Below are 288,358 nucleotides of genomic sequence, written 5' to 3'. Positions count from 1 at the left end.
ATTTTGAAGCATATAACAATTTACAGCAAGAGGTAGCCAGGCTAAAGTACAGCCTCCACATGATGCTCAAGCCGCTCAGCGTAAACAATGAGAGAACTTTTTGTTTTTTAAAATTCAGATTCATTAAAATTACAATACAGATGTCATATAAAGAAAATATATTTCAGTTTTATTGTGTAGATATTTGTTTTTCTGTTGTAGTTAAACATACATTTGCCAGCCTATTTTCACTCTTCTTAGTTATATATTTTTATGAATTAAGGTCAGAAATATCGTCTGGTTCAATTCAAAATAGAACTGTACCGAATTTATTGTTTTTGTGTTGTATTAAATTTACTTTTTATGTTTATTCTTTAAATTTAATTTTTAAATGTATATGGCTGTTTATCATTAAAATTGGTAACCTTACCATCTATACTGTTTTGTAATAAAAACTGCATCTTTTTCAGGGGTCTTATTATTGGTCACTCACTCATAAGGAATGCTCCTGAAAATGATGTGGTCGAGGAGAGTGATCTGTTCAGCTAGCTCCATCGCTGACAGTGATTCAAAGCACTCTGCCTTTGGGCATTCAGCCTATAAAAGAAGAGTGCACACACACACACACACACACACACACACACACACACAAACACAATAACACACACACAGTATAAGCCAACACAAACTTCTAGACCCACACAGTGTACAAACACCCACAGAACAAACTCCGATACATCACAGTACCACAGTGCACAGTTCTAAGTATAACCTATAAGCTTATTTGCACATGCACATCAAAAAATTTGTTACATATAATACCAAAAAAGGTTCTGTGATCTATAACATCGTTTTTTAACTGTATACTTGGTGGTACAATAGGTAAGTGGTTACACTAGACATGTCAAGTAAAAATTGTAGCATATGGGAGCGCTTTCCAGAGAACATCTGGAACTAGATTTCAGAACTAGAACTTTTGATGGGTTGCAATTCTGTCTAAAAAATTAGTTGTTGCGGTTCAACATGGACCATTCTACCAAATTAGTTCCAGCTTTGGTCCTAAAGTAAAAGCTAATAAAAACAAATTTCAGACCTTAGATATTTACAAGGATTATGTTATGATCTATTTAAATCCAAGTCATTGATTGCGATAGTGATAAGCTACATATACACAAACCATCATTTATAGGGCTCTTATAGGGTTGACTAACCCAAACTCTAACACCTAAATTTCAACTTTTGAAAATAATATCTACATTTTGTACATGCAGACCTGTATTTTTCCATACTTTTTTTTTCATTGTCAAAAAAATATATTTTGATTTCTTTTCAAAGTGCAAACTTCTGTTAAATCTAAATCTTTCAATTACATTAAAAATGAATTAATGAATTAAAAAAAACTTCATTAAAAATGCTGTTTCATGGTTTTTTTCCCCAGTACTGAGTCCTTATTTTAACCATTACATCCCTGTCGCTCATGTCTATATGGTGAGCAGTTGCATCCCAATGTTGTGAAGTAAATATGTCCCAAAATCTGAAAATCAGTATGTAACATTAAGAACTGTCACTATTGAAACACACATCATCTGTGACTAAATAAATTGTCTTTTGATTTTATGTGTGTATAACTGTTCAAAGCTGCGTCTGTTAGTCATGTGGCAGCTGAAGTTTTTGAGTTCTGCTCAAAATGAGCTAAAACTGTCACTAAATAAACAGTCACTACTGAACATTTGGTAAAGTTTTGGTAGTGTTATGATTGTTGTGGTAGTGACAAAACGTTAACTCATTTGTTTAAGTAAAATTATCATAATTAAGGTATAGGACCATTCAAAGCAAAATGACTTTAGTCTAAAGTCCAGGTCAGTTAAAAGCCCCAAATGTGTTTTTTTTCTGATTTTGATCCAATTCAGTATAATGATCCCTATGTAACTACTACCTCCACTAAAAACACTTGAGGATCCTCCTTATTAAAAGTGTATATTGCCTTTAAAATACTGCAGATATTTGTCCAATAACCATTTGCTGAAACCCTGATATTACACCTGGTGCTTCAAATTAATTCAGTTATCTACCCAGCAACACATTGAGCTGTACACACTGACCTGTAACACTGTAATCATACAATGCCATAAATTATACAGCACACTAAAATAAAAGCAAATGTATAATTAAATTACACAAATCAACCATCAGTGTCTGTGGGTTTGTGTTCTGCATAGAAAAATTTCAATTAACACAGAAGATGAGTATGCACATGTTGCATGCACATGAGTCCCCACACTGCTGTTCAGTGCATAGACCTGCACACACACATTCACAAACACACAAGTTGTGGCAGTACCTGCTGTGTTTGTAATCAGTAATTCCGATTTGCCAGTGCCAGAGCTCACTGCATTACAGATCAGCGTGAGCGCATATATTTTTGCCTTTGCCCGGTGTCTGCACAGTGTTCCATGAAAATAATGGAAAAGGATGAAAGCATGATAATCACTTCCTAAAACCCTTTGATATTGTGCTATGAGTTTAAAAGAGCCCTGCTTATTTATGAGAGATATAGGAATGGAGCTAATTGCATAACACATGAGCAGCTCACGTAACATAGATATATAGGTAAAGCCTATGTTATGTTTGCTGATACATTGATAGTTGTTTTGCCACTGAAGCAAGTTTAGCAGAAAGTCTTTGAACTGTAATACAGAGTTAAGCGCATTCAGAAAAAGAATACAGGGAGAAAAAGTGCTTTTGTGCTGCTGGGAACTGTCCCAAAGGGAGCGCTGCCTTTGCTGCTCAGCATGAGGACGATGGAAGAAAGCAGTAGCAACAGGCTCTGTCTCGCTGCCTAAAGTTCTAATTATGGCCCTGTTGCTCTGCAAGATCTGCTGTCTGAACTGCTAATTCACTGTGACACTGTGTCTCAGGCTGCTCTATGGGGGTAAGTGAACACTTGGATATTCTCAATATGTTAAATGGCCATGTTTTCTCTCAAGCTACATAATCATTCATCGATAACGTATTGGATGGAACTTGGCTTTCAAGTCAAAGTCTACTGGGAGGTATGTGAACTTTAACCCTTTCCAACATATGGTGTGCATCTGTAACTCATTACAGACTACAGACTAAGTTATATCATATGTGTATTCAGCTGCACTTGAGTGCATATATAGTACTGTGCAAGTTTTAGGCTCCTGAGAAAATGTGTTGGTTTAACCATTTTCAAACTTGTTCTCATGGCAGCCCAGTATAATTTCTAGTATTATCCAATAGTTGGTTTGGCTAAACAATCCTTCATTAAGTTAAATAAATTGCGCTGGTGGAATTTTATCAAATCCACGCAATGGTTTGGTTCATGCAGGAGAAATCTGGAATCTAACTTTAAGTTAATTGATACTTTTTTAATCCCACAACCAGGGAAATTCCACCTCTGCATTTAACCCATCTGTGAAGTAAAATACCACATACACACTAGTGAATACACACACACTATGGGGCAGTGAGCACACTTGCCCAGAGCGGTGGGCAGCCCTATCCACAGCACAAGGTTTGCTCAAGGACACCTGAGGTCAAGGGCCAGTTCCCTAACCTATTCCCTAAGCTATTTTTTCAAAACAAGCAAATCTTATTTTTTTATTGTATATACAGTGGAGTCCAAATGTCTGCAAACACTAGTGAAAATGCTTTAATTTTTCTAATTTAATACAAAGTTTTTTTCTACCACAATTTATGTTATCAGCATAACAATTAAAGTGAAATCTCTGAAACATTCAGAGATTTCATAATTTCTTACTATCTACTATGTCCCCCTTTTGCTTTAATGGCAGTATGCACTTGAGCTGACAAAAGCCACTGATGAGAAGATCAAAAACACAAGCTACAGTGGACTAAAAGTAAGGCTAAAAAAAGGTCTGATTTCTTTGGCCTTAACTTGGCTTAACTTAACAAAGGCCTTAACTTGGCCAATGTCACAAATTTGCTTAAATCTGGATATCTACCTAAAACTGGTGCAGAGGTTTAAATTTTTCATCTTCATTTTACTTATCATAGCTTTTCTGGAATTATTCTATATGGTATTCTACATGGTGTATTATATAAAGTGTTTGTACAAGCATAAATATACACTTGCCAAGAAAAGTGGTTTTAAATAATGTACCTTGTTGCCTAGGACAGTTGCATAGAACTGTGTGCTATTTCAGGTTAGAGCACTTGTAATTCTGTTCACATTTTTTATATCATATAAAATCCCTTTTGATGCTGCGGTCACCCTACAGTTTTCTTAATGTAGTAAAGTTTCTTTTATCTATTACACCTTATATGCTATACACGAGGGGGGGGGGGGGCTAAAGGGTAGTAAAGTATTTTTTGTTTAATCATTTCACTAAATAATACAATATTAAATAAAACAGTAGACAATACAGCAACAAATTCTAATAATTTAATTCTAATTCTAATTAATTCTAATAAGTTCATAACATGCACTCTGTGTAAAATTTATTCTCATTATTTCACACTCCCTCTTTTTCTCTCCCAATACACTGTTCTCCAGTCTATTAGCTTGATCTACTGCTGAATTATTTTCCAGTCATACACAAGTATTAAAAGAGCTTTTGTGAAATAATAAGATCTCTGGATACTGTTAATAGTCTCTTTGTAACTGGTTATTTCCTGTAACTATATTTCGCTGATAGCTAACAGGCTCACAGACTCCCCCAGTAATGTTTGGAGACGGGTCTTAATTTTACTGAAGAAACTACAACAGGATTATTACAACAGGACATGTTATTACCTAAAATATATATATTCAGGCAGTTCTGAGAGGGCCCTCGATACAAACCAAACAAGACACAAAACAAAATCACCCCACTACATATAAAATACCTCAGACTTCAGTCACCTTTTATTGTTACTCTGACTGAACAAATGTTCCTGATTAGAAAAAACAAGCTTTTAATGAATTCAATTGGTCTGATACTCATTCACAAATGACTACACTGCATCCATCACAAAGAGCAGAGGCTGAGGCAGCATTGTGGACAGCTCTGCCAGTAATATTGCTGGATCCTTTCAATGCATTTGATGTGCTACTATTAACAACACAAGGCCTTTTGCTTATCCACTGCCAGAGCAGTTAACAACTTTCTCTTAAAATGTAGATGCTGGAGTCTACTCTGAATGAAAAGGCTACAGAAAGGTAAGAAGGTTGACGAAATGTACATTTAATCACATAACTTAATAACACAGCAAAAAGAGTGCAACTCACCATCTGCAGGATGTCCTCTATCTTCAGCTGAGCATCCTCCTGGTCGTCTTGAGAAAGGGCACTGGCAAACAAGAAAAAAAACTGAAGCTGAAGAGAGACACCAAAGCAAGACTTCTTCAAAGGTGACTTCAAGGGAGTCTTACTTTCTACAGCTGGAAAGAAAAACACTTGCAGTATGCAAGGGACCTACTTTAGTATGTTTGCAGTGGCTTTTCTTTCCTGAGGGAGCAGGTCTGGATCTCTCAGCACCTCCTCAAGAAGGCCAATTACACCCATCTTCAATTCACTGTTCAGCTCAAAGTCCTGCAAAAGTACAATAACCATTAAATCACCCATATAGTTTATTTGAAGAAATATGAACAGCAAACACATTTCCAACATGCTATATAGCTCATTAGGTCATTGTAAATGTGTCACATGGAACAGTACTATACTATCTAATTGTTTGAGAAGATTATACTCATAACACATTTTTTACAATAACTGTATCATTCCAGTTGCTAAGTAATGACCTGCTCCACGCTGGTGCTAACTGTTACTATGTTCCTACTTTAGCACATCCAAAAGCAGGAAATGACCTCATTACATTAGATTGCTTCTACAAGATGATATTTTACCTGCAGCCCATTTGGTCAGATTCTGAAACAGTAAGTCTACATCAAATACAGATGTTCTGTAAAACCTGTCCAACCTTGCAACAGATGGCACGCATTTGGAATGCATTTGTGGGTGGAGCTTGGATAGGCCATTTGCTTGGCCTTGGCCTTACGCAGTCATCCAATGCAAAGTCCATACTCAAGTCTGTCCACACATCCAAGTTTGTCAAAAACTAGAATAATAGAACATGAGTATTTTCTTTACTTTTTAAAACGTGGAAAAGACAAAACAATAATTTTGTCTTTTGAATGATATGCCACAATAGATTGTGCTTAATGTGAGCCAAGAACATCAACTAACAAGGTAAAAAAGGTCACTTCACATATGACCACCTCAAGTGGCACCAGCACAGTGTGGTCCATATGAAAAATAGGGCTGCATCTCCATAATAAGCTGCATGTGGAGTAAGCAAGGTTTAATGAAAAAGAAGCAAGTATGCAAACCAGCATTATGTACCCCGGGAAAATGAATGAGTGCTTTAAAATGACCATCCGCCATTAGGCTTCATCAGAGATTGCACTGTCTCAGCTTTATGGCTTCCTGTGTGCTAATCAATGGCTAACTCAACCTCTCCTCTGCCTCTGCTTACAAGCGCTGCAGGTGGGTGGCTAATCTCTGGTGTCATGGTTAAAGCGATGCTGCACTATTCACCAGGATGCCCAGGGGACAACAGGAACAGACAATAAAAAAGCAATTTTGTCTCAGTTATATTTCTTATACAATTCAGAGTACAGCGACTCAGTCAAATCCCAATGTCAACTGAGACATAGTGCAAAATCACTTGAGAAAAACTTACACATGGTCCTTTGATCCTTACAATCTGAGAAATATTACGCTTTTAAATCATTTAAATATAAGTATGTAATTGCATAAGCCATTACACAGTTGTGGCACGCGCCCACCCCCCGGCCCCCAACAGTGACGACCGCTACAGCCGTCAGGAAGGCGGGGCCTGAACACCCAGCAGTGACAAACTTCGGTGAGGATGGCAGGGAGAGAGCTGTGAGTGTGGAGGGGGCGGAGCGCAAAGCCCGAACTCCCTGACAAACGCGAGTCACGGGAGTGACGGCAGGAGGAGGCTCCCAATTACGCAATGAGGCCGCTTCACAACACGCCATGTTCAACCCGGGCGGACGAGATGCCAGCTGGGGGTGGTAATGAGGAGGCGGAGCAGTGGGCTCTTGTTCCCGCCAAAAAAAAAGAAAAACTGTCAGAGCGAGAGAGAGAGCGAGCAGCAAATGACTGAAGAGCTGAAAAGCTTGAGGAAGAGACTGAAAAGTCTAGCTAGCTTAAGCCACTGAAAAGTGGCCAGCATAGCATACCTTTGGTTGTGTTTACTTTGTGTGTTTGTTTGGGAGAATTAAAAGAAACATGGCTGCTGCAATCCTGAACCCTGCCTCCAGTGTCCTCCTTGAGCCCGGGGTAGCAAATGCGGTGCTACAACAGTCAGTTGCTTAATGTATTACACTGACGTTCATTCACATTCTGTATCAACAGGAGTCTGCGCTTCTGACTTTTTCAGTTGAAATGACAAAACTATAGCAAAAATAGAAAGTTGTTTTATTGTTGTTGTTTCAATGAGCTATAATGGCAAAACTATTTATATATGCATAATCAGAATTGCCCAAGATCGGAATCTGTCTCAGAACTGACTATTACAAAATTACAAAATAGCAATACAAAATTGTGGCACTCAGGTTATCTCATAGGTTAGTGTGATGTGTTGATTTAACATTAGCAAATTTGAGTGTCAGTTTAAAGCAGTATTAGAGCTGAGGGACACTGCTGAGTGTTACTTTAATCCAATTCAGTGTCTGGTTAACACTTGAAACTCAACTCTAGATCAGTTTACTCTGTATAGTCTGTGGAGTGGGACCATATATGCTTCACACTAATATTTTTACTGTGTAAGTACACTCATGCGGTATTTGAATGTTGCTGCTACATCTACGCCAAAATGTAGCATAATTATGCATGACTCATTATGCTAATTACTCTCATTGTAGCACATAATTAATTCATGTTATTTTAATAGGCAACAATTTTGTCATTTAAGAATCTGAAATGCCAGTTTGGCCCATTAAAGAGCAAATAATTAAAAGAAAGCATTGCAAGATTAGCCAATAATAGGTACTGGAAATGTCCTCATGTGTACATTTACCCCACACAGTGTGAGTAGGTAAATTGAAAAAATTATAATAATGCCAAAGGCCTTACTACTTACCAGTTGCATAAACACACCAACATGAATTGCTTGTGAGACTAAAGTTGGCTTCTTATTCATAGCTTTAGTTGTCAACATAACATTTTGGGTACTGCAGAGCACGAGGAGAAAGTACATGTTTAATTCTTGGTCCATGACTGTAGTAACCTGCTGTACAGTTTGCATCATCAGGGTATTCATTTTAAAGAGCTGTTTTTTTGTAGTGTTTCTCCAGAGACTCGAGAGATAAGTTTCATTGCCAGTGGCTCGGCCGCCACTGTTTACATTAGCCAGAGAGAATTCATTAAGGTCTACCAAAGTAATGACCTGCTTCACGCTGCAGCTCATTGTAACTGTGTTCTTACTTTAGCACATACAAAAGCAGGAAATGTGTACATTAGATTTCTTTTGTAAGATAATGCTTGACCTGCAGCCCATTTGGTCAGATTCTGAAACAGCAGGTCTACATCAAATATGTAAAGCTTGTCCAACCTTGCAAAAGTTGGTATAAATGAATGCCAACTGCTCACTAGCTTACACTGCAGATAACTGTTAATAAGGCTGTGGACAAAATTAATTAATCGTCCCTCATTAGTATCTTGCTATAAAGGGGTGAACTATATAGATTACTCAGTGGTTCGGCCCTCACTGCTTTCACTAACCAGAGAGCATTCATTCATTCAACCAAGAGCACTCGGTTTACCTAAATAATGACCTGCTTCATACTGTAGCTAATCATAATTGTTACTACATTTCTACTTTAGCACATACAAAAGCAGGAAATATGAACTTTCAGTGGGGCCACGTTGTATGGTCAGATGAGGTCAAAATAGAAGTTTTGCAACAAACATTAAAGGTGAGTTCGGTGTGAACACAAAGATTACCTCATCCCCACTGTGAAGTATAGTGTTAGAACAGCAGGATGGCCCTGACAGTGTTTTACTGCAATAACAGGATTTTTAAGGGTTGAAAAAAAGACTGAGGCAGATTTGTTTTTATGTCAAAATTTTGTTACATTTTCAATGTTATTTTAATATTAAGTCAGAGTGGAAAAGTAATTAAGAATCAAAAGTAGATCAGGATGTTGCTTCAATCAACTTAAAGGTTTGCTATCTGGGTTAAAATAACAGCACAAAAAAACAATGAGAAAATGTAACTTCTTTCCTGAAATACAACTGTCAAAAGTTTCTCATGCACACAAAAAATGACCACAGCTGGCACAGGAGCCATTCAAATTGCAGCTATAAATCAACTCACTTTTTGAAGCCAACCGTGGGTCCTCTGCATATGCTAACTACAGCTTTTAGTATTGGCAAAACACTTTGACAAAACAAAAACTATGAAACAATATTATTGCTTAATGTATATAACATTGGCTGACCATTAGTGAAAGGAGATTAGCAAAACTTTTCAAAGTTAGCACAGCTGGGCCAAAGTCTCCCAAATTGCATCTATAAATCAAGTCTAAATCAGAGGTCCAGTGTGTGTGCTGCTTGGTTGCATATACTCGCTCTAAAACAACAGAGGCTTTTAGGCTCTGATGCATTCTAATGGCACACAAATCACAGAGAGAGGATGTAAAAAGAGGCATGTACAAATGTAACAGAATTTAATGTTGTGCAAATGTGACAGGGAAAAACACAAATAATTACAGGATGTCATTTCCCTGTTAATAGCACACCAGCTAAAGGCTCCAAAGATGGCACCATTTGCATGGCGCATTGTAGACACATGCCATTCAAACAGGACTACAAAGACATTTTATAGAAGTGGCAGTGTGTACGTGGGGGGGGTCTGAACTAAAAGAGAGGACAAACTATTTAATTACCCCATCAGCTACTGGGAGCAGAAGAACATTTTACACAGTTTCAGCTTCACTAGAGTGAAAAATTTAACAATACTGAGCTTACTACTGCTGCCATCATTTACTGAAGTACTGATTCATGAAGCAAACCCAGAGCTTCCAACTCCCATGCTTTGGACGCTCTCATGCCACACTCAACATTTTGAAGCATTATTATAAACCGACCTGGTGATAAATCTGAACACTCATGACGTATTACTACTACTTAGTTGTAGTTGTAATGTATGTTAAGCAAAATTGTATTTGTATTAAATATTTTATATATCAAAATATATTGAAATTACTGGTTCTATGTTCAATGAATATATGTAGTGTTGATGTGGAAACTAGATCCATCCATCCATCCATCCATTTTCTAAGCCGCTTCTCCGTCAGGGTCGCGGGGGGAAGCTGGAGCCTATCCCAGCAGTCTTCGGGCGGAAGGCAGGATACACCCTGGACAGGTCGCCAGTCCATCGCAGGGCAGACAGACAAACACAGACAGTCACTCACACACTCACACCTAGGGGTAATTTAGCACGTCCAATTGGCCTGACTGCATGTCTTTGGACTGTGGGAGGAAACCGGAGAACCCGGAGGAAACCCACGCAGACACGGGGAGAACATGCAAACTCCACACAGAGAGGACCCCGGTCACCCGGCCGGGGAATCGAACCCAGGCCCTCCTCACTGTGAGGCGATAGCGCTACCCACCACGCCACCATGCCGCCCCGGAAACTAGATGTAACTTACAATTTTTATAAGTGACAATTCAGATGTAATTTCAGTGGCTGTGTCAACAGACATTTGAAGCTGCTGTATTTCTTAAAAAAAAAAAAAACCCACAGAAAAATAAAAAATCAAACCAACCCCCTGTCCCAACCCAATAGGTGACTCCCATGTTTCAATGCCCCCCCAGCCTGGTCCAGCTCAGCTCAGCTTGCTGAAATCACTCTCTAACAAAAATGAAAAAAATGGGCAGCCCTGCAGTAATTTACACTTATTCTTTGGTCAAACCAGTGCTTTCTAATCTAAAACTGAGTAGATCCTGTAAACTCTTATATGACACTTTTTGAGACACTACTCTGAAGTCAGACTTCTCTGTACAGAGCATAGGCATGAAGCAGCAAAGGGGCTGTAGAGCTAATTAATAGTGTAGCAGCCCCCCCATATTGCCACCTGCAATCTGGGCAGGCCCACAACAGCTAGAGGCCAAGCCCTGCAGAGCTAGAACTGAGGTCATACAATTATCCTCATTACACCACACACTGCTGTTGTTGATGGCACTGTCAGGGCACATACAACACCAGAAACCAGAAAGAGGCTGCTGCTTTTTTATCACATTCTAATTTCATACAGCAGACATTCACGTTCTCAGATTAATAAGGTGCATTATTAGTTCAGAATCAGTTTGATTCAGTTCACATTTTAATGGCAGATTATAAAGCCCATTTAAAGCAACAGCTCAGTGAAAAAATCTAATATAGGCAATTTATCCTTCAGTTCAAATACAACTAGTCAACTAGCCAAGACATGTTTGGTGTCTGACATTCTGTTATCTCTAAAAACAGACAAAGATATTAGCAAAATTCACCATTACTGTTTTATCTACAAAACGTGCTTTTGTATAGATTGCAGTATGTCATACCGTGTCATACACAACTACATGAGCAAGTATATTTAAGATTAACTTAACAACTCAACACAGTTAGGGGCAACAGTGTGATGATTAAGGCATGCAGTCTGCACAGTGGTAGAATATAAATTTCTACTACTCGTTAGCTACATTAGCTCTACCTCTCGAGTATTCATTTGTTTTGCTAGCACTGCAATAAGGTCATTAGATATAACAGTTGTTGTTAATACATAATATATGAGCAGGCTACAATCAAAGCTTCTATAGCAACATGCAGGGCACAAGCAGCACAAAGGGGAACTTTCAAAAATTTTCTAAACATTTCTGCATAATTCAGTGTTTGATATATAAACAAAGCCATTCAGGGTAGTGTGACGTGAAAAATTACCAATCCACAATATCTTTACATTCGGGGAAGGAAACCAGTGGTCACCAATGTCTACAATGCAAATGCAGTCATTTTATTATCAACAAAGATCACATAACATCCATGTCTTGTGAGTGTTGTGAGTATATGTAATGTATTAATAAGATAAACTTTGTGTAAAAATGTATATACATAAAAATATATATTTTATTTAGGACTAGTTTGCCCTTCATCTATGTAAATATTATTGTTTTTAAAGGTGATTTTGAGAATGATTATTTAAATATCAGTGAGTATTTAAAGGCTTTAAATTGCCATTCAGGCCAGCCCTAGTCTTGGCAGAATTAGTGCTTTTTGGGCTGATTTGTGCAAGTTTGGTTATTGATTATTGCTTTAAGTGAAAGAAATGGTTCATTTTTGTGCTGCACTTGATTAAAAAACACGTCTTCTGTCATCAGCTGCTTTAATCATGTTTATCACTAGGTATAAAACAGCAGTGTACAGTGTTCAGTGTTGGAGAAACAGAATAGTCTAATATTGGCAATTGCTCAAATGTGTAGTGTGTCTAGAGCAGCCCTTTTAAAACATCATGCCATGCCTCCCTTGTTTTCCAGACAGCCAATTTAAATGCTTCTATCACTCCGTTCCTCCCCCTCTTCTCACTCTAGCCCGCACTGCTCACCTATGCCGCTGGAAAGGTCAGTTTTGGCATAATTCGACAAAAGGGTACAAGAGATCAATGCAATTAGTCGGCAGTGCGCCTTCAAAACAGAAAAAGGGAAGCAAATTGCATGATGGCCACTTACATCAAGGCTAACACAAAAGCCACAATATAGGACTGTTGTAGACGGCTTTGACCACAACATGCAGGAGTGTGTGTGTGTGTTTGTGCGGCCCTGATCATGAAACAGGATCGTAAGCCGATTAGGCTCAGTAAAGCTGTGAACATTAGCGCAGTAATATCCCACAGATGGAGATATATGTGCCAGAGTGGCACACAGAAGAATGCTGCAGTCAGGGGGAATGTAAAAAGTTTATGAGGAAGCAACACTCTAATGAGGAAACAGATCAATAAAATGGACACAGCCAGCACCAATACACACACAGCAAAAGAAAACAAACAATGCCCATAATAAGGATCTACTGCCAAGCAGAAGGGCTAATGCATGTAGATATCACTCTATTAACCAGTGAACACATCTGACAAAGGAGAAACAAAAAAAGCTATCCTGAATTTTAAAAAAGCCAATTTAAAGGAGTTGATACTTCTATTAAACAAGCAATTAATCCTCAGACGTCTGGAGCGATTGCTGCAATTTCCATTTACATCTATTTACATAATCCCATAATTAATTGTTCAGATGTGTAATTAGGTCTGTGATGGTTAACCAAGTTACTGCAGTAACAGTCTCTAGTGACAGAATGACTCTAATATACTAGTATTACTGAATACACTAGTATTTCAACACAAGAACATATCTGATCAAACATGTTGGGTGATGTGATATCCTACAACAGTACCACATTTACTGTACCTAACATAGATGACATTGTTCTTTAAATGTGACTTCAAGCTGCATCTGTTGAATGTGTTTGGAGCTGTGGGCTGAGATTATGACTGTACATAAAGCAGTTTATACAGTGCACTGCACATTGGAGCACATCCTAAGACCACAGGCTAAGCAGCAGCTTAAGGGGCAAGTCAATGCATCTGATTAACAAACACAAAACACTGACTTATGAAAACATTTGTGTCAATCTTTGTACCAAGTCTTGTGTGGCTCTGGGTGTTTGAAACTAGCTTTAGGCAGTTAGCTGTAATGTGTAGGTCTTTTTTGTGGCGCTCAGCTGAAAAGTTAATGGGTTTTAACTTAAATGCGCAATTTAAAATTGCCAAGCATATTGAGCAGGCTGGAGGACTGTTCAGTCATGATGGACAATGCTCCACAGATAACATGAACATATGAATGCCCCCTATTATTTTCAAACATTATATTAAAAAAAAGATCAAGTTAGGGTCTGTGTCCAAATTATATCATGCATCAGCAGAAGTACTAAAAGATATATATATATATATATATATATGTGTGTGTGTGTGTGTGTGTGTGTGTATAATATAAATTATAATAATAACAATTTCTTCTAGTAATTTTGAGATGGACTTCAACTCTAAATCAAAACAAAACCTTTGTTACATAAAACATAAAGCCAAAGAAACATATCAGTCACTTTCCATACGCGTATCTGAATAAGAGGATTTTGTTATTGGCACTATGATAATTACCTTTACATTTGTTTTACCGCATTACAACAGGTTCAATTCTGCACTTATTTCTGTGTTTCAATGTTAAACAATAACAAAATGAACTACTCTCACATGTAATTCTGCTCCACTTTGTAGCACAGCTATGAATGAGCTCAACTTGGCCTATGAGGTGCTCTCACAGCTGCTTTCCAGAAAAAGGGTGGCAAATAAAATAAAAAAGCAAACTAATTAAAATTAAAACTATGAAAAAGAAATCTAATAAGAATATTAATAATAAATAAGAATCTAAATTGAATGCAAATGAGATAATTAGATATAACTGCAACATGTTTTTATCTCCAGTGATAACTGAGATTTATATGAGAGCAGTGTTTTTCATTCAGTGGAAAAACAACTGTATTTAGTTGATGTCTCTGTTTTTCAGCAGTGATCTGCCATAAATGTGAACTACATGCTGGAATAACCTGAGGGCATAGGACGACACTCTATATCACATCAATTGGAAGTGGGGCAACTGCACACTGGCGAGGAATAATTCCCTCAACGAGGGAGCAGAGGACAGGCCCAATAAAGGCAGAGAAGCCTAATCACCCTTCCATAAGAAAAGAATAGACTCCTCAAACAGCCAGCTTTAAGTCAATACAAGTGATCAGCCTTTATTGCTATTATTGAACATACACTAACTGAGGGTTAAGTGCAATGAATACTGAGTCACTCCTGCTAAATGTGAAGGTTTAGATGCTTAAGGTGCTGTTTCCTACACTTTCATTACCATTGGGTTTAACAACCATGTGTAGAGAGTCAAGAAATAAAACAGAGTTGACTGGCTGCTATTGTAATTAAGATCTGGCACTGTTTGTACAGGGTAATTGGATTTGCTTGTGATAATGGCATGGAAATTGTGAAAGGGATGACATGCTTCTGCTAACTTGTAAAACAGGAGGCATTGAGCCCGGAGGTAGGGTCTGGAAGCTGTCTGTGCGTTTACAGCCAGGGCACTGACAAAGCTAAGATGGCAAGAATAAGTAGCTTAAGATGTTCAATAAGAAGTCAAAATAGCTCAGTTCTGCCAGTTCTAACCTTTAGGTGACTAACCTGCTCATCAGTCATCTGGAGCAGGTCAGTAACATGAGGTAACATGCATACTCTAAAAGTTCAGAGTTCAAACTTCTTATCAAAAAATGAGCCTGGTGGTCAGGTGGCAGAACTGTCTGCTAAGCTTTTTCAGAGGAAACATCTTTAGGGAGGGACACCAGGAATGTATAAGAAATTATACATAGGTTACAATCCAAAAAGGTTATAGATTATACTGCAAGGGAATCATAATTAATCATAATTTTAATTAATCTTAAAATCTTAAACCTATTTTACATAATAACATTCTTGTGTACACTATTTGTAGTTATACAGTATCCAAAATTAGAACAAGTTTATCTGAAATGAACAGTCTGAGGCACATGTGACAATTTAAGGAGCAGTTAGCATATTACAAACTGGTTAGCTACAGGCTTTCATTACCAATAAGCAGAAGTGGCTCCAGTGCAACAAAAAAATACATTTTGCACACCAAACAGATTCATATGTAAAAATATGAGCAGCCCTCCTCACATTTTTTCCTAAGCAAAAATAATTTAACACATTCTCTACAGCAGAATTTCTTGGGCTTATACACCTCAAGACCTTCCCATCACTTGAAAGCATGAAGGCCCACATCAAGAAAGAATTACATTTTTTGCTTAAAAACATATTTTATGGACAATTTTCTGAACAGCAGTGTTTGGGTGTCTACCATGTAATATGCACCGTGTGTCAATGAACATAAAACATCAACTGATTAGGCTAACATAGTCCTGTTTTATACCAGAAATCAGACTAAATGATAAAACTTGAAGGAATGTTTTGCCAGGCATTTTACAACACTGTTTTTACTCTCACAAGTGGATGAAAATTCAAGTGGACAATTGTATTTTGTTTATAGAAGCATGGGACTAAAAATAGCTAAAATTGCTTTGTGTACCACATACACACTAGTGAGCACACACACACTAGGGGGCAATGAGCACACTGTCCCGCAGCGCCCGGGGAGCAGTTGGGCGTTAGGTGCCTTGCTCAAGGACATCTCAGTCATGCAGTGTCAGCTCTGGGGATCAAACTGGCAACCCTCCTGTCACAGGGCTGGTTCCCTAACCTCCTGCCCATGACTGCCCCGACACTTATTAACATAACATTTTAACTTATTACACTTCTTAACATTAACAATATGCTAGAATTGGTTTCTTTTTTTGAACAGAAACACACACATGAAGAGGTGTCTAAATTCCAATCTGTGCATGCTCACTTGGAAAATGCTGCATGTCTAACAATAATGGAAGTATGGTCCTTATTTTATGTAGTAATAGAAACCAAGCAGCAGACATAAAGCTTTAATTCCACATACTGAATTATTTTTTCCCATGTGGGTGAAGTTAAAAGAGGCAAAGATCCAGACTCTAAATGCATCACAGATGAAATGTTAGAACAGGGTTAATTAGCTGGGTCAGGTAATCAACAAGCCCATTCTTAGACCTAATTATGCAGGGTAGGTGTACTCCAGGACCAGGATCTGAAAACACTGCTTTAAATGATATAGAACAGTGTTTCCTAACGCCAGTCCAAATGGCCCACTGCTCTGTACATTTTTTGTTTTTTCCCTGCTCCCAACACACCAATCCAACTTATCAGCTCATTAACAATCATCTACTGAGTTGAAGTGGGTGTGTTAAAGCAGGGAAAACACTACATTGTGCAGAGTTGGGAAACACTGCGACAGAGTTCTCAAGTTGCAAGTTTGCAACCTGCAACTTGCTGCTGATTTACTAAGGTTTGGCTAACAGCCTCACTGTGTGCAGTGTGTAAAGGCATGTAGTTATCACAGTGAGCAAACCTGGGAGTGTTTGGAGACCCAGTGGCGGAGGACATTCAGAACCCGATTAGTGGCTGCCCTTCGTATGATGAACTCTTTGTCACACATCCTCTCCGAGTTGCTGAAAACTTGAATGAAAGGAGAAACAAAAGAAATAACACTGGTTCAACTTAGCATTTACAGAAGAGTTTCAAGTTAATGCACCCAGATATCACTCTATTAACCACCAACCACATTAGAAAACAAAAGACACAAAAAAGCCTAGAGAATTACAGAAATTTTGATCTTTCAGTATATTTTTAACAGAATTACATAAGTACACAAGCTACACTATGTAAGCTGTGAGAACCTGAAAATGTGTAATTCCACGCAATGTGTGGAAAAACATTTGTAACATTGGTCGTGAGACATTCAGAGTTGAAAGAATATTTAAACCTATGCAATCAAAACTTGGTGGTAGACGTGTCTTCCGAGGATGTAAGTAAATTATCTACTATTGTCATCATATCTACTTCAGTGTAATGCTGCATTTGAGACCTACACATCAACCGGGATCATCTTTTTGAGTCTGCATGTGTTGTTAATATGTAAAGTCATATGACATACGACATATGATGTCGAACCCAATGCCTCTGACTCACTGCAGCGCACAAACATCACACTTCAGTGTGTGCATCGTCCGTGGCTAAATGTACAGAAAATGCTTGTGTTGGAGCTATATTCACTCATGCCTATAAAAAGCTCATAGTAGAACATGATGTTCTGCTTCGCTCTGTCTGTGCTGTGCGTTGTAGCGATGCTGTCTGCTTTTGAGTACCTGGAGGGCTGCTGTGGCCTGCCGCTGCTGTGGCGATGGCGAACGCGGAGGCTGGAGACACTGAACAGCGTGAGTTCTCTGCCGCCGGGACTGAAGTGGTGGGAGATACAGAAAAACTATGAGGAAGACAGGCTATGTGTTTGAGGAATGGGTCAGTGGGGTAATATGTAACGTAAACAAACATGAAGTCTCCATGACTACAGCATAGCTCGACTGCCAGTGTTACGGACTGTATACATAAATGGATTTGGAATGAAAGAGCCCTTGGGAAAATTCTCACCCCTTACGGTAACCAAGGCTACACCATGTGTTAGTGACCATATGGAGATGGCTTTCCATGGAAATTTCACTTGAGATTGCAGAAATATAATTCTTGCGTGAGACTACATGGAGTGAGTGCATGCAAATGTGGGTCACAGAGGAAAATAGTGTATATTTATACAGCACATATGGTATTAACAAAATTGCAGGAGTGTAATAATAAACAAGATGAAAGTGCGCTACAGAACCACAGAACAAACAATGATGGAGCAGCGTCCAGCACCAATCCAGGCCAATTATGAGCACGTTTTGCTGGAAATAAAACAAATACTATGTAAGCTTGTTCCAGCTCTTGTTCCAGCTCTATACATAACCTTCCTTTAATGTCATCCAAACACATTATTTAACTGACTTAGCCCCAAGATAAATTGGGTGGAATGACATCCTAATACACAGGGGCCATTTATTAGCAGAACTGGGCCTCTTTGAGGACTAGCCTGACCATGTTTGGCTTGACCAAGTTTTGCATAGTGGTTTTTCCTGAAACTGTATAAGACCACAGGAACTCTGGGTAAAAGATGCTCAAGCACTGCATCTACAGCCCAAATTCCACTTTTACTGTTGTACAAGAAATGTGAGAACGAGTCAACTTCAAAGGAGTAAGTCAGAAAAAAATCAAATTCACACAATTTTAGTAAATCAGCCAAGACACGTTTGGTGCCTGAAGTTTACTTTTCTGTTGCACTGGTGTTATGGATCCAACAAGTAATGGAAGCATACATCTACTCGCCTTTATCATTGCACACTTGCCTCGAATTAGTATAAACTGTTGATTACCCATAAATAGACTTGCTTAAGGAATCCCTAATACTATAGGACACAATGTTATTTATAAAATTTTAACAAGAGTACACTTTGTATCCCAGATATCATTGAGTGGAAGGCAGGACAAACAGAATGCAGTGATTAGTAAATTCTTTTTGACCTGTATTCAAATAAAAACAGTACTAAAAGACAACACTGGCAGGAGGATGTTTACCACTATGTCATGTCACCTTTCCTTTTCTTTTTAACAATGCTTAATAATCATTCAAAGACTGAGGAAACCAAGTAATCTATTCTTCTGCTATACAAGTCTTCAGCTGCACAATTATAGAGGACCCTCATGGTCATATTTTGAGTTTCATTATGCACCATGTGTTTTCACTGGAAGATAGGACTGGACCTCAGTAATAGGGCTTGCCCATGGTGAGTTTACCTACAGGTCCTATGTGATCTGCAAAACAATTTGCTGGCAGTATTCATTTTAAGATACCATGGTCAAAATTGACCTGGGGGGTATTATGGCTGGCTGGGTTGGGCAGACTTAGACAACGATAAGCTGCTTGAAGAACAAGATGGGCAAGCAACAAATAAGCAGCAAGTCAAGCGTGCTGCAGAGAGAAACATGTTAGTAATTACCACAAGCTGCAAAACACATGGAGCTACATAACATCCAGTGAATAACTTATGCACAAAATGTAACATTTTTTTTCCAAGAAACCTGTTTAGGCTTTGTAAACTTTTGTGCCATGCCTCAATATCTATTTTGGCTTGAATTAAAAAGTATTCAGACCAAGCTGCTTCGCTTTGTTTTTTAGGTTGGATGTGATGCAAGTTTACACAGATTTGATTAGCCTCAAAATACACAAAATAGTTACTTCTATTTTGCAATACTGAAATTTATTTTTGGGGCTAGGTGCATGGAGGTATGATAGGTCTGAGGACTGTTCCGTTGTGTGATGGAGGTTGCGTGTACATGTCCTTCACAAGTGAAGTGAATTACGGCAAATGCAGGCAAGAGTGGATGAGGACCATAGGCATAACCTAAACCTAGGAGCAGATGGATGTGGTGTCTAGTTGAAGTGGGCAGCCACAAGATTAAATTACACCAAACTTTGCAGGTGGCTTTGAGCACATACAACATGATTGGTGGTTGAAGGGGCAGGTGCAGGCATTAATAATCAAGCCCATGCAGACCTCTATTTTATTGAAAGCAGTACGGCAAATTATTCCCGAAGTCATGAAGTGATATCCATCACAGAAGCATGTGGGTTTTTCATGTAGTGCCATCAGACAGCTGGCAGCAAGTGCGTGTGATGACTTGGGCATGCAGTTTATGATACGAACTTCCATTTCTTGTTAACCAGATTAGCCTCGTAGCTCCAGTGCTAAACTAAAGAAGCAAATTTCAGATATAAAACACATCTTAACTGATAAATAACACTTGTGGTATATAGATGTAAAAGCTCAAATGTTTCACTAAACTATTTCTTTAAATGGAACTGATGTGTTGAGAGGCTAATGAAAATGGAACTGCCTACTATGTTTCTCTTCATTACAGTGAAATCTCAGCAGTTCAGCACTTCACCATATGGGTCACCATAACACAGGCTGTTCTGAAATAAACTAGCCAAATTAGCAGAATCTGGCTCACACTAGAGAAGTTTTTATTTAAAAAGTTTGAAAGATGATTGCACATGGCACCATTTGTCATCTGCTATCTCGCTTGCTCCTTCTCTAACACATACACACACAACTACAGACAGAAAACAGCGTTACCTCCGGGCCCTCTGTAGCGCAGGTGCCGTGGGGTTGAGGGTGATCGACAAGGAGAGAGATCTCCGGCTTCACTGCCTTGAGGAGACTCAGGGATAAACTTATCCAGTGAGACTGACTCCAGCACAGCTATAGGAAGAAGGAAACACCATCAAAAACACACAGCAGAGTATGAAAAGGCATTTTCAATATTTATCTGAAATCAAATAGCAACTTCTTCTTCTTCTTTCGGCTGCTCCCTTTAGGGGTCGCCACAGCGGATCATCTGCCTCCATCTTGCCCTATCCATTGCCTCCTCTACTTTAACACCTTCTCATCTCCATGTCCACCTTCACTACATCCATAAACCGTCTCTGAGGTCTACCTCTTCTCCTTCTACCCGGCAGCTCCATCTCCAACACTCTTTGCCCAATATATCCACTATTCCTCCTCAACACATGTCCAAACCATCTCAACCTGGCCTCTCTGGCTTTATCTCCAAACTGTTCCACCTTCACTGTCCCTCTGATCTGCTCATTTCTAATCTTGTCCATCCTTGTCACTCCCAACGAAAATCTCTGAATCTTCATCTCCGCCACCTCCAGCTCAGCCTCCTTCCACCTGCCTCCCTCTCATTCACACACATGTATGTCATCTTGTTTCTACTGACCTTCATTCCTCTCCTCTCCAGGGCAAACCTCCACCTCTCCAGATTATCTTCCACCTGCTCTCTACTCTCACCACAGATTACAATGTCATCTGCAAACTGCAAAATCATGGTCCATGGAGCCTCCTGCCTGACCTCATCTGTCAACCTGTCCATCACCATTGTAAACAGGAAGGGGCTCAAAGCTGATCCCTGATGTAACCCTACCTTCACCTTGAAACCATTTGTCACTCCAAATGCACACCTCACCACTGTCTCACTATCCTCATACATGTCCTGCACCACCCTAACATACTTTTCAGCTACACCTGATTTCCTCATACAGTACCACAGTTCCTGTCTTGGCACCCTATCATATGCCTTCTCTAGATCCACAAAGACACAATGTAGCTCCTTCTGACCTTCTCTGTACTTCTCTACCAACACTCTCAACGCAAAAATTGCATCTGTGGTACTCTTTCTGGGCATGAAACCAAACTGTTGCTCACTGATCTGGACCTCTCGCCTTAGCCTTGCTTCAACAACTCTTTCCCATACCTTCATGGTGTGGATCATTAACTTTATACCTCTGTAGTTACTGCAGCTCTGCACATCACCCTTGTTCTTAAAAATGGGGACCAACACACTGCTTCTCCACTCATCAGGCATCGTCTCACTCTCCAGGATTTTGTTGAACAACCTGGTTAAAAAGTCCACTGCCTTCTCTCCTAAACATCTCCATACCTCCACAGGTATGTCATATGGACCAACTGCCTTTCCATTCTTCTTCCTTTTCAAAGCTGCCCTCATTTCCACTTTACTAATTCTCTGCACTTCCTGATCCACTATCTCTCCCCCCGTTGTCCTCCTCTCTCTCTCGTTTTCCTCATTCATTAGTTCTTCAAAGTACTCCTTCCATCTACTCAACACTCTCTGTTCACTCACTAGTACATTTCCCTCTCTATCTTTTATCAGCCTAACCTGCTGTACATCCTTTCCAGCTCTATCTCTCTGTTTAGCCAAATGACACAAGTCCTTTACTCCTTCTTTACTGTCCAGCCTCTCATACAGCTCATCCTGGGCCTGAGCCTTTGCCTTTGCCACCATACTTTTCGCTATGCAACTAGCCTCACAGTACTCCTGCCTACTTCCTTCATCTCTCTGGTTATCCCACTTTTTCTTAGCTGCCTTCTTCTTCTGAATACTCTCCTGGACTTCCTCATTCCACCACCAACTTTCCTTGTCTTCTTTCCTCTGACCAGACGAAACACCCAACACATTCTTGCCAGTTTCTCTCACCACCTTAGCTGTAGTTTCCCAGTCCTCAGGTAGCTCCTCACTGCCCCCAAGGGCCTGTTGCAATTTTTCCCTGAACTGCCTGCAACCATCCTCCTCCTTCAGCTTCCACCATCTAATCTTTGGCTCTGTCTTCACTCTCTTCCTCTTCTTTGTTTCTAATCTCATTCTACAGACAACCACCCTATGCTGCCTTGCTACACTTTCCCCTGGCACCACTTTACAATCTCCAATCTCCTTTAGGTGGCAGCTCCTGCTAAGGATATAATCCACCTGTGTGCAGCTCCCTCCACTCTTGTATGTCACCCTGTGTTCTTCCCTCTTCTCAAAAGATGTGTTCACCACAGCCATTTCTATTCTCTTTGCAAAATCTACAACCATCTGACCTTCCTCATTTCTGTCTTTCACACCATACATACCCAGCACCTCTTCATCTCCTCTGTTCCCTTCACCAACATGCCCATTGAAGTCTGCACCAATCACCAATCTCTCTTGGGATACCATCTACCACTTCATCCATCTTACTCCAAAATTCCTCTTTCTCCTCTAACTGGCAACCAACCTGTGGTGCATATGAACTGACCACATTCAAAATCACACCATCAACCTCCAATTTCAGGCTCATGATCCTGTCTGACACTCTCTTTACATCCAGAACACTATCACAAGCTGTTCCTTTAGGATTATCCCTACTCCATTTCTCTTCCTCTCTACACCATGATAGAACAGTTTGAATCCACCTCCAATGTTCCTGGCCTTGCTTCCTTTCCATCTGGTCTCCTGGACACACAGAATATCTACCTGCCTTCTCTCCATCATGTCTGCAAGCTCTCTGCCTTTACCAGTCATTGTCCCTATGTTCAGAGTCCCTACTCTAACCTCCACACTCCTGCCTTTCCTTCTCTCTTGCTGCCTTCTAACCCGCCTTCCTCCTCTCCTCTTTGATGGTCTTCGACCTACAGTAGTCCAATTTCCACCGGCACCCTGCTGGTCAACAGCACTGGAGGCGGTCGTTGTTAACCAGGGCCTTGACCGATCCGGTATGGCAATCACATTTGTGATCCACATGATAGTTTTGGCACAAGTTTTACGCCGGATGCCTTCCTGACGCAACCCTCACCATTTATCCGGGCTTGGGACCGGCACCAGAAGTACACAAAGTACACCCCTAATGGCTGGTTTCAGAAATCAAATAGCAACAATTAATTTAATAAGCATTCAAATAGTTTTCAGCAAACCCAACAAATCTAGTGATCACATACTTAACTGAAATTCACGGAATGTATTTCTCACACGCAAAATACGTTTCAAATACATTGTTTCTTTCCAAAATATTTAAAACACTAAAGTACATGAATGAAAAAATAATGGCCATCTTCATACATTTTGAAATTTATTTGATAAATAGATATTGTTTCCAAACTGGATGGCATGTAGAAACTACATTAAAAATTATCTACAGCTTGTAACCAGTGTTGTAAGAGAGTAACCAGTAAAAATAGTAACCAGGTGCTATTAGAACGTTTTGCCACTATTCTACCACCAAGAAACCCTGCACTGAACCTCATTTAACTTTCAACCCATCAAGACAGCAATTTTGTAACTGCACAAAAGGAAAATTCAAGCAACTCTATTAACATTGTATACCTGTAAGCATATTGCTGCTGTCGGAAGAAAAGCTTGTATCTCCATTTTTGACACTTTTCAGTTTTTAACATAATTTGAAAATATGTGTTGGCTTTTACATTGTATGTAAATTTCATGATGAATGGACCAAATGAAACTCTGGTTCCATTGACATACAATGAAAGTAAAGTATGTTTTTTGCTTCTCCTGTAAAGTTACCAATGTGGAGATATAAGGTTTTTTTCCGACAACAGTGATACGCAGCATATAACAGGGCACTGACAGCAAACTGCTTCTAAAGGCCTATTCACTGCCTCATCTTAGAAAAGAGTACATCAACAGCTGGCACTGAGCTTGAAAAATCCAGTCTCTATAGCTGGTAGGTATGACAGGTAGTAGGTCTGACAGGTTGATCCTGTACTTAAAGCCACAGTAGGCAGGTTTGAGAAGGGACTTTTTGAACAAGCACAACGTCCAAGTCCCTTCCCCTTCCTCTCCACTGAGCTCTAGCACTGCCTCCAAAGCCCCTTCCTGCACAGGAGGCTGCTGTGCATGTGCAGGCTAGCAACCATGGCAATTGTAGAGGTCAGGTAAACAGCATGGAGCACACACCAGTAAGATCTTGAACTAGCTTGCTTTTCTTCATTTCTCTTCTTCTGTTTACTTGTCTTTGTTATGTATGCTGTTGTTGGTAAATGAGGGATGGGCAGTTTTTTTACCTGCTGGTGGTTGTTTATCTGCGATTGTGTTTGAGTTTCCTGAAGCCAATCACTGAAGATACTAAGCTTGACCAAGAGATGAAGCGCAGGGGAAGGGGGGCTGCCTGCTGCATGTGTGCGAGTGATTGACACTCCTCCTGGCTCTGACTGGTTATTTTGATTTGGGCACAGTGGATTCTTACAAATAGCATTAGGAGCTCTAAGTGGAGCAGAGGAGCCTGTTTTTTCATGCACTGTCAGGACACAGTGACAGTTGTAGCAAATATGACCAAAAGTTATTTTTATATGGGTTACCTACTGCAGCTTTAACAGATTTAGTGAAGAACTATGGGCTCCCATAGATTGCTTGTCTGATTTTTTTTTCAGACTTTGAGTGACCTTATTTACATTTGTGTTTAATCCAAAAGAAACAGGAATGAAATCAGGCCTGGCATAAACCTTCTCTGTGTTTAGGCTACATTAGCATCTCATTCTCAACCGCCAAGTTGGAGCTCTGGCAGATGTTTAGACTTTGGTTTCATTATAGAATATCAACAATCTAAATCAAGACACAGCTTCAAACAACCAGATTTACTAGAGCAGTTTTAATTTATGGAAACAAAACAGGCTTATCAGTGCTTTTCTCTACACTTTAACACAAACAGCACTGGCCTCTAAAGTATGAAATCAATTCTCTCACCGCCATCCAAACAGATAATTGAAAAACTAATCAAAATTTGACAAAGCAAATGAAACTGTGGGATTATTGCATTATTCATCTGCAACTGAAACATACTGTAAACTTGTAAATGAAAACAGTAGATCAAGAAGGCTCTCTTTGGATTCCCTGACAGCATGCAAAAGCAACGCATCAATGCTAATGGTGTACAATAACATCACTCTGCGCTCATCCCTGATTTCACAGGCATGGAGAAACAACAACAACGCAAGCCCATTACTGCAATTTGTTGAGGAGTGAATGAAATCAGTGTAGCAGCTGGAACTGTGGACTCCACAAGGAGCAAGTCAAAGCAGTCCCATCTTTCCAGGGAAAATACTTTAAGAGAACAATTATTGGCCTGTTTCACATGCAACAGACTTCAGATTAGTTTGCTGACAAAGCTGAGAATTAAGGGAACTGACAACTCCATTTGTCAAATAAAGAATGAACAGGTTTTGGTTCAGTTGTGCTGATATGTCTTGCTGTATTTAATATATTACCAGTAGCAAGCAGAATCCCATAATTGTGAGAGAAATGCTTATTTTGCCAAACAGCTTAACAAGCTCTGTTTTGTATTAGGAGAGCACTCAAAAAACTGAGAATGACTGGCTCCTGTGGTTTACAGGAAGATGCTACAATACTAGTCAGATGTATATAAAATAAAAAAAGTTTTAAAGATTTGGCTGTCAGACTGAATGCGTTATTTTAAAATGCTATTAAACATGCAGGATTCAGGATCATGTAGAAGGAACCTCGCTTTGGGGGGAAAAATGGAGTCAGCAACTTCAGTTTGGCATCCGTTATGGCTATAAAAGTGGTTTTCTTTGAGGCAGAAGTCACCCTTGGTGGGGTTTAGTTTATATTTCAGCCAAGTGGACACCTTCAAACACAGTCTACACTCCATATAAAGTACCAGAGTTGCTAGTTTATTATGTACCTTGTAGCTACAATCATTGTTCATTTTCTCAGGTCTGCTTACATTATTGTTGCGCTAGGTATACAATTACTGACTGTAGCCAAACTGTTGCTGCATAAAAAAAGTCACCCTCAGTGGAAAGTGGCCACCAAAGAACCACTGCTGGCCAAACATATTTGGGCGGAGGACCATTCTAAGCACAGCTAATAATATAGTGATCTAACAAAGTGGCCAGAAAGTGTACACATTCGATGTGGCACAGGCTAGTTGACAAGTGGACTAACGTTGGCAGTTAACTACTAAATCTACTAGTCAACTTAGTGAAGAGGCAGGAGAACAGAAATCAGTCTTTGTCTGCTAAACACAAAGCCCAAAGTACTTAATTAGTGTGGAAATACTACACCAAATGAAACCAATTCCACCGCAAGCTATGTAAGATTGCACTGAAATACAGGCTTGTAATCCAGACTGGGCAGATTTTAAGAACCGTGATAGGAAAGGGCTGACTCACATGCAAAACATCAAATCACAGACCAATTAAAGCGATGTGCACCACCAAAACAAACTTGGAAGAACAGTCAGCAAACAACCAATATCTCATTTACTTGCTGCCAAACATTTCAAATTGTTATCTGTTCCAGGTGGCAGTATTCAAAAACCAAAGTCAATATAACATTTCATGTTATCTCCAATGTTAGCTCCTTGGCTCATTTGAATGGGCAGCCTCCATTATTGAAACCTCTTCCTTCTTTGGTGTCTAGTACACTGACTAGTTTGCCATATAGTGGCTGAGTAACAACACATTTTCTCATGAAGATAGTGTAGGGCATAAACTAACACAGGGTAAAATGTAATGTGTAATTTTGTGTTGTTAAACAGATTCCAGTGAAACATACTTTTAGTCACATTAGCCTCTCTGAGGACATCTCCACAAAGATGGCCTAGGCTATAAGAAAATTGCTAACACCCTGAAACTGAGCTATAGCATGGTGGCCAAGGTCATACAGCAGTTTTCCAGGACAGGTTCCACTCGGAACAGACCTTGCCATGGTCGACCAAAGAAGTTGAGTCCATGTGTTCAGCGTCATATCTAGAGGTTGGCTTCAAAAAATAGATGCATGAGTGCTGTCAGCATTGCTGCAAAGGTTGAAGATGGGAGAGGTCAGCCTGTCAGTGCTCAGACCATATGCTGCACAACGCATCAACTCAGTCTGCATGGCCGTCATCCCAGAAGGAGGCCTCTTCTGAAGCTGACACACAAGAAAGCCTACGAACAGTTTGCTGAATAGAAGCAGTCCAAGATTATGGATTACTGGAACCATGTCCTGTGGTCTGGCGAGACCAAGATAAACCTGTTTGGCGAGAAGTTCCAAGACAACTGTCTCTTGCCTACAGTCAAGCATGGTGGTGGTAGCATCATGGTCTGGAGCTGCACGAGTGCTGCCAGCACTGGGGAGCTGCAGATCATTGTGGGAAACATGAATTCCAACATGTACTGTGACATTCTGAAGCAGAGCATGATCCCCTCCCTTCGGAAACTGCACCACATGGCAGTTTCCCAAGTCGATAACGACCCCAAACACACCTCCAAGAAGACAAGTGCCTTGCTAAAGTTAAAGGTGATGAAATGGCCACGTATGTCTCCAGACCTAAACCCAATTGAGCACCTGTGTGGCATCCTCAAGCGGAAGGAGGAGGGGAGCGCAAGGTGTCTAACATCCACCAGCTCTGTGATGTCATCATGGAGGAGTGGAAGAGGATTTCACTAACAACCAGTGCAGATCTGGTGAATTCTATGGCCAAGAAGATTAAGGCAGTGCAAGATAATAATGGTGGTCACACAAAATATTGACACTGAGCACAATTTGGACATGTTCACTGTGAGGTGTACTCACTTGTGTTGACAGCTATTTAGACATTAATGGGTGTTATTTTCAGAGGACAATAAATCTACACTGCTATACAAACTGTACTACTGACTACTTTAAGTTATATCCAAGTTTCATTTCTATAGTATTGTCCCATGAAAAGATATAATAAAATATTTGCAGAAATGTGAAAGGTGTACTCACTTTTGTGAGATAATGTATATTGTTATTTGCCTTTACTTTTTTGTTTATTTCTCATGGTTAATTGGAATGTACATCCCTATTATGATTTAATGTTATTATTATTATTATTATTATTATTAGTAGTAGTAGTAGTAGTAGTAGTAGTAGTATCATCATTATCTCAGGATTAGTTGTAATAATGTTACCTCTCCTGATGCTGCGGCGCAGTTTTCCACAGAGGGCATCTATACGGGGAGCATCAGCATTGTCATCTTGAGCACCGGGACTCTGTTCAGGCGAGGATGGGCTCTGACCACGGCTCAGATCCAGTGGGGAGCGGGGGTTTATGGAGGGTGGGGGGGAGGTGGTAGGGTTGGCGGAGGTGGGGCTGCTGGCAGCTGAGTAGGAGGTGGGGTTAGTGGACAGGTCCAAGGCGCCCACTCTGGAGTTGAGAGGAGAGTTGAGGGAGAGCTTGCGGGCACGGACAGGGGAGTTGGTGCGAGATGGGATGGAAAGGGGCGGAGGGGAGGAAAACTTGCGGCACAGCCGGGGAGATTTATCATTGGGGTGGTCGCCGCTGCTGCTATTGCGGTTGTTCTGATTGGTAGCAAAGAAAAGCTCCAAGGACCTGAGGTGAAAAAGCAACAGACAAGACATGTGACAATTTTGTCTGAGTCTGAGTCTGAGTTCGCAATGTTCAGTCTGAGTACGCAATGTTTTATTCGTGTAAAAATCAGATTTCAGTTTGAAAAGTTGATTCTGGACTATATTCATGTTTTGGAGGTTTCAGCTATCCAATGACATCTCAGCTTTCATACAGTGTCAAGATTTTTTTGAAAATCAAATAAAGACTAGAAGCTCTCAGGGATGTAAATCTATACTCGATTTAGTTTTGAATCCATACAAAATGTTTCAGTGCATCATGAGGTCTCTTGTTTTAATCTGTTATTTTAGAATGATTCAGAATTTGATAACACTTTATATGGAGTGGTTCTTAGTAGATGATTCATATACTCTTAACAGATTATCAGTAACACACTAGCAACATATCTGTGAAGTAGCAGTAGTCAAGCATCTGAATACACTAAAATAAATATCTTGCCGATGTTCTGTTGCTACATTACTTACATTAAGTAGATGTACTGTTAATATGTTACTTCCATTACACAAAACCTAACCTTACATAACCTCACCCAAAACAAAGAAATTTTAATTTGGTATAAAAATGAAAGTATACGTTATTGCTAATTTTGAGGGAAATACATTTAGCTGTGGAAGTTCTTTTTTTAAAGCTCTCTTTCTGCTTTTACAGAAGGTTGGAAAATCACATTCAACTTGATGAGAAATCGTAACTAATTCCTTTAAAAGCATGTAAGGTCTTCCCATTTTATCACTCCAGAGTTTGTTTAGAGACACAAAATTATGTCATACTATGCTACTTAGTTGTAATAAACTGAATTTTGCTCCTTGTTTGCTAACATTAACTTGATTATGTGACAAATAAAAACACATTACACTGTTTTAACAGTTTGACCTTACACGTGCATAATAAATATCGATTGAAATTAATAGCCCACCAGATGTTTTGTGTTAGGATTTCTTATTATGTTACATTAATATATTTCCAGAGTGTTCAGAAAGTGTGTGCACAATTGAATGTCTATGTAAGCAGTGGGTGCATCTTAAAGCAGCTGAACTCACTCTCTTTTATTCAAAAGGATGTCTGGATACTTTTGGACCTAGTGTATTGTCTCTCAATATCACTTAATAAATATTCTGTTCTGACTGCTGGATGAAAACATCACCCGCATCAGATTTACCTGTGCATGTAATAAAAGCCAAGACCTGCTTTTTTCAGCTGCGTATAAAACTCAAAATGTGCTTCTGTAGTAAAGGGGCTCAAAATGATGTAGCAGGCCACATATCTGACAGAGTGAGGGTGAGACTGTGCAGCACAGCAGCATGCTTCCTGTCTGAGTTTTGGATAAGGAGGGGCAGGGACAGTGTGTATTCAACTCTAACTGGAGAACAGAGACAACAAAGAAGAGTAAAACAACGCAACACAGGGATGATGGATGAGGAACATTGTGAGCAGGCACAATGGATCATCTGTGCAGAATGAAAAAAGGAGGATCTAGCAAAATCTAATCAATGTGGATTCAAGACTGCTGTGGTTGAAAAGTAGAAAACAGTTGTTTTCCAGACTCTGATAGTTCCTAGCAGGAAAATGACAGTGAATGACAAACCTAAGGGATTCATTCATGTTCATTTTGCGAAACTAACAGAAATTCACCCTAGTGCATCTGACGGGTATTGTAAATCACAAGATTAGAGGCAGAGGAGGTCATAGAGGTTATAGATTACAAAAGAGAAAGAGAGAGCAAGCAAAAGGGTGGGGAGAAAGAGAGAGACAGAGACAGAGACTTTGTGTGTTACTTTGATTGGTCCAGGGCTATCTTCCTGATCTTCAAGCTGTAGTCAGGACAGATGGATGTGATGGACAAGCGGTCAAATGAGTGGTACTGAACCCTGTGTGATAAAGTACGGATGGGAATGAGGGTCACCACATACCAGACAAAAAAAAACTCTACATAACTGACAATCACAATAACATCAGACACAGAACTTCATGAAAATAGAGAATATGCATTCAAAGGAAGCTTCTGAGAGAAATGTAACAATGAGTTACAGCAGCAGCAAATAATTATGATGTTTTGTTTTTTCTTACATATGCACATTATTTGTTTGCTCATGACAACAAGCTGTTCCCACCAGTGGAAAAATTCATAAACTAAAAAGCACAGCACACAGACAGATAAACACTAGTGACATAGTTCAGGAGAATCTGTGAGGTTTTCTGAGCTGCTTTCTTCACTCCAAGTAACCAAGTGTGCAACAATTTAACTTTGAAGAACACCTGCTTTTGGAAAATAAACATTTTCCAATTGAAAAGGTCATTATGTCTGAGGAGGAAAGTACATACATGGCAAACGCCCCACTTTCTCACTGTGTCTGTCTTCTTACTCCTTTTTTGTCTTTTAGTTCTAAGAAAATGGTCTTTTTTACTTGGAATAAAATGCTGATTTAATATGTTACATTAAAAATTAATGATGTTTTTACTTCCCCTGAGAAGTTACCATTTTGTGGATATGAGGTTTTGTTCAAACAGTGACAATATATTCTTCTGCCCTATATTATATCCTTTATTATTTATCACTATTCCATGGTAAAATCCACTGATGGACTTCTCAGAAGCTAATAAATGCAGATGTGATATGTGGCTTCCTAGCAGGAACTTTAGCTGGCTTCTTCTGTACTAACCAGCTAGTACTGTCCTCATTTATACATCCAAAAGCATCATGTTCAAAAGACCCTCTTAAGATTTCTCCTAGTCTTCAAACCAAAAAAATCTCACTCTTAAGACTATTGTGGTACCATTGTAGGAGTTGCGTAGGCATGTTTACAACAGATGCAGCAGTGGTTGTGTTTTATCCAGAGTGTCTCTTTAATTCTACAACTCTTCTCCAGGAAATTATAAGCTGTCTACACTCACATCACAAGTTTAACGCAAGCTAGGCCAGTCTCACTCTTAATCCATCAGCCAGCCATGTTACCTGACAGGAATGGAGGTGAAAGGCTTTTTGTAGATGTCTGCTAGCTTGTCCATGACCACAGTGGCAGAGGTGAAGATGCGGTAGGTGTGCAGGAAGGTGTTGAGGAAGTCAATGGAAAGGAAGCGCAGATCAGTCAGCCTTTCCAACAGCCGCTCCACGCTGGCATAGCGGATCTGGGGAACCTTGCAGGAGTTGAGCGTCTTGCTGAAGCAAATGTCAACATCATCTTTATGGAGACGCGCATCGGATCTAATGAGAAGCACACAGCAAAGCGACTTTACGACCCAAAGCCTGAGGGCAGCGTCTACTCAGAAGTGCCAGGAATGTGCAAAAAGTAGCAATGAACAGCACTTACACAATGCAAATCTTTCTACAATGAAAAAAGACAGGCATGGGAAAATTGTCGTGCTTCATGAATTTGGTTTGACTCAGTGGTTCCCAACCCTGGACATTTTCGTGTTTTCCCTGCATTAACACACCCAATTCCGCTCAGAAAGGCCTGTTAAAAAGCTGATTAGGGAAAACACCAAAATACACAGAGGAGGGGTACTCCAGGACCATGATGGGAAAGAACTGGAATGAAATGTCTTACTGTGAAAATGATATTCCACTTTTTCATCAACTTTGACTGATATTTAACGAACAAACACAATGCAACAATCAAATAATGAGCTCAAAGGAAACACTGAACAACAACAAGAATAATAACAATAAGCCACAGACATGTGCCATGGAAATGCCATAAAGACATGAGCAGGAGTAGTGCCCATCAGCAGGCAGCACACACAGACCCACATACACATATACAGCACATAGGAGAGTGAAAACACATAGCAAGTCAATTTCTTCAACTTACTTTATCATGTGAGGCACAGTCACTTTAGAGTTCTCCTCAAACACACTGGTCATTAGGCCATTGCAGCGGATGTTATCAATGCACTATAAGAAATAACAGAAGAGTTAATAGTTTATAAGACTTCCTTAATTTGTACCTGCATTGCTCTGGGCTGGTTTCCTGCTTTCTGCCCAATAACCGCTGGGATAGACTCCAGCAGCCCCTGCAACCCTGTAGAATAAGTGCATTAGATAATGTGTGTGTGTGTGTGTGTGTGTGTGTGTGTGTGTGTGTGTGTGTGTGTGTGTGTGTGTGTGTGTGTGCCTGCATTCACTGGCTATTTCATCAATATAGGTCATTAATATAGCTCAGCAGTGGTCCAGCAGTGGTCACTTCCACTGATGTGTGTAGTGGATGGCTGGTCATTTTGAATAGCTACAGATGGGCTACAATCAGCAATTGATACTTTTCTCTCCTGATACAGATTCCGATATCTGAAATAAAAACTGATACCAAACACTGATCCGATCCCAGTGATCTGTTTAGACACTAGTATCAATGGACTGGAAGACAACTGTATAGTAGAAGCGAATGTGTCATAGTGGACAGGATCACCTTGCAACATTATTTTTAGGATGATTTTAATCATATTGCTCTAAAAGGATACCAATCACTTTGTTTGAACTGTGGATCATTAGTAATTGTATAAGTCCACTTTAAATATAAATGTTCGCAGGTTCCTTCATGTGAGTTCAAGGCATGTTGCAAGTCTCTACTGTGCAAGTCAAATCGCATCTCAAGTCTCTAGTAAAGAATTATAAGCTGCAGGCACTGCATTTAACAAAAGTAAATCTCCCCTCAAAACCTGACAGGTTCAACATGGCTTCAAATAATGAGCCTTTTATTATAAGAATGCTTTCAGTCTGAGGGACGGAACTGAAGCACTACTTTCTGTAGATGCGGTGTTTAAAGAAAAGAAGCAGAAGAGCTAGTTAGTCTGTAGTTTGTATAGCAAGTATGCTAGCTAGCAAAATAATCCAGTTGAGGTTTAAGTAGATTTTAAGGAACTGTGAGCTGTAACATACTAAAACTTCAGTTAGATGCACTAACATACTGTTTGTGAAAGCCAACAATTTCAGGGAGTTTTTTTCAAGCTGTTATTTAAACATTGCATTCACTGTATGTAGAGCTTTGAACTGTCAATCACACTTTTCTATTCTAAAAGGCCTGATGATGCCAGTGGGAGGAGTCCATGACCGCACATGGCAATAGCAAAACAGACAGGTAAGACGTACATGTAAGATAGGAAATAAAAGTTTTATTCAAAAAGTTTTAATAGCTCTATTTTTTTAAGAGTCAGAGTCAAGTTGAAGTCCCATTCTTGGTCTATACTGTATGTGTTTAGGTGGCACGGTGGTGCAGTGGGTAGCAGGGTAGCAAGTAGGGCCTGGGTTTAATTTCCTGGCCGGCCGACCAGGGTCTTTTTTTTGTATGGAGTTTCCTCCCACAGTACAAAGACATGTGGCCAGGCTAATTGGACACACTAAACTGCCCCTAGGTGTGTGAGTGTGTGTTGTGTGTGTGTGTGTGTGTGAATGTATACGTCTGTCTGCCCTGCAATGGACTGCCCACCTATCCAGGGTGTTTCCTGCAGTTCTGAAAATGTGTGTGTAGGTGTTTCAGATAAAATAGCCAACGAGTGTAGATACAAGGCAGGCGTACCTAATAAAGTACCCTATATGGTACCCTAACCTTCTGCCTAATAGACATTAAACAGGTGGAGGGGTTATACAGGGACAACATAACCATCTCTCAGTAATAACATGCACTAAATAATCCTCAAGAGAGTAATGAGGCAATTCCCCTGAGACACACTCTCTCTCACCTGTTGATGCATGTGTTTTTATTTTCAAGGCTGTTAAAGCTGCTGTCATTTGCGATGTAATGTTATTAGACATATTACTAGTTTGTGCATGAAAAGAAAGCACAAAACAAACAAAAATATAACAATGACATTTGCACAACAACAGTAGAACATTTATCGGCTTTCCACACAATGTAGGCAACCTATTTTCTGCAGGATTCTCTGCTCTATCTCAGGTAGTCTGGCTAATGAGGGGCTTGCTATTCATAGGATTTGTTTGTTTAGGCACGTTAGTATAAGAAAACATAAAAATCCACAGGGCCCTCAAGAATGGAACTGAAAAAAGTGCTGGAAAACTATTGCGTTTCTGAACAACTGCTAAATAAGAGCAGCAGTCCCTGGTATAGGCAACACAGGTGATTTCCTAGGAGCAAATTGGATGCATTGGATACATATACATCATGCCCGTATGTTATGTACGAAACTGGCACACAAGCCTAAACAATTTATGGACTCTGTGTATAGAGAAATGCTTTTTCTCCCTCATGCATATACATTTGAGAGAAGATATGTTATCGTTCCCAAGTGGTGCAACTGTCTGAGCATTGGCCCTATCATCAAGAGACGCTGAGTTCAATCCTGAGTGATGCTACAGCCGTCTGTTGCTAGGGGTACAAGAAAGCATAATCGACCTTGGCTTTCTTGGTGGGTAGGATTGTCCTTCCTCTCTCCCCACCACGTGGCGTGATGCTAGCCAGTATACACATCTGTTAGCTAACAGACCCGGCAGCTCTGATGATGCAGCATTTGAAATAGTTCAAAAAGTTGCAGTGGCTGGCTCCACATTACTTGGAGGAAGCATGTGTTAGCCCTCACTCTCCTAGGGCTGGAGTTTTGTGTTACTGGGGAGAGCTAGCATGAGCTCCAAGCATATGATGAAAGAATATTGCGTTTAAACTCTCTGGATGAGATGTTTGTGTGTGAGAAGACATGGCACAAAATACACTGTGATGCAAAATCTCTCGATACCCTAATGACATTCATTTATTAGCTATTTGTTCAGTTTTGGGAAACCCATGAATGAGAGAACATTCAACGCTTAAGAACATCATCAAGACAAAATATTTTCATTTTTAGAAGTAATGTTTGTCCTGAGACATATTTTGTGAAGTAAAATAAGACATTAAGTCTCTAAGCTTTCATTTCACTTAAACACAATATACTGTTGTCAACATCATGGCAGCGCGTAGAAGAAGTCATCATGGCAGGCTGTACAATCTCACCCCTGGCCTTCATAACGGCCATGGAGGTCATCATTAGGGCCTCAAGATGGGTGGTGGGGGGTGGGCAAACCAAGAATGGGATCTGCATTCCACCTTTTCAAGCATACATGACATGATGACATGACCATTCTGACCACTACTGCAGCATGCACCAGGCAGCTACTTGGAAAACTGCAAGAGAAAATCAAGTGGGCCTGGATGAAATTTAAGCTAAACAAGTCATGAAGCATCTCAATAGTCAAGGGACACCTTAAAGACGTGAAGTTCTGCATTGGTGATGACCCAATACCAACAGTGTCTGAGCAACCTGTCAAAAGCCTGGGCAGATGGTAAAACGCAAGTCTCAGGGACAAAGACTGAGTACAGCAAGTAAGGCAGGACATCATCAAAAGTCTGGAAAACATCAACAAGACTCTACTGCCAGGGAAGCTGAAGCTCTGGTGCCTGCAATTTGGACTTCCCCCTCGGGGAATGTGGCCAGTCACTATCTACGAGCTCCCAATAACAACTGTGGAGAAGATGGAGCGAACCATGAGTTCTTATGTGAAGAAATGGCTCGGCGTCGCATGATGTCTGACTAACATCAGCCTCTGCGGCAAAGGGGTCCTTGAACTGCCTATCACAAACCTCACCAAAGAGTACAAGTGCTCTAAAGTAAGACTCCAGATGACTTTGAAGGACTCCAGAGACCAGACCATCAGCAATGCTGCTCCACCCCTGTTAACTGGATGGAAACGGACACCATCTGTGCAGCATGCTACATCAGCCCTGAGGCACAGCGACATTGTGAGGCACGTCCAGATAGGAAGAGGAGGCTTTGGCCTTACAGCAAGTAAGCCAACTTGGCGTAAGGCCTCAACATCAGAGAGGAGGAAAGTGGCGGTCGAGGAGGTGCGCCGTCGGGAGGCAGCACAAAGGCTGTCTCTCTGGCCAAACAGGGACAATGGATGAGGTGGGAAGGCCTGGAGAGGAGAAAGCTCAGCTGGAGGGAGCTCTGGGAAATGGAGCCAAGCAACATGAGCTTCATCATCAGAGCCACCTATGATGTGCTCCCATCTCCAAAAAACCTCCACCAATGGTATGGCGAGGACCCAACCGGTGCCCTCTGCCCAACTCCAGTTTCTCTCAAACACATCTTGACCAGTTGTAAGACCAGCCTCACACAAGGCCACTACATCTGGAGGCAAAACCAGGTCCTCAAGAGTCTGGCAGACAGCTCTTGAGAGCAAAAGGAATACCACCAACTCTTTGCCCCTGAGAGCAAGCAAGTCCGTCACGGTCCCAACCTTCACCCAAGAGGGACAGAAAAAGCCCAACCATCCCACTACCAAACTAGAAGCTGGACAGCTAGCCATGGCTTGGGACTGGAAGATGCTAGTTGATATTGACCAGTAACTAATCTTTCCACATGAGATTGCAGCCATCACGCTTAGGCCAGACTTGGTACTCTGGTCCCCTTCACTGAAGTCTGTTTATATCACAGAGCTAACAGTCCCATGGGAGAATTCAACAGAAGAGGCTTATGAGCCCAATAAACTGTGCTACACAGAACTGGTAGCAAACACTCAACAACGAGAATGGAAAGCGAAAGTCTATCCAGTTGAGGTGGGATGCAGAGGTTTTATGGCTTCATCCACCATCAGGCTGCTGAAAGAAGCCGCCAGTGGATATGGATCAAACGGAAGGACCCGTGCTGGGCTCAAAGAGCATCAACATGACCCGCTCACTAATCCCCCCACCCCATTCCTCATTTGAGAACCCAGGTCACAACCCTCTAGGAGGAAGGTGAACAATAAATGCGGTCAGCTCTAGGCTTGACTCAGGGAAGAGGATGTCCCCTGCCTTGCATAGTCCCATATGCTGCGTCATTTATACAACCAGGCAATTCTCATGATTGGGCATGGGACACAAGCTCAGGTTTGATCACCCTATAGCTGGCCACCTTTGATGAGGGTATCTAGTGTTGAAAGGCCGAAACACACCATGATTTAAAGGCACACTACTGATGATGTGTCCCGAAATTACATCTTTCCCATGTCTGAGACACAGTACTCGCACCTCTTTCAACATCAAGGCAAACCTCACGTACCATCCATTGGCACAATGGATAGCTTACCATCACATCTCGTGTTTCATGATTCTTAATCAACAAGTTCAATTATATAGATAAAAGAACAAAAATGTTTATATGTACATTGTTATATGCTCCAGTGAACTTTTGAAATAGAAAAAAATATAAAACAATGGCAACAGTTATTTGTCCTGCATTTAGATGTTGTCACAATTGGCTCCTCCCACTCCTCCATATGCTTTTTGTTTACTTTTGAGCTTCCACGTGCATTTGTTTTGGTTCAGTCCTGCCCTCTTGTTTTCTTGACTCGACCCCTGATTCGTTTCACCTGTTTTCCACCTGTACCTCGTCACAATAAAAGTTGCTTATCTCAGCACGTGTGGCCACCTCATCGTTCCACGTTACAGAAAGACCAGCCACCAAAGGACGCAGCGAGGAAGTGAGACTCCGGTATGTGGTTGTTCCGTTGGGATGAAACTCCGGCTGTTTCTAAGCAGCCCAAGTTAAACATATCCCAATGCCACCAAGCCAGAGACAGCAAATCCCCTGGCACTGAGGGTACACGAGACATCGTCGTTCCCACAGAAAGGCGAAGGACCATCCCCCTTTGTGTCCTGACGACGAGAGCTCAGGTAAGTGCCTTGGGTCTTCCCATCTTGAGCTACCTGCAGCGCAAGACGAGGCTAAACGGAAGTAACCTGCAGATAACCCTTTATATGGTTCTCGGTTTGTTCTCAAGAGCCACTGTGAGCTTCCTATAACTCGATTGAGCCTTGGGAGCAGCAGAGAGGGTCCTGTGTCTGTGTGTTCCGCATCCCGCGGCAAGCCTGGTCCCGTGGTCCTCCTGTGTCTGCTGCATCCCCTGTTTTGCCTTTTCCTGTGTTTTTGCCTTCCTCTGTTCCTGGTGTGGTTTTGTTCCCTACTGTCGTGTCTGTGCCCATTCCTGTTCCTGTTGAGGTCTCTGTTCCTGTCCTTTTGTTTTTGTCCCGGTTTCTGTCTGTGCGTCAGTTTCTGTGCCTGTGTCCGTTTTGGTTCCTGTTCCCCTCTCGTTTGCGTGGTCTGTCTTATGTTCCTGTTTCCCTTGTCCTGTTGTGCCTCCTGTTGTCTCTCATTCCGCATCGTTTTGTGTTGTGACTCCTCGTCCTCCCTCCATGTTTCGTCCTCCATCTGTTTGTGTTTCATCTGTTCCTGTGTCTGGTGCTGTGTCTTCTGTTCCCGCTTGTGCGCCTATGCCCATGGTTCCTGTTGTCTCCACTCCTGTTTCTTTGTCTGTGCCTTCAGCTTCTGTGCCTAGTTCGGCTTCTGTGCCTGTTTCAGCTTGTGTTCCTGTTTCTGTATCTTCTTGTCCTGTTTTGTGTCCTGTGTCTGCTCCTGTGCCTGTTCCTGCACCTGCCCTGTTTCCTGTGCCTACTCCGTCCTCCATCACACCGGCTCCTGTCCCTGTTTAGTTTGGTTCTCTCCCTGTTTTGGTCCCTTGTGTCTGTTTGGTTTCTGAGCCGCATGCCTTGGTGGGGGGAACTGTCACGATTGTCTCCTCTCACTTCTCCATGTGATTTTTGTTTACTTTTGATCTTCCATGTGCATTTGTTTTGGTTCAGTCCTGCTCGCTTTTGTTTTCTTGACTCCACCCCTGATTTGTTTCACCTGTTTCCCACCTGTCCCTCGTCACCCCTGTGATTATTTACGCCCTGTGTTTGCCCCTAGTTTTCATTGGTCTTTGTTTGATCATCCTGTTTGTTTGATGTTTGAAATGTTGTTTGATGTTTGTTGGATGTATGTATTGTATTCTCGTGTTTGGTTCTTGTTTGAGGTTCTGTGTTGTTTATGATGTCTGCACCCCGATCTGTTCACATTGGCTCTATGACCCTGGACTGTCTCAACCATGATTTTGGATTTGCCCACAAAAGTCACTTATCTCAGCATGTGTGGCCACCTCATCGCACCATGTTACAGATGTGAGCCATGAAAGTCTTATCTTCAGTATAAATGCAGTAATATTTAGATAAATATTAATTTAGACATTACATTTTACAGGGTTTATTCAAACATTTTACAGGGTTAATTCAAAATGTTGTCAGATAGGATACACAGCTTTGAACTTTGATTGCTGTTATTTTTGTCATGATGATCACTGGTGAGTTATTATTTTTACATGATTCTAGTACCTCTCCATGGATCACCACCTTATCGTGGTGGAGGGGTTTGCGTGCTTGAATGATCCTAGGAGCTATGTTGTCTGGAGCAAAAGCTCCTGGTAGGGTCTCCCATGGCAAACTGGTCCTAGGTCACAGCTCAGACAAAGTATGATCCATAATAACCCCTATGAAAAGACAAAAACAGGACTTGTGTACCCTGCCTTGAACAGGGTTACCGGGGGCCCCCCCCTGGAGCCAGGCTTGGGGGAGGGGCTCGCCAACGAGCGTCTGGTGGCCGGGCATTTAGTCATGGTGCCCAGCCGGGCCCAGCCCGAAGGAGTTACATGAGTCCCCCCTCCCATCGACCCACCACCAATGGGAGGGGCAGTAGTAGGGGTTCGGTGCTTTGTGGATTGGGCAGTGTCCGAAGGCATGGGCCTTGGCGTTCTGATCCTCGGTTGCTGAAACTGGCTTTTGGAACTTGGAACGTTACCTCACTGGCGGGGAAGGAGCCTGAGTTGGTGCGCGAGGTTGAGAGATACCGGCTAGATATAGTCGGGCTCACCTCAACACACAGCTTGGGCTCTGGGTCCAACCTCCTGAGGGGCTGGACTTTATTCTTTTCTGGAGTTGCCCATGGTGAGAGGCGGTGGGCAGGTGTGGGCTTTCTCATAGCCCCTCCACTTGGTTCCTGTATGTTGGGGTTTTCTACGGTGGACGAGAGGGTAGCTTCCCTATGCCTTCGGGTTGGGGAACGGGTCCTGACTGCTGTCTGTGCTTATGCACCGAACAGCAGTTCAGAGTACCCAGCCTTCTTAGAGTCCTTGGGAAGGGTGCTTGAAAGTGCTCCTTCTGGAGACTCTATTGTCCTACTGGGGGACTTTAACGCTCACGTGGGCAATGACAGTGAGACCTGGAGGGGTGTGATTGGGAGGAATGTCCTCTCTGATCTGAACCCGAGTGGTGTTCAGTTTTTGGACTTCTGTGCAAACCACAGTTTGTCCATCATGAACACCATGTTTGAACACAAGGATGTCCATAAGTGCACATGGCACCAGGACACCCTAGCCCGCAGGTCAATTATTGACTTTGTAGTCGTGTCATCGGACTTGCGGCCTTGTGTTTTGGACAATCGGGTAAAGAGAGGAGCTGAGCTGTCAACTGATCACCACCTGGTGGTGAGTTGGATCAGGTGGTGAGGGAAGATGCCAGTCAGACCAGGCAAACCCAAACGTATAGTGAGGGTTTGCTGGGGACATTGACTCAGAGAGGGCCATGTTCCATTCCTCCATTGTTGAAGCGGCTGACTGTAGCTGTGGCCGTAAGGTAGTTGGTGCATGTCGGGGCGGTAATCCTCGAACCCGGTGGTGGACACTCCAGGTGAGAGATGCCGTCAAGCTGAAGAAGGAGTCCTACCCGGCATGGTTGGCCTGTGGGACACCAGAGGCAGCTGGCAGGTATCGCCAGGCCAAGCGATCTGTGGCTTCAGTTGTCGCCAAGGCAAAAACCTGTGTATGGGAGGAGTTTGGTGAGGCCTTGGAAAGTGACTTTAAGTCGGCTCCGAAAAGATTCTGGCAAACCATCAGGCGACTCAGAAGGGGAAAGCAGTATACCACTAGCACTGTATATAGTGGAGATGGTGTGCTGCTGACTTTGACTGAAGACGTCATTGGGCAGTGGAAGGAATACTTTGAGGACCTTCTCAATCCCACTGACACATTCTCCAGTGAGGAGGCAGAGTCTGGGGACATGGGAATAGGCTTGTCCATTACTGAGGCCGAAGTCGCTAAGGTAGTTAAGAAGCTCCTTGGTGGCAAGGCGCCAGGGGTGGATGAGATCCGCCCTGAGTTCCTCAAGGCTCTGGATGTTGTGGGGCTGTCTTGGCTGACACGCCTTTTCAACACTGCGTGGACATCGGGGGCGGTGCCACTAGATTGGGGTGGTCGTGCCTCTTTTTAAAAAAGGGGACTGGAGGGTGTGTTCCAACTACAGGGGAATCACAGTCCTCAGCCTCCCTGGTAAGGTCTATGCAGGGGTACTGGAGAAGTGAGTCCGGCTTATAAGCGAACCTCAGATCCAAGAGGAGCAGTGCGGGTTCCGCCCTGGTCGTGGAAAACCGGACCAACTCTTTTCCCTCTCCAGGATTCTGGAGGGTCTATGGGAGTTTGCCCAACCAGTGTGCTTTGTGGATCTGGAGAAGGCATTCGACTGTGTTCCCGGGGTATTCTGTGGGAGGTGCTTCGGGAGTACGGGGTACATGGCTCTTTGCTACGAGCCATTCAGGCCCTGTACAAACAAAGCTGGAGTTTGGTTCGCATAGCCAGCAGTAAGTCAGACTCGTTCCCAGTGAGAGTTGGACTCCATCAGGGCTGTCCTTTGTCACCGATTCTATTCATGATTTTTATGGATAGAATTTCTAGGTGCAGTCAGGGGATGGAGGGTGTCCGGTTTGGTGACCTCAGGGTCACATCGCTGCTGTTTGCAGATGATGTGGTCCTATTGGGGACATCAGGCTGTGAACTTCAGCTTTCGCTGGATCGGTTTGCAGCCGAGTGTGAAGCGGCCGGGATGAGAATCAGTACCTCTAAATCTGAGAAGTTCGGTCAGGGATTTGGAGTAGAGCCGCTGCTTCTTCACGTCGAGAGGAGCCAGCTGAGGTGGTTCGGGCATCTGGTTAGGATGCCTCCTGGACGCCTCCCTCGGGAGTTGTCACAGGCAAGTCCACCTGAGAGGAGACCCAGGACACGCTGGCGTGACTATATCACCCAGCTAGCCTGGGAGCGCCTCGGAATCCCCCTTGGAGAGCTAGTGGAAGTGGCTGAGGAAAGGGAGGTCTGGGCCTCATTGCTTAGGATGCTGCCCCCGCGACCCGAACCCCGGAGAAGCGGAAGATAATGGATGGATGGATGGATGGATGGATGGATGGATGGATGATTCTAGTATGAAATGGCTCATAAATGCAATATGCAATATGTGTGCACAGGTATCAGTCCACAAACTACTTTTTAACTTGAGTAAAATGTATTTTGGAGGGATATATCTTCATTTAAAAACACTATTTTCTTTCTATTTTATTTTATATAAGCTTGTTGACAACTCCATTGTTTAATGTATCTTTTAAACTCTGTGCCTCATGAGCAAATACTTAGTAGGCAGGGCAATGCACTGCATAACTCGGGCACATTGTGAATGCATACTGTAATTGCATCAAGATAATTTTTGCTTATATGCACGTCTGGATCACCCAACAGCTATTCTGACAATACAACATTCAATGACTGTAAGTCATCATCAACATTGTCAAAATCACAGCACTGAAAACCACATCAAAAAGGAAATGAATGACAGTAAGTAAAATTTAATTTAGGGTGCCACATAGGTCTACCACTAAAGAGTTACGTCAGTACTAATTAAGTACTGAGCAGGTAATAGGTGAATGGTGATCAGATGCAGAGTAAATTTAGAGTACTAAGTAAGTTTTGAATATGTATAAATACGTGTTAAAGATATCTACTTCACCTGGCTGATATCACTCGTCCAGGCTGCTTTCTCCTGCCGTGATGGAGCCAGAAGAACCACTGTGAAAGCAGGAGCATCTGCAGGCTCCACCACAATCTTGAAGTCCAGGTGGCCAAACACTTGCCCTGAGGTTTTAGCTGAGAAACACACAACAGAAAGCAATGTCAGAATCTGTATGTGCAGTTATTCAAAAAAACATATTTAAATTAAGCATGGTTGCATTTTATAGGACCCATTTATGTAATTGCTATATTGCAACCACCCTTGAAGCAAATATAATTAAATTATACTGAAACAGGAAATCCCTCAAAGCCTTATAAGCAATTGTGAATCTTAGGCTACACTGAAGGCATACAGATCATTTTGTACAAACAACAGAAATAAACAGCAGCACAGTTACCATAACAATGATGGCATTCACTTAATAAGCCTCTAGGGATTATTCTCAGATATCATGAGAGGTTGATGATGAGGTAATAGAAATGTATTTAAAGGGCATTCCACTCTGGCCTTCAGGGGGGCTAACTGATCTGTAAGATGATAGCATTGATCCATGTCACATTTACAAAAGCTAGTTGGGGGCTCCATCTTATGACCTGCTTTTGACAGTTAATTAACCTCTGTAAATAAACCACAGTTAATGGAGCATGCATTCAGAACGTATGCATCTGTCACATGACTATAGCAAAGTTAATGCAGCTAGAGGAAGACTTACAGTCTTCATCACTGGCATCAGGTTCCTCAATGAGGGTACACTCAATCAGGGACAGCACACCACCTTGCTGCAAGGGGTAAAAAAGAGGTTGGTCAATGATGTTGGAATTAGTAGTATCAGTGTGTATTGTCAGACAAACAATGTCTACATATAATATTATCTGTAGAAATAAACACCAATAGTAATAATAGCTTTGATATCATTGATAACATATTGTCACTGTCTGAGAAAACCTCATATCTACAAGTGTGTTACCTTCTAAGAAAAGGAAAATTGTTCTTAACATTAATGTATGGGCGTATGCAAATGTTTGGACACCCAGATTATGTTATATCAAATTATGTTTTGTTGAAATTTCTATGTTTTGTTAATTTGCTGATTTATTGAGAATATTGGTAAAATGTATTTTATTTTTTCCAAGATGTTAAACTCTGCAAGTACATAAACTATGCAAAATGCCATATTTAGGTTTGTTCTCCATAGAGAATGTGTGAACTTATTCTGGTCAAATCAAGTCCTATTTAAAGATATTTCCATTTTGCATGTTTTGTAGATGTCAACTACTTTAATGGGTGTTGGCTTACACATGTACCTGAAATCCTGAAGAGCCTTGTTGTCAAGAACAGTAGTACATTTCACCAAAACCCTTAACTGAATATGTGTAAAGGAAACTAAAATCAGTCTTCCTCCATGCTCAACAAAGAGGAGGCTTTTCTCAGCTAGTAAAACATGGAAAAACATAGATGTAGTACAATTACAGGAAATCATGACTCCTGATGTGTTCCTACTCATTCAAAGGTAGCATTCAGCAGGATCTATATGTGCCAGCAATTTAAAAAAGCAGCTCCGCTCTACAAACACTTTCCTTTGCTTTACACACTGAACGACAGCTTTCAGCCTTACTCACAATAATTGCTTAGACTTTGATAAATTACACATGAAAATAGTCAGTGTGCCAGCTGTATTATGTGGTATTATTTGACAGTGAATTTGAGGCAGTGTGTGCAGTAATGTGTTCACTAAAGGTCAGACAGAGAGAGTGGTTGAGCTTAATTCCAAAAGGATGAAGCCTTTGAGCAGAAAAAAAATGAACAGTGGGGATGTAGAGTCTTGTACATGATTAACATCACTGACGTAAACAGAACTGTCAAATCTTATGCCAAGTTTGAGATGGACACACTGAACGATGGGGTTAGTTTCATAATCAAGCCTGGGTTGGTTTTTCCTTCCTATACAACAGGAATTAAAAAGAAAAAACCCAAACAAGCAATTTATTTTTACATGTCCAGGGGGACTGCTTTTGTCTTTGCACAAGAGTTGATCCTGTGTAAGAGAGAGAGACTGTGTGTTTATAAATATCTGCTGCCCACATCTTCTGTACATCTTGTACTGTGTATATGTATTTTAGCTGTATACAACTACAATGCAACTGTACACAGCACAACACAACATGGCATACAACATTATGTAACATTTGCACATAACTTCACATCTTTAATAATATCTACTTATATAGTATATATATATATATATATATACACTTTTCATGGATTTTTTTATGTTGATACTTTTATGTTGATATCTAAAGTGATACATGTGAACTTTCGTAGCAATGTAGGACAAACCAAACGAAATACTGGCAAAATCATTAGTTTTTTTGTCAAAATATGTGAATTAAAGCATGCTTTTAATTTTAAATGATTTTTAGGACAGATTGAATGAACTCACTTTGAGCAGGTGCAGTTTGCCTCCTGAGCTGCGTGTGCAGATAAGGAAGTGTTTGGTGAAGAGGAAGCACTGTCTCTCTCCTTCCTTCTTCAGAGAGAGAGATCCCAACCGCACCTTACTGAGCTTTCCCCTCTCCACTGAGGGCAACTGGATCAGAGAGCCTGAGAGAAAGAGAGAGAGAGAGAGAGAGAGAGAGAGAGAGAGAGAGAGAGAGAGAGAGAAAGAGAGACAGTTTATGCTTTATGATATATGTACTTTATGTAGTTTTGCTCCTTTCCCTCTTGTAATTGAAACTGAGAGTACCTGATTTTTATGTTTTTCTTTAGCAAAAGTCATGACAATAAAGTTTAAACAATCAAACTGATGATAAAAAGAGAAGGAGAGATAAATGAGAAACAAAAAGAAACGAACAGAAAGAAAAAGAGTGACAGAGAAAGTAAAAAAGATTAAGAAAAAAGAGGGACAGAGAAAGTAAAAAAGAGAGATTAAGAAACAAGAAAAAGAGACAGAGAAAGTAAAAAAGAGAGATTAAGAAACAAGAAAAAAGAGGGACAGAGAAAGTAAAAAGAGATTAAGTAAGAAGAAAAAAGAGGGACAGAGAAAGTAAAAAGAGATTAAGTAAGAAGAAAAAAGAGGGACAGAGAAAAACAGACACAGAGACAGAGAGAAACACAGAGAGTGGGCCTTGACTAAAGGGCCTAAAGGGCTTTGGAACAGGAGATGAATATCTTTCTTCATCATTTACACAGTAGCCGAATATACATTTTCTTTTATATTTTTAATTTTACATACCTGCTAAAATTTATTTTGACCGATAATGAGCCAATACTTTACTGAATATTATTATAATCAGTTATGGATTCTAACATTTCACAGCTTATGCAGCTGAATTGCCATTTTCATATGTATTTTTATACCCCTGTTGTTTACGCATTCTCACAATCTATCTTTCTTCTTCTTCCATTTCCAGCTCAATTCTGTTCAACACTATGTCCAGTTTTAAGCTAATTCTGCCCAACTCCAAAACAATGTTCTATTCAGGGCCCAGAGAAACCTGATATGAGCTGAGACACTGGCTCAGCTGTAAGGAATGTGGTGTGCTGAGGGATGAATGGAGCTCACCTTGTCTTACAAATGTCTGACTGGTGTCCAGCAGGATGTCACAGCCCTCTACAATCATGCGCTCAATGGCCAGGTTCTTGCGGATGTTCTCTGTGTCACTCACCTCATCATGCATCACTCTGAGTAAACGCACATGCAGAATTAACAAATTGTCTCTTTAAATATGCCAGTCAGTTATTACCAACAACCACTGGGTGTATTAAACATATATAAAAAACAAAAAACTTAAACAAAAACAGAAAGACCATCAAAGAAAGACAGATACTTAGAATGTACTGAATCTGAAATTCAGTATCTACTCTACTTCAGCAATCATTCCACAGACAGACTGAGAAGAAATAAGACAGTCTGAAGATCCCTGAGACATTACCTGGAGAGCTCTTCAAGCTTGGACTTGGCAAACTCCAGACTCTTCCGCTCCACATGCTCATGCGGTGTATGGGCCAAAAGTTCATGGAGGGTTATGATATATCGTGGGATCTTCCAAAGAGATGTAAAAGAAAAAAGAGATTCAGAGTCTTGAAATGTAAAAGTCAGAAAGTCAGAAACCACCATTCATTTAATTTGAGTCAAAACAGCCCTTAAGCACAAGTTATTTATTTTCAGAAGAACATGACCAAAACTATCACCAAAACTGTCATGGTAGTGAAGCTGTCAGGAAGCTGTTAGTAAAAAAAAAAAAAAAAAAAAAAAAAAAAAAAAAAAATAGAACATATGCTAATAAAATGAAGAAGCTGCAGGTGTTCTCAGAATAATGAACTGACCACTCCAGAGTCCAGACCTCACCATTACTGAATTGCTTGGATTGTGAGAAACAAAAAAAATGTAGCCCACTTCTGAACTTTAGAGTTGTGAAAAAATATCTTTGAAAAATAGAAATAAAGTCTCCAAAAATCTGCAAGTTGTAATAAAGACAAAGGGTGGACACGTAAAGATTATATGGAGTTGTTGATGCTTCTGTGTATAGTTAAATATGTATTTTCTGCTTTTTTCCTGATGCTGAAAAAATAACTCAATGGCCCTTCTGGCAATAAATGGAATAAATGAAGGATAGGTTTCTCGACTTGTGTACAGTCCTGTCCTTTTGTTCCCTAAAAGAAAAGAATTAGGCTTGTAAACACATGAGAACACATCTGAATACGGGTTTTAATGTAAAGGTTTAATTCACTTTTCTCCCTTACCCTAAATGTACTGTTTGGTATCAGTGGTTAACAAATAATGGAAGCTTAAGACCCAGTTCCATTTCACTCCTTGCCCCTACAACTTATCCCTCCATTTTGCATGTTCACGCTGAGGGGTAGGGTGTCCTGATGTTTGTTAAAATAGAGGGGTAGGGTGATATGCTGGGCTACATGGCCAAAACAAACATAGGTTTTTCAGAGTGTTACGAAGTGACACAAGCCCAGACGCTCGCGGATGAAAGGTTCCACTATTTATTCGGTTGGCTAACAGCCAAAGATGCAAAAAAGGGGCAAAACACAAGGGAGTAGTCAAAGTGCAGTCCAAGAGTCCAATAACAAATCCACACAACCAGCAAAAGTACCAAAAGGGAGAGGCAACAGACGTAGTCGAAAAACACGATTCTAAATGGTCAAAAATCACAGTAAGACGACCAATAACAAGAAGTAATCCGCTCAGTAAGTTTCTAAGAAAACAATACCTCGCACTGACTGTTTGTCAGAGCCGGGCTTAAATGCTCAGCTCTAATGAGGTACAGGTGACATTCCTTAAAAGTCTGGGGATTGTGAGCGCTGATAGGTGCGCGTGCCTGAGTCCAGAGTCACATGATCTCCCAGGGTGTTCTGGGAGTTGGAGTTCGCTCGACGAGCTGAATGCGTGACACAGAGGCTCATGACAAATGGATCAAGATGGCAAATGTGAGTATTTCCTCTGCTAAAGAATTGTGATAACAATTTAACTATTTTAGTTCAACGTTGTTTCAGTGTATTATGGTATTTTTCTTCATAACAAGCATATATATGCTAATGTCTCAGCAGCTAGCTAGCAGAATTTCCCATTCCACCTTAAACGGAACTGCTGCACCATTTAAGGCAGAACGGAAAAATTATAACAAGAAGCTAGAATAATTGTTGCATCCCCCTCTCTTTGAAGACATGATTCCCTACATTTAACTAAATCCCAGCAGTGAGGTTGCTGAAGGTTGTACCATTTCATAAGGGAAGATTTCATCCACTATCCCTTTTAATTCAGGTCCAAGGGGCACAGTGACACACAAAAAGGGGTAGGGGTAAAAACAAGAAATGAGATTGGGCCTAAACCTCAAATTTAGCACTGTGCAAACTGCATGTCTAAATCATTACACACTTGCTTCAAATTGTGTTGAGTTGTTATTTCAAACACCAAACATGTCCTGACAGAGTTTTCTCAGAACTACCACCTTAAGAAGTCATATGAAGCGCTGGTCTCACCTGAAACATGGGGTATGTGAGGAAGGTCTCCAGCATTCTTCCTTCACAAGCAGCATTGGATTCATATTGTTTCAGCAGCTTGTCAAAGTCCCTGTTCTGTTTACAGTTAGCTAGAACCTGCAGGCTGTACTGGTGATTTCGTACAAACTCCTGGTAGATGTTCAGCATGGGCAGCAGGATGTCAAAGAGATCAGCTAAAAGGAGAGAGAATAATGGCAGGCACTGTGAGGCTCATTAGAATTCAGTAAGTTTCATTTATTAACAGATATGCATGGATGCATTTCAACTGATGATTGAATTTTGCTACAGTGTAATTGACATAACTGAAAAGGAACCAGCCCTGATCCTGGAGTCAAGGCTGGTAAAAAGCCAGTATTTAGCTGGCAGGTCTGAATGATGGAGCAATGTTTTGTGGTGGTTTCATTGTTGCAGACGACTGTGCGCTTGCAGAGATAGCAAGAAGTCAGACGTCACCGAGAGTGTTTGACTAAGACACTGTGCGTCAACAGCTCATCCTTGATGGTCTGTCTGACAGCCTGCTGTGCGCTGTCTCACTCACTGAGGAACGCTGTATAGCTCCCACATGCTGTAATTAGGCTTTTGAATGAAGATACTGAATAGTGGCAGCTTACCTAAAACCAACGTGGGCCAGTTCGCTATTCTTGCCTTCAAGCCTTGGTGGAATATCTCATGCAAAAACATGATGGTTTCACTGGAGGGAGGGAAAGATGATCAATATGTCAGTCTTATACAAAAGAGAGGAAGACCACATCTCCAAACACTCTTAAAACATGATGTAATGCACTGCTCATCAAAAGTTTCGGGACAAAATAAAAAAAAAGTTCAAAATGTCTTTAAAAGGTCAATGTCTTTTTCCTTAATGTAGTAAGTAGACTAAAATACAAAATGTACCATTTGCCCTCTAGTTCATACAGTCCATATATGAAAACAAAGCTAAACAAACAGCCCATTTTGAATTCACTATTTCTAGGATGTCACAAAAACCAAATATTTACAAACATTTGCCTATTCAACCCCAGTTTAGCTCCACCCATTCACGCTGAAATTATTAAGAATTTTTCAGCCCTGCTTTGTCTTGTAAAATTTAATAATAACTACTTTTGCTACATAAAGTCAAAACAAAGCTCATATGTGGACCACAGAAGTAAAATGTAGGATATGGACCCTTTGATAAATGAGGACCCATGTTTGTCCGTATGCAGTAACGTCACAAGTTAAGAGTGACAACATCCCCTATTTTGGATAACTGCAGATAACTGTGAAAAGTGCTCTTCAGATCAAGGGAAGCAGCCATAAGAAGGCTGCATTTAAGTCGATTAATCAATTATTATTCATTCAAATGCCCTATGTCACTATTTGTGACAGTGACTAAAAAAGCTACTGAACTACACAATCAGCAAAACAAAAAAAAAAAAAAAAAAAAAAAAAAAAAAAAAAAAAAATATATATATATATATATATATATATATATATATATATATATATATATATATATATATATATATAAAAATATAAATAAATAAATAAATTCAGTTTATTCAGCCATTCCTGGAAATTACATGAGGAAAACAGTTTTTGGCCTTTATTTTTAATGAAGTACATTTATTCTTAATAACATTCATTATTTTAAAAACATTCTGTGTTTGAGAAACTCAGGAACTCATTAGTGCACACCTGTTCAGGAAAATGCTGCTGACGTCATCATGGCTGATGGGAGGTTTCTTCGAGCTGGCGGCCATGCGGAGCGGCCTGAGGAAGCAGTTGACTAGAATAGAGAGTTGGTGGACGTATTCAGTCTCGGCCTCCACCATGTTGAAGACAATCTGGTTCCTTTTCCTCATGCTCTCAGCATGGGGAGAACAGATGTAGTCCTGAACGATGAGCTTCCATTTCCTTCGACACAACCAGCCTCGCATGAAACTCTGAACCTATCACAGTGGAGGTCATACAGGCCAGTTAAATAAATGAAAACTTACAGCTCAAAAACTTGACCATAGTTGAGATGTGATTTTTTTATATATCAGTCTTGTTAATGTGTGATTTTTCTTTTAATATTTCACAATTAAGGCAATTTTTCAACAATCAACAAATCAACTATACAAATACCTAAACTGAGATTGTCTTTCAAACTTATTCCACTGGTTTTTAGAGTAGTCATATACATCATATTATAAAGAAGTACACTTTTTGCTGGGAACAGCCTTGTAATGGCCAGTATTTAACTCTTAATACACGTCTAATTTAACACATTTGAATAAGTTCATCAAGTCTTCAAGAGTACATAAAAATGAGAATAATGCAGATATGATTAAAAGCTGTGATAAAACTCTGCAAGATAATTACCAGGAGCAAAACAAATGGAGATTCATTTACTTGTACATGATACAGATGCTTCAAACCCTTTTGTTCTATGTTAAGGAACACAGAACAGTAAATCAGGGGTGTTTAATCCTGGTCCTGGAGATCTACCAATCTGGAGACCATAGATCCAACACAACTGGCTCTGATATTCAGATGCACTTGAAGGCACCCATTACATGAATCAGGCGTGTTTGATTAGGGTTGGAGCTAAACTGTAGGATTGGGCACCTCTCCCTTATAACGTTTATAATGTTTACAAGGTTAATTCTGGCCCATAGCGTACTACAACATGTATGTTCTATTCGGTACCTTTTTAATTTTCTTGATATCTGGATCCTCCTCCTCTTGGTTCACCTGGTAAGGACGCATTCTCTCCTTGGTTTTGTTCAATGCTATGATCTTCAAGAAAATGAAACAAACAGAAATAATAATAAGCTGCATAGGAACTATAAATATAAATATAAATAAAGGACATATTTATCTAAATTATCAATGATAGACAAAGCTGGAACACACTCCACACAACCCTTACAAGTCATTTAACTATATATAAATTGGTTAAAGCGTGCACATCTTCTTCTTCTACTGCTATCTTTTCCATTTGTTTTCATTGCAAAAATATTTAGATTTATATTCCTTTCCAGAAGACAAGCCAGTACACAAAAATAATACATAAAAAAAATAACACATCACATGTAGCTTGGATTGAAAATGTTTCCATCAGGGTCCTGCTGATATAAAAACGTGGCCAAATTTTGCAGAGCTGGCAACAGACCTACCCAGAATTCTTTTCAGTTTCGGTTACTTTCCTCTTACTGTTCATTACTTCTTTTCATAAATATTAATTTATCAGTTAATACATGAGTTGGGCCCTAGTTTTAATGAGACATGAGTGGCACACTATGTACAGTCCTATGAAAAAAATTGGATACCCCTGGTCAAGGTACATGTTCTATTAATTTCTTAAATAAGTTAACACATGCTCTTTAATGAACAGCAGTTTATTTGCTGAATTTATCACATTTGAAAAAAGTAAAATTACAAATGTGTCTGATGAAAAAGTTAAGGCATAATTTATTATTATGTTATATTTATTAAGTCATGCACTAAAATTAGCAGAAATGCTATATTTAAGTTTGTTCCCTACAGAGAATTACTTATCTTCACTTATCTCCATATTATAATTTATTATAATATGGAGATAATATATATAATTTATTATTATATTATATATATTATTTATTATTATGTTATATTTATTAGGTCATGCACTAAAATTTGCAGAAAATGCTATATTTAAGTTTGTTCCCTACAGAGAATTACTTATCTTCACTTATCTCCATTCACAAAATCAACAAAACAGGTCATCAGACCAGGACATCAAACTTTTGCAAACAACAACATGCATCGCAAATAAATAGACAAAATGTAACAAGAAGCTTTTTGAGGCACAAACTAGGACACTATGAGGGTTAATGTATGGCAGCCGATGCAACTGATAGACACAGCAGTCATCCAAAATGGATCGGCCCGCATATCAACTGTACTTATAATTACTTGATTCAGCATGGCATGCAGTCAGATATCACCAGGGCTTCATAGACACAATGGCCTCAATGAATATTCAGATTGTCAGAAATGTGGGTCACTAAGAGGCTGTGTGGGTGCTCTCACAGCAGATAACCATCTAACTTCCTCTCCACACACACAATCTCCTCTCTTCATTCAGCAGCCTGCATCAAACGCCTTGCTCACCAAGCCTTTACCAGCTATTTAGTCTGTAAGCAAATTACGGCGCCAATGTCCTTAAGTCATGCAGTGAGCATGTTTCACAGGTTTCAGTCTCACACACACACACACACACACACACACACACACACACACACACACACAATGAGTAACTGACAAGCTGAGAAGTTATTTGAATAAAGAATGGTTTATTAGAGTTTGAGAATTAAAGGGAGCTTAATTAAAGAAAATAAAACACTGCTTGTGATGGACATTAGAAAGAAAATCACAATTTTTATACATAGATTTACAAGCTTATAGGCTTTAGCTTATATTAATGATAGTACTACATTTGTACGGATGTTCTACATTTTTCTTATATATATATATATATATATATATATATATATATATATATATAATCTCTGTTCTGTGTTGTGCTTTATTCAAAAAGGACTCAGAGGTGAAACACTCCTTAAAACTTCTACAGTAATGGGCAGGCCTAAACTGTTGTAGGCTGAAAAGGTGGGTATATATAAATGAGTTGGTTCTTGTGACATCACAGAAACACAAAAATTTAGAACAGGCTATTTTTGCAGCTTAGTTTTCATATATGGACTGTATGGGGAGTAATTGTTTTGAATCTTTGACAATGTTTACATATTAGACCAAACCCATTTAAATAAAAGTGCAGAAAATGGTGGTTTTCCATTATGCTGGGCATTTGTAATCCAAGTCTGTTAACTAAATATGTTGTTTCAGATCATTCTATATCACTGAAAGCACTTCACTTCTCTTTAAACTGTAAACAGATACAGCCATGCTGCAGCCTTTCACGCACAGAATGCCATCACTCTCAAGATATGAACAAGGGCTTAAGGGGCTGATTTTGCTGTAGCGATTACTAAAACCTTAAAAAAGACAAAGACCATGATTGTTATAAATTGCCCAATAATAATAATAGGCCATAGTAAAGGAAAGCTACAAAAACAACAGGCTAACTGCGCATGGTAAGCTTTAGCTGTCTCATTATTTTAACAATTAGGCTGTAAACGTGTGATTTATTAAAGCTAGAGCAAAACTACCACACCATAGTAAGAAACACCAAACCTTAGCAAGAAAAATGTAGCTTACAAGTTTCTAATTAGAAGCTAAAATGTGTTTAATTCTACTGGTTTAAGCAGGCTTCTATGTGGTGTTCCCACATTACCTGCTGCACTGAAACAGGTTACTGGAAAAAGGGGGCTTTCAACAAAGAGATTTGAAGTCTCTAGGTAAAGAGCAGCCTTTTAGTCTTTGTAACTCTTTTTTCTTGAAAACAGACTCACATGTGCTGGAGGCCTGGGCAAATGACACAGCAAAACAGCTGCTTTATTTTAATTTTTGGACTCCACAATAATACTACAGTCAATCACCGATGGCTACATCGATGGCTACTCAATGGCTAGCCTTCAACTTATATTCTAATAAGACTACAATCTTAAAAATATTTCAAGGAATTTTTAGTAAAAGGAACCATTCTATTCAGAACCATCAGTTCTATATAGAACCATTTTAGGCATAAAAGGTTCATTGCATGGTGATTTTTTTTTAGATTAGAGAAGGTGTTGTGTATGGTTCTATTAGTAGCAGAACACTTTTCAAAAAGGTTCTACACAGAACCATCTATAGCATATTCTCTGTCAATCTGAAGAACATTTTCAGGAAGCAAAGAAACCTTTTAATCATGCAAAGGGTTCTTTGAGTGTTCATGGTTCTACATAGAAGCATTTTCTTTACTAAATAACCACTGAAGGACCATCTTTTTTTAAGAGTGTAGTGGAGGTCTTACTGTAATTGTTTATATTTATACTGAATAAAGCTCACTGTGATGTGACTGTATTTTTGGGTACATTTTCAATTAACAATTTAATGAATATTTTATTAAAATGTGGGTGTGCTTGTTTTCAAAATGTAAAGAAATTGCTCATTAGCAGCTCTCAAATATTCATGGCTGGATTGAAAATGCCATTTCGCTGTTAAACATTCATCATTAATTCATGAATAAATACTTTTAATTGAATCAACATATCAAACTAAAAGTAGAATAATTCAATTTCATTCTGGATGTGTATCTCTAGCAGCCCTGCTAGCCACTGAAACAATAAACACAATATGAATTAACACAATATAAAATAACAAGGTGCTACACAGATATTGTGGAATAAATTAATGCACAAAACAATATCACTGATAGCATCACAGTTCAGACAGGAGTCAAAAAAGGCCATTCATTAGTATATAGGAATAAAACTGATATACTGCAAAAGACAATTTTTTTTGTTATGGCTATATGACTGGACGAAATACAGTTAATTATAATGTTAAACAGAATTTCAAATAACATTATTTTTGTCATCAGAACACCGGTGGTCACATTAAGTCGAACATAAAAATCATATGATTTCTATAGGATGAACACAGTTTCCAATCTTCATCACCAGCATCAAGCAAGAGCAACAGTGGCTGCAAGTCCTGACCAATGAGTGTTTGTATTATCACTGTCATGACAAAACCTGGTATCTCCAAAAAAGTAACTTTACAGGAGACGCAAAATAAATGTTCTTAACTTTGAATGGAACAAGAACTTTGTCCAAGAATTTTTTACATATTGTAAAGGACAGCTGACATTTATAAATTTAGTAAAAAATAGTTCTACAAGATTTTGCTCAGACAGGGATCACACCATAGCTATCATATGTAGCGTCAAACATTCCAACTCTTCCAAAATTGTAGTCCTCTAGCTCTCATTCTCACTGATACACCTTGCAGATTCCTGTTACAGTGGAGTGAGTGGAACTGTAGTGTTCCACATTTTTTTACTGTATGTTCACACTAGGAACAATGTCACCTCAGATTGTCTCTCGAGGGTGTGTTAGAGGATGCTGTTGTTGTTGCATGAGGGTGTGGACAAGTCAATGTACAAAATTACTTTCTCTATAATTATTGTATTGTGTGTGTGTGTGTGTGTATATATATATATATATATATATACACGTGTGTGTGTGTGTGTGTGTGTGTGTGTGTTTACATATAGATAGATAGACAGACAGGCAGACGGTCTTGGGAATCAGTTCCCAACCCTTCTATGAACTCAATACAAACCAAAGATGTTGAAACGGAGCCATCAGCTCCTTTCTTCTTTGCTTTGACATGTATACGTGTTTCATCGTGTCTTCTTAAGCTCTGAACCAGTAATTATACAACGGACAGTTTCTTCTTCTTCTTCTTCTTCTTCTTTCGGCTGCTCCCTTTAGGGGTCGCCACAGCAGATCATCTGCCTCCATCTTGCCCTATCCATTGCCTCCTCTACTTTCACACCAACCATCTCCATGTCCACCTTCACTACATCCATAAACCTTCTCTGAGGTCTACCTCTTCTCCTCCTACCCGGCAGCTCCATCTCCAACATTCTTTGCCCAATATATCCACTATTTCTCCTCAACACATGTCCAAACCATCTCAACCTGGCCTCTCTGGCTTTATCTCCAAACTGCTCCACCTTCACTGTCCCTCTGATCTGCTAATTTCTAATCTTGTCCATCCTTGTCACTCCCAACAACGGACAGTTGAAATGAGATGGGTAGAAGTAGATGTAGATGGGTTTTAGGCCACACTACTACAGATGGAAAATCCATTATTCAAAGTGTTATGATCACATTAATTGTAGTAGAATTTTATATATATATATATATATATATATATATATATATATATATATATATATATATATATATATATATATATAAAATATATATATATATAAATAATCTCATCGTGCTTCTATAAATAGTATGTGGAATGTGCTGAACTATGAGCAGAGGCTTTTCCATTGATTTTTCCATCTCAACAGTTTTAGTGACACCCATAAAAGGCTGGTGCACACGACCATGGGCTGAATGATCTAGAGAAAATGTCAAATTGTGACTTTTCTGACCATTATTGTGAGTATAATTTAAATGCATTTATTTTCAATAAATTAAGTTCTAAACACTGAAAGTAGTATGCCAGAAGAGCGCAGTTCACAAGCTCTGCATTATTAGATTAATGTTTTTCCAATTTAAAATGTAAGACAATGTTGAATGATGTAGGATGCAATAAAAACTGCAGCTCATATGATCTGAAAATAGCACTGCTTTAAATTTCACTTTCGATATAAAAATGATGAACTGTTCAGCCCTAATACAACCTTCAAGGGCAATTCCAGAAAAGTCAATGTTTAGTGTTGTAGCCATGAGCAATACAGGTAGGATTCATATTCAAGCTCAAAACATGTGCCATATGGACCCAAAGGAGGCAATAGCCTTCTTTATATCTCAGAGGGAATACATAGCCCCTTTGAGATGCACCAACCAAATGAGTGTCACACTGATAGTATAGATTCAGATACTGTAATCTTCTTCAACAGTGCCTTGAAAATATGCTTGTATGCTTGTAGTGGGAATTCTACCCATTTGGTGCAGTTACTCACCTACACTAAGTGTTCTCCTAGCCTTCCTAAAAAGAAGCATTAGCTTTATCATGGACACAGCATGTATTAGCTTTGATAAATCACATGTTCCTCACTGAGCTCTGCCCTGACATTTGCTCAGGAGTGAGCAATAAAATATTGCTGATCCTATAATGCAAATAATGGGAATTGATTTCTGTTCCCATGGTGACTGGACTCATCCACTGGGAAGGATAATTCCCTAGTAACATGTAATTGGAATGGAAGAAGTGTACAGCCCAGATACTACACCATATCTCACTGCATCAAGCAAAACTAGATTTCAGTAGCAGAAAACTGCAATAGCACATAAATATTGTTTGAGTTGAATGTTAGACAAAAAAACAAAAATCAGAAAATATCTACAAGCTGGTTTATACTTCTGTAAAGATGCACATAAATGTGTCTGAGACACATAGAAGGTGTAAGGTTGATTGTAAAATCAAATGGGAGCAGTCAGAGCAGGCATGTCAAAGCTTCTGGTCTAAAGTGCAGTGGAGATTAGCATTTACCCTCATCTAATGCTTTGAATTCAGAGGTATTAACTATTCCAGAGTGATAAAAAAAATGAGATTCTTTGCTCATTTTCTGAGACCCCTCAGATAATAAAAATAAAATATTTTATTTGATTACAATAATTCATAACAATTAACAAACAAATATCTGAGTAAATGGCCACTAGAGGGCCAGCAGAAAGAGGACCTTTTTTCATGACAAATGGACCAAGAGAAATGCTCCAATATCAGTTGTAAATAAAATCTGGTTACACTGACATACATTAAAAGTTAAGAAGTTTCCCTTTTGGGAATTTAGTAACACTTTACTTAATCCCTCCTACATTACACTGACATATCCATGTCATCAACATGTTGTGACAGATGTAACTGCTGTCATAAGTTGTCACAACAGATTTTGTTCAGTAATATTAACAGTGTTATGTTATCATTACAGGTACTTGTCATAACAAATGCTAGAATATTTGATATCATGACAGCTAATCTTTTGCTAAGTGTAATCTAGGCACCCACCATGACTTCAAACAATATGTCCTGTGTCATGACAATTAATGCTAATGGCAACACTTATTTTAGTGGACATTATCTGTCATGACAGGCACCTGCCATAACATGCTCATGGCATGATTATCTCAATGTTATGTAGCAAGACTGAAGAGGTTTTTAGGACAGGGAAAAAAATGAACAACCATACTATACTGAGGCAGCCTCATGCAATGCCCAAGCACATGTTAAACATTTTTACAAATGATGGAGAAAACTCAACACTGAATATTTTACTGCTTTTGCATCAGCGGTAATGTTTAGCCTGTGGTAGCAACTACTGTGAAGCAGTTCCACTGGGGTGAATCACAAATCGCATTTGTTGTCACACAGGAAAACCCTCTCATAACAAAATATTGTACAGTAAAGAACATGACAGCACAAACAAAAACCACCACATTATACAGCCTAGACTCACCTAGTGAGTGAATAAATTATATTTACCTCTGCTTTGAGTCTTTCAATTTCCGTGTCCTGGTCCTCCAGCTGTGTGCGCAGTTGATTGGCCGCCACCTTCTCTGTCTCCACAATCTGTACCAGGTGGATGTACTTTTGCATGAGCACTTCACGCTCAATGATGATGTCAGAGTAACTTTAGGGGAGATTGAATGAGAACACTGAGACATTTGTTTATATATACATCTTACATTTGACTTAATAAAGTACACATTAGTATGTGGATCACAGCAAAATATTATAAGGATCAAATGAACTCATGAAAAGTTCACAATATACTTTAATTCTTAGAAGTTGCAGTAATGACTGGAGATAACAAAGCGTGGTATGATAGAGCTTGTTATGATCATACAATTTGAGATGACGATTAACATTTTACAAAAAACAATCAAGTCTCTTTGATCAAATAAACTCCTTCTGGTTGTCTACCAAAACTTTTAAATTAGAAGTAATCAAAAGCCTGATTAAGAAACCTAATATTGATTCATGTGAGCTATCAAATTCTAGATCTTAAACCCTCTCTTCATATCAAATATTTTAGAGAAAGCTGTCACGCAACAACTGTGTTGCTATTTGCACAGGAAATACATACTTGAGATTTTCTGATCTAGATGTAAGCCTCATGACTGTACAGAGACAGCACTAGTGAAAATGGTATACAATTCTGCTAGGTCTTAGAGCTATGGGGAGGACAATGGGTTCTCCGTTTGAGTCTCGGTTCTTCTTGAGTTTTCTTCTTCTTGCTCTTAGAGAGTTTTTCCTTGCATCTGTTTCCCTAGGCTTTTCATTGGGGTTTGGAGTTGTATTTTCTTTCAATCTGCTTTGTGACAATGCCTGTTCTTAATTGTGCTATATAAATACATTTGGACTTATATAAATAATTGTAATTAACATTTTGTCTTTTTTATTGCATGCAACTATTAAAGTACAAGCCTGACATGGCCAAATTAAACACAGAATGTCACATTACATGCCATCTTAGCATCTGCAATCTAACCAAACCAACTTGCTTTTGCAAATAATGTAGCAGACTCCAAACCTAATATGCAGCAGGATGGCAGAAATGAAATGGCCCGGCAGATCTGCACATTAATGCTCTGTTTTGTTTTACTCTGTAGTGGAGCTGAGGATTGTAAGCCGGTGGGGCAGTGGTGGTAGAACACAGGGGTTAGTCCCACTGCTCACAACCACATCTGTTCAGGAGTAACCCACTAATCCATCTCATTCCAGCAGATCGCGCCAGTGACGCAACCCAAATCTAAACGCTACAACCCCCTTGTATAAAGAGCCTGTCTGAGAGACGCTTGCCAAGAAATGAGTGCCTCACATCCCAGATGGCCATGTGTTGTGTTGTGTATTTTGTGGACATTGTCACTGTATCCCTCCTGTCTGCCCTGTCTTTCACTTAGCAACTGACAAACAAAATGAAAAAGAAAGAAAAAAAATGTGACCAATATATCCCTCTGTGACAAACCAGCTGCCCAAGGGGGAAACCTGCAATAACAGTATCTTCTGCAGTAGTTAATTGTTTTTGCAGTAGTGCTTTCTCAAGAGTCCAAGAGAGAAATGAACAACAGAGCTGTCAAGCTTCGAGCTGTTTATTAGGTGCAAGGCTGCTTTGCAGTGACAGCAGTAAACGCACAAAGCGCTAAAGAGCGCGCTTGGCTTCCTTTGAACTGTCCTGGGCCTCTTATACACTAAACCTCAGAGTAAGCATGACTGAACTGTTTGACTGAGTGCAGAGATGTTCTTAAGTCGCAATTCTGAGTTGAGTCTTGAGAATCTGGAGTCTTTAGTAGGGAATTTTAGGCTGGCCTTATTACTGAAGGCACTGCATTGTATAAGAGTAAACCCCAACTAAAAGCATGTCAGGTTCAACACAGCTTCAAATAAATAAGTTTTTCATTGTAGAAAATCGTTCAGTCTGAACAACAAATGTAAAGTGCTTCATCGAGTAAATACGGTATTTAAAGGAAAGAGGCAAAACAACTCAAAACAGCTGGTTATAGTCTGTACTTATATTATTAGCAATATTAGCATTTTGCAATATTAGCATAAATATGCAATATTAGCATTTTGTTTTATATCATGCAGCACTAAAACACACACATACACATGTATATATATAATCGTAGTAATGTACCTGGCCTGTTGGATGACCTCCACCCATTCGTCACATTCCGATTCCTCCTCAGTGCGCAGCTCCAGAGGCTTCTGCCCATCATGGCCAAACACAATGAGGAAGTATTGCTGTAGAAAAGTACACACAGCCTCATCACATGTGAAGGGGAGAGTGGCTGCTAGCAGAAATCACATAAAGTCCAAGAGAAGTCTTGATTACACTGGTCTACACTTCTGACACATCTAATTTTTACCCCTGAGGTCAATTTATGATCTTGGTGTTGTCTTATGTAGTGAAACCAACAATAATTTGCTTTCTACATCAACCTCTCTTTATCCTTTAGAGTTAAACAAGGCTTTTTGTTATTGTACCTGTTAGACTGTTATACACTGTGTGCACAATTATTAGGCAAGTGAGTATTTTGACCATATTATCATTTTTAGGCATATTTTCTAACTCCAAGTTGGATAAACTTGAATGCTTAATGGATTTAAGCATAGCAGGTGATGTGTATCTGTGTAATGAGGGAGGGTGTGGCCTAAGGAGGTCAACACCCTATATCAAGGTGTGCATAATTATTAGGCAGCTTTTTTCTTTATGCAAAATGGGCCAAAAAAGAGATTGAACTGACTCTGAAAAGTCAAAAATGACCAAAAGTCTCTCAGAGGGAAGCAGAACTCTTGAAATTGCTAAGATATTGGGGCGTGATCACAGAACCATCAAACGTTTTGTTGCAAATAGTCAAGAGGGTCGCAAGAAACATGCTGAGAAAAAAAGATGCAAAATAACTGACAAGGATTTGAGAAGAATCAAGTGTGAAGCTACCAGGAACCCATTATCTTCCAGTTCTGTAATATTCCAGAACTGCAACTGAGCTGGAGTATCAAGAAGTACAAGGTGTTCAGTGCTCAGAGACATGGCTAAGGTAAGGAAGGCTGAAATCCGACCACCACTGAGCAAGACACGTAAGCTGAAGCGTCTAGACTGGTCCAATGAAGACAAAATTTTCAAAGATGTTATGGACTGATGAAATGAGAGTGACTCTTGCTGGACCAGATGCATGGGCCCATGGCTGGATCAGTAACGGGACAGAGCTCCACTTCGAGTCAGACGCCAGCAAGGTGGAGGTGGGGTACTGGTATGGGCTGGTATTATTAAAGATGAGCTGGATGGACCTTTTCGGGTTGAAGATGGGCCCAAAATCAACTCCCAAGCCTACTGCCAGTTTTTAGAAGACTTTTCTTTAAGCAGTGGTACAGGAAGAATCTGCATCTTTCAAAAAGACAATGATTTTTATGCAGGACAATGCTCCATCACATGCATCCAAGTACTCCTCTGCATGGCTAGCCAATAAAGGCATTAAAGATGAAAAACCTATGACATGGCCCCCTTCCTCACCTGACCTGAACCCAATTGAGGACTTGTGGGCAATTCTTAAATGGGAGATGTACAGTGAAGGAAAACAGTACACCTCTCTGAACAGTGTCTAGGAGGCTGTGGTTGCTGCTGCACAAAAAGTTGATCGTCAACAGATCAAGAAACTGACAGACTCCATGAATGGAAGGCTTATCACTGTTATTGAAAAGAAGGGTGGCTATATTGGTCACTAATTTTTTTTTTATTTCTCAGAAATGTTCATTGGAAAGCTTTGAGTTGTTTGTTTATAATTCTCACATGAACAGATGAAAATAAAAAAGTGAGATGGGAAAATGTATGTTTTTCATTTAGCTGCATAATAATTCTGCACCATTATAGTTGCCCAATAAATGTGCACATATAGATATTCTCCTATAGATAAAGTGAAGCCAAAACTTCACTTAATTTTTCTTAAACATTCAGGAGGTTGTTTGAGGTTTATTAACATTTTGCATTAACCGAGAGCACTGTAGTTGGTCATTAATAAAAATAATCCTCAAAAATAAGACTTGCCTAATAATTGTGCACACAGTGTATGTAAATGACCTCTGTTCCTATTGGTTGCCCGGTATTGGGTCTCATACAAAAAGCAGTCCAGCAGAAACACTCCTTGTAACTTCAAAGTGAACAAGTGAAGCAAAATTGCCGCAGGCTAAATAGGAGGATATATATAAATGTGTTGGTTTTGTAACATAACAAACATGATGAATTCAAAACGGACTGGTGGACTCTATTATAGCCTAGTTACTGTATATGGACAATATGGATGTGACAGTGAATATTATTTTCTGAACTTAACATAGTTTACATACTGCCTCAACCTTTTTAGGTACTGATATAATACCAGTGGGCTTAATACAGGTTTAAAATATAACTAATTAAATAAAGGATTTTTGATACCTGGGCCTCCTATACCGAATTTTTATCTTCAACTCTTAATACAAAAATGTGAAATGGCAGCACAGCTTCCAAAAATCTACCCTTATATGCCTTTGTGCTCAATAGACAGCAGTCAGATTAACCTGTCTGATACCCTCTTGAAGGTGAAGACCCAGTGGTAAAATATGGCTTAGAGGAAATGAGATGAAAACATTCAAGCAGTGGATGAAGAGAGCGGCCTGGGGCCATTTCCCAGGCAAATAAATACACCCGGTCACCTCAGTGCAGCTGTGGAAGAGAAAGTTGAATCAGCTATTGTCTTTCTGGCCTGAGGGAAAAGTTATGCCACCTGTTAACCTCAAAGCCCCACTGTGCTGTACAGTTGGCCCTAAGCAACAAGTCCTATAGACTTCATTTGAATAAGTCCATTTCCTGCATATAATCCTAGTAATTCAAACTGCATATAGGGGAACTGAAATAACAAAAAAAATATTCATTCAGGTGCTGTGGAGTTCATAGAGTAACAATATAACACTCAAACTATGGACTAGCCCTTTACAGGAAACAGAATCCTCTTACATCCTCTTTAATCAACTAAAATAACAACAATAAACAGTTAAATCTGATCATTGTTTACTTTACTTTGCTTTATGTTTTATTTATTTATTTATTTTTATTTCCACAAAGTGGTTATATGCTTTGTGTTCTGCTAATTCTGTGATGGTTCAGAGCAAATACAATGATAGCATCTAAGCTGAAGCTTAAAAGAACAAAATCAAAGTGCAGTTCAGTTTATTGCAGTTTATTTATCTTTTTTAATTTGCCCAGAAAACTTAAATTAAATATAGTAAAAGAAAACAGAATTATGAATGTTAAACATTACCAGGCATTTTGGTCTGAGAATGTCTAAAATGTATCATATGTGGCTTTTTATAATTGTCAGACAAAAGGATACTGCACAGTTACATCTTAGGCCTTCATGGTACACATAAAGCAAATGTACTCATAAAGGTACAAAAAGTTGTGTATTTGAATTTTAAAGGTACACTACATTCCTTTTCCCATAGGAAAGGGAAAACTTTTAAACTTAAGTTTTATAACTTAACCTTTTAAAAAGAAAAGTAGAATAAAAAGTCTGGAGTCAGGACAGGGTGTGTGGAGTAAACATATGTTCTGAAGATGTACATCTGACTGCAACAACGGCACACGCTGTACGACCCCCTGAGCACATTCAACTAGCACATCTGATCCAGCACAGCTCAACAGCCATGTTTTAAGAACAATGTCATCTATCTATAAAAATACAACACAAAAATGACCTCCCACAGGCTTCAGGGCATAGAACTCCAATTTCAGATTCGAAATGGTATTGTATGATAGCAGCCTGCATTTCAACCACCTCATGCACTAGGCACCACTGCCTATCTTATGAATTATGTATTTGTATTTTAACACATTCACCAAAAATTGTTTGCTATTTACTTTTCAGCTTAAGCTTTAGCTTCAGTTACCTGATTTCCTAAATCTGAGAAGGAGTAAAGTGGAACACATCGCTTCCCATAACTTTCAAACAATGGCAGGATTAAAACACAGACCATAGCAAGATTAAATGTGTTTTCTTCCTTATTAGGTCTTACCATAGGATGGAAACTAACACTGTTAGAGAACACTGCATTATGCAGTAGCATCATGTCAGAGTTTCTTAAAGTAAGTCTGCTGTCTTATTCAAGACTATATTGCTATAAATAAATACGTTTCTGAGAAAAATGAGTTTTGCAACTTCACACAGCATTTCAATAAAGAGGAGATCCAAAACATCTGACTGGGTGAACTAACACTGACATTAAATTTATGTTGCATGAATCCTGTAAAAGTTGCCAATGCCCTTTTCCCCCCCAATAGCTGCTTAATATCTACTGGAGTTTTTGATACTCAGCAGATGTCTAAAGGTCATCACACTCTAACCAGTGTGAGACAAGTACCCTACAGACACAGACCTTTCACTGATTCACTCTTCAAACTGGGAGCATTATGTTGTTGCTCTAGCAATCTGGTAAAAATTTTCAGGCTATCCCTGACTAAGGTTTGGTCAATCAAAAGGCCTGTTCAACTTCCAAAGCCTGGAAGAAAGCTAATAAATGAATAATATCATCAGAAAACACTGGACTATAAAGCTTTAGTTTCACTTTCTACATTTAATCAACAAAATTGTCACATTATACAAATTGCTACTGTATGCTTAGTAACCTAGGTTGTTGACCACCCTTTCATTTGATTAATTTCCAGTCAAATTAGCCATTAATTACAAGTTATTTATATTCAGTGTCAGGAAAAAGAACCAGAAATATATACAAAACAACAAAATATATTTTGTCAATATTTAGCTTGTCTACACTTTGCATTTCTTACAGTCTCTGTTCACTTCTGGACATTTACCTGCAATTTTTCAAAGAAATCTTCAGGAATATTTTTCTACACCCCCAAAGTTCAGTCTTAGAAATTGGTGTATTTTCTGCTTCTCACAATTCAACTAATCGCAAACACATTCAGTGACATTGAGGTCTGGACTCTGAGGTGATCAGTCCACTAGTAATGCTGAAATCATTTCTTCCCAGTCATACATTACATATCTTTCATGATGCCTTCAATCAAAATCACCAACTTTAGATGTTGTTAAACATCCCTAAAAATAATCCTCCATTATGTAATTGACTCATGGATGTCGACAGGGTTCGAAGGGACACTCAGATGTCCAGTTTTCATGTCGATTTCTTGCCTATTTCCTTTTCTCAGTAACAGCTACAGCTGCACATCTTTTCAGATCCATAGCAATAAGCTGTCTTCTGAGAGTGGAAGGATGGACAGAAACACCTGTGGATTTTTTCTAAAGCAAGAACCGAGCTTTATTTTCTCCTCTCTCTCAAAGACGAAAGCTTTAAGTTTATCTGATGGTGACCGTTCTGGAGGTCTAGCAGGTCTTGCATAGTTGCTAGGAGGACGTATTCTCTATATTTTCCAATAATTTTTTGAACTCCTTTGATTTTCTTCTTCCTTATGCAAGTAGATTATGTACTCTTCTCAGAAATGTCTTTAGTGATTTTAGATGCACACATGAAAGTCATTGGTGAAGCAACTAAGCTGTGTTTGTGTAGCTGCCTGTGTGAATGTGTTATTGTTTCTTTGAAGGGGAACGTAACGTCAGTGACTCCTTTGGGAACAGCTTCTGTTGAGAGGACACAGTTGTAACTTGGTTCTTAGATTGGAAGAATGAAAGAATTAAAGGGGCAGAAGGGTGCACAAAAAGTAGAGTCGACAAATGAAACACAGATAGATTTGATACTATAATTAGTACTTGTGGTTCTTGTGTATTCTTCTGGTAAATGTAGCTTTTAAATACCCAATGCACTGCATGACTTCAGCACATTATACATTCATTCAGTAAAACAGAACTTTGAAACCAAACACAGCTTAAACATATGCTGAGACTCTGAGAAGATCAGAAGGTCAGAACCTACATTTGCAGAAATATCACTTACTTTATTTTTCTGGAGAATGACAATATACATATTTTCAGGTTTGATAAGAAATTAGATTCAAAATGCAAGTTGATGCCATTTTCATTATTTTGAGTATGTTAAAAATGCTCCAGTACCCCCCCACGACCCTGAGGGAGAATTGGCTTAGAAAATGGATAGATGGATGGATGGATGGATGTTAAAAATGTCTTCACTCTATAGAGCTCTAATTAAATTCTACTTATTTTGGTTTGGTTCAGAAAATTACCTTTTTTGCAAGACACTATCCTCTCAAGCAAAATAGTGATCTTAAAAATACCAACAATACAAAAACCTGATCTGCCTTTTTAAAAGTCTTTATATATAAATTCTTTATTTATAAATCCTATATATATATATATATATATATATATATATATATATATATATATATGTGTGTGTGTAGCATGTCTTATTCAAAACTAAAATATCAATGTAAAAGTGCACAAACGCACAATTAAAACATTTAAAATGTACACTGACACAAAACACTAATTATAACTCAGTTAATTTTTTTCCAAATTCTTCATATTTCATATTTCATACCAAAAGATGGCAAATAAGATATCCAGAAGTGTATCAGCGTAGCCGTTTTTTGAACATTACTTTTTAATGTTTGTTTTCTTTGCTGAAATTGTTACACCCCTAACATTAAGAGTTGCACTTGTACAAACAAACAAACAAATACATAAACTATAGATGGTCTACTGGCATCAACAGGTATTGGTACAGGGCCAATATCAGCAGAAAATACTGAACTTGTTGGAGAGAAAGAAGGAATGAATGTGATCCAATCCTGTAACAAATATATCCTGTAGCAGCACTCGCCCACACTGTATGACGTGATGTTTGAGTAGAATGATAGTTTATTTTCATATGCTCATCTTAAGTGAAGTGAGTAAATTAAAAATAACTCATTTTAATTATTAGTAGCTTTTCCGCATCAGCTGATGCTCAAAGCTTCAATATAGGTATCACATACAATTAGTTCACGGACAGAAGTCGACCAAGTTTGCTACGACTGATTAGCTGACTTGCTGACCTAATTCTCATGAGTGCACAACTGCTAAGCAGGAAAATCACTGCACCTCAGCTGTCTAGAAGAGAGCAAGCAAACTGCCTGTGTGCTTCCATGAATTCTGCTTTTGGAACGAAAATACACACTACTGCATGCAAGCGGGCCAGGACTAGCCTTCTTATGTGAAGCCAGGTTACGCTGTGTGGGATTACATATCAGTGTTACCTAACTATACATAGAAAGAGCAGAATTGAGAGCCTGATCCAGCAGTAGAAGTGAGCTTTTCCAAAGGCAAATCCTGATCTGTCTAGTTCAAGGAAGCTACATGAGATCAGATCATGGAACATATGCAAGACAGTATGTAAACACACTGGCAGGGTTTTAACTGGTCAGCTGTTTGGAACTTGGATGATGCCTAAATTTATAAAAACAGAGCAGTGACCTGTTTCTATTCAATGCTACCACCATGTAAAGTTAAGTAACCAATTTACTGCCTGCTCCTTATCATTTTGACAAACCACAGACGAGCGTTTCTGATGAATTAAGGTAATCATGTAGTCTATTTTTCAAGATGCAGGGAGTTATTTTTGCAAGGTTCTCTATGGCAGGGATTCCCAAACATTTTCATGTCAGGACCCACCTATACAGGTAGAGTTTGTCTCGTGACCCACCAAATATTTTGATGTAAAATAAGACCCCTATTCCTTAAGAATGCTATTCTTTCAGTCAACAAATGCAATAGTGAGCATGATAAAAGAAAGAAACATGTATAGGCCTACACTGGTACATACGAGAATGTGAAACAGAAAAAGAATAATGAAGATTATAAAATAATGTCAACACTGATTTGTTCTAATGTAATCCACCCTCAGTACCATGAGAGAACATTAATACACTTCATTAAGATGTAGTTAGACATTGCTTGTCTTATTTAAATCTGTTTTGACTTATGTTCTCAGCTAGCTCAGTAGAATAGCCAGCTCAACAGCATTTGATTACGTTTGAACATACTTGCTGCATGCAGCCAATATGAGAGTCCACGATAACAGTACAGTAGCATGTTTCAAGCATCAGCCGGGTATAAACAAATTGGTCCAATCTCATTTAGCTCAAAAAACAGATTTTGCGACTTACAGTGGTTCTTCAATGACACTGCTCCAAAGAACCTTATCTGGTTTCATGTGGCACCTTTAATTTTAAAAGTCTATAAATGTAGTAGCACTCTATCCATATAGTACAGTCCTAGAATGTACTATGCAAGTATTCTGCGAATACTTGTTTATACTCCTTATCTTCTGTACAGATATAAGTGTATAGTGTCTATACATACATAGCCATGGCTAAATTTCTCTGTGACTCAAGTCAAGTTGAGAGGATTAATGGTTTACTGTTTTGGATCACAGACATGCATGAGAGTTCTTATATAACCCTCAGTAGATCTATTTAGAATCTCTCAGGCTGGCTGCCTCTGGGCCTGTATACTCCTCTCTGACCCTTTCAGCTGCCTGAAAACAACAAGACCGCAATGTTCAGACACTGCCACCTCCTTGCTATCTTTCTGCTTTGTTACCTAATTGGCAACAGACTATTGTTTGTTTTTTTATTAAAAAAATGTCCTTTGCCACTATTGGAAAAAGATAGACCACTTAGTTTTTGACATTCAATAAAGACGTCATGGTATAATGTATAGCAAATCCTGATGAGGACTTTGGTGAATAATGTACTGCAGTGACATACAATATGACTACTACACTGCTGCAGTGGGCTTACATAGCAACAGGACGCTTTCAAGGCCAGAGAATGATGTGCTGGCTGCACACAGAGTGCTTCACAGCCACAGCCGCTCAAGTGCAGTAGTAAGTTTAACTGTCAAAACAAGTTTGCAGCCATCATCCATCAGAGCTTAATAGAGCATAATATGTTTATCTTTTTCTTTTTTGCAATATCTTGCAAGCCCTCAGTGCATAAGAATACTAACAGGATGTGACTAATTTGATCAAGCTCACAAGCATGCATTCACCAACACAGACAAACAGATTTAGAAAAAAAATAAACAATGAGCAACAAATGAGACGTTTGATGAACTATACCTGTGTAAATCTGTAGTTGATGATAACTGCATTAACTCGGCTTGCGAATCCAGATGAACAGCAGATGTTAATTTTTGCTAAATTTTTGTTTACGTTGCAACTCTGTGTAAGAGAATTCTGGCATTAGAGAGTTTGTCAACTGATGCACTGCATTAGCTTGATTTGTCTTTTCTGTGTACAATACATCATCAAAAATTGGTTTGAAATATCTGTCAAATCTAAATATATGTTCATGCTTAAAGATTAATCTTTTTTATGTCAAGATCACAATTTGAAAGAGTGCAATTTTCAAATCACCTGAGTTGCAACAGCTATTGTAACCTACTTATAGCCTACATTATCAACAACATTTAAACAAAGCTTTAAGTGGTAAAATTTAGCCCAATGACACTGGGCTTGTAGATGAACTATGTGTAGATGAGTTAGACCAATCAGAAGCTACCAAACAGCCAGTTGTATGTAACAACACAACCACAACTGGCAGTTGGCACACAATGTTCAGTGTTCAAGCTTTAAGCCATTAGCTACGTTTTGCTGGGACTTAAGTCCAATATATCAACTTTCAGTAATTAGGGTTAGTTCAGTCTGAGACCTTACTGTAAACACAATGTGGCCTACAGGTATTAGCCTTATAATGTAAATAAACCACCAGTATTTCATACCCTTTAAAATGGATCTGTGTGGAGCTCTGCATCATTTATACAAATCCAAGCCACAACACAGAAACCAAATTAGCCACAGCTGAGTCAGATCTTTTAAACTCATCTGAATCACTTTCAAGTTTCCATTGTTCCAAAACACTCACTTTGCCTAAGCAAAGCACTTCTCGCAAAGTTAGCAATATGAGGTCTCTTTCCACTTTTCCTGTACTAACTTGACTGACTGGCTTCCTAACCCCTTTTTCTGCATACATCATTCAATTATTAAGGCATGTAGACTTTATTAAAACAGGCATGTCACGTGCCACATAAAAAACCCAAAGAGCTTCTATTCATAGGCAGACAGTAATAAAGACCATAATACACATACATGCGCACACACATATATGCTATTCTTTTATACTCCTCCACTGTCCTAAGCTGGATAGGAGGGCAGTGAACCGTGCCGTAACGACAGACGAGTGCTCCAGGCTCGATCACAATGTTATTGGGGGTGGGGAGGGGGTGATCCAACATCAGCCTTAACACCTCCCTACCCACGATTCCTCCTCTCTACAACTCGCACTTCTATGTACCCAGGCGAGTAATTTGAGCTCTAGATTTGCCAAGCTCACAGAAGGTGGTAGAGAGAGACAGTGAGAGAGAGTGAGTAAGAGTGAGAGAGAGATGGAGAGATGGAGAGAAAGACAGTGAAAAAGACAAGAGTGAGAAAGAGAGAGAGAGAGAGAGAGAGAGAGAGAGAGAGAGCAAACCTTGCATAACATGTCTTAACAAATGTTGAACGTATTTTCAAACTCTGTCACTTCACCAGCAAATCCTATTGCCATGGCAACGTGGTCTTGAGAGCATGGACTGCGTTTAATAACGCTTTTTTTACTTCGCATCTTTATTCATTTACCTCCGCGTCATTATTCATTTAAGCTCCTTTCCTCTATTTATCCTTTTCATTGAACACTGATAAAGAGGGACACTTACATAAGGCAACATATCAGGAGCAGAGTTTTGCAATACTTTTATAATTACACACTGCACTCTCCATAGTGCAACATACAAATGCAAAGTCAAGCGAAAACTGACATTTGTTAGGTTATGACGGACCGCAGCACAGAAAACAAGAAGGAGAAAAGGTCTAAGCTGGGCCACAGGTTGGTTGCCAAAGCTAACAGAAAAGTGTACCAACAGTATGTATTCTGGATATGATTAAATCCATCTTTATGGATTGCAAAACAGAATGACAATATGTTCACCATTTGCAACGTACTGTATCATGAGAGAAGGAGCTTGGCTCTGAGTAATGGAGGGCTTTGAAGGTTGACTGCCGCAGAATTGGATGGGCTGATGGCCAGTGTATAAGCACGCAAAGACCACAGTGTCTGGACGAGGAAGCCATGCGCTCAAGCTTCAGTTTAACCACCCAGGAGAAGCAGAGGGAACCTCATTTTGTCTTAAACCCCTTTTCTTTCCTGTCATAGCTTTAAGGAACACACTCACAAACCACACAAAATTGCACACACATTTCTCAGCATGCTATCAGCAGGAACTCATGGCCCCTAGCTTCAGTTTCTAGGCATTCATTTTTACCACAGAGCTAATATAAAGCCCTTCCATTCTCAGGCAAGGGGGAACAAGCCTGAAAAATAGAGCTCAGTTGTACACTGAAGTGAATGACCATAGAGACATGGTCAGGTGGAATTTACTGCTTTAAATCTAACTAATCAATTTCATTCTCAATTGCTCAGTTTCAATTTCAACGGCAAAAAGGAGTGGGTCCAAAAGATCCTGCAGATGGAATTGAGGGTATTATAGACCCTGGCAAAAGATATCTTTCTAAACCTGCTCTCCAGCCAGCATTTACCCAGCCACCTAAATCTGAACAGCCACTATATTCAATAGAAATGCAAAGAACTCCCATTTTTCTACTAGTAGACTGAAACAAATAGCTGCTTACAACTGTATTAAAGCATTGGTTCAGCCAAAAATATGTAAAATATGCTGTGCAAAATGTAAATAAAAACAAAATGCAATGATGTGCAAATCATTTAAACCCTATATTTCACTGAAAATAGTACAAAGACAATACATCAAATGTTGAAACTGAGAAATTTTATAGGTTTTTGAAAAGTATATGCCCATATTGAAATTGATGCCAACAACATGTTCCAAAAAAGTTGGGACAATGCAACAAAAGGCTGGTAAATTTGTGTAATGCTAGAAAAAATACCTAATATTTGATTGCCAACAGGTCAATAACAAGATTGTATATAAAAAGAGCATCTCAGAGAGGCTGAGTCTTTCAGAAATAAAGATAGGGAGGGGTTTATCACTTCGCACAGGCAAATAGGGCAACAATTCAAGAATAATGTTTCTCAATGTAAAACAGCAAAGAACGTTTGCTTTTCATAATCTATGGCACATAATACCACTACAGGATTCAGAGAATCTGGAGAAATCTCTGTATGTAAGGGAAAAGGCCAAAAACTAGCATTTGCTGGCTGTGATTTTTGGGCCATCAAGTGGCACTGCATTAAAAACAGACACAATTCTGTCATTGAAAACACTGCTTGGGCTCAGAAACACTTCTGAAAACCACTGTCTGTGAAAACAGTCGCTGCATGCACAAATGCAAGTTAAAACTCTAAAATGCAAAGAAGAAGCCACTTATCAACAGGATCCAGAGATGCTGCCACCTTCTCTGGGCCTGAGCTCATTTAAGATTGACTGAGTGGAAAAGTGTCCTGTGGGCCAATGAATCAAAATTTTAAATTCTTTTTGGAAATCATAGACACTGTGGCCTCTGGGCTAATGACCACTCAGCTTGTTATCAGTGCACAGTTCAAAAGGCAGTATTTATGATGGTATAGGGGTGCATTAGTGCACATGGCATGGGTAACATGCACATCTGTGAAGGCGCCATGAATACTGAATTATACATACGTTTTGGCATATGATGCCATCCAGATGATGTCTTTTTAGGGAAGGTCTTGCTTCTTTCAGCAAAACAATGTCAAACCACATTCTGTATGTATTACAGCAGTATGGCTCCGTATTAAAAGACTCTTGGTGCTAAACTGGCCTGCCTGCAGTACATACCTGTCACCCCATGAAAACAGCTGGCGCATTATGAAATTAAAGATATGACAAATGAGTGCCCGAACGGATGAGCAGCTGAAATCAAACAGGAATGGGAAAACATTTCTGTTTCAAAACTACAGCAATCATTCTCTTTAATTCTGAAACACTTGCAGAGAGTTGTTAAAAGAAGAGGTGATGAAAGACAGTGGTAAACATGCCCCTATACCAACATTTTTTAAATGGTTTGTTGGCATCAAATTCAAAATGGGCATATATTTGACAAAAAAAAATTCCCAGTTTCAACAACTGATATATTGTGTTTGTAGTATTTTTCTTTAAAAATATGGTTTACATGATTTGCATATCTTTGCATTCTATTTTTATTTATATTTTGCACAGAGTATCAACTTTTTTGGAAATGGGGTTGTATTATTTGCATAATCTTCCCCTTAAATAAACTTTAACCCTACATAATCTTCACCTATCAGTTGATCAACTGAGACATATTAAGCTCCCAAAACTTACTTCTTTAGTTTTGTAACAGAGAAACAGTCTTATGTAACTAACATGTAATTACCGTTAATGTCATACAATTTAGGAACGAGCAAACGATATGTCTAAATGATCACACATTTGTCAAGTGGTTTCAAACAAACTCGATTATGTGATATTTTATAAGATTACAGCAAGTGCATAGAGTGTTTGGAATTGGTACAAATAAAAATTAGTACAAGGTCAGAATTGGTACAAATTCCTTGAACTATTATGTCAACCACTAAATGCCCAGGCTTGCATTACACACTTCTATAACTTAAATAAAACAACTTTACATTGTAAAAAAAACTTTTCACTGTAGTCCAAACAGTTACACAAAAATAAAACAGGATATAGTAAACCTGGGATTTTAAGATTAGGCTTCATAATGACCACTGAATCTAGAACAGTTTCTTTGTAGGAATGAGCAAAACCAATCTGCAAAATGTAATTCATAAACTCAATTACAACAGCTATCAGTAAAAAGTCTGATGACAGTATTCAGGTCATTGTGACCATAAGACCACAATATGCTTTGATACATGCTAACCATTAAAAGTGAATGAATATGAGATCATCCGCTTAGTGTAAAGAGATATGAGGCTTCATAATAAGCTGTGTGCTTAAGAAGCTACAGCCCAAAAAGGGACAGGGCTCTGGAAATAGCCTCACATTATCAATAATTAAAAGCAGATGATGTTCAATCATACCAGCTCTGCCTCAACAGACATATTAAAATGGTGCCTGGACAGAAATGGCCTAAACTCTAAGGTTAATTTTCCATTTTATAATCAGCTAATCTATTCATTCATCTATAGCCACTAGCTTAGCGACAGCTTAATATCCAATCTTTTGCTAAACACAAGGTCTTGAAGATCTTTCAGCATTAGCGGCAGTTGGCATCACCCTCTAATAGCAGAAAGGAAGTGAGCTACTGCAATGTTGTAATGACATGACCAAAGTACCAGCTGTAGCATGGCCAGTGGCAAGCTCAGTATGACATAATTCACAATCTGGGGTGAGGGCAGTAATGAGGAGGCCAGTAACTGTGCAGCTTTGAATCCTGGGAGTGCAGCAGGGTCAAGTCCTGAAAATGCAATGAGCATTAAAGGATAACTAGACTAGAATATGTTCACGAAACACAATTTATAGATATTAACCATAACCATTTACTTGTGTAAGTACAATACAAGCCTATATTACATTGTATTATCCACTACAACAATGCAATAAACTTTAATCTACTTTTAGGCTAAAGGGCAAACAATGCTAACAAGACAAATGTTTCATTTCAGTGCATCTTAATCCACCAGGGAGTCTTGTGTCTTGCAGTTTTTAGATGGACTAAAGTCCTGTATGATCAAGTACAGGCCACAAATAAATCACAGACTTCTTGTACCACATTCTCCTAGATTTACATTGCTAAGGTCACAGGGCCTTCTGCCTTTGCAAAACTACCAGCATACATGTAACTAGAAACAAAAATGACAGAAATATTTTATTATATACACCACATTTACATTAAAAGTAACAGTGGAGAACAAATGCATGCACTAATTTATGGAGCAGCTGGCCCCCTGCTAGCTGCGAGCACCACTGATATCCACAGGCAACAGCGAAACCCCTGACCTATTATCTCAGTCACACTTAGGATACTGTATCTGCTCACGCTGTAAAAAATATTATTGAGCACTATCTGGCTGTGAACAGAGTCATTAAAAAAAACACTAAAACAAGACATGACGTGAAATGTAGTGCAGATAAAAAGGTCAGGTGATTGTTAATCTCTATTAATTTTTCCAAACTGCAGCAATCTCACAGAGGCTCCAAGCTTTATAGGGGATTTCCTCACCTACATATTTCCCAAATTGGAAAGTTAAATGAATAAAGTTACTTTAGTTGAGGGAGTATGGCCACTTGTTTAAGCGTTTATGGCTGAAATGTTTTAATGCCAAGACAATACACTGACTGCAAAATGTGCTAAAATATGCTTGTAAAGTAAGTCACTATACAAAAAACTGACCTCCTTCTCACTTCCATGAATCAAAGAACAAATCAGTAAAACTGATTTTAGAAGCTGCAATATTGGTACTTTTTCTGTCCTATGTTAAGAAAACAGAATGCAGAATGCATCGTACATAATCTTCTGACCTGCCTGGCACTATTTTACTGCTGCACCTGTTTGAAATTTGATTAAATTTTGTATTATGTTTCTATGTCATTGTTTTAAACGTTTCTCTCTCTTAGACACAGAAACACAAACAACTGGCCAATATGGTCAGAACTTTATTTATCAATACATGTTTTTTTCTAAAATGTTTAGGTCTTTATGAATTATTTTTATGCTTGCTTCTGTAAAAGACTTCTGTAAAATCTCAAATCCAAAACTGCGTGATCAGTGGATGTCCACAGGAGATTCCTGTTGTGTATGTATTTCATAAAACCAAGGTTTGTTTGGAATATTGATTGTTGATCTATAGCTGGCTGTTCTTCAAGTGACTTCTCAAGTCTTTTTAAACACAGATTGCTTTCCACTTGTGTTGTCAAACTCACTTAAGGTTGAAAGCTTTTCCTTCTGAGAAGGCAGGCTTTTCTTTTCATTTTAAAGTCACTCAGCTGGGAAACATCTAAATAATTTCAAGTATTCTGCTGTAAAGGTCCTGTTATTTATCAACAACTTCTAACAGGCACTAATTTTCTGTGATTGACATGTTCCATTATAAGTGGGCTAGACTGTCACAGACTAAACTTAACGCTACTGTATACTGTGCACTAATGCTGTCTGATTAGACCTGTAGGACAGAAATAATCTGTCGCAGGGATTACTCAGATCTTATGCACACAGTACAACTGTGATACTACAACTCCACCACACTGAGTAATATACTATCACTGCTGTCTGAAAACCTTCTAAATTCTTTTTTTCAGGTTGTATTTTTTAACATATAATTCTAATCATTTTCATATTGCATATTTGGAAATTCAAAGCCCTTTACATTGCGTGAATATTGGTGAATGAACCAATAGAAATGGTCCAAAGTTAGCTGGATCTTGTTACATTTTCTTACATTAAATAATTTAATAACATTTAATAACATTCACATGAAATGTTACCAATTTTAAGCTTTTGTTCTAACAGTATCGGAATATACCACCGTAACTTTTGGTATCAAGATGATACAAATGTGAAAATGAAATACTGTATCTTTACATCTCTAGCACGAATCCTAAAGATTTCCATTAATAAGCTATAATTAAATGAAAACTGTCTCAGCACAGCCAAACTAAGAAGATGCCTGCTTTACATATTCCCAAATAACGTTCACATGTATGCATGCACATTACTGATTTTTTGATACCTTGTGGTGCACAGCACAGGACCTGGTGACCAACAGAGTTAGAATGCTCAGAATCTGAAAACATGGTATAATTTCCAACATCAGATATTAATAGAAGAATGTATCACTCTTACAGTGTGTCAATTTGTCATGAACAAGGTGTAAAAATCTGTATACTCAGACATGAAAGCTTAGAATAACAGTCATCATGCATAGAACATCTGATATAATGTGACAGAAATACACATCTGTCACCCTAGAATTCAAAAGGAGTAGGCGGAAATCTAAACCTAAAGCTAGAATGTAGTAAATGAGATCAGCCAGAAAACAAATATCTAGACAAAACCAAACATATGAAATTACTAATAAAAATTTACAATGGCAAAACTGTTCACAAGTGATGCAAATAATAGTTAATGAGCATTAAAACTGAAGTCTAACTCTAGGAGCTCACTTGTAGGGCCAGTTGCTGGTTACAAGCTAACTTGCCAAAACTATCACTGGTCTCCTAGGGCTACTGCTCTTGAAGTTAGCCCATGTACTGCTTTCATAACCTGACCAGTAATGCACCACGTGGTTGGTACAAAAAGATTATACTGATTAAGAGAGAAGTGTACTAAAAACACCACAGCAGTTACTGCTTCTGGCTTAAAATGAGCTTCAGACAATCTATGTGAAGATTCCAATATAATAACGAGCACTGCTAGAAACAGGCTGCTTATAACGACATTAGTAGCAGCTACACATACTTTCAGTCCCATAGTCTTGTATTGTTTTCTCACAGTGGCAGGACAGACAGAAACAGCTGTGGATTTTTCAGATGTGGGGTGGAGTTCAATTTGTGTTGTATCTCTTAAAGGTGCCAGATTCTTTTTAACCTTTTTAACTGCTGCCCATTTTTGCCTGAAATAACATACTAAAAGTAAAAGGTGCACTGTTCCCACATACTTTGGGCTACAGTCATGATCTCATTTCATACAGTCTCATTTGAAAGTTAACACTCTCAGGTTAACACTCACCTGTCAGAATAACTTCATGGAATGACATACAAAGTAACATAGATTAAAATGGAGGAGTTTATTTCTGCCTGATTCTCAGAGCTCTAAACTGATCTCTGATTCTTGCTGTGTTGTTAAAACCACAAGCGTTGGATTATGATGTCTCTGTGGATAGTGGCAAGGCTTTGAAGGACCCACAGATTTGTTAGTGTTTGCTCATTGGGTTCTTATGTTGCAGATGAGATGATACTTCTGTGAATAATGAATCATAAAACGGTTTGCACAAATCAAATCCAGAGATTTCTAGCCTTCTAATAGTACACTGCATCACCATATTGCTGGACGATTTGATGTACAAAAGTGATGAACAAAAAAACATAAGTGAATGCTTTAATGGAATTGTGCCGATGCTGATACAGTGATCTAGAAAAGGTTAAGCTATGTTTTGGTGAGCTGCCAGGTTGTTAGGAGTTTCGTGGTTGTTAGGAGTCCAATTTTTTATATATTTTTATAAATTACTGAACTCCATTTTTAAAAATTCCTGTTTTTCAGAGATCCCCTCATTTTCCTTGGATTTTTCCTTATGCAAGTAGATTATCCTATATTTAATCTCCTCAGAAACAGCTCCTGAAAAATGAATGCCTTGTACTTGGACCATATTGACTCAAAATTAAAGAAAAGAAATAAAATTGTACATCCCTTTAATATTTATCTTTTTAATTTAATCTGCCATTGTATTAAATTAATACTCATAGTATCTTCTACTACTGTTAAGATAATAAACTTAATAAACATGTCACAGCTGTGCATATTATTATATAGCAGTAATTGATGCAGAAATAGTTCCATTATGGAGATGTAAATATTATGCTAGTACCAAGCTAACGGTGCTGTACATTCACTAGGGTGTATGTACTGTAGGGTTTAACAGAACATAAGCCAGCTCTACTTAAACCCAGACTTTTAAAGCAACTGAAACTTAGAACTTCCATTCAAGTAGCATATTAATCTTTTATGTGTTTTATGTTGCAGTTTTACAGTCCCTCAGTAAAGCCTAACTAAGTATGTATATATACTAACTATGTATGTATATATATATATATATATATATATATATATATATATATATATACACAGAATACGATGATTAGCAAATCCTTTTCAACCAATATTCAATTGAATACACAACAAAGACAAGATATTTCATGTTCAAACGAATAAACTTTACTGTTTTTTGCAAATATTAACTCATTTTGAATTTGATGCCTGCAACACGTTCTAAAGAAGTTGGAACAGGGGCATGTTTACCACTGTGTGTCACGATTGGCTCCTCCCACTCCATGTGCGTTTGTTTTCGTTTTGTAACTCCGCCCTTCATTGTGTTCACCTGTCCCACATTGTCCCATGTATTTAAGCCCTGTGTTTGCCCCTTGTGTTTGCTGGTCTTTGTATTGGTCTTTGTTGGTTGTATCGGTCTGTTTGTTGTTTGACTCTTGTTTGAGGCATTGTTCCTTTTGTCATGTCTGTCCCCCAATCTGTACGTATCGACTCTTTGACCCTGGACCGTTATGACCATGATTTTGGATTTGCCCTCAATAAAAGTCGATTACCTCCGCACACGCGTCCGCTACCTCGCTCCCCGTTACACTGTGTAACATCACCTTTCCTTTTAACAACACTCAATAAGCGTTTGGGAACTGGGGACACTAATTGCTGAAGCTTTGTAGGTGGAATTCTTTCCCATTCTTGCTTGATGTACAACTTCAGTTGTTCAACAGTCCGGGGTCTCCGTTGTCATATTTTGCACTTCATAATGCACCACACATTTTCAATGGGAGACACGTCTGGACTGCAGGCAGGTCAGTCTAGTACCCTCACTCTTTTACTACGAAGCCACGCTGTTGTAATATGTGCAGAATGTGGCTTGGCATTGTCTTGCTGAAATAAGCAGGGACATCCCTGAAAAAGATGTTGCTTGAATGGCAGCACATGTCACTCCAAAACCTGTATGTACCTTTCAGCATGGTGCCTTCACAGATGTGCAAGTTACCCATGCCATGTGCACTAACACACCCCCATACCATCAGAGATGATGGCTTTTGAACTTTACGCTAATAACAATCCGGACAGTCCTTTTCCTCTTTGGCCCGGAGGACACGATGTCCATGATTTCCAGAAACAATCTGAAATGTGGACTCAGAACACACAACACAGGACACTCTGCCACTTTGCGTCAGTCCATCTCAGATGAGCTCGGGCCCAGAGAAGCCGGCAGCGTTTCTGGGTGTTGTTGATATATGGTTTTCACTTTGCATGGCAGAATTTTAACTTGTACTTGTAGATGGAGCAACGAACTGTGTTCACTGACAGTGGTTTCCTGAAGTGTTCCTGAGCCCATGTGGTAATATCCGTTACAGAATGATGTTGGTTTTTAATGCAGTGCCGCTTGAGGGATCGACAGTCACAGGCATTCAATGTTGGTTTTCTGCCTTGCCGCTTACTTGCAGAGATTTCTCCAGATTCTCTGAATCTTTTGATGATATTATGGACTGTAGATGATGAAATCCCTAAATTCCTTGCAATTGCACGTTCAGAAACGTTGTTCTTAAACTGCTGGACTATTTGCTCACGCAGTTGTTCACAAAGTGGACATCCTTGCTTGTGAACGACTGAGCCTTTCAGGGATGCTCCCCTTATACCCAGTCATGACACTCACCTGTTTCCAATTAACCTGTTCACCTGTGGAATGTTCCAAAGAGGTGTTTTTTGAGCATTCCTCAACTTTCCCAGTCTTTTGTTGCCCCTGTCCCAACTTCTTTGGAATGTGTCGTAGGCATCAAATTCAAAATGAGTGAATATTTGAAAAAACAAAGTTAATCCGTTTGAACATTAAATATCTTGTCTTGTAGTGTATTCAATTGAATATAGGTTGAAAAGGATTTGAAAATCATTGTATTCTGTTTTTATTTATGTTTTATACAATGTCCCAACTTCATTGGAATTGGGGTTTTATCTATCTATCTATATCTATCTATCTATCTATCTATCTATCTATCTATCTATATATATATATATATATATATATATATATATACACACATACACATACACACACACACACAATATTGCCAAAAGTATTCGCTTGTCTGCCTTCACATGCATATGAACTAGGGTGACATCCCATTCTTAATCCATAGGGTTTAATATGATGTCGCCCCACCCTTTACAGCTTTACAGCCTCAACTGTTCTGGGAAGGCTTTCCACAAGGGTTAGGAGTGTGGCCTACCACTTCATCTTGGAGTTGCTCTCATTCATAATCGCTTTCACTTTGTTATAATACCACTGACAGTTAACTGACAGTTAACTAAATTTTTTTATTGATTAAGAGGACTGAAGCATGGTTCTCATGCATAAAAATACTACACATGTAAACATCCTGTTTCTCTGCATTGATACTTTAACAAAAGCTATGGGAGTAAGGAGTAACAGTCTAGCTGTGGTGTGACATTTACAGGCAATTTCAGATGCATTCTATTCACTATGCCAACTAATGCAATTACATGAACATCAAATATTCCAATCAACTTCATCCCTACAAGGAATAGACATTTTAACTAGTGATGCTCTGACATGGGAATTGCGGACTGAGGCTCATGTATTCATAGCATTCAATTACGTCATTAAGAACGCCCCATTGCCATTTTGACAGGCAAGCTGTAATTCTGTGCTTTGATAGAGCAAAATAGACCAAAATGACCACAAAAAAAAGATATGTGGACACATTTAATACAGTCTTCAGAAAATGCTATGAGAAAATTCTTAGTTAGATAAAACAAACACAGAGTCGATGGCTTATTCTCCAGTCTCTTTTTCAAATTTTCCATTCCACCCTAAATGGTGTGGCAGGTACATTTAGCCACAATGTAGAGGAAATTTTTTTATACGAAGCCAACAGAAAAATTTGTAGACATTCACCTCAAAAAAACTGTAGTGCACCTCAATAAACACATCCATAATCAAGAAATGCCTTAAACTTTCACTTGTAAAAGTTGAGAAGCTAACGAGCAGCCTTTGGAGGTGTTGGACTGGCTGCTCTATTGTTGTTCCCCAAAGTGTACAATTCTATACTACAACTATTACATGAATGAGTGTACGTTAAATGGTACTGTACTGTTTGTTACAGATTTTACAGATGAATTGAGGGTGTCAGTATGTGTTTTGGGACATAGCAGAAGAAACAATACATTTCAGCTTTCATTTGTTGTCAATACAGCAACAAATATAAGATAAGATAAGATAAGAGAGCTTTATTGTCATTCACATCACATGTGGTACATGAGGTGGAACGAAACATTGTACTCATGGTCCAGTCAATCAAATCTAATAAACTCAACACACTCAATTTATTGGTTAACATTACTGTGAAACCATGCCTTTTCCTGGGTCTGTCATGGCTTTGTTAACTTGCCAATAATTAACACAACACTGCAACTCATGATCTCCTGACAATGGGCTGAATACCAGTTGTGTCACTGAAGACTGATAGAATAACAAAACGCCATAATGGTTAATAGAAAAACATGTGAACTGTATCTAAACCTTACTTTTAGCAAAAAAGAATAACATTGTCACAAAAAAGAAACTGTTGATAATGAGAACTAATGAAAAATATGAGGCAATTAATAGAAACCAAGCCCAAAAGAACCAAAAGAATTTTAGGTAGCTCCACTCTCAGTGCTACAGTTTAAGAAACATGTCCATTGATAACTGACAATCAAATCTGTTAATGTAGTGTAAAATTAAAATCTAATACAAATATAAAGCTAAATCAGCTAATATTATTGGATATTGGAATTTTTAGTCCCTTAAAATTGGTATCAGGTAAAAAATGCTCACATTGATCATACTCTAAATGTTACAACCCTAACCAGTACCAATCAGCTAATCCATTTAATCTGTGATGCCTGGCCTTTCTGAACTGAACTTAAAAGTTTTATGACAACCAGTAATTTATATACATCACAATACGTTTCTGGTGTTAATGATTATGCCCTGTACTAACTTCAGCAGTTTCATAAATGCTTCAACCTTTTTATTTCCTCATATAATGTCTGTTTTGATATTGTTAATCTTTTATAATACCCAATAATGCAACAGGTAACAGCAAAGGTCCCAAATGAATGTTGGCTGGATCTGGTTGTTCTCCAGTTTTCATGAGTTTAATTGCTCCACTTCAGAGTAATATCATCACTTGCCAAATATTCAGCAGCTATCATAAACTGCCGCATTTTTAAAAGCCCCCACGAACAGAACCATAACCATTATGTTGTTGATTATAGTTTGCATCTTTGTCGAAAACCACCAGTTGACAGCACTAATGCGCTGCACTACGTTTATTTGCAACGATTTGTGTAAATGTCTTTTCAGTCTTATTCTCTTGTGTTCTCTCATCAGGAGCTGTGGCACCCCAGAATAACAGCATACATTCTCTGTGGGCCAGTTGAGATTTATTTCTGTGTGTGTGTGTGTGTGTGTCGATGCGCATACACATACGCAGCTGTGTGGGCATCCGTGGGTGTGTGATTAAGCAGAGGCTTCTACCTACTGAGTGACTATGTTCCTGCAGAAGAGAGAGGTCAGACCTGGCCACTAAAGGTACACTGTATCAGCTGAATGCTTTGTTGAATTCAGACAGGTATTCAAATGCGTTATTGCGTCTCTTATTCCTCAGAATGTAGGATACATATTTCCTGTACATGTTATGAGAAGTGATTTGTCCCATAACTGCTTTCTTTACTTCATTCATTCATCCATCCATCCATCCATCCATTCATTCATTCATTCATTCATTCATTCATTCATTCATTCATTCATTCATTCCATTTACTAAAAGCAAAGGTACCACAAATGGTTCTTTGGAACGGTGCTACAAAAGAAGCCCTTTGCTTCCATCTTTCACTGGATAGTTCTTTAACTGTTTATGTAAAAGAGACGTCAAGGTGTAAAAAGTGTGAATATACTTATGAATAAAAATATGCATAAATATGTTAAATACCTCTAAACAATGATTTGCTCAGTACATGATACATATCCATCCATCCATCCATTTACTAAGCCGCTTCTCCGTCAGGGTCGCGGGGGGGTGCTGGAGCCTATCCCAGCAGTCTTCAGGCGGAAGGCAGGATACACCCTGGACAGGTCGCCAGTCCATCGCAGGGCAGACAGACAGACACAGACAGTCACTCACACACTCACACCTAGGGGCAATGTAGCATGTCCAATTGGCCTGACTGCATGTCTTTGGACTGTGGGAGGAAACCGGAGAACCCGGAGGAAACCCACGCAGACACGGGGAGAACATGCAAACTCCACACAGAGAGGGCCCTCGTCACCTGGCCGGGGAATCGAATGCAGGCCCTCCTTGCTGTGAGGCGACAGCGCTAACCACCACGCCACCGTGCCGCATGATACATATCACAATGCTCAATCTTTTTCAACCTATTTTCAACTGAATACACTACAAAGACAAGATATTTAATGTTCAAACGGATAAACTTTGTTTTTTGCAAATATTCACTCATTTTGAACTTGATGCCTGCAACTCATTCCCAAGAAGTTGGGACAGGGGCAACAAAAGACTGGGAAAGTTGAGGAATGCTCAAAAAACACCTCTTTGGAATGTTCCGAAGGTGAACAGGTTAATGGGAAACAGGTGAGTGTCATGATTGGGTATAAAGGGAGCTTCCCTGAAAGGCTCAGTCGTTCACAAGCAAGGATGGGGCGTGCTTCACCACTTTGTGAACTGCGTGAGCAAATAGTCCAACAGTTTAAGAACAACATTTCTCAACGTGAAATTGCAAGGAATTTAGGGATTTCATCATCTACAGTCCATAATATCATCAAAAGATTCAGAGAATCTGGAGAAATCTCTGCAAGTAAGCGGCAAGGCAGAAAACCAACATTGAATGCCCGTGACCTTCGATCCCTCAGGCGGCACTGCATTAAAAACCGATATCATTCTGTAACGGATATTACCACATGGGCTCAGGAACACTTCAGGAAACCACTGTCAGTGAACACAGTTCGTTGCTCCATCTACAAGTGCAAGTTAAAACTCTGCCATGCAAAGCAAAAGCCATATATCAACAACACCCAGAAACGCTGCCGGCTTCTCTGGGCCCAAGCTCATCTGAGATGGACTGACGCAAAGTGGCAAAGTGTCCTGTGGTCTGACGAGTAAACTTTTTAAATTGTTTTTGGAAATCATGGACGGGCCAAAGAGGAAAAGGACTGTCTGGACTGTTATCAGCGCAAAGTTCAAAAGCCAGCATCTCTGATGGTATGGCATCCCTGCTTATTTCAGCAAGACAATGCCAAGCCACATTCTGCACATGTTACAGCAGCGTGGCTTCATAATAAAAGAGTGTGGGTACTAGACTGGCCTGCCTGCAGTCCAGACGTGTCTCCCATTGAAAATGTGTGGTGCATTATGAAGCACAAAATATGACAATGGAGATCCTGGACTTGTTGTACATCAAGCAAGAATGGGAAAGAATTCCTCCTTCAAAGCTTCAACAATTAGTGTCCCCAGTTCCCAAACGCTTATTGAGTGTTGTTAAAAGGAAAGGTGATGTAACACAGTGGTAAACATGCCCCTGTCCCAACTTCTTTGGAATGTGTTGCAGGCATCAAATTGAAAATGAGTGAATATTTGCAAAAAAACAATAAAGTTTATCCATTTGAACATTAAATATCTTGTCTTTGTAGTGTATTCAATTGAATATAGGTTGTGTCCCTACTTCATTAGTAATGGAGTTGTAGTTTATCACAGCAATAATAAAATATTGTCATATTGCCACTGCTACTACATGTAATGTAAAGCTTCAAAACCAATAAACCAATTAAATTATTTTTATTTGAACTATACACTCAAGCCAAGAACAATTTCAGAAGCTTTCTTTTAAAAAGTTATTGGTTCCAGCTCAAGTGCTATTTAAAGAAGGATATCCCAGAGCTGCAAAACTACTAGTTCACACTCTGGGTTCATTTGCTCTGAAGCACAATTTGAACAGGATCAAATGCTACGACATCAATTTGAGCCAAATCAATAGCACCTCCCAGACATTTGTTCTTGGTCAAGTGCATTTACATCCATGTTTTGTGCAAGATCAAAGCCATCTCATTCGTTTCAGAATCTGCTGTTTAAAAGAGACTAACGTCCTGGGTGATCACATGTAATCACTGGCCACACTTGTGTCCAGGGCTTGCCAAGGAGCATATCACATCTAAATGGCACAAGAAGCAAACTACGTAGACAAAACACAAAATATCATGACTATCTTTATCTATCCAACTAAGGGTTGGTTCTGGTGCAATAGTAAAAGCTGCTCTGCCAGGCGTCATCACTATTATCTTATTATGTGCCCAGTGTCATTTCATAAAGGATGTGCAGCTACAGATGACGAATGGTGAAAAGAGCTGATTTGATTCAAGCATAATACTCGTATGATACCTCTTCTAAAGTGCAGGTTGATTCACTGAGTAATCTGCATTAGAAGCTTTCATATCAAATTAGGGTTACCCACACATCTGACAATAATATCAGAGACTAAGAGATATGCTATTTTTCATTGATTCTTCACCATTCTCTTTTATATGTGCGAATTCTCTCCATCATGCTCAGTCTAAATCTAAATACAATGACCGTCTTTTGCCTAGAGACTGATCATTACTGCAACAAAGCCAAAAACTAAAACTGCTTATCAGAGAGCTCTTATCTCTCCAGGAAGCGAAAGACAGAAATTATGCCTTTCCCCAGCGGTGACATCAAATGACTGAAATAACAGCATGCAAAAGAAAAATAATGAATGACTGCCACAGCAGTTCTGTGCTATTTGTAAAACTACGTCAAAGTGTCCAGAGAATTGTATGTCTTTAGGAAAATATATTACATCGTATGAATACGGTCAAGTCAAAGTTTGACTCTACATCTACATGTTTGCCAACTATCTTTTACAATAAGGGCTTCTTTACCAGACCCAAATTAAGCCTAAGTCAAGACTAAACAAAATTCTGAATGGTTAAACACCACTGACAGTGTAGATTAGATCAAGACTAACCTTAAAGGAACTGTTCAGAAAAAAAAGCTAATTATGCAAGTAATGGATGAAAAGCACAAATGAAAGCACCAATACGAACTATGCAAAGTACGTCATGCTGATGTGTGTTTACTGGCTTCCACTCAATTCTGGCTGAGTGAGCATGTTCTTTTTTTCTGGAAACTGACACTAAGATTACTGCGCTATCAATTTCAAGACAAATCATACTGCTCTCAAAGAGTTGAGCAGAATGGAAACAAAGCACCTCTCAAAACTCACACTTTGCAAGCGATTATAACCTAAAGCATCTGGGCACTATTATGATGTAATTCAGGGCAGGGAGAGATGGCAGCACACCTTAAGTATGGTTGCATCCAAAATCACATGCTATCAAAATAAATAGTATGCCATAACAGCACAGTGCCAACAGTATTGCATTCAGTAGTGCAGTGTGTATAGTATAATAGTAAGCTGTTTTGAATATAGCCTATGGCTGTGAGGAAGAATCTGGAGTGCAGGGTGCAACAGGCTGCTGTTCGTAAGACTGCCAAGAATCTGATGTGTAATTGAAGACATAACTATATGCAGCATTTCTGTCTTAATCCATGTAAAAAATTTAACTATTTGAATAAAACTATATTATAATATCTCTTATTTATTACTATTACTTTATTACTGATAATATTTCTTTCTTATAATGGTATATTCAGTATACATCTCAGATGACTGGCCTTATTTGGCCAAATGAATATTTTAAAGTAACTCACTGACTACAAAATATAGCAAATATCCACATATTTAAATTCTCATAGTGATATACTCAGTGCATCCCAGACACTTTGCAGATGTACTAGTTGCCATTTCAAATTGCTCGGCCAAACAAACACCTGAAAGTGGCACCTGCCTAAGAAGTAGACGGGCTGATATTAGCTCTACAGGACACCACAACTGAGGGATATTTCACAAAGAAACTGTTACAGCTAGCCAGATTAAACATCAAGACTGTCCAACAGGAGGTCAGGAACATTCCTACAGGTCAGTTTTCACTTTTGGCTTAAAGGTAAACATGTAAAAGTCATTCAGAGTGGTTTGGTGTGAAATGCTACTTTCTACAGAAACCAAGTCAGAACTGTTCACAGTGGTGGTGACAGGAACCAGACACCCACCTCTAAAAGCTGCCTCACACAAACTTACATGAAATGATTATGAATACACTACCTGACTTCTGAGACACTGTTTTATGGTAGTTTAGCGTTAAAGTTTTTGGTTTAAAACAAATTTTAATCAGTTTATTTCTCATTCAAAGATACAAGAAAGGCGAAGAAAATGTATTTTTTTTCCAGATTTTCCAGACTTTAAAAAGATTCCTTTCTCTTCAAGGATTCTCTAGTAAAGACAAACGTTCTATACAAAACCATTTGAATGCTTAAAGCATTCTTTGCATGGTGAAAATGTTCTTCAGCTTGATGGAAATGTGTTGCATATGGCTCTATATAGAAGATTTCTGAAAAGGGTTGTGCTATTGTAAAAATGTCAAACACGTAACAACAGAAGAATTATTTTTGGTGCTATACAGACAGAACCACGGTCTTTGCTAAAGAACCTTTTAAGAACCATCCATTCAAGAGTGCTCCTGGTTCTTATCACCGCCACTGTAAAGAAATCTGAGTAAGTAAATTTCTCTACTGTGAGCCACCTCACATTAAACCACTCTGAATGACTGCTTACATCTCAACGACTGACTTATTGAGAAATTCTGAACAATCGGTGGATTTCCCCTTTTAGCGTTATGGAGAACCCCTGGCTTTGTAAAAAACAACCCTGGACGCATAGCTGGGGAAAGAGTTACCACTTGTTCCAGCATTACCGACTTCGTGGCTAATTTAAGGGGCAGAAAAACGACAAGCGCCTTCCAGGGTCAAGCTCGACCAGACCCGAAGTGTCCAAACGCGCGCTCGAGCTCACTCACCAGCTTGTCCAGGGTCTCCTTGCCGCCGGTGGACACCTTGGGCGCGGGGACGCGCTCGCACGTGCAGCCCTCGAGCAGATAGATGCCGGAGGGGCGCGCGCTCTGCTCCGTGTCGAAGTAGAAGAGCACGTTCTGGTAGAGGGCGAAGTACTTCTCGTGCCAGCGGCTGTTCTCGGTCGTCTTCTTGCTGAGGTAGCCGCGCTTGGTGCCCTCCTTGCGCGCCACCACGGACAGGTACAGAGCGTGGCCCTCATTGTAGCGGACGCTCTTCTGCATTTTCCCGTCTCCGTTCACTCCCGGGGAGGTGAGGGGGCAGTTTTCACCCGTTCACCATAACCCTCCTCACCCTCCGGTGTGTGCGCGTAAGAGAAAAACGAGCGAGCGACGAGCAGTAGCGGCAGCAGCTGAAGCAGTGCGCGCGCGGAGGAGTTGGCGAGCTGAGAGGAACCGTCGCGCGCAACTCAACTCATTCTCCCAACTTCAGGGACGACTTATCCGAATGAGTTTACAGTCCAGTCCATTTTGGCTCGGACTAAAACTTTCAGACTCACCGAAACAGAAAACCGTCTCCAAACGGAACCGCGCGTCTGTTTCCCCAGCGAGCCTGAACGCACTGACAGACGGAGAAACAGAACCACGGTTGCAGATGAGCTGTAAGCGGATTTGACAGCGTCTTAAAGAGACAGCGCCCCTTTTTAGCGCACAGAGCGCTTTCTACTCGCCTGGACGACGCTCCGCTTTTGCGCATGCGGGGCGCATCTCGTTGGCTTTGAAATAGTAGCTTGCGCGCTTCGCCCCGCCCACCGATGAGTACTGTGCATTAAAGGGCAATTCCACCGATTTTTCTAAATACCTGCATAATTCTGTGACTCTGACGTAAACAATGTCATTCAGTGATTTTCTTCAGTGTTTTCACATCACTTACCAACTCTTTCACATAATTTCTTGTCAGTGGACATGAGAGGCATTGCAAGCTCCTTTATTTACTGTGCAAAACATCAGAGAAATGATGTCTTCTCAGTATTTATATGTAATGTTGATGATGCTAAAATAGTAATATAATATGTTCTGTTTTGGGGGCTGTTTTGCCTCATCAAAAAATATTTTTAAAAAATCCACATAGCATCACACTGTATGATAAACCCAAACTTCACAGAAAGCAGGTGGGCTTCATCATGAGTAGTCATCATCTAAAAACGTGTGCTCATTCTGCTAACTCCACCCACCAGACATCAGAGTTCATGACATTTGCATATAACTGGCAGGCAATAAATGGTCAGGAAAGGCAGGAGTGTACAATAACACACCACTTGCATTTTTGTGGTCTAGACTACACTGGCTGTATTTTTATTTTCTGCACACATTTCAAGTTACCTTGCTTAAACACTTTTCTTGTCCATCCGTCTGTCACCACCTTGAGCTTAGCAACAAAGAGGAGAACAGATCCACAAAACATCTGTGGAAAAACTGGTGGGAAAAAAAATCGTTCTTATTATGCACATTTTTCATTCAGAGGGTTACTAAAAGTTCAGGCATGCCTGGATTACATGCAAGTGTTCTAGGCAAAGAAAACAGCATAAGCTGAGTAGAGCAGTGAAAATCCGCTGCACATGCATCAAGGATAGAGTGCACTTCATGTCCTCAGTCCATCTGTTTACACTTTCCTGAACAGCAATTACAATTCACCTCAGCTCTCACCTTGTGCCAAGCCGACAGCTTCTGTTGTGTTAGATGACAAGCTAAGGGAACCTTAACGCTTCTAAACAAAACAAAAAAAAAAAAAAAGCTGAATCCGGTGTGTATGCACTGTTGCATGTTGCCATGTAAAGCCTGATATAATAATATTTTAAATATCAGAAAGGGTGGGTTGGATATCTTTGGAGTTTCTCATTAGGTCATATGTCTTTGTGCTGCCATCTAAAAAAAAAGGTAGGTTCAATGTTTAAGTCTCAAATGGAAAATCAGTCTTATACTGATGATGATACGATGACAATAGTAGTTCATTCACTTAATCCGTGGAAGACGCGTCCTTCACCAAGTTTTGACCAAGTTCTGTTTGAATACTTTTATCAATGCATCCTCAGTCATCAGATGTTTTCCCTCAGGGAGGGGGTCCAAAGCACAGATGTTACATAATGCTATTGCATGTAATTACACATTTCCACCAGAGAGGTCTTCAAATCTCCAAAACTTACATAGTGTAGCTTTAATGTTGCGTTCGAGGTTTGTGTTAAGAAAATGTTTATGGGAATGATATACTAAATAAAATTACACAAGACAAAATGTTGGTCCAGTGACATGTGGGAGTTGAATAATTCTGGGAGTTGAATAAAATGAATTATATTGGTGGTTGGTGTAGTGTAGTGGTTAACACCTCTGCCTTCTATGCTGTAGACTAGGGTTCCATCCCCCACCTGGGTAAGCACCCTACAATATACCAATAAGAGTCCTTGGGCAAGACATCTAACACCACCTTCGCCTACTTGTGTAAAAATGATCAAATTGTAAGTCGCTCTGGATAAGAGCGTCAGCCAAAATGCCATAAATGTAAATGTAATTTTTCGCACTACATGTAATGGTGTGCAGAATCATATCAGTATTAGCCCATTCATTATCTTCTGCTTCTCTGGGGTTCGGGTCGTGGGGGTCCTAATCAATGAGGCCTAGACCTCCCAGTAATAGCATATTTGAAAAAATACAAATAAACATGAATACATTAAAATGCAACAAGTTTTTTTTTCCCCATTAAAAGTAGTTATCTTGTGAACTAGTCTGGAAAAAAAAAGTTTGGTTCCAGATTTCTCCTGGGTGCCTAGAGGCATCACAAAAATGTGTTAAATTCCAGCACCAGCAAGCTTGATTTAACATAAAGTATTGAGTAGCCAAACTAGGTGTTTGATGAAAACTACAAATTATACTGAGCTTTCTCAAGGAGAGAGTTAGAAAAATAGTTCAACAAAACACTGAGATACATACAAATCACTGCTTTAAATATGAATGTTATTTGCATTTATTATAATATTCGTGCATGTCTGTGCAAATAAACAGATAAACAGCTTCTTAATTCTAATGCTCTCATGTACCCAAACCTTTTGCACAATATTATATATTACATTATTATAGTAGATTGAAATTTCAAACAATTTTCAAATTTGATAGATATTTCATACACATAATTCAAATATTTGGTGATCCATTACCTTGTTTAGGACTTACTGTGCTAAAATATCTACATTCACTTTACTTCATTTTTAACCCTGCAGAAATAAATGTTATATTTCTCTGTAAATCTAGTACATAGTCTAGACATTTAATTTTAAAAATGTCCACATTTTCTAAATGTGTATGTACCGGCACCAGCATCTATGTACATAAAAAAAAAATCTAATAGCCACACTGATTCACACTTTCCTTATCAGTGCACCCCTATTATTAACTAGTAATAGACTTTAGGTGAGTGACTTTGAACCAGTTAAGGACAATAACTTTCTAATTGGGACAGTCCAAGTAAATTATTTGCCAATCTAAAAACTAATGTACAAAAATTAAAACATTGTGATTGAAGCAACGGTTGCCCTGAATTGGCTTCTCTAATCCCTACACTCATAAGTCAAAAAAGCAGATAAATAAATAGATCAGATGTACAACAAGGGAGCAATTCTAATTAAATTGGATTTATTATTTATTTGATCATTTTTAATGGCACATTATTTTTTTCAGTCATTGTGTACACACCATTTTTCTGCACATCTTTTCTCAACTGTACTAGTCCTACAATATAGCACCTTGAATCTTCCTACAAAAGAGAACAGATGGCTTTATGAATCCTTATGATAAAGGTGTAATGAGCAAAAGGTGGAGATGTTAATAGGATTTACAGCAGCAGCTCATAACTGTGAGGAGACTAGCACAAACTGCAGTTTTTCACTAGCTTAGCACTCCCCTCATTAAGGGTTTAACTTTTTCCACTGGAGCAATGCTTCCCTGTTAGTGATTTTCCAGGCTTCAGATAGCAGCTTCACAGTTTTCCTAAAGACAAACAGAAAGAAAAAGGCAGTGGTTAACTTTTTTGCTTCCCCTGTTCATTGTAATTATAATACAGTTGTTCATGGTATAGTGATTATACCTATGTGACCATTACACCTATGCGACTACTATGTGACTATTGAGCTTGGCCTTCAGTTCAGGCCGTAAAAACACATTCAAACAAAAACAAGGAAAAAACACCTCTATCATAAATATCTGGCAGCATCTCTGTGGGTTCCTATTAATATGCTAGTGCAAAGCTAATTTTTTTGCCATTCTATATTAAACATTAATGTTTAAAGCTTGTAAAACATTCAATGTTTTGAAGCTTGTAGCATGCATAAGTTACCATGTAAACAGCAGTTTCACAGTGACACCTTCAGTAAAGAGCCCTGACAGAGCTGCAGTTGCAAATGACAAACCTGCTTAAACTATGACATATCTAGAACTTCCAGAAGGCCTAAAGTGACATTCTCTCTCACAAATCTGGTCCCACCCATTGGAAATCAAAACATGATTGATTGATTGATTTCTTTCTACTGTCTCTTTCTATTTTTAGCATTAGACTTTCAGTTCAGCTCCTTAAGTCCTAACCAATGAGCAAGCTCATTTAGCTGTATCTACCTACACTATTGAGGGAAAAAATTCTTGATTGGATATTTTCTACTATGTGCACCAATGCCCCTCTATACCATCATGCATACTGGCTTTTGAACTGTGCACTTATAACAAGCTGAGTGGTCTTTAGCGTGAAAGAGACAGTGTCCATGATTCCCAAAAAGAATTTCAAATGTTGATTCGTTGGAGCACAAGACAAGAAGTTCCCCTCAGTATATTTTAAATGAGCTCAGGCCCAGAGAAGGTGGCAGTATTTCTGGACAGTTTATATGTGGTTTCTTCTTTGCATTTTAGAGTTTTAATTAGCATTTGTGGATGCATCAACAAATTGTTTTCACAGACAGTGGTTTTAGTGTGCCTGAGCCCATGCAGTGATTTTCACTACACTTCACCTGAGAGCCCAAAGATCACAACCAGCACATACTGTTTTTTGGCCTTGTCCCTTGCGTACAGAGATTTCTCCAGATTCAATGAATCTTTTAATGTTTATTATGTACCATACATAATGAAAAGCAAAAGTTCTTTGCTACTTTACATTGAGAAACATTATTCTTGAAATGCTGCAGTATTTGCTCATGCAGTCTTTCACAGAGTGGTGAACCCCTCTTCATCTTTGCTTCTGAAAGACTCAGCCTCTCTGAGATGCTCTTTTTATAAACAATCATGTTACTGACCTGTTGCCAATTAAGCATCAGGTGTTTTTTTAGCATTTTACCCCTGTCCCAATTTTTTGGAAATGGCATTGTACAACAAGCATGATATTCATATTAAATAAAAATTAACTACAAATTACAGATGTGTTTTCTTTGTTGAGAAATATAAATGATTATTCTTTGTCACCTCATTTGTGCCTAGAGCTGTCTTACTCATGCTAATCTGTATACTTTGATTTTAACTAAATGTAAGCTTTAAAGGAAAGTGCTTGCAACAAGCCCAACTGGCCTGCATACACAGTATGTGATAAAGATCTATGGAAAGCAGCTTGCAGTGCTGCAGCAGCAGGAACACATTTGCTTTGTCACTGACATGATTTAGCACTTCCCAATGATGATCCAATATGCATTTAGACAATTCAATCACTCTGTGTTAAGACATTACAACCATGGCAGTTACAACAGTCGAAAAAAGCTAAGTGACAATAATATAATGCTAACAGAACTCTCTGATGCACATAGATACACAAGAATATGTTCTTCTGCAGGTATAACATCAAGCTTGCTTACAACACAAGAAATGATTGCAATATCAAATCTTTCAAGCAGAATGGGACCTAATTTTGTTTCCAAAAGTCTTTCACTACCTCCAGTGATGTACTCTGTCAGTCAATTAATATCAAAGTGCAAGCAAAAGCACATTCAAGCATCTCAAATCGACACTGCTTTTCTCTGCTTCGGTCATGGACTGCAGAACGTTTTTTAATCCCTCAGGTCAGGCACCAGCAGTTAAAAACAATAACCAATTTTTAATTGGTCAAATCCAAATCAGGATTAAACCAATCAGTCATAAAGGAACAGTAGTCAAATTCATTTTTATTGCACTGATGGCAGTACATGTACATTTTTAAAATAAAGTTGTTATAAAGGGTTTCTTTTAAACAATGAACAATGCCAAAGAAAGAACCACTTTTGGTTCTGTAGAAAACATTTTGGAAAACCAATTTGTTCCCTTTTTTGGAAAAAAAAAAAAAAAGAATATCATGTAGTAGGTAAACATTCTTAAGGTTTCCAAACACACAATTTATTCAACAGACCAAATAGTCAATTTATGAAACTTAAACTCAAAAACAGTCTTAAACCACCGTTTTTTGTGATGTCACAAAAAACAACAAGTATAAATATACACCTATTCTACCTGTGTGGTGGTTGGTATAGTGCAGTGGCTAGTACTGAGGTCATTTACATATATCTTACATAGACACTATGTTTTAAAGGCACTGTAACACAATAGTCTGTAGAATTCCAACAGGGAAATGAGAGGCTGGAATATAATTTTTACATGACCATTTATGACATATGAATTATGAATTCTGTTTTTGGTACATAAACCACAACAAATCTCATAGGTGGGCCTCAGGAACATTGTAAATTAAATATGTGAGTTTAATGAACCTTTTTAAAAAGTTTAAATAGACTACACATAATGTAATGGTTAGGGCTGTCACAACTGTTAGATAATCGCCTATTCGCAGTTATTTGGGATTATTGCAACTATTTGAGCTGACTACAATCATTTTACAGTCATAAGATTTCAAAATTATGTTAAACAAACAAGCAGAATGTGAATTTGGTTCTTTGGGTTAAGATAAATAAACGTAAATTCATTATGATACACCATAGGTCTAATGAACACAAAAAAAGTTCATACTTCATGCTAAAAACACATTTAAAGGGCAGTGTGAGTAATATTTGTTAGCTATGTAGTTAATTATGTAGTTAATAATGTAGTTAACGTTTTTAGCATGTGCTAACAGAGTATTTTGCTAACATTTTTACTCTCAAAGAAACTTTAGCTTTGACACTACATAAGTTGCATTTGTGTGCACACAACAGCTTAGTGTATCATTTAGCGTCAGTACAATCTGTGTTTGCTACTAAGCAAATCTATCTAAGAAGTAAGATAGAATCAGCCAATTTGGTCACTTCAGGCATACTAGTTAAATACAATGAACAAAAAAAAAAAACTGTTAATTGCAATTATTTATGTGGCAATTAATCATAAGCTACAATTTCATTAAAATGACAAGCCTAGTACAGGTGTTTTCTAGATGTCCATGCTAAGAATTCAAACAGAGTAGATTCAGCAGTCCTGAGTTATTATTAATAACCTGTTTTTGTGTTTAACAGAATAGGTAGGATAAACTCATATATATGAATATATGTGTCGAAAAGAACTGAATGTTCTGTAGTGATGGGCTAGAGAAAGTCATTTTGCCCGAGCTGAAAAAATAAGTCAGACCACAGGTCCATAGCTTCACTTACTATACACACAGTGCTTTAGAAAGTTGTGTATGTCCACATAGCCCACATGCTGTACCTGCGGCTGTTCACAGTGGCCTCCAGCTCTTTAGACTTGATTGCAGCAGTCCTGAGGATGCTCTCCGGGATGCTGGCTAACCGCGCCACATTTAGCCCATAGCTCCGGCCTGCTGCTCCCTCTGTCAGCTGATAGAGGAAAGTGATGAACTCTGGCTGCACCTCCTCCTCTGCATGGAAAAACAGAGAGATGAAAAGTGTTATAAAATCCTTTCAGCACTCAAGAAACTGAAAGTGTAACTTTTGCTACAATGAAGCAGGGCGACTCCTAAAGCAAACTGTCAGTTTCCAAGAGAGATACAAGGCAAGAAGTAAATGCTTTAAATGACAATGTAAATAGTTTTAGTACCTTAAGGTTATTATTCAGTAACTACTATAAATTATTTTGTAACTACTATTAAACTAATATGTAAGCAATATAGTTCTAAGCTGGAGGAACTGAAGTGTGGGTCCTCATACAAGCCATTATAATTTAATGGAAAAGGCCTTAGAGAACACAAACTATCTACCCTTAAATGTGTAGCTTGCAACTTAGCTTAGTTTTCTCATACTAATGATGGGAATTTTAAATTTGTGGCATCCTCATGCCAACACCTTCAATTTTAAACTATAAATGAAAGTTAGTTCTAAAGTTGTCCACAAAGCACATGCTCACACATAACTAATGCACCTTAGAACCATAAGGCTACTTTAGAACACAGTCAGCTGCTGTCGAGTGGATATGCACACTCTTCAGTGGGTGAGGAGGAACAGATTTATTATGCAAGAGACTCAAGGCCATGCAGAATTTGCTCTTGCTGGCTGTGTGTTGGGAGTTTATCAAACAGCGCTATACTGCCATAAGAATGATGCTTTCAGTTTCAAATTTATTGCATTTAGTTCAATAATATTCATTTTTCATTTAGAGAAGGCTCTCTCTTTACAGTTCCACACTGCAACAAATACTACAGTAATCCAAGTTCAAGGTTTGCAGGCCCTGAATCAGAAGCAACAGTCTACAATCTTATGACCACCTCTCGCAAAATACTCTATAGTTTATACATAGTGTAGCATGTTTGTTACATGTGGCTCTCATTGAGATTTCTTAGGCACCTAGACATCAAAGTGTGTGCCCACACACTGAACACACAAAATTTCCATGTATACTCACAAAAGCATCTTAGGAAACTATTTCTCTTAGAAATTGTTCAAATACTGTGTAAAAATATATTAATTTAAACTTAAAGCACAACATGTCAACATAACTAGATATAAAAATGTAACAGTTACTTTACGTAGCTGCACTGATTCATGTATCAATTGTGAAAGAATTAAGGAATGAGAGAACATACTTGTGTAATGGATCAACTGCTGGTGTTAACACAGTCAACTTTATGCTTTTTTATTCATTTAAATTTACATGCTATGCTTTTGTGTTCACTCCTACACTGCTTCTATAGCTAGTAGCTACCAAGCTAACATTATATTATTAAGTTATCAGTGACTACAGAGCATGATGGCAGGGAAAAAGAGTGACGTCAGAAAGCATTTCAGTGCCTAGAGGAGCGCATTAGTTATAAAACTTGTGACTTGATCAGAGTGAAGTGTTTGCTGTCAAAATCAATATCAGAATACAAGCACAGGATGAATGGACCAATAAATTAGTATACAGCACTGTGCAGAGGTCTCAGGCTTTGGAGAAAATCACATGTAAAGCTAGTTATCTGCCTAACATTAGAATACATTCAAATAAAAAATTAACCATTTCCAAAGCTTTCCTTGGGGAGGCTCCAATATTAATAATCACCATCTAATATCCACTTCAGGTAATCAATCCTTCATTAAATTGAATCAGGTGCACCAAACCTGTGGTGTTCGACCCATATTCTTCTAACCAACATATCAAATTCATGTTACGTTTCACTATATTTAAGCCTATATGTATTTATTCTAAGGTTATATGGTATTTTTACTGGCAAAACACACTGGCACACCTTTGTTGGCTGCTTACAATCCCTGTAGAGAGTACACTCTTAGAAAAAATGATTCCATATAGCACCAGAAAAGGGTGTATTGATGCCCAAGACTTTTGCACAGTGAAGTATATTGACAAATAGTTTTGCTTCTGCTATAAAAGTACCTTTTTCAAGATAAATGTTTTGTTCCGATAGCACTGATATGTAACTATCGACATTTAATAAGCCTTTTTCTAAGCCTAATCCTAAACTTAATCTTTATAAGCTAAAAGAAATGTTTTTGTCCTTTCAGTTTCAAACAAATGAAACAGGTAGCTTTTTTAAAAACAAAGTGAGGACCATTTTGTTGGTTAACCCTGTTTTCACTGCTTTCATTGCTCATGTGTACCATCAGCTGCAGTCTCTGGTTCGTTTAGCAGGAAGGCCATGTGGTAGTTTCCAACATGCTGTGGGTACAGCTTCTCCAGCTCACAGAGTGGGGGGTAGTGGGTCACAAACAGGGTCAGACACCTCACCTGCAAAACATACAATATTACAGAAAAAAGTATCAGCATGCAGCTTTTTCTCAAATTGAGTGCTAATCAGCTTGTCTGATTAACATTATTGTTCAGCAACAGGTGTTAATGCTCACACCCTTTGTGAATGAATGGCTGTAATCTACATAAGGAAGGAACACGCTCTTCTACAGAGCACACAAAACACTAAGTATTTTCCTAGAGGGAGAAAAAAATATATATATAACTGATTGCTTTAAAAGAGCATGGTGAACAAAGGCACTTTCAGGTCTGGAATATTTGATTATTTCATGTCTTATCTACTCAGGAGCCGTCTGCTGGGTAAACTGGCTTTACAAAGAGCAAAGTGACACTTCCTCCTCATCTATTAAATTTATGGGCATAATCAGCCTCCTGGCAGACCGTAAGAGAGTGTGTGCGTCTCTCATTAATGCGCATGTGTATTTTGCTCCAGAGAGGAATGTGTTCATTTGTGCTGTTATTGGTGTCTATGGGGTGGGCTGAGAGGACCACTGTGCAGGTGTGGGAACAGGAGAAGCATGGAGGGGATATCATGATGTTGCAGGTGGATTCAGACAGCCCCTGGCAATAAGTTTCAATTTTACTGACAAAAATGATCTGTTTGAAGACTACAGTATAAGTGAAGCTTTGAGATGATGGCCCATTTAGAACATACAAGCAAAAGCCAGCCAAGCCACAACGACTGGAGGCTATAAGTCTTATTTATTTCGCTAGCAATGCTATGGTTGGACACAGACTTGGCACAGGCAGGCATTTTGACACAAGTGCTGGCAATATGCAGTACTGTGCAAAAGAAACCTTAGAAAAGTAGAACAAAAATGATATGGGTAGGAAGTGCTTAGATGCACAGAAAAATATTAATATTACAAGAAATGCTAATAATTTTAGCAGTATCTTTTGCAACTCCCTCTTTGAGGAAGCCCAGTATTATCTGGATCTACCTAGCTTGGTTAATCATTACTCCATTAAATTCAACCAAGGGTGCTGCTGATGGAATTTAAGAAATTAATTAAATGGCTAGAGTTAACCCAGGAGACATAGAACCAAACTGTGTCCATCAACCTAGCTCACAAGATATCACCAACAAATTCTTTTTACTTTTTACTGTATTGGTTTATTTGTATTTATTAATTTATTTAAAAATTTAAAAAAAATATATATATTAAAAAATACACTTACTGCCAATGTAAATGTTTGCATAGGCCCCTAAAACACTGCATCCAAAACAATATAAGTGCTTCAGATTGTTTTGAAAGAATTTTAAAATTAAATAAATATGAATATAGTTACTCTATAGGAACCTATATGCTGTCTGGCTAAAGTTGTACATGATGTACAGTTCCATGTGATGCAATCTTAAGAGAGTGAGAAAAAAATAAAAACAAAAAGCCGTGTCAGGTCTGTAAGAAATTCTTTTTGCACAGAATAGCAGTATTCAGAAGGTGTGCTCATATATTCATTATTCATTAATGTTTTTAAAAATATTCTCTGATACCATAATAAAATTGGAAATTATCAGGAATTTTAATCAATACTCCCCAGTACTATGCGTCATATAGCCAAATAGTTGCAGTCTGCATGGTAATTTCAGTGTCTCACAGAGAAGGGCAACCATTAGCCTATATTGGAGCACCAAATTACCAATTAAACGACCAAATTATTGGTTATTTTCATATTGAGGAACCTAGTTAGAGATGTGCCATGCGCCAGACAGTTTTTTTTTTTTGCAGTTTTTGACTGTGGTGTCTGCCACTCACGCCATGTTATAGAAGGAGCTTTATAGGTGTGGTACGCTGGCCACTGCACCCCGTTTTTGTTGTTTGTTTGTTTAAGATGTGTGTATGTGTTGATGGTGCTTTATGGTGTTGGGGATGGTGGAGTCTACTATAAAGAGAAGTCAAATGGCCACAAGTGACTGTGCTGTTCCAGTTGCCTTATTGCCTTTTGTGCTTGTTCAACAAAAGAGCATTTTCCTGAGCAGAAATAAAGGCATTCTATGGGTCTTCACCACAACTCCACGATATGTACCACTTTTTTTTGGCCCTACCATCACTTTAATGCCTGGTATGTGACTAACAAACCTACCCTTGTCAGTCCAACCATTCAGGTGGTCTTATCACAGCTTCAAGCAACTCCAAGCCTCCTCATGATTCTCTCCATTCAGAGACATGCATCTCAGATCAGCTTGGTCCAGATAACAGAGGAGCAGCTTTGCCAGCAAACAGCCGGCCAGCTTTGCTTCCTGCATTCAAGCAAAGAGCTTTGCTATGGCAACAGGCCTTTTCTCCTGCAGCCAGAGTGCAGCGATGCTCAGCACAAGAAGGCAGCCAGTCCACCGCACTGCATTCAGGAGTGTTACACAACAAGCGCATTTACATTCTGAGATACGGCACAGGTGAGTGGACAAGAGCGAGACCAGCCTTGTTGCTATGCCAACCAGCACACACACTAGCTCACTCTCGATACTGTTCTGCAGACCAGTACTATAAGCGAATCATCAGGAAGAGAAAGCAGCTATGACTGAAATAAAGTTCAAAGGTTGATATCAGTTGTCATTCACTGTAAATAATTGTATCTTAGTACAACATAATTTTGAGATGATTGCACAAATATTACACAATTAAACAACCTTGTAGATCATAGGCAATAGTATCTTATTCCTTTGTACTGATATGCATTCTGACTTTCTGGATTTCTAGTATTTGAGTAGCCGTAAGAGTGAATGGGTGTTCAGTTAACTGTGAAGTAGAAAAAAAAGTCAGCTTATGCCATTTGTGTGATTTATGTATCAAAAATAATATGTTAATAAAATATAAGAAAATAATTCATTTTACATTACCATTTTCCAACCTCTCTTTATCCTTTAAAAATAATTAGACTCTTTTCATTATTGTCCTTTTAATATGAAAATGTTATTGTCCCTGATATATGTAAATGAGCTCTGTTCTGATTTGCCACCATGTATTGTACCTCAGTGTGAATGAGTAGGGCTTAACTGCTGTAGGCTGAATAGGCAGATATACATAATATCTTTGTATGTGCGACATCACATTTTTTCTGTTTGTCCATCTTAGCTTCCATATATAGACTGTACAAACTGGTGAGTAAATAGTATGTTTTAAAACCTCAACAATGTTCACATAGTATATCAGACACTTTTATGAAAGAAAAAGAATAAGACAGGCAGGAATTCAGTTTTCCATTATATTGGCCCTTTTAGGTAACATACTTTTTGTAGTTTTTTCTCAGAATACACAAACCAGGTTAACTAGTGCACCAGCTCTAGCAGGCATGAAGGAAGATTAAGCAACAGACGGAGGTGTATATGTGAAAGCATGTTTTATTACTCCAAAATAGCCAATGACAATCTTTTGATAACTTGGGGTTAAACCAGTAAGTTTTAATGTCACCCTAGGTAGGCATCCAGAGGCCATCCTTACCAGATGCTTGAACCACCTCAACTGGCTTCTCTCAACGTGGAGAAGCAGCAGCTCTACTCCGAGCCTCTCCCGAATCGCCATGCTTCTCACCCCATCTCTAAGGGTGCGGAGAAAACCCTGTGGAGAAAGCTCATTTCAGCCACTTGTATCCACGATCTCGTTCTTTTGGTCACTACCCAAAGCTTGTGACCATAGGTGTAGTCAGAATGCAGATTGACTGGTAAATTGACAGCTTCGCCTTCTGACTCAGCTCTCTCTTCACCATGATGGACCGGTATAGGGTCTGCGTTACTGCAGATGCCGCACCAATCCACCTGTCAACCTCTCGCTGCATCCTTCCTTCACTCGTGAACAAAATCCCAAGATATTTAAACTCATCCACTTGGGGCAAAAATTCACTCCCAACTTGGACAGAGCATTCCACTCTTTTCCGGCTGAGGACCATGGTCTCAGATTTAGAGGTGCTGATTTTCATCCCAGCTGCTTCACACACAGCTGCAAACTGGTCCAGAGAAAGCTGGAGGGCCCAGCCTGATGATGCCAACAGGACCACATCATATGCAAAAAGCAGATGTGAAATTCTGAGGCCACCATACCGGACACCCTCCGCCACTTAGCTGTTCCGAGAAATTCTGTCCATAAAACTTATGAACAGAATCAGTGACAACGGACAGCCCTGGCGGAGTCCAATCCTAACTGGAAACCAATCTGACTTACTGCCGGCTATACAAACCAAGCTCCTGCTCCTTTTGTACAGGGACTGAATGGCCCCGTAAGAACAAGCCCCCCCTCACTCCGTACTCCCGGAGCACTCCCCACAGGATCCCCCAAGGGACGTGGTCGAACGCCTTCTCCAAATCCACAACACACATGTGGACTGGTTGGGTGAATTCTCACGCACCCTCCAGGACCCTGGTGAGGATAAAAAGCTGGTCCAGTGTTCCACGGCCAGGGCGAAACCTGCATCGTTCCTCTTGACTGCCCCAGATGTCTACGCAATGTTGCAGAGGCATGTCAGTCAAAACAGCCCTACAACATCCAGAGCCCTCAGGAATTTCAGGCAGATCTCATACACCCCTGGTGCTCTGCCACCTAGGAGTTTTCCAACCACCATGGCTACCTCAGCCCGAATAACGGACGGACCCTCGCTCGGATCTCCAAGCTCTGCCTCGTCTAGGGAAGGATCATTGGTGGGATAGAGAAGATCCTTGAAGTATTCCTTCCACCATCCAATGACGTCCCCTGTCGAAGTAAGCAGCCCCCCAGCCCCACTGTATACAGTGTTGGTTGGGAACTGCTTTCCTCGACGGTTTGCCAGAACCTTCTCGGTGCCTGATGATAGTCTTTCTCCATGGCCTCACCAAACTCCTCCCACACCTGAGCTTTTGCCTCAGCAACTGCCGAAGCCGCGACCTGCTTGGCCCTTCAGTACCCATCTTTTGCCTCCAGAATCCCACAAGCCAACCAGGCCCGATAGGACTTTCTTCAGTTTGACAGCTTCCTTTACTCAAGGTGCCCACTGACGGCTTCAGGAATTGCCACAACAGGCATCTACAACCTTGCAGCCACAACTCTGATTTGCTGCATTGACAATGGAGGCATGGAACAGAGCCCAGCACGGTGGCCAAGGTCATACAGCAGTTTTCCAGGTAAGGTTCCATTCAGAAGAGGCCTCGCCAGTGTCGACCAAAGAAGCTGAAGTTGGATTACTAAAACCTTGTCCTGTGGTCTAACGAGACCAAGATGAACTTCAGATGGCTCAGATGATGTCCAGCATGTGTGGCGGTGAGGAGTACCAAGACAACTGTCTCTTGACTACAGTCAAGCATGGTGGTAGTAGTGGAGACATGAATTCCTACATGTACTGTGACATTCTGAAGGAGAGTATTCCCCTCCCTTCGGAAACTGTGCCGCATGGCAGTTTTCCAACACAATAACAACCCCAAACACACCTCCAAGATGACAACTGCCTTAGTGAAGATAAATGTGATGGACTGTCCAAGTACGTCTCCAGACCTAAACCCAATTGAGCACCTGTGGGGCATCCTTAAGTGGAAGGAAGAGGAACGCAAGGTGTCTAACATCCACCAGCTCTGTGATCTGTCATCTTGGAGGAGTGGAAGAAGATTCCAGTAGCAACCTATGCAGCTCTGGTGAATTCCATGCCCAAGAGGGTTAAGGCAGTGCTAGATAATAATGGTGGTCACACATAATATTGACACTTTAAGCATGATTTGGAAATGTGCACTGTGAGGTGTTCTCACTTGTGTTGACCGCTATTTAGACATTAATGGCTGTGTGTTATTTATCAGAGGACAGTAAATCTACACTGCTATACAAGATGCACACTGACTACTTTAAGTTATATTGAAGTTTTATTTCTATAGTGTTATCAGGCTCCATATCTAATCCAAAAATAACCCATGTGTCAAATGAATGTCAGAATTATTTATTCTCAAACAATGCCTGACAATATACTGATATTGAATCTGTAACCAAACAGCTATCACAGTGTGCTCCAGACAGAAAAGGAAATGGTGTATCTAGGCTACAGGTGCTTCTCCCTGCATAACTGTAAGTGTTAGTTCTCATGTGCCCATTAGAGCAACGCCCAGGAGAATTAGATATGCTTCGAAACAGAGTAAATAAAGAAAATCAAGTAGCCTGATACATGGACACTATAAAGCAGACAGTTGTAGTGAGGAGTGAACAATTTACGGGCAGTAAATAAAATTGCCAAGAAATTTGAAAATCTAATGATAATCAGTAATTTAATAACAACCAGTCCAATATTGGAATTACAAGCTACAATTTAGTGAAGTCATTAGGCTGGATATCATAGTGGATAGCATCACCACCCCATAAAAGAGACCAGAGGTTCCCCACGGAGGCCACCTCACTACTGATGCTTTAGCTAGACCCCTAAATTTACTCAGCATTGTAAGTGATTCTGGACAAAAGCATCAACCAAATAAAGTAAAATATTTACATAAGATAATGCAAATGATTACCACGTCTATGTAAAATTTACACTGCACTTCATATATGTCTTACAATGCAAGCTTATTTACAAAAAATACATAATCAAAAAGTTTTCACTACACACAGATTTTTAGATTTCTCTTCACTTCAGAGAACAAAAAATGCATGTCTTTGAACACATTAACATAACATAGAAGAGAATATTCCATGTGCTTTTGCCCTAAGGGCCAAACAAACTTTATTTCTCAGAGATAAATTATTCTTCAGATGATAATTCCCTATTAAAGTTACAATAAATATTAATAAAAAGGTGAATTTTTTTTACACCACAGGCCCTTTGCTCAAAGACACACACAGCAAGAAACTCCATTATATTCATCCTTGAGACGAACGGCTCAAATAAACAATGTCTCTCATCCTCCAGCTATCTTTAAGTTCTTTAAACACTCAGCCCACAACCACGTAATTTTCCAGTTAAGGCTGATGCCAATTTGATTATTAAAGACAGACCTGGCTTGGTTAATCTGAGTATGAAATGAAGGATTTTGAAAGGCAATATATAAAACCTTGCTGTCATAAGTAAACATTCTATCTCTGAAACAAAGAAACAAAAGTTAACTCTCTGAGGACATTTTTTTTTTGCATATATTCTTAAATTCACCTTTAAAAAGGCACTTGTATATGACATAATACCCAAATATTATATATCAAGATGAACAATCTCAGCTCTCTCTATAATTAGGCCTTTTTGACCTGGAACACCGTGTAAAGAGATAAATGAATAATGAATAAAATAATAGATAAATGTTTTCTTCATCAATACTTTCCAAAACCACTGAAGCAGCTTCGGGTGTTGCAAGCTTTTTACACATCATTCACGTCTGTGTCTGAGGAAACAAAAATAAAGCCTTTCTGTTGTGATAGATGAGTCTTTGGTAATTTCCTGACTTTCCATTGGTCAATTTCATGCAAAACAGACACAGAAATCCACTGATTAAGTGGAGGATTCTTGTGTTTCTCAACTGTCCCTTGCCTCTAAACACAGTGAGAGGGAGAGGGCGTGTGTCTCAACTTGTCTTCATTGGCTCATAACTATAGAAGCGAGTCACATACATTAAATTATATATAACTATTAAGGTATGCATTACATTTCATCACAGGTGAGCCACAGAAAACAGAGCCTAACAATTCAGTGAAACTGTAATTTTATGTTTTAATAGGACTGTAAGACATTCACCATTAACTCTTACTGGCAAATATGTAGGTACACTTGCTATTCCACTTTGCTATGGCTTAATGTGTGCACGATGCCAAGGACACACTGTTGACTGAGAAGGAGCACTCAGCTCTGGTGTGGCTGCGTACCTAACTACGCTAAATACTTCAGCTGATGTTAGCTAATTTCTCTTAATCGTTCATGAACTTTATAGATACTCAAATATCAAAATTACAGAGAACGCACATCCCTAGCCTGCTCCTTGCTGTCTTCTGTTCCTCTTGTCCTACCAGTGGCCACACGAGGTGAAGTCTGTGAGAGTGTGTTAAAAACCGCACTGAAACAGAGGGCAGGTTCTTCAGCATAACTTTGTGTTGTACAATGACTTACGTTTCTGATGAAGAACTCCAGGGTGGCATAGGCAATGGCGATCCCATCGTGTGTGCTGGTACCCCTGCCTAGTTCATCCAGAATGACCAGAGAGCGAGCTGTGGCACAGGACAGGATCTCTGAGGCCTCCAGCAACTCCTCCATGAAGGTGCTCCTCCCCCTTGAGATGTTGTCAGAGGCTCCCATCCTAGCAAGAAACATACCAAATGCTACAACCTGAGAGATTATGACTAATGGAACAAACATCATGCTGTAGATCTAAAACACAACAGGCCTACAGAGACATTCTCAGCTGGTGCAGTCATCATACTGCTAACTCAAACATTAACTGAAATATTCTTAAAAGAATTGTAATATATCACATATTGCTTGCTCTTCTCACTGTGCTGAGAGCTCTTCCCAACCAGTGTAACTGGTTCCTTGGCTGGAGAAGAAGAGAGTGCTGCTTAATAGCTCTAATTAAAGCACTTCAGGAGCACTGCAGAAGCTCCCATCCAGAGGCAGCACCGACAACCGCGATATTACCCCGGTCAAATGGCAGAGTTGGTTAATAATGGCTGGTCTCAGCAATGATTATACCTCAAGAGCTGAGGAAGATAATGAGGGGAAAAATGACTGCAAATTCATACAATACACGCTCCAGTTCTAAATTTATCAAACTGAAGAAGAGAAACTGCTTATGAGCAAAATGTGTAGTAGAGACCAAATTAGCTCATCCATTATGAATAAGGAAATCATGTTGAGCAACTGAACGAACAAATACGATGTATTATGCTACACCAAACATCGCTAAGGCCAAATTAATCTGAGAATTCTGAGGAATCTACTAGGTGGAGTGTCTGAGAACATCCCCAGTTCACAGCAAATCTTCTGGGACCTTTGCAATAACATTCAGAGCATGTTTCATCTCATTAATCCAGCCTAAAGTTCAAAAAAAGTTATTCATAACCAAGAATGAAAATGCATAAAAACGTAAACTCTACTTATAAATAATTAAGCAGATGTGCTCTGGAGTTTGCATTCATGTTTAATTTGAAAATGAGACTACAAGCGTTTCTTAAATTATATAACTTTTAAAGTGGCTCTAAACCAAGAAATTGCAAACCAGTCTCTGGTGGTCCACTCAAAACCAGATTACAGATTAATCTCAGTTACACAACTGTTCATTATTGTGAACATAACTGAATCTGATGGTCAGAGATATGAACAGTCTTTAATTCAGCAAACAGAAATGTTTTTCACATGTTTGAAAAGAATCCAGTGACAAAACAATGGTGTTTAACTACTATTTCCTACACCAGGCATAAGTCCATCTAACCGATTTCCCTCTTTTCCTGTGGCCACGCCTGGTACTAATATACAGTTAAATGATTCATTTTTGTTCATGTCATTTGATAAATATGCTCCAAGTGCATGTACATGCGTACTTCAAATGTACACACAATTTAAACACAAACAGAAAAGTACTTATTGATAAGCAATAAACAAAGACATATTTGAAAACTAAACAGTTAGGGAAAAAAGTATTTAGACAATAGAACAGCAACAAGCAAAAATCATGGTGCAGGAGCTTTCTGTAGCTCCCAGGAACAACATAATCAAAGAACATTTAAACAGAAAAAGCTACACAGCAATTGAAAAGACCTTCAGCACTATCTAAAACTAACCATCCTCAGACAGATGCACCACAAAAGATTTCACAGTGCGCTTGAGAGAGAGAAGCCAGGTCTCACTCAAAGAGTTGCAGGACAACCTGAAAGCAGCAGGAACAACAGGTACACTATAACAATAAGCACTGCACCGCAATTGTTCCTACACCTTACACAAAACTTCACATAAGCTCAGAAATTCTTGTCTAAAATTTCCACAACCATTTAGAGAAATCAGAACTCTTTTGGTTCCACATACTCCACAATGAAGTATGAAGGTGAGAGCATCATGATACAAGGCTGCTTATCTGCTTCTCTCAAACGGTACGATTGCATTGCATGTCATCAAAGGAAATATGAATGGTGTGATGTACCAGAACAGAATAGGGGTGATGTCAATCTCATTGAGCAAGAAACAGAATCTGGCAAAAAGATGGATGTTTCAATAACCACAAAATAACTGAAGACTGGTTTCTAAAAAAGAAGGTGAAGACACTTGCATGCCGAGCCAGTGTCCTGAATTGAACGCCACTGAAAATCTAGGGAAGATTTAGAAATTCCATCAGTGGAATTCTTGTTGCTCTGGGGAACTGAAGACAGTTTGGCAAAGATGAACGGGCCAAAAAAAGATGCGGCAAAAAGCTTATTACTTCTTACTGCAGACAGTTCTGTGGTGTCTCAATACTTTTTCCTCTGTCAATTTCATTGTAAGCATATATCTGTTTATATTGATACATAAGAATTTCAGCTTTTATTTCCTGATATTTACATCTAGATGTGTCGAACAACTTAAAACATGGCACCTTCTGTTTAAACCCACTGGCTATGGGAGAAAAGCAAATCACTCCAAAGCTGAAAAAGGAGGAAATTCAATCCAAACAACTGCACAAGCATTGGGCATAACCAATCAGAAGGCCAGATTGGAATTCACAAAGAAATACAGTACAGAGTTTTATGGATTCATGAGACCAAGATTAACCCCTACCAAACTGAGGGAAAGGCCAAAGTGCGCAGACAGGAAAGATCTGTTCTACAAATTGATGAAGAATGTGCTGTAGATGGTTCTACATAGAACGTTTTTGAAAAGGGTCCTATATTGCACCAAACAGTGTTCTGCTATCGTTATAAGCTTGACATTATAACAACAGCAGAACAATTGTTGGTGCTATATAGAACCCTTTTCCAAAAAGGTTCTATATCGAACCATCTACAGCATTTTCTCTATCAATCAGAAGAACCATTTCACCATGCAAATAACCATTTAAGCATGAAATGGTTTTATACAGAACCCTTAGCTTTAAAAACAACCACTGCCTAAAGAACATTAATTCTATATATAAATATCATAAAATGCATGTACAGTCTCTATTTGGCCTGCGCATTCCTGCCCATTTCTGATGATGGTCATGCTTCTACACACATTCAGAATAGAGCGTGAAATATTTATCTAAACTATTTATTATGTAAATTATTTATATAACATGAAATAACAAAACTAAATCCAAGTTTGGCAGTTCTGAGAATCTGAGGTTAACAGCTGGAACCCTTGAAGCTGGAACATCAATTTTAAATATTTGTCAGACTCAGGTTGTATCAAATATTTGAGATTTTTTTTAAGGAATCTTAAAAAAAGAAATGAGTTTCTGGTGGTCTGTTAAGCATCTTTCAACAACTCTTTATATGGCTTGCTGGAATTGCAGCGAGGTCATGTGAGCGATGAATTCTGCAAAGTTTTTCCCAGAATAAACCTTTTGCAATATTGTTTAGCATTGATTCTTAAATACATTTGTTAAAGTGGAGTTTAAACTTAATTTGGAAGAGCTGATTAATACACCCTCAAAAATGGTTCTGTATGGGTCCTTTAATAAAGGTAAAGAACTATCTGACTACATAACTATTTCAAGATGTTCATTTTTGGTACTATACAGAACACCATTGTTTTGTCACTTGATTCTTTTCAAACATGTGAAAGACATTTCTGTTTGCTGAATCTGACCATCAGCACTGGGGGAAAAAGAAGTTATGTTCACAATAATGAACAACTGAGTGCATGGTATAATTTTTTTTTTCTGTATGTGTAACAATGATCTGGTACCTTGATGATCTGGGGGTGTCTCTTTGGACAGAAGTTTGTTGGTCTACAATCTGGTTCAAATTAAAAATTTAGCATTGTGTGTTGGAAGAGTGAGAGACAAGGCTCTTAAATTACCAAAATTACGAAGCCAACTGTAGCTCTAGTTAAGACATCTGCATAACATCAACATAAACATCATGCTCTGCCTACAAATAATCACCTCTCATGTATCAGATGTTAGTGTTCGTGGCTATTTTAATTCTAGTAACTTTCAATAACCACAGTAATCACAGCTTCATTTGCAGACACCCAGAGAAAAAAAATATTGAAAAACCAAAATCTGATCAGTATATTTGAAAGCCATTTTTCACCCAGTGTAGCAGTGACTGCTACAATTTCTAATACATTTAATCTTTCTTTAACTACAGAAGCCAATCTTCAACAAAATGCTTATTTACAATGACATCTTGGCAACACCTGACTTACTTTAGAAAGGGCCTTCTCAGCGCAGAGGCTGGTCAGCTTGAAATGTCATCACTGCTCTGATAACATGACTCATATCTGGTCTGTTAAGGACAGGATGTTTTCATTTGTGCATTACTCTATATTCTAGGGACAGCTTGACAGCAGCTCAACAACAGCCCTCCATCCAAGAAGCCCTTCTTGTCACTGAGGCCAGCAGCAATTAACACAAAACATAGTACACAGCATTAACATTGTGGAAACAATTGTCGACTCCAAAAAAGTGGTTTGTGACAGATAAAGGTAATTGAAAACTAAGGAATCTGTGCCAGCAAAGCCCTAGGGGAGGAAGCCCTCCTTATTAGTTTGAAAGGCTTCATACTTTAAGGGTTTATAATTTTTTTTTTTTTTGCATTCCACTTCATTTCCTGTTTCCATAGCTACCAGAAAACGATGAGGGAAGAAGTGCTCGGTAACCTTGCTGATAATTCAATAAAAGTCCATCAGTGTTCACATACCATGAGCGCAGAATGTGTGGTAACTTCCAGACCAAGGACACACTAAAAAGTGGGCAATTTAGAAGATCTCAGTAAGTCCTGATCTCAAAATAGCCATAATTTTACAGGTTTCTGTAAAGTTCACATTAACAATGTCATTTCTACGTCTTCAGACCATGGTCTCGCTCTAAAAGATTCATCTGCATCAAAACCTAAACACCGACTAGGTCATTTAGCACCATGTTACAGGACCAAACAGCATGTATTCTGTATGAAAAAGCTTGGACTACGAGACTAACTAAACAGATTATGCACCATGTACAAAGATAAGTGCAAAACTGCTCACACATACATATCTATTTTAAGGAGAATCTCACAAGACATGGAAGCACTGCTTATACTTCCAAAATAAAGGTTCCTAAAGAATTCGGAGGTTCTTGGAACTTCAGAAAGGTTTAAAAGTTAAAAGACATGCACACATCTCATTTACAAAACTGGTTCCTTAAAGAACCATTCATCGAAAGCTTGTTTAGAAAACCATGACTTCTATGCCATCACTCCACAGAACCCTTATGGGTGAGTATATTCCAACATTGCAGCTTGATGGAGGAAAGAGGAAAGGATATTTGAAAATTGCATAACATTACTGGAACACTCACAGCTCTTGATTTAGTGACTCTTATAATACGGACTTCTCATGTTAATGTTTTCCAAATTCCAGTCCATATATATATATATTTTTTTAAATCACACTCAAAAGGTCCCAAACTATCTCACTGACAAGTTCATTTGGAACTGCTTTTCATAAAACATGGAAAAAGGGGTATGTGTGATCATCCTGAGGCAAATGAAATGTGAACAAATGAAAACATTTAAAATGAAACTATTTGAAATCACTTCAAGTCGGTCACTGTACTCTCATGCTACAGTTCCACTGCATAAATGCAATTAGCACTGAATATTTGCTCCTTTGCTTGGTTGGGTCCAGAGTGCACCATGGGTCAATGCACCCTTCAGGCTTAATTGGCTGCTGTTCGAACATGATTTTAACCTGTTAATTAGAACAAACTGACAAATCCCTGGGGAGGAAAGGCAATTAGTCTCCAATGTGTTCAGCATCAGGAACAATGCACTGGGCAGCAGGTTGGAGAACGTTTGATAAACACAACCAAAATCAAAGTTCTGTTGTAAACTCTTTACCCTGCTCTGTTACCCTTCCAAGGCATGGACATCATGCCTTTGCCTTACAACTACACCGTTTATGAAATGCATCAGCACAATTAGCTTTCCAAAATAGTTTTAATACAAATAAGCATTTTGCATGATGTGTATATATAAATACACACACACACACACACACACACGTTCAACAGCATACAGAAATGGTGTTCACCATTTTCTTCAATAGCTAAAGCTACAACATTATTTCATTAATTGACACATGAGACAGATAGTCTCAGCTGTCAAAACTTTCAGGTTATTTAGGAAAACCTACTCTTGAAGATACTCAATGAAGATATTCTGATAGACAGGAAGCTAAGTGCTGCAAAATACACCCAAAGAATTAGCTAATGCTGTTTAAATGTAGGCATGCACAATAATATAGGAATCATGTTTGCAGGGGTAGAAGTCAACTCTCCAAACAGCTAACTTAGGTAGACAGAGTTCCCATTTCTACATTCTATAAATGTGGATGTATTGGCAATAACACTCGCAGAAATACACACAAAAAATTTGGCATCAGCCCTCAATTCCCATAACTGTGCATCATAGGTTCGACTCAATCTCTATTAGTTTTATCTGGAGAAATACTGTAATTTAAACGTTCAGCATAAAATCCACAATTTTAATCCAGTACGAATCTCCCATGTCCAAGGTGGCAAAGTAATATGTATGGAGCAATTTATCTTCTATAATTCATCAAATTCTGAGCTCACTCAATAATTGACAATGGCTGTGTAATAACCAGAGCTACTAGTAGACATCGGCACCCCTGGATTTTCAGCAATCAGGAGACAAGGATAAACAAAAAATGGAGCTTGCTACAGCTCCTTTGTCTTGAAGTTCAAAACAGGCATGCTGCAATCTAGAACATTTTTGGTGATAGGCTGATTAGAAGGAAACAAAACTAAACATCTGAACGTATCTCTCACAGAATAGTGTGATTTCTGTGCTGTTGGGTGACACTTGTTAGGTTGAATGAGCCCACTTTATTAGTCTAAAGCTATTCTATATGGTATTAGCTGTAAGTTCAGTTGCCTAATTGGATCGTTTAATTTTAATCTTAAAGCTGAAGTGAACATCCAAGGCTGTGATGTTTCGATCCAGACTATCTGAGGTAATTTGGGGAAATTACACAGATCCTTTATGCTGAACAAATCCCTTAGAAATTTCATTACCAGGCCTCTTTGGTAAAACTAATTCAGCCCAAACAGGGCTATAGTTATAGTTCCACAAAACTTTCCTTAATTGAAAAGTAACAAAAAAAAAAAAGTAAAATTCAAAAGAAGTCAGGCAATGTGTTTGTTCCAACTGTCTGGTGCCATATCTTCATCCATCCTATGCTCCACTTCAACATGCACAACAGTGCTGCACCTACTAAAGTTTTATAATTGCATTTGTCCTCAGGTTGAAGACAAAGTTCTGTGTTCATTAATTGATGAAGGCCAAAAATATAAAACATTTATCACTAACTACATCATTACAACTTTATTTGTGAGATATGTTTTCTTTGTGATACTGTAAAATGTACATGTTATTGGTCACATGTATCTCCATCAGCATTTGAGCTTGGCAAAAACATGCTAAGCAAAGCATAAGTCACACCTGATACCAATTAGTGGATCACTATGGGCATGTTTTTGTAAGCCTAATTATGGCAGCATGCCGTCAGCAGAAACATACCACAGTCTACCAGTAAACAAGCCAATGCCAAACCATACTATATACAATTTTGCAACTGTACACAGGCAGACATCAGAATTTAGGAAATATGCATTAAATGTCTTTAACAAGCTTGTAAATGCTGTGTTTGCACACTGCACTTAACGTTAACACATGGCAAAGTGCTAAAACATGAGAGCACCATAATTCCTAAAAAACAGCCCAGAGGGGCAAAGGGACATTATGTCCAAAGGGAACTTTCAACGATTAGAGTAGATTATTGTGCTTGCCACAAAAAAATAAAAAAATAAAAAAACAAACAAAAAAAAACAAGTGCGCACCCATAATATAAAATAGATTAGATGAGTTTGATTTGATGAACCAAATAAATCAGCTGAATGAAGCTAAAGATGTTTTTTCCATTTGCCTCCAAACAATAAGAGCATTCAGAGGAAGCATTACTTTGAATATACTGATCTGTTTAAATTACTTTCAGAGGAAATGTTCTTTTACAGGTAATCCACAAAACATTAGTGGAAAAAATGAGCTCACTGAAGATTTATATTAACATAAAAAGTGACACTTATTTGAAAACGAACACACAAAATGCTAACTGCTACTTCCCCATACAGCCTATAACACCACTGATACATCAACAAGTTAGATTTAAAAGCAAATTTGATAAAACATACTCAGGAATATCACCTCTATACGTGTCTCTTTGAAGACATTTTAACCATCAAATTTATTTATCTGACACAAACTGCCTCTCCTTGGATCACCACCTTATCGTGGTGGAGAGGTTTGCGTGCTTGAATGATCTTAGGAGCTATGTTGTCTGGAGCAAAAGCTCCTGGTAGGGTCTCCCATGGCAAACTGGTCCTAGGTGACAGGTCAGACAAAGTGTGATCCATAATAACCCCTATGAAGACACAAAAACAGGACTTGTGTACCCTGCCCGGAACAGGGTTACCGGGGCCCCACCCTGGAGCCAGGCCTGGGGGAGGGGCTCGCCAGCGAGCGTCTGGTGGCCGGGCATTTACTCATGGTGCCCGGCCGGGCAGTAGTAGGGGTTCGGTGCGTTGTGGATCGGGCAGTGTCCGAAGGCGTGGGCCTTGGCGTTCTGATCCTCGGTTGCTGAAACTGGCTTTTGGAAATTGGAACGTTACCTCACTGGCGGGGAAGGAGCCTGAGTTGGTGCGCGAGGTTGAGAGATACCGGCTAGATATAGTCGGGCTCACCTCAACACACAGCTTGGGCTCTGGGTCCAATCTCCTTGAGAGGGGCTGGACTTTATTCTTTTCTGGAGTTGCCCATGGTGAGAGGCGGCGGGCAGGTGTGGGCTTTCTCATAGCCCCTCGACTCGTTGCCTGTATGTTGGGGTTTTCTCCGGTGGACGAGAGGGTAGCTTCCCTACGCCTTCGGGTTGGGGAACGGGTCCTGACTGTTGTCTGTGCTTATGCACCGAACAGCAGTTCAGAGTACCCAGCCTTCTTAGAGTCCTTGGGAAGGGTGCTTGAAAGTGCTCCTCCTGGAGACTCTATTGTCCTACTGGGGGACTTTAACGCTCACGTGGGCAATGACAGTGAGACCTGGAGGGGTGTGATTGGGAGGAATGGCCTCTCTGATCTGAACCCGAGTGGTGTTCAGTTTTTGGACTTCTGCGCAAACCACAGTTTGTCCATCACGAACACCATGTTTGAACACAAGGATGTCCATAAGTGCACATGGCACCAGGACACCCTAGGCCGCAGTTCAATGATTGACTTTGTAGTCGTGTCATCGGACTTGCGGCCATGTGTTTTGGACACTCGGGTAAAGAGAGGAGCTGAGCTGTCAACTGATCACCACCTGGTGGTGAGTTGGATCAGGTGGTGGGGGAAGATGCCGGTCAGACCAGGCAAGCCCAAACGTATAGTGAGGGTTTGCTGGGAATGTCTAGCAGAAGAACCTGTCAGATTGATCTTCAACTCACACCTCCGTCAGAACTTTGACCAGATATCGGGGGAGGTGGGGGACATTGACTCAGAATGGGCCATGTTCCGCTCCTCCATTGCTGAAGCGGCTGACTGTAGCTGTGGCCGTAAGGTAGTTGGTGCCTGTCGGGGCGGTTTAATGTATTGTAATGACATGGGTTTTGGTCACATGAAATTTTGTATGTCTGTCTGTTCTTTTGTTGTAGTGCAGTATGCCCTCATTCCAAGAAAAATTTCTCCTTTGGGAGACAAATAAAGAAACTAACTAACTAACTAACTAATCCTCGAACCCGGTGGTGGACACCCCAGGTGAGAGATGCCGTCAAGCTGAAGAAGGAGTCCTACCGGGCATGGTTGGCCTGTGGGACACCAGAGGCAGCTGGCAGGTATCGAAAGGCCAAGCGATCTGTGGCTTCAGTTGTCGCCAAGGCAAAAACCCGTGTATGGGAGGAGTTTGGTGAGGCCTTGGAAAGTGACTTTAAGTCGGCTCCGAAAAGATTCTGGCAAACCGTCAGGCGACTCAGAAGGGGAAAATAGTGTGCCACTAGCACTGTATATAGTGGAGATGGTGTGCTGCTGACTTCGACTGAAGACGTCATTGGGCGGTGGAAGGAATACTTTGAGGACCTTCTCAATCCCACCGACACGTTCTCCAGTGAGGAGGCTGAATCTGGGGACATGGGAATAGGCTTGTCCATTACTGAGGCCGAAGTCGCTAAGGTAGTTAAGAAGCTCCTTGGTGGCAAGGCTCCAGGGGTGGATGAGATCCGCCCTGAGTTCCTCAAGGCTCTGGATGTTGTGGGGCTGTCTTGGCTGACACGGCTTTTCAACATTGCGTGGACATCAGGGGCAGTGCCACTGGATTGGCAGACTGGGGTGGTGGTGCCTCTTTTTAAAAAAGGGGACCGGAGGGTGTGTTCCAACTACAGGGGAATCACACTCCTCAGCCTCCCTGGCAAGGTCTTTGCAGGGGTACTGGAGAAGAGAGTCCGGCTTATAGTCGAACCTCGGATCCAGGAGGAACAGTGCGGGTTCCACCCTGGTCGTGGAACACTGGACCAACTCTTCACCCTCTCCAGGATTCTGGAGGGTTCATGGGAGTTTGCCCAACCAGTCCACATGTGCTTTGTGGATCTGGAGAAGGCATTCGACTGTGTTCCCCGGGGTATTCTGTGGGAGGTGCTACGGGAGTACGGGGTACATGGCTCTTTGCTACGAGCCATTCAGGCCCTGTACAAACAAAGCTGGAGTTTGGTTCGCATAGCTGGCAGTAAGTCAGACTCGTTCCCAGTGAGAGTTGGACTCCGTCAGGGCTGCCCTTTGTCACCGATTCTATTCATAATTTTTATGGATAGAATTTCTAGGCGCAGTCAAGGGATGGAGGGTGTCCGGTTTGGTGACCTCAGGGTCACATCGCTGCTGTTTGCAGATGATGTGGTCCTATTGGGGACATCAGGCCGCGAACTTCAGCTTTCACTAGATCAGTTTGCAGCCGAGTGTGAAGCGGCTGGGATGAGAATCAGTACCTCTAAATCCGAGACCATGGTTCTCAGGCGGAAAAGGGTGGAGAGCCCTCTCTGGGTCGGGGATAGGCTCTTGCCTCAAGTGGAGGAGTTCAAGTATCTCGGGGTCTTGTTCACGAGTGATGGTACAAGGGAGCGGGAGATTGACAGGCGGATTGGTGCTGGGTCAGCAGTGATGCGGGCTCTTTACCGGTCTGTTGTGGTAAAGAAAGAGCTGAGCCATTAGGCAAGGCTCTCGATTTACCAGTCGATCTACGTTCCCACCCTCACCTATGGTCATGAGCTTTGGGTAATGACCGAAAGAATAAGATCGCGAATACAAGCGGCCGAAATGAGTTTCCTCCGCAGGGTGTCTGGACTCTCCCTTAGAGATAGGGTGAGAAGTTCAGTCATCCGGGAGGGACTCGGAGTAGAGCCGCTGCTTCTTCACGTCGAGAGGAGCCTGCTGAGGTGGTTCGGGCATCTGGTTAGGATGCCTCCTGGACGCCTCCCTCGGGAGTTGTCACAGGCGAGTCCACCTGGGAGGAGACCCCGGGGAAGACCCAGGACACGCTGGCGCGACTATATCGCCCAGCTGGCCTGGGAGCGCCTCGGAATCCCCCTTGGAGAGCTGGTGGAAGTGGCTGGGGAAAGGGAGGTCTGGGCTTCATTGCTTAGGATGCTGCCCCCGTGACCCGAACCCCGGAGAAGCGGAAGATAATGGATGGATGGATGGATGGATGACACAAACTGAAGGAGCACACCGTTAGCACTTTCTCATGCTCTTGCTCATTTAACATCTTACATTATCCTTGTGCGAACACAATTATTCAAGAGCACAAAGCTCAACTGGCTTATCCATGCTTGTCTAGTTCAAAATGCTATTCAAAAAATCCAATTTATCTTAATAGTAAATACAATGACATGCACACTAATGAGCTCCTAGCTGGTCTAACTGGACCAAACAAAGATATTAACATGAGTCTTGTCCTCTTAAAGTTCTGTTTACATGCACACCTGCACTTTATAACGTAAAAAGACCCCTTCACAATACACCAACGTTTGTCCAAATACGAGTTGCCCACTGTTTAAAATATCTGTAATTAAAAAAAAAAAATTGATTTCTCTATGGGAAGTATTGCTTCCACATCCTGTACAGGGTAACGTACCTGCTGGTTTCTTCATAATAGCTACAAGATGCTATACCATCAATATGCTTGTTAGCAATGAACTTTCTCAGGCCGGACGTCGTATGTTATGTGTAGATACTCAGAATGGGCCATGTTCCGCTCCTCCATTGCTGAAGCGGCTGACTGTAGCTGTGGCCGTAAGGTAGTTGGTGCCTGTCGGGGCGGTTTAATGTATTGTAATGACATGGGTTTTGGTCACATGAAATTTTGTATGTCTGTCTGTTCTTTTGTTGTAGTGCAGTATGCCCTCATTCCAAGAAAAATTTCTCCTTTGGGAGACAAATAAAGAAACTAACTAACTAACTAACTAACTAACTAACTAACTAATCCTCGAACCCGGTGGTGGACACCCCAGGTGAGAGATGCCGTCAAGCTGAAGAAGGAGTCCTACCGGGCATGGTTGGCCTGTGGGACACCAGAGGCAGCTGGCAGGTATCGAAAGGCCAAGCGATCTGTGGCTTCAGTTGTCGCCAAGGCAAAAACCCGTGTATGGGAGGAGTTTGGTGAGGCCTTGGAAAGTGACTTTAAGTCGGCTCCGAAAAGATTCTGGCAAACCGTCAGGCGACTCAGAAGGGGAAAATAGTGTGCCACTAGCACTGTATATAGTGGAGATGGTGTGCTGCTGACTTCGACTGAAGACGTCATTGGGCGGTGGAAGGAATACTTTGAGGACCTTCTCAATCCCACCGACACGTTCTCCAGTGAGGAGGCTGAATCTGGGGACATGGGAATAGGCTTGTCCATTACTGAGGCCGAAGTCGCTAAGGTAGTTAAGAAGCTCCTTGGTGGCAAGGCTCCAGGGGTGGATGAGATCCGCCCTGAGTTCCTCAAGGCTCTGGATGTTGTGGGGCTGTCTTGGCTGACACGGCTTTTCAACATTGCGTGGACATCAGGGGCAGTGCCACTGGATTGGCAGACTGGGGTGGTGGTGCCTCTTTTTAAAAAAGGGGACCGGAGGGTGTGTTCCAACTACAGGGGAATCACACTCCTCAGCCTCCCTGGCAAGGTCTTTGCAGGGGTACTGGAGAAGAGAGTCCGGCTTATAGTCGAACCTCGGATCCAGGAGGAACAGTGCGGGTTCCACCCTGGTCGTGGAACACTGGACCAACTCTTCACCCTCTCCAGGATTCTGGAGGGTTCATGGGAGTTTGCCCAACCAGTCCACATGTGCTTTGTGGATCTGGAGAAGGCATTCGACTGTGTTCCCCAGGGTATTCTGTGGGAGGTGCTACGGGAGTACGGGGTACATGGCTCTTTGCTACGAGCCATTCAGGCCCTGTACAAACAAAGCTGGAGTTTGGTTCGCATAGCTGGCAGTAAGTCAGACTCGTTCCCAGTGAGAGTTGGACTCCGTCAGGGCTGCCCTTTGTCACCGATTCTATTCATAATTTTTATGGATAGAATTTCTAGGCGCAGTCAAGGGATGGAGGGTGTCCGGTTTGGTGACCTCAGGGTCACATCGCTGCTGTTTGCAGATGATGTGGTCCTATTGGGGACATCAGGCCGCGAACTTCAGCTTTCACTAGATCAGTTTGCAGCCGAGTGTGAAGCGGCTGGGATGAGAATCAGTACCTCTAAATCCGAGACCATGGTTCTCAGGCGGAAAAGGGTGGAGAGCCCTCTCTGGGTCGGGGATAGGCTCTTGCCTCAAGTGGAGGAGTTCAAGTATCTCGGGGTCTTGTTCACGAGTGATGGTACAAGGGAGCGGGAGATTGACAGGCGGATTGGTGCTGGGTCAGCAGTGATGCGGGCTCTTTACCGGTCTGTTGTGGTAAAGAAAGAGCTGAGCCATTAGGCAAGGCTCTCGATTTACCAGTCGATCTACGTTCCCACCCTCACCTATGGTCATGAGCTTTGGGTAATGACCGAAAGAATAAGATCGCGAATACAAGCGGCCGAAATGAGTTTCCTCCGCAGGGTGTCTGGACTCTCCCTTAGAGATAGGGTGAGAAGTTCAGTCATCCGGGAGGGACTCGGAGTAGAGCCGCTGCTTCTTCACGTCGAGAGGAGCCTGCTGAGGTGGTTCGGGCATCTGGTTAGGATGCCTCCTGGACGCCTCCCTCGGGAGTTGTCACAGGCGAGTCCACCTGGGAGGAGACCCCGGGGAAGACCCAGGACACGCTGGCGCGACTATATCGCCCAGCTGGCCTGGGAGCGCCTCGGAATCCCCCTTGGAGAGCTGGTGGAAGTGGCTGGGGAAAGGGAGGTCTGGGCTTCATTGCTTAGGATGCTGCCCCCGTGACCCGAACCCCGGAGAAGCGGAAGATAATGGATGGATGGATGGATGGATGACACAAACTGAAGGAGCACACCGTTAGCACTTTCTCATGCTCTTGCTCATTTAACATCTTACATTATCCTTGTGCGAACACAATTATTCAAGAGCACAAAGCTCAACTGGCTTATCCATGCTTGTCTAGTTCAAAATGCTATTCAAAAAATCCAATTTATCTTAATAGTAAATACAATGACATGCACACTAATGAGCTCCTAGCTGGTCTAACTGGACCAAACAAAGATATTAACATGAGTCTTGTCCTCTTAAAGTTCTGTTTACATGCACACCTGCACTTTATAACGTAAAAAGACCCCTTCACAATACACCAACGTTTGTCCAAATACGAGTTGCCCACTGTTTAAAATATCTGTAATTAAAAAAAAAAAATTGATTTCTCTATGGGAAGTATTGCTTCCACATCCTGTACAGGGTAACGTACCTGCTGGTTTCTTCATAATAGCTACAAGATGCTATACCATCAATATGCTTGTTAGCAATGAACTTTCTCAGGCCGGACGTCGTATGTTATGTGTAGATAACAAAATACATTTTTAGATTCTCATCTAAATCACTAATAGCCTATTACAGAGGGTCATGCTGACTGGAAAATAAACTTAACAGCTACTAGGACTAGATTAAAGTTTGCCGATGTAGTGTTTAACACTGAGTGCTCCAAATCGATGAAAAATGTAATAATGGAGCTTGCAATTTACAAGCATAATATGTAAATTATGCTCATAAACGTTAAACATTTTTAGCCTATAGCATGCGTGCTGCATACCTGAACATCTCAAAAAAAAAAAAAAAAAAAAAACACAGCTGAACCACAGCTGTTCTGAGATCAGCTCAGAACCTCTCACTGCTCACTGTGTAGTTTCATTGCTTTTTCCTCACTGAATCTCAAAAAACCCTTCAGAAACTTTCAAAGACCTTGGAGTCCCAATGCAAATCATGAACATGACAGGTTGTTAAGCACTGGAGGGTTTAGAATATAATGCAGAGCTTGGCAGATTTTGATTGGCCATAGTACACTAACAGTGCTCACAGAAAATAAATAAAATTTCAACAATCTAGAAATGTGGCATAATATATACTCTGTTCCTGTTTGATTGAATAAGCCTGTGATACTGTGGTTGCATCCCAGAGTATACTGTTTTATCAGTGCTGTTTCTACATTTACTCTCACAAATGGAGGAAAGTGGGGAAAAAAAACCCTTCTGAAACTTTCCTTACAGCTAGTTATGGTTTTCCACTCAAAATCATGGCTACTGTGAATTATAAGTCAAAATGTGAATATTGCTACATGCAAGCTAACCATGCTGCACAATAAACTGACATCATAATTATTAACTATAGACATACTTTTAGAAATCACCAATTTAATATGCAGGAGAGTAAACTAGCTTATAACATGTGTGTAGCATTTTTCATATTTCAAATGCTAAAAAAGTGCGAAAAGTGTTTCAGTTTTGGAATATGTTTGTTGACAGAGCACAATAGCAGCAACTTTAAAAAAACCCCATTCAGTTCCTAATATCGGTAGGATGCTGGGTACCAAACGACTTCAGCAGCCTATAGCAGTCATCTCACACGTAGTACTGCATAAAGTGCCACAAAATATCACCAAAACTCAATGTGTGTGAGTCAGTGGAGCAATCAATTAAGTTTAAATCCCAGACAGTCTGGCCAAAATCAGCCTGGACCACGTTTTAATTGGGCTTAGATCTAGTTATGATCTAGTTACTAATACCATAACAACTGAACCGTGCTGTTTATATGATCACATCTCAGTTAGACTAGCAGTCTGACTCAGGCAAATGTCAAAACACTGGTAATCATGTACACATAATTAATGAGAGCTTTACAATCATACAGAGTAAGTTTCATTTGAAAATAAATGGTATACCCTGAACACATTTCTGATTAGGCTGAAAGGGACTTTCATCAGCGTTCTGTAAAGCTTGTCCAGCCTGGCAACAATAGCACACATTTCTGGGTAGAGCACGGACGAACCGATCTACATCAAACCTATGACCACTTTGGTTACTATGAAGTTCTCAGCCCATATGGTTTAGACTCTAGATCGAGTATCCCCTCCTAAACTTTCCTTGCATTTCTCTCTCCCTCTGTACCTTTAGCATCCAGGCTAATTACAGTGAGCTCAGGCAGCTGCACTGGTGGCCATGGTTTCCCTTCCTCCATCTCCAGACTATTCCAACAGCAGCCTGAAGTCTTCTTGGCCTCTGAAGTGTTGTCATGGCCACTGAAGCTTGAACTGTCAGCTGTCCTGTCTCAACCCGCTCATTTAACGACCAGGAACTGAGGGAACAATGGTGCCGCACACGTCTGATTATTCAAGGGGAATGGCAAGGGGGGGATCGGAGGAGGAGAGTTTCAATGCACTCGTTTGAGAATGCTTTATCACAGCTCCTCTGTTTGAGCGCTTTATTACCCAATATGAGTGCCATTAGGAGCAAGACGTGGTTCTCCATTAGAGGAGAGCAGGTGGGTGGAAATGATCGATGTTCTTTGAAACAGATCTCGCACCCTGAGAGGAGAGCGTTTAATGGGGAAGTCTAAACTGAAGACTGAAGGTGGGAGAGAGTGAGGGATCTGGGAATCTTTTATTAGAAGATATGATTATGTAACAAACAGACTGGAGATGTGCATTGCAACACTCAGTAGACAAGCGAATGTCAGATACTTATGAATATGTTTTCAACTGCTGAGAGATAAGCAACAAATGTATAGCAGGAATGTGCATTCTGTCTAATTTTAACTCTTTGATTTGATTGATATCCATATGAGTTATTGAACAGGCAATCTGTTAACCGCAAGAAAGGAAAATGATGGCCATCAGCTGATATAAAGGCAGAAAAGACCAACCTTTTCACCACTGCTGGTAAGTAGTAGGTTTGAAGTGAAATGAGATCTGAGTGATGGAGGTTTCCCCTTCAGATAAGTTAATGAGTTAACATTAGAGGTTACAGCAGACCTAACCAGAGCAACATTAGTCCGTGAAGGAGATCCGTCATCATTAAGGTTTTTACATTAAGGTCTTTCCTCCTCAGTGGATGACATTTTTTTTTCTGAACATGTTAAAGGGAATATAAATTATCACAACCATTCAACACAACACAACAGTACACTTTCACCATATAATACATTTTAGTTACTACTTCCACAATCATTAACCTAGTGAAAACAAACAGCCTCAACTAAACATGTGTGACAATGATGCTAAAATAAAACATAATAATAGTAATAACTGCAAAAGTGTATTTCTTGAAGAACATGCAAAGTGACTGTGCAGCCTAAGCTAAGATGTTGCTAGGCAGTTGCTATGCACAGGTGGTTGCTAGGGTGTTGCTAGATGGTTACTATGGTACCCCAGATGGGACTTTGGAAGACGAAACCTGGGGGCCTGGATAACACTGAGAATAGAGAATTATCTAGCCAATGTCACTTATTACAGTTAATAATAGTTCATACAGACCTGTTATCTCAGACTTAGCCATATCCTCATTAATGCATCCTTGCACTCATGTTACAGCACCTATTCTTTGTAGCTGTGTAATGTATTGTACAGTACTATGAAAAAGATAGAGACCACTCTTCATGTTTAATTTCCAGTCAAAATGGCAACTGAAAATAATTTTCCAGTTAATTAACAATAATTAACTGAACTTGCACATAAGGCTTAACAAGTAAATGTAATATTATTTGTTCAGGATTTGGTGTGTGCACCCTTTGCCTTTATTACATCTTCCCTTTCGGCTTGCTTTCATTTTTTTAAGGAAATCTGTAGGGACATTTTCCACACCTCAAATGTTTAGTCTTAGAAATTGGTTGCATGTTCTACTTGTTGACAATCCATATTAGCCCAAACACATTCAATGGTGTCTGTGCCCAGAGCGGTGTTCTGAGAAAACCCATAACTTTGCTGTTTTCTCATTTTGTTTATTTCTGTTTCTTAACAGCTACACATCCTTAGCATTGAGTTGTCTTCTCACAGTAGAAGGATAGACAGAAAAACCTGTGGATTTTTCGGATCTGAAGCAAGAATGGAGTTTGATTTTGTCCTGTCTTTCAAAAGATGAAAGCTTTAAGTACTGTTTGCCTTGTGGTGGCAGTTTTGATGGTCTACCAGGTCTTGCTTGTTTGCCATGAGTCCCATTTTCTGTATATCTTTTTGAACTCCAAGTTTGGAAACTCCTGTTTTTTGCTCAATTTCATTTTACGTTAACCTTCTTTATGCAAGTGTAATACTTTGTGTCTAGTCTCCTCAGAAACATGAAAATGAGTTATTTGTGCTTAATGGCTATTTTGACTGTAAAGTGATTAATTGTGGTCTCTGACCTTTGGACAATATTGTTATATAATTGTGAATATGAACAAAACTGTTGCACCACTGCTGGCCTGCACGTTTTCTCCCTCACTACCAGTGCTAAAGTATAATGAACAAATAAATAGTGATTTCAATATTTGAATACTGCCACCTGGAACCCCCTGAGCCAAAGGGGGTTAAGTTATTAATCGCAAGACTTATAATTTATGAGTAATATAAGTTATGTTTGTTATGAGAGTGAGAATCTGAAGTGCAGCCTCACATATGGTTCCGTGCCATTCCATTCACACATGCATATGTAAGTATCCATCATTTTAAATACACCTGAAAAGGAAATTAGGAGATGTAAAGGGAAAGGGCTATACCTGGTAAATATGCCATCCACAATGCCAATTGATGCCTCTTCAGCTGGTACGAAGGACCCCAGTTGGGCCATGATGGTGACCAGAGCAACCTGACGTATGTATGAGCTTTTCCCCCCCATATTGGGCCCAGTGATAATCATGGCTCGCTTGCCATCACCCTGAGAAAAAAAGTCATAAAAGTAGATGATAACACATGCTACAAATCTACTTGCTGTATAATTTATTGTACTGAAAGCTTTGGCAATACACACAGTCAAACAAAGGTCAGTATAACATTACTGTTACAACAAAACTGTGTATCTTTGAAATGGAAACTGTCATGTGTATTAATATAATGAGATTATACTGTAAGACACTGTCATTTTTAAACAGACTCTTTCGGTGTTATCAACTATTATAAAATGAACACTGAGAAAGTGCAGGTTTAAGGGTAAGAAGGTTAATCCTGTGCAGATGAAATGTTTAATTATTGTTTAATTAAAACAGCAATAAGACAATGTGGTAAAAATATCCAAAAAGACAAATCATACTAATAACATGGGTCCAAGGCACTCGCACCGAAAACTCAGAACAAAGCCCAGCCAAGATCATTCATGGTTAAGTTCTCAAGCTACAGACTGAAGGAAGAGGTACTTAAAAAAGCCTGGCAGAAAAAAGGCTTCGTTTTTCAAGGAAGAAGAGTGAAACTGGACCACGACTATGCACCGCAGCTGTTAAGGAAGCCGAGGCAAAAAACACACTCAAAGAAAGAGGCATCAGATTCCAGACTCCGTTCCTGGCCAGGCTAAGGGTGTCCTACAAAAATGGCATGGTGATCTACCACCCGGTAGAAGAGGCAACAGTGGACATGTCAGAAAGAGGGTTATCTGTGACAGTTCTGAAAAGTCCAAGCCCACTCTTGGACCAGATCCACCAAATGACCTGGTGATTCAGCAGAAAACGGGAGGACCGGAAAAATGCAATTCCAGGCCGAAGCTTCAGGGAGCGGCTCCAGACATTCCGGTGATGATGGATATGATAAGTGATGATCATTCTATTGTTATTTTTTATTTAGAAATTTAACAAGATTTTTAAGTTTAATTGTGGGAATAACTCCCATTATAAAACTTGCCTCCTGCCAAGACAATAAATTCATGAGGAGAATCACATAAAGGGCACATGTAGGATAATGATGAGATCAGGACGTTTCCCAAGTGACACTATGAACCTAAGTTTCAGCTTAAAAGCTGAAGAGGGCCCCCTTTCGCTGTCTGTTGGAAGGGATTTTCCCTCTATACTCATATTCCATCAGAGTTATAAGGTCACAAGAGAGGCCTTAAAATTGGAAGTCACTTATTATTGGTGTTATTATTTTGTTTCCTGGTTATTGGTTATTGTTTGTGTTCATGCTACAGTTCTTTGTTATTCTAGGGTGTTAGACATGACTTATGTACAGGCTTTCAGGGACTTTCAAATACATAACGCAAAGTACCATGCCTATCAAAGTAAGTACTTATAATGTAAATAGTTTGGGAAATCCAATTAAGAGGCATAAAATTTTGGCAAAATTAAAAAGGGATGGCTGTAAAAGGGCTGTAAAAGAGTTGTAGCAACCTTAATATCTACCTAACTAAACTTTTTGTGCACATTTGAAAAAAAGATACTGAGGGAAGATTTGTACTAGGTCAGGGGTTATCTACAGGGTGCGCTGGTTACTTTCCTGAATGTTTATGCCCCTCCAGAAATTTAATGTAATTTTTATAAACACATTTTTGAACTATTAATCCAGGAAGCACAGGGAGTCTTAATTTGTGGAGGAGACTTTAATGTAAGACTTCACCCGACCCTGGACACATCAAAACCTTTTTTCTCAGGAGGGAAGAAAGTCATAAGATATATAAAATTTATGATGGAGGAGGTGGGACTATTAGATGTGTGGAGAGAACTGAACCCGAAAAAGAGAGACTATACCTTTTTCTCTCACCCACAATCTGGCTATTCAAGACTCAAGTATTTTTTCATGTATCAGAGAGATATATCTCGGGTGTTCAATTGCCAGATCGGGACTATAGATTTGTCAGACCATAACCCAGTTTCTATTGATTTAATACTAGGCAGTGAGGAGAGAAATACTATTTGGAGGCTAAACAAAGGCATTGTAAATCAAATGATGGAGCAATTACAGATGGATATAAAGGACTACCTGGCTGAAAATGATAATGGGGAAGTATCTCCATTAATTCTTTGGGATGCATGCAAAGCAGTTCTCAGGGGGAAAATTATTGGTTATTGCTCAAATTTAAAAAAGCAGAAAAAAGAAAAACTGGAATTAAGAATTAACAAACAGAATTAAAAACATCAGAGAACATTCATAAAAATACATTAAACCAAGAAAAAAAATTTAACTGGAAAAGAAAAGAAATTAATTAAATGAAATTTATGCAAATGACAAAAAAGCTAATATTTCTTAAACAAAGATATTATGAAGCAGGAGGAAAGGCAACGAAATTGCTTGCTTCTTCTTCTTTTTGCTGCTTCCTTTAGGGGTTGTCACAGCGGATCATCTGCCTCCATCTTGCCCTATCCATTGCCTCCTCTACTTTCACACCAACCATCTCCATGTCCACCATAACTACATCCATAAACCTTCTCTGAGGTCTACCTCTTCTCCTTCTACCCGGCAGCTCCATCTCCAACATTCTTTGACCAATATATCCACTATTCCTCCTCAACACATGTCCAAACCATCTCAACCTGGCCTCTCTGGCTTTATCTCCCAACTGCTCCACCTTTACTGTCCCTCTGATCTGCTCATTTCTAATCTTGTCCATCCGTGTCACTCCCAACGAAAATCTCAGCATCTTCATCTCCGCCACCTCCAGCTCAGCCTCCTGTCTTTTAGACAGAGCCACAGTCTCCAAACCATACATCATAGCAGGACGCACTACTGTCTTGTAAACCTTCCCTTTCACTCTTGCTGCTATCCTTCTGTCACACATCAGCCTTGACATCCGTCTCCACCCACTCCATCCTGCCTGCACCCTCTTCCTCACCTCTTTTTTGCACTGTCCATTGCTCTGGATGGTTGACCCAAGATATTTGAAGTCATCCACCTTTACAACCTCTACTCCTTGCATTAAAAAAACAACAAGCAGAAAACACAATTCATAAAATTAAGGACCCCTTAACAAACTCTGTGCACTGCAAACTTGGAGACATACATCATTTAAAACATTTTACAAAAACCTCCATACACAACCTAAAATAGATAAAACAAATATGAAAGCCTTTTTCGACAAGATCCAATTACCTAAAGTGGGGGACGAACAAAATGAGGTTCTAACTAGTGAAATAACTGAAGAAAAAATTATAAAAGCAATGTCAAATTTAAAACCAATAAGGCATCAGGACCAGACGGGTTTCCCTCAGAATGGTACAAGGATATGAAAGACCTATTGATCCCAGTAATGAAGGATGTATTTAACCATGTGCTTGAGATTACAAAATTTTTACTCATATTCTAGCAAAAAGGACTGAAAAAAATTCTTTCCCAGGTAATAAGTTTGGATCAGACAGGTTTTATTCTACAAAGGCAGACATAAGATAATATTCGCTGAACATTACACATAATTGAGCAAATAGTAGGTAAAAAACATCAGGCAGTATTTCTAGGTCTTGATGCAGAAAGGCTTTTGATCGTGTTAACCAGGAGTTTTTATATGAAGTATTGCTAAAATTTTGATTCCATCAGACTTTTATTAAAACAATACAAGTATTGTATAAGGACCCAAGGGCGAGTATAAAAATAAATGGAAGTATATCAAACTCTCTTAGTTTGGAAAGAGGTACCAAACAAGGCTGTCCAATTAGACCATTGCTGTTCGCATTATTTATTGAAGCATTAAGTCAGAGTATTATTCAAGATAAAAATATTACAGGTATTAAACTGTTTGGTCAAGAACATAAAATCTCCTTATTTGCAGATGACATTTTAATTTATTTGTCAAATCCAGAAAGCTCAATCTTAAAACTGCTATCTTCTTTGGATGTTTTTAGCACCCTTTCGGGATATAAACTGAATATTCCAAAAACCCAGATACTAAGTTTTAATTATAAACCCAGTCAGACTCTAGGCTCTAAAATCCAACTGGATTGGAGCTTGGACCATATGAAGTACTTAGGAGTAAACATCCCAAAAGACTTAACGAAATTATATGTCCTAAATTTGGATAATTTAAACCAGAAATTAAAAAAAGGGAAAAAAGCAAGAATAAAATCTCAAACTCTTCAACCTTCTTCAACCATGCCTTAAAGATTATTTCATATCCTCCCAGTTGAGACATTTATTCTGTTGGTGCAAACCTGATTACAGAGCAAGATGGGAAGAAACTGAGGGTAAAATAGCAGGGCAAACTACGATTCAGGCATTTTCAACCAATTTACACTGTATAGTTTCCAGGGTTTAGAAAATGTACATGGGTTAAACAATAGTGAATTTTATAGGTTCATTCAGGTATGCCACTATATAAATAGTAAATTGAGAGAAGGTCAAAAAGCATTTAAAAACAATCTACTACTACTCTTTTTATTAGTGCATATAAAGCAGATCCTGGCCTTAAGGTGATTTCTAGAATATATAGGGGATTTCAAGAGGTGAAAATAACAAACATGGCATACATAAAGCAAAAATGGGAAAAAGACACTAACAGTAGTATTTTGGACGAAATCTGGACAAAATGCTGTGAATTTCAATGAGATAAAAGATAAGGTCAGTATCATGGAGAATATTTGGATGGAAGAGCCTTAGCAGATACTTCACTACACCTATTCAGTCATTTCACCACTGATGTTCATCTAATTGCTGGAGGAATTGTGGCTCTCAGGAAGCCAATGACTATCAATTGTTTTGTGCCTGTCCAAACATAAAGACCTTATGAGATTTTGACTTATGAACTATGAGATTTATGCAGAACTAGGTATCATATTCAGGCCAGAAATCACTTTTAATTGCAAAGAACTTCTTTTTGGGCTTCTACTTTCAACGTCAGCAAGCACTCAAACCAAGTATTTATTTGGAATACTTAGTGTTGCAGCAAGGAAAGCAATCACAAAGAAATGGCTTAAGCCTGAAACACCATCCCTCCAGAATTGGTATGATATAATTTATGAAATATTCGTAATGGAAAGAATAACTCTCAATTAGACTTCAGGATGACAAATTTGAAGGAATTTGGGAGAAGTGGAAAAAGTATATTTCCCTGAAATGCCCTTCTTTTGTTTAGATACACTCTTTTATTCTGATTATTCATTGTATTCATAAGTCAATGTTCCTTCTTTTATATTCTTAGCTGCACCCAAGTTCTATTTGAGTTTTGGTTATTTTTATTTATGTGTGTATGTGCATGTATGTATGTGTGTATGTGTATGTATATTTCTTCCTGTTTAGCATTTTTGGTTTTGTTGTGGTATACAAATGTAAAAAAATGAATCGCATAGGTAGGGTAATCTAAAATGCTTCAACGTATAAAATGCTATCATACTGATATGTGATTCAAAAATTATATAACACCACAGGTAAAGATCTTGTTGGGATGCAGGTCAATTCAATGTTAGCTTTCTAACCGCTGCTTTTGATGGTGGGGGGGTGGTAGGGTGGGCCAAAAAGGCAACCTATCTTCATCATGAAAGTAAAGGATGTGTTTTCAGGCCACAGCCAACTAGGTAGGTAACTTAAAAGAACTGTATAGTTTTGTAAGGACTGACAATTATAAATCTATTATACTACCTACTATCGGAAATCAAAAGTAAGTGAGTTTGACTCACCATAGACACAATACTGTGCAAAATGATATATAAAGCCATTTTTCGAAGAAACAACTATGTATTTACTCTGAAAAGACACATTAGAATAAATTGAAATAAGTAGACAATACAAAATGATTGTGTGTGTGTGTCAGTTAGCCAGTTCTCCAGAATCACAATATTTATAGTTACCATCCATTACTTGATGTATGTAACAGCTTGAATGCAGGAAGAAGTCAGCAACCAAACTTGTGTTCTTCTGACCAAGATAAAATAACTTTTTTGCTTTAACTTTTTTAAAACTAAACAAAATGACTTGCTATGGTATTTATGTCTTTGTATTTATTTTAATGTTATGTAGTGTTTTCACTGTCCGGAAGCACATTTACTGCCACATTTCTTGGCTGCCTAAAACTTTAATGTACTATATGTTTAGACAAAGCGAACAGTGACTGATTCCAATGCCATCTGCTCAGTCACTGTGATTTCTCAAGGAGACTTCTTCTAATTTCTTGTCAAACCCGTCAATCTTGGAAACCGTCAGCATACATATTAGGATTCAACAATAACTAGGCGGCATGTGCTGTTTGGAACATTGTTCATGTACCCAGAGACACTAAAGAGGAAATTCATGTTTTTCTACCTAATGTGTCAATGTGCCAGTCAGTCTCAATTCAGAGCATCCTCAAGGAGAACCCAAAGTCAGCCTTCTATGAAGCAGAGCTAAAGGATGTTAACTTAAGGATGAAACAGTAGTAGTAGCAGCTATCTTCAAGCCTTTTTGTAAATTCTTTAATTGAAAGCAGTTTGTTATACAGTGTAAGAAACCACATAATCAAGTCTATTTAAGACTGCTTAACAATCTGATATGGCTTGAGGCAAGTTTGTGACATTTTTGCACAATGTTAATAGCTATATGGTTCTATTTCTTGTTCAACCCATCATTTGAAAGCACTCAACATTTTAAAATCAGCTAAGGCTACTTGCTAATTTGGTGCTAGCCTGAGACTCTGGAATGCATGCAGTCATCAATGTAGAGCTGATTGAGGATAGTAGTCATATATGTCTCCCTTTAAAAAAAACCATACTAGATTAAGACTGTCATCCAGCAGCATTTACAGTTAAAGCCCAAAATGAAGCCAAATAATAAAACAAATAAATCTCAGGACAGTTTAAAAAAAAGTGCAAAATTGCATTTCAAATAGTTCTACCTATTTGAGATGAGAAGTCCTAAATCTTCCTGAGATTCCATCTGATAGTACTGTTGCTAGAATAATGACGGTGTGTACAAATGGGCTAACATGACGGCAGATGAATTTCATCTTCAATTCATCTAGCTTTGCTGAGTAGAAACAATCCAATCCATAATCCACACACACACAGAGAGAGAGAGAGAGAGAGAGAGAGAGAGAGAGAGAGAGAGAGAAGCACAGTTACAAAAGATTGGCCCATGTTTCAGTCGCATGTCCTCGCTGGCAAAAAAGGATTAACCTGCTGTAAAAAGCACAGGGCAGCCTCTGACATCAGCGCATCCACCCACAGCCTTCTATTCGCTATGTTTAAATTCCTCAGCAATAATCAGGCTTCACAACTTCCCCCACATCTATAGGCAGCAAGATTTCAAAAAGGCTTTTGGCCAGTGCAGACAACACCAGTAATGAAAACAGATTAAAAAAACTGATAAGGACTGATGAGCATTTGACAGCACCTGTGAGAGAGGCAGTACTACACTAGGGCTGTGCAAAATACCGTTTGTTCATCGTTTTTACAATACTGACCTTTTTACTGATATCACAGAAGGGAATTTCCCTGTAATCAATGAAACAGTTATACTCTGTGCTGTGAGCGACCATGTCTATGTCTCCCCAGACCTGCATTTGTATGAACATTAATATATTTTAATATAATATATATAACATTATATATTATTAATATATACATTAATGTATGAATGTATATATGTATCTCTTTAGCTACTTTCAAATGAGATATTACTAAGTTTTCTTGTTCTTTATTCTGTTTACTCTATTTTTGTTTTATTTGTCCCTGAGTTAAATAATTGTAAGTAATCTATGTGCTTGTCTGGTCTGCTCAGTATATTACATGTTATTTGTACACACACCAAGACTAGTTCCTCGTTTGTGTAACATACTTGGTGCAATGAAACGATTCTGACCGTGGATTTTAATATATAGCAAGGTATATCACAATCGCAGTATGTAGCATTATAATTGCAGTACTGATGTTTTGTCCATATCAAGCAGCCCTTTGGACTGTTTCTTTGACCATTCACTTCTTGCCAGGGCCAAATCTCATTTGCAGCAAATCACATCAGAGCTCAGAAGCAACTTAAATGTTTTCCCACTAATGTGAACCAATCTGATTCCACCCCATTCTATCTGAAAATAAAACAGAGTTCTTTCCGGAAATCATTGCTAAACTCATCTAGACTACTGTAGCTCTAATAAACAGACTCAATCCTATGTATACACAAAACAACAGAGTGGAGTGCTGCAGAAAGGCAGGCGGAGAAAGTCACTAAACACAGCTTAATTACAGGCTGGGCATTGACAGTATAATCACTGGGTAAAAATCAAGGCATTAATAATTCTTTGTTTACAAATATCTGTTTCTCTTTTCAGCTTCAGATTTGAACAATGCAGATTTCTAGGCAATGAATATTTCATTACAGAGGGAACTTGTGAGAACAGTACGACTGGCCCAAAAAGGATTTTACAGTCTCTGAACACTCATTCTCAATACAATCCTTAAAATATTCATATTTACACTTCATAATTCACCTTCCTTTAAGTATATAAGTTAATCAAAAGTTGTTTTTTTAATCAAAATATTCCAGTTTTCAATTAGTAAAAAAACAGTTTATGCATTTATCCATATTTTTTTACTTTGGACATCTAAAACAGGTCAAGATACAGATGTCCTGTTTTATAAGATCAAATAAGGAGACAGATGAGTCTGACTGTATTTTTGTGTACCTAGATAAGAGAAGCGAACTCCTTTAAAACATTAATTACCAGTTTTGCTAATTTACTGAATGAAAATCTATGTTCATTCTGCACTGCTAACTTGCTCAAAGTTCAAATTCCACTTCAAGTAAAATAACTTTAAGCTAAACAAGTGACTGAGGACACAGTTGGCTTCTTCGCTTGAGTGCTGCTTGAGAGTTATAACTAAACAAATTGATGTGGCTATTTTGTTTTGTTTAAACTTTGTCATTTTTATATCTTTAACTTCTCTTTTCAGTCATTCAAAGAAAAGGGATGACCGTAATCGTAGGAGGAAGTGTGGCTGTGTTCAGCCTTTAGCTTATATTAGGTGGGTATGACATGCATTCTTAAGTAAATGTCATTTTTCCTTGTGACCAACAGTGACCAATCAAACTCTGAAAACCATCAGAGATCTACCAAAAACCTTCCAAATACTAAATAAGAGAAAGAAATACTAACAAACATGAATTATTATTAAAAAGGTGCAATTTCTAAGATTTTTAGTTTAAAAAATTTCAAAATTATGTAAAAATTATCACCAGAATGTGAAGAACGTTAGGTAACAGACAACTGCATGCTAACCAGCTAGCCCCAGCATAATGCTGTCTCGTAATACCATTTGGTACCTAAAGAGGCGAAAGTGAATCATGTTGAAAGTACCACCCTTTGTTGCTCCATTTAAGGACAGATAGTCAATGATGGCAGAAGCTCTTAACCACTGACCGTTATTACTACTGCTAGCCATTCTTGGCAGGAAACCATGTTTGGCAGTAAAGAAGTGACATAAATAGAAGCAAAGCAAGAGTTAACACAGGTGTTGCTTTCCAATTTGAGAGACAGCTTTTGGTAAATTAAAGGAAAAAGTTTGATGCTGAATTAATTTCTTCTAGACCGGTAAAAGTTAAGAAGGAGGAGTGAAGAGGAAGGAAGAGGGACTGTGCATTTCCTTGTTTCTTGCAGTAAAAGTGGACACCACAACTTTCTGATGATACATTACCCTCTATTTGTTTGGAGTACAGCGTATGATTAATCAATGCATAATCATACATATTGATCCTTTAAACTAATAGGTAATTATTGTAACAATGGTTATAATAACTCTAAAGATGTGCCACTGTGGTATACCTGCTCATATGTTTTGTTTACAGCTGAATAGAGACAGTAAATTCCAAAGCATATGAACATTACTGAAGGCCTTTTTAATAAATCTGACTAGGTCACAAGACTATTTAAGGTGTTTAAGACATTGTGCTAAAATCAATATTACATAAAGATTATCAACTCGACATTTTGCTGCTAGGAGTTTCCTTATTTGTGGTGAAATGTCAGTACAGCCTACAACCTATTCTAGTTATCTAGGATAATACAGTGCATAATAGCAAAGTCTATCAAATTGTATATGTTTTTTATTGCATGCATTATAGTAGCTTCATGGTGCCTGTTGCACACTGCACATTACAGTAAATAAAAGTGCTGAAGGGAAAAAAAGGGGAGTTTGGATCTAGGACATGCTTAGTCCAGTGTCTAGTCCTATGATTAGTTCTCACCTGGAGCTCAGTGTCATTTGGCACATACTGGTCCTGTTCACCCATCAGCATGTCAATAACCGGGTGTCTGCCTGCCTTAATCACTATGTGACGCTCATGCTCCAGAACCTCCGGCCTGTACGCAGCACATCCAGAAAAAACTGAGATTAGAAATGGCTAACAGAGAATAAAAAGAAAGACAGTAAATTTACATTAAGTTTCCATATCATGTAAAATTCATTCTGACATCCTGTTTTATAATGATTACGTTTGATAAAGTTTAATCCCCCAGACCAGCCACAGCCATCCAAGGCCAGGACTCCAAGAGAGCACAATTGGACTTTGTCACTGGGGTAATAAATTATACAGTCGTATGCAAAACTTTGGGCATCCCTGGCCAAATTACAGGTTATGTTGATTTTCTAAATAATAAGAAAGTACACATCCTCTACACAGAACACATTGTTCCACATTTTAATGCATAATTCCTAATTTTCGCTGAATTTAACATATTAGAGAAGGATAAAACTTAAAGTGGCTTGTGCAAATATTATAATGTTTTATATTTTATGTATTGTTTAAAACATCTTAAACACAGCAAATAAATATAGAATTTTTGAAGAAAAATACTGTATTTACATTTCATGATGTGTTAACTTTTTACTTAGAATTTCAACAAAACATGTACCTTGACTGGGGATGTTCAAACTTTTGAATATGACTGTACTTAAAGCTCAAATGCTTAAAAGAAAATTGTTTTCTTTTTAACCTCTATTTCTTAAAACATTAACTGGAAAAAATACCATTATTAATTGGTTATTATGTTAAAAATGACTAAAGTGTGAGAAAATTTATTTTTCTAGTTTTCATGTTTGTTCTTGCAGAAATTACATTTCTTGCATGTTCACAGATTTTTACTTTGTGTCTTATTCTGCATGAATGTGCATAAAGGGAAAGAAACTATCTACAAAATTTAGCACTCTTATGAAACGAACTGCAACAAAAAAAGTCAAAGAAGAGTGCTATAGGAGATTTCGCAGAGCCGGCTAAATATACATAGGTTTGGAAGTGTAGTGTAAGGAGCGTCTCTGGCGCTCAGTCGAACAGGAGGGAGGGGGTGGAGGAGCGGAGTGGAGGGGGTGTAGTTGGCGTAAACCTCAGCCTTCAAAGTCAAATCCACTCCCCCACACAGCCTGTGAGCAGCAGAGGGAGTGGGCTCCGTGCGCTCCGGGGGCGGGCTGGAGCCTACTGCTGGCCAGGGAGAGCCGGAGCGAGGGCCCTCTGGGGTCCCCCCACTCTCAATCCTCTATCAGAGCTTATGTAAGGAGCTTCAAACACCTCCCGCAAAACACAACAGAGGAAAGCAGACCCGATCGGAGGTGCGAAAATGCGCTTTTTACGGCACCACAGGCACCATCCTAACTTTGCCTGTATCTTTACAAAGAACACTGACTACAGATGACAAAACCAGTACCGATGGCCAGAAATGTTGGACTGGATATCAGAGGGGAAAAAAAAAAAAAAATGATCTCATCCAGTTGTATAACAAATCTGATATGAAATATTCCATTATGACTTGTAACAACGCATGATGTTAAGCAAATAAAAGCTGGTCATATAGATGTGAAATTAAGAATGAGTGGGCCGTATTAAGTAATACTACTAATTCACCTTAATTTCATCTAGCCCTAAACCTAAAACTGACTTCAACCCCATGCTTAACGTCTACACTAAACCTGATCTTAAACTGAACGTCTGTATCTGCTGGAAGCTATCAAAGTAAAGTGGTAGAAAACATTAGGCTCCAATATTAGAGTTATTTTATTTTTTTTAAAGGGCCATGTCATGAACATTAAATTTCCCTTTTTTGAAATAAAATAGTTGGATGCACTTCTCTCTTTACTCCATACAGTCAATACATGGAAATGTCCTGCCAAAATAGCCCATTTTTAGTTCACTGTTTTTGTGATGTCACAAGAACTAACGCGCTTATATCTGCCTATGCAGCATATAGCAGTTTAGCGCCACCAATTTGAGTTGACGTTTTAAGGACTGTTCCAGCCTGGACAGTTTTTTTCTATTAAGGTGCAATACAATTTGTAATAAAGTGCAATAAAGGGCAGTCAAACAACAGGTCTTTAATATTTGCCATCTTAAAGGCACTGTAACAAACAGTCTGTTTAATTCTGAAAGAGTGAAAAATGGAAAAAATGAATTATGAACATTTTTACATAAATAAGTGCCATCACGTTATAAGTACACATCATGAAAAAATAAAAGAAGAAGAAAGAAAATAAATGGAAAAAGATTATAAAATAAAGGTCTTACAAACAGCCTAATTGCACTAATTAAAAGTTGAACTGAATAAAAAAGCTGTAGTTTTGTATAAGGCATGTCTTTTTGTATAAGGCATTTTAGACCATTTTTAGGCTCTCTTAGGAGGAAGCGCTTCAATTAAAAATAGCTCAATTAAAAGCTTAGCATTCTCTAAAAGAAATAAAATTGGATCACAATCAATATAATCAGATACTAAAAGAATTTAGTATTAGTATCGTAAAGGAAATAGTGGTATCATATCTACACATTCCACTAAGCTCAAAAGCACGCTATCAACTACCATATAAATATTTCTCTCATCTTTCACCATCGCAACAACACTGATTAAACCCAACCCCCCCTAACACGCTACTAATGAGACAATATGAATGTGAGTGAATGATGAGGGCCTGATATGAAAGATGACAACGTTATCTGGAATCATTACCACACCTGCAGTAATTGTTCTCTTTAGCGACCTGAGCCAATGAGAAGAGACAGTCCATGGTTGCTAGGTGACCCACTGCTTTCCTCAGGATGTAGTAATGTTCCCCAAATAGCCTATGAGAACAAGGAGCATGAGGAAAAACGGCACTGGTTAAAGACTCTCTGCAAAGGCCACATGTACACAAGGTGACATTTACAGCTAATGCAACATCCTACAGGCAACAATAGCAAAGCAATTAGAGAATCTGTACTATGAATTTCAAAGCTGTTCAAACAGACTCTAAATAAATAAAAGCAGATGAGGACTTGTTCCAGCCAGGAAAGAATTCCTAGATCTAAGGTGACTCGGAGTTCATTTTTATACGCACTGGAGGAAGTTGATCCACTCTCGGCCACAATCGATGACTAGCTGTTCTCGCAGCTGCAGCAAACGCCGGTGTCTCTCCACAATAAATGGGGAGTGATAGCGGCCCACCACCTTAGTGCTGGAATGAAAGAGCAACAGTAGCGAAAGAGATGAAAGCATGAACTACGGCTGTATCATCAGAGGGACTATAAGTACAGCAGTGTGCTGAAGTGAGCAAGACCACCCTTCATTTATATAAATTCCAGTCCAAAACCATCAGGAAAATGCAGAAAATATATATTTAATTTAATTACACATAAGCTTCAACAATTAAATATAACATTGGATGTCTTTGTATTTAGTGTATGTACTCTTTGCCTTTATAACAACTTACAGCTGTCAATAAATCTGCAGGTATCAGTTTCCACACCTCCAGTTCAGTCTATGAAGTTGGTTTCATTTTCTCACAATCCAAGCAATAAATTTTACTTGCATTTTGTCATTGTTTTTATATAGTCATAATATACTCACAGTATATTATATTATCACAGAAGATCATTATTTTTGGACGTTAGTATTGAATAGTAAAATACTCTCTGTTCAAAACAAAATGATAAAATCCCTGATTCTATGAAATCTAAATTAGCTAAAGTTCTAGCATTAGTTTGTTCCTCTTTTTAGTTATGTTCTTCATAAGACAGATTTGCATATTTTCTAATGGAGGTTGGATGATTGATAGATAAACCCTGATAGAGTGAAAAGAGAATATATGGATTTAATCTACATTCAGATAGCTTAATCTGATTGCACTGAGATGAATGCACGTTGCATTATATCAGTGAATCTGACTGCTCACCTGTTGATTTTGACCCAGTCTGGTGGAACAATTGAGGACATGCTGTTCTTCACCTCAATGAGGAACTAGAGAGAGAGAGAGAGAGAGAGCGAGAGAGCGAGAGAGCGAGAGAAAGAGAGAGAAAGAGAGAGAGAGAGAGAGAGAAAGAGAGCGAGAGAGCGAGAGAGCGAGAGAGCGAGAGAGCGAGAGAGCGAGAGCGAGAGCGAGAGCGAGAGAGAGAGAGAGAGAGAGAGAGAGAGAGAACAAAAAACCTTTCAGTTTCCATCTGCTCAACATGATTCTGTATCTTGACAACAACCTGTAAAGATCTTAAAGGGTTTAAAGAACAGGACAAATCCTGTTTTATTTCACTTTGTATCTCCTGTGACAGGTGAATGAATGCAGACAGATCAAGGATTACTGGCTGACAGCATGCAGGCATCTATTATCTCTCACTCAGGGAGTGCGCTTTAGTGCAGTAATGGAAACATGCTGATGCATTTACATCTCAAACACAGCTGAATATCATCCAATTAAACTGTGTTTTCATGCAAGTGCAATAAGTCATAGTTATAATTACACAATATTCTTTCCTCTTGTCTACCTGATGAGCCTCTGTTTTACACTGAGCTATTAGTTTAAATGGCACTTCCTTCACTTTAAGCTTCATGACCCGATCTCTAGATGTAGACATAAAAACTTTGTCATGTCATTCCCATAGATGCCTGGCTTTACTGCCTTTTCCTATATGTTTGATATACACATAAAAAGATTTATATGCCTAATTAATTACATAGATATCACTTAATTATATATCTCTACTCAATTAACTGAAAGGTTTGAATCAAACTCAGTTTTATCTAATGACAAAAACACAGTAACAAATGTAAGGATGCTTTTTCAAGTCTGTATGCAAATCATTAACTTTTCATCATATTTCAAACTAGACCATTTAAACTTTGGAGACCTCTCTGATGGAAATGTGTAATTGCATGTAACATGTAGAAGAGGGTATTGTAATGTGGTTTTGCGCTTTGGACCCCTTCCCGAATGAATCTGATGATAGCAAGTGCATAAAAAAAAGTTCTCAAAATCCGAAATCTGACCTTCAACTCGCTGTTTCAGGATTTACAGCATGACTCCCAGCAGCGCACGGACACCATATTTGACCAGGGTTTTTTCTCCTAACTCAATAAAGCTACTTCTACCCATTTTAACTATAAATAAATAAACCTTACATGATGCAGCTTGAAGTGATAAATATCGCTGCTTATATTTCAGAACACAAATGTGGTATCAACTGAAAGTCTAGAATTCACACTTCTGAATTTGACAGAACTTGTGCAAATGAACTGAGAAATCATTAAACAAATTTTCACTGGCTTTTCAGTGGTGGCCAGTCAGAATAGACATCATTTACATATTAGTCTTAAAGGCATGGTAACAAAAACAGCCTGTCTAACTCTACGGGATAAAGACAGGATGGAAAATGGTCATGTAGTAATGAATTTTGAAAGTTTTACATGGACCTCAGAGAAGAAAATAAAATACAAGAAAAATGTAGGGCATGGGCCCTGATAGTGATTCAACAGATGTTCTTTAAAACACCTTTGAAATGAGCCATTTTGAATGAAGTGGTAAAACATCTAAAAGTAGGCTTTTATGCTGATCACTCTACTAGCCCACAGGAAAAAATACAGAGCCAACATCATCACATCACTCTGCATGAGAGTGAACTATTTCAGGAGAGATTTGTTACTATTTTGGATCCAATTGTTAGCTTTTTTTTATCCAATCAAATCATTCGTATCGAAAGAATTCGCCTTGTTTGAGATTGCCATCAAAGTAGGACAATTACTTCGAAAAAGGTGCACTGTTGGTGTCTGTTAGTCACTAGGCAGATAACTGATGTTGAACTAACATGTATCTATCGTAAGCATAGCTACCTGTTCACTGAATCATCAGCATAGTTACCCCTTCACCGAATTTAGTGTGTGTGTGTGGTGTGTGTATATATATATACATACACACACACACACACACACACACACACACACACACACACACAGGCATCAAACAGGACTGAAGTGGTCAAAAAAAAAAAAAAAAGGGCAACTGGTCTAGCGAGAGTGATTTCTACTGGTGAGGGACAGTGACGAGAAAACAGTCAGCATCAGCACACTGCGGGAGAAGAAAAACCCGTTGTTTATGCATGAGTGGTAAGTAGAGGGAACAGATGGAGATGCAGGCCTGGGACTGCATACAAACCATGACATTTCAGAGATTGTCCTTTTACCTTCTGCACTGTAATTTGATACTAATTAATTCTGACTCGCAGCTCTCAAACAAATGGTGAAATAATAAATAATTATGTATATATAATTATTTATTATTTGACCATTTGTTTCAGAGAGCTGCGAGTCAGAATTAATTAGTATTAAATATTTTATATAGTTTAGTATCATTATATATATATATATATATATATATATATATATATATATATATATATATAAACACTACAAAAGTTAATTATAATCAAACTAATTATTGATTTCAATTATGGGTGTTCAGCTACATCCCCTGCTAACCGGTGTATAATATCAAGCACATAGCCATGCAATTTCCATAGCTCAGTAACTTAACAGTAACCGTCACAGGCTGCCATTATTGCCACAAGTCAGTTAGCAAAATTTCTGTATGTGCTACTATTGTGAAATAGAAGATAGAGGTCTGCACAATGCGGGTTCACCCTAGGGTCCTGCATGATCTGCTAAATAATTTGAGGGCAGGATTCATTTGGAAGCACTGCGGTCACCGCGAGTAAACAGCCAACAGATTGCAGGCTTAGGGGGTGGGTTTTATGGCTTGTTGAGGGGGGCAGACTTGGACAATTATTGGCTGCTTGTAGAATCGAAAAAAGGCAAGCAAAGAATGAGCTGCAAGTGTGCTGAAGAGAAAAACACGTCAGTGACCACAAGCAGCAAAACACAAAGCTATAGAGCTATCAGTAAATATATAAGTACAAAATAAATGCAAGTTCACATTTCTTTGATTAGTCGGGAGCTGACGATGACCACATGTACAACCCAAAGTATGCGGGTGCAGGTGAGAATGGTGTATAGTTGAAGTGGGTGGGTGCGGGCAAAAAATGGCGCTTTTTTTTTTTGCTGGTGGAAGTGGGCAAGAATCACACTTTTTTTGCGTGCATGACTAGTGGTTGAATCGGGTGGGTGCAAGTATTAACAACCAGGCCCATGCAGACCAGTAACAGAAGCACTTGGGCGCAACAGCAGCTCAGCCATGAAGCAACAGACCACGGAAACCAACAGAGGAGCTCTACTGAGTGCTGAAGTGCATAGCACATAAAAATTGCCTGTCCTCTGTTGCATCACTCACTATAGAGTTATAAACTGCCTCTGGAACGAACATAAGCACAAAAACTTTGCATTAGGAGCTGCATAAATTGGGTTTCTAAGGCTGAGCAGCTCAGCCCACAAACCTAAGACTACTATGCACAATGTCACGCATTGACTGGTGTGGTGTAAAGCATGCCACCACTGGACTCTGGAGCAATGGAAACATGTTCTCTGGAATTACATATTTGGGTTAGGCAAATGCAAGGAGAGCACTGCCTTTCAGATTGCATAGTGTCAACAGCAAAGTTTGGTGAAGGAGGAATAATGGCCTGGGGCTGTTATTTCTTTAACAGGTTTGGGATCAGCACCTTATTCCCAGTGATGGATAAAATGCCACAGCGCTAAAAGACATTTATACAATTATATGTTCCCATCTCCCAGTTTTGGGACAGGCCCTGTCCTTTTCCAGCATGACTGTGTCCCTGTGCACAAAGGGAGGTCTATAAAGACACAGTTTGACGTGTTTGGTGTGGAGGAACTCCACTGGCCTGCACAGAGCCCTGGCCTTAATGCCACTGAAAATTTTTGAGATTAATTAGAATGTTGACTGTGAGCCAGGTTGTCTTACTCAACATCAGGGCCTGACCTCACAAATGCTCTTTTGACTGAATGTGCACAAATTTCTAAAAACACACACCAAAATCTTTTGGAAAGCCATCCCAGAAGAGGCCGTTATAGCCTCAGTGAAGGGTGTGTGGAAGGGGGGGTCAACGCCATCTTAAAGCCCATGGTTTTGGAATGGGATATCCAACAAGTTCATAAAGGTGTGATGGTCACATTTTCATATACTTTTGGCAATATAGTTACACATTTTCTAAATGTTGGTGTCATTTTTTGACACTAAAACAAAAACAAAATTAAGACATTATCCTGTCGGGACAGAGTGTAAAATGAATGGAAATGTACAACCCCAATTCCAATGAAGTTGGGACATTGCGTAAAATAGAATATGATGATTTGCAAATCCTTTTCAACCTATATTCAATTGAATACACTACAAAGACAAGATATTTAATGTTCAAATGGATAAACTTTATTGTTTTTTGCAAATATTCACTCATTTTGAATTTGATGCCTGCAACATGTTCCAGAAGTTGGGACAGGGGCATGTTTACCACTGTGTTACATCACCTTTCCTTTTAACAACACTCAATAAGCGTTTGGGAACTGAGGACACTAATTGTTGAAGCTTTGTAGGTGGAATTCTTTCCCATTCTTGCTTGATGTACAACTTCAGTTGCTCAACACTCGGCTCTCCGTTGTCGTATTTTGTGCTTCATAATGCACAGGAACACTTCAGAAAACCACTGTCAGTGAACACAGTTCGCCGCTCCATCTACAAGTGCAAGTTAAAACTCTGCCATGCAAAGTGAAAGCCATATATCAACAACACCCAGAAACGCCGCCGGCTTCTCTGGGCCCAAGCTCATATGAGAAGGACTGACGCAAAGTGGAAAAGTGTCCTGTGGTCTAACGAGTCAACTTTTTAAATTGTTTTTGGAAATCATGGATGTCATGTCCTCTGGCCAAATAGGAAAAGGACTGTCCGGATTGTTATCAGTGCAAAGTTCAAAAGCCAGCATCTCTGATGGTATGGGGGTGTGTTAGTGCCCATGGCATGGGTAACTTGCACATCTGTGAAGGCACCATTAATGCTGAAAGGTACATACAGGTTTTGGAGCGACATATGTCCGACATGTGTTACAACAGCGTGGCTTCGTAGTAGAAGAGTGCGGGTACTAGACTGGCCTGCCTGCAGTCCAGACGTGTCTCCCATTGAAAATGTGTGGCGCATTATGAAGCACAAAATACGACAACGGAGACCCCGGACTGTTGAGTTGTACATCAAGCAAGAATGGGAAAGAATTCCACCTTCAAAGCTTCAACAATTAGCGCCCTCAGTTCCCAAACACTTATTGAGTGTTGTTAAAAGGAAAGGTGATGTAACACAGTGGTAATTCTGTTTTTATTTATGTTTTACTCAATGTCCCAACTTCACTGGAATTGGGGTTGTATTTTAAACTGTATCCAACTATAACTATGTAATTATGCAATTACATTTCAATAGTACAGCAAAATGACAGTAATAGCTCTTCTTTAGCAAGACTATGTGCAAGAAACCCATTTTACTAGGCGATATTCATGTCAGATATGACTCCTAACACTGACTTTAGCATTACGCTGTCCTGCTGTCATTCAGAATTGCTATGTTGTACTTCACAGGAACGTCTGTACACATTTTAACACGATAACACAGATTCATATTTGCTTTTTCACATGTTCACTTCAGGGGTCGTCCACATTGACACAGCTTTGATGTTTATTTTCAGGGAAAGGGGAGAGATGAAAAGAGAGAGGGGACATAGAAAGGAAAGAGATGAAAGAAAAGCAATCTCTCTAATGGCCTTCTTCCTGTACCTCTTGTCCAGACACGGTGACGTAGTCCAGTGACTGGTTTCGCAGGATGAGGCGAAGATCTCGCCGATGCTCTATGATGTCCGAGAGAACAGCTTGAATCTCTTCTTTTCTCTCTCGGATTAAGGGAAAATCTGTCAGGTCTACAAACAACTCGGTCTTATTTCCTGTCCTAAAGAAAGATATTTAAGCATATGGTCAAAATATCAACCAAGAAAAGGAGTCTGATTAAGAATCAATGCATAAGAACAGACACATTATTAGAGGGTATCTAATTATTATATTAGATATTATTTGATAAAACAAATTTACACCAGTCTCAAAAATAATCATGGTTATATAAAGGAATATTTTGTATTTTTTTTTCTTTTCAGTTTTGGCTGGTTTCCAAACCCAGATCAGAAGAATTCCCAAGATAATATTTCGAAGAAACTGACATTTTCCTGCACTTCCAAAAAGAACAGAAAACACACTCATAATAGAAGCTACTCAGTAGCTGAATCTATTCTAATGACACTAATTCTCCAAAGGGAAGAATCTGTGGTAATTCACAGGCGCCTGCCTAATAGCAGATACCAGAAAACCGGAACTACTTTTACTGTGCTGCCTCAATATTCAGAAAACTACAGAACAACATTGACTTGTCTTATCTGTTAAGAGTGTAACTGTTCGTTTTAAAATTCATATTATATATTTTCAATCATTTATTCATAAAATTGAGCAGCTGTCAAATGGCTTCTATTTAACTAGAAGCCACTGATGAGTTGCTGAATTTCTTTAATAAAACCCTTGAAATATGCAATACAATTAATATTTATGGATGCAAAATCACCCAGTCAGCAGATTTCTGCTCCAAACATGCAACTGTTAGTTGGCCAATTTATTATTTTGTTTTTGGTCGATCTGTATTGAAATTTTATGATGAAAATAACATCAGTCAGGTAAGTGCACTACCGCTGTATTTGAATGCTGTGACTAAGCCTATAGCAAAATGTAGCAGCATAATTATGCATGACTCGTGTTAAATAGCCAGTTCCTCCTTACTTTTGATATAGTCATTTATTTGATTCATTGTCCTTTAAATAGGATATTTTTTTACAAAGTTAAAACGCCAGTTTAATTCCTCTTGGATATGTCAATGTTGCTTCTGTTGCACATTTTCTAATAGAAAGTACTGGAAATGTGCTGGTGTGTTTGATGTGTTTACTTAGCCCACACAGTGTCAGCTTCAGGTTAAAGGGGAATTCCAGCGATTCAGAGTACTGCATAATTAAATCAGTAAGACATAAACAAGTGGTTTGGAAAGAATTGATGTGAAATGGTACTGAGCATTGAGATACAAAATAGTACCCAAAGAAAACATACTTTGACATATTAAAACACACATTACATTAAAAAAAGTTATTGTTTTGCATCTGGTGCAAACCAAAAGAGGGTATGTTCATTTTTGAGTCTTGGTTCCTTTTAAGATTTCCTTCTCTAATGGCTAATGGTTCTACCCCACGCCTCTATTGCCCTTGACATGCTCACTGGGGCATGGATCTGGACTTTCTGTAAAGCTGTGTTGCGATAAAAGTCTGTTATAAAAAGTGCTACATAAAAAAACGTGACTTGATGTGTAGGTTCACTGGTCATTTTGTACAGAAAATATAATGGCATTATATATCATAATATTATAATATTTGCATTAAAAAGACACTGTGACCCCAGGTTCCTATCATCACCACTGTAAAGAAATTAGAGTTGTTTCTCTACAATGCACCATTATAAAAAAAAAAAGTCATTTTTTGATGTAACTCTGGAGAAATTTTGAAAAATCAATTCTTCTTAAAATAAAGAAGGTTAAATTAAAAGAGGTCAAAATTTCAGGTGGGGGGCATATTTTTATATTGCCTGTTGCAGTCAATGGTATGGTGAAAAATGCTGGAGTATCATTCACTATTAATAAGCATTCTCTACAGAAGGCCATTTTCAGTCAATTTTTGCCTCGAAACTCAGCCTTTTTTCACCAATACATACTCACTTGGCAGCCTTCTCATTGAGCACCTTCAGGAAGTTGTGGGCAGGGCTGAGGAGCTGGGGTGTGTCCAGTAGCATACTCTTTAAGAAGTCGGATCTGAGCTGTGATTGGACAGCTGGGATGAGGGCTTGAAGCTCCGTACACAAGCGGGACAGCGTGCTGCTGATGAGGTAGAACTCCTGAGTGGAACACTGGTACATCACATGAACACAGTGTGTCAGGCACATGAAACAAACTCACACACGTTTATGAATATGTTTACTCCCAGTATGCACTTACGCATATTAATCCAACCCTATCAAGTGCAAACTCTTTACAATAAATATGCAAACCACTCTTCTCCATATTTTGATACTAGCAAACTAAGTCAAGAGCCAATTAAAGCTTCGCTTGAACTTTGTAGCTGTTTATGAACATGTAGCCCATTTCCCAAAGGCACATCTAGCTCACTACTAGTCATCCCAACTCATCATAATGATGAGGGAGAAATTCTCCCTCCCCGTGTTCATTAAAATTCAAGAGTGTGGTAGCTTCACGTAGGCTGCAGGAAAACAGGCTGAGACCAAGCCCAGTGGAATGACTTCATGAGTCTAATATACTGGATTATAGAACAGCAGGCCTATTTTCTTCCCTCCATTATATGCAATCATGCAAGTAATGCTGCAGCAATAAGAATATGATGAAGTCAACAGGAAAGGGAGCACAAAAGGCATGATTAGACCTCCAGCAAGGGTTCCTAGGACTTCTACTTTTAAAACATTAATGCTGAGGCAAAAAATGCAGTTACCTCTGCCTTTTTTAGCTACTGCTCTTTACTGTAATTAATACAATGCATATTAGAAACAGAATGCAAAATTTAAGACTAAATCGTTGATATGTGCCTCATTCTCTTCTGAGAGCCTTTCAATCAATTACTTTTGTAGTTATTACCATCAATGACCAAAATTAGGTACCATGTGCATCCAATCAGAGTAAAGTGAGCAGAGAGGGGGCAGGGCTTATGTTATGCAAACTCCGACTCAAATGACTGAATTTTTTCCTGAAGTCACTTCTGAGAGTTGTGATTTTCAAGCTTTTATTGGTTAAAGAGCTGTCACGGCAGACACTGAAACAGTTCTATTTAAGAACATCTTATCTGAGCCAAACCAATAAGCGCAGGAAATAATACAAGCTCTGTAGGACTAAGCTATTTTGGTTTTTTACATACAAATGTTAAAAATGAATTACATTTCCAAATCAGAAATCATATAGAACTAAAAATGTGTGTACCGTTACACCTACTCTATTCACCTGTAATCACAATTTTCTCAATGGTTTTGTTGCATTTATTTTGATATATACACAGTCTATACAAAGGCAATTTGTAAAATGATCAAACAATAAAGGCATTGCGCTTCTTTTATACAGTGTTTAGAAATGTACAACCAAGTGTAAAACATAAATAAAAACAGAATACGATGATTTGCAAATCCTTTCAACCTATATTCAACTGAATACACTACAAAGACAAGATATTTAATGTTCAAACAGATAAACTTTATTGTTTTTTGCAAATATTCACTCATTTTGAAATTGATGCCTGCAACATGTTCCAAAGAAGTTGGGACAGGGGCATGTTTACCACTGTGTTACATCACCTTTCCTTTTAACAACACTCAATAAGCGTTTGGGAACTGAGGGCACTAATTGTTGAAGCTTTGTAGGTGGAATTCTTTCCCATTCTTGCTTGATGTACAACTCAACAGTCCGGGGTCTCCGTTGTCATATTTTGTGATTCATAATGCGCCACACATTTTCAATGGGAGACGCGTCTGGACTGCAGGCAGGTCAGTCTAGTACCCGCACTCTTCTACTACGAAGCCACGCTGTTGTAACACATGCAGAATGTGGCTTGGCATTGTCTTGCTCAAATAAGCAGGGACATCTCTGAAAAAGACGTTGCTTGGATGGCAGCATATGTTGCTCCAAAACCTGTATGTACCTTTCAGCATTAAGTCCATGATTTCCAAAAACAATTTGAAATGTGGACTCTATAGAAGCCAGCAGCGTTTCTGGGTGGTGTTGATATATGGCTTTCGCTTTGCATGGCAGAATTTTAACTTGTACTTGTAGATGGAGCAACGAACTGTGTTCACTGACAGTGGTTTTCTGAAGTGTTCCTGAGCCCATGTGGTAATATCCGTTACAGAATGATATCGGTTTTTAATGCAGTGCCGCCTGAGGGATCGAAGGTCATGGGCATTCAATGTTGGTTTTCTGCCTCGCCGCTTACTTGCAGAGATTTCTCCAGATTCTCTGAATCTTTTGATGATATTATGGACTGTAGATGATGAAATCCCTAAATTCCTTGCAATTGCACATTGAGAAACGTTGTTCTTAAACTGTTGGTCTATTTGCTCACGCTCACTCACCTGTTTCCAATTAACCTGTTCACCTGTGGAATGTTCTTCAAACAGGTGTTTTTTGAGCACTCCTCAACTTTCCCAATCTTTTGTTGCCCCTGTCCCAACTTCTTTGGAACGTGTTGCAGGCAGCAAATTCAAAATGAGTGAATATTTTCAAAAAACAATAAAGTTTATCCATTTGAACATTAAATATCTTCTCTTTGTAGTGTATTCAACTGAATATAGGTTGAAAAGGATTTGCACATCATCGTATTGTTTTTATTTGTTTTACACAACACCCCAACTTGGAATTGGGGTTGTAGTTGCACACAAAGTTGTAGTGATACACACTAAACTAGTGATGCACCCTTGTTTTTTGGACAAAAGAGAAAAAGGTTACAAATTTTGCCAAAAAAAAAAAAAAAAAAAGATTAAATAGGATTACAATGAAACATCAAAATGTAACACTTGACAAATACTTTTAAAAGTAATGAAAATGTGAAACAGTGACTAAGAACACTTTCCTCTTGTTCTTCTGCACTGGATGCATTTAAACAGTTTGAGCAGATCAACAGTTGGGGGGGGTGGGGGGGGTGGCTGTGAAGTCAACTACACAGAACTATTTCACAGTTCCTAACAAGGACATTAACCATGCAATTTATAATCACTCTTCCTGCAGAGTATCAAGAGGTGGTACAAGAACCTCTCCATTACAGGTTTAATACCACCTGAAAACAACATCCACCTCAAATCAAAGAATACAGGAAAACAGCAGAAGCAGAAAAGCCTTGATAGAATTACTGAATTTTCAATCTGGTGCCTTCTTCAAGAACAGGTTAATTGGTTTCTGGGAAAACTGTTGCAAAGTCCACTTCCAGCAGATAACAGTCTAGAAGAACAGTCTGTCTAGAAGTTAGCCCCTGACTAAGCACTAAGACAAGGACTAAGTCTCAATGTTATTCTCTTCAAGTTTCTTTTTCTGTGCTGTGGACATCTAAAATAACCTTTGGTCATGCAGTGCTGAACAACACAGCACAAACAGGCAGGTGAAGGCAGGTTAATGAGGATGGCCTTTCTTCTTGACTGCTTCCCCAGCATCCAGCACACCTCCAAAACAATGACCATCCGGTTCGCCCACTTTTCATTATGCTAATGGCGCAATTCAAAGGAAACACACCACTGAGCACCGTCCCCTCAGCCTAACTGCCTGATTCTGGAAATGAATGCTTGAAGGAGACATTCAAAGGGAAAGAAATTACAGCTCTCTAATTATAAGGGCAAGGTGTGGGTAATGAGCCTTTGACAAGCTTTGGGAAGCTGAAGAGTTAGATGCGGAGACAAAGCTGCAAACGGCTTTTCAATTCTTAAATCTTTGGTGGAGATTAGGTTTAGCCAGAATTGAATGTTTGCATCTTTTAAGGCCAAGGATATTCCATTCTATTCTACATGCATGTTTACATACACAAGATCCTAGGCTTAGTCAATTACCGGAATTTTTTAGCCAATAAAGTCATATTAACACCTAATAAATTTGAGACTCTAGATGATGCATGAGCTTACAACAAAAAATATTATGCAACCTTTCACCTTTTACTGCACTGCTTTTTTCTGTGTGGTGGGCATATCTGTAGACAAGCACCTAAACAGACTGAACTCAGTAAACACCTTATAACTAAACTGATGTAGACTATATGTAAATCTGTATGTTTTGTGACATCACAAAACAATTCATTAAAAATGGGCTACTTATTTCCCATATATGGACAGTATGGATTGGGACACAAACTGTTTTGAACTTTAAAAGCGGTTGTATATTTAATGTTTTCATACAAACATCTCGCTGATTGAAAATAAGAATAATTCAATATTATAATCCAGCTATTGAACCTTAGATGCCATCAGCCTACAGCAGCAATGATTTTATGAATGACTTCAATAGCAAAATTGAAATGATCAGGCAAACAATTCAAAGCACACAGTTAGGTTCTACAAGCCTGCTGCCCTACAAAGCTATTCCAGATCTTCAATATAGTGTAACTACTGCAGAGAGGCTGGAATCAAATCAAATCATCAAATCAAATTTATTTATATAGCGCTTTTTACAACTGATGTTGTCACAAAGCAGCTTTACAAAAATGGGAATCACAGCACAGAGAATCAGACAAAACACTGAACATAATATACAGAATATACAGAATATACAGAACCCCCGTGAGCGCTGAGGCAAGGAAAAACTCCCTCAGAGCTGGAGGAGGAAGAAACCTCGGGAGGACCAAGACTCACATCTAAAGGGGGGACCATCCTACCACTGGTCAGACAACTTATAAGTTAAACATTGAAAAGTCAATTTTACATCCACGCAGTTCTAATATATTCAGGTGTGTATAATCAACAGTGGAAACAATTAGAGTTCAAGGGAATCATTTACCTTAAGAAACAGAGCTGGTTAAAATGATTCTCCTCAAAATAAACTACTTGCACATTAGAACCAGTTAGTACAAGTTTGCTCAAAGAAATTTTTGCCAGAAATAACCAAGCCTCTTCTGTCAATAATAAACTCCTCTCTTAGCCTTAGTTATATACCAAAACACTTAAACTAGCAGCAATTAAATATAATCAGCATAGAATTCAGTTAGGCTTCATCACAGAGACCGCTCTGCTAAAAACTGTTAATGATAGTAATATTCTCTGACTAAGGAAATGTACTGTTTTCTGCTTGTGCTTATGTGTAGCAATTGATATGACAGACCATTCAATCTTACTAGACAGGCTAGAAAACCTTGTAGGAGAAATAGGAATAGCAGGTTCCTGGTTCAGATCTTACCTGACCGATCGCTATCCATTTAAAAATGTTAACAGCAAATACTTTGTTCATACAAAAAGTAAAGTACGGCAAGAAAGAGAGACAAAAGATGTCTCTCTTTCTTGGGCAAAAAAGCAGCTACAAATAAAATGTCTAATACAAACTTAATGTTTCAGCTGCATCAGGTACATCTGTTTATAAAAAACAACCTTGGTGTCACAATTGATCCTGATCTGTCCTTCGATGCACATATGACCAATATTACTAGAACAGCTTTCCTCTATCTTTGCAGTATGGCTAAATTAAGAAATGCACTGTCTCTACAGGATGCAGAAAAGCTAGTTCATGTCTTTACAACCTTGAGGCTTGATTACTGTAATGTTCTGTTGTCTGGATGTTCCAACAAAAGCCTTAGCAAGCTTCAGTTAGTCCAGAACGCAGCAGCCAGAGTCCTCACAAGAACTATAAAATTATTATGAACCATCATGCCTACTTAGCACACAAGGTGCTGACTTGCATCAGGATTTAGAGTCTTTTTTTACAAAGCCCCCCAGCTTTGGAATAACATTCCAGTCAGTTTTTCAGGACTTGGACACAGCCTCAATCTTTAAGTTCAGGCTAAAACTTCTGTTTAGTGAAGCCTTTGGTAATTAGTTTTTAACATGAGATAAAAGGAGCAGATCTGGGGGTTCATGAACATACAGTATTATGGAAAAGTGGGAGCGCCAGTGCTGTCATCCCGCTGCTCTCACACGTTCACTCAAGATTCAAGTTTGTTGCCGGTGGAGCAGAGGGGCACTGACATCTCAGGGAGCCCACATGTCTCTGTTACCTTCTGGCTATCCCTTTTATTTAGGCTGTAATAACTCAACCTGCCAGGAGTCTCTGCTGCACTCCAATAAACACTCTATACTGTATTCAGTCTGTATGTAACTGTATGTGTTTCTTTACCGAGCTGAACAACTGCCCATCCCGTGCGGTCTGATGCTGTTACTTCATCTGCCTTGATCAGGTGCCCACTGCTCATCACTTTCTGGACCTGTCTGATCAGTGTTTGGGATTCAGACACAAACCTCAACTGCATGCCACTGACCCTCCTGATGATACTGCTCCATACATGGATTCAAACTATTTAACTACAGCCATTGCTTCACCTGCTTTTGCCCTTTTATCTGTTCTTTTTATATTTTATACTAATGGTAAAACCTTATTCTCTGTTCATATTTCTCTTGTTATTGTTTTGCTATGCAGTGTCGACCAGAGGAGGATGGGTTCTCATTTTGAGTCTTGTTTCCTTTCAAGGTTTCTTCTGCATGCGCTCAGGGAGATTTTCCCTTGAGCAAGCCACTATCACCACTGGCTTGCTCATAGGGGCCTGGACCCAAATTCTTCTGAAAAACTGCTTTGTGACAATGCCTGTTGTAAAAAGTGCTATATAAATACACTTTGACTACTACATATTAATATTTGTGTTTTAAAAACATAAAGGAAACTTTATCACTACACAGGCCCTTTAGAACAAGAAAAAGTATAATCTTATAATATTACACTAGATTTAAGATGATTTGACTTACCAAAATGTTGTTTGCATAGTAGGAAAACTGCACATTGTGATGCAGCTTAATTATTTACAAGAGTCTCATAAAACACCACACAAGTAACAGCCAAACATGCTGAATCTAGTGTTAAGTGTCTGTTTAAACAGAAGCAAGAAACCGAATGACGAAAGCTCAGTAAGTTGACAACAGTCAAGTTGTTGAAAACAGTGAAGCCTGCAGTCAATCATTGAACATAGGCCTAAGGTGCTGTATAAATAATTCAGTCTCAGAAAGCCATCAGAGTCCCAAGGCACCTCTTCAATATACAGAATATTTTAATGAAACACCTCTACTTCAGTTTGCTATGTCTTCAGGAACTGAGCACCCTGTTGCTTCAAGAACCTGATCTTATTGCTTCCTATGTAAGGGAAGCAGCTTAGAGTGAATAGTGAATTTTGAACAGCGCTTTGAAGCTGGCTGTATGGGAACTGGCTGTTTTTTGTTTTTTTTTTTACACACAAGGTTTGAGTTGCTCTGGATGGTATTCCCAGGTTCCCTTGGCCACAAGGCTGACATGTCCCAATCAGATGCTCCAGGCAAATCATGTGTCCCAGGCAAAAGTATTTTCCACTCCTCATGCAACCATTTGACCTCATCATCAAGATATTACCCTCTATAAAAATGTTTTTAAAAAACCTGAGGAATCCACAAACAGGCTAAACACATCATTATCAACTTTTCCCATGTGTGCAATTGGTATTAAATGAGAATTCCACAAATTTAAGAAAAATCCATAATTCAATTACTGACATGTATACAAAGTCATTAAGAGTGTGAAATTGTGACTGTAGAGAAACATGCTGAATTTAGCTTTAAGATAATGTCTATAGTGAATATACAGCCATTTTATTTACTACCCAAAATGTCCAGCTAATTTACATGTGTCTTATAAGCTTTTATTTACAATGCTGAGAACACTAAAATGTTGGTAAATCCAATAATAAAGTTTTATTTGGGTACCACTTTGCCTTACATGCCATGCATGTTCCTCTCTGCTCTGTGTGATTTTAAAAATACATTTTGAACCAAAAGCTTATCACCAAAAATGCCTCAGGCATCAGGGAGTGTATTCAATTATTTGTTTATTTAATAGCTTTTTGAGTTGTCAATTTTAGAAGCATTAAACTTGGATGTCTGGTTGCTGTCCTCAACACTGAACAATTGTGACTTGGTATGTTTCTCTAGAATGCAGTCTTTTATCAAGCCCATCTGAATGACTGTTTAATGACTGGAGAAACATTTTTAAATAAGTGGTCTAACTGTTTTCTGTTTATTGCAGCACATCAAAGGTACTAGTATTGTTTTAGTAGTGTGTGCTTCTTTTAGTTGTTTGGTGTTGTGCGAACTGGTGGATGGGGCATCACTCTGCTGACAGCTTATGATGCTCTTGCTCTCACATGGTAAAGCATAAACTACAATATCAATAGCAATCTTAGCCAGTCTGTTCAGACAGACATGTGACACAGAGAAAGCCATTCCCAAAGTAAAGGCTATGACTGCTTGGAGCTCCACTTCATTATAAATGCTTCATTTTAAAAGTAGAGCTTCACTAACAGGCTTGCCATATACGGATGCTACAATATACAGCTTATAAACACAAGGAGCATCATAAGGTGGCATCAGAGTTTGCCTGTTCTGCTCTGTCAAGACTCTGGCAGTGCTTGGTCCACAGTGTTTCCTGTGGCGATGACTCATTTGACAGTACCTTCTTATGGTAGATGCTGCAGAGGCCCCTCTCCAGGTCCGGCAGACGAGTGAGCAGGGCCTGGATGGAGGGTAACACGCTGGACTCTGACGACAGGATCTCTGCCACCGCATCCTGACGAGAGTGGATCTCGCTGTGCAGGGACAAGAACAGCTCATGTCAGTACACCCTAAGACAGACACAAATACTAGCCAGTGGAGATAAAGAGCATTACATAAGAATCATCTTCATACTTTTTGTGGCACCTAGGGGCTTTTGTGCTTCATGTTAACCATATAATTATTAATACATCATAAGTCACAAAGCAAAGTGGAAAAAAGTTAACAAACGTTTTCAACTGATCACACGCCCATTAGTAAGCAATCAAGAGCATGGACATTCAAGAATACCTTCTGTGTGTTTATCATAGTGTTTGGCCCATAAAGTTTTTTCTTCATGATTTCTGGAAACTAATTTCAGGATTATGCAGCATTTTTGTTTCAGATTTTGGACTGTGTCAGCAACAGATTTAAAAAATAATCACCTTAATCCAGTTTAACGGTATTATAAGGCATTAGACTGGTCATTCCTTAGGGACAACAGCTAAATCTTATTTCAGGGGAAAGAAACATTAAATATCAAAACAACTGATTTCCTTTTTGAAGCCCCAGACACACATATACACAACAAAGAAGATTTCATAGAAAGACTAAATCCTAACTGAGCTAAACTGGGCTCTAAAAATGTCTCCCTATGGCTGATTTCTCTCTCATAGTCCACACAGGTAGCCTTTCAGGAAAAAATTGTCAGCGAGCCCTTTGGTTTGAAACCCATTTCTGCATGAATGGGTCCTAAAGTACATCTGATTTTCCTGATTCTAATTAAGCTAGAATAAACAAGAAAGTCCACATGAACCAGAAATGATAATGCATTTGCCATCCAAACCGTGACATACTTAGTAAGTCACAGGGAGGGTCTCTAGGCTAAATAATTGTTTCCATTCAATGAGAATTGGTGGGGTGATAAAAGGGGGAGGTGAAACATGAAATCATTGGTCAATATTTGTAATATTATTATATTGGTTCCTAGTGACAATGAAATATAGTATTTATGATTTTGATGGAAGATTCCACTGAAAAAGAAGAATTTTGTCTTTTAAATAATATGATTTGTTGAACCTTGCTTAATATTGTACCAGATACAAGAAGTAACAGGGTAAAAAGGTCCATTTTGATTTCAAGTTGACTTTAACCAACAGCACATACTTTCATTTACAGATCAAACAATTTAGTGTTGCATACAGCAATGTTTCCAACCATGGTCCTAGAGGCAGTCTGCTCTGCATATTTTAATGCTTGCACTGCTTTAAAGCACTCACTTCAACTCTGTATGGGTGGTTAATGAGCTAATTAGTTGAATCAGGTGTGTTTAGAGCAAGAAAACACTAAAATGTGCAAGACACTGCACCTCCAGGAACAGGGTTGGGAAACACTGGCATATAGGACTGTGCAAAAGACAGATATTCCCCTTTCAGAAGAGCAAGTCAGAGGAAACAAGTGAAACAAAAAATTATAAAACTGGAGTTAAAAAAAAAAAAAAAAGGTTTATATATATATATAAAAAAAAAAAAAAAAAAAAAAAAGACAAAGAAAATGGGACTCTTAACAACTGAGCAAGACTTGGTAGACCACCGAAACTGTCACTAGGTGCGTAAACCTTTCATCTTTGAGAGAAAATCAAGCTCCACTCTCCCTTCAGACCTGAAAAAAATCCACAGGTGTTTTAGTCGATCCTTCTACTGTGAGAAGACAACTTGAGAAGACACTGAGTTTGAAAGGACATGTAGCTGTAAAAAAGCCATTATTGAGAAAAGGAAATGGATAGAAATAGCAAATAAAACAAAAAAGTTGCTGGTCCAGAGGTCAACATCATTGATTGTGATTGGGAATACTCAGATTGTGAGAAGCAGAAATCACAATTGATACAAGACTGCACTTTGAAGGAGTGGAACAATATCCCTTTAGGTTTGTTTGCAAAAAAGTGACAAAGTGTAAATAAATACTGAAAAAATGAGATATTATTATTTTATTTATATATATATATATATATATATATATATATATATATATATATATATATATATAGTTATTATTATTATTATTCAATTTTTGTGAAATAAGTTTCCTGATGCTATAAAATAACTAGAATAAACTGTACTTAATGGCCTTTTTGACTGGAAATTAAATAAATGAAAGACAGTACTTGATAGAAAGTACTAAGATTGCAGAGATGGCTCATAAATGTAAAAATAAAATTAAAAATTATTCACAATAAACTTATTTCATAAGTGTAACTCTAACTTTGACCATATTTGAAAGGTGTATATGCCCTCCCACCCACTTCACATGTTTTACCCGTTATTGTGCTTAAAACGCCAACTTGATAATCATCGGCCACTGGATAACTGCAAGACTGGGAGCACAATAATCTGAATATGCTGCTTTGTGTCTTTCTTTAGTGGACTATAATTAATGAATAAGAACTTATCAGAATCACAAGGAATCCTATTCTAATAGGATATTCTATAATGCACTGCTGTTTATTTGCATTCCTAACTCACACCAACATGCAACACCACACTGACATTAGTGACACCTTAGGAACCTCAGAAAATTGAATGGGAGCAGAGCCCAGAATAGGAGATATTTTCCAGAGCTGTAAGAGGAGGTATGTGTTTTGGAGGCTGCAGAGACTCACGATGCAGACTTCAGGGGCTGGCTGACCCATTTCTTCAGCAGCCTCTTGCCGAATGGAGTGTGCGTATGGTCCAGAACCCAGAGCAGACTGCCCTTCACCGAGCCTGTGGTCTGGGAGAAAAGAGCAGGAGGTTATTAAACTGACAGCACCCGCACTGACATTATACAAATGCCTGCAACAAGGAAAAGATTGTTATGATTCCACAGCAGCAGTGCTAATTACATGAGTCACACTGAGATGAATTGAGGAAAAACACAACATTGTGTTTTGCATGCGTGTGGCGATTACATCGCTGGGGGAAATGAATATGAATATGAACAAGATACAAGACATTGCTGTGTAGACTGGTGCACGCTGAAATATTATTTAGCTGTGTCAGAGCATCCCCCCCCCCAGACACTAGTAATACTTTACCTGGTTACAAAAGATCTCCAGGTTCTTCATTGTGGTGGCACTGAACACCATGTAGTCTACATCATTTGACAGCCTTTTAAATGAACTAGAACAAAAAAAAGATTTTATGTTCAGATAAGAACCAAATGCACTTGTAAGATATCACCATTTCTTCTAAACAAATTTGTTAGGTTTAAGGTAACTTAAGTGCTTAATTTGTACACATCAGGGTACCCAATCTACTAGTCTCTGCTCCTCCTCACGTGGCTTTTCAGTAAAATATATCAGTTCTCATCTGTTAGTACATATTAGACAAATCCCTAGTGCAACCGTTGTGTATCTTTGTTAGTTATGTGTAGTAGGTAGGTAATTTTATGCAAATGCTGCTGTACCCATAAAAGTTATTGACAACAAAAAAACAAAACTGAATTCAACCTAAATTAACATATGATTTTAGGCTTACTTTAAGAGGCTACAACACTGGTGCTAGGAAAACAATACTAGCCCAAAACTTTTGCACCACACAGAAAAAAACATTTGAAAATATTTTACTATTCAAAAATACCCAAGAAAAATCAGCAGGTTTCTCATGTAAGTAGCAGGGCCTGTCTCTTCAGATGAGTTGATCAGCTAACACTATAGCTAACACTATGGCTAACAGTTACAACGCTGGACACTGATGGGACAAGTTTAATAAGGTTAATACTCTTCAGTATTAACTTTAATACTCTTCAAGGTTAATACTCTTTAGTGGATGACAGTTGTCAGAGAAATAGATTTTTACTGTTTCTGGATCTTGCTAACATCAGCTACAATAGTTGGTTTGATTAATGATGAAGCCACACTAGACAACTTCTCAATCATCTGCATAAAATTGGAGTCCTTGGCACTCATGTTTCAGAGCAGCAAAGTGTAATACAACATATATACTCATACATGCAGGGGAAGATGTCACAATTTCCATTATGAAATGCAACAAACAACTAAATAGTGATTTCAGTATTAAATGGCGCTTCAAATGGTTAACTGAGTATCGGTGCATATCCCTCATACACTTTTCTGAGTATATCATGGGTATGGTCAGTACGTCTACAGCACTAAACAAGTGCATGTTCCATAAACTTTAGATTCAGACCAATTAAAGAGAGCCTGTGAACAAAAGCAAGCAGTAAATTGCACCTGCATGTACAGGACAGAAAAAGTACCTGACTGGATGTCCATTATGCCATTAACACTGAATTTAAAATACAACCATTATCAGGCATACTGTTTTTCATAGCCATTTTTAAATATGGCACTACTGTTTCATTGGTGCGTTTTGTCCATTCCAAGCTGATCAGAAACATAAGAAAATGAAAATGTCTTTGATCGTGATGTAATATTTTTTTTCCATATTGCATATTTCAAAATATCTTTTCACTTATAATGGTATGTGTTCCACAATTGACAAGTCTCTTTATTTGTTTCACAGGATGGAGCAATGGAGCAAACTGAACAAAATCCAAGTCCCCAGAGGCAAGCTGATAAAGACAAACTGCACAGTGCAAGGCTTTCATTTCTGACTGTGATACATGCTAATTAAGACTCTTTCTGGGAGCCTGTGAGGTCAGGGCCCTGTTATTTCTTGTTAAACAATGCCTTTAATCAATCCTTAATTACAGCGTGTTTCAGACAACTTTCTAACCACCCTAAACTGCCAAACAAATCATGAATCAGCCTTCCTTCCCTCCTGTAGCATCGTCTGGCTTAAAAAAACTAGCTGTTCTTATTTAAGCTTACATGCGTCAATTTTACAGAAGCAGCTGTGAGGTACGTGAACACATCAGAAGGGGAACACAGCAAATCAAAGAGGACTAATCAACCACATTATGCTTCAAAGCGTGGCGGTTGAGCTTTGGTATTGCTGGAGAAAATAAATAATAAAAGGGGATACTTGGATGTAATGACTTCCTAATTAGTGCCTTATTGAAACATGAAGGATAAAGGAAGATACTTAAGGTCATTAAAGGGGTTTTAAACAGACTTCTATATAAAAGAAGACAAACACATTTCCTGTTTTTTAATATGATTCCATAAATAAGATCCACTTTCAGTGAAGGCAAATGACGCATTTTGACATCATCGACCAGTCTAAACCAAGACGGAAGCTTTCTGCCTCTTGGAGGAAAATGTATTGAAAAGGATGTAGTCCCATTGTATTGGTGATGAAAGGACTAGATCCATAAAGATTAGTTTTTTAAGCGTACCTAGAACAGAGTAGAACCCTCTCCAGCTTAAACTCAGTCAGATACTGGATCACTGGGCCAAGACAGCAGATCACCGGGGTCTCCAAACCCAAGTAGAACAAACCAGAACCTGTGTAGATACAGATAAGAAATTGTGACAATTTCCAAGTTCAGTTGTTACTTTTCAATGAAGTAAACGTGTACAGTGGACAAGATGAGCAGGGGCATTTCCTATTCACAGGGATCAAATAAATGACAAAAGAATACTTTATTTATATGTAGGGGTGTAACAATGCCTCCTTGACATAATGATTGCAATGCAAAACTGCAAAAATGTGCATCATGGAGAAATGGCAAGGACATTTTATAACTTAGGCCTAAGGGGGAGGTTCACACTGCAGGTATTTTTTGTGGACTGAGGCGAAGCACCTTTTTTAAAATTATTATTCTTGTTGACAGAGACTTGTTTTGAACACTCGGTACCTTACGGTTTTATTCATTCTGCACTGCTGTTTTCCATCCGGAGCACTGACCAGGGCTGACCAACAGAATCAAAAGGAAATGTATGATATCACAGGCCAAAATTAGCATGACAAACAAACCCCCCACCCCCAAATTTTCTCACCAATTTACTTATATATAATTTCACTCACTAGTTAGGACTCTCCCAATCATACGATACCACCAGTGCTAGGAGGGTGAAGGTTAGCACAGGCATCCTCTGAGTTCTGTGAAGCCAGCCACTGCATCTTTTCAAACTGCTAATGCAACATGATTGGACAGCTTAACGTGCAAGGCCAACTGTGCTCTCTGGGACTCCGAGCCATGGACGACTATAGCATCACCAGGGATCGAACTCATGATCCTCTGATGACAGGGCCAATGCTTAGATGCAGTTTGTTTAGCAGCACTACACTTGCTAGTTAAAAGCAGGCTGCTTTCTGTCTGTACTGCATTGTTCAAACACAAAAGTTAGCAAATGATTAGCAAAAATCAACAACTTACTAAAGCACTCCTGTCTCCTGTTGTTAATAAGGTGTGAAACATGATTATAGTCATTTTTTCTTTATTAAAATTTTGTTAAAAATTTAATGAGAATACCAATCTGTGAGCCAGTATCCAGTATTGTGAATTAAAGTGAATTATAAGCTGAGTATATGAGTATGTCCTTACATATATGCTGCCCACAAAAGGATTGTTACTTTTTGTTTACTGTTACTGTTTAGTTAAGCATAAAGTAATGCCCGCAAATTTTAACATCATGTTCATCAAAATGTCTTCCTTGGTATGAATAGCAGGCTTTGCCAAACAGTCATTAAAGTTTTCTTTTTTTAACTATTGTTAAAAGCACGTTGAAAATTCCTTGCCCCAAATGGCGGTTAAGACAAGTGAAAGTACTGACAACACAAGGGGATAAAATGGGGCACAGCATTATTCCCCGTCTGTACTTTTGTAAGCTGTTCCTTTAATTTTGCAGTCTTCACAAAGAAAAATGACAAGATCTTCACAGCGTTCTATTATGTATAATTATGGCACACCCAAAAAGAAAATATATGGCATAAAAAGTTATGAAAAGTTACAAATCGCCCAAAATTTAACAAGCAGTACAAGTACAATAACAACTGAATTAACTGGATACACACCAGGCGTTCCACTCCCTTTCAAAATATGCTTACAGTGATTAGTGGCTAAAAGAATCCATGAACACACAAGGCAATAGATGCAGTCGTTTTGGCCTTGCATTCCTCTCCCACAGCACTGTGCCATAAAGCTTCCCCATTAACGTCAGCCATTAAGCATTAGCATCAGCACAAACCTGACATTACATCAATCCATCAGCCCGAACATACGCAATTCCTGCCTGCTTTTGTGCCTGCATGTTTGCACTGATTCTCACACAATAGTTCAGGATAAGATGGGTAACAACTTCAATATTTTTAGGATGTTTGATTCTAAAGTTAAGATTCACGTAAATTTTGGATATTTTATCTACAGTCCCTGACAGAAGTTCTGTCGCTTATCCATGTTGTGGAAACAAAAGCTTATAACCTGACTTTAAATTCATCCATTGGTTTTAGAAATGACTCAAATGAAAGCTGAAACCCTCCCAAATGAGGTTTAATTTATGAAAATAAATTTGCTTCACTGCAGAAATATTGATTTCATGAACACAGAAAGGTCAGATTTTGGCAAGATAGAAGTTTTGTCGCCTTGTCATATAATGCACCCAATCCTAGTTTACAGCCTCAGCTGTGCTCACTAATTGATCTGTTAATTAGTGGGTGTGTATAAAAAGAGCCCCAGCACCTCAGACCTTCACTTGAACTGCAACTTGACCTCTGACAACATGCCAAAAATCCACCCTGCGCCCAAAGCCTTGATTATCAAGAGGCTGAAGACAAGATCCACTGCAGAGGTGGCTGGCACCTTTAATGTGTCTCAGCATCAAGTACAAAGAATTAAAAAAAAGATTTGAAGAGACTGGAGATGTTTTTCACAAGCCCAGGTCCGGCAGACCCCGCAAGACAACTGCTCAGGAGGAACGTTTGTTGGTTAGAAAATCCAAAGCCAGCCCCTCTTCCACTGCAGCAGAGCTCCACCAGGCCTGGTCACCTCAAGTCCCTGTGTCAACTAGAACAGTTTGTAGGATTCTGTCTCGAAATGGCCTTCATGGTCGAATCAGTGCCCAGAAGCCAGCACTAAACAAAAGGCAATTAAAAAACCATGTGGCATTTGCCTGCTAAATGGATGGACACTGTAAAACTGGTAGAAGGTGGATTTCTCAGATGAATCTTCAGTTGAATTACACCACAGCCACCGCAAATACTGCAGGAGACCTACTGGAGCACGTATGGATCAGATTCACCCATAAAACAGTTAAGTTTGGTAGTGGAAAGATCATGGTCTGGGGTTACATTCAGAATGGGGGTGTGCGAAACATTTGCAAGGTGGAAGGCAAAATAAATAGCCTAATATATCAAGAAGTATTAGCTACCTCTTACATTCCCAATCATAAAAGTGGTCAAATTTTGCAGCAGGATGGTGCTCCATCTCATACATCCATCTCTACATTAAAGTTCCTCAAGGCAAAGAAGATCCAGGTGCTCCAGGACTGGCCAGCCCAGTCACCAGACATGAACATCATTGAGCATGTTTGGGGTAGGATGAAAGAGGAAGCTTGGAAGACAAAACCAAAGAAACTTGATGAACTCTGGGAGGCATGTAAGACTGCATTCTTTGCTATTCCTGATGACTTCATCAATAAATTGTATGAATCATTGTCAAACCACATGGATGCAGTCCTTCAAGCTCATGGAAGTAACATAAAATATTAAATATGGCTCTAATATCCATATTAGAACTTCATTCAGCAATGTTATGAAACATATCTTTGTATTTGAAGTAAATTGTTTGATTTTCACATTACTTTCTGTGGGCGTCAAAACTTTTGTCTTGCCAAAATCTGACCTTTCTGTGTTCATTAAATGATCAATATTTCTGCAGTGAAGCAAATTTATTTTCGTAAATTAAACATCATTTGGGAGGGTTTCAGCTTTCATATGAGTCATTTCTAAAACCAATGGATGAATTTAAAGTCAGGTTATAAGCTTTTGTTTCCACAATATGGAAAAAAGTGACAGAACTTCCGTCAGGGACTGTAGTGTTAAAATGTCTTAATTCTTCACAGGTTACTAAATACCACTCTTCTGGGAAAGCGTTCCACAATGTACTGGACTGTGTCTGTGCAGGCCAGTGGCGTTGCTTCAAACCAAAGATTCATCCAGATAAATTGCCTGATAGTGGGTTAAACACTGCAGTAAACAAAACAAATTTCAGTTCCAAAGTCCAGTGGCAGCATGCTTTAAACTAATCCAGCCAACGTGTGGTATTGTGCAGTGATCTTATGCTTGTGTGCAGCTGCGCAGCCATGGAAACCCATTTTATGAAGCTCCCAAAGCACAGTTATTGTGCTGATGTTGCTTCCAGAGGCACTGTGGAACTGTGTAGCAAATGACGCAACAGAAGACAGGATATTTTTTTTATGCTACACACTTTAGCACTCAGTAGCTCTGCGACTTTGCATGGTCTACTGCCTAACAACTGAGCTATTGTGGACCAGGCCAGGGGTTGGCAGCCCAAATGTTAAGAAGAACCATGTTGTCCTTTCAACAAAGACCAAACCACCTTGATAGCCACATTTTATGCCCTTTTTACCATCTTGGCTGTTAATATGTCTCAGTATGTGCTGATGTACTAGTATAGGCTTACAAATATAATATAAACAAAAATGCAGTTATTTTGCTCTGCTTTAAAGCTTTAGCTCAGTTATTGTCACTTTTCTCACATCTCTGGCAGGAACCTTTTCCATAAAAGTAGAATAGTTTCTAGTAAAATGTCAGTGGATGAAGTCAGCTTCTTGATAGAATTTTCCTGTACCAAAAAAAAAAAAAATTCTAAAATTAATGCTATTCTGAAGTTGTAGTTTAGTAATGCAGTCACCCACCCCCCACTGAGACAATCTGTTTAAGAATGTTTTCAGGGTGATGATGTTTTGTAACATCTATAAAATATACAGTTATAGAATCACAAAATGTAACAATCATTCATGCTAAACATAGCAATGTTTAATATTCGTTAAATTCAATATTCAATTTTTTTCTATATAACTATATAATAGTTTGAGCAACATTTTCAACTGAGAAATTGATTATTATTCAAGTTACCTTTTTACTGAAACAGGAACATAATTCTTTGATTAGCTGATTAATCAAAATACAGTCAACTGACTTACCAATAATAACATAACTGTTACTTGCAGCCGTAAATTAAATTGCTATATCCTCAGTCAGCCTGGAATCTGGGTAAGCTCTACCTGCATCAGCAGGAAAAGACATCTCGTTTCAGAAGCACTGATCTGCATCTGTCTGTGTTTGCACGCCCATTATCGCAGTAAGGCCAAAATCATTCAACATTTCTTTCAAGAACAGAGCTGCTCAAAAACCTGCTATTCTCTTAGCAAATCTATCAAAAGGAAAATTAGTTCTTAAGTGCTGTAAAAATAATACAAGGGGAAGCTTCTAAGCTCAGTTTTAACAAGAGGTTTTTGCACTACAGTCAAGTTTAGTTTTATAGACTCCTGGGGCAGAAGAAAAACGACAGCCTCAGGCTGTTGTCAACATGTTTTTATTACAGACTTCAAGCCATGCCAGGGAGAGAACGGGCACCAGAGAGTGCAACAGAGCTGGTGAGAGAGAGATGTGATGAGTGCTGTCTAGAGAATGGAGAACAGGCCAAAGCAGGTTCATTTAGAAGCTGGTTTTGACAGGGATGTGAACCCTAAATCATCCTCCACGCCTCCGACCCTAAAGACAGCAGCCATTGATTTCCCTGCTGCCTGTCCCTCGGGGAATGATTTTTCAATTACAGGACAAAGCCCACACACTGAAGCCCACAGCAGGTCAGCCGAACAACTCCACATTCAAAAGACCAGCCAGATAGACAAGCTTGATGACATGGAGATGGCTGTCATGTATCAAAAAATACAGACACAGAAACCTACACCTACCACGTCACCCACTTAGAGACCATTCCGAAACTCCTGTATTCAAAAGTTCTGTTGTAATTCTGAGTCAAAAATAAATGCATTTTTTTTGCTAATTTTAGTGTTCAATTTCTATTAAATCCTTAAAAGGCCAGGGCCTGTCCACCAGCCCAAAGCTTAATTACACACTTCTGTATCCTAAGAATAGCTCAACCTGTTTGCACTGAAGTCCCTGTAGTTACTGAATAATTAGCCTTAGTATGTTAAGCATAAATTTTAAGGGGTTCATTTGCTTGTGTTGTGTTAAAATAGTAGAAAAACAAATAAACTAATTTTTGTACTATAAATTTTGCACAGGCCACATTTAGTTTTATTTTTTCCGTTATGTTAAATGGAACCCAGATTTTTCTGCAACCCTGTATTGTGGCAATACCTGTTGTAAACACTATACAAATTAAAATATAAAGTTTAACTTGTCAAAATCAATAAAACATGTAATTTGATGAGGCGTTTCCAAACATTTGTACACAACTGTACACAAAATCTGTAGGCATAAAATTACTGCATACCCACAAATGCAATACTGCTGTGATAACACACACTGCCATACCACTACCACGCTGGTGAAAATGGTGCACCATCCAAATATCTGATGAGCCTATAGTTGTCTGTCTCCGTTGCCGGAGACAAAATTCTTGAAACGCGCAATAGACTATTATCCAACAGATTTTTAAAATGATCTACGTATACTGGTAGATATGACAGCCAAGGATGCTCTCCCATTGGTTAGGTTTTCAGGTCTTAACTGAAGCCTAACATGTAAGATTAAACACTAACATAATTAGAAAGTGACAGCAATTCATTTCCAGTGGGGGGAAGGGGGGCAATTTTGTGGGGAAAAGCATCACTCTAGGCCTTCTGAAACTTCCAGATATGGTTGAGAGTATGAGCGGTAGCCTGAATCAGTGGATTTCAGTGAAGAAAGAGGGCTATGCCAGGACTCTGAAAGAGTCACAGCCTTTTACAAGCTTCAAAATATCCACACTTAATCCTGACCCAAACAACATTCATGTGAATCCCTGTTAGCTTAAGGGCACTAGCCAGAATTAGCAGGTTCAGAAAGGTGCTTTTTCCCTTTGTTTTTGACAAAGTTTTGACATTTATAGCCCAAAATGAAGTCCTAGCCCTGACAGTCATGGCTCACCACTGATGTTTATCATATCAAGCAGTCTGAATATACACACACACGCACACATGCAGACAACAGAACAGAAAGAACAGCATACAAGAAGATTACCTTTTTCACGATTTTCCACTGTCTGAGTGGACGTGCTGCTGTAGTACTCTTTGACAGTCATCATGGCGGTGGGATACTCAAACTGAGTGCTTTCTCGTTTCTCTATACGAATGCGATCGTCTGCCTGGACACTGCAGGTCAGGGCCATGTAATCACAGAGGGAAAAGAAAGACCAGAACACAAATAACTTTCAGCAATCAAGTCCAACTACCGTCACAGGCTAAAGAGTATGGTGTAACTCCAAATGGTTTTTTTTTCCTCACTTGTAGCTCAATAAAAGTGTAGCCACTGAAACAAGCAGCAAAATTTTGAAGAAAGCATAGATTTCCAAACTATCAATTGATAGAACAAGTTTATAAGTGAAAGAGTTATAATAATTAATAATTATTTATAATTTATAATATAATTATAATTAAGTGGACGGTCCTGTTCTGTGGAAAGAAAACACATTTTTGTAAGTGAAACGTTTTCCCATTCTTGTATGATATCTTATTTCAGCAGGTCAACACACCTGGCTCTCCCGTCATATTTTTCATTTCATAATGCGGCAAATATTTTCAGTGGGTGACAGGTCTGGACTGCAAGCAGGTCAGTTCAGCACCCAGAGGCTTTTAATACGGAGCAATGTTGTTGTAATACATGTAGAATGTGGTTTGGCATTTTCATGCTGAAATAATCAAGGCCTTCCAATGAATAAGTCATTGTCTGGATGGCAGCATATATTGCCAGAACATGTTTATATACTGTTCAGTATTCATGGTGCCTTCACAGATGTGCATGTTCCCCATGCCATGTGTACTAATGCACCCCTATACCATCATGAATACTGGCTTTGGAACTGTGCACTGATAACAAGCTGAGTGGTCTTTAGCCCAGAGGATGCAGTGTACATGATTTCCAAAAAGAAATTCAAATGTTGATTCATCAGACCACAGGACACTTTTCCACTTCCTCTCAGTCCATTTTAAATTAGCTTGGGCCCAGAAAAGGGGCCAGGATTTCTGGATCCTGTGTATATACAGTTTCTTCCTTGTGTTTTAGAGTTTTGACTCGTATTTGTGCAAACAGTGACGTCCTCCCCCCCGTGTTTTTTTTTTTTTTTTTTGGATAGTCTATCACAGAGATAGAGCCTCTCTGGGATGCTCCATTTATCCCAATCATGTTACTGACTTGTTGCCAATTAATCGCAAGGTGTTTTATTAGCATTACACAACTTTAACAGTCTTTTATTGCTCCTGTCCCAACTTTTTGGAATGTGTTGTTGGCATCAAACTCAAATGGGCATATATTTTTCAAAATGATTTTTTGCATTTTGTTATTTTTTAACATTTTGCCCAACTTGCATGGAAATGGTCTTGTAAATATATAATCCACAAGGATAAGCCATCTTTAAAAGGGACCACATCCTATGTTTTTCTTATTTCCATTTTTTTTTCATACTACATTTAAAGGACTATTCACACTGATTTTTCCAGACAAAAACAGGAATTAAACACACACTTTAATGCCACCTTTCACACGGAGTCCGAAACTGATGAACTGTGACACGGCATTCATTTTTTCACTGGAACCTGCTCAAAAATGTTTTTCTCTGTTTTGTATGATAGTGTTAAAAATGTATATGCTGACTATAAATATGCATATGTTAAAGAAAATATAGGAAAGCCTGGACAATGACGGTGAGTATGTTATAGCGCCTGTATATAGCCTTTCTTTTTAGAACCACAAATTATTAGCTTTCTGCGCTAAAGAACATTTGTGTCTGTGTTTTTCTTTTTGGAAATGATGTTAAAAATGACATGGTGAAATTGTCATGAGACACTGAACAAAAAGAGAAGAGGGTGTCCAGACTTCCTGTGGCTCATTTGCTCCTTTTTAACAAGAGGCACAACAAGCAAAAGCAGAGGTCTTGAATTCCCCTCACTAACACAATCGCTCTGTCAGTTTCAGCTTTTGTGCAAGGTGGTGGGACTCCCCATTCTGTTTAGTTTAGTTGCAAGGCTTAAGAGAAAATGATGCATTCATTATCACGGTTACTTACAACCCCAATTCCAATGAAGTTGAGACGTCGTGTAAAACAAATAAAAACGGAATACGATGATTTGCAAATCCTTTCTACCTATATTCAATTGAATACACTACAAAGACAAAATATTTAATGTTCAAACGGATAAACTTTGTTTTTTGCAAATTTTCACTCATTTTGAATTTGCTGCCTGCAACACGTTCCAAAGAAGTTGGGACAGGGGCAACAAAAAACTGGGAAAGTTGAGGAATGCTCAAAAAACACCTGTTTGGAACATTCTACAGGTGAACAGGATAATTGGAAACAGGTGAGTGTCATGATTGGGTATAAAGGGAGCGTCCCTGAAAGGCTCAGTCATTCACAAGCAAGGATGGGGCGAGGTTCATGCAATTACGTGCAATTTAGGGATTTCATCACCTACAATCCATAATATCATCAAAAGATTCAGAGAATCTGGAGAAATCTCTGCAAGTAAGTGGCAAGGCAGAAAACCAACACTGAATGCCCGTGACCTTCGATCCCTTGCATTAAAAACCCACTTCATTCTGTAACGGATATTACCACATGGGCTCAGGAACACTTCAGAAAACCACTGTCAGTGAACACAGTTTGTCACTCCATCTACAAGTGCAAGTTAAAACTCTGCCATGCAAAGCGAAAGCCATATATCAACAACACCCAGAAATGCCGCCGGCTTCTCTGGGCCCGAGCTCATCTGAGATGGACTGACGCAAAGTGGAAAAGTGTCCTGTGGTCTGACGAGTCCACATTTCAAATTGTTTCTGGAAATCACGGATGTCGTCGCCAAAGAGGAAAAGGACTATCCGGATTGTTATCAGTGCAAAGTTCAGAAGCCAGCATCTCTGATAGTATGGGGGTGTGTTAGTGCCCATGGCATGGGTAACTTGCACATCTGTGAAGGCACCATTAATGCTGAAAGGTACATACAGGTTTTGGAGCAACATATGCTGCCATCCGAGCAACGTCTTTTTCAGGGATGTCCCTGCTTATTTCAGCAAGACAATGCCAAGCCACATTCTGCACGTTACAACAGCGTGGCTTCGTAGTAAAAGAGTGCGGGTACTAGACTGGCCTGCCTGCAGTCCAGACCTGTCTCCCATTGAAGACGTGTGGCGCATTATGAAGCACAAAATACGGAGAACGGAGACCCCAGACTGTTGAGTTGTACATCAAGCAAGAATGGGAAAGAATTCCACCTTCAAAGCTCCAACAATTAGTGTCCCCAGTTCCCAAACGCTTATTGAGTGTTGTTAAAAGGAAAGGTGATGTAACACAGTGGTAAACATGCTCCTGTCCCAATTTCTGGAACATGTTGCAGGCATCAAATTCAAAATGAGTGAATATTTGCAAAAAACTATAAAGTTTATCCATTTGAACATTAAATATCTTGTCTTTGTAGTGTATTCAACTGAATACAGGTTGAAAAGGATTTGCAAATCATCGTATTCTGTTTTTATTTATGTTTTACACAAGGTCCCAACTTCATTGGAATTGGGGTTGTAAGTAATTCATTTCTTCTTCCTGCATTTTCAAAAACAAAAAGTCCCAGTAGATTAAAAATTGCAACCATTCATTTAATCCAAAAATATATATACTTGGCATAAACTCTTAACACTCATATGTACATGATCTCTGTTATGATTGGCTGCCCTGTATTGTGCTTCTTTCAGAAAGCATTCTGGGGGGGTGAAGCTCTCTTTATACCTTCAGCATGAATGGGTGGAGCTAAACTGCTGTCGACTGAATAAGCAGATATATGTAGACAGACTGATATCATAAAACAGTAAATTCTAAATGGACTGCTAGGCTTAACTTCTGTAAATGGACTGCTTGGACTGGAGCATGAAGCACATTTTCGAAACTATTTATTACTTACATATAAGCTATATAAAAATTTTTTTCAAATAGGAAATTCAGTTTTCCATAATATGGGCCCCTTAGTAAGAGTGAACAGAAATCTAGACCAAAAGTTATTTTCATTAATCACTTATTTCACAGACTACATATTTCCAGAAATACAAAACAATTAGGCAGTCATAAAAAAATACAAAGACAGGCATCTTTAGAACTGTTCTTACATACATCACAGTGGCGTGTAAATGTGTTACACTAACATTTTGCTTGATATTTGGTGTTGCACAACACTGATGTTTGTCAATTGCTGAAAAGCTTAATTTTTCAGATTACAGCTTCCATATCACTGACTTGAAGCTTCTGTGCGCGTTTCTCACAAGATAACAGCTGCATGCCGGTAACACACATACACTACCAACCTGTGCTGCTATCCTTCCATTCACTCCTGCTCCCTTCCATTCACTGCCACAATCTCAAGGACTCTCACTATCTTTTGTCAGCTCTTTGCAGTTGCTGGGGCAACCAAAGTGCACAAGCACGTGATCTGTGCAAATCTCTCTTAAGTGTCCTTTTTCTTTTCTCACCAGCAACTTCAGCTTGTCTAAAACCAATAATAAACATCCTCCAAATTAGGGATGTTGATGGTTCTTCTAGGAATGGTTCTTCAGGGGTTCTTTAGTAAAGAAAATGGTTCTCTATAGAACCATGAACATTCAAAGAACCCTTTGCATGAATAAAGAATTTTTGCATCATTAAATGGTTCTTCAGATTGACAGAGAATGTGCTATAGAGGGTTCTAAACAGAACCTTTTTCGAAAAGGGTTCTACATAGAATCAAAAAGGGTTATTTTATTTGGACATCGTAGAACCATCTACAGCACATTTTACACGGCTGTGTCTAATCCATTCATACAAGCACAAGACACACTAACATACCATCACCACATCAATGTTACTGCAGTGCTGAGAATGATCAATCAGCAAATAGCACCTGCTCTGTGAGGGTCCATGGAGGTCCTGACCACTGAAGAACAGGGTAAAAGGGGGCTAACAAAGTATGCAGAGAAACAGATGGACTAGAGTCTGTAATTGTAAAACTACAAGTGGAGCTGCTAAAATGGACAATTAGCATAGAAACAAGGAGATGGTCATAATTTTCTGCCTGATTAGTGTATATTATATATAAAGTAACTGAATAGAGATTTCAGTATTTGAATACTAGCACCTTGATGGTTAACCGAGTACTCAAGTACCCATGAACATCCCCACACAACACCCTAACAAGCTAAACATTCCCTGATGGATTCAAGCAAATGATGAAAAGACATGTGAAGACAAGAAAAAGTAGAAGAGAACAGGAGTGGTGAGATGTCTACAGGCATTTCAAAACAAAGCAAGTGGAAAATCACAACCATCCAACATGCAAACACACTTCTTTAGTGCTCTATAAAGCATACAGAGCCCTGTGTAACTTTATTTATGGTCATCACTCCATCGGCTAGCTCGCCAATATCACTGCTGTTCCTTTTAATCAGCCTTTATGACACCTGTTTTATTGCTGTTCTCTGATCAGTTCAACACACCTGTCACAGCTCATCAGTGGTTTCCCGGTAAAGCAATATGAGATAAGAAAGCCATCTCCCAAGTCAATAGAAAATGTCAATACAGTCACACATTGAGGCTTCTTCCTGCTACAATTATCTTGACATACAGTGCTGACATTTATCTCTCTGCTTAGTATTCTGTTCTTTCCAGCTCTATGATAAGATAGATAAGATAAGATGAGATAGATAGTTTCTATGTGAGAAACAACTGTGTTTTTGGTTTTTTTTTTGTTTTTTTTATAAATGTTGTAAAGTTTGGGGTCAATTTTTTTGTTTCTTCAGTTTCAATCAAGGCTAAGCTGTGAGATTTCTGACCAGTTAAAAAAAAAAAAAAAAACACACAAAAAAAGAGCCATTTAAAGCAATTTATGTGATAGAAAGTAGTAGTAGAAATTTGGGCTTCCAAGTCCTCCAAGATGTTTAGGTTTCTGGAGGGTAGCTAACTTGATTCAAGGCTTTTGGTGCTTCCAATAGAACTTATAACTGCATTGTCAAGAGAGGAGAACCAGCCTGATGGTGGGGTAACAGGGGTGATAGAGAACAGATCATTGATTTTAGGGAGGATATTCATTTTAACATATAGTAAAACATCATCTGCATATAGACTGATTTTATGGTGGTATGACTTTGACTGTATACCTGAATTTTTATCGCACTGTCTGATAGAAGCAGCCAAGGGTTCAATAAAAAGACAGAACAATAAAGGTCATAAAGCACATCCTTGTCAAATTCCTCTTTGTAGCTGGAAGGGTCTGGATATATGTCTATTTGTTGAGACTGAGGCAGAAGGTGAGTTATATAATGTTTTTATCCAGTTGGTAAAGTATGGGCCAAATCCAAAGTGTTTAAGAGAAGCAAAGAGAAAGGACCACTCTACCCTATCAAACACCTCTTCAGCATCCAGAGATGCTATTATACATGGTGATATATTTGGAGATTTTTCGCAGTTACAGATATGAATTAGATTGAATAACCTACGTCTGTTCTCTGAAGTCTCCCTCTCCTTTGATCATCCCCTATTTTCAATGGATGCAATCACTATGGCAACATTTGCACAGCTGCATGCTGCTGTTGATCGCACTCTTTAAAAAGGCTATAGCAAACATTCCATTTTACATATTTTTCCGAAGTGCACTTCTACATTTATTTAAATGTAAAAATAATCCACTTTTATAAGACCACGCTTTGGATTGAGAGTTATTAGCACATTGAAAATTAAATTATAACAAAAACGTCCTAAATTGCCTCATACTTGAAAAGTGGTGATCAAATTCAGCAAAAAAGTAGTGATGAAAATCTTTACTGCTACTAAAAAAAATAAATACATTTAAGTTAATTCATAAAAAGTGTCTATTAATATCACTCATGATTCCAAACTTTTGTACGGTAGGCGAAGAATGTTAGTGGTTCTGACAACCACAAATATGATGAACTCAAAGCAGCTTAGCTTTCTTATATAATTTACATGGACTGAGGAGAACAGAATGGCTTGAAACTTTAACAATGCACAGTCTACAAAACACATTTTAATTTCAAAATAGCAAGGATAATTTGGTTTGAACAGGCATTATGTATGAAGATGTTCTAATGTGAATTAGTACAAAAATGGTAAAACAAAAGAACCAATTCTTAAGACAGGATTGTCTGGAAAAAGCAAGGAGCCTTTACTACACACAGTGAGGAGAGTAGTCAGCAGGTGGCCTCCTTTGCCGCTCCATATTGTAACAAATGTTCTTGGAAGATGCTCAGTAGCAGGCTCATTTCACATTGTTTTGTGACAAATTAAGACCGAATTTGGAGATAACAAGCTCTAAATATCCCATGAGCAAATGACATGCAAGTTGCTGGCATGCATTGTTCTCTAAATACCAAATGGTTGCTGTTCCACTGGGCTACAGATATTTCCTGAAAATAAGTCTCAAAAACTTACCCAACATAGCAATGAGGGATTAATGTAGAAAACACACCACAAAGACATACGCTACCTGTCACAGTTCACTATGTCACAGAAAGAGGTGTAACTACAGGGGAGGACAGAAGGAGCTACACAGCTACTGACAAAACTGTACACCTACGACTCACAGAAAGATCCAACTTCTTAACAACACACTAGTGTTGTAGTACTAGAGAGTAATTCTGGCTCAGGCTCTGACTCAGCAACAGTTCTCGAAGTTATTAACTTTTTTTCCTGTCATTACTGAATATCAATAAAACCTTCAAATAGAATAAAACAGTCCTTTCTCTACATGTTTAAATAAAATCTGTTCACTGCCAGTTCAGGAACTAAATGATCCTTTCCATGATGGTTTATTTGGGTATCACTTGTTTGTTGACGCTCAGTGGACCCAAAATTCAAACATCCCCTGAGGGCTTTCAATAATAGGAAAAATAGATGATCCTATTAATGACTTATTATGTACATGATGTATCATTATATATGTATGGCTAATTCCTCAGCAATTGTATCCTTTCACTGTCACACTGCTCAGTTACACGTTTATAAATGTGACTGTTCCCCTTTAAGCCATATTGATCTGTTGTTGTTTTGGCCAGATGACTTAAGATACACTGGATCACAGGGTCAGCTACTTGTTCTGGTTTAAACCTTTGCACTGGCTATTCTATACTGCGTTTCCAGTTTCACACTGGGGAAAGAAGTAAATAATTGGGATTTTCATCCCAACCTCTACTTTATAAAAACACAACCACCTGTCATAAGCTCCATCAACAGGCCTCTACTTAGCCTTATCTGAGCATACACTCTGTTTCCCAATAGTCCATTTTGCCCACCAAATCTAAAGCCCTGTTGGTAGAAAAATACGGTTTAGAAAATAATATTCGTAGTGCAGTCCTACCCCAAGGAGCATTCTGTTCTAATAAACACCAACTAGCCTGCACTGGGGTACATGGTAGTAGCACCCATGACACAGCACCTGGAACCCCCTGGAGAGCCACATTATACATACCACATCAACCACTTGGTTACAGTTGCTAGGATAGGCACCTTGGCTACCCCTGGGTGCTCTGGAAAGAAGTGAAACACAACCATCAAAGGCCTCTGTCTACATGAAAGTGTGGGAAATAAACCTTTTAAATAAAAACATTCTCCACCCCAAAAAACACGTCTCTAAACAATTTTGTGTTTATGGTTTTAAAACAATTTTAGATGCTAAACACTAAAGTGAACACAAAGGGTAAATCCTTCAGTTTTTCAAAAGACTCTACATGATCTATTTAAGACAATCCCTAAGTAATCATTAAGTTATTTGTGATATGTCCCATCCTATAGAAACGCCAGATTTTGTTTAAAGTGATGTAGACAGGAACCTGATGTCCAAAGTGTTCAGTGCCTTTAAAAACTCCTTAACAAAATTATAACATGAAATGTTTATAAATATGATGCCTGATCACTGTAACATTGTTTTTTGATAGTGTTAAGATGGCCTAAAACTAAAGATGCACTGATACCACTTTTTCCCTTTCGATACCACATCCTTTTATATTGGCCGATACTGAGTACCAATACTAACTCAACCTAACCTAACACACATCCATCCATCCATCCATCCATTTTCTAAGCCGCTTCTCCAATTCAGTATTTTTTAAATACTTTGGTAAAACCTATGTTAAATTCCAAATCAAGCCAGAGAGGTGCATATTGGACAAAACTTTTTTTTTAATTACACAAAAATACACACAAAAAAAACGTAATTTCACTGGTCATTTTGAATAGTAAACAGCTAAATTTGCTCTGTAGACATTGTGACCATTAGTTCCAATTACCATCATTGTAAAGAAATCTGTCTATATAAGTTTCTCAACAATAAACAAATTCACATTTACATATGAATCTGAATGTTTCCATTTAACAATTAAATTATGTAAAAAAAAAAATGGTAGAAATAGAAGTTTGACACTCATTTTGAATTTACAAAATAATCCAAAGATATGATGTTTTTAAACAGACTATTTTGAACTGATTGTGGTTCTATGCCCTGTGGAAGCCAATAGCTGATCATTATCTTACTCAGATGCATGCATTTCTCACGCTCATATATACAGAACCACAAGAAAAACATGAAACAAAAATGTATGAGAGTAATGGGAAATATTCCTTTAAACTTCAGAGTCAGTAGAGCAGAGATGGAGGAATACCAAAAGTCTGAAAATGAACATGTTGTGACATTAGAAAAAAAGTCCTTTCAATTCCTGTACAAGACATAGTTCTGTAGTTTATGATCCAATTCACTTCTGCCTACATTATGGCAGTGGTACTGAACTGAGAAATCTCAGCTGCTTTCCAATTTCCATTTTCCCTCTCAATGGAACCATTTATCTAGCAAACAGAACAATAACCTACAGAGTAGTCAAATACAGGCAGCAACAAACATACGCAAACAGACACAGCTCAGTAGCATGACTAGGTAGCTAATGTTCAACATGCCTCAGTTCCGAGCTGCATAATTGGAGTGCCCTTTAAAGAGTGGATGCGGATGTAGAAATGCCCACGCACTGATCTGACAGCTGTTCGGGTGAAAGGAGTAGAAACCTTGAACTTCCCTTCACTTACATCAGGCAAATGAGGCTGTGATCATGTTCCGACATGCTGGCACCAGTTTTACTTACAATCTAACACTATGACACCAATTTTAGCCTGGGGAGCGTCACCTTTTATACCCAAAGATTGTTAAGGAAACCATTGAAAATGAAAAATGGATTTGGCAGCAGCATTGGGACACTAGGGGTTGCTGCAGTTTCTCTTGGAGTATGCCTAGCTCCTCTGTAGCAACCCAAGACATTCAGATAACATTGGTATATTACAAACTCACATTTAAAGGCGTAAAAACCTGTTTGGTGATTAAGTAAAATCACCTAAAACATTTTGGCCAGCTTTACAATTTGACCTTAATATAACATGACTGGCTAGCTCTGCTGTGTACATCTTAATAATTGTCTTGCTAGTATAGTTGCCGTTGCGGCATTTGGCTGTTTTACTCAATGAACCAATTTATTACCAAGGAGGAGAAAATGGAGAACTAATGAAAAACTCTAAAGTGACATTGAATGGGATTACAGAGAAATGCAGCATTAAAAAAATGTCTGTCTGTTAATCTGGATTTATTTACTGAAATAAATGCTATTAAAAAGGCTGATAACTCATAATACTGGCCAATAAAAGTGTGAATTGTAAAATATAATACAACACTTCAAGTAACACATTTGCTTAACTCAAACAGCACAAATTCTAAATTAATTATAGAAATATTGTATGGCTTGGAATGGAGCTACTCAACAAGACTGTGTTTTTCCTACTTTTCATAAATTCTCTTTACAGAAAAAGTTACGTTTGGATCTCTCTTACACGCTTTTGCTATTTTAACTATGATGGTGTTTTGTGTTGAAATACTGTAGTCGTAATGTCACAAAGACAAACACGCAAATAAGTCAATGTTTTCTTTGCATCAGTATTTGCCACAATATAAAAGTGAGTCACTTATTATTGGTGCTATTGATAATTATCGGGAATTTTGCCAACATCAATAGGTTTGTGAGATCTCAATATGGTATATCAGTATATCGATTGAGCCCTAGTACATGAGCCCCTGCTCCACATAGTTCAGCATGACAAATGCTGCAGAGTGACGCAGAGGGCAAAGACAAGCTGATGACCCTCACACCAAAAAGGCCATTCAAGCCCAGTGGAAGTGTAACTGAGGTGGATCTAAGCTGGAGCGGCAAGCTCTCTTTCTAACTCACCTTCTCTTGGCTTGAACATCTCAGCTTGAACAGTTTGGTGACCGCACTGTTAAATGGAAGGCAAGGTTTGGGGGGGGGGGGGGGTGGGCATTGGAGAGCTAGGCATCTGCCTCTCATTGCCCTCCACAGCACTCTGCGACACTAGCAACATTTAGTAAAGGCTATGGTGCAGGGCATGACAAAACCAGAGATAGAGAATGAAAGACTGTAGGAAAAGACTGCAGAATATGCATTAGGAGATAAAGACAGATAAACAAAAAAAGAGGAATTGAGCCAAACCGACAGGAGGAGAGGCATTAAGATAAGGTTGCTTGGGAGAAAGACAGCAAGAGTGAGAGAAAGACTGTGAAAGAGTGACAAACATCAATCCCGCAGAAAGTGCTTGGCCACCTACAAATCTAAGTGAATCCTCTCTTTTTCATTCATCACACTCCTCTGGAATGGCCAGCATATTAGTTGGCCTTCCTCTCGCCAAATGTCACAAAGCACCACAAACACAGCTAATTAACCCTTCCACACGCAGCATCCATATGCTCACACAAGGAGTGCCACTTAAACAGATGAGAACAGGAGTTGCATGGCAGCCAGAGCCAGGCCAATACGTGATTTTAGCATTACTATACCTACAGCATGAAATACTGTCACACTTATGCTTCACACAAATCCAATGCTTTCTGTCAGAATACTAATTGTTCTTTGGTCTCTAAACCCAGAGACATGTTACATTATGTACTTCTTTGAGAATGCCTGGTGAACATTCAAAATATTTGGGCTACCTCATAGAGAATATAAAGCAGGCATAAACATGTCCCCAGGATGTGCAATTAATGATGAATTTATTATTAAAAATGATCCAAACACTAAGATTTTTTTTCTTTTCTGCTCTTGCATTGTAAAAAGATTTGTGGGTCTAACTTAACAGGAGTTTACTGAAACTGCAAGTGGACTGTTTTATAACTTATGTCCTCAGAAATATTTCCCTTAAAATTAATAACTTGTATTTAATGGTGAATTGATGTTTCACTGGAATTCAAATAAATGGATTAAATGAGTGGTCACTGACTTTTGCACAGTACTGTTATATGTGATATGGTGAGTTTAACAAAGTTGGCATTTAGGTCTTAGCAATTATACATTTACTAAGTTTGGATTTTATTTACAACAATTAGTAGTTAGACAAACATTTCTGTCACACCATCTTTAAATGTTTTTAGTCATTCGTCATGTGTACCATGGGAATTCACACTGTATGAACATCTCAGATCTTCTGTAATTAGCGCTCTACCAGTCTTCTGTCAAATCACACATGCCCACCCACCCACCCTGACAACTCACAGGTTGTATACGGTTTACACCAAACAAAGCTAATAATTGCAGTGACAGTAAAGGTAAAAGTAGTCAAAATCGTCCGTTTAGAATATTTGTGATATGTGATCCAGCCTTGAGCGGATCATTTTCACTTTTCATTTTATTATGCAAGTGAAACAATATCAATACATTATTAATACAGAACAAAAGCACACTAATGTCAGTTTTGCAAAAACAGATGAAGCCTGGACTGATGAACATATACTTAAAGATATTCCTGTAGAAAAGTATTTAATATTGCACTTAATTTGCAAAATAATTTGTACTTAATCTCCCTTATAATCTGGGCACTCACTTCTTAACGGCTAAAAGGGTATTTGGGCATTTGTCTGAATTACTGTTATATACATTAAAGGAATCTTCTAGGTTCTAATTCTGAATAGTTTATAACTGAGCATTTTTGTCCCGTGAAAACGTCTTGGCAATTCTGCAAGGAGAGAAGGATAGACATAAAGTCCAGCCTCAAGTTTTTCTTCAGGTGAGAGCAGTTTAATGTTTAAATAAACTCCAGAACTTCAGCTTCTACTGTTTCGAGCCCACCTTTCAGATTAGGATCCACTGGGAAATCTAAGACAATCCCCGGAAGCATCATCCACTTTCTCTTCCTGCACTGACATATAAATCACAACAGGAAAGGGGCACTTGTTCTGTCTTCACTGAATAAACAGGCTGCCCAATATAGTATTGCATCTCACAATTGCGATACAACTTGCAAAATAAATAACAAAAAAATAAATGAACACAAAATAAAAGTGTTTGAGGGCTTATTTGCTTATTAATATATTCTAAAACAGTAGCATTACAATATCACAACAGCAGTTATCAAATGACACATTGTGTAGACCTATTGTTTAGGTCAATTCAACCAGACTTCTGCTCAATTTAGTCACAAATTAGGTCTTCCCCATCACACGATGCTACCAAGGCCCTTGGTCTTAAAAAAGCATATGAATGGTTTTATAGCAATGCAGAAGGAACTCAGTCACCTCCTACAGATCAACCTACTTTTGAAAGTCAACCCAAAGTCCAAAAAAATAAATAAATTCTGAAAAAGAGGTGATTGTTGCTGAAGCGGTTGTCCACAGCAAGCTTGAGATGAAGCCACATGGAGATGGAGCTCCATGCTAGCTCCCTAACCCACAGGATTTCACAGGGTGATGAAACACTTGTGCAGGGCTGAACCATAATGAAGTCCATCCATTCTCCTTCTCCACAGACTAACCTTTTCTCTTTAGGCCCTGAGGCCACACAGCAGTCCACAAAGTAGTAGCACTGTGTGTGTGAGACAAAGGCTTTGGTCATATTGAAAGGAAGACATGGCTAGCCATGCTCCTTCACTGCATCCATCACAATTAACCACATCGTTCAACAGCTGACAGCATTGAAATACGAGGTCTGAATATGCAGCAGGAATGCTGAAAAGTAGAGCATACAGAACATCTGCCCACCAGTCATGACTGAGGATGGAAAGCAGCAAATGTATTTCAGTATGTAGCGCATCCACCTTTTGCATTTATTACAGGTTTAATTAATTTCAGAGACTTTCAGTTTCAAAGATAATTTTCACACCTCTAAAGTTCAGTCTTGTAAGTTAGTAGCATTTTCTGCTTCTAACAATCCAAGCAATGCTAAACATTTTCACATTTCTCATTTACTGATGTTGAGCTCTGAACTCGGGTCTGAAGCAAGAGTGGAGCTAGATTTTTTCTCAAAAATGAAAGCTTTAAGTACTGTCTTTAAGTACTGTTTATCTGCTGTTAACAGTTCTGGTGGTCTACCAGGAGGAGATCAGATTACAGTTTTCTCTATATCTTGCAATAAATTTTTGAAGCCCAGAAATAGCAAGCAGCAAAACAAATTATAGCTATTGTGAAATGATGGTCCAACTGTCCATAAGTACATTAATAACAGTTAAAAAATAATAAATGCAACCAAAATAAGATCAAAAGAAACATCATATTGACCAAGTCAATATAAATAGAACAGTGAAGCAGTTAGCAATATAATTTAATTTATGGTTCAATAAACTGTTCAAATTACAAGTGGAAAAACATTCTGCTGCAAGTAAATGAAAAAAATGTGTGCACTCATCGGTCTGAAGTTATTTACTGCCCTCTTATGGTGGCTGACAGTAACTGTCTGCCATTAACTGGAGATAATGAAATACATCTTACTGGAAAGTTTACAACACGCAATAAAATAAATAAGAAAATAAATATATAAGTAGTGACAAATAGGAACAGAGTAATAATTTTAAGCTTTGCTTTTAAGAAGGTGGGAAAACATAACTGTCACAAATCAGGATAATCTCTGTTTACATCACTCATTACAAAACAAGTAAGGTAAAACAGCCTTAACGTGCATTCTGAACTGGATCAGGAACATTATATGAGGTATCACCATAAATGCCTTGACTGGCTCCGATAACGATCTTTCAGACTGAACTGAACCTGAAAAGTATGGATGCCTAACCTGGACAGAGCGATGGTACGTAGTAGGCGCTCTGTAGGATCGGACAGGTCGGAGGGCACCAGGATCTCTACAGGTTGGATCTTCAGAACCCTGGCCTCCAGCTCAGAGCGAGATGCATTGTCCCCAAAACAGTCCACCATCACGTCTCCCGTACTGGGTTGTACCACCTGCACCCAAGACATAAAACCACACAGTCATAATCAACTCACTCCGACCTGGTCACATCAATCAGTGCTGGATTATGAAAGACTAAAATAGAACTTAAATTGCACTTCATTAAATTGTCCCACTGGACATGATTCCATTGAAACAGGAAAGATAATTTTCCAATTACAGTCAAACACCTGAATGTATGACCTGGCATACTATACTCCTAAAGCTAGTTCAAAAAGGGTTCTTTGGTTCACCATTTTGTTTAGGTTTCTTTAAAAATAAATGTTGATGTATGTTTCTTCAAAGAACCATTTTTGCAAATGCAATGTGTGAATGTGAAGAATGTTTTCAAAGTTTAAGAAAACTTTCACTTAATGTAAAGGTTCTATACTTTTTTGAAGCTTTTCCTAGACCCATATGTCCAAGCCAAGAACCTTTTAGGAACCTTTATTTATAAAAGTACACTGTTCTGCGTGAATTTAGAGGAAGCTGTACATACCACCAATCCAATGGTCAGCTCTTTGCTCTGTTTGTCCCAGTTCTCACTCACACACATCAAGTAGCTGTTGGGCATGTCCTGCACAACATCTTCAGCCTGCTCCAAATCCCCCAGTGTTAACAAGGGGTTCACATCTGAAACAAAGCAAACAAACTTACATTTACAGCTCTCTATAAACAATCTAAACGTCATTCCCAACCACACATTGACACCTTGAGTTCAGGGCACACGATTGAGTCATTAATCATAATTCCTACTATTACATAACTACAAACACTTCAAAAGCAATACAAAGCTAATATGTAAGTGATGCAGTTGGAGAGTGAGGAGCTTAAGTGTGTGCCTTTAGCGTTTAAGGGGTTAATCAGTGCTACCTAGACATTAATAAATCCTTGACCCTATGCTAAAAAATGAACAAACAACATTACTGTCAGTTCTGCACACACACGAAGCCTGAACTAATTTAACTTATTAATAAAGACACTCCTGTAGCACTGGACTACAGGCTGGCACTGCTCCTAAAAGTACACTTCACTTTAGAGCCAGTATAGAGCCCAAATATCACTTCCACTCACTGCCTACCATACCTACACTGCTTAAACATTTTTTTTTTAAAAGGCAAAACAGACAATATTTGGGCTCTGAAGCAGCTACTAGTACCGATTTCAGCTCTGATGTAATTTTGTCTGTATTTATATATAACAGTATACTATTCAGTGTTTCAAGCTAAGTAACTCAGACTATTTTTCTCATTCACTCACTCATTAATGAGGCAAATTTGAGTAAAGGGAACATTGGGTACATTGGGTACATTTGACTTTAAAACCATTCCTTTAAAAAGTCTGAGCTATAAAATGGTGACAGCACACCTTCCCCAACCAGTGTAGACTTGGTATAAAGTGCGCTTAACTGCCGGGTGAACAGGGAGCTCTTGTTGGCACTTGAGGCTTTGATTGCTGAGGTTTCTGTCTGCTTCACAACTCCAACCTATAAAAGCAGTCATAAAAAGGAAAAAGGGGAAAAACAAAAAAACACAAACATTACTGTTTCCCTCTTAGGAGTTCTAGATAAAATGAAAGAAGTAACTCACAGTAATACAGCTAGACATCGCTAACAAAAGCTAAATGAAATTAACATGTAAATTAATAATTTTTTGTACATCAAAATCATAGCACAACAGAGCTTGAAGGTTACCCACTGACTTTATAGCCCTGAGAGACGAGGCGACGAACATGGACAAAGAGGCGGTGAGTAGGGATGCTGGCTGTCATGAAGTTATGATCCAGGTGACAAAAGATGTTCAGCTCCTTTGCTGCAATCTGTTCACACAGGCAGAAGAATCAAACTGTGACAGCATTCATATGCCTATAACACAGAGTAATGCATTTAACTATTAATGTGTACATTTGATGTCCAAAAACTTGGAAACATATCTACCGTTTTTTTCAGAATCAAAGGACATTAATAGTGATTCTGTTCCTCCTTTGCGGCACAAGGAAAGGTTTTACACTAGATACTTGAACACTGCTGTGAGCATTTATTTGCATTCAGTGATGAGAGCACTACTGAGGTCAGTTCTGATACTGGATGATTAGTTCTTGATCACAAACGCTACTCCAACACACCCCAAAGGTACTGGATGGAGCTCCATCACTCCAGAGATAACAGTTCCATTGCTACACAGCTCAATACTTGGAGGGACTGTTTAAACTCCTCTAGCAGACACAAGGCAGCGGGCATGGCGACTTTAGGCTCATGTGCGGCTGCTCCAAAGCATCTCATTGTATTGGCAATGCTTTCTAAAGAGAAATTATACAAGCCGTGTGCTCAATTGAACACTTATTCCAGCAACAAGTATACATTAAAATAGCTGAATGCACACATTAGAAGATTACGATTATTATTAACACATAGTTTTTTATGCTATAGAGGAATACAGACAACAAAGATAATACACTGAGCTTCTTTGGAGGTTTTTACATCTGAAAATGAACTGAGATTAAACAAATCCTATTATAACTGATAATGTTCAATTATAGCATTTCAAAATGAATGAAGATGAATGTATCTGTATAGTCCACTTCATATCTCACCTCTGCATCCTCTCCAAAGAATCTGTACTTGTAGCCACACTCCACACAGAGGATTGTGTCCTTGTGTTGTTCCTTAATCTCCATGTACTGTTGCTCTAGGGGAGTGTAGATGCTTTTGGTTCTCCTGTTTGGGCCTGTAGGTTCCTGCAGACTTTTCTTAGTATCACCAAAACCACCACCACTGCTACTAGCCTTAGCAAATTTGCTGAAGTTAAACTCCTGAGAAGATCATAAAAAATAATTGTAGCAAGAGAATAAACTGACTTTTCCAATAAACATTACTGAATATGAAATACCTTCAGGGGCTGGTTTTGGATACTTATACACTCTTAAAAATGAAGATGCCAAAGATTCTGTTTACAGCTGATCACTTCATGTTACTAGTATCTGTAACACCCTTAAAACTTTTAGCCACACACATTTACACTTGGTAGTCAAACGCGTCTCCGGTTAGTCAGACAGAAATCTAACTGCTGTGTGTGACAAAATATGCAAATCTGCTTGTTACGCAGCAAACAATTACCAATTGTTTGTTAAGTCATTTGTGGTTTGTTTTTGCACAGCAGTGTCTGTCAATACTGCTAAGCATTTTATTTTGTCCGGTCCCCAAACGTGTGTCCTCCTTTACCATCTTTCTCGCAGACCCGGCACACGCACCCAGTGATTTACTGCATAGGGAAGAGTTTTGGTTGTGCTCTGAGGGGTTTTGGTTATCTAATGTGCCTTGGAGAGATGGATGTGTTTACGCTGCCATAACATGACTCAGCTGCATCTCAGACCACCTTCTGATGTGGACTGAGCGATTGGATTTGTATCTGTTTTAAATGCACCCCGGGTGCGTTTACACTTGCATTTGGCTTGGCCTTATCCAGATATAATCCTGCTACTTAAGATGCATAAATTGACCAGGTTTAAATGGGGTCAGAAGTGTCCTTTGGGGCAATGTCACAGAGGAACCACTTTTGGTTCTCTACAGAACCTTTCAATAGCTGATTACTTAAATAAACATTTATGTAAATGACATGCAAGTAGATAAGATAGTGAGTAGATAAGTAGTAATCTTTCTTTAACTTTAAAATACCTCCACATAATGTAAGATTCTATACCAATTAATGGACTCTATGCTTTCCCTACAACCCTTATTTCCAAAAGCTGGTGTCAAACCTCTTTGCTCTGACTTGAACTCTCTTCTGTGCCCTCCTCCATCTTAACTTGCTGGTCTACTTTGTCTGATGCCTCCACCTCCATCTTCTCAGTCTTCAAAGTCACTGGAGCTCTGCTCTCACTGTCCCCTTGGCAGCTGAAGCCTCGTAGTTTCTCCAGAGTGGAGCAGGAGAGACTGCCCTTAGAGGTTGACGCCCTCTCATCTGCAGTAAACAGAAACATAATGAATTGAAGTCACATTAGGCACATTTTAGAAAAGTCTAAAATAATATTCAGTAAAATTATTAGTACTTTAATTAAATAATGACAAACAATGATACCAAAAATGAACCTGAGCAGGGGAGGAAAAAGTATAAGGTCAAAAAAATCCTCTACAGTTTTCTATAAACCTGTAGTGAAATTTCCTAGCACATCAAGCACACGGCTGAACAATTTGGGGATAAACGTTTTACTACAATTTTTTTAATATGGTAATTTAAATTACAATAACTTTCTATAAGCTAGAGTTCAGGACTTTTTTGGCCAATAACAAGAGCATATCCATCTTTTTCTGAATTGATGTTTGAATGCAGTGCAAGACTGAATTGGTTGTGGATGAATTGTCATGTACACATCACATGAATGTTTGGTCTGGGGGTATAAAGTTAAAAGTTGGCTAAATTAAAAGGCTAAAACTCACAGAAGTACATGGAACATATTAAATGTGACTAACCACTTCTGCTCGTACACTTGATACTGCTGCTGAAGCCCTCTTCAGTCCACTCCTTTTCCAGCTCTTCCCCATCATGATAGAGTTTAGCACGTTTCTCCAAAGACTCTCTTCTATCAGGCAACGTTAGTCTCTTCTGCATTGACAAAGAAGAGGGCATTTGTTCATTTATTCTAGTTTCTACTGCAATGTCATAACCGCCACACTCAGACTACAGTGTGAACAATTACCAACTATCTAATCTGTGTGCCAGTTATAAGCACCCTGACCAACACTTCAGATTCTCCCAGGAAAGGCCCATTTTTCACTGCCCTCCTCTGGTGCTCTCATGTTCTCCATAGAGAAATCACACACACACACACACTTTCTAAGCCGCTTCTCCGTCAGGGTCGCTGGGGGTGCTGGAGCCTATCCCAGCTGTCATCGGGTGGATGGCAGGATACACCCTGGACAGGTCACCAGTCCATTGCAGGGCAGACAGACAGACATACACAATCACACACACTCACACCTAGGGGCAATGTAGAATGTCCAATTGGCCTAACTGCATGTCTTTGGACTGTGGGAGGAAGCCAGAGAACCCGGAGGAAACCCACACAGACACGGGGAGAACATGCAAACTCCACACAGAGAGGACCCTGGTCGCCCGGCCGGGGGAATATAGATTAATCACTAAAACTCAAACGATCTTCTTGGTGCACCCACAAACCCCTTCTTCTAAGATCACATAGGGAGTGTTTTATAAAGCAGGACATTGTAGTATTCTTGTTGTCGGAAGGCAAAGACATTTCAAAATATCCCAACATATCATGGAATCAGACAAAATTTAAGTTAGCATTAAAAGCATTTACACAAAGTTAATGAACTCATGCTTCCTATTACTGATATTCTGTGCTAAAAAGAATGTCTTACAAACCTGTTGCTAGTTTTGATTTGACTGTTTTGTTCTGTTTACATCATTTACAGTGTGGGGGACTTCAAAGAGCCTCAGTTTTCTCAGTAAAAAAGCCAAAGGTTAAAGACTGTCGTTTAGTAATGTTCCTTTGCTCTTGTCATATTGGACAGGCTTGTTTGTTTGGCCCAAGTTACTGAGCTAAATCTACAACGGATGGAAACATCAGTTGGCTGTTTTTGAACAGCTTACATTTGTGGCTTAAAGGGAAATCTACTGATTTTTCAAAAAATCTGCATAATGCAGTGTTTGAGGTGGAAACACAGTCATTCGGATTGGTTTGATGTGAAATCATTCACTGTAGAGACACACTGTAGAGTTTTGTTCACGGTGGTGATAAAAGGAACCAAGCAAATATATATAAATATATAGCCATTTTATTTACTATTCAAAACTACCAGTGAACCTACATGTGCCTAATGAGCTTTTTATGTAATGTTAATGATGGTAAATTAATGGACAATCTGAAAAAATAAGTTTTGGGAACTAGCCTCTTCTTGTATCCTTCCACTATGCTTGGATCAAAATAAACTAATTAAAATACGTTTTAATCCAAAAATCTATCACAAAACTACTGTCAGACAATGTCTCAGACGTCAGACAATACATTCATCATCATTTCATGCAATAGCTAACTTTCTCATGAAGGAGCTTTAGAGGTGGATGTCTGACTCTTATCACCACCACTGTGAACAACTCTGACTGTTAGTTTCTCTAGAACGGAGCATTTCACACCAGTCCATTCTGAATGACTTCTCTCGACATGTCAATTTGAAATATCGGTGAAGTTTCCCGTTAAGCTATCTTGCTACCTAAGAAATGATACATGGTGACATAACATTTACCCCCTGAGCACCCAAGGTTGACAAATGATCATGTCCAGGACACCGAGCACAGGCATAAACACGTTACTGAAGCGCGGTGTATACTTTGTTTACTCCCTAAGAGAGATGAAGCTGAAGTTGGCTGCCTATTAGCTAGCTTCCTGTTCGAATTTTCCCGTTCCACCTTAAATGGTGCTGCGGTTACATTCTGGAACATTAGACGCAAGAATGGAACTACTGCACCATTTAAGGTGGAACGGGAAAATTCGAGTAAGAAGCTGGCTAACAGAAAGCCAACTTCAGCTTCGTCTAGGAAAGTCAGTATACATTTAGGGCCCCATGCAGCCCCTGTTCTTCATTTGGGATTAAACTCTAAAATCTCCAAACCTGAGAAACTCTCACCTTCCCTCTGCCTTCCCGAGCAAGACGATCGCAGCTAATCCCAGACTGACCAACATCAGCAGCTTTACCGCTGAAGAACCTGCTAATAGTCGTCTGCGTGCTCGACTTCTTTGCAGTCTTTGCTGCTGATGTCCTTTTAAAATGAGAATGCATATTTGCAGCACTAACTGGATGTTTAAAAGGCTATTACATTGCTCGTAGCTTCTCCAAACTGCATGAATGGCTTTAATATCTGAGCAGATCCTCAGCAGAATAAAAACAGTCCATTTTTGGAGCTGCACTCCAGTTGGCGCGTAAATGACGTCTACTGGTCGTGCACGTGTGAAGTCACCGGCTTCTTAAAGAGGGTTAAAATTGCGTTGGAGATGCGCAGACTGGTAATAACGTGATCTTAGGTAAAGTGGGACACTTTATTTTTTCGTTATTTTAATAAATATCCTTTAATAAGAGTATTTGTTTATAGGACAAAGACAGCTTAAAATAGGCATGTAAAAATGAACTTTGTCTGTTAGGTAAAATTAAATGATATGGACTCTTTAAAGTTGTAAGAATGTATTTATAGAGACAATTTAAAAAAAAAAACACACCAAACAAACGCTGTCAATTGCATCAAGTGTCCTTAGGTAAATACTTTACCTTTACTTACAATTAACATTCCATATTGTGAAAATATACTAATTTTATTTTGCAAATCTCTACAGATATACACACAATTATTGTAATTAAAATGCACACTTGTGTTTATTAAGCCAGGTGTTAGTTTTGATTGGCCACTGTTGCATTTTGTAAGGCAGGATGTATTATTTATCATTTTAAATTAATTTGGGTCCACATTTTATATATGGCTTTGTTTAAATAGCTCCTTAAGGTTTAACATTAATTTAGCAAAGCTATAGCCCTGGCTGCTTTACAGTGAACCAGGCCAGTTTTAGAACCTGTCTGGGTCCTCTTCAATCAAACCTCTCTTCTTCCTCTGCTTGATCCATTTTACCTTACAAATTAAACAAAATGACACAAGTGTATGATAAATTCCAAACCTTTTTATTTGTAATAATACAAAAACAAGGCTTTTCACTTCTAAATAGGTGAAGCGTGAACACACTGATGGAAAATGATGGGGTTTTTTTTTCCATATCGAGACAATGACAGTGTGATAACAGATTTCAAGAAACAGAAATCCTTCCCATATTACAAAATTGCATCACCGTAACTGTGACATGATTCTTGGATTATAACACTGACACTCTACCAGTGATGGTCAAGCTTTTTAACTAACCGCTTCTTACAAGATGCAAAATTCCAAACTCAGAGCGGCACTGCTTCAGCCAATAAACCAGAACAGACATTGACAGATCATTTTAGCTGGAGGCACCAATAATGTTTCACGCAGTGGTCACATTACCATAATAGACCTAGTTGGATTAAAGCACACATTATGGAGAAATGTATGATATATTCTTTCTGATGACTGTGATGATGGTGAAGACTATTCTGCTTAAGTGAGGGAAAATGAGTATTGCATATAATCCTGTTATTGACAGGTCTACAAAAACAACTTGCATCTAATTGTTTCAGTAAAAAAAAAAAAAAAAAAGACAAACTCATATTGCTCTTGAAAGCTGCAGTGGTTGCTTCCAAACAGTGAGTATCATTCCCAGAACATCATGCTTGAAATAAACCTGAAGCCACAGTTTTACTGAGTAATGGGAAAATGCATGATTGACAATGAAGTGGTTGAGTTGCATTACTAAGACATGAGGATAGTAACAATAGTCTCTCTTAAATGCCTAGCTGGACTGAGTGAGTGTTTTCAGAGACAACAGAATGTATTTGGCTTAAGAATAAATAGGACACAAAGGTAAGAGCTTTTAAATAAATTCACATATTACAATCTCTAAGCTATTGTTAATCTTGCTAAGTTTACATTTCCAACATTTTTTCGCTCACTGAATATAGTTCAGACTACTGCAACAGTAGCTTTTGCCCTGCGGTATATCTCTAAACCCCCTGAGCGTACACATCACAACCATTTCCAATACTGGGTGAAAAAACTCACAGGCTTGCAAAAAAAGGGGGGAGAAGCAAAGCCATGTTTTTTTGTTTTGTTTTTTGTTTTGTTTTTTGTTTTGTTTACACGTGCACACATCACACCCAAATAGAGAAAAAGTCACAATTACTTTGGTATAATAGTTCCAAGGTAAGAGTTCTGATAAAAGAGTAACTTTCCAAAGTCAATGCCACCTTAGATTTCCATTTCTATTAAGCTCTGCTCCAAAATCTCATCAATACTCGACTATTGGACATGTGTGGCTAAGTGGATTTCATTTAACATACAACATCATGGCAGAACTAAGGGAAGCTCAAATTAAACAACCATACTTTACCAGCACAAACAAATCCACTTTGCAAATTGCCTGCTAATATTGAAAATATTGAACTCTGCGTTGCATAGCATTTCAGCCAGACTGTTCTAGAGAATTTATTGTAGCAAGATTGTGATATGATTTTTCTGTGCAATGTATTTAAAGAGGGAAAATAAGACATGACATTCATAGCACAAATTATTTATACTTCTCTTGATAGACCTTTATAACCTGCATCAAGAAACAGGAAATGGATGTAGCACAACCAATTTTAAAAAGCCACAACTGTGTAAAAATGTTCACAGGCATGAAAAAATGAATTTGTACCAAACAAATCAAAAAATAATATTTTGTTTGAAGCATGCTGATCCAGAAACTATGAGATCCATGTTCAGTCTGGGCATATTGTACCCACAAAAGAATGTTCTCTTATGTATGTGTTTCAGTAAATCAAACATCTTCAGATACGTTACGAACTGCCTTCTCTCTTTGCATATGGTGTACACAACCAACACTTGCTTCCATTGAAGAACAGACCTACCCATGCTCCGCTCACAAATCCGAACCATATTTGGTCTGAATAGTGTTTATAGTGATAATGTAACTGTCATGCTTCAACCAAAAAAAAAAAGCATTCTTTTGTAGTAACTGATGCTGGGCTGGAGAAGCTTTACATTAATGTTGGGGAAAACCCCATTCAACACATGATAAACAGTCAGCAGATTACAAGTTTTTGTCAAAGTATCTGCAATTAGAGCACATTCATTTAAATCATATTTATCTTATATGTCTACAAACTAACATCTACATGGTAGCAAAGTCTATGTCACTGTCATTTACAACCTATCTAGTTTTGAATAGCTCCAACACAGTCAACTTCAGCAGGGTAGCCAGGTCGTGGCTAGAGGTTAGGGATCTGGCCCTGTGACCGGAAGGTTGCCGGTTCGATCCCCAGGGCCGACAGTCCATGACTGAGGTGTCCTTGAGCAAGACACCTAACCCCCAACTGCTAATTCTTTCTCTACTGAAAAATGCAGCGAATTGAGAAACCATTGTATCATATCAAATCGAATAGCCAATTTATTTTTACTGTTATACCCCTAACAGCATCAGTAAACAAACCCTGTATAGGTCCATATGAATTATATTGTAGCCAAACTAGGTTACAATTTCAAATTAAGATCACTAAGACAACACTCTGTAAACAGCTGCTACAAAAGAATGTGTTTGTTGGCGGAGCAAGAATCGATCAATTCTTCCAGATCTATGACAAAACTCATGACACTTGAGACTAGGAGAAAGCATCCTCAAAGAGCACCAGAAAAAGGCCATAAGCTGTAAATGGCAAATTCACAAATGCCTACCATCTACATACTAAAAGACTGAAAATAGGCATTGCATTATTTCTGATGGCACACCACAACATAAGGATTGTATAATATTTGTGATGCTGTCAGATAATGTAGCTGTTATGTTCTTCAAATGAAGTACTAATGACTGATGCTTGCATTTCCAAAAGGAAATTAGGTTTTACAGCAGAAAAAAAGAACTGTAGTTTCACATACTGTTCTCTAAACAAACATAAAGCTGATATAGGTTATTCATCTCTTACCAGGAACACTCACTTTGACGAGATGTAACCATTCGTAGAGACTAATAACTGTGTTAGATTGATATTTGAACGTCATGGTACATATAAAAAAGTGTTTTTTGAAGTGTAAACATATATTTTTTTCCGGATGCCCGATGTTCATTTACATAAGGACAAAGTATATAAAATAAAATATGTACTTAATATAATTAAAAACAGATCTTATTAAAATGTAAAAAACAAAATAATGAAGCTAGCTTTTAGTTATTCTTAAATTACTGTGTACATATGTTTTTTACAAGTGTTCTGTTGAGTTATAAATAGATATCTTTCTCTGTAGAATATTCAAAACTGAAAATTTCATCCTGTTGTTACTGTTACATTCACTGCTTCCTGTGACTTTTCAACATAAATCATACCAGTCTCACACACACACACACACACACACACACACACACACACACACACACACACACACACACACTTCCCTTATAAATGAATAACCTTGTCCTCTTTGCAGCAGCTCTGGTGATGAGGTGTGCTCTACGTGCGGTTGAGTGTCTGGAAGATTCTGGAGATTTGGAGCATAACGGGACCAGTCTCAGGGTCATTCATCCATTGTGTGCTGTTCAAAGGGTTCTCGAGCATGTCCTCAAAAGCTGCATAAGATGCATAGGATACCAGCATTAAATCAATGATTCAAACACTGGGAAGCCAAGAAGAAAACCAGGCAAAGGGCTTTTTTAATAATTTAATAGCCTGTAATCTATTGTGTTTATTTAACATTGCATTTTATGTATTTGCACCAATCTGCCATGAGTACTTTCTAGACACTTTCAGAATAATTACTTAATACAGCTTTTTATAAGCCTACATTGCTAACATCACCCCCCCCCTTACTTGCCAATATAACTAACAAGGATAATTTATTATTTTCAAGCTATGCTAAAGCTCAGCATCAAAGTTCTTAAGGACACCAGGTTAATCTTGTTCCTGGAGGAACGTAATATCCACTGTGTACTTGTACATAGATGGAATGACAATAAAAGCCTCTTAACTTGACTCCTGACCATGTGTAAAAGAGCATGTTACCTTGTCAAGGCAGTTCGATTTCATTTTTTACTGTTTGTTGATAGGAATTTGGTCTCCAAAGGGTTTAATGCTTCTTAAAGCTACCTCATATGCTATTGCATGAAATGGTTATGAATATGCTGCCTAATACCTGAAATATTGTTTTGTGATAGTTCTGTAAACTTTTAGCCTTAAACATATATTGTGTAACACATTCCTGGAGAAGAGGTATATGCAGGATGTTGTAAAGCAATATTCTCAAAACAATACAACCCCAATTCCAATGAAGTTGGGACGTTGTGTAAAACATAAATAAAAACAGAATACAATGATTTGCAAATCCTTTTCAACCTATACTCAATTGAATACACTACAAAGACAAGATATTTAATGTTCAAATAGATAAACTTTATTGTTTTTTGCAAATATTCACTCATTTTGAATTTGATGCCTGCAACATGTTCTAGAAGTTGGAACAGGAGCTTGTTTACCACTGTGTTACATCACCTTTCCTTTTAACAACACTCAATAAGCATTTGGGAGCTGAGGACACTAATTGTTGAAGCTTTGTAGGTGGAATTCTTTCCCATTCTTGCTTGATGTACAACTTCAGTTGCTCAACAGTCCGGGGTCTCCGTTGTCGTATTTTGCAAATCATAATGCGCCACACATTTTCAATGGGAGACAGGTCTGGACTGCAGGCGGGCCAGTCTAGTACCCGCACTCTTTTCCTACGAAGCCACGCTGCTGTAACATGTGCAGAATGTGGCTTGGCATTGTCTTGCTGAAATAAGCAGAGACGTCCCTGAAAAAGACATTGCTTGGATGGCAGCATATGTTTCTCCAAAACCTGTATGTACCTTTCAGCATTAATGGTGCCTTCACAGATGTGGAAGTTACCCATGCCATGGGCACTCACACACCCCCATACCATCAGAGATGCTGGCTTTTGAACTTTGCGCTGATAACAGTCTGGACAGTCCTTTTCCTCTTTGGCCCGGGGGACCTGACGTCCAGGATTTCCAAAAACAATTTTAAAAGTTGACTCGTTAGACCACAGGACGAACTGTGTTCACTGACAATGGTTTTCTGAAGTGTTCCTGAGTCCATGTGGTAATATCCGTTACAGAATGATGTCAGTTTTTAATGCAGTGCCGCCTGAGGGATCGAAGGTCACAGGCATTCAATGCTGGTTTTCTGCCTTGCCGCTTACTTGCAGAGATTTCTCCAGATTCTCTGAATCTTTTGATGATATTATGGACTGTGGATGATGAAATCCCTAAATTCCTTGCAATTGCACGTTCAGAAACGTTGTTCTTAAACTGTTGGACTATTTGCTCACGCAGTTGTTCACAAAGTGGTGAACCTTGCCCCATCCTTGCTTGTGAACGACTGAGCCTTTCAGGGATGCTCCTTTTATACCCAATCATGACACTCACCTGTTTCCAATTAACCTGTTCACCTGTGAAATGTTCCAAACAGGTATTTTTTAAGCATTCCTCAACTTTCCCAGTCTTTTGTTGCCCCTGTACCAACTTCTTTGGAACGTCTTGCAGGCAGCAAATTCAAAATGAGTGAATATTTGCAAAAAACAATAAAGTTTATCCGTTTGAACATGAAATATCTTGTCTTTGTAGTGTATTGAATTAATACAGGTTGAAAAGGATTTGCAAATCAAAATATTCTGTTTTTATTTATGTTTTACACAATGTCCCAACTTCATTGGAATTCGGGTTGTACTTTGTTTTACCATTATTAACGTTACATACTCAACTCTTAAGGCACAATGAGGTTTACTGATCATTTCAGATATAAATAAAATGGCTATCTTTGTGTCATAGACATCATGACCCCTGGTTCCTATCACTACCACTATACAGAAACTAGAGTCAGTTTCTCTACATTGAACCATTTCTCATCAAACTACTCTGAATTTGTTTACAACTCAACAATTGAGTTACACAAAAATAAAAAAAAGAAATCATTGGAATTCCCACTTAAGTATTGGGTTCTATAATGTTATTGATAATTTTATAAAAAAGAAAGAAATATTGCTGCTAACCACTTTTTCACCCTAATCACAGCCCACAATGCAAAGGGTCAGCAGAGCGTCCTGCGAGGTTTAAGGGCACCAAAACAGCAACAAAGCAGCAAAGCAGAGTGAACAATACAGCAAACCAAGCAGACACATCTTTGCAAAGCACAGCAAATTACATGCAGGCAACACTAACAAAAGCTGACACCATTATCAGAAAGGCTCTGCTCATGGCTGGCCATGGAAATGAAAGAAAATGGACTCACCCAGGAGTGTTTTAGGGTTAGTCAGTCCCAACTGTACCACAGGGTTTTCCAAAATGGCCTGGAAAAGGGGGCTGTTAGTATCGATACCCTTGTCCAGCTCCTCAGGGGAAGGCTTCCTGTCACCAAGCAACCACTCACACTGCACAAAAGTACACCAACAAAATCCAAATGGTGACATAAAGCAAAATGGGACACTTTGATTATTCACTCCTACTCGTTTAAAATGCAGTATGAATGAAGGAATTCCATTCTTATAACTAAGGAGCAAATCCTAATCCTTTGATTCGATGACTTACAGCAGCATCTTGCTGGTTATTATTGACACGAAGTGCATCAATCACTTCCTTCTCATCAAAGCCCATTTCCATCAGTGCAATCACTGCCTGTACATATCCACAAAGGTAAGAGTTATAATATCACATTTCCAGCGAAGCTCTTAAATACACAAAGTATAATATGAAGCATTTGTCTTCATTCTCACTTTTTCCAGAAAATGAAACGAGCTTCGGCTCTTTAGTTAGTTATTTTAGTTAGTTGTTGTAACTTTATTACTTTAATACTTTATTCTATGGCTTTCTTTATTTAAAGACTGTGCATGACTAGAAGGCAAATTAAGTTCTAGATATTTCAAGCCTTCATTGAATTCTGAAACAAACTCAGCAGCCTCATGTCAAACACATGACACTAACCCGTGAGTCTGGCCTGAACTCTCTTTTCCTACGGATCCTCTTGAAGATCTCTGTCAGCTCATCCTGCTTAGACTCCTCAGAGCTTGACTGGGAAAGGGTGCGTGCTAAAGCCCCTGTGGCAGAGAGAGAGGGGCCTGCAGACGCAGAAGCTGCTGCCGCTGCTGCACCAGCTCCTCCTTGAGCCTCCTGGCCTGGAAGGGGCATGTCCACTGTGGGGTCATCCACATGCTCGATCAGCCATTCCATAGCCTGTGTCACAGACATACTTCAAAGCAAGTAGTCGTGATTAGTGCAAATGACCCATGGTAATTACACCAGTGCTATTTACTGCTGCTAATTACTGCAGTCATGGAAGCAGAGCTAAAACAAAGATCATGCCTCCATTAATCTTCCGAAAAAGATATCAAATATGACTGTGATGCTTTAAAGGGGCAATTTCATGGAAAGGCAAGTACATAACATTATTGATGTACCATACTCTATCCAATCCACCTGATGATGAACCTGCAAAAACAGCCTGTTTTAAATTCATTATGTTTGTGATATCACAAAAACCAACATATTTTCACATTTGCCTACTCGGCCCATATCAGTTCATCTCTACCTATTCAAAATTAAATTACATGAAGTGTTTCTTAAGAGTGGACTGCTTTTTGAATACAGGTAAAAGTAGAAAATTATTTATACTCATGTCATCTGTCTCCAAATCAAAGTATTCAGATTCTCACAAAGTATTGTGAGCTCTGCAAATTCTGGCAACTACCAAATGCAACTGACACACTATTTTGCTTACATACCAGCAGACATCTGTGCACAGAAGTGGAATGTGTAAATCTGAATTTTAACCATTTATCTAACCATTGCAGGGCAATGTACTGGACAGTGTATTCATAACCATTTAATGTAATTGCTTTCTGTGGGGAAGGTTTTGGAAATGTCCAGTTCCTATCACCTACACCATGTACAATTCTGATTATTCTATTTTTTCAAACAATGTGAATATCTTTGTTCACATTGGAAGGATTTAATAATATAGAATTTCTGAAAAAATGGTTGTACTGTAAAATCTATTTTTTAAACATTGCTCCATTTTTTTTAACAGGGAGTGCTTAGATGGAGTGAGTGTACTCACTGGTTTAAACGTAGTGCCTTGATAGCACGGCTCTCTGGGAAACCCATCTCCGTTAGCTGCTGCAGGGCGGTCTCATCCACCCGCTCCTCCTCATCCTCATCAAGCATGGCTTCAAAAAAGGTAGGAAGAGAAAGAATGTAAAAACTTTAGTATGCTACTTCAAAAAACCTAAACAAAAACAAGAGTCTTTTGAGTTCACATGTACCTACCATTGGCCTTCTTGAAGAGCTCAACAGCATCTGGGTTTAAAGCGAGAATTTTCTGGGCTACTTCAATCAGTGACACTAAAATTTTCCTCAGTTCTGTCTGAAACTGTTCAAAGCAAAAAAAATATCTCTTAATGTCATTATAATATATTCACCTTTTTTCAAATATGATCACCCAGCAACCAAAATTATCAAATGTAGCATGAAACTGACGTTTTTTTCATTAAATACACAATTTGGCCATAACTTAAACAAACCGAATATATAAATACTCTGCAAATACCCTGCATGCATGTACCTCCCTGCCATTAATTTAAGTGAAACTGAATACTTTTTAGACCAAAACCTCACCTCAGAACTTGCTAGAAATGAGACAGAAGATCTAGTGATTTAAAGTGACTGTTGGAGCACCAGTCCAAGTGTAACAAAGCCTGCTATCACTCACGTCTCTGATGTTATGTTGAGTGACGGTGCGGTCAGAGTGGCGAGTAGACAGATTTGCTGTGGCCTTGAGAATAGCGTCCTTATCAGGAGCCTTGGTCTCCTGCTTCTTCTGTCAGCAAAGAGAAGAGAAACGAAAGAAAACAGACTGAATAATTTATCTTCTTAACCAGTCTTTGCAGTGTCCAACACTTGATATACAGCTTTACGCCACAATAAAGTGTGGTTGATTGGCATCACAGCGGATTACCTTCTCTTCAGCAGCTATGTCCGCCATTTTTGCACTTACTGGCTGTGGCCTCTTCTTTATCAATAAAAGACAATCTGGAATCAAAAGAAGGAGTTTTATATCTTGTAAATGGAATCAGCTTTGTAGCAGAATGTGATGCTGGAGTCAATGCATCTCAAAGCAACGGAAAGTCTGAAAAATTAGATCAATACCTTTATCTTTAAGGTTTTCATCTGCAACAGTTTTGGTTTCCGTGAGAATTCTCTCACTAGCTGCATGAATGAGTTTGTGGTGTGTGAGTGTTTTAGGATCTTCTAAACTCCCATGGGTACACTGCCAAAAAATAAATACAATTTAGAAGACAATAAATGTCATACATTCATGCACGCTTTTGAAGAAAATAAATCTTAATCCATTCATGTCCAAGAAAAGTTAGTAAGGTGTAGAAAAATGACACAGAAATTATGGTGAATTGTATGAAGTGCTGATTTTTGGCTGATGTTATACCTTTGCTCTAAAAATTTTTATTCACAAAGCTGCAGTTTCTTTGGCAATGTAAAAAAAATTCATGTGACAAACATTCCATTTTTTAGCCATATAGTTTGATCAGTTAGGGATTTTTTTTTCAGATTTGTGCTCAGATAAAGTCAGATTACATATATGTCACAATTTCACTATGTGTACAGACATGTACACAGCAAACAGCAGAAACCGAATTACAGTAAACAATTTAAATGGCCTGTGTCCACTTATGATACTTGTGTGGTTTTATATATCAAAAATTATCATAATTTATTTCAACATGACTATTTTCCAACCTCTCTTAATCCCTCAAAATTAAGTGCCTTTAAGACCGATATACAGAAAAGAAAGCACTTCTTATAACAACATGAACAGCTGCGCTAAAAGGCTGAAGAGACAGATATGTAAATGAGTTAGTTCTTGTGACCTCACAAAAACCCTTAAAGCATTTCAATTCAGCCTGTTTTACAGCATATTTCAATACAATAGCTATTTGAAAAAGAGAGCAAACAGTATACTTTGAAACTTTAATAATATCTATATCAAACTCTATTATTAAAAAAACACAAAAAAAATTCAGTTTTCCATTATGTGGGCCTTCTAAAGAAACCCATTATCACTGTGTAAACTTTGCATTTTCTTGACATTTTTCAGATATTTTATGAAATTACATTTTATGCTGAAATAAATACAAATACCACAGTGACTGTAAAGAGGGGTTTTGTCATTTTAATGCTTATGCATTTAACCTCTATGTTTAGTGCCAGCTGTCAATATCATTATGGAGGGATACAAACATCAGCGGTCAGCAAGATATCAAATTTTCAGTGCAGCTATAATATTTGCAACGGTGTGTTGGGGTAAGCACATATAGAGGTTATGGACAGTTGTAGACTCAAAACTGGACATGGAGGCCAGTTTTCGGGTTGTAGTAGGCTAACCTTTCAGTCAAAATAACAAAAAGGCTCGGTCAGACTGTATCTAGCTGTGGCTAACCAACAAACCCCAGCCTCAGCTAGGTGACAGCCCAAGTCGCTGAATTATAAATAGCTCTGTCTACTCGCCTGCTGGTTTCTAAAAATACTTGGCAATGGCAGTGACGATCCCACAGGGCCTGTATGAAAGCCTTGGCAGGCAGATGCAGACATAAAGCTCAAAAACAGCCCTGAGAATGAAAGAAAGTGGACGAAGCTGAAGTTGGCTTTCTATTCGCCCTCTTCTTGTTCGAATTTTCCCCTTCCACTTTAAATGGTGCAGCAGTTACGCTCTGGTGCTGGTGTCCACAATGTAATTGCTGCACTATTTAAGGTGGAACGGGAATACTGGAACAAGCAGCTGGGGAAAGAAGCTGACTGCAGCTTCGTAGAAAGCGGGAGAACACGACGCTCCCCGTCTGCCAACCAGTCAGCTACGTACATGCTTCAAGCATTTCTCCTTGAGCTTCTCTATGGTGGTGTCTTCGGTCACTTCCTCCAGCCACTCCGCGCCCTCCATGGTGCAGATGTGGATCTTCAGCACTTTCCCTGCGAATATCTTCTCTTCTTGCACGAACATGGCTCCTAACAGCTACTCCACAGCCTAAACCTGCATGAATGTGCAGAAATGTGCTCCACGGCAACGGCTGCCCTCGGACTCCTTCAGCCGACAGTGTGCAACTAACTGAACAAGCGCCTGTTATTAACGTTACTCCATTATCTTCAGCCCGTTAGCTCGTCCTGTGCCATAGCCCTTATTCCGAGTTTAATATATATTTGTATATATATATATATTTTAACAGATATGTGACTTCAATATTTTTGGTCGCAGCCTGTTTTGTTGACACCTGTGATGCAAGCGACAACTGTACACGGAAGAGCGTGACGGTGTGACTACGCATGCGCGGTTTTTCTCTGCAGTGTGATTGGAGGGCTGCCTAACCCTATGTCTTAGTCACAGACAAGATTTTTAGGATTATAAAAAAATAAACGAGTCATTTAGAAATGAGGCAAACGTATTATATTTACAAAATGTTTCACTAACCTCAGATGACAAATGCATTTTTTGTTCTTAATCTTTACACCTAGTGTAATAAAATACCATTATGTATGTATGTATGTGTGTGGGTTGTTGTTGGTATGATGCTAGTGGATGCTGCCCTGCTGGTCTCTCTTTCAGTTTCTAGAGAAACTGACTGAGTCACAGTTGTTTATAGTGATGACAGGTGTTTAATGCCTCTAAAAGTCACCTCACAGAACATTATTACAAAAACTGATTACTGACATATGCTAATGCCTGATGCGTTGTTTTAAGATCATTCTGAGACATGGTTTTGACTTATTTTTGGAGCGGTACATGCTGTTGTAAGGCAAGAAACCTTTTTTTTCTTTCAGATTTGTTTACCATGTTACCATTAACAACATTACACATAAAGACATGTGCAGACATGTGTAGGTTCACTGGTCATTTTGAACAACAGTAGAAATAAAATGGCTCCTTTTATATTGTAGACGCTGTAACCACTGGTTCCTATCATCTCCATTGTAAAGAAATTTGAGTCAGTAAGTTTCTCTACAATGAAATATTTCACTTCTAACCGCTCTAAACGAGTACATCTCAGTGATTGAATTATGCAGTAAAAATGGACAAATCCTAGGGGATGAATGGAAAAACACTGCTTTACTGCTGTATGAAAAATACAAAGCTATTCTTGGTGCAGAATCCGAATGAATTCTCACAAATTGTCCAGAGGTGTTATTTGAAGTACAGAGTAAAACAGCAGTGGAGTACAGTTGCAGGTTAAAAAAAAAAACAACAACGTACTGATAGTAAACATGTCAAGCTAATGATGGTGACATTAAACTGCATCTTAAAGCAGACTTTAACATTAACATTAACCAGAGGTTTTATTAACGACCTTCTGTGCACAGTGCCAGAGAGGTTATAAAGGCCTATAAGGATTTTGACAGTGCCTATAGGGACTCTTATTTTCATACACTACCACTCAGACGTTTGTGGTACATGTTAGTTATACTTAAACTTATATTTACTCTATAAATAATACTGAACAAAACAATAAAAAAATACAGTGGAGTCCTTCTTCGAGTTATTAAAACAGCATCACATTCACACGGAAACTGACGCTTTACAATTTTGTTCCTTTTCAGCTGCCACGCCACGAGGTGGCGGAATCACCCCCGTGTTTGAGTAAGACGGGCTTTTGAGGTCAGGGAAGAAGACCCTCACACTAAAAGTGGAGAATATTTTCAGTTGGTCAAAGTTTTATGGTTGTAGTTTATTTTAGACAGAAGTCTGAACCCGACGCTGGAGCCGGTACAGTAGGTGCGCAGTAGAGAGATATTTTAGTAGACAGTGTTTTGGTTGATAAGCCGTCTGTTGTAGGAAGTGAGCAGGGAAGTGTCCGAGTTGCTGCAGCTCTGATAAGTAAATTCACTCGGACAGTAACGGACAGCGAAGGAGGAGCTGCACAAATGTGTTAAATGTGTTAGTACCCGCTCTTTATTCCACCAAATTACCTCTCCAAACCAAATATGGCCAAACACAAAACGTCCAAGAAAATGCTGATTATTGAGGATGATGGTGAGTATCATCGCTCTTTCTCTGTCTCGGGCATAATTCTTCAATCGGCTAACCTAATCGTCAGTCTTATGCGAAAAAAACTAGAATGAAAACTGTTGTATCTTATTTTATCTTAGCATGTGATTTTATGCCATCACATTGCATTGTGTTTGGATCATGTGCTACAAAGGCAAACTTCTCTTTTAAAAATGCGTTCATTTTTATACCTCGGTGTCTTTTTTGTTGTTTTCTTTATTTTATGTCAAACATATGGCAAAAAAGTAACCACTTAATTATCATATTTGATTTTTGTTCACGTACTACGACTGGTTTTTAACAAAACAACAACTACTCCAACTACTATTTGTGTAAGAAAGATATATATATATATATATATATATATATATATACTGAAATAGTAACCATGGTTGTAATTAGTAATATAGTACGTTCTGTGATTTCAGACCCTGTAGAAGAGCCAAAAGAGGGTGGAGATGAACTGAACCCCTTCTCTTTCAAAGAATTCATACGGAGCAAAAATCAACAGTTCAGCACCACTGATGGTCTTGAGGTGAACTACAATAGGAATTGCTAAGGCTAGTTCTAGTCTTTGTTGAGACGGCTGGTATCTTTAGTCTGTGCTGCCTCTGTTTATTTTGTAACAACAGATAATGTCAATGTCAACTTGTGTGCAAATATCATAAATGGATGAAAAATAAACTTTTTAACTTTTTTGTAGTAGACTTCTTAATGAATATCACTTATCGAATGGAAATAAAGAAAGGAAGTTACTTAAACCCTGAGAGTCAGTATGTGTGTACAGTAGTTACTGAAGAATAAGTCTTAAGTAGTAACTAAATAACAAGTCTAGGGCACAACAAGTCAAAAATAAAGATCATATGGTGTTAATTTCTTGTTATTTTTATGCCTGCAGAAAGCATATGGCAGTGCCTGTCAAGCAAAGGATGGATATAACTACCCCAGAGGCCTCGACCACAGACATAAGGGTCATTATTTTACAGATCCTTCATTGCTCGGTCAGTCCTTTGATAATGAACCTGATGATGAGTGGACTGAAAGTTATCAGCCCTCGGCAGTGGAAGAGGCACACGAGTTAGGACTGTGTGGCACATTGAAAAGTGCTTACCTGGATCACTCATTACTGTCCAATGAAGACAAGGATGAGACTGCAAATGAGTGGGCGCTAGATGAGGGCTTCTCACCAGAGCCTCATTTCCACAGAAGAAGCACTGGCAGCTATGAAGGAGATGAGGAGACATCAGTCATTGACATCTCCTACCACACTAAAAAAAGCAGTGCAGAGAATGGGATTAGGGACCAGCAAAAGGTAGTTAATTTCTGCAGTATTTATTTGTTTATGATCTTCTTATTATGAACATGACATATTTTACTGTATGTCATATTTAAATGTGAGTCATAAATTTTAATATTTTGTCTTTTCTAGCTAAGAGAAGAAAATTCTCAACTTAGGAAACAAATCAAAGAGCTGATAAGGAAGTCAGAGGCTGACTCCACAAAGTAAGAGTGAATACTAATACTTTTTTTTGTTTTTATTTAAACCAGTTCAATTTTAAATGTCCTTTGGTCTGTATGTTCTGAGCTTGCCTGTGCCCAAGTTTTAGAATACATTATAATGGACTAAACCATTAATCACTTAATTTATTATATAAATATATATCTAGTCTCTTTTGGTTAACAGGACTACTGATTTTTGACAAAACAACAGAAAATCCATGTTTGATTGTTAACAAAAATATGTAATCAGAAATATGGCATGTAATCAGAAACATTAAAATGGGCACTGTTAGATATTCATATAAAGTTTAAAAATACCAAATTTCATTGATTTAGACCACTCAGAAAAATTTCTGTTACTTTTCACCATGCTAAACTTGGTTGTTGTGATGTTAGTCTATTATAGCTTCTCCACGTAGAGTCTTTGTTATCTTAGATCACGGGTGATGTACCCTAAGCGAGAGTATTCTGTGCCATGTTTTAAATATGTAGATCTAATCCGAAAATCGTTTAATGTTATGTAGGATCAGACAACTCACAGATGAGTTACACAACCGAAAGTTGCAAGAGGAGAGAGAAGCTAAAGCTTTAGAGACAATGGTGCAATCTGTGGAACAAAACCTTCAGCTAATGACGGTATGCAACTGTCTTCAGTTTGTTTACTTTATATAACAGTGTAATTTAACCATATAACCCTACATTTCATGCACAACAAATTCAAACATTCTTTTATTCCTTATACAGAAACGGGCTGTTAAAGCTGAAAACAATTTATCTAAATTGAAGCAAGAGGTCCAGCAACTCCAGGTTAAATAATTTTTTTTCTTTTTAATGTTTGTATGGTTTTTAAACTTGCCTCACTATGAGCTAAAGTACTGTTGAAAATCAGAGACCATCATCTTTTTTTATTTTGTTGTCAAAACATCTATTAGGTATAAGTTATTCATTTTTCAGGAGAAATGTCTTAGGAGATTCGATGTAAGATAACCCACTTGCTTAAAGAATAGGAAAGTCACTGGAAAATCAGTTAAAAAATGTTTCGTTATAGAGAAAACAGGATCTCCTGACAATGATGCAAAACCTGTTAGATGTCCATCACTGTACCCATCAGTTAAACAGTACTCAAAGCTTTTTTTCTCTTTAAGAGAGGAGAAAATCAAACTCTATTTCTGCTTCAGATCTGAAAAAATCCACAGATGTTTCTGCCTATCCTTTCACTGTGAAACTCAAAGATGAGAACAGAAAACAGACAAAAAAGAAGAAGAAAACTCAATCAAACAACAATGTTCTTTCCCCTCGATAGTCCAGACCTCAACACTATTGTTTAGAATTACTTGGATGAAAAGCAGAAAATGCAAACAACTTCTAAGACTAAACTTTGCAAGTATGGAACAATATCCCTGCAGATTTCTTTGAAAAACTGAAAGCAAGTCTCAGAAAAGAATGGAAGCTGTAATGAAGGACACAATGAGTGTTGAAAAAAAAAATCAGTAATATTTAATTGTTGAGGCTGCAGTGTAATTTTCTGTTAAATATGTGTTTTCTGCTTTTTCCTGATGCTGGAAAATGAATAACGTGTACTTTATGGTGTTTTTGACTGTAAAATTAAGGATGGTCACTGACTTTTGACCAGTACTTTGCATATTATCTGGTTTTGTTTTTTAATTTTAGACTTAAAATTTATTTTTCCCAGAACCAACTAGATGGATACAAATGTGAAAATGAGCGACTTCGAACAGGAGAAACTGCTGCCTTAACCACGATGAGGCACAATGCACAAATGGCATCAGAATACCTGAACAAAGCAGCCAAAGATGCAGAGATTTCCATTAAGTATGTTGAAAATACTTCTTTATTTTAGATCAGATCTATTACATTTGTACTAAACCACAATGATTGTGTGCACATATCTAATGAATTATGTTACATACACCATATTGATTAGATGCACAGTATGTATTGAACTACAGTGTGTTTATCTGTTTACAGGCAGTTGCTGACAGGAAGAGAGACTTTATGTCTTGTATCACAACTGCTGGGTTCCATTGACAAAATCACAGAGATTCCAAAATAACAGATTGTTATATATCAGTGTGTTGTGCCTTTGTTCATCTCACTTAATGTTTTCTCTCTTTTTTTGGCTTTTGCACATAATCAAATATCGTTCACATATACTGAATAATAGTTATTACAGTCAGAGTGTTATTCTCTTTCGCAGTTATATTTAAATCTTTTAACTTTTTGTTTTTGCCAGTTTTCTGTCCATTTTAAGTCAGAGGTTCTTGTAGGTCTCTGATCTGTCACCCCAGAGCACCACCAGTCTGTTCAGGTGAAAGCTCATGTATGCTTTCCTCCAATATGGATGCAAAATCTTTTCAGATATGAAACGACATTGTTACAGTTGCCCTCAGAAGAGAACACTAGCTGCTTACTAGACCACAGGAAAGCTGAACCCTGTTATTCTTTCCAGCTAATGCCAGTGTGCCTATTGCACTGTGGGAAACCACCCAAATACAGATATGGAGAGCATATGTCACAACTGTGATTGTGGCCCCAGTCCAAACATCATATTAATATAGATGTTTCAGATGCACTTCCTCACTACAGAAGTGGTAGTGAAAGGCCTTGTATTTTACCCTGTACCAGTATTTTATGGTATGCTTTTAATTATGTTTTCAAAATGTGTAAGCTTTTGAGCACATACATTTTGCAATAGTATATTATACTAGTGTAATATGCACCAAATCATTGATAAAAGGTTATTAATAAACCATTAATAAATTTGCTCTGGCAAGTTAACACCACCTACATAGATATTAGCAGGGCTTGTTTTTTTTTCCTTGGATACTTTTTACATTGATAACTTTATTAATGAAAGTAGACCTACTGTCGTTGACAAAAAAACTATGCACATTGCACTTCTAATTGATCAAGAAGTCGTAAAAACATCAAATCAATTTTGCTGTGTTATGATTTTATTTTATCTTCCTGTACCCACTTACACTCTTTTATATATTTGTGATTTGATGACAAATACAGTACTAATTTAATAACAGAGATTAGTGGAATTTATTCTGTGTTACTAGTCATATATGTATGTATTTCGATTTTTTTTAGAAATACTATTTTCAAATGAAATGCTGTTAAGATTGGTGAATAAATGTATAAAACGTTACTGTGGTCCAGTTTTTTTATTACTTACTATTTAGTGTTTACTCACTTAGAAGCTGGTTTCAGTGATTAAAGCAAACGTACCAGAAGAGTCTTTTATTTTGAAATACGTTCACAAACATATGCGCTGGGTCCATTGATTCGCGCTATACGAGTCCACCGAAGATGTTTCATGAACGTAATGCTAGAATTACTCTATTAAGGTCGGAATTTACCATTTCACTTCATAAAAATGTCCTGAAGAGGTTTCTGCCGCCGGAGGTAGGAAAGACTAAAGCTTGACTTACATTTACCTCGATCATATCTGAGTGTTGAGGCTCCGGAGTTGCATTCTGGGTAATATGCTAATTAGCTGTAACCTGCAGGGAGAGATGTGAGTTGCTTGACGTGGAATATTTGTATATTTATATAAAATGTAGTTTTAAAATTTTGTCAGGAATATAGACGCTTTGAAATTGAGGACTATTGTCAAAATGAGTGAATATTTGCAAAAAACAATAAAGTTTATCCATTTGAACATTAAATATCTTGTCTTTGTAGTGTATTCAATTGAATATAGGTTGAAAAGGATTTGCAAATTATCGTATTCGGTTTTTATTTATGTTTTACACAACGTCCCAACTTCATTGGAATTGGAGTTGTAGAAAGAAATAAATATCCACAAAATTATTGATGTCAAGCCTACTGGTTTCTACAGTATTTATTCCCTCATACAGACGTATGCAAGTTAAAAGAGAGGGGTAAAACGGTTGTGTTAGTCACATATAAATACACAAATATATAAACATATTGTACCCATAACACTGCGGGATACATTTTCATTATAGAGGGAATATGTACGACAACAAATTATGCAGTTTCTCTAACAAATGTATATAACCTATATACATATATAAATATATATATATATATATATATATATATATATATATATATATATATATATATATATATATATGTGTGTGTGTGTTTGTGTAAAAAAATTTTAATTTGGCTAATAATATTACCCTTCCAGTCAGATTGGATAGTTGTTAAAGGGTCCTTCAGCTGGTCACAATGTTAACTACTGTACTTGTGCTCAATCACAGGGATGAATGGCTGTACAAAAGCAACTGTAAAGACAAAAATGTGTGGTTAGATGGACAGTTATTTCCCTTTAAAAACATTCATAGATTGAGCAAAATCCATAGATATTGTATTAACAGAAAGATGTGGTGGAGGCCAGTAAGTTCAGCACACTGGAAGCACCACTGAACTGACTGGCATATAATAATAAAAGGCAAGTCTATCCCAGCAGTCAATGGGCAGAAGACAGAAAAGGCCCTGGACCTGTTCCCAGTCTATCGCCGTGCAAAAAAGAGAAACGTGCAGAATGATTTTACACTCACTTTATGCATTACAAAAAGTGATTCTGTTTACATTGCAGTCTTGCAGTCTTTGTTTCAAAGCACCACATTGTATGCAACTGGTCGTAGAGTTTATGTCCCAGCAAAGTTTTTAGACATATTTTTGGCTTACCTTCTTCAGCTGTTGGAACTTGAATCACATATTAAGAGAAAGAAAAGATGATACAAAAAAATGAAAATATATGTATATATACAGCAAGGTTTTAATTTTAAAGCTTTAAACTTGTAGTCTTACTTTTACAATTGATCTTTGCAGAGATGCAGCACGATATCCTGTAGAAAAATAGAAAAGGACAAGAAGACACAAACTGCAAAATACCTTAAGCAATCATTAACAACTTCTGTATCTACAAAATATTTACAAATACAAAGAACACTTACAGAAATCTAATCTCATCTAATCAAAAAATTAACGTTACACAGACAATATAGTACATTCTAAACAACGTAACAACTTTTAATATCTTAACATTTTAAAAACAGTCTACACAGATTCTACATAAAAAAAACATTCAAAGTTAATAAGGGGAGGAGAAGCAATGTTGTAGGAATGTCAAAAAAGGGGTCTAGCTAATCAGGGAAAGGGAAGACAATAAGCAAAAAGGGATGCAGGTCAGTTGGCCTGCTAAACAGCCTGAAATTTCTCCAGAACTGCCTGGATGTGATACTCCACACAGCCATACACAGCAGTGGTCAGAGACTCAGCAGCAGCATAAACGTCCTCCTCTCCAGTAAAGAGATCTTTCAGCAACAGCAAAGCCTGAGTCTGAGAAAGAGAGAGAGAGTGGACGAACAGTTAAAATCTAAATTATAACTGCTTGTCACAGAATGGTTAGAAGAAATGTCTGGTGACTGCTGTTCATGTGCATTTAACCTGGAGCAGGAAGAGGCTGTGATCTTGATAGTGGGGGTGAAGGAGATGAGCATGGCCATCAAGTGGCCAAGAAACCCCCCTGGATGTTGTATCTTATTTTATCCTTTCATGAGATTTTACGCCATCACATTGCACTTTACTGTGACCCAGGAGAAAAAGTGGCTTAGATGATGATATGATGATGCACGTTATTCTATTTTTTTTTTTTTTTACATTTCTGTTTTTTATTTCTATTTTGGTTGATTTTAATGCCTCTCCCCTTATTAATCTTACATTTTTCATTTCATTATTTGTAGAGCACCTTGACCATTAACCATTGTTGTAATTAGTAATTTAGTACATTCTTTGTTTTAGATGAGCCAAAAGAGGGTGGAGATGAACTGAACCCCCTCTCTTTAAAAAAATCCTGTGAAGGAAAAATCAACAGTTCAGCACCATTGATGGTCATGAGGTGAACTACAGTATGAATTTCTCAGGCTAGTTCCAGTCTTTGTTGAGACAGCTGGTGTCTTTAGAGCTTGTTCTACCTCTGTTTATTTTACGACGTCAGAAAATGTCAAAGGTTGTAAACTGTAAAATATTTTAAAGGGGCGAGGTTTGCTCAGATAATTGGGGAGAGGATTGAGGACTTGGCTGTTCAGGAATTACATGTATGACATACATACATTCATACTTATATATACAAGGCAGCTTGTGAGCAAATATCATATATGGATGAAATTAAAGTATCCATAATTTTTTTTTTTTTCATTTTAAACTTAAAAACTGTTTTCCCAGAGCCAGCTAAAGGATTACAAGTGTGAAAATGAGCGGCTTTGAGTGAGAGAAACTGCGGCCTTATCCACAGTGAGGCACAGTGCACAAATGGCTTCAGAATACCTGAACATATCAGCCAAAGATGCCGAGACTTCCATTAAGTATGTTGAAAATACTTCTTTATTTTGAATCAGATCTATTACATTTGTACTAAACCACTGCAAAAGTGTGCAAATACATGAATTATGTTATATACACCACAGTAATTAGATGCACAGCACGTATTTAACTGCATTGTGTTTATCTGTTCACAGGCAGTTGATGACAAGAAGAGAGACTATGCCTGCTGGGTTCCATTGAGAAGATCACAGAGATTCCAAAATAACAAACAGATTATTTTAAATCAGTGTTTTGTGCCTTTGTTCATTTCATTTAATGTTTGCTCTTCTTTTTTGTTTCTTGCACATAATGAAATGCCTTTTGCACATAGTTAATGCAATTAGTGTTATTCTCTTTTACAGTTATCATACTACAATCCCTTTTCAAAAACATGTTGCGACGCTGTGCAAAATGTCAAGGAAAACAGAAATCAATGATGTGCAAATCATTTAAACCCTATATTTAATTAAAATAGTACAAATACAGCATATCAAATGTTGAAATTGAGAAATTTCATGGTTTCTTGAAAAATATATGCTCAATTTGAATTTGATGACAGCAACACATCATTGGTGCCTTCACAGACGTGCACTAATGCATCCCTGTAGCATCACAGATACTGATTTTCAAACTGTGCGCTCATAACAAGCCAGATGATCCCTGTTCTCCTTAGCCCAGAGGATGCGTTAATGTATTAAATTTTGATGCTTTGGATCACAGGACACTTGTCCACTTTGGTTTGGGTCCAAAGAAGCCAGCGTTTTTTTCTGGATCCTGTTTATAAATGGCTTCTTCGTGTGGTAGAGTTTTAACTTGCATTTGTAGATGCAGTGACAAACTGTGTTCACAAACAGTGGGTTTTGGAGATGTTTCTGAGCCCAAGCAGTGATTTCCACTACAGAAATGTTTTTTTAATACAGTAATGCAGTGATTTTAATGATTTGCACATCATTGCATCCTGTTTTTATTCACATTTTGCACTGCATCCCAACTTTTGTGGAAATGGGGTTGTATTATATGTTTTTCTCAAATTATTTCTTCTGCCAGGCCATCTGAAGTCAGATCTAGATATCATTGTAGGTATCTTTTCAGACTTTTTTCCCCGGGAAAAAAACACTAACTGCTTACATGAACGCAGGAATGTTGAACCCTGTTATTTTTTCCAGCTAGGTCTGCTCATGGCACTGTGGAAGATCACCAAGGTCCAGATTTTGAGAGGATATGTCACACCTGGGATTGTAGACCTAGTCCAGATACACTTCTTCACTACAGAACTGGTATTTTATGGTTTGCTTTTAATTATATTTTCAAAATGTGTAAGCATTAGAGCACATACATATTGTAATAGCATAATATATCACTGAATAGTTTAAAAATGGCGAAACGTTATTAATAAACTTGCTCTGCCAAGTTCATGGCAGCTATATTATTCATAACAGGACGTTTTAGTTTTCCCTGGCTGCTTCAACTTTAATACATTGAATTAATTAACAAAAGTACATATTGTTGTCAACCAAAAAGTATACAAGAGTATACATATCGCGCTTCTAATTGATCAAGAGGTCATAAAAACTGCTGAATCCAGTTATTCAGTACTTTATATTTAGTGCTTACTGGCCCTGTTTGAAACACACGTACCCAAAAGTCCAAAAAAAGACTTTTATTTTGAAAAAACTTCCACAAATACGCGTACTGCTTCCCGCTAGGCGAGCGCTCCGTCGACGTTTCAATAACGTTATACTAGAATTTCTTAATTAAGGTCAGTATTTTGAATTTCACTTAATAAAAATGTCTCAACAAACCTAAAGACGTTCCTAGCGTCTGCGATAGGAAAGATTACCGCTTAACTTACACTTACATCGCTCATATCTGAGTTTCGAAGCTCCGGAGTTGCATTCTGGGTAATATGCTAACTAGCTGTTCCCTGCAGCGAGAGAAATGTGAGTTTGAGGTGCTTTACGACAAATATGTGTATATGAAACTGGATTTTAAAGAAATTTAGTCTGGAATTTAGATGCTTTGAAATTGGGGACGAGATATTGCACGCAAAACTGTGAGTTCGACTAATCGCATTAAAATAAATGTCTAGATTAAGGACTTGGTACTCATCTTTGCTAATTTGCTAACTTAATCAAGAGTTTTAAACTGGACATGCGAAAAATTGATGTCCTTAACACTTCGCTAACACCCTATTCGAGCCATAATGTCCAGTTTGCTGTCGTGTGGTAATTAAGCTAGCTGGTAGGTTTAGTGTGTTGATGTAAGTTTGTTGGTTAAGTCCTCAGACTCTTTTAGTTGTGTATCTAACGTGTCATACCTGTTGTATTAGCTCTGTTGCAGGAGCTGCTGTAATTTACCTGGGGAGGGTTTATTTGGATAAAAATGGCATCACCAGAAGACCTGTTGTCACAGAGAAATAAAATACAGCGACAGATTTTGGAGCTGGAGACAGCTCTAGGCGCGGACAGTAGTGTTATAGATTTGCTTTCGTCATCCAGCGACAGTGGTGAGTCAGTTAAGCTGCTAACATCTATTTATTAGACTTATTGTGTCCTTTGTTAGTATGTTCTGTCTTCTTTTCAAATTGAGTCGTATTACATACTGATGTACTTCTTCTTGCTGACAGATGAGGAGTCAGATGACAGTGGACATGCAGGGGAGGAAGCGGTATGATCATCTTTCAGCTCATATTCTACAATTTTCTTGTATTATTTACCCTCTGCTTGCTATTTGTCTATTTTTATGTATAAACATTTTAAAATTTTGTTTTTGCATGATCATTTCAACCTTTCTTTATCTCTTAAGCATGCTGTTTTATTACTTTGTCTTTAAGTCAGATATATGTAATTTACCTGTGTCCTTATTGGCTGCCTTCTGTTGTGCCTCAGAAAGCCTGACCCACTCCTCATAACTTCACAGTGATGAGGTGGGCTAGTGTGCTATAAGCTATGTGTAAATATGTTCATTTTCAAAACATCACAAAGGCAGTAGATTCAAAGTGGGTGGGTTTTGCAACTTGTTTTTGATATATGGACTGTATGGACTTGGGCAGTCAACAAAACGTTTTGAAACTTTCATTTACATTACATACATCAAACTCTTATTTCAAAAAGTAAGGGGATATTAACCATCTTGTTTTCTGCAGGCGTCAGAAGATCTAGAGGCAAAGCGACAGCAAATACAGAAGGAGATTGAAGCATTAGAGCAAACACTTGGAGTAGATGCAGCACTGGTGGCTGGCTTGACGGGTACGATCATGTTTGTTAGAGAAACAATCACTCATGATTTACTCTTATCTGAGTGAAAATAGTGTTAGAATAGAAAATGTATTTACCTGCCCACTTTATTTCCAAATAGACAATGAACATGGTACTGGCAGTCACATGGATTCTGTAAGTTTCTGCTCATCATTTTCACTGTATAGGCCATGTTGCTGTTTAGTAACCCTGTTCTGATTAGGTCACTTTCTATCCAATTAGAGTGATGAGGATAGTGATGAGGAGTTGGATCTTCCTCAAGATGTGGAGACTTGTCTGCAGATGAATCTGGTCTATCAGGAGGTGCTGAAAGAAAAGCTAGCTGACTTAGAGCGCCTTCTCAGTGAAAACCGCCAGCAGCAGGTTAGTCAGATACACACAAAAAAGTGGATTTTGCTTTTAAGCAATGATGAGATTTATAATGCTGAGTGATCATAACTAGATCACTTGGGATTTCTCTGTTTTTTTACAGAAAGAGATTGAAGCCCAGCTTTCCGGCCCTGTATCTGCTTTTCCAGGGCTGCCTCACATGAAACTTTACCTTGGCACCTTTATGAAACCATATTTCAAAGACAAGCTCACTGGTCTGGTAGGGTCACTTGCAAGTTACTTGCAGTGTTTCTGTGACATGCCCATAGTGTAGCTAGTCATTTTAATAAAGCCAGAAGATTTATCATACATGCCCTTATTTTATGTCCAGTCTGAGTCTGTTTATCTCTTACTTTAGGGCCCTCCAGCAAATGAAGAAACCAAGGAAAGGTTGAGTTACGGGACCAGGCCCTGTGATGAGATGAAAATTAGAAGATGTATGTTGCAGGGTTTGTTAACTAATCTTTTTGTATGCTAAATACATTTAATGATTAAATATAATTCTGGTTGTGTCTTTCAGGGGAAGCATGGCAGAAAACTTTGCTGATCAACTCAGTAGTTTCAGACACTATGAAACGCATGCTACAGCCTAAAATGTCCAAGTAAGTTGTAAATAAAGAAAAAGCTAAAATGTGTGATAAAGTCTCCACATACATTGTTGCTGTCCTTTACGCTTGCATTATAGAATAAATTACATTGGGCATGCTTTTGTTGTTTTATAGGCTGGATTACTTGACTGCAAAGATGTCCAAAGCAGAAGATGTGGACAAAGAAACACTTAAAAAACAAATAGTTTTTTTGGAGAAAGAAATTGAAGAAATTAGGTTACTATCATTTACTGGCTATCACTTTTATTGTTTTTTATACAAGACCAAATTATCATTCCCACCTATAGGCCTGTAGGGGGCACCTCTGGAATGAGTAAATGTGATTTGAGTAGTTTGACTGAGAATTTCAATTATGATCTACTTTAAGATTTACTTACTAAATTGTATTTTTTTCACCACCTTAAATGTGTACCCAGTTCAATGAGTGAAGAGCAGCTGTATGGGAATCGCCATGATGATCATGATTGGGACAAAATAGCAAATATCGATGTATGTCTTGCTAACTATCTGTAATACAATTCCATGCTAATATCTATTAACCATGCATATTTAAAATGTGCACCACTCATACCATTGTCAAAATATTGAATGTTATAGTTTGAAGGCCTACGACAACCTGAGGATTTGGAGAGATTCTGGCAGAATTACCTGCATCCCTCCATTAACAAATCAACATGGAAACAGGATGAGATTGAAAAGCTTTCTGCTGTTGCAGAACAGTTCAAATTCTGCCACTGGGACCAAATAGCAGAGGCACTTGGCGTAAGTACAGCACTTTGAAGAGACATCTTTATGTGTATCCCATGAAAGGCTGTTCTGGCACAACTTTTTAAAGAAGAAGCATTATTGATTGTAATATATTCCTAAGATATGCATTCAATTTAAAAACACTAACTTTCTCCCTGCTGTTTTATTTTCCTTTTTTCAGACCAACAGGACAGCTTTCATGTGCTTCCAGACATACCAGCGCTACATTGCTAAAAATTTCAGAAAGAGAGAGTGGACTAAAGAGGAGGACCAGGTCCTCTGTGACCTTGTACAGAAGATGAGGATCGGCAATTTCTTACCATACACTCAAAGTAATTTATTTAAATGCAGAAACTGATACTTGTAGTGAAACCTGTTGGTTGAATTAGCATTTAAATGTTTATCTTTTTACACCTCCACAGTTTCATACTTTATGGAAGGTCGTGATCATGCCCAGCTCATGTATCGTTGGACGTGTGTTCTTGATCCCTCAATAAAGAAGGGCCCTTGGTCAAAAGAAGAGGACCAGGTATGGAGGGCAGTTTAGGTTTAAATGTTTCTGGTCTCAAAAGCCTTCCTTATCAATAGTACAGCATGCTGCCATGTGTACTGCATTGTTTGCTAAATTATTTCTCAGTTATATATAGTTTTAAGTGTGCTATCAACACTTCAGGAACTTTTTTTTACAGTGACAGAATGTACCATTACAGTGATTAATATATATCTATTTTGTAATACCAAAATTATCGTCAAACTCTGAACTACTCCAGGGACAAGCATAGTGTTAATTGTGCAGTGAAGTCAAGAAGTGAAGATACAACTGTTCATTATTCACTTTATTTAAAGTAATTTGTTGATGGGGCCTGATAAGTTTCTGTATCTTTTTCGGAATGCCATGTTTTAATGTAGTAAATTCCACCTAATCTTATTGCAGTTATTGCTGAAAGCTGTGGAAAAGTATGGGCCCAAGGACTGGTGGAAAATCAGACTGGAGGTACCTGGCAGGACAGACAACGCATGCCGAGACAGGTCTGCCAAAAACCTGTCCTCATACTGGGACAAATATGAATATAATGAATCAGTAAAATATATGAAAACATGCTTTCCTAAACATTCAGCCTTAGTCTATTTTAAAATGTTGCAGATATTTAGATTGCCTCCGAGATGATGTGAAAAGAGGTGCATGGAGTGATGATGAGGTGGAACTGCTAAAAAAACTTGTTGAGAAATATGGTGTTGGTGAGTAATAACCTTGAAAAAAATAACTTCAGTTCTCATGAAGCCTGCCCATCAGAAAACTTATGCAAAATTATGTCTGTAGGCTTCTGCATAAAGGATACAGCTTTGTGAACTTTAGTAAACTCTTTGCTGACTTGACATAATTGTGCAATATCATCAGGTAAATGGGCTAAGATTGCCACAGAAATTCCAAACCGGATTGACAGCCAGTGTTTGAACAAGTGGAAATGGATCGTGCGGACCACTGCTGTAAGTTTGTCATGTGTGTTATTTGTCTTTATTATGTTTTAAAAGAAACTGCATATAGTAATTACAAGATAGTTCAAAATATTGTTATATTCTGCAGAAACAAGGTATAAAAAGGGAAATAAAAGGATCAACGAAATCAAAGTCAAAAAAGAGGAAAGTGACCAAGAAAATGATCAAAGAGGAAAGTGAAATGGACTCCAATTCTGAAGATGAGAAAATAAAAGTGGAGTACATAGATAGTGATGGAGAAGAAAAAGGATGTAACATCCCCTCAGAAGATGAGACAGACCCTAGGGAAGAGTACATCCAGCCTGATATGAAGGAATGGATTCCGGTAGATGGCAAGGAAAAAATGCATCCTAAAGCAACTGTGAGGACCATGCTGGTCAGATTGCCCACCAGGGAGGAAAGGCAAACTTCTGGAATGAACAGTACAGATGACAGAGATACTGGATGTCACTACATACAGAACCACATGCTAGCACGGAGTACCATGCTGGACCACCTGGGATATCCAATTAAGATGTACATGGGTATAGAATCTCAGCCTTTAGACAAGTGGGTAAGTTAACTCTGGGGTCGAAAGTGCACAAGCAATTCCAATTTCAAACCCCTTTTACTGATGTTTTTTCCAAGAATCTAAATGCAGTCACTTTGTCACTGTTACTATTGGAACACTAACAGTTGGTTAATCTTTGGGACTGAAGCTTCTGCAATTCATGCCCTATTAATTACATTTACATTTACAGCATTTAGCAGACGCTCCTATCCAGAGCAACTTACAAAAAGTGCTTTGTCAATCTAGAGAAAGTATCTTTGCTAGTTACCAATAGCTTAGAGAAAAAGACAGTCCTGAGCTCAGATACTGCTAGAAACAAAATGTCACTGCAGACACCAAGAGAAAAATAAATAGAGTTGAACGCAGAACTCTGTGCCATTCAATGCAATACAATAACAAATAATAAAATAAACTACAATACACAGTGAAGTACAATAAATTTCTTAATTAATTCTCTTTCAAGGAATAGATCTTTTTTCTCTTGATAAAAAGATGAGATCAGTTAAACTTGCTCAGCATTTTTATACGTCACAGAGCATGGTAGGATGTTAAATGCTTTGTTGTACCATGTAGTGCTCCTGTTTGGAAGCCCCTTCACTTGTTATGTCTCTCCTTCATTCGGGTTTGTCTGTACATTAAATTCATCTCTCATTTTATTTTGTATTCTTATTATTTTGTAATTCATTTGTAGGATCTCTGCAATGAAAGGGCCATGATCAAAGTGCCTATACACGATGTGAAAAATTTGCTGAAGTGGAAGAAAACATCTGCTGTGAAAGGGGTAAGGTTCCATCATAAGAATTTTTTGAATGAATGAATTAGAAAGAATGAATTATTGTCATGAGAAGTGGAGATATCACAGAGTTTAACACAAGGTTGTCAGTTTTGCTTAGCCCTGGTCCTGTTCGTAAATCTATTGCTGCACAACAAATGATGATTAGGTGGTAGAAAGGTCATTGTTCATGTTGTGAACTGGTTACATGTTACCTTTTTTCTGTTTTCAGAGAACCAAGACCAAACCATGCATATCTTCAGCTAAAAGACAGGTGAATGCACAAAGTGATGGACAAGAGACGAGCAGAATTAAGAGTGGTCAGACAGTCAAACGCAGTCAAACCACTCGTATCTCTAAGGCAGTAATCAACGCTAACCTTGACTATGCTCTCCTGATAGCTGTTACTCCATGGGTTGGCAATGTGTTACTGCCCCTGCCTTTCAGCAAAAGGAAAGTCTGTGAAGGTACTAAAATGCCATAAAATAATGACAAAGTGACATTGACACTGGTTTCTTACTTTAGATTTAAAGCTACATTTGTCTTTTTTTCAGCTGACATTGCTCGAACAAGAGCAGCAGATGTTCCTCTCACACGAACGGCAGTGTTTTTGCTTTTTCTGAAGGTCAATTATAAGTTCAGTCTTTCAGCACTTCTGTTTCTATATAAAGGCTGCTAATGGTTGAAGTGCATAAAAACTCTGTTGTCTTCAAATAGGTTATTCAGATAGATGCTGAAGGCTGCAAGAAAGTCATTGAGGCTCAAAAAAACAAGCCAAGACCCCAACCAGGTATTTGAACAAGATGAGTAATAAAAAAAAATTGTTAAAATGCATTTATTTGTATTTCATAGTAATATTTACATTGTCTTTTAGCCAAGTGGTATCCATCTGTTAGGACAAGGACAGTGGCAATGCTGCTTGCTCAAAAGGAGCAGGGGGAGAAGAACTGCTTTAAGGCCACACAACTCCCAGATCCCAAGCAACCTCCACCAACCCCACAGACTAGCAAATTACCAATTCCTACAACTCCTCAACAGAACAAGAAACCTACTTCGTTGGCTCCCCAGATTTATACAAATATACATCAGGGAGTTCTCACCCCACAGCCTGTTGGACCAGCATTTTTACCTCTTCTGCAATCAGATACACAGGGTACATCACACACTCTTCAGCCATTATTGCAGCTGGTAGTACCAGTAGAACCTGGTAAATCAGTAGAGCTGGCAGCCCCTCCTACAAGCTCAATATCTAGCCCATCCTCTGTTGTAGCTCCTACAGAGAATGCAGAGAAAACAAGGACTTCAAAACGCAAATGCAAACCCACAATGAAAGCACAGGCTTTGAAGGAAAATGTTAAATCCAAAGCTTGCAGGAAACGGTCCGCTAAAAATAACCAAAATGGTGGTGATGCCCCTACAGTTGCAGTATTACCACAAACTACAGCTTGGATTCTCACGTCTGCTGGCTTGATGCCCATTCAGCTATCTTCCCCTGGGATCGTTGGTAATCAGAACAAAGTAATACCCAACAGTGTTCCTCATTTTTTACTTCAGCCACCTGTTGCAGTTAAACAGAATCAGCTTGTCCGTGCTGTGGGGCCAAGCAATCCAACAACTGTCACCCCAGCTGATGTAGCATCTCCAACAGCCAGACCAAATCTTAATCAGATCCTTCCACCTTCAACAGTCTCAAACAGCCCCAATGTTTCCTCTCTTTCTGCAGTTAATAATGTCCCAAACATCTCCTCAGCTGTCACAAATAAAAGTGTTCCTTTAGTCCCACCTTACACTACAAATGTGCCCACATCTGTCACCGCATCTGCTGTCCAGGTGCCACCTCCTGAAATCCAATGTAATCAAAACCAAAACATTTCGAATGTTGTCCCTCAAGTGCCATTTCAGTCACCTATAATTTTGAGTCCTTCCAATACTGTGAGACCTGTGAGTCCTTTCAATTCCTCTCCATCTCCAGTTGCAAATGGAGCTCGTCTTACATCTTATCCTGTGGGAACAAGTCAGAATTTCACATCCAATGCCACCAAAGTCTCTTTAACTCCATCGGTTCATAATGTTGTCAGTGTCTCCACAGCCTCTACTGTCACAAGTGCACCTGTCATCCCTCCAGTTCACCCTTTTCCAGCTTTGAACATTTCCAGTCCAGTAGTCCAGATGACGTCTCCTGTCATCTTAGGTAATCAGAAACAAAGAATGTCAGACTGTGTTTCACAGGTCGTCGTTCAGCAACCTATCATAGTAAATCAAAATGGTTCTTTGGCACTCATACGTGCTGCTAGACCTACAAATATCCTTCCAGCCCCTGTTGCAAATATTTCTAAAGTTCTACCCCGCCCTGCAGCATCTTCAGCTTCTTCTGTTAATAATGTGCCTGGTGTACGTACTGCCAGGCCAGCTTCTATTGCTGGGAGTGACATTTCCACAGTTGCAGCATCACATGCTATTCCGCAAGCCAATTTTGTATATGGCCTCACAGTTCCCAACCAGCACAGCTTGCGAACCCCTTCAGTTGGGATATGTGCTAGTACGTCAGTCAGACTTATGACCCCTAGTTGTCAAATTTTGCCTAAGACTGTAGTACAGCAGACAGGCCTGCAGGCAAAAAAGCAGCCCCTTCAGACAGGAACCACCACATCTAATCCAAGCCCCAGACCTGGCACTTTGTCTTTTGACTTCAGCCTGATGTTCCATGAGGGTTCAGCTCAAGGGAAGAACTGGATTCAGGGGAATGATGGAATTTCACTGGCTCAACTGGAGAAAAAAATGCCCTACCTCCCCCCATTTGTCAGCAGCATCAGTAAACTGGTCTCTTTGCTCAAGGCAAAAGAGTCTTTTTTGCAGGGAGCAGTGCAGCTTTTACCTGAAGAAGAACGAGCCAAAAGTGAGGAGGAAGCTAAGGTGGCTGCTATACGGAAACTGGTATCTGAGCGGTTTAAAAATAACCCTGCATACTCGCTTCTGAAGGCCCGCTTCTTATCATGTTTTACTTTGCCTGCCCTCTTGGCCACCATACACCCATGTAAAGAGAACAGATTGCCTGGTTCAGCCATGCTTAGTGATGATGAAGAAGACAATAAGGATGAAGTCAAGCTGATGCAGGGTGGAAATGAAGATCAGCCTGCTGTGAGTTGTGCATTAATATGGTCATTGTTACAAGAGTGGAGGGAGGTGCACACAGGTGGATTATATCCTTAGCAGGAGATGCCACCTAAAGGAGATTGGAGATTGTAAAGTGGTGCCAGAGGAAAGTGTAGCAAGGCAGCATAGGGTGGTGTCTGTAGAATGAGATTAGAAACAAAGAAGAGGAAGAGAGTGAAGAAAGAGCCAAAGATTAGATGGTGGAAGCTGAAGGAGGAGGATGGTTGCAGGCAGTTCAGGGAAAAATTTCAACAGGCCCTTGGGGGCAGTGAGGAGCTACCTGAGGACTGGGAAACTACAGCTAAAGTGGTGAGAGAAACTGGCAAAAATGTGTTGGGTGTCTCGTCTGGTCAGAGGAAAGAAGACAAGGAAAGTTGGTGGTGGTATGAGGAAGTCCAGGAGAGTATTCAGAAGAAGAAGGCAGCTAAGAAAAAGTGGGATAACCAGAGAGATGAAGGAAGTAGGCAGGAGTACTGTGAGGCTAGTTGCATAGCGAAAAGTATGGTGGCAAAGGCTCAGGCATATGATGAGCTGTATGAGAGGCTGGACAGTAAAGAAGGAGTAAAGGACTTGTGTCGTTTAGCTAAACAGAGAGAGCTGGAAAGGATGTACAGCAGGTTAGGCTGATAAAGGATAGAGAGGGAAATGTACTAGTCAGTGAACAGAGAGTGTTGAGTAGATGGAAGGAGTACTTTGAAGAACTAATGAATGAGGAAAATGAGAGAGTGGAGTACAACGGGGGAGAGATAGTGGATCAGGAAGTGTAGAGAATTAGTAAGGTTGAAGTGAGGGCAGCTTTAAAAAGGATGAAGAATGGAAAGGCAGTTGGTCGAGATTACATACCTGTCGAGGTATGGAGATGTTTAGGAGAGAAGGCAGTGGACTTTTTAACCAGGTTGTTTAACAAAATCCTGGAGAGTGAGAGGATGCCTGATGAGTGGAGAAGCAGTGTACTGGTCCTCATTTTTAAGAACAAAGGTGATGTGCAGAGCTGCAGTAACTACAGAGGTATGAAGTTGATGAGCCACACCATGAAGGTATGGGAAAGAATTTTTTAAGCAAGGCTAAGGCGAGCGGTTCAGATCAGTGAGCAGCAGTTTGGTTTCATGCCCAGAAAGAGTACCACAGATGCAATTTTTGCGTTGAGAGTGTTGGTAGAGAAGTACAGAGAAGGTCAGAAGGAGCTACATTGTGTCTTTGTGGATCTAGAGAAGGCATATGATAGGGTGCCAAGAGAGGAACTGTGGTACTGTATGAGGAAGTCAGGTGTAGCTGAAAAGTATGTTAGGGTGGTGCAGGACATGTATGAGGATAGTGAGACAGTGGTGAGGTGTGCAGTTGGAGTGACAAATGGTTTCAAGGTGAAGGTAGGGTTACATCAGCGATCAGCTTTGAGCCCCTTCTTGTTTGCAATGGTGATGGAAAGGTTGACAGACGAGGTCAGGCAGGAGGCTCCATGGACCATGATGTTTGCAGTTGACATTGTAATCTGTGGTGAGAGTAGAGAGCAGGTGGAAGAGAATCTGGAGAGGTGGAGGTTTGCACTGGAGAGGAGAGGAATGAAGGAGAGTAGAGACAAGACGGAATACATGTGTGTGAATGAGAGGGAGGCAGGTGGAAAGGTGAAGATGCAAGGAGTAGAGGTCGTAAAGGTGGATGACTTCAAATATTTTACCATCCAGAGCAATGGACAGTGTAGAAAAGAGGTGAAGAAGAGGGTGCAGGCAGGATGGAGTGGGTGGAGACAGGTGTCAGGGCTGATGTGTGACAGAAGGATAGCATCAAGAGTGAAAGGGAAGGTTTACAAGACAGTAGTGTGTCCTCCTATGATGAATGGTTTGGAGACTGTGGCTCTGTCTAAAAGACAGGAGGCTGAGCTGGAGGTGGCGGAGATGAAGATGCTGAGATTTTCGTTGGGAGTGACAAGGATGGACAAGATTAGAAATGAGCAGATCAGAGGGACAGTGAAGGTGGAGCAGTTTGGAGATAAAGCCAGAGAGGCCAGGTTGAGATGGTTTGGACATGTGTTGAGGAGGAATAGTGGATATATTAATCAAAGAATGTTGGAGATGGAGCTGCCAGGCAGAAGGAGAAGAGGTAGACCTCAGAGAAGGTTTATGGATGTAGTGAAGGTGGACATAGAGATGGTTGGTGTAAAAGTAAAGGAGGCAGTGGATAGGGCAAGATGGAGGCAGATGATAAAGGGAGCAGCCGAAAGAAGAAGTAGTTACAAGAATTTAATAAATGTAGTTTGTTCCTCTTTGTGATGAGAATTGTTTTTGTAGAAGATTGATGGGTTTTCTGTATTTCTCTTGCAGGTGGTGTTGCTCAACACAAATACAAGTGAAGCATCAGCAACACAGTTCTCAGGGATGAGTGCAAGAAAGCAAAGCAAAAGCCATACTACTGCATAATGGGGAATCAAGCATCATACTTTTTATTTGAGAACAGGACATTAATAAAAGTTTTTTTTTTAAGTTTTTTTTTGGTTCTGTAAACTGTGAAGTTATGCTAATTATGTTATTGAAATGTTGTGTGTTCAATGCTAACTGTGCATTTAATTGCTTACACTAAATTACATAATTGCTTTAAAAAGCTGCAAAAGATCTATAATGTGTTTTATGTTTTTGTCCAAAGAATAGTTTGAAGCAAATATTTTTGAATAAACCTATTTGCTTAATTGCTCATAATCGGCTTCTTCTTTACTGATTTAATCACATTGACATTAATAACATAATTAAACATGATTAAAATTCAGTTTTAATAACAGGAATATATTTTGAGCATTCAGGTATAGGAACTGCAGCCATCTTCATTCTTGCTAAGTCACGAGGTAATCACGGTGGCACAACTGATTGGGAAAGAGACGGAAATGGAAAAACTGAAATGGTAAGTAGAAAAGGGAACTACAATAGGTTCTGGCTGACCAACATCATTTCCTGTTTGTTTCTCATATACTGCATATCAGATGTCAGTACTGTCACAGTGTTCAGTTGAAAGGCACAGAAGAAACATCCACAGAAGACTATGACCATGGCTGATGGCCCAAGTGCTCTTGAGTTTGAGGAGGATGAAGAGTGTTGGATGCGGCTGGAAGACCACAGGATGCTTCTCATCAAGACCATTGAACCATCACGATTAATACCTTATCTGAGACAATGCAAGGTGCTTAACAGTGAGGATGAGGAACAAATTTACAATGACCCGAGTCTGGTTGTTAGAGGGCGAAAAGTAGGTAAGAAACACGAGCCTGAGAGCCAAAACACATTGGCCTTATGCTTTTTCATGTACTGGTGCTTGATTTTAGACATTGTTGTTTAGGTGTGCTGCTAGACATATTACAGAGGACAGGTCTGAAGGGCTATGTAGCATTCCTAGAGAGTTTGGAGCTGGACTACCCTCAACTATATCAAAAAATCACAGGCAAGGAGCCTTCTCGGGTCTTCTCTATACTTGTGGGTAAGTTCACTGTTCATTAAAGCATGTAATATTAGGTCATGATGTTTGGTGGTCATGGTGTTTATAGTGAAAAATGGTATATCCTAAAAATACAATATTTGATTCTAACACCTAAATAGTGTTAGGCTGGCATTTTTTTTGTTTTTATTTTACATGATCAACTATCACTCTACAATGAAAATTGTTTTTTAATAAAAACTGGGCTGATAGTAACATTTTTTTAAATGTAGTTTTGCTGTTGATTTCTACGTCATTGATTTGTAACCGATGAACAGTTTATTAATAACCACTTATGTATAGTGAATATATAAGCCTGTAATATTAGGACAAGTTAGTATTATGGTAGCCTAATGTTAGGACATGATGTTTTGTTGGTTACATTTTCATGTCATTTCAGAGCATGAAATTGCTATATTGAAGTCACAAATTAATATACTGAGGCCATAAGTTATGAGAAACTTAACTTGTGGCCTCAGTACATTAATTAATGGCCAAACCTTAATAATAAATATTCACCAAGTCACCTTAGGGCAGGGGTGCACAACTGCAGTCCTGAAGGTCTGGTGTCCTGCATAGTTCAGTGATCTTGTTGCTCAAACACATCTGTTCAACTCCTCTGTTAACAGGCAGGTTTACTGGATGTGTTTGAGTGGGAAATGACCAAACAATGCTGGTCACCGATCCCCCAGGGCTGGAGTTGAGCATCCCTGCCTTAGGAACTCCATATAATTGGCTACTAATCCCGTAAACTAACGTTTAAAATAACACCGTACCAACACTTGTTTGGGTTCAGACACCGCGGGGGAGTCCGGATTGACCCAGTTCCTCATGAGTGAAGTGACCCGCCTACAGAAGGCGCTTCAGGACGAGCGCAGGTCGAGGCTCGAGGCGGCGGCGCGTGCTGCTGAGCACATGGACTCGTTTCGGCAGCTCCAGACGCGCGAGTGCGAACTTCGCAAACAGCACGAGCGCGTGCTGCGCATGCGCGAGGACCGCGAGAAACTGAGGGACGAAGCGCGGCGCCTGAAGGACGAGAACTACAGTCTGATGCACGACGTGACCCGCCTCAGCGAGGAGAAGAACGGCGCTCTCATGCGCACCCGGGACCTGCAGCTGGAGGTCAGACAGGCAGCACACACTGCCTAAACACATGGGCCGTTGTGGTCTGCAGAACCTTTTCATACAGTGTCTTGCTGCCATGAAATAGCTCACGAACCTCGCCCATAACTCACTCTGCCTAAAACATGAAGATTAAATAACAGCAACGCAGTCACCGTCTATTTTATCATAAAGGACGAATAAAGTTCCTTCTAGGGCTCAAATGTAGGGAGCCCTGATGATGATATCTTGTTTAAATAAAAAAACATTTACGCCTTATTAACGCGTTGGAGAGAGATCCTAATGCGTGATCACGACTTGGTAAGCATTATTTTTATTTGTATGTCACCAGCAGGGCTCCGTACAGATGCAGTGGCTGGGGTGGTTTGTTTGTAAGTTGCACTGCCCCTGGGCTTTTAAATGTTTTTTTCTACTTTCAAAACGTTGTGAAAAAGTACAAATATGCCCCGTCCCCTGAGAAAGTAAATGTAGTGTATGTTTAAATAGACTTTATTTGTGTAGTGATTTTTATACATTTACAAAGCAGCTCAAAGTGCTTTGAACAGCAACAGACAAATAAAATAAATGTGCAAAAACAACTGGCAAAAGTAATAGCAGTGGAAAAAGGGGAATAATAACGAAGTCATAAAAATAGAATAAAAATATGATAAAATTCCAGTAGGAAGTATTAAATATCTGTTTACTGCTAAAGTAAAATAATACATTTTCCTTTTCTTTTACGTTTCTTAGTCAAATCAATGATAAAATGAGACTTATGAATATTTACTGCTAATGCGTTCCAGATCTTAAGCTTGCTTCATAAAATTCATTTAAGGTGCCGAATGTGACCTTAAGTACCATGTTGTATTTTTGATGGCACATTTACATTGTTAGTGCCTTGGGTGCCCTTGGGTACCCTGTTTTTTCAGTGCTCCTTGAATTACACTCACTTCTTTAGGTGTCTTCTTAAATGGCTCCATACTCCCTGAGTGGTGCACTAATAGATTCTATACCTAAATAGTGCCTTGTATGTGTAACAGAGATCTATTAGGAATTCATTCATATGGTGCACATCTCCATATTGGACATACAGTGCACTATTTGGGTGTAGAATCTAGTGGTGCTCTTGGTGCTAACTATTTAACAAAACAGAACCTTCATGACCTGCAAAATGAAACACTTATTATTTACATCTCTAAAATCTTAAAATATCAAAATGATTCAATTGAAATAATCTGTATTAAAATATAGAATTTGTTCAAATATGTATGCCTCATGTTGTCATGCACAAGTTTCCCTCTTCCCCTGACTGCAGGTTTGCTCTTGTTCAGATATTATTTTAGACCATTTTTAACACAGCAGTGATGTGGCAGTGGTGTTGTAGTGGAGTTACTTGGAACACACGTCAGTGCCACTGTAAATTGAGTGTGGTGAACCATTTATAAGTATAAATAGCCAAGCGTGGCTCTTGATCGTGGGCTGGAGAATAACTGACAGCAACTAACATGACAACAGGCAACAGTATCTAACTGCACACTAGGAAAGTAAATAATATATTCCCAGTAATAAAGACTCATTTTAAAGAAATTTTATAAATATTTGTCCCTATGCACTCACCACTACTCTCCCTTACCTTCACCCTTGTATTCTGTTTTTATGCAACATCTTTCGAAGTTTTTTTTTTTATTAATACAGACCAAAATGATGCTCTGTTCATGTGTAGCTTTGGCTGTTTATGATCTTTATGATCAAAGAATATCTCTGTTGTCTGTCAGATTGAGAGACTGAAGCACAGCTTAATGAATGCAGAGAGCGATTCCAAGATTCAGCGCAAACGGACGATGACACTGAAGAATGCCATGGAACAAAGGCCTAGCCAGGAAATGATCTGGGAGCTCCAGAAACAGAATGATCTTCTCACCGCTCAAGTGCAGGAGCTTCAGAATTCTTCTCAGGTGAACAAGCCTCAAAAGAAGATACTTATGGGTCCTTCTAAATCAAACTAATTTCAGTGACAGTTATTTTTTTTCCCAGGTCCAGACATCAGAGCATGACAAATTGAGCATTCAGGTGCTGGAGGATTTCAAGAAGCAAAGCCAAGCACAGCATGAGGAGTTGGTGAATGACATTTATGCATTAAGGAGGGAGGTACATGATGCAGAGGAGCTGCGAGATAAGGTTTGTGCAAACGTTTTATGTTTTAAGCCAACCACAAATGTCCACATATTCTCAGCAGCAGATACCAGGAATGCATCTTAGAAGAGTTACCTCATGTTTGCAGTACCGAGAAAAGAAGGATGAACTGGAGCTGAAGTGTGCAATCTTAAAGAAAGACTCCAAGATGTATTGTAACCGCATGGAGGAAATCTTGAAGCAGCTGGATGAAGTCATCAAAGAGAGAGACAAGGTGATGAAATTAAATGATTTTAACTTATCTCTATAGCAGTAGCAGTCTACCATCAAATTAATCACACTGACCTTTTTAACCCCCTTAGATGTCCCAGGCCTATTATACTCTATTGCTACATGGAAAGCAATGCAAAGTGGCTTAACTTTCTAAATGGCCAAAATTCTTTTGAATACTTAAATATTTATTAAATACTTCTATAACCTAAGCCAGCCAGTTTGCTGTGAAGTCCCTGTAGTTACTGAATAATAAGACTTAGTATTTAATAAGCTTGGAGTTTTAAAGGATTGAGTTATAGCAGTGAGCAGTGGAAGCTTTAAATGTCCAGTTTCTGTTATGCTGTAAAAGCCCTTTTTTGCTCTTGAAAAGGCTATTGCTGCATGTGAAGAGTACCACCAGGAAAATTGTAAAAGCCTCCAGGACAAGGACAAGTACCGCAAGCAGATCCGTGAGATGAGAGAGCACTATGATGAGCTCCAGGTCCAGCTCTTCCGGACTCAAGGAGAAGTTGTAGCCCTCCAGGCAAAAGTTCGCAAACAGAAACACTTACAGCAAACAATAGCAGTAAGCAACTGTCATGTTATATAGGACTGTGCAGAAGCCAGAGCCCAGCCTTTAAGTCATTTAATTTCCAGTCAAAATTGCCATCAAGTACAAGCTTCAGTTTTCAGCGTCAGCAAAAAAACGGGAAATATATATTTGACATAATATTTAATTGTTTACCTACAACTTCCATTCTTTTTCAGATGCTTCCTTTCAGTTTTTCAAAGAAATTCACCAGGATATTTTTCTACACTTTCAAAGTTCAGTCTTAGAAGTTGCTTTTTCTGCTTTTCAAGATCCTAAATACAAATTTTGACTAATTGCTCCATAAAACCTTACTCCACTTACTTCAGTGTTGTAGTGCAGTTTCACTGCTTTCTTCTTTTGTGTCTGTTTCCTTTTCCCAGTAACATTTTTTGACAGCTACACATCCTTTCAAACTGATAGCACTGAGTTGTCCTCTCACAGTGGAGAGATGGACAGAAATGTGTGGATTTTTTCAGATCTGAAGCAAGAGTGGAGCTTGATTTTCTCCTCTCTCTCAAGCACAAAAGCTTTAAGTGCTGTTTATCTGATGTGGACATGTCTTGCATTCTTTTTGAATTCTTAATCATTTTTATGAACTTCAGTTTTAGAAACCTCAGTTTTTTCCCAAATCGTCCTTTGACCTTTCTCCACTTTATGCAAGTGGATTGTCCTATATCTGATCTTTTCAGAAATATGTCCTTTGGCCATTTTATATACACATGAGAAAGACATTTGCAAGGCAGCTAAGGTGAATTTGCATAGTTGCTTGTGTGAATGTTAGTGTCTTTTTGAAGGGGAACATAATGTCAGTGACTTCTTTTGGGAACAACCGTTTTTATTTTAGGTTATACTTAGTGTTGGAAGCTTTTGTGTAGTTTTCTGTCATATTTGTTTTTTCTTGATGCTGAAAAACTAAATAACTGGTACTTAGTGGACATTTTGACTGGAATTTAAATCAATGAAAAGGCTTCTGATACTCCCACATTATCAGATGGACTGCAAACACAGTACAGTACATTTTAATCCAGTGTGTCATTGTGTGAAGAATATGTTACTATTCTTAATAGTTTAACTGAAAACTGTATGTATGAATGATTGCAGACCGTGCTTCATGACTTTATTGTAGTGAGCAAAAATTCAAAGTCATTGAACAGTAATGTGTTAATATGAATGTAATTTCTTTTTTTTCCCACCAGACATCAGAAGAAAGCTTTTATCAGAGCCCACTTGAGGTAAATGTGCTGTGAGTTTTTCATTGTAAAAGCAAGTAAAAAATTAAATTGCATTGTTGTCCACTCTGAATGTGTATGCATCTTCCCTCAGTTGCACAAGTTCCCCTTTTGTTGCTATTTCTTTCTGCTTTCATATGAGAACCATGACAACTGACTCTTTACAGTTTCCTCTTTAGCTAAAAAGCCAGACAAGTGAAGAGGACATGAAGGAGAGATATGAGAAAGGTGCTCTCTTTTTAGTGACTTAGTTTCATTTCATGTATTTATTCCCCAATTAGCAAATTCCCAGCTCAAATACCCAATATAAAAAATAAACTTCATTTATTGCTCAATAATGGATCTTGTCACACCAGTTATAGACTAGCTTTTCATGTTTTTGATTGTTTTTCTTCTTTCTTTGTTAGCATCAGGTATAAGTGAGGATTCTCAAAGTGCAACATCAGGAGAATACAATGTATGCATAAGTATCAAAGACCCATGTCCCTCAGAGGTGAAGGAAGAAGGTTTTAAGGTAACAAAAGACTCAAACTCAATAATAAAACTATTCTTTCTAAAATATTTGGTAAACGAGTATGTCTCCTTTTCACTTTTTTATATTAATTGTGATACAGGAGAGGATGTTCTCTGAGGAGGAACTATCAGCTGGCTACACTCTCAGGACGCGATACAATTTTCATTACAGAAGGTTCGTATTGTGCCCTCGGCTACTGTGCTTCAACAAAACCAATACACTTCAGTAGCAGTAAACTACACTGTTTTATGGCAAAGTCATATGATGTGCTTTTTCAGTTATTCCTGGAATGATCTGGCTTATTTTTTTAAAGTAAATCCAGAATATCAAAATCACAGAAAATAACACATTTCTTAATGGTTTCCAACTGTGTATTCTCATGACAGGAAACGTGCTTTGAGAACAAAGGCTACTGTTAAAGAGAGTGCCATAGAATGCAATCATGGTATTCTGGACAACACCAGCGGGAGTGACAACACAGATACAGATGGAATATGACATAAACAAACCAACCAGGGGAGGAAATGTTGCCTTTGTTGAATAGCTTGCCATCAACCTTTGGAGAGGCCAAAGGCTAGAGATTTTTTTAACCCCTTAACAAGCCACGGGCTCAGTAGCAGGCCCTATGATTTATTACACACTTCTATAACATAAATATAGCTCCATTAGTTTGCGTTGAAGTCCCTGAAGTTACTGAAAAATAAAGATTTGTATGCCATAAATGTGGAATGTTAAGGAGTTAACATAAACACTGATCACTGTCAAGTCTTCTCACTGGTTGGCTTATTAATGTTGTTGTTGTTGTTGTTGTTGTTGTTAAATGCACCATAGGCCTATGCTCACAGCATCTAGTCATTGTCATACTACTGAATAATTATTTTTTGCGAAAGTGTGATATATCATGAATATTACAAAATACAGATGCTTATCCATTCTTTTGTGTCAAATGTCTTTCTCTTTTGTATTTTCACAAAAAGCACAAATGCTTTCCTCTAACATGCACACAACAAGTTTCTTATTGAAACAAGCTGGTATTTAATTAAAAAAAATTAAATGCAGGTACCTTGCATGTTGACTATAGCTACACATTAAAATGCAACTAGAATGTCCTACTGTATCTTTAGGAAATCCGGTCATGACAGCTGCTGGTTGGACCTATAGATCAGGCTGATCCTCTTGTTGGCGCTGTCGGTTGGACTTTTTGTCCTCTAGGCCGCCTGGTAACCACAGCAACAGAGAAACGCTAGCGCAGTAGCTGCAGCAGCAGAGAGTGGAGGCCGCTTTATTTTCCTTGATAAAACTCAAGCATGAGGCTCTCTAGATAAAAAGATAACAGTTTCTTGCTGTATATAATTTTATTTATATTTCATTACAGAGCCGATCTATGTGATCTAACGATAGTTGATTAATTAATTAGCTATAATTGTTAGCTACTGTACAACAATGGCTGAAACTCGCGTTGTTCCGAGCGGAAAGGTATACCGACAAATGTTTGATGCCCAGGTGAGGGAAATTATTTGGCACTATATTTGCGATCTTCCCTTTAGGGCTAGGAATTTCGTTAACTTTAGCTGATTAGCTGTTGTTTTATCATATATCTGAGACACAGTCATGTATCCCTGTTTGCATGAAAACGGATGGCAAGACAGTCAAAGCTGAGTTTGGACAGATCCGTGGAAATATGAATGTGAATGGGGTGGGGAAACTTTTACGGCCATTTGAAACATTTTACCACGTTTTAATATACTAAACAATAGACTAGCTCAAACGGTTTCATTTTGAGTTATTAATCTAAGTTTACAAAGACAGCTAAATGCACTAAATGGACAAAGGTATTTGGACACACCTTTTAATCACTGAATACAGGTATTTCATTCAGTCCCATTGCCACATGTGTGTAAAATCAGGCACCTAGCCATGCAGTCTGCTTTTACCCATTTGTGAAAAAATGGGTCGATTTAAAGAACTCACTGAATATGAGAATGGTACCATAATATGCCACCATTGCAACAAGTCAGTTTGCAAATTTCTTACCTCCTAAACATTTCACAATCAACTGTGAGTGGTACTATTGAAAAGTGGAAGCATTCAGGAACCACAGCAACTCAGCCATTAAGTGGTAAACCAAATAAAGGTACAGAGCGGGGTCACTGAATGCATAGTGCATAAAAGTCGCCAACGCAGACTCAACAAACCTCCATAAAGCCTCTTGCATTAACATAAGCACAAAAACTCTGCACTGAGACCTTGATGGCACATGTTTCCATGGCCCAGCAGCTGCATGCAAGCTTTACATCACCAAGCAAAATACCAAGCATGGAAGGAGTGGCGTAAAACACACCATCAGTGGAATCTTGAGCTCACACACACACACACACACACATTCTAAGCCGCTTCTCCCTCAGGGTCACGGAGGGTGGAAACGTGTTCTGTTGAGTAATTTCTCTATCTGGCAGTCTGATGGATGAATCTGGGTTTGGTGAATGCCAGGAGAATACTGCCTGTCTAACTTCCAGTGAAGGAAAATCTTAATGCCTCAGCAAACCAAGCCATTTTGTACAATTGTATGCTTTCAACTTTGTAGGAACAGTTTGTGGAATTCCCTTTTCTGTGCCAGTATGACTGTGCCCCTGTGCACAAAACAAGATCCATAAAGGCATGATTGGGTGAGTTTGGTGAGGAAGAACGTGACTGGCCTGCACAGAGTTCTGACCTCAGCCCCATCAAACACCTTTGGATGAACTAGAATGGGGATTGCGAACCAGGCCCTCTTATTCAATATCAGTGTCTGATCAGTGTCACAGTTTATCTTCTGGATGAATGGGCAAAGTGTCCCACAAACTCATTCCAAAATCTCGCCGATAGTTTCCCAGAAATGTGGAAGCTGTTATAGCTGCAAAGGGAGGACCAACTCCATATTATTGCCCATGGATTTAAAATGAGATGTCAAAAAAAGCTCCTGTGGGTATAATGTGTAAGTGTCCCAATACTTTTGTCCATACAATGTACCTTAGCAGACTCCTTGAAGCTGCATGACTTCGCACTGCTGCTTCACTTTAGAAGGCTTTTTTTCTGTGATGGTAGCTTCATTCATTGCACATATTATTTGTATTAATTCATTAAAAAGTATGATCAGTTAATGGCCATTTTAAGCAATAAAATTTCACAATACTTACAATTAAATGCAGGAAAACACTGTACAGAAAACTGCTCCTTCTGTGGAAGCGGGTGTTACCGGAATACTGACAGCACAAACTGATGACACAGCAGATGTTTTTTTCTTATTTCTTTAAAAGTATTGACCAAAATATGACCAATCAAAATGTTAGGCAGATTTTGGCCAATTATTACATCCTATATACCTTTGGGCATTTCTGCAAAATCTACTGAAACTTGGAAAGGCCGAAGTTCTGGCCAGAATACTGCACTCTAATGCTAAGCTAGCTAATGGAGGTTAATATCTACAAGTGTTTTTCCATTAACACAGACGTAAACTTATCATAAATAACCTTATACAGACGTCAATTTGGTTGGCTTTTCCTTCATAGGTTCATTTGTCTTTGTCTCTTCATGAGACTCGGAGGAGGCGTGTTACAAATGATGGTTACATCAGTGGAGATGACCACATAAGCAGAGATACAGATAGTGGGCCGCATGAGCACGCTGGGGCTAATCGAGGCTCTGGCGATATGACCATAAGGTACAACATTCCTGTGATAAATGTGGTGTACTTTACATGCCCTGCTGAAAAAAAATATAGACATAGATATCATTATATCATGAAAATATAAAACATTGAAATCATTAAGTGTTTCTGTTGGTTCCTGATGGTTTTGTAATGTGTTTTCAATGGGTTGATACCAAGGATCATAGCCAACGGTTTGACTAATGGCTGATTTTAAATGCCTTTGATTGTTTCCTAAAGGGATCTAAAGGCACATGTAAGAGCAAACTTTACTTTATTATGTGTATTGTGGCTGAACATGTTGAGTTAAAGTCTTGTCAAGTCTTCAACCTTTAATTTATAGCGTATATGTTTTTTGACAGGAATCAGACACTGTCAGGCATTAGGAGTGAGGACTGTGTTGATTATGAAGACATTCGAGGATTGCCTGATAACGTTGGTTGGTAGAGTTAATAAATAATGTTAAAGAACAAAGCACGTTTCACTTTATTTCTTCTGAAAACTCTATCATGCAAACTCTTTCCACAGTTTCAGCAAAGACAGACTCCAACATAATTGAGCGACTCATGGAGAAAAGACAAAAGGATCACACAGAATCTGTTGTGCAGCTTCAGACGGACCTTTCTGTGCTGAGTGCGGTACATGCCCTGATATGTTTTTATTCAGATGTGGAGATAAAAACGCATACATTTTAAAACTGTGTCAAAAAAATGTAGTGTTACTAATTGGTCGTGTCATGGTGGCTTGGATTCGGTAGTTGTCTAAAAAACGCTTCATTTGGATAGCCCACTGTAGGTGATTTGTAGGTGAATTTAACTTGCGTTCAATTAAGTATATTTTTCATTCACCTTAATGTTCACTAACCCTAACCCTTGACCTAATCCTGACCTTAGTTTTAAGACTGTTGAGAATCAACACTAGATGTTTTGTTAATAATTTGAACACCTGTAGATAATTTATAGGGGGCTAGCCAAATAAAGTGATACTGCTGTCTTCTCTTTCTCAGGGATATGAGCCAATGTTCAAACAAACTGGAGACGATATTCTTCTCAGACTGTCAGAGTGTGATGACAAGCTGGAGAGACTTATGCAGAAGATAGAAACTGTTGCTAACTTAGCAGCCTTCAGCTACCAGGTGAGGGTCCACATCTATGTGGTTTCATAATATGGCCTTTTCATTTATAAGGGAATTTGTTTGAAGTCTGAGCTCAGGTGGCTGTTGAGTTGTTGACATCTCAGTGTGGCAAATTTTGTTTTCATTTTCAGGATCTGTATGAGTTTTGGAGCAATGTTAGTCATGAGTCTGCCATGAGGAGAAAGTTAATACAGGAGCTGGATGAGACATACATCAAATTTGAGGCTGAGCGAGCATTAATGGTACATGTGTACGATGGAGCCGTGTTGAGATGCTGTCCATATTGTTATGTATAGACAAATGATGCCACATTATATGTAATTTGTATTTGTTCTCCAGATTTCAGCATTGCTAAAGAAATATTCAGCAAAACTTGAAAAAATCAGTTATGTCATGCCCTGTGACGTCCATCGTCTAATTGATAATGAAGCTATGGTAGGACACACTCTATATTTAAAATGTCATACTTTTTTTGAAGCCTGTACGTATTCATAATGAATTCCTTTTTCACAGATGATCAACCAAGCATTATTGGCAAATAGGCGAGCTATAGCCAAACTTCATTTGAACTTGATGGAAAAGGATCTGCAGAAAGAGGCTCTTCACCGGCTGAAGTGGGAGACCAAGCTTCAGGACTGGAAGAGAATCAAAGTTCTGGCTGCAGTCAGATGGTTTAAGTCAGTCCAATAGAACACATTCTGCCTCCATGTTGAAGTGTTGAACATAGTAGCGTAGATTTTATTTGGCAAAAAAAATAAAATGTTTCCCCACTACTGCAGCTTAGTCCTGGGAGTTATAAACTTATGTTTATAACTGGGAATACAGGCTGTTGTGGAAAAGCATTTCCAATGGTGATTCACCAAATGGCACTTCAATTTAGCATAAGACTAGATTTTATCTATGTCTGGTATACTGACACATACATATAGGGCTCACAGAAAAGTATATTCATTATTAGTCCTAAAGCATGTTAAAAAAGAAATTAATTTTCATGTTTCGTTTTCAGAGATTTCATAAACAGCCCTGAAATTCAGAGACCTAAAAATGTACAAGACACCCTGAACACCATGTGGAAAATGCAAGAAATGTACAGTGAGCAACGTATCAAGATCCTTGAGCAAATCAGGTAAAGTATTCAAGCTTGGACTGCATACTACATTTTTAAAAAGCATGGTTATAGTAACATCATTTTGAATTTGTGTTTATATTTGAAGAACTATGATCCCTCCAAGATGCTCTAAGGCATTGGTTGCTGAATGGTACTCCGCTTTGTCTTCAGTCAGTGAGAAAATTGGTAAGAATATCCTTTGTATATATTGACGTAATACATGTAATCATAGTTTTTTGACTTTGTGTTCCCACAACTTTTCAGACTGCATGCACATTGACACAATGACAAAACTGCGTAAATATTATGAAAGCACCTGGCAGGAATGTTTGGCAGAAACTGAACGCTTCAAGGTCAGAGACATTAAGGAATTAATATTTTCCATTAGTGTACTGTTTGTATGACTGAAAAACAGATAAAACCTGCCCCCATTTTCATGCACAGAATGAAGTATCCACATATGGATTCACTTCAGATGAGACCCAGGACATCATTAATGCTGATCTACTACCTGTAATTGGCAAGTGCCAGACACAAGCAGAGGAACATTTGGAAGCAATGGATGTAAGTTCAAAGAAAGTATCTGTAAAAAACAATTGGCTGCCTTAAAAAGTTAACTTAGAAATAATCAGTGTGTTACTTTCTCTGAACCTAATTATTTGAAGCTCAATAAAATATAAAGGTCAGTGCTACTAATTTTTCAAAATGAGATCAGTGAGATGTAAATGATATAACGGTTTTCCTTGCATACTATGTTGCCTTAGTACACCCTGCATGTACCTCTCTGCTGTGAGTGGATTTAAAAAATATATGTAGAATATTTTATTGCCAAAATCCTTTCTTAAATCTGTTGTAAAACAAGGTCTCAGGCATCAGGCAGCATATCTGTAATTATTTTATGTAGGTGAGCCCTGTGATGTAGCTTTTAGATTTATTAAACGCTTTAGACATCTGGTTCCTATTACCACCACTGTGAACAAATCTGACTTGGTTATTTTCTCTAGAATGGCGTATTTCACATCAAACCACTCTGTGTGACTTTGTTTACATCGTAACAATTTAATTATGCACAAATGTAGAAGTGTATAATTTCCCTCTAACTCCCTTTTTTGTTTTACAGAAAGCTTTTGAGGATCTGGCCAAAACTGCCGACCATTTGAATAAGCCCTTGTTCAAATTAATCCGTGGCGCAGCTCACCTGTGGGAGGTGCACTGTGCAGGCCTGAAGAAGAGAGAGGAGCAGCTGCAGGATCAACTTGAGGAAGTTTGCTATTACTATGACCAGGAAAACCAGGTGAGGCAGATCACATTGTCCTGACCCATATGCATGGATATAGAGGTCAATGAAGGTGATTCTTTCTGGTTTTGTCTAGTGGAAAGTTGGATACTCCTATGTTATTGTTCAAAGTAGTCACTATACAGTTGATCTCTGTTTATGCGTGTGCAGTTGTTTTAGAAATGTCTTTCTATACGAGTCTGCACGATTTGTGTTTTGCTACTAGAAAAAAGAAGCTCAGCTGGACTTGTTGATGGACAAACTCAGGCAGGAAAGTACAGAGGAAGCCCTGAAAGCTGCATTAGAGAAAACTCTTGCTTTCTTGGAGGAAGTTAAGGAAGGGTAACCAGTTATTTCTGCTTTCTTGAGGGGATATACTCACCAAATCAGCATATTTCAGAAATGCTTCTAGCTATTCTAAATTTTCTTTTCCTTTTTCTTCTTCTTCTTTTTGTTCTTTTTCTTCTTATTATTATTATTCAAGAAATATTGTCATTATATCCAGTAGATATGTGCCATATTTTATGATAAGTCTTTTTCCAAGTTCATTTTGCCTTAATTTGTGCCTTAAATGAGTGCTAAGGAAAATATACAAACATTGATAAGCTATTACTTTTGAAGTGTTGAAGCTAGATTTATGAATGTTTTATAGCTTATTCTTAGATTTAGGGTATGTTTAACCTAAATGGAATTTTGAAATAATAACCACGTCAGATCATTTTGTATTTATTATGCATATTTCTTTTTCATTTCACAGTAAAATTATTTCCTGAAAGTATTAAGCAAGTATTACTGTGGTAGTTGGGTCAGGAGGCTTTTCTTTTACATGGACTGACCATAGCTTGACTTAGTGGTTTAGTCACCATGGCAAATATCCAGATATTTTCAATTTCATATTCTACAGACATGTTGCTGTCTATAAAGAGGAAGTTGAAACAGTGGAGAGTTTCCCTGCTATGGTCCTAGAAGAATTACAGTCTTACAGCTCAGCACTCAGTCGACATTTCAGCGTGAAAGAAGTGTACAGCCAGGTACAGATTCAGTCTTGGCTTGGTTTCAATAAAATAAACCTGCAGCCAGTAATGTTGTCATAGTACCGCTGAATGTGTACCATTTTCAGTTACTTTTTAAGAATTATTTGGGCCATAAGTAATCCCAAGTCTGTTCACATATCCTAGGATCTTGAGGAGCTTCAAACACTTTATCCTTCTCTTAAATTTGGTGAGTCAAAAAAACTAAATGTCATTCACTTCTTATGAAATCTGTCAATATCTTTTCATGTAGATTACTGTGCAAAAGTTAAAGACCCTTGATTTCTTTCATTTCCAGTCAAAAAAGGCCATTAAGTATAAGCCACTCCTTTTCAGTAGATATTTCTGAGGAGATTAGATGTAAAATAATCCACTGGCATAAGTCAAAGGAAAGTATGTTTTCGAAATAAGAGTTTCCAGAACTGGAGTTCAAACATTTTTTAAAGACATAAAGACTCCTAAGACCTGGCAGACCACCAAAACCATCACCATACACTTAATAAAATAAAACACATATCTTTTCATCATTGAGAGATAGGAGAAAAGCAAGGTCCACTCTTGCTTCAGGTCTGAAAACATTCCACAGGTGTTTCTGTCCATCCTTCCACTGTGTGAAGACAACTCAGTGTTGTTGGTCTGCAGGATGTATAGCTGTCAAGAAGCTGTTACTAATACAAAAAGCAGTTGTTGAGTTTTCTGTGTAATTTTCTGTTAAATATGTTTTCGGCTATTTTTATGTATGCTGAAAAATGCATAACTTGTATTTAATGACTGGTAATTAAATAAATGTGCTCTTCTTTGCACAGCATTGCATGTTTGATGTCTGACTGTTGAGTTTTATTAGATGCCAGCATAAAGAGGAAAAGAACAGTAGCATGTCCAAGGAGGAAACACCAACCAGATGTTTCCCAGAAGGCTAATCCATGTTGCTCCATCGACTCAATCTTCACAGAGGTAGATATATATGTGCATTTTTATGCCTAACTTATTAATAAATTTCATTGTGTTTATGTTTTTTTTGCTTTGTTTTCTAGCAGGACCTTAATGATTTCTCGCAGGAATTTCATGACCCTCAAAGCAATGAAACTTTTACAACTGCAAAGGGACATGTGTTCAACTGCTATGGCTTTGTAAGGCCTTGTGATGGTGAGAGGGATGCGACCCTTGAGGAAGTGGAGAGAGTTTTGTACCCAAGAGGTCTCCTGATTGAATTACAAAAAACGTAAAGACTGGTGTATTTAAAAGCAACAAGATAACACTTGTTTCTTGTTGTTGTCATCTGCTTTCAAATCTGGTTTGTCCCACTGTTGCAGCATTAGAGAAGAGTTCTTTAATCACCTTGAGGAGAGGTTTCATGCAGTACTGAATAACACAGTGACAGTCGTCCAAGCCAAGAAGGGGGAGCTGAAGGCTCAGTTAGATCTCCGCCTCCATCTTCACCAACCTCGAGCAAAGAGAATCGAGGTAGAGATTCATGATGTCCGAGCAGGTGTGTCCTTACCCCTCTACCGCTGTTGATTACTGATTGTACTGTAGATTCTTGACATATCTGCTTTGCACATGGTTTTAAGTGTTTATGGTAATGTCAATATAGGTGTTTTAAAACCTGTTTGTACACTCTCTGTATGATTGTTCCAGATGAACTGCTCTTACATCGAGATCGTGTGGATAAACATTGCAAAGGTATCCAACAGGCCTTAGCTGACTTCCAAACCAACTTCAATGAGCTGCAGGTCAGACAACACAAATTAACTGAAAACTTTCGCTCTCAAATCTACAGCATGGAGGACACTTTTAAAATTGCTACCAAATCTGATAAGTAAGTATCTCTGTGATAACAGTAAGAACAGTGGAAAAAAGGTTTCGTTTTAGTGCTCCATGCTTATCTATGTGCTTGTGGTTGTGTTATTGTTTTTAATAGGCTGGTAAAACTTTGTGCTTCACTACAAACCAGCTTGGTTGAACACATGAATGTTATTCAGGAATCCCAGAGACACTTCAGACAAAACATAGAGCTCAAATTCGAGGGCCTTAGAGAGGCTAATGCACAATTAATGAAATCTTTCAAGTAAGTTGATGAAATTGATCCAAGTTTTATTGTGAGTCCAGTATAAATCAAGGGATAAACCTATGACCATCTTCTGTTATGTAAAGGCTGTTTTCTGATGGAGGAACTTTCACGCCCAAAGAGATTGAAGTATATCAAAAGCGCCTAGAGAAGATAGCCAAGCGAATCAACTCAGCTGACGAGGCTCTTACTCTGCAGATGGAGGGCACAGAGTCCAGGTGCCTAGAGAAGGTAACAGCACACAGTATTTACTGGCTTAGGATAAATATTTCAGTAGTGTAGTTAAGAAGTGAACACTGCACTTTTGTTGACTGAATGACTAAAACAGAACACTTATTTCTGTTTACTTTGGCAGGCAAAAGATGTAATCAACAAGTTTGAAGAGAAGTTTCACTTTCTAACAGTGGATCTAATGTTTCTTGAGAAAATCCAAGGAGTGCTGACAAATACACAGGTCCAGATTAAAGCTGAGGTATTTTAAACACTTTGGTTATTAGTAGGTTATTAGGATTACTCTGTCTCTACCTGTAATCCATTCTAACACTGTATATGTGTACCTGCAGGTAATGAAAAGCAACATGCAGAAAAAGGTGATCACCACTATGATGAGTGAATTAGAAGAAATGATCCATGCTTGTGCCCAACCCAGTCCAGAAAAGAGGGTAAATCATATTTACAGTTGAGCATGACCAGTGCATCAGTGGTGTGATAACAAAAGCATTTAACTCCTAAAAGCTAATTAATAGAAACCAACAAAATTGCTAAGAAGACCAGCCCCTGGAGGAAAGGCCTGTCCCACTCATAGGTTACAATATTTACATTATTTAAGACTTTAGCTCAGTAAAATCTGTGTCAGTATCCGCCTTACTTCACAGTCATCACAAGCATGTTTTATGTGTGTGAATTATACAGCTAAAAATGTACATCAGCTCAAACAAAGTGTCTTACAGGTTATAACGTCAGAAGACATCTCCAGATTAACAACTTCTCTGATAGAAGAACTACGAAAGAGGTGTCAGTATCTTGACTGCTTCTTGGTATGTTGAAGTACCACTTCTAGTGATTGGGCTGATGTGTTGAGTTATTTGATTAAATGTTATTTAAAGATTATGGCAGTGATGATGGTGACCTTAACTCCATTGTTATCATTTCTTTAATGCAGGACCCTTCTATGGCTGTTCCACTACCTGATGCCCCTTTGCAGGGGGCATTTGCGGTAGCTGCTCGTCCCCGTTCCCGTAAACAGGAAACGATGGTAAACCCACCTGGGGGCTCCCTCCTCCAGCCCAGCCGCATGGGAGTTGCCTTCATGAATGATGCGGCTGTAGGAGTGATAAAAGGTCTGCTTAGGTAAGAAAAAAGCTATTCAGAGGAAGAATGAAAAATAACAGATTACTAACATTAACCCTTTGAAGTCTCTTGATTTGTAATTACATAACTAATTCCAAAGTTACATAATGAATTAGACTTGCATTCAATTTACATGCTGTATCTACAGGTTTGAGCCTGCACATATGACTTTTTCTGTTTGTTTTGCTGTTAAGAAATTACATAAATGTGGCAAAAAGTCTACTTACAAATATTTAGTTTGTACTGGTTGGAAGTTTAGAATCCAAACTACTGACAGATTTTCTCTTCTTGTTTCAAGTCAAGAATGTGAAACTAATGTGTCTAATACCAAAGTACACAATGCTTAGCAGTAACTACAACTGGGATTAATTTGCACCAGGGGTGTCCAATCCCATCTGCAAAGGGCTGTGGATAAGACACCCCTGATTTACACCAAACTGAACTAGGATATGTGCGTATATTTCTTGATGTTATATGAAAATTATATTTTATTTCTAAACACAATAGCAGTAGTTCAAATAGAGCTGGAATGAAAAGAACGCTTCTGCTAAACCCAAACATTGCTTCATGTTTGGACAGTGACTGTTTCAACATCTTGGTAACACCCAACAACCAAGAACACAACGTTTCTAATTGATTTGTTCACCACACACTGTCTAAATTTTCCCTCTATCAAAACCTCAGGATAAGTAATCCTCAGGCTAATCATGAGGTCAATGCAGATGTTACAGACCGAAGCTCAGCAGCAATAACAGGTAAACAACATTAATGTGAACAAGGTATAGCGTGAAGTTAAATGTTGTGGTTTGCTGTATGACCTATCAGTCCCTTTCAGACAAAGCTCTCTTGTGGTGTCAGGTCAAAGGTCAGTGAGGAGTCATAGCCAATCAGGTCAGGAGACCCTGCGAAGGAAGTCAGCCGAGTCTGTCAGCTCACAGAGGTTAGCGACACATCTGTAAAGTCCATTTTAGGTCAAAATGTTCTCAGATCACACTTTGACCTTAGCTGACTTTATTATGTGTGTCTTTGTTTTGTGGATTTGTCATGTGGCAACATACGATTTTCTTTCGGTTTCTTTTTGATAAAGTGGTGGTTCCTGTATTCCTGTATTAGGTCATACTGGGATTTTTGGTAGTTTTTTTAATCTGGTTTCACCCTGTTGTCTAAGTCTGCTCTGACAGATGCTGATAATTAGCTAGCATCTATCTGAGTTAGCAGAGCCATATTTTTCCTCCAATGAGAGGCTGACCAACTGTCATCTAAAGAATTCCCAGGGGGCAACCTTTTCAAATGATGCACCTCTTGACAGCCCATTTGTAGTTATGTGAGGAGTATTCAGCTGATAATTATACTGTCTAAAATTCATTTTTTAGTTTAAGAAGATTCTCCAAAACTACTCGGTTTGATAAAAGGTTCCAGGTGTTTGGCTCTAAACCTGAAGATCAGAAGGCCAAGTAAGTATGTAACAGGCTACATACTTCACACACACACACACACGCTGTTGTAAATACTGTATACTTGACATGGGAGATGCCTTCATAAATGATGAAGTGATCAGAGGATGGCTGACTTTAAGTTACACCAAATGATGTCAAAAGAAATTAAATAGATATTTCTTTAATTCACAAGTAGTTTGCATTTTATTTTCAAATGTGATTTTAATAGTGTTGAAAGGCTAGTTGTTATAGAACAGTTCTTCTTGGTTGATTTTTTATTTTACTTTAAAAATTTAATTTCTTTTTAATTGACTAATAATGTCACATAAATATAATAAAATCTGCATAATGCATAAAGTCAAATGGAAAATGTTTCATTCAGAGTTGATGATTTATGTATTATTTTCCTTTTTGCTTTGTGTTATCTTAGGCTCACTTTTAAAGGCTTCCTTGGCAACATTCTGTGGCAAGCCAATGATATTCTTCTCCAGGTGGCTGAGGTTTGTGCACTGTAATGATGGTTCTCCTGTCTGAATTGTTGAAAAAAAATTTTGAACTAATCCAAGTTCAGAATTAGTCAGGTCTACTAACTCCCCCAATCAGGAGTACTACAAGAAGAAGGAGCGTCGTCCTGTCAGCCGTCCTCAGTACATCCAAGAGTCATTTGAGCCATGTGCTGAAGAGCTAAACAAGAGGCTTCTTGTCTACCAGAGTCAGTCCTATGAGTACCACGGCTGCTGTGTGCAAGGTTAGTCTGTCGTAGTGATCACATTTACACTTGAATGGAGGCTTTTTGATGTTGCAAAACATGTAGCTCTCCAAAGTTAATAGCTGATGTTCACTCCCACTAGAGTTCCAGCAGCAGTTGAAGGCTATTGAAGAGTGTGTCTGTGACATGCCCAAAGTGCTCCTCACAAAACTGAGAGATCAGCATTTGGAGGATCTGAGCCGGAACGTGATGCTCATCCGCCAGCAATTTGAACAGTTTCAGCAACAAAGTGAACAAAAGAAGGTAGATGCCTTGTATTAACTGAGTAAATTGCTTGCTACACTTAAAAATGAACATAAATGGTCTTTGGCTTGGTTCTTGGAACAAATAAATACATTTTAACTTTAAAAAGGTTTAAAAGAACCTTTTAGCTGACTTTTCTTTAATGTACCATTTTGTAAATGTATGTGCAAGTGTGCAAATGCAAAGGACCTATTTAAAGTTTAAATGTAAAGATTCCTAAATACCTTTACATTTTAACTTGCACATCTCATGAAAGGTTGTTTGGGAAATCAAATGTTTTTATGTTGTTTGCCTTTATTGCAACTTCCATTCTTTTCTGGGTGCTTTTTTTTGGCGAGTTTTTCAAAGAAATCTGCAGGAATATTTATCCATATCTGTAAAGTTCAGTTTTAGAAGTTGGTTGTTTTTTCCACTTCTCTAATGCAAATCTAATCAGTTGATTTACACCACAACTCAGATGTCTTGTTTTTGAGTGCAAATTCTTCTTTTTTTATCTAATTTCTTTTCTCAGTGACAGTTTCTAGAGAGCAACACATTTTTTCAGATTCGTAGTGTTGCGTTGTCTTCTCATAGTGGAAGTGTGGACAGAAATACCTGTGATTTTTTTCATATCTGAAGCAAGAGTGGAGCTTGATTTTCTCCTCTCTCAAAGATTAAAGCTTTAAGTACTGTTTATCTACTGGTGACAGTTTTGGTGGTCTTCCAGGTTGTTAGAAGTCCCATTTACTCTTTTAATAACTTTGTTTTTGGAAATTCCTATTTTCTTTTGGTCTTGGCTACTACAGGACCAGGGTTTGAAACCGATTGCGCACATCAAATTAGTGTTTGAATATATTAATACACTGTACACTCCTCCTCACCAGAGAGAACACAGCAATCAGCTGCGTGTGCGTCTGAGCCACCCTGCGTGTGGAGAGGAGTTGAACAGACTGGTTATGGCTGAGCAGGACAGGCAGGAGCAACAGAGGAAGGCTACACAGAACAGCAGACTGGAACTCCAGGTCATACCTGCTTTACGCTCTCTTCAGCTATGAAATCTATTGTTTATGATAATCAATTGATTTTTATGTTGTTGTTTTCTAAAAGGCATGTATTGGGAGAAACGCAAACGAGTTTGTGACTGCACTTGCCACTTTGACAGAGAATATACTCTTCCAGTTGGACAACATCTTAACTGCTAATGAGGTCCAAGGCGGATGTAAGTAGACTTTTGTAAGGGTATGGATAAAAGCATGGTTTTAAATAAGGGAAAACATAAAGCCAGACTGGCCACTGAAGGTGTATTAAATAAAAAAGTCATGTTTAGGACATTACAGCTTCAGAATTGGTTCCCTTTTTAATACGCCTGGCTTTCTGTTTTACTGCGCAAGTCACTTTTAGTTGTGATTCAGATTCATTTTGACTCATGCATCCCAATTTAAACTTTATAGAACTAGTTACATATCCAAGATTACCACATTTTTGAATAATGTGCATTGCATTGCTTTGAAATGGGAATACAGTGCATTGCAAAAGTGAGTACACCCCTCACATTTCTGCAGATATTTAAGTATATCTTTTCATGGGACAACACTGACAAAATGACACTTTGACACAATGAAAAGGAGTCTGTGTGCAGCTTATATAACAGTGTAAATTTATTCTTCTCACTTTTGACTTCTCAACTCTCTTTTGACTTCTCAACTTTTGTTGCCGGTGGTTTCGACATTAATGGCTGTATATTGAGTTATTTTGAGGGAAGAATGAATTTACACTGTTATATAAGCTGCACACAGACTACTTTTCATTGTGTCAAAGTGTCATTTTGTCAGTGTTGTCCCATGAAAATATATATTTAAATATCTGCAGAAATGTGAGGGGTGTACTCACTTTTGTAATACACTGTACATATCAAAATCCTGAGTACTGGATCTGTAACCTGACAGTTGTTTATGACTGCAGTTGTCGAACCAAAGCAGGAAACTATCACAACGCTTGTTCGCAGAAAACAAGCAGGTACACTACAGGAGGAGGACAAAAACAGACCTTTATTGGAAAGAGGGAGCAGGTACAGACTAAGTTCCCATAAAAGAATAAGTTCTTGTATAAAAGAGATGAGATCCCAAATATTATTTTCATGTTCATTTTATAGAATGTGGCCTGGAATTCACTATTTTGGAACCACTGAAGACTCACTTGTTAACCAGAAACAGCACACGACCGCCACTATAACTACAGCTAAAACCACAATGGGGCATCTCAAAGCTATAGAAATTCGAAATATGTTGCATCAGGTAAGTGAAAACGCTTTGCACTACTCTCTACAAGCAAAGTACAAGTCACGCATACACAAACCCAGTGTGATTGAAGCGCTAAATTATCAAAAGAAGTCTTAATGGGCAAGTACACAACAAGGATTTTGTGCCACGTTGGCTGTGTCTAACATATCTAAATGTATCTGTTTAACCCAGGGCTATGAGGAGAGGGTGATGGAAGAGCTGAAGAGAGTTGAGAAGTCTAGCCATGAGCAGGAGGCTGAGCTGCTGAGCTGGCAAGAGCACTGGAGAGTCCAGCTAAATACTTTAGCAATGCTCAAGTCAGAGTGACTAAAATCCATTAATGGGCAATATTTTGATACATCAAATATTCCAACAAAAAAAAAGCTCTGTAAAAATCTTGAATATTTTTTTTTCTTTCTTTACAGTTATCTGTTCGTACAGCATAGAATAAACTTTTATTTAATAATCAGGCATCATGATTAGATAGTGCTGGATCATTGTCTTCTTGTCACTTATATTTTGAGAGCAAAGGGACACAATTTTAGACTGCATTTTCAAAAGTTGGACAAATTAAACCTACACAACAACCATTCTGTGGTACACATCAAGCTGCTCTATTACTTGCAGTGTATAATTTCCAATCAGGACAAACTTGTTAAATGTCCTTTATCGTAATAATGGTAATACATGTGAAAAGAAGTACAAAACACTGACAAGTAAAAAATAACTAATTTATTTCTTATTTTCAAGTATCATCTTTTAGTGTTGTGCAAGGATTCATGAAAACGGAGTACTGCAGCAAAAGTTGTTCTCAAAGTCCCTAAAAACAAACAGTAAAATTGTACCACTCTCAATGTTACACAATTAATTCACAGTAAGAAATGTGGTAACTAGCTAATTAACTTTATGATAATATATAGAATATTTAATACTTAGTAGGAATGAAAATTTTCCAGATTTAGTAGTTCTTATGGATGAGGCCTTTTTTCACATTCATGTCAAACCTTTCAACCTAAATTCTGAAAGGTGGCTCCAGCCTCAGAAAGCACCTTAATGTTATTATAAAAACAACATGTACACTCAATGTCATATCATGTGTTTAACCAAGGATGCTGCTTTCCTGCAAACCTGTGCTACATATTTTCCATTCTGTACCAACTCGGTGTTGTGTTATGCAAGAATTTCAGGGAGCAGAATTAGCAATCACCGTTTCCGAAAAAGAATGTCCCAGCTATCTCTCCAGCGCAGTGCAGCCAGCTCCTCTGAGGTCAACTCAGGCTGGCCATATGTGAGGGGGCTGAAGATGCGGTAGCAAAAGTACACCGAACACAATGCTGCCAGAATAACTCCACCAAATGCCTTGTGCTGAGAAGGAGACCTGAGGGTAGAAAATTAATCATTTCTACATAAGAAGTATGCCCATATCTATACTAAAGTGCCATTAGTTAACATGGCTAAGCATCATTTACAATTATTATTCTAAAGTCACCTCAATACATGAGTGTATAGGTGCTCCACAACAACAGGTATCTGCAGGATCTGGAAAGTGAGAGCTGGAAGGTAGTGGTATAAGAACAGTGTCTTCTCCATCAGAAAGAAGGGCAAGTAGTTAACAACCCATCCTCCAGAGCACACAACACCAGCCAGAACCAACTGTTCCCAACAGGCTACATATGGAGAGAACAAAGTGTAAAAAGAAAAAAAAAATATATAGACTTTGTAAATTTCTATATGATGCATGTGCATGTGCGTGTGTGTGTGTGTGTGTGTGTGTGTGTGTGTGTGTGTGTATGTATAAACAATAACCTTCAGGAATGTCCTCTATTTTCCGCCGTCGACGTAGCAGGTACGTTAAAAACAGGAGCACGTATATAAACAGTGCAAGGTTTGCCAGGGTCCAGGTGACAGAGTTCCCTATCAAGTGGATTTGTGCCTAAAAGAAACAATGTAGGAGTTCATATAAAGCTGATGCATTTGTTCCTCATTTCAACAATATACAAAAAGGCAAGAAAATAACAACAAATGCGTACATTATTTGATGGATGAAGCCAGTATGCTATATTGGTGTCCATGGTGATCCATTCCAGAGGTAAGGAGCTATACTTGTGCTCTGACTCTTCATTTCTGACTGTGAGCATCTTCCACTGTTAATAGGTTTGCACACATAAACAACATGCATAAAGGATATTTACATAAAGAAGACAATTTTAGCACTGGGCGGTTCAAATTTGGCACAATTGAGTGATTTTCCCTGCTCACATTTGAATGACCCCATCAGGTAATTACCGGTTTAAAGTACAATTATACCATGTATAGCATATGCATCTGACTACATATGAAAGTGGTTTAAATATGATTAGGCAATAGTGAGATTTATGCGTTCACACAGCTCAGAAAACCAATCACATTCAGACAAAAAACTGGATTCCTGCCACTTCAACTCTCATCTGTGCATGGCCTTAGAGCAGGGAAAATCACCAAACTGTTGGACTCTGACTGTCTAGGAACAGAATGACTTCTGATTTAAAGCAATTTAATGACCCAACTGTATGCAACACCTACCTGCAGCTCTATGAACTTGGCCATAAAAGTGAGATTTCTGCTTATGTCATCATGAGTGGGGGACTTAAGCTCCAGTTCTCTCTCCTTCTGCTCATGACCTAAGTACAATTATGGACAGATACAGAAACCAAGTATAAGAATGTAGATGTTTAAATACCAAATTCCTCTAAGAAGGGGAATTCTCGTACTCTTGCCATAACGATGCTCCTCCACGTTCCACACCCCACTCTGCTGGTAGCCTTTATAGATCTTATCGCCCACTACCTCCAGCTGCCGGAAGCCCCAGTCTGGAAGAGAGGCTCCACTTAGCTGCACAACAGAAAAAGAAACAGTGTAAAGTAGCAAAAGGAAGTCTCTTGACCAGTAAAGAATGACTGGATTCCAGGAAACAAAACTTTTTATGTCATTTTTTGAGCTGTTACAGTTAGCTGGTCCTTTTAAGAGCATGAATATAGACATACGCACATACACACCTTCAGCACAGCAGAAGTGTTGACATGAATCAGCTGCACTTCTGATAGAATAGTCTTCCACACATCTCTGTCAGACTCCCGGTTTGTTATGTCCTGCAGATAGATAGACCATTATGCAGCTGAGCACAAAAAGTTCACTTAATTAATTTAAATCACATTTGATTTGATTAATGTGCATCAAGGACCTTATTTTGATAGAAGTGCTATCAGGTTACTCACCACTCTCCACAGATTCTGAGCTGGCATGGACACGTTAAAGTCAATATAACCAGTCACTTCTTGAGAGTGCGGGCTCATGGGAGCTGCAACATCATGTCTTAGAACAAACACAAAGTAAATTAAAGCACACATACTGGGTAATACAGTTTTAGCATTCAACCATCTAACTGAATAATAACTGACATACAGAAATGTTACCTACATAGACTAAAATCTGACACTAGTTATGCATGTCATATAAGGCTTAGATGAAAGTGGTAACCAGGGCATGTAATTACGTATTTAGGAATCGTGATGTCATTCCGTGTAGCAGCTGAATAATATCACCGTGTCTGACAGGTCTTGGAGGGCTGCTCACAACAAGACTTTGCCTGAGGATCAGGATTTAAAACAGAAAAAACCTTACACTTACAAAATTACACAAATCAATACTTCATTGTAATTACCCAATATTGTAAGACATTTTGCACTTACTTTGTGTATGTAATTAAACAATCCAATAAAATCAGTGATTGAATAATATTTTATTGACGGTGTAACACATTATTACAGCATTACAAATGTATTATATTTTCAGGATGCTCATATCTTTATCATCATAATCATTACATCATTGGATTCTACACTGCATTCTATATTTTCACTAGACACAAAAAGTCTGCTGTACATAAAACAGACATAAAAGAATTCCACTGTAAACCCTGTCAAACTAGCGACTTTGGTGATGTCACCTTTAACTAATTAAGATCTGCCACCACAGCAGTTACAACACATCCATATCCACACTGGACATAGTAACATGTATCAGCATGTGGAATTTGAGACTGCTGTACACTACAGTGTTTTCCATCACTAAATAACACACCTCTAAAGTCTCACACACTGGCCATAAGACTCACACACTGGGGCCAGATTCCACAGTCTCACACCAAACCATTCAAATCTCAGGCATTACAGAAAGGATGTGGCTTAAAATTTGTTTTTAAAGCAGATCAGTAAACATAAATAGATGTATAGTACAGAGCTGACCACTGTACGCTGTGGAAGACTAGGGACATCTTGCGATCATATACTGGTACTACATCAGTGTGTTGTTGCAATAACAGAACACAAAAGAGTGTGTTTTCATATGACCTGAAGTGTTCTATTGGTTTCATGACAGCTCTGCAAAATAAATAAAAAAGTAAACCAAAGAAGCCCCAAACACTGTGTCAACACACTCTGTGTGCTTTAATACTTCGACCAAAAAAGTAGTATCCTTCTGCTTTCTGATAGACACACAAAACTGTCACAATATCAGGTTTAACTCAGATTAACCTTAATATGCTGTGTTTATCACAATTAATACAGAGTTTGAATCAGACTGTGCTGTCAGAACCAACTGCGGTCAGAGATTAATGATACAGTGCAATGTCTATGCATTTTCACACGTTCTCCCACCAAACTGAGTGGTTTTTCCTGCATACCGAGGAGACCATAAAATCACACGCATTGAATTTGTCTAAACTTGAGAGGTATGATACAAATGAAGCAGCATCCTTGCTGTCTTCATTGTTGAACGGACTGCAAAAGTGTGTGCTCACATTCAGAATGAAATAAGCATTTATTATTGATTTTTTTAAATCAATCATTTGAAGACACTGATGTTTGAAGTATATTTTCCAATTCATGTGTTTGCTTGACAATTTATTTTGTTTACATCAAAACAAATGTGGCATCATACTGAAACCTCATGTTATTAAAAGAGTGGAGGAGATTAGAAGGCAGCAATAACTGCTTTTTTGTTTAAAGTTTAAATTCTGTTTTGATAAATCTATGCATACCTGCTGGGGTCTTTAATAATCCACCAGTTATTGACATCTTTGAAAGGGTAGCAGGTCACTTGCTGCTGATGGGAGCTGCCACGGCCATTTTCATATCTGTACACAAACAGAAAGATATAAGGATATAATTGCATTTAATCCAGGATTATCATCTAGCTACATATCACTGTAATCCCATTACTGAATGTAGCAGATTAGCTGCTTCTGACCTGATTGGATAGTTGGCCTTGTGGGAATGAAGCCAGCATGGAAGGGGTTTGCTGGATGCACTGCGGAGAGTCACCTGGGAACCAAATGCCACCTCTAGTGGCTGACCCTGAGTGATCCTGGACAGGCCGCCCTGTATTAGAGAATGCATTATTCATGTTATCCCATTTTTCCCTTGTCACTAATATTGGGCATGATATAATTGGCTTAATGTATAATCAGCTATATGATTTTATTCACTGTTAGAAAAACTAGCATTTAGTATAAAACTACAAAATAGATAGATCCGTTTCTCAGACAAACTTCAGTTACTCGTCGACTAAATTACACTGTCAATTGAGAGCCTTCATCAAACTGGTCCAAAGTGGATGGTACCTCTAGACTGGCTTGAAAAGCACTGCTCATCATCTGGTCATGTGGGCCACTACGGTACAGTAGTATCAGATGTACATAGAAAAATCCCAAGTACAGAAGGGCTGGCATCACCACAAGCACCAAGAACCGAACCACAACCTGCACCAACACTTTACCCTATAGAGGAAGAAGGAAAAAGGAAGCTATTGTATTCAGATGCTCTGGAATTGACATGAAATTTATTTTTTTTTAACTCACATTGCATAAAGTTTTATCTCCAATGACATGCCAAGTGTGAACTGCAGCCAAACCAAGTAACAGCAAGTAGGTGAAGAGACCCATGTACTTCACTCTGGAGGGAAAATGTTGCATTAATATTAATATCAAAGGCCTAGCAGTTTCACATACCCTATTACACTAAGATATATAGTTAGTGGAAATATTATCACAAGATATCAGTACACAGTTAAAGCTCTTGTGGGCTTCTGATTGCTGTACTTACCCCACTGCAAATGCACAACTAGTCCCAGAGAGGAAGAGCCACAACCATTTCCATAATGAACTGAAACAGCAAAGATGCTTGGATTATCATCTAAATCATAGAAAAATAATCTAGACAGTAACTGCTGTGACTGTGGCAATAAAAGTCTGGGGACCAAATTTACAAATTATCCTATATACTTTGCTCAAAGGTAGTTCTGGGACACTCTAAATACAAGTTATAACTTGTTTATTTACTACTTTCCAAGTTAGATTTATAATTCATCCATATCCATCAGGATACAGCAAATGGTAATAAAAGCCATGTTTACTATTAAAAACTCATGATTAACTGAAAATTAAGTTGAAAAGTAAGGCAAGCAAAAGCACTGAAACGTCAGCGGGAAAAACATCAGTGTCTGTTTCCTCTATGTAAGTCAGGTTAGTACTTCATTGCATATCCTTCTTTCGGATGACAGCTTGAAGTGTTCAAGGCATGGAGTGCATGAATGTGCATGATTAATTCTCAGACTTTTTAGGAAACAGTGCGGTAGGTGTTGAACACATCTTGTGTCTCCTTATTTGCAGTACATTTTTTACTCTTTCACTCTCTCAGTGTAACTATAATCATTCTGACAATGTTTTATTACTATGAGACAATATTTTTATCAGATTAATTTAGTTCAGTATTCATGTTTTCTTATTGTTCTAACTTTTTCTCTCTCCAATGAGTCTGCTGTGTTGGATGATCCTCATTCTCACCTCTTTGGGGCTTTGTGGAACCGCAAGTAGGACACAACAGCAAGCAGCAGGAAAAATATAAGCACTGAATCCAGCAGCATAAAGCGAGACTGCACAATCAATGAGTTCTCTAGAAAAAGACATCAATAACATCAATCACTTCCACAACCACTCAAAACATTTTTTTAACATTTTTAATTAAGTTTATGTCAACTCTCAAGAGGAAGATGAAGAAATCTGTATTCACCCATAAGGAGAAGCAAGGACGCTCCAAGTGCAGTGAAATGAGAATATCCCAGCTCCACCACAAGAAGATAGCCAAGGGGCACACAAAGTGACCCACACAAGGCAGGTATCAATCTGAGGGTCCACACAGGAACATTACTGGTGTATTCTGTAACAGAGAAGAAAACAGACAAATAAAAGGTGTTATTCACTACCCAGGTCAAAATAACTGATCTAAAATCAAAATATTATCTTTACTGTCAAAGTACTATATTTACTTACAAGAAGTACAATAAATACTAGGCTATATTTACTTACAATAATAACATATCTTATTTACCAGCTCCAATTCTGTTCCAGACAAAGTTGCCATCAAAGTCTCCTAGGTAGCCTGAATAAAGAACTGCATTAAAATAGTCTACCGTGAAAACAAGAGACCATACCATGATGATAGACAGAATAGTGCTCACCTCCTAATGCTAGAATCATGTGACCCAAAGGTGGTCCACTTTCATCAATGAAAAACACCCGCTTCATGTATAGAGACACAAACTGCCCATAGTAAACTTCATCAAAACTGTGGAGCAAAGACAGCATTAGAGCTGGGTATTCATACAGATGCGTTGACTCCAATGCCAATTCCTAAATAACATAAGATATACATGAATATTTTTATATAAACATTAAACCTCTCCCTATATATATATATATATATACACGTCTTCTGAGTTTTTATATGTGGTACTAATAGTGATAAAACATTCATAAATATGGGGGGGATTATTTTGGGGCTTATTTTGCTTTAGAACATGCCACATCTGCAGTTATGTAAAAAAGTAAGTACACCCCATGAAACATTTCCCTTTTTTGACACACGTGTGCATATCAGTATTTGATCATTGCTAAACAGTATGTATAGATAAATGTTATGTAATTAGAAAAAAGACCAAAATAAATTAGATTTTCATTTTGAAAATAGGTTGGGTTTAGAGACTAATACTGCCTCTTTTGACAGAAACAACTTTATGACAGTGTTTCCTTTTACCCACTTCTTGCAGAATTATTTCAGTGTTTGAGGGCCTTCTTACATGTACAGCACATTTCAAATCTCCCCGTAGCATTTCAATGGGGATCTGGTCTTTAACAAGGCTATTCCACAACTCTCCATTTCTTCCTATTGAATAGAATAGAATTTACAACCATTTGTCACTGTGTTTGCACACAATGAAATTAGACCTCTGCATTTAACCCATCCGTACAGTGAAACACCCACATACATGCACATTAGTGAACACACACTAGGGGGCAGTGAGCACACTTGCCCGGAGCAGTGGGCAGCCCTATCCACGGCGCCCGGGGAGCAACTGGGGGTTAGGTGCCTTGCTCAAGGGCACTTCAATCATGGACTGTCAACCAAGGGGATCGAAACGGCAACCTTCCGGTCACAGGGCTGGGTTCCCTAACCTCCAGCCAACGACTGCCCCCAAATGACTGCTGCCATTCACTGGTGAATTTACTTGAATGTTTGGGTTCTTTATCTAGGTTACCAGCTTCAATGTTTTTGGCAGATGGTCTAACATTCTCCTCAAGCATGCTCTGGTGTGAAAGAAAAATCATAGTCAATTCTATGACTGCAAGTTGACAGAGCCAACATGAGGTAAACCTGATCTCAATTTGACTCATTTGAAGAAATACACTGCTGCTGTCAGAACCAAACCTCATATTTCCAAAATGTTAACTTTACAGGAGAAGGAAAAAAAATACTTTGCTTTTAATGCAAGTCATTTCTTTTGGTAAGTAACGTTTCTTTTGGTCCATCATCGTGAAAATTGCATATTGTACAAAATATGTCAAAAACGGAAAACCCCCAAAAATTGAGATATGAGGTTTTGTTTCAATAGCAGCTATCAGCTCTCTCTCTCTCTCTATTATATATATATATATATATATATATATATATATATATATATATGTATATGTGTGTGTGTGTGTGTTATATGTATATGTGTTTAGGTTTTTCCACACAAGGAAACTGCACGTCTGCAGTGCCCCTTTAAGTCAGTGTAACGGACGTTTTCAGACATTGCTGCTATTTTCTGTGTAGCTATCTTTGTTCCGCGGACTATTGGTTAATAACGTTCTCATCAGCCAATCACCAGTCAGGAATTTGGATCAAGCACTCTTATTGGCTCGCTGACACTGATTAAAACCGTTTACGTAGACACAAAAGTCTCCCGTCAAGACTGCCCTGTAGTATATTAATGCATACTTTAAACAACGATGTGCCACAGTGTACTTACACGACAGATGCTGGGATGTGAATTCCGTACAGTCTGGTCAGAAGCCCCAGTACTGTCACCGCAATCAGCAACACATTGATTTCGCATTTTACAGTAACTGGCAGTTTAACTCCCTGCATTCTCAGTTGTCGATAACCTGGGTCAGTCCCGTTAGGCTCTGCATTCAGTCAGCTAACTTTTGTGAAGCTCTCGCTCCAGTTTTGTTTTCTCTCAGTCCCCTCGGCTCTGTAGGCGAATGGACTCTACTTTTGTTCAGCTACATGCTACAAGCTACATGTAAGCTGGAGAGCATTTCCCTTCTGCTCTGTTTTCAGCTTCAAAATAAAAGTCCACAACTCCTTAATTTATTTAAACATATTTTTCTATAGTTGTATACAAAATGTTTGAGCGCTTCTAGTCAAAAGACATATTTTGTTTATTGTCTAAGTGAAAAGTACACAACCTTTAAAGGGGATACATCTCTGTACAGTATTGTTTATTTGCTGAATGTAACATACTGGAGTCAATTTAAAAAACAAACAAAACCTAAAATTAGCCAGTGGCATGGGGCATTTTATTTTTTTAATTATTCAGCTATTTAGGAAAATTGGCGGAATTTCCCTTTAGCTATGTGTGTGTATGTGTGTATTGTATATATATACAATATATATATATATATATATATATATATATATATATATATATATATTGTATATATATATATAATTTTTTTTATTTTTATTTTTTTTTCTTTCCCAACATTTGTACTGCTAGGTCACAGCTCTGATTTCTGAGGTTTATCATTTTACTTCAGATCAAGAGAGCAAAACGAGAAAAACACCCAACAAATCTTGTGCTGATAGACTGCCGATAAAGTTCCATTGTAGCTCTGTAAGTTACTCAGTACTGAAGCAGTGTTTTTTGACCTGCTACTTTTGTAGTTCTACTCGTTTTTGGAAACAGTTGTTTTAATTATACTTTATTGATTATTTCATGGGAGCAAGAGTAACACAGACAGAGATACAGCCAATGGAAATATCTGTTTGAAAGTTTATTAAAACCAGTAAGAAACCAAGAAATAACAAACCACAAAAAAGGAAAATAAACAGCAAAGATATCACCACTACTATGTAGTAGTACAGGAAAAGAAACATTTCTACTACACTTTATTTACTGGAAAATAGTACATAAACTGCACATGTACAAATGTCAAAATGGGTGACATCTAACATTTGCTGTGATTTCCAGAAGACAGTGCTATGTTTAACATAAGAAACAAAATATCAAAATGATCAAATATGTTTCACAGTTGTGACTAATTGCTATTAATAAGAACAGTTAAGTGCATATACGTAAAATATCCTAGTGTATATTGCTAGTGGATAACCTACACCAGTGTTAGCCCTGCCTTAACACACCCATTTCAACTCAGTAAGGGGCTGTTATTGAGCTGCTTTGTTGGAACAGGTGGGATCGGAGCAGGCCCTGTAAAAATGTGCAAAACGGGGGGGCTTCTGGACCAGGGCTGGGAAACACTGACTTCTACTACTACCTGCAGCATACTTTAAAGTCAGAATCAAGAGCAGAAGATTTCTAATAGATAACATGTGATGAGATTTTCAGAGCACAGATTTGGCAGCTAACTGCAGTTAATTATACAAACACTGGATCTGAGAATTAAAGGAAATAGCTTAAACTGATATATGCCCCTTGAAAATGATCTAAAACCTAAAACTACTGAACATGTTAAAATAGTTTTAATAATTGTTTTGTACACAATAAAGGAAGTAATAATATTTTGCTCACAGAATTAAAAGGAATGGTTCACAGAAAACAATTTCCCCTTACTCCAGTACTAGTCAACAGGCCAAGACATGTTTAATGTTTGAGGTTTGCTTCTTTGGTTTTGCAGTGGAGCTACAATGCTAATATATTACAATGGTAATATAAAATATTTTGGCTGGCAGACACTTACATCACATTTTAACTATATTGGCCTCTTTGCTCCTGTGCAAAACCATAAAAAAATCTCTTGGCCAGCCCACAGTTTGGGGTAAGAAAACTGAGTCAATCAGAATTTTTAGTGAACGATTTCCATATGTAAACTCACTGTATTCTGCCTGAATGTATGAGAAAAACACATACACAGGGTCACTGTTGATTTCACATTTGTGATGAAAGATGTAAGATTGGAAATATGCCATTAAATAGCAATCCCTTTGAAGTGCTTAATAAAATAGAGTAGGAAATATCAAAAAAACATCTTGAAAATATTGAAAAGTCAAATTTAAAAAGATAAAAATCTGAAAATTACAAAATGAAATCAAAAAGTTTACATGTAATTTTTTAAAAACTGTAATGATAGTAAAAATGATAGTAGTAGTATTCTTTTGGTCCCTTAAAGAATGCATATGAAGCCCTGTGCAGGCTAGGAACTATACAATATTTGGTCTCGCAAGGCGTTTAGATCTGCGAGGTGTTAGATCAACAATGGCTTTTCTTTTTTGCTGAGGTTTCTTTTTGCCCTCTTTCTCTTTAGTGACCTCTACTTCTGACCTACTTTCCATTTCACTCTGACTCTCCATAAGAAATCGCTTGCTCCGCCTTGGGGATCTTTGCTCAGGTGAAGCTGCTGCAGATGATCTCCCTTGAAGAACTTGTCTTTTTTTCACAGCAGGCTCTTCTTTCTTATCTGTGATATGTTCTTTTGTAGAGGCCACATTTAGACATTCCATTAATGATGCCTCCATCTCCTCCACTACCTTGTTTTCCTGTGGGCCATTATTCTCTTCCTCCTCCTCCAACTCCAAAGTGAAGCCTTCATCTAGAGTAAGACTAATTTTATTACATTCATTTCCATTCTTCTCTTTTGGCTCTGCCCCCTCTTGATCCTCTTCAATCTCTTCTACTGTATCAGCTGTTCTACCACCTTTATCTGTAATCTTGTTTTCATGCTCTGCTGCCTCTTCCTTACATTCATCTGCCTCTGCTTTGTCTTCTCCTCTGGCAGCCTCTGTCGTAGTATCTGTTTCCTCCTCTGACATATTTACAAGCTCTCTCGACTGGGCCTGCTCAGGTTCATCCTGATTTTGTTTGCGCATCCGTTTAGATGTCCTTTCACTTGTGGCTTTAATAGTTATTGTTCTTTTTCTCAGTGACCTTCTTTCAACCGATAATGCCTCTTCCACTTCATCTAGAGTTTCTTCTGCAGTTGACAATTTATCTTTATCCTCTGGTTCTTTTATCTGTGTTTTTTCTTTAACTAGACTAGATTCTCCCTCAGACTTTTCCTCAAGCAACTGCACCTCAACTTTGTCTAGGATGTTCTGCACTTGATTATTTTCTTGTTCAGGTTTTGTACTGCCTTCCTCCTCCTTATCTGTCTTATCTGCTTCTTTTTCCATATCATTATCTATTAAATCACTGCCTTCTACACAGATTTTCATGCCTACTTCTTCATTATTTGCACCCTCAGTTGTGCTCTCTTCCACTTTATCTTCAGGAACTCCTTCCACCATTTCATTCTCCCCATCAGTTATCTTCTCCATTTTTCCTCCATCAGTCTCAGCAATGTTTTCCCCTCCCCGCTCCTCTAAAGTGATGACTTCTTTGCTCGTCCCTTCAGAGGCCCACTGTGCATCTTCACTCTCATCTTTTGAATCTCTCTCTGTAATCTTTATCTCGTTCTTCTCTTCAACAATTGTAATGGGCTCCACTGTTTCTCTTTCATTTGAAGCTTCTACCAATGCTGCTTCCTTCTCAGGCTGTGGGCTTTTAACAGGTGTCTCCACCACTTCTTGACAGAGACGTTTAGATTTTCTTCGCATTGGATACTTGGCTGTTACTGTTCTACTTCTGAGATTCCTTGTCATAATAGGCTCCTCTTCTTCCTCTGGGACCTCCTCTTCAGTGGTCTCTTGAGCAGGTTCAGTCACACTTGTATTTTGATTACTTTCCTTTCCAAGGCTATCCACTTCACTTTCCACTATTTCCTCTGCTTGTGTAGCGGCCTCTTTTACCACATTTGTTGGACTACCAGTTGGTATCTCCAACTCCTTTTCCTGGGCAGCACTGTCCTGTATAAGTAAGACCATCTCTTCTTCTATATTCTCATCTTTTTCATGGTCCACTTCAGTGCTCTTCACCTGTAATACTTTTTCTGCTTCTATTGTAGTGGCCTCTGCATCAGCACTGACTGCAGTGTCTGATGCCATTTCACCCTTTTCTTTATCTTCACTTTCTTTCATAATGGTATCTCCCTCAACAGCCAACATTTTGCATTCAATTCCAGGCATTTCATGAGCAACCAGTGCCTCTGTCCCCTGCTCCTCTAAAATACATTCATGTGTTTCTGTTTCAGAGGTCACTTTTCCACATTCGCTGGCATCTTCCACATCTCTTTCAGGCATACTGACCTCTGTAGGTAAACATATTGCTGGTGTTTTTTCAGCTTCACTTACATCTGTATCTTTGACTGCTTCAGCTTTTCCAATATCTGTTTGCACCCCAGGTTTTTTGACATGTTTAGATTTTCTTTGTGGTGGAGACATGACTGTTACTGTTCTCCATCTGAGACTTCTGCTTGTAATAACTGGGGTCTCTTCTTCGGTTGAGCTTTCCTGGACAGTCTCCTCATAGCCAGTTGTTATATTTTCCTGATCGTCTTTATGATTTTCATTAGTACACACAGATACTGTTGCAGTGGATTCTGCCTCTAACATAATATCTTCAACTTTCAGTTTTTCTTCTGCCAACACAGTCTCCTCTTGTTCACTACCTGTCTTCAATGAGTTATCTGCACCCACATCCACAACTGGCTCCTTTAGGTTCTTTGTCATGGGCTCCTCTACCTCTGCAAGAGGTTCATTTTCCTCTAAAACATCAGCCTTGTCTAGGCCTTCCTCATTCTGAGGCTGTGCAGCCTCATCCCCAATTTTATGTTCTTTTTCTGCTGATTCAACCAGTGATTCTGTCAGCTTTACTACTCCATCATCTTCACTGCTCTCGTCTCTGTTTTCATCAATATTTGTTTGTTTATCTACCTCCTTCTGAGACTGTGATGATTCATCAGTGGTTTCATTGTCAACTGTTTGTATGGGTGGAACTTTGTTGAAATCCATAAGCACAACAGTAGCTTTCTGAAGATTGAAAGCTGAAGTGGGCTTGATTGCATTCTGCCCATCTTCATTCTGTGCCATTTCTGTGACTGCTGCCTCTGCTTGCTCTTCAACAGGCTCTATAACTGATTGTGCTGGTGTTTTCTCTTCAACTTCCATTTCAGCATCTTTTGTAATGTCACTAATATGAAGATTTGATATTTTCTCTTCATCTGTGGTTGCCAGTGCAGCTTCATCAATCTCACCTTCTGTTGTAATTTCTTCTGAATACTGTTCAGATCTGATATCTTTAGCCACCACACTTTCCTCAATTTGTTCAGCTTCTAATTCATTATTTTCCTCAACCCTGCGACCTACAGATATAATCATATTTTCTGTAGCCCCTTCAGTGGTAACTGTCTCCATTTTCTCTCCCTCTGCAACATCATTCTGTAACGCCTTAATTTCCCTTTTCTCTTCAGGCTTATCCACTGTTCGTTCACTTTCTTCATTCTGCACCATGGCTTTAGTTTGCCATGTGTATCGCTGCTTGGGAGTGGCTTTGACTTGTTTTGTAGAGCTTCTGAGGACTCTTATAGCCAATTCACTTACTGTGGGCTGATCTGCACATCGTCTACAATGCCTTACTGGGGTTCCAACTTCTTCTTGTTTTCCTCTGTCTGCTTTGTGTGCTGTATCTGAAAATTCCTCTTCAGTTTGATGGTCTGATTTCTCTTCATCAGCTTGCCTTGGCTCTTGGATTTGAGTTTTACTTGGTATTTCCTGAAGAGTACTAGTCTCTTCAGCAGGTTCATTCTCTGGTATCAGCTCTGGAACTCTGTCTTCATCTTCTTTTACACCATCTCCCTCAATCTCCATCTTTTCATCATTATTATCTCTTATTTCAGAAGTGCCCTTAGCAGTTTTATTCTTAACATCCTCTGTTTCTACATTTTCCCTTTCTGCAATTTTCACTACACCTTCATCTGTCATCTTCATTTGTTCTTTTTCAGCTGATTCAGTTAGTGTTTCTGTCTGTTTTATACCTTCATCCTCTGTGTTACTCCCCTCTATGTACACACTGATATCTGGTGTATCCAGTTCTTGGCATACCTCTTCCTGGGGCAGTGTTGTTTCTTTAGCAGTTACACTGTCCATTGTTTGTTTAGGGGGAAGCTTGTTGAAATCCACAAGCACAATAGAAGCTTTCTGCAGTTTCAAACCTGCTGTGGTATCCTCTGCTTTCTGCTCACCCTGTCCAGGTATCATTTCTACGGCTGGTTCCTCCACCTCCATCCGGCTTTGGTCTGTATCAGTTGATTCTGGAACTCTGTCTGCATCCTTTAATATGGTACTGTCCTCAGCCTCAATCACTTCATCTTTGTTTTCTTCTGTTTCAGCATCTTTTACAACTTCAGCTGGGTAACTATCAGCAACTTCTGTTTTATCTGAAAGATCTGATTCGCTGAGTTCTTTTATTGTTGATTCTTCATTACCTGGGATTTCCTGAGGAGTGCTGGTCTCTTTCACATGTTCGATTTCTTCTACCACCTCCATCTGGCCTTGGTCTATGACAGGTGACTCATCATTTGGTACAGCACTAAGCTCAATTTTCTCCATAGTTATCTGTACATTTTCATTCTCTGCCATTTCCACCTCTGTTTTTTGAAGATGTTTAGATTTTCTTTGTGACGTTGACATGACTGTGACTGTTCTCTGTCTGAGACTTCTGCTGATGATAATTGGTGTCTCTTCCTTAGTTGAGCTTTCCTTGACAGCCTCCTCGTAGCCAGTTGTTACTCTCTCCTGATGCTCTATCTGATGTTTTTCACTTTCACTTGTATACATTTCTGCTATACTTTCAGCCACTGCTACACCTGATTTTACCTCTAATATAATCTCTCCTGCTCTGTCATCTGGTTTTTTTTCAGTCAACATACTCTCTTCTTGTTCACCGGCAGTCTTCAGCATCATATCTGCACCTACTTCCACAACACACTCCTTTAGTCTTTCTGTCATGGGTTCCTCTACCCCCATCTCCTCCTCTGTTGCTTCAGTAGAAGTCTCATTCTCACCTGTTTGTTCTTTTTTAGTTTGTTCAACCAGACTTTCCGTCTGCTTCATCATTCCTTGCTCTTCTTTGTTCTCCTCTCGGTTTTCTTCAGTACTTGCTAGTTTATCTTGTTCTTCATCTCCCTCCTCTGGAGACTGTAATGTTTCCGCAGTCGTCTCACTGTCACCTGTTTGCTTGGGGGGAACTTTGTTAAAATCCACAAGCACAACAGCAGCTTCTTGTAGTGTGAAAACTGACCTGGATTCTACATTTTGTCCATCCTCTGTCTGCACAATTTCTGTGGCAGGTTCCTCCTCCTGCTTTTCAAAAGGCTCTTTACCCAATTGTTGTGTTGATTTCTCTTCTATTTCAGCATCTTTTGCAACTTCAGCATCCTCAATATCGACAACTACTATTTTTTTACAATCTTCAATTGTTTCATTCTGTGAGTCATCTTCCATTTTGTTCTTTACTTCCTTGAGGTCATGGTCATGAGTTGATTCTGCATCTAAATATTCCTTTTCCACTCCACTGTCCTCCTGGGCTCTATCCTGTAGAGCGGTCAGTTTTTCATTATCCCTTTCATTGGTAGTGTTTAGTGTCTCAATTTTTTCCTCTTCTGCAACTCCAGGGTGTGACTCCATGATTTCTTCTCTCTGCTCAACTTCAGGCTCACCTACTGCATGTGCTCTTTCCTCCTGCTGCTTCACAGTTTTGGTGTGTTTCACATGCCTTTGTTTGAAAAGAGCTGTGACTGTTTTTGTACCGCTTCTGAGAACTCTTTTTGTCAGTTCACTTTCTATATGCTGATCTTTAAATCTTTTAGAACGTCTTAATGGAGTTGAATAGTTTGATCTCTTCCCATCAGAATGTTTTCCTGTTGAGCCTAAATTGTCTGTGTTAATTGACTCATCCTGTTCAACTGTTTCTGTCCAGTTATCTGACTTCTTCTCCTCATCACCATGACTTGGCTCACTGATATCTTTAATAATTGTCTCCTCATTGCCTGGTGCATCTCGAAGAGTTTTGGTATTTGTTTTGGTAAGTGTTTCTTCTGCCAACATACTCTTCTCTTGTTCACTGCCTGACTTTGGCATCTTATCTGCATGCACTACAACCTGCTCTTCTGTCATCGGTTCCTCTACCCCCATCTCTGCCAATGCATCTGCCTTGTTTAGCCAGTCTGCCTCCTGAGATTGTGATGTTTCAGTAGAAGTCTGATTCCCACCTGTTTCTTCTTTTTCAGCTGGTTCATCACGACATTGTGTCTGCTTCACCACTTCTTCCTCGTCTTTGCTCTCATCAGTGTCTTCTTGAGTACTTGCTGGTTTATCCAGTTCTTGATCTGCTTCTTCAGGAGACTGAGATGTTTCCTTAGTAGCCTTAGTGTTATCTGTTTGTTTACGGGGAATGTCCTGTGACACAACATCAGCTTTTTGCTGTGTGAAATCCGACATAGATTCCACTACATTCTCCCCATCCTCTTTCTGTGCCATTTCTGTGACTGGTTCCTCCACTTGCTCTTCTGCTGGCTCTTGTCCTGTTTTCCCTTCAACTTCTATTTCAGCATCTTTCACAACATCAGCTTCATCATGATCCACAACTACTATTTTCTTACCATCTTCGATTGTTTCATTTTGTAAACTATCTTCCGTTTTGTTCTCAACTTCCTTGAGGTCATGGTCATGAGCTTTTTCTGCTTCTAAATATTCCTTTTCCACTTTGCTTTCCTCCTGAAGACTATCAGTTAGATTTTCACTATTCTCTCCATCCATGTTTTCTCCCTGTGCAGCTTCAGTGAGTAACTCCATTGCTTCTTGCTTCTGCTCAACTTCAGGCTCACCTACTGTTTGTGCACCTACCTCTTTATACTTCATAGTTTTGCTGTGTTGTATGGACTTTTCTTTGGAAATGGCTGTGACTGTTTTTGTACCACTTCTGAGAACTCTTTTTGTCAATTCACCTTCTACAGGCTGATCTTTAAATCTTTCAGAGTGCCTTAATGGTGTTGCATAGTTTGGTCTTTGGCTGTCAGCATGTTTTCCTGTTGAGGTTGAGTTGTCTGCCTTATCTGAATCTTTCTCTGCAATTGGTTCAGTCCAGTTACTTGACTTATCCTCCTCATCACTACAGAATGGCTTGATGACTTCTTTAATTTCTGTTTCCTCATTTCCTGGAATTTCTTGAAAAGTTTTGGTCTCTTTCAGAGGTTCCTCCTCTTGCACCACCTCCACCTGGCCTTGATCTGTATCAGTTGACTTTGGAAACCTGTCTTCATCCCTTGATCCAGCACTGTCCTCTGCCTCCATCTTTTCATCTTCATTTTCTTTTGCTTCTTCAGTGCTGGCTTTATCAGTGTTGTCTGTAACCTCAATCAACACTGTATGTTCATTTTGTGCCATGTCCACCTCTGTTTTTTGGAGATTCTTAGATTTTCTTTGTGGTGAAGGCATGACTGTTACTGTTCTTCGTCTGAGACTTCTGCTGATAATAACTGATGTCTCTTCTTCAAGTGTGCTTTCCTGGACATGGCAAGTTGTTACTCTCTCCTGATCCTCTTCCTGATGTTTTTCATTATCACTTGTACACATTTCTACTGTACTTTCAGAAACTTCTACACCTGTTTCTTCTTCTAATGTGATCTCTCCTGCTCCATCATCTTTCAGTTTTTCTTCTGCCAACATACTTTCTTCTTGTTCACTGTCTGTCTTCAGCATCTTGCCTGCACTCACTTCTACAACTTGCTCCTTAAGGCTCTTTGTCATGGATTCTTCTACCTCCATCTCTGTAAATGCATCTTCTTTCTCTGCAACATCATCCTGGGGCTGTGTCGATCCAACAGAAGTCTCATTCTCACCTGCTTGATCTTTTTCAGTTGACTCAACCAGAGATTCTGTCTGCTGCACCACTTCTTCCTTTTCTTTGCTGTCCTCTCGGTTTTCATCAGCACCTGCTATTTTATCAAGTTCTTGATTTCCCCCCTCTGGAGACTGTAATATTTCTTCAGCAGTCTCATTGTCACCATAACTTGGCTTACTGATGTCTTCAATTTCCAATTCCTTATTGCTTGGAAGAAGTTTGCTCTGCTTTAGAAGTTCCTCTTCTTGCACTACCTCAGTGAAGCCTTGGTCTGCATCAGTTGACTCTGGACCTGTGTTTTCATTCTTGGATACAGATTTCATCTCATCCTCCATCTTTTCTTTACTGTTTTCTTCTGTTTCAGTTTTGTCTACAACCTCAGTCATCACTGTATTTACAGTATCTGCCATTTTCACTAACTGCTCACTTTCTGTTTGCTCTTTTTCAGCTGGTTCAACCAGAGATTGTGTCTGTAACAGCTCTTTTTTCTGTGACATTTCTCTTGCTTCCTCCTCTTGTTCTTCAACAGGCTCTCCAATAGACTGTAGTGTTGATTTCCCTTGAGCTTCCATTTGAACATCTGCTTCATTCATTTTTGTACCATGTTTGCTTGTCTCTGCATCTTCAAAAGATGCATCTTTGTTTGTCATTTGGCATTCTTCATCCACCTTATTTTTAAACTGTGAACCATCTTCCACTTTCTTGAGGTCATGGTCATCACTTGTTTCTGGTTCAAAGCATCCCTTATCCAGTGAGCTTTTCTCCTCAGAATCATCTTTTACATGTTCATTATCTTCGACACTGGTAATTCTTACTGTCTCCATTTTTTCTCTCTCTGCAACGCCAGTGTGTGACTCCATAATTTGTTCCTTCTGCTCAACTTCATGCTTACCTTCTGCTTGGGCACTTTCCTCTTGTTGCTTCACAGTTTTGATATGTAGCACATACTTTTGTTTGGAAGGGGTTGTGATTGATTTTGTACCACTTCTGAGAACTCTTCTTGTCAGTTCACCTTCTTGAGGCTGACCTTTAAATCTTTGAGAGCGTCTTAATGGAGTTGCATTGTTTGACCGTTGACCGTCATCACGTTTCCCTGCTGGGCGTGAGCTACTTGCCTTTTCTGCATCTTCCACTTCAGTCAGTTCAGTCCTATTTTCTGATTTCACCTCATTATCATGACTTGGCTTTTGAACTTCAGGCTCATTCTTCTTTTCAGATACGCTTTCTTGAACCATGCTGGCATCTTTGATATGTTCCTCCTTTCGTACCTCATTTAAGGTACCTTCCTCAATCTCCACATTTTCATTCTTTTCTTCTGTTTCATCAACACCACCAACTACATTTTCACTCAATGCTATTTTCTCTACCTCTACTCCCCCTACTTTTTCTTTTTCAACTGATTCAACCTCTGGAACGTCATCTGTAGTTCCAGCCACATCTAGCAGTTTCTCTGGCTCTACACAAGAATTCACTGAAGTTTTCTCCCTGTTTTCTATTTCTGAATCATTTTGTATTTCTTTCCCCTCTTGACATATTTCCTCAGTTGTTATTTCCTTGCAATTTATCTTCATATCTTCACCTTCTATGATTAAATGCTGTGGACTCCCCTTATCTTTTCCTGTTAATACAACTTCATTCATATTATCTGTCTCTTCTGTGATTTTACTCTGAATTGAGTATACCTCATTAGTGTGCTGGACTATGTCTACAACTTCTTGCTTTTCATTCTTTGCCTTTTTTCTCATTTCCTGGTCCTCTTCATTTTCAGGTTGGCCCACTGCTTGTGCACTTTCCTCCTGCTGCACTGCTTTGCTCCTTCCTGTGGATCTTTCTTTGGGTGCAGCTTTAGCCTCAGATGGACACAGTTTGATGGCTACCTGAAGTTCATCGTGGAGCCGAGTGGATTTCTGCTGAGGGATTGCATTGCTTACTCTACTGCTTTTTTTCAGGACTCTTATTTCTGTGGTTGTACTCTCTTCCATAAGGACTGGTTTAAGATCAAGTTCTGTCTGTTGGCTAGGTTTCTGCATGCATGTTATTTCTTCATGTGCTGCTCTTGCCTCCTCTACTACATTAGTTGCAGCTACCAAAGTCTTTTCAGCTATCTCCTCCTCAACCTCACCTTTACCATCTTTAGTCCCTGTAACGTCTTCATTTTTTTCTTTTACCTCTTCAATTCCTGATGTCATCTTAACAATCTCCACCTCTACCACTTGCTGAAGTTCTACAGGTTGAAGATCAACCAGACCAACAGTGGCTTCAAACGATTTCACTACTCGTGTTTCCTCACTGCTCTTCAGACTCTGGATTTCTGCTACAGAAGTCAACCCTGTTTTCTCTTGAGCTTCCTCTGGAGTTACTGTAGCCTGCACTGTGATAGGTTTGGCTAAAGCACAAACCTCCAGCACACTCTCTTCAGATTCAGTGGACAGTTCTTTGTGTTCTTCACAATGAACATGAACAACATCCATTTCATTTTCCTCACCATGAGTCACAGTGAAAGCTGTTTCCTGCAAAAATAAGACGGTACAGTACAAACTCTCTTAAAAATATGCTACAACAAAAACCGATCCCATCGGTGGGGTTATTGTCCAATAATCACACCGGTGAAGATGCAGCTATAGGATATGGATATTTTCTGAAAAGTAGCACTTAGTCATACCTTTAAATTACTCTCTGTTATGTTCAGAGAACTTCTGACAACTTCTGCCATCGACTCATCCAGTGGTGACTGAACTGCAGCCTCAATGTCCTCCACCCTGTATCAGGCATATTTTCAAATTAGGGCTGAAAACAATATGTACAATAAAAATAAGCTTTCTGTTTAGTTATTATCTACGGTATAAATCTAACCTAACCTAATGATTTTGTCAGTTGTCGCTCCAGCTTCTTCTCCAAGCTTTTTTCGTTTCAGATTGCTGCTTTGACCACGTGTTGTAACAGGTGTGTCCTGCACCTCTAAAATATTAAGAGAATGATATTATGATGTTGGCAAGATACTGATTTATGAAATTTGCACGTTTAAAAAAGAAGGGCAGATGTACTGCATGCAGTGTGTGGTGTAGTGTACCACAGCAAACATGACCATGGTCATGTACCATGGCACACGACATGGCCAAACTTTTTACTTGCCTTTTCTTATTTTAATCTGGACAACCTCCTCCTAAAATTGGAAAATGGATTAACATCAACATTAGATGATCTTTTTTTGTAAAGTATTGTGAGAATTGCCATATTAAAGGGCCCACTGTAATTTTTCCTATTGATGAACTTATGATGTTTGTGTGTTTATGTATCAAAAGTGGTCATAATTCATTTTTACAGTATCTGCCCTGTATTGTGCCTCATTCAAAAGCAATTCAGTTTGGATATGTGTAAATGCATTGGTTTTTGTGACTCACAAAAATTGTGCTTGAAATTGTGTTTCCACATGTGGATCGTGTGTACTGGAGATTTAGTAGTACAACTTGAAACTTCACAAGTGTTTACATACTATGCCATATGTACTATATAAGTATATATAACTCTCTTATTTAAAAAAGATTAGGAAAATGGGCCCTTCAGTATTAAAAAGTGCTAAAGAGTTACATACCACAACCTCCACAGTGTACTCCATGGTTTTCTGCACTTGTGTCATTACTTTTTCCATTGGGACATCAGTGCTTTCTGTCTCAAAATTCAACCTGCCCACAACTTGATGATCCCCTATTAAGAAATTAGGGCTGAAATTAAACCAACTTATGTCCATCTTCATTTGAATATAGTCATTACACTTAATTTAGCTCAATTAATTAAGTGCATCTTAATTTGACTCCATCTTACCCTTTAGCTCCATTGTCTGTAGCTTCTTAGCTATTAGAGTTCTCTGGAATAGACCTCCTATACCCTCTACCTCCCACAGCAGCTCTTTGTCTGCTGGATAAGTGCTGAGATAGTTTTTACAAACTGTAAAAACAGATTTAGAATGACAGGTCAGAGGATAAATAAAGCCAATCAGAAATTACAGTTTGTCACATCTGACAGGTTTATGGAGCTACCTTTATACATTGCTGGTGAAAGTGGGTATTTCAAACCCAGACACTCTTTTTTGAAACTCCTGACAAAATCTTCAAGCATTTGTAGGCCATATCCATTGCCACGGTGATGTTTCCTGATGAATATTGTATCCATAATAGGAAGCTGATAGCACTGTGTCACGAAGCTGCTGCATAAGCTGCCTGTTGACGAGAATAAATGGTGGAATCATGGCAAAAAAAACAAACATATTAAAAATGTAGTACTTGAAAAGGCCAGTGGTACCCTCAGGTTTGACTGAGTAAAAGCCAATAGCTTCGCCACTTTTCCAGAAGATTTTGGCAACTGCATGTTCTTCATGGCACAGGAAGTGGATGTCATCACTGGCTTTCTCCTTCGTTCTGTATATAATCCTATTGAGAACATATAGGACGATCCTGTCTCCAGGAGTTCTGACCTGGGGTTAAAAAACAGTAGTTTTTAACATCACTACTATTTGTTTTTTGTTGACATTAATGATATAATAACCATATACTAATGCACATTTTGGGTTGTAGATGTCAGTGATGTACAAAAACATCTGAGGCGGGTGCAATAACTTTTTTCAATGCACCTCGAGCAGTCCTGTTCTTGAGGAGTCTGCTGTTTTAAGAATATCCTCAGCTGACCACCACTGACCCAGCAGATAGAGTCCAACAGCTGACAAGACAAGACATAGTAGAATACATTACATCATTATTGTTATTAATAATTCAGAAGTATAAATGTTAAAATGACTTCTTCTGTCTTGTATATTTATTACCTTTGAAACGGTCTTCTGGTGAGAACAGTGCAAGGACCTTCTGTTTAATGTCAACTCCATATAAGGGCACAAAGCTCACATTACAAAGGCTAATTTCCACCTATAGCATGGAATGAAAAATGACAAGTTATTTCAATTTAGAATATCATCAATAGATTTTAAAAATACTCAATATATTACTAAATATTCTTATATTCAGTCACCACTTTATTTGAAATTGTACAGCATTGTTTGTTTTCAAGGGCTTGTGATCACTACTCAGTCACTCTTGATCAAAAGATACACTATAAAGACAAAAGTACTGGGACACCCCTCCTAATTATTGACTTCAGGTATTTCAGCCACACCCTCAGCCACACCCACACTGTAAGTGCTATTATTGTGAAATGGAAGCACCTCGGAGCATCGACAACTTAGCCACAAAGTGGTAGACCATATAAACTCAGAGGGGTTGGTGAGTGCTGAAGCACAAGGTGCTTTTCCTCTGTTGAATCACTCATTAAAGAGTTCCAAATTGCCTCTGGAAGCAGTATCAGCAAAAGAACTGTGCATTAGGAGTTTCACAAGATGGGTTTACGTGGCCGAGCAGCTATACACAAGCCTAAGAACAAAATGCAAAAATGGGGGGTGTGGTGTAAAGCATGCCCCCACTGGACTCTGGAGGACGCCACTGGAGCAGTGGAAACGTATTCTGTGGATTGGCAAATCATGCTGCTCTATCTGGTAGTCTGATGGACAGGCCTGCCTTTGGCACAGTTTCGGGTTGTTTTTCATTGGCTTAGACCCCTTAGTTCCAATGAAGGGAAATTTTAATGTTTCAGCATGCCAAGACATTTTGGAGAATTCTAAGCTTCGTGGGAGCAGTTTGGGGAAGGCCTTTTTCTGATCCAGCATGACTGAGCCCCAGTGCACAAAGCAAGATCCATAAAGGCATGTTTGGGGGAGTTTGGTGTGGAAGAACTTGACTGGCCTGCACAGAGCTCCGACCTAAGCCCCACTAAACTCCTTTAGAATGAAGCAAAACAGAGATTGAGAGCCAGGCCCTTTTGTCCAACATCAGTGTCTGACCTCACAAATGTTCTTCCGGATGAATGGGCAAAAATTCCCACAGATTCACTCCAAAATATTGTAAAAAAAGCTTCTCAGAAGTGTGGAAGCTGTTATAGCTGCAAAGGGGTGACCAACTCCATATTAATGCTATGCATTTAGAATAGAGTGTTATAAAAGCTCCTGTACATGCAATTTGTAGGTGTGCCAATACTTTTGTCCATATAGTGTACATTATGAATAATAATTTTCATGATATACAAGCAGCTATTCAGCCAAAAAAGAGCTTTCTTATGTGATTGCTGACACTGTATGACACTGTCTATAAAAATGCACAAATGTACAGACCAGTTTCTGACTTTTGAATACTACTACTGCTTTTAGGGCATAACTAAAGAAGCAAACACTGGACACAAACATTTCTTGGCTGATCAACTATGGGCAAGATAAAGTGAGTTTTGGCCAAACTGTGATTGTAACCATTATACTTATTCTGAAACATAGGGGTCTGTTGCAGACCCTAACTAATTATATGCTTCTTACCTCACTAGAGTCAGGTAAACTGAGGAACTCATGTATTTCTGGATTTCTGTAGAGCAGTTTAGACATGTAGTCTTTCGCTGACTGCTCCAGGGCTTCAGGCTCCACAGTGGCCAATAAATCCACTGGGAATTTCATCCTGAGGGAGAAGAACAATTTCACTCACATCACAAGTTTATTACAAGACATAAATACTATAAATCAATCATTTCAGAGTCCAATTTCATAACCTGTGCTTAAATGTCCTGTAAAATGGAATTGGAAATTAACCTTTATGACTAGTCATCCATCTGAAATTTGTTTTCAAAGAACAGCAACCAATAAAATGACTTCACACTATTAGACAGATAAATCAGCAGTTAAAACACCAAATACAGAGCCCAATAATTCATCTGGTCCCCACCAAATCACATGAACTCTGAACACTTTAGCTCAGGGGAGACAAAGCTGCTGGCAGGGAGACACTGGTGGTTTTGGTTAGAGATGGTCTGATATTTTAAAGATTTAAAATGTATAAAGCAAGGAAATAAATAATTTAAAACTGCATCAATGCTATGTCACCCAACTCTTTCACATACCAAGAAGAGGCGAGTGCCCTTATAACACATTTGTTAGAGGTTAGGCCCTTATAATACATTTGTTAGAGGTTAGGCCCTTTTATCCCAAAACACAAGGGCTTTCTTTGGCTTTTTTTTTCAGAATGACCATAAAAGCCTCACAATGCCTCAAGCAAGCACAAACCAATTTCTCCCTGTTCAACGTAAAGTTCATTAAAATACTGCTGTAAACATGGTTTTCTCTGGAATGAGGCTTCTCCTACAAGGTCCTTCAGTACATTGGTTGGTTAGTGGTGAAGTCTGTGCCTAAATTCAAAACAGACATAACTGGTGTGATAAAACCACTGCTGCCCTGGGCATTTTTAGGGGCACATTTATTATCTTAATCAATTATCTGAGCTGTACAGTACCCATATACCAGTTGTCTGTATTACCTCTGCTGCTCTGTACATTTATTTGCATTTTAAAGTAAAAGAAGGGGGATTTAAAATAGCATCAGTAGCCAGCTATTAAATGAAATTTTCTTTCAAACATTTGCTGTTTCCTTCAAGTCTTTTTATTTAATATGCCAAATACTCATAAAACTATGTGGATGGAAGCCTTGTGCAATATGTGAAAGAATGAAGTTGCAAATGCATCATTTCCCAAATAAATAAAAAGTTGTTTTCTGCTTCTCTTTGCTTTTAATACAATGAACAACAAGCAAATGCTTTGAGTTCTCCCCTTCATTTTAAGATTTCTTGGTTTGAACTATATTGACTATTCCAGTGCAATAAAACCCTGCTAGTGGGAGCCAATTGGCAGTTGCACCCTATAATGAAAAATAAGGCCAAAAAAAGGCTTGACAGTAGATCATCTATACAGATATGCTCATAAAATTGTCAAATAATCTTACTGATATTTAATCTGAGTAGTACTTATAGATAACAAGCACTAAATTATGTATTGTTCCAATGCTTAAGCATTTTATTAAAATTATGTAATGGCATTATACAACAACAGTTTGGGGGAGAGACCGCACCCACACTCGACCCCCTCCACCCATACCTCAGCACATTTGCCATTACATGTTTGTAAGCTGTTTACGTACACCATCCACCTCCCAATCTCCTCCCTGTTTACTATTTAATTTTAGGCCTCAAGTAAGTTTTCATCAAACTATAGTTATAAGTCACACAAACTGTGAACCTGAAAACTTTACATCTAACTCTGCATCCCCTCCTCATCCCCTTAAGCTTATCAAATCTATTTTATTTCGGATATGCCTGCAACATTCTTTAGTTAACATCAAAAATTTATGTCACCTTATAAAACGCCTGCTAACGCTCACATTCAGTCAAAGAGCTGCTCAGTCTTTTCTCCTTAATGAAGAATGTTACTCATTCTCTCGTTTCCAGCTTCAGGCTGTTTTTTGGGAAAACGTTTGGGGCTTGAGGGAATTTTCCTATGCAAACTGCCTAGTATGAAAACAAGTATTGCACCAATTAGGTTCCTTTCTGCACATCCAGTGGGAGACAGATATTAAGCTCTTTTCCCCTCAGACCTAAAAATGCTCTTGTTAGCACCCCATCACCATTTCTAATCAGCATCCATATTTATCAGTGAGCTCCTGCATACCAGCTACAGATACAAAGCACTTCAAATAGCTTTGTTCATCTGGGGTGTTCAACCTTAGACCTGTCTGCTGGATCCTTAAAGTAACTGCTGAGTATTGTTTCTCCTTTCAGAAGAAAATTACAGGGCTTTGTGATCAAAATGTGCTTGCAAAAGTTTGATCCAGTTTGACTACAAGCAGTACACAAATTCTTGACTTTGCAGTTGGGGAATGCATTCATGAGTACTCATGCTTTTTTTTAAGACAGTGTTTTTTTAGAGAACACCACTACTATTAGGCTGACTTTACACAGTGAAACTTTCAGGTAACTACTTGTGTGCTGCCCATATCATTTCCATCATTTCAGTGCAAACTGACAATTATACGAAGTAATTCAAAAACGAATCTGCATGTAACACATTGAGTTACTCTATTAGACAGCCAAGCCACACAGTTCTTGCTAGTCATTTGCAAGAGGTAATTTACATATTTGCAGTGTTTCCTTCTGCCCTTCCATTGTCAGAAACTTTGTTGTCTCAAGAAACTGTCTAAAAAACCTTTTCAACCAACAAATAAACCATCTTGTGTAATTTTTTTCTTGTCCATTAATCTGGTGAAAGCATTTTGTATTTTGCTGGATGTGGTCACCTGATGAGTTATCAGTGTTTTGATCAGCTGTTTAACGAAACTTGTTCCATGAAATCCAGATGCATGCAACTGCTGTGGCCGAGTTTCAAATGAAGTGCAGAATGCTTTACACTGTGCAACTCTAGTGCAATTTAGTTGTATAATAGGTTTCAAGCAACTAAAGTTGCATGAAAGTTTGAGTGTGTAAAGGCAGCATTAGTATCAGAGAGCATGTTCATGATTGAGTTTCAAAAATATTCTACAATATTTCTATTTTGCCAGAAACCAACACAACACAGTGTGGTGACATGATGTACAATAATATCAGAATTATACAGCTATCAGCAGATCACTGCTTTAAAATAATTGTCATTGTCTGACAGATTTTCCAAACAGATTTCACTGGACAGAGTTTAGAATTGATCAATATTTTAAACCAATATTTTATTCCACATTTAATGTTCTCTGGAAGATCAGAAAGTTTTAGCACTTTGCCATTTTACTGCATTTGTAACCCTAGAGAATGATTCTAATCCAGGCAGATGTAATCCAAATTTCTACATTCATAAATGTTTATGTATTGGCAAAAATATCAGATATAGTAACTGCATCTCTTTTTATCTCTTGAAATATAATTTTCATGTTGATTTCACAAAACTAGTGTTGCTCCCAAACAACTGGCCTGCAGTGTGTATGCAGACTAACGCAGAACGACCAGCCATTTCACAGCAAGACGTAAACGTCTTGGAGAAAAACAACTGGAGCTCTTTCTGCGTGCGTTAACGGGCATACCTCTCCTTCTGTTGGTCAGACAAAGATCTAAGTGTTATGTCCGATAGCCACAGACCCCTCCTCAACCACAGCTTATATATTTATGGGTTTCACACTACACACACTGCCCTCACTGTTTGACAGCAGATGTATGGTGTATAAGGGCATTCTACAGGAGGCTGTGGAGGAAGGGTTTAGTAAACGTATACAGGCTTCAGTTGAAGAACTGGAGAATGTCTAGCTGTAGAAGTGGTCTAACATAACAGACACACACCCACACAAACAAACACAAAGACATCTTCACCCTCTGACCTCTCCCATTGTCTGGTTCAGCTACTTTGGACTTATTTGTGTTGTCAACTGCTTGTTCATATGTCATATACTCCTACATGGTTCTTGTTTGAATGTATGGTTTTTTGAAAAACCTATAAACCTATAAAAAAACGTCTTTAAAAAACCATGGACCCTCACAGAGCATTTTGCTCTACTACTTGTGCATTATACTATTTCAGTGCTGCAGTAACACTGATGTGGTGGTGGTGCTGTGTTACTGTGTGTTGTGCTGGTCTGAGTGGATCAGACACAGCAGTGCTGCTGGAGTTTTTAAACATCTTAGTATCACTGCTGGACTGAGAATAGTCCACTAACCAAAAATATCCAGCCAACAGTGTCCTGTGGTCACTGATGAAGGACTAGAGGATGACCAACACAAACTGTGCAGCAGCAGATGAGCTATCGTCTCTGACTTTACATCTGCAGGGTGGACTGACAAGGTAGGAGTGTCTAATAGGGTGGACAGTGACTGGACACAGTGTTTAAAAACTCCGGCTGCACTGCTGTGTCTGATTCCCTTGTACCAGCACAACACACACTAACACACCACCACCATATCAGTGTTACTGCAGTGCTGAGAATGATCCACCACCCAAATACTATAGAACTACAATGTGCACCTATATAGTAAGTGGAGCTGATAAAATGGACGATAAGCGTAAAAACAAGGAGGTGTTCACTCAGAGTGCTTTCGTTCAGTGACAATCATACAGGCAGAAGTAACACAGTTTTCACAGTTGACTTGAACTGTTTAGCGTCAACTGATGAACTGTTGGCAGTGAAAAATGTGTTGTAAGACAGCACAGTAAAGGGAAACCAGCATTTTTTCAAAATTTCTACATCTACAAAAAATGACATCATTAAGATGTAAACAAAGTCATTTAGAGTGGTCAGATGTGAAATATGCGATTCTACAAAGTGTCAGAACTTTTCACAGTAGAAGTGATAGGAACCGGACGTCTAAAGCTTTAAATGTGCTTAAAAGCTACCTGACAGAAAGATATTACATGAAATGTTCATGAACATGCAGCCTGATGGCTGGTGCCTTGTTTTACGGTAGGTTTGAGAGAGGGCATTCGCCTGAAACATAGACAGGGCAAAGTGTATTTGTAGGGCGTTGTACGACCACCAGTCCCAGAAGAAAACATTTTTTCATATTAACCACTGTTTTACCTCTGCCAGCATTATATATAACTCTGAAGACAAGCATAGGTTCACTTTTAAATAATAAACAAAATGGCTATATTTATATTGTAGACAAAGTGACCCCTGGTTCCTGTCCTGACTACTGTGGGCAATTCTGACTCAAATGTCCTCTAGAATGAAACATTTCTCATGACTTTGTTTAAATCTCCACCACCTACCACTGAATTATGCGAGAAAAAAAAAACGATTAGACTTCTCCTATGAGTCTGCACAGTAGAAAGGGGGTGTGTACCTGTGTGCTGTAGTGTTGGCCTGAAAACAGTCCGAGCGTATGCTATGTGTGAATCAGCCCTGTTGCAGTCAATGGCTCCCCTGTCAGGGGATATTACCAGTGAGGCAGAAAATCAAGCTAGTGTGCATGAGCGTGTTTGGATTCGCTGAAAAACCAGCTGCCACACACTCCTTCCACCCCTGCACACCCGCGGGGCAAGAGGAACTCAATACCAGCGCTCATTCCTGTGCTGTGGCGCACTTCTAATGTGCTGTTCCACTGTCACTTCTTAACAGAGGAGACATGAATCTACCATACAGTAGATTCAAAGCCAATTCCATTAGCTGAAATGTTCTACCAGGTTTCTTACTGAAGAGCGCATTTAATACAAACTGTATGTGGATGTTCCCTGGCTGCCTTTGTCCAGCTTAGCATTTCCTCAGTTCTTTCTAAGGTATTAACTGGCAGAAAACAGCACTGCATAGGAAAGTCCAGCCTTTTATTTGGCTTTTTGAGGAAACTGTAATTCTCAAGGCCCCAGTGAATGGAAGTCACTGGAAAAGAACACAGTGTACCTTTAACTCAGAGACTCCAACACCCGCAAAGCTCGCAAAGTCAACCACCCCCACCCCCCCACCCCCCTAAGGCTGCGAGTTGATGTCAGCTTCACATGGACTTCATTAGAAAACTTTCTCCAGCCCATCATTTGGATTCATTCGATCACTTTAGGGGTAGCACACTGTGAAACACAAGCAACATACACTTGAGAATGCAGCACTCCAGAACTTCATATTGGCACATAACATGTACCGAACCAAGTGGCCAAACATTTCTATTGTAAATGTAAAGAGCTTTACATGTCTAAACAAAACAGGCAACATGTTCTGCTTTTATGCCTGTCCATTTCTCCACATGTTTTGCATTACTAATATGCTTCATGGTAATTAGATGTTTATTACGTGACTTATTATCAGGCCTACAAAGGAGAGTCTTAAATGACGCATTTCATATTGTGAAAGTGCTTTGAATAAATTCAAATGTGCCCATTGATTCAACATGAAAAGAGTATATAACAAGAGTAGAATTAAGTAAGTAAGTAAGTAAGTATGTAAATACCCTGAAAGGGCCAAGAACTGCTTTCAGGTATCGTATTTGAGACATCTGGAATTCATTTAGGCGTTAGATTGGCAGCATTGTGCGTGCTTTGTTAACATATTGAGCCACTTTTGGGGGCACTTTTCCACCCACCTCTGCGATCCAGGAGCAACAAAGTTGAAAAGGCGCTGAGACAGCAACAACGAAGACGAGGGGCGGCCATACTGCACTCGCTGAGTGAGAGTGGGTGTGTAGGAGAGGCTGTTCTCTCCCACCACAGACTCTCAACACTAGAACACCAGTTAAATCTCACCAACACTTGGTGCAATTAAATGCCACCCTTATGCAAAACAACTGCAGCAATAAGATGAATTTCTGTAAGAATATTACAGTACATACACAGACAGTTATGGTTCAGGACACTGCAGAGGAATAGAAAACTATAGAAAACGTACAGCTTCTTATAGTATTACTAAAGTTCGGCTTTGTGAGAGCCACATTGTTATGCTCGCAAAACGAGACGGATCTGTGATTTTTTCTCACCTAAAACGTCTGTTTGCTCTGTCGAATTACCATCTGTCTGTGCATGCAAGTGTAAACAGTTCAGATCACTCTATTTCCCACGTCCCGTCCTTTAAACACGCGAGCTGGCCTTTGTTGCGCAGGTCATTGTAGTTCAGAGCTGTGCGCACTTTTTGCACTTTTCTGGTACACAACATGCAAACCATGCAGACCCCAACTCAGACTTAAAGAGCAATAAAGCACCGGGCACTTTTCCACTAATACTGCAAATGCACACGCAATGCTCTCTTCTCGTGGCATTTAAAAGTCTAACCAGAAAAAGTGTCTCCACAACGCAGCTGCTGTGTATGCAAAGGAAACTCGACGGTGCAGCAACCGGACTGACTGAAAATGACGGTATAAAATGATTCCGCAGAAAACAATGCACTCCGTGAACCGGACTCATGCGGGGCATGCAGAGCTTTTCTGAGGGAACACTAATCCGGAGCGCTGATGCCTTCTTGGCACATCGCGCCATAACACTTTGTTGTGAATAGTGAAAAAAGACACACGCTGTTAGTTCGCGCTTAATAAACAGGCTTAAGACACAGAACAAAGGAGACATACCTGGACAAATCCTCTCTGTTCTCTCGAGATGAACTTTTATATCTTTTATTTATTTGGAGCCGTAATCTCCAGTGATAGTAACATAATGTGAAAGCCTCATCTCAGACGACAGTCCGTGCGCAGCGCAGCGCCGCCTACTGGCAACAGACGGGACTGGCACGGCAGAGGCAGAGGCGCAATCGCATTATATAACATCAGCGCTAAAAGCCCTTGGGTGTCCTAAATTTGGAATATAGGACCGTCTCGGCTAGCCAGCCTGTAAAGAGAAAACAGTTGTTATGTAATAAACAATTAAAATGTTTTTTTTTTTGTTTTTGTTTTTTAATCTGGATCAGAATGTCGCAAGGTTTACAAGACAGTAGTGCGTCCTGCTATGATGTATGGTTTGGAGACTGTGGCTCTGTCTAAAAGACAGGAGGCTGAGCTGGAGGTGGCGGAGATGAAAATGCTGAGATTTTCGTTGGGAGTGACAAGGATGGACAAGATTAGAAATGAGCAGATCAGAGGGACAGTGAAGGTGGAGCAGTTTGGAGTTAAAAACCAGAGAGGCCAGGTTGAGATGGTTTGGACATGTGTTGAGGAGGAATAGTGGATATATTGATCAAAGAATGTTGGATATGGAGCTGCCGGGCAGAAGGAGAAGAGGTAGACCTCAGAGAAGGTTTATGGATGTAGTGAAGGTGGACATGGAGATGGTTGGTGTAAAAGTAGAGGAGGCAATGGATAGGGCAAGATGGAGGCAAATGATCCGCTGTGGTGACCCTAAAGGGAGCAGCCGAAAGAAGAAGAAGAAAGAAGAAGAAGATCAGAATGTCGCAGCTGTGACAATTTCAGTAGCAAATGCAAATAGATCAGAGGCACATCAGTGGCTTAGGGACCCCTGAGCCACAAGGGGTCCCACAGGTATGCAATATTTAGTGTGTGTGTGTGTGTGTGTGTTGATATATATAATCAAGGCAGGTCTATGTAAATACATTTGTTTTCATGAAATCATGAGAGAAAATCAAAGCACAGAGAAATCAAAACAGACTGTATTTGCAGCTTAGTGTCCATAAATGGACTGTACAGACTGGAGAATAAACATTTTGACACTTTAACAATGTTTACACACCACATCAAACTCTTATTTCAAAAAAGTAAGGAAAACTGGGTTTCCCTTGGTACAAGCATTTTAACATTTTTTTATTTTTACAATAAAATAAAATTGTGCAGAAACGGGGCCCCCAAGTAAAAAGTTACGTAGGGTCCGCATATGTTCAGAAACAGGCCTGACCTAAGAAAATGTCATGATCTCTTTTACCCATGTTTTCCTCCTTTGAATTCAGAAAGACCAACATATAGAAGCAAAGTGAACCCTTCAAGTATTTGGTTGTTTGCAGGCTTTTAAATGCTGCATATTTTAGGCTAAAAGCATATGAATGTCTTTTGTCTCTTTTCCCATTGAGAATATTTGCATTTGACTGGCTGGGGATTTAAAGGGGGATTTCAGCAGCCTTCAATCAGAAAGCTTTAAACAGTTAGGCTGTCTGGAATCGAACAGTTCTTCAGAGTGCTTCAGAGCTTGAGAAATCCATGTTTTATTGACAAAGATTCTTCAGAGATTTGACGCATAATATACTGCACTTACCATAATGCTTTGCTGTAATCAGCTTCTCAGAATGACTCCTGACAAACCTCCCTAAAGGCTGCAGAAAGAACACCTGCCAGTACAGGTTATACTGCTGCAAGACATACAAGTACAGCAGGCTAGTGACATCTATCAATCTAGCTCTGCTACTTGGGGCTCTGTGAAAGCACTATCCATCCATCTGTCTAGCTATCTGTCTATTTTTCATTTGTTATCAGGTTACATCACTAGTCAAATCAGCAGACACCTAAAAGTTCACGATTCACAAAACAAACTGATATGATTCAAGTTTGGTCCTCATAATAAACACAAAGATTTCCCATCACTGAAGCTCTAGCCTGGTATAACCTGTCTTTCACAAAATGTGTCCTTGTTATACTCTATAGCTTTAGTCTGGTTTTCAGTCAGAATTGTATTATATTTTAATTTCCTTCTCAAGAGCTTCTCCACACATGGTTTCACCTTTTGTTGCTGCACCCTGTAGTCTGCCTAAAATGGTCAGAGACACAGCTTCTAAATGGAATAGTAACAGACTAAAATTCATGGAGCAAAATAGAGTGAAAACTCATAATACTCAGGATTCTTTTCATGGAGATTTTCACCATTTGTAAAAGCCTGCATAATTATATAATTGAGATGTATACAGAGTCATTTAGAGTGGTTTGATTTGAAGTGCATTGTAGAGAAACGTTCTCAGGTTTCTTTACAGTGGTGGTGATAGGAACCAGATGTCACAATGTCTATGGTGCAAATCTAGCAATTTTACTCACTATCCAAGTAGAATTTTTATATGTAATGTTAATGATTGTAAAATAGCATCTCTTTGGCTGCTGTTTTTGCCTGCACCCTACATCATGCAACAACAGGGCAAAACCTCATCTCACAGCCATCATAAACATTGCATTTTTGAAACATCTGCTTCCCATCGCTAACTTTTGGAACAATTATGACTCAGTAAGTGTTTCTAGCTTGAAATATTTAACATTAAACAACAACTGAATTACTTTCTTTATGTCTTAAAAAAGTCAACTTTTTAAAATAATAAGTAAATATTAAAGTAATATATGTCTTTAACCAACCTGCTTATGTCATCCTCTTGCTAGAATGCTTTTTGACCACATGATGATGCCATCACTGCATCAGTACCTCTACCAAACTTCCAAAGGTATCTAATTTTCAGTTGTTATCCCATTAATGGCCATGTATACTTTTCTTTAGTTAATATGTTCTCTGAGCTCATCTGAGCACAAATCTGAAGAATTTGCTTGTTAAATTGATCAAACCAAAAAAAAGTTTGCACATAGCACATAAATGATCATATTAAAAGTTTTTTGGACACATGGGGTTGATCCTTAACAAAGCAATAGGAAATCCAAATGAGATTGTGAATAAAAGTATGAAAATGACATATAATCAAAAAATCAAAAGAATGGTGCTAGAAGTTCATGCAAAGCATCCATTTCATAATTAAGAATTTAGACTAGTTTACCTTAAAATAGTTGTTAAACATGAAGAGGCTCAGATGCAAATTCATGGATAAATATAACTGCTTTTGTCTTTTTAATTTGCCTTTCAAAGACAGACAGTGCAGAAAATACAATGAGAACACCCTACATGACCCGAATGAAGTCTGAGATATAAAACTTGTGTTACAGGTGCAACTCATTCTGATGATTTCTGGTAAATAATGACACATGAAAGAATTAGAAACTGTAATGGCCTTACAAAAGCAGATATCATTAGCGGTTGAGTGATGCCCTCCTGAGACTCCACAGCCTCATATGAGGACATCACATGAGT

General features: G+C 38.9%; 9 protein-coding genes and 1 long non-coding RNA gene across 23 annotated transcripts in view; 5 read left to right on the top strand and 5 right to left on the bottom strand.

The window, feature by feature from the left end:
• The window catches only part of rasgrf2b (Ras protein-specific guanine nucleotide-releasing factor 2b), a 102,809-nt gene extending 11,171 nt beyond the window's left edge, over nucleotides 1–91,638 (bottom strand). The window contains exons 1-22 of one of the 2 annotated variants that reach the window (XM_017691099.2): nucleotides 90,932–91,638; nucleotides 62,327–62,433; nucleotides 60,172–60,319; nucleotides 52,723–52,812; nucleotides 51,727–51,980; nucleotides 50,664–50,743; nucleotides 50,032–50,225; nucleotides 47,973–48,082; nucleotides 47,603–47,721; nucleotides 46,481–46,641; nucleotides 44,753–44,819; nucleotides 44,038–44,174; nucleotides 33,187–33,269; nucleotides 32,331–32,579; nucleotides 31,153–31,245; nucleotides 28,923–29,344; nucleotides 20,787–20,912; nucleotides 17,925–18,014; nucleotides 17,129–17,235; nucleotides 5,424–5,536; nucleotides 5,234–5,294; nucleotides 473–576 (exon numbers count right to left, since the gene is read on the bottom strand). In XM_017691099.2, the coding sequence (XP_017546588.1) occupies nucleotides 473–576; nucleotides 5,234–5,294; nucleotides 5,424–5,536; nucleotides 17,129–17,235; nucleotides 17,925–18,014; nucleotides 20,787–20,912; nucleotides 28,923–29,344; nucleotides 31,153–31,245; nucleotides 32,331–32,579; nucleotides 33,187–33,269; nucleotides 44,038–44,174; nucleotides 44,753–44,819; nucleotides 46,481–46,641; nucleotides 47,603–47,721; nucleotides 47,973–48,082; nucleotides 50,032–50,225; nucleotides 50,664–50,743; nucleotides 51,727–51,980; nucleotides 52,723–52,812; nucleotides 60,172–60,319; nucleotides 62,327–62,433; nucleotides 90,932–91,207 (3,191 nt within the window). In that variant the 5' untranslated portion in view covers nucleotides 91,208–91,638. The remainder of the gene's footprint in view (nucleotides 1–472; nucleotides 577–5,233; nucleotides 5,295–5,423; nucleotides 5,537–17,128; nucleotides 17,236–17,924; nucleotides 18,015–20,786; nucleotides 20,913–28,922; nucleotides 29,345–31,152; nucleotides 31,246–32,330; nucleotides 32,580–33,186; nucleotides 33,270–44,037; nucleotides 44,175–44,752; nucleotides 44,820–46,480; nucleotides 46,642–47,602; nucleotides 47,722–47,972; nucleotides 48,083–50,031; nucleotides 50,226–50,663; nucleotides 50,744–51,726; nucleotides 51,981–52,722; nucleotides 52,813–60,171; nucleotides 60,320–62,326; nucleotides 62,434–90,931) is intronic. The other variant, XM_017691100.2, reaches the window with a different exon arrangement.
• A 2,946-nt stretch (nucleotides 91,639–94,584) lies between these two features.
• msh3 (mutS homolog 3 (E. coli)) lies at nucleotides 94,585–193,341 on the bottom strand. 2 transcript variants are annotated; one of them, XM_037531957.1, is made up of 24 exons: nucleotides 193,030–193,341; nucleotides 190,870–191,002; nucleotides 190,158–190,360; nucleotides 188,994–189,212; nucleotides 188,103–188,219; nucleotides 187,770–187,887; nucleotides 186,901–187,034; nucleotides 186,249–186,415; nucleotides 171,147–171,277; nucleotides 164,329–164,437; nucleotides 162,104–162,188; nucleotides 161,690–161,799; nucleotides 158,954–159,086; nucleotides 150,467–150,654; nucleotides 148,447–148,615; nucleotides 142,631–142,695; nucleotides 141,797–141,913; nucleotides 141,435–141,542; nucleotides 138,687–138,801; nucleotides 128,351–128,508; nucleotides 109,127–109,313; nucleotides 100,951–101,077; nucleotides 98,609–98,777; nucleotides 94,585–94,960 (listed from the first exon to the last, which is right to left on the bottom strand). In XM_037531957.1, exons 1-24 carry the CDS (start codon nucleotides 193,195–193,197, stop codon nucleotides 94,879–94,881), a joined length of 3,312 nt encoding a protein of 1,103 aa, XP_037387854.1. In that variant the 5' UTR covers nucleotides 193,198–193,341; the 3' UTR covers nucleotides 94,585–94,878. The 2 variants fall into 2 exon arrangements, with proteins under 2 accessions (XP_037387854.1, XP_017546590.2); XM_017691101.2 differs by having other exon boundaries at nucleotides 193,045–193,341.
• A 723-nt stretch (nucleotides 193,342–194,064) lies between these two features.
• ubac1 (UBA domain containing 1) lies at nucleotides 194,065–205,435 on the bottom strand. Its single transcript, XM_017691102.2, has 10 exons — nucleotides 205,006–205,435; nucleotides 203,280–203,400; nucleotides 203,089–203,162; nucleotides 202,843–202,950; nucleotides 202,401–202,503; nucleotides 202,192–202,300; nucleotides 201,060–201,324; nucleotides 200,667–200,753; nucleotides 200,371–200,509; nucleotides 194,065–197,657 (listed from the first exon to the last, which is right to left on the bottom strand). Exons 1-10 carry the CDS (start codon nucleotides 205,141–205,143, stop codon nucleotides 197,542–197,544), a joined length of 1,260 nt encoding a protein of 419 aa, XP_017546591.1. The 5' UTR covers nucleotides 205,144–205,435; the 3' UTR covers nucleotides 194,065–197,541.
• Nucleotides 205,436–206,787: 1,352 nt separating this feature from the next.
• Nucleotides 206,788–211,819, top strand: entr1 (endosome associated trafficking regulator 1). The gene is made up of 8 exons (XM_017690978.2): nucleotides 206,788–207,165; nucleotides 207,609–207,715; nucleotides 208,079–208,492; nucleotides 208,610–208,683; nucleotides 209,205–209,316; nucleotides 209,425–209,487; nucleotides 210,374–210,513; nucleotides 210,670–211,819. The coding sequence occupies exons 1-8, from the start codon at nucleotides 207,117–207,119 to the stop codon at nucleotides 210,752–210,754; spliced, it is 1,044 nt and encodes a 347-aa protein (XP_017546467.1). The 5' UTR covers nucleotides 206,788–207,116; the 3' UTR covers nucleotides 210,755–211,819.
• A 93-nt stretch (nucleotides 211,820–211,912) lies between these two features.
• On the top strand, nucleotides 211,913–215,906 carry LOC108423580. The gene is made up of 3 exons (XR_001857566.2): nucleotides 211,913–212,112; nucleotides 214,909–215,048; nucleotides 215,202–215,906. It is a non-coding gene; the product is annotated as an uncharacterized LOC108423580 (long non-coding RNA).
• A 52-nt stretch (nucleotides 215,907–215,958) lies between these two features.
• Nucleotides 215,959–228,664, top strand: snapc4 (small nuclear RNA activating complex, polypeptide 4). Of its 6 annotated transcripts, none has more exons than XM_017691105.2 (25): nucleotides 215,959–216,122; nucleotides 216,217–216,323; nucleotides 217,376–217,552; nucleotides 217,673–217,713; nucleotides 218,192–218,294; nucleotides 218,404–218,438; nucleotides 218,526–218,666; nucleotides 218,776–218,892; nucleotides 219,031–219,109; nucleotides 219,193–219,274; nucleotides 219,395–219,496; nucleotides 219,697–219,769; nucleotides 219,878–220,042; nucleotides 220,209–220,359; nucleotides 220,450–220,556; nucleotides 220,962–221,056; nucleotides 221,172–221,266; nucleotides 221,427–221,515; nucleotides 221,613–222,077; nucleotides 222,766–222,855; nucleotides 223,079–223,313; nucleotides 223,401–223,471; nucleotides 223,564–223,636; nucleotides 223,721–225,984; nucleotides 228,318–228,664. In XM_017691105.2, exons 3-25 carry the CDS (start codon nucleotides 217,429–217,431, stop codon nucleotides 228,411–228,413), a joined length of 4,893 nt encoding a protein of 1,630 aa, XP_017546594.2. In that variant the 5' UTR covers nucleotides 215,959–216,122; nucleotides 216,217–216,323; nucleotides 217,376–217,428; the 3' UTR covers nucleotides 228,414–228,664. The 6 variants fall into 6 exon arrangements, with proteins under 6 accessions (XP_017546594.2, XP_017546592.2, XP_037387667.1 ...); XM_017691103.2 differs by having other exon boundaries at nucleotides 216,213–216,323; XM_037531770.1 differs by having other exon boundaries at nucleotides 215,959–216,126; nucleotides 216,213–216,323.
• A 117-nt stretch (nucleotides 228,665–228,781) lies between these two features.
• card9 (caspase recruitment domain family, member 9) lies at nucleotides 228,782–236,210 on the top strand. 4 transcript variants are annotated; one of them, XM_017691110.2, is made up of 13 exons: nucleotides 228,782–228,888; nucleotides 228,986–229,234; nucleotides 229,321–229,458; nucleotides 230,252–230,577; nucleotides 232,332–232,511; nucleotides 232,591–232,734; nucleotides 232,838–232,963; nucleotides 233,333–233,527; nucleotides 234,730–234,765; nucleotides 234,942–234,990; nucleotides 235,170–235,276; nucleotides 235,377–235,450; nucleotides 235,663–236,210. In XM_017691110.2, the coding sequence occupies exons 2-13, from the start codon at nucleotides 229,027–229,029 to the stop codon at nucleotides 235,772–235,774; spliced, it is 1,695 nt and encodes a 564-aa protein (XP_017546599.1). In that variant the 5' UTR covers nucleotides 228,782–228,888; nucleotides 228,986–229,026; the 3' UTR covers nucleotides 235,775–236,210. The 4 variants fall into 4 exon arrangements, with proteins under 4 accessions (XP_017546599.1, XP_037387668.1, XP_017546600.1 ...); XM_017691111.2 differs by lacking the exon at nucleotides 228,782–228,888 and having other exon boundaries at nucleotides 228,938–229,234; nucleotides 233,333–233,491; XM_017691109.2 differs by lacking the exon at nucleotides 228,782–228,888 and having other exon boundaries at nucleotides 228,939–229,234.
• A 365-nt stretch (nucleotides 236,211–236,575) lies between these two features.
• On the top strand, nucleotides 236,576–252,250 carry ccdc180 (coiled-coil domain containing 180). 4 transcript variants are annotated; one of them, XR_005129174.1, is made up of 37 exons: nucleotides 236,576–236,779; nucleotides 238,825–238,976; nucleotides 239,324–239,400; nucleotides 239,490–239,599; nucleotides 239,968–240,096; nucleotides 240,228–240,338; nucleotides 240,436–240,531; nucleotides 240,610–240,773; nucleotides 241,103–241,222; nucleotides 241,311–241,390; nucleotides 241,469–241,557; nucleotides 241,649–241,768; nucleotides 242,325–242,498; nucleotides 242,707–242,822; nucleotides 243,385–243,511; nucleotides 243,659–243,701; nucleotides 244,356–244,465; nucleotides 244,546–244,733; nucleotides 244,825–245,000; nucleotides 245,150–245,330; nucleotides 245,433–245,579; nucleotides 245,666–245,810; nucleotides 245,935–246,051; nucleotides 246,143–246,241; nucleotides 246,530–246,616; nucleotides 246,742–246,929; nucleotides 247,614–247,684; nucleotides 247,788–247,869; nucleotides 248,303–248,383; nucleotides 248,796–248,865; nucleotides 248,969–249,113; nucleotides 249,217–249,377; nucleotides 250,241–250,378; nucleotides 250,464–250,575; nucleotides 251,303–251,424; nucleotides 251,509–251,650; nucleotides 251,828–251,969. XR_005129174.1 is itself a non-coding variant. In XM_017691113.2 (37 exons), the coding sequence occupies exons 1-37, from the start codon at nucleotides 236,720–236,722 to the stop codon at nucleotides 251,960–251,962; spliced, it is 4,446 nt and encodes a 1,481-aa protein (XP_017546602.2). In that variant the 5' UTR covers nucleotides 236,576–236,719; the 3' UTR covers nucleotides 251,963–252,250. The 4 variants fall into 4 exon arrangements, 3 of the variants coding, with proteins under 3 accessions (XP_017546602.2, XP_017546601.2, XP_017546603.2); XM_017691113.2 differs by having other exon boundaries at nucleotides 244,549–244,733; nucleotides 251,319–251,424; nucleotides 251,828–252,250; XM_017691112.2 differs by having other exon boundaries at nucleotides 251,319–251,424; nucleotides 251,828–252,250.
• A 102-nt stretch (nucleotides 252,251–252,352) lies between these two features.
• pomt1 (protein-O-mannosyltransferase 1) lies at nucleotides 252,353–261,316 on the bottom strand. The gene is made up of 19 exons (XM_017691115.2): nucleotides 261,020–261,316; nucleotides 259,190–259,296; nucleotides 259,060–259,110; nucleotides 258,742–258,888; nucleotides 258,516–258,624; nucleotides 257,776–257,835; nucleotides 257,532–257,625; nucleotides 257,295–257,450; nucleotides 256,922–257,052; nucleotides 256,713–256,808; nucleotides 255,168–255,260; nucleotides 254,890–254,986; nucleotides 254,671–254,763; nucleotides 254,386–254,506; nucleotides 254,198–254,295; nucleotides 253,666–253,779; nucleotides 253,442–253,568; nucleotides 253,125–253,302; nucleotides 252,353–253,013 (listed from the first exon to the last, which is right to left on the bottom strand). Exons 1-19 carry the CDS (start codon nucleotides 261,136–261,138, stop codon nucleotides 252,839–252,841), a joined length of 2,166 nt encoding a protein of 721 aa, XP_017546604.1. The 5' UTR covers nucleotides 261,139–261,316; the 3' UTR covers nucleotides 252,353–252,838.
• A 712-nt stretch (nucleotides 261,317–262,028) lies between these two features.
• Nucleotides 262,029–285,021, bottom strand: fam169aa (family with sequence similarity 169 member Aa). Its single transcript, XM_017691116.2, has 12 exons — nucleotides 284,932–285,021; nucleotides 277,413–277,548; nucleotides 275,823–275,922; nucleotides 275,634–275,719; nucleotides 275,306–275,477; nucleotides 275,044–275,223; nucleotides 274,829–274,951; nucleotides 274,599–274,711; nucleotides 274,139–274,169; nucleotides 273,865–273,964; nucleotides 273,669–273,765; nucleotides 262,029–273,516 (listed from the first exon to the last, which is right to left on the bottom strand). Exons 2-12 carry the CDS (start codon nucleotides 277,545–277,547, stop codon nucleotides 263,434–263,436), a joined length of 11,220 nt encoding a protein of 3,739 aa, XP_017546605.2. The 5' UTR covers nucleotide 277,548; nucleotides 284,932–285,021; the 3' UTR covers nucleotides 262,029–263,433.
• Between the last annotated feature and the right edge of the window lie 3,337 nt (nucleotides 285,022–288,358).

Source organism: Pygocentrus nattereri, chromosome 20, assembly GCF_015220715.1.
Source record: "Pygocentrus nattereri isolate fPygNat1 chromosome 20, fPygNat1.pri, whole genome shotgun sequence".
NCBI lineage: Eukaryota > Metazoa > Chordata > Actinopteri > Characiformes > Serrasalmidae > Pygocentrus > Pygocentrus nattereri.
The sequence above is the reverse complement of the archived record's forward strand: the minus strand, read 5'-3'. Positions and strand labels throughout refer to the sequence as shown.

Bases quoted from the DNA above. Each gene is read 5' to 3' on its own strand.
- msh3 (XM_037531957.1), bottom strand. From the start codon at position 193,197: ATGCATTCTCATTTTAAAAGGACATCAGCAGCAAAGACTGCAAAGAAG. The intron at 188,220-188,993 runs GTGAGATATGAA...CTGTGTGAACAG, and splicing joins TCTTTGGAGAGGATGCAGAG to ATTGCAGCAAAGGAGCTGAA. The intron at 94,961-98,608 runs GTACAGCATGTG...GTTTGTCTTTAG, and splicing joins GCCACTGTGAACAGCCGCAG to GAAAACTGTGAAGCTGCTAT.
- ubac1 (XM_017691102.2), bottom strand. From the start codon at position 205,143: ATGTTCGTGCAAGAAGAGAAGATATTCGCAGGGAAAGTGCTGAAGATC. The intron at 203,163-203,279 runs GTATTGATCTAA...TTTTGATTCCAG, and splicing joins TGAAAACCTTAAAGATAAAG to ATTGTCTTTTATTGATAAAG. The intron at 202,504-202,842 runs GTGAGTGATAGC...TGCTTTGAACAG, and splicing joins CTCAACATAACATCAGAGAC to TTTCAGACAGAACTGAGGAA.
- entr1 (XM_017690978.2), top strand. From the start codon at position 207,117: ATGGCCAAACACAAAACGTCCAAGAAAATGCTGATTATTGAGGATGAT. The intron at 207,716-208,078 runs GTGAACTACAAT...TTATGCCTGCAG, and splicing joins GCACCACTGATGGTCTTGAG to AAAGCATATGGCAGTGCCTG. The intron at 210,514-210,669 runs GTATGTTGAAAA...ATCTGTTTACAG, and splicing joins GATGCAGAGATTTCCATTAA to GCAGTTGCTGACAGGAAGAG.
- snapc4 (XM_017691105.2), top strand. From the start codon at position 217,429: ATGGCATCACCAGAAGACCTGTTGTCACAGAGAAATAAAATACAGCGA. The intron at 217,714-218,191 runs GTATGATCATCT...TGTTTTCTGCAG, and splicing joins GACATGCAGGGGAGGAAGCG to GCGTCAGAAGATCTAGAGGC. The intron at 220,360-220,449 runs GTAATTTATTTA...ACACCTCCACAG, and splicing joins TTTCTTACCATACACTCAAA to TTTCATACTTTATGGAAGGT.
- card9 (XM_017691110.2), top strand. From the start codon at position 229,027: ATGACCATGGCTGATGGCCCAAGTGCTCTTGAGTTTGAGGAGGATGAA. The intron at 229,235-229,320 runs GTAAGAAACACG...ATTGTTGTTTAG, and splicing joins TGTTAGAGGGCGAAAAGTAG to GTGTGCTGCTAGACATATTA. The intron at 232,512-232,590 runs GTGAACAAGCCT...TTTTTTTCCCAG, and splicing joins AGCTTCAGAATTCTTCTCAG to GTCCAGACATCAGAGCATGA.
- ccdc180 (XM_017691112.2), top strand. From the start codon at position 236,720: ATGGCTGAAACTCGCGTTGTTCCGAGCGGAAAGGTATACCGACAAATG. The intron at 240,532-240,609 runs GTAGGACACACT...CCTTTTTCACAG, and splicing joins TAATTGATAATGAAGCTATG to ATGATCAACCAAGCATTATT. The intron at 249,378-250,240 runs GTAGATGCCTTG...CCTCCTCACCAG, and splicing joins AACAAAGTGAACAAAAGAAG to AGAGAACACAGCAATCAGCT.
- pomt1 (XM_017691115.2), bottom strand. From the start codon at position 261,138: ATGCAGGGAGTTAAACTGCCAGTTACTGTAAAATGCGAAATCAATGTG. The intron at 259,297-261,019 runs GTAAGTACACTG...TTTGCTCCACAG, and splicing joins CACATCCCAGCATCTGTCGT to TTTTGATGAAGTTTACTATG. The intron at 257,451-257,531 runs GTGAGTTAAAAA...CTTCCTCTATAG, and splicing joins GAGATAAAACTTTATGCAAT to GGTAAAGTGTTGGTGCAGGT.
- fam169aa (XM_017691116.2), bottom strand. From the start codon at position 277,547: ATGAAATTCCCAGTGGATTTATTGGCCACTGTGGAGCCTGAAGCCCTG. The intron at 275,923-277,412 runs GTAAGAAGCATA...TCCATGCTATAG, and splicing joins GTTTACCTGACTCTAGTGAG to GTGGAAATTAGCCTTTGTAA. The intron at 275,720-275,822 runs GTAATAAATATA...TTGTCTTGTCAG, and splicing joins ACCAGAAGACCGTTTCAAAG to CTGTTGGACTCTATCTGCTG.